We start from the raw sequence: 250,153 nt of genomic DNA, 5'->3' as shown, positions 1-250,153 counted from the left end.
CACAAACAAACACACACACACACACCGGTGCTTGAGCCCACAAAAATAAAAAATCATGCACAAGCGCACACGACAAGTTTGCAGCTAACGTTACATGTCAAAACACACACACACACTCGACCTAACACACGACATAAGCTGACAAGTACACCTAAAAACAAACACATAACTCAGTATATATAGTAAAATAAGTTGTATAATATTATAAAAAACGTACTTGTCGAGAGTGACGTCTCCACCATCCAAAAATATCTCCTCTGCTATGGAGTCAACTGATGAACATTCGCTCTCTTCATCAGAAATGGCATCCTCCGACTCATCACTATCACGGCGAGTGCACTTTTCAATAACTTCTTCAAGTAAGAAGTGTGTTTTTCTTGATCTCTTTGCCATCTTTGCCTTCACCTGTTGTCTTCCACTCGTGATCTAGCTCAATACTAACTTTACGCGCAGGGCGCATGAATCACTATGGTGCTTTGCGCACGAGCTTCACGCATGACCAAATGATTCGTCCCACTAAAGCTGCATGTTTTTCTTTAAAGAAATCTATTGGCTATCAGAAAAGCCAATCATTTCCATCATACATTTCAACTGGATCGATTTACTGTCAATCAAAGAGAGGGAGGTACCATGGCTCTGATAGGCACTCCTTGGCTATTGATACCTTGGTGACACCTCTATCATGAATCGATTGGCTCAAATGACCTGTCTATCAAAAGTTCAGGGGTCAGCGGCCATTTTGACTTCACATTTTTCTTCGTGTTTACATGTGAAATGAAACTAGACCATAGAATGCATCGAAGTTGTGATAGCTCTGTCGGCTAACTTGAAATGCTACTACTACATTCCATGGATGCTTATTGATATATAAATATGTTATGGACTAAATAATTCACTGAATTGGATTGTATGGACCCTTGAGAGTGAAACAAAACCATTTTTGTTGTAATGTAATGGATCAGTGAACTAACAGAAGGCTTCAAGGGTGAGTTTCTTCCAGTTTATGTTTGTTTGTTTGGCTGTTGGTGGTCTGACAAAGACACAGATTGTACCCGCTGTGTTGATTGTATCCTAAAATGGTTTACATCGTTCGAATCACGAGAATCTCAGCTTTCCAGAGATATGTAACATGTTTATTTTTATTTTTTTTAATTTTCTCGGTCAATACGTTTATTTTCTGAAACACTTCAATGTCCCGTGGGCGGGACATCGGAATATTTAAATCACCTTTCTTTCACATTCTGACATTCAGTTTGGAGTTCAGGAGATTGTCTTGACCAGGACCACACCCCTAAATGCATTGAAGCAACTGCCATGTGATTGGTTAATTGGATAATAACATTAATGAGACATTGGACAGGTGTTCCTAATAATCCTTTAGGTGAGTGTGTGTGTATATATATATATATATATATATATATATATATATATATATATATATATATATATATATATATATTAGGGCTGGGCAAATTAACTAATTAATTTTTTCAGCTTAACGCATTAAAAATATTTAACGCAAATAACGCAGCGTCAGTTTTTATATCCATTTTTGCCTAGCGTTACATGATCATGCTCCTATTCATGTAAATGCTTCCAAGCGCGACAAGACGCAAGAGAACGCGCTGTATGTCAATGTCCTGTCTGTGTGTGTGTGTGTGTGTGTGTGTGTGTCAGTGTCCTGTGTGTGTGTGTGTGTGTGTGTGTGTCAGTGTCCTGTCTGTGTGGCTGCATCTTATGTCAGCTAATCAAGGGACACTCTGACACACACACACACACACACTCGACGTGTGAGACGGATGCTCACATCAAGTTCTCTTTTGCTCTTGAACAAGCAATAACAACAACACAGAGAATTTTGAGTATTTTCATATTGGGAGTCATGAGTTAAATAATGTCTTAAATGAACTTAAAGAGTTGTGAGGAAATGAGATGCGCGGGACAGCGCGTCAGATCCGCGTCATGTTCGTCAGCGGCTGCTCTTAAAGTGACAGGAGCACTGATGATGCCTGTCATTAATGTTCATCAAAGAACAACGGGAAGAGAGAAAATTGTAGCTTTAATGATGATTAATCTATACTTCATTTATTATTTATGAAGTTGAGAAAGGTGTTTGATAACTATTACATTTCTGCAGGCCCGTCGCGACAAGGCAGGCAAACCAAGCAATTGCTTGGGGCCCCGAGCTGGCCTGGGGCCCCAAGACAACGACAGGGTAAGAATAAAATGCAACGACAAACTGTGTGAGCACCCCTTTGATAGTCAATGCAGTAAAGTGCAATGACACTGTTATCGGGAACCCCCTTAAGGGGCCCCTCTCAGTAGTCTGACAGCAGCCAGCCAACCACGCGATCTCTGCTGCCGGCAAAATACAAAACCTCCTCGGCAGTCATCATGAAGCGGAATTATGCTTCAGGAAGCTAGAAAAGAAAAGAGAGAAAGGAGGAGGAGGATAAGAAAAAACAAGATAGTGGTAAGTGATAAATGACACTGGATAAAATAGCTCTACTTGTCTTGTACAAAAATGGTGTAATTTTGCAGCAGGTAGGCTAGCAAAAATATGTTTATGTTAGCTAACGTTACCTGCCTGACAAATGCTGCTTGTAACGAACAGTTAGTGCAACTTTTTTTTCGAACGGACGGAATATGGTTACATTCTGTAATATGTTTTTTAACGGGATAAGGAAGACGCAGATCTGTTCCAGAATCACCGTTTATCGTATTTAATGACATTGCTAAAGCTTTGTATGAACTGATGACAATCTGCATTGTTAAAAACGCTATTTAAATAAAGTTAACTTGACTTGACTTTGTAATAGGTTTTGATGAAAGTGGCATAGCATGCTATACTAACTATTATTTATGCTATGCATAAATAACCTGGAATAGTTCATATAGCAGTCTATATTAACTATCATTATAAACATTATTTAACCAGAAAGAGGCAGAGGAACATTATTTTTTCATAGCTTATATTAATGTGCTAGTGTCGGGAAATATACGGTAGTGACAGTTTATGCAAATATGACATTATTTTTTTAAGTTTCCAATGGATCTTGAACAGTTACTTTATTCTGTGTGGCAATTTTTGCACTGTTACATTTTGAAGTACAGTATCAGGACAACCCACATGTTTTACTGGTACTGTTTATTAACCTAACAAGGTATTATAGTCATCTGTTGCAACTTTATAATAACCATCCAGATAATGTTTATAGACAGTTTACAAACCAACTAGTAACCCTTAACGAAGTGTTAGGAATATCTGCTCCGTCTTCTATGTAATGTTTATAGATGTTTTAAAAATGATTTCTTAAAGTTTTACAAAAAAATATTTAATGGTACAATGGTGTTTTTTGCAAATGTTTAATTGTTGAAAATTTTCAATTTTATGCACATTATATACAACAGCAGTATTTGCACTGTAAACATTTTTTATTTATGCACAGTATATGCAACAACAGTATTTGGGGGCAGGGCCTCCATGTCCATTTTGCTTGGGGCCCCCAAATTCCTTCAAACGGCCCTGCATTTCTGTATATGTCTAACAGGGAAGGCCACAGGTAAAAATAACATTTATTACAATGGGTTTATGTAAAGATTGTTTTAAGTTCACTTGAATTAAAAGTTGTTTTTTTAAAGCCTAATAAATGTTGAAATTGGGAGCTTTCAGTTATACTGTATTGTAACGTCATTAATGTTTCATAGAGACATTAGTATCAGTCTTTAAATTGTTTCTACATTAATTTGGAGAGTAACTGAAATTATCACAATATCAAAATATTAAAAACTTAACTTGCGATTAATCGCGATTAATTACAGAAAAAATGTGATTAATTAGTTAAATTTTTTTTTATCTATTCCCAGCACTAATATATATATATATATATATATATATATATATATTAGCACTCAAAACGTGTGTACACCACCTCCTGAGCTGGCGTAGGATTTGAGCGTGCCAACGTCCATATTGATAAATCCCAAAGTCACCGTGGTTTTGGGTGTACGCTGGAAATTTGGTGTACGCACTTTTGATAAATGAGGGCCAATGAGAGGAGGCGGGTGCGTGTCAACTCGCTGTCGGTCGGAGAGGAGAGCGCAGCTGATATCGATACTGTAGAAAATGAGTATCGTATCGTTTCAGATATTTCAGTATCGATACATATCGAAATATGGATATTTTTGACAACACTAGTAGGCATACACACAGGTTCAAAGACTCGTTCTCTCATCCCTACAGTGCAATTCGGCTAGGTATACATCCACGCTAAAATATCAAGGTGAAAGTCATCATAGCTTGCGTAGTATAGACCCAGCTCCCAACCCAACTTTGAGAATAGATTAACGGCAATATTTTTTTTATCGCCCGATAAGAGTCTCACGTTAACGCAGCACATTAACGCCGATAACAGCCCACCACTAATATATATATATATATATATATATATATATATATATATATATATATATATATATGTGGGGATGATTAGAAGGCCATGATAGACAGGGGCCAATGGGCAAATTTGACCAGGATGTCGGGGTTACACCCCTACTCTCTATCGGAGGACATCCTGGGATGTTTTAATGATCACAGAGAGTCAGGAACTCGATTTAACGTCTAATCCAAAGGACAGTGCTTGTTACAGTATAGTGTCCCCATCACTATACTTTGGCGTTAGGACCCACACAGACCACAGGGTGAGCACCCCCTGCTGTTCTCACTAACACCTCTACTAGTAGCTACCTAGTTTTCCCAGTTGGTCTCCCATCCAGGTACTGACCAGGCTCAGCCCTCATCAGCTCCAGCCACGTCCGGCCTCTTTGCCCATTTTCTGTTATCAGGGAGTGACGCACTGACACTGAGTGAAACCTACGGGTGACGTTTTACAGTGTATGGTTATAACCAGTGTACAAATTGTGTCAAAGCTCCCCCAAAAACACAAAAACAATTTTTCATTTCATGTCAGCTCAGGTCCATTGAAAAATATTAACAGATAAAACTTTTAATAACGCATTAGTAAATGTTGAAATTAACAGCAACTAAGATTATCAAATACTGTAGAAAAAAAAAGAAGTGTAAAGAAATGTTTAAAAATAAATAGCCTATTAAGTCTTTAAGTAGCCTGTTAAGTATTTTAAATTTCCTTCTGAAAACAGTGTGTGGCGCACTTGAGCGTGTTTTTCAGATGCAAATCTAATTTGGAGTAGTTTCTTATGAAATTGGGAGCAGCAGAGGAACAATTTGTAAAAAAAAAAAAAAAGTTGCATTGTTATACGTTATATATTATGTTTCTAGTATTCTAGTTTTTAATGTATTCAAACATTGGTTATAACCAAGATGGGGAAGCTTCAGTAAACTTTGCACTGCTCCTGATAGTGGAAACTTCAGAAAAGCTTGAACATGATATCAACATTAGAGAAAAAGTGACCAAAGCATATGTTAAAGGGTTAGTTCACCCAAAAATGAAAATTCTGTCATTAATTACTCACCCTCATGTCGTTCGACACCCGTAAGACCTCCGTTCATATTCGGAACACAAATGAAGATATTTTTGTTGAAAGCTGATGGCTGATAAAGGCTTCAGATGGGCCTCCATTGGCATTCAGTACACTGACACTCCCAAGACGGATAAAAGGCACTCAAAACATCGTTACAAAGTCCATCTCACCACAGTGACTCTACAATAATCTTACGATGCGACGACAATAGTTTTTGTGCGCAAAAAAAATCAAAATAACACCTTTTTCCAACTTGTTACTGCCTTCCGTGTGTGCCTCCACGACGCATGCGCGAGAATATGACGCAGATCCGGCGTTCGGACAGATGACCCAGAAGTGATTTGTTTACAATCAGAGGAAGACGCGCGTATCTCAGCTGTTGGATTCTACATTGATCGTGCTTTAGGTCTCGGCGTAGTGCTCAAAATGAGGTTAGAGTGTGCATTTCATGGATTCCCAAACCCCGGCGCTACGTCATATTCTCGCGCATGCGTCATGGAGGCACACACGGAAGGCAATAACAAGCTGGATAAAGGTGTTATTTTGATTTTTTTTGCGCACAAAAACTATTGTCGTCGCATCGTAAGATTATTGTAGAGTCACTGTGGTGAGATGGACTTTGTAATGACATTTTAAGTGCCTTTTATCGGTCTTGGGAGTGTCAGTGTACTGAATGCCAATGGAGGCCTATCTGAAGCCTTGCTCAGCCACCAGCTTTCAACAAAAATATCTTCATTTGTGTTCCGAATATGAACGGAGGTCTTACGGGTCTCGAACGACATGAGGGTGAGTAATTAATGACAGAATTTTCATTTTTGGGTGAACTAACCCTTTAACAATGCGCCTAGTCATGCAAGTTACTGCAACTGTTACAATCTGACAGCGTAACCAGTTTCATCCTAGTGTGTCATCAGCAGATGACTGTGATATTTATGGCTTAGGGTATTTGGAGAGTGTGCTAACTTTGGCCTGTTTTAGAGTTATTTTAAACAGGCTGCTGTTTTCTTGGTGGTTGCTGGAATGAATGATTCAGAATCAGACTCTTGGGCAAACACACAGTTGAAATTGACTGGTTGTTATTATTCACCATGGAGTTTTCAAAACATTTCTACGTGTGTCAAGGGAGTTTTTTTAAAATTGCACAAGCAATCAACAGAGGGTGTTCACTGATAACTTAAAATGAGCAACAAAACCAAGCTTTTTAATCAGATCATCAGGAGGAAATTGTTTATTATTAAATGTTACCATGACCTCAATCAAAAATGAAGTAAAAAAAAAAAAAAAAAAAATGTTATGACCCACTTAAAAACATTTGGAAATATTTCAACTTTTAAGTTAGTTTTATATTTTTATTTTATATTTACTAGAGATGGTTCATAGTAGCGGTATCCGGCTGATACTGGGCTTGTGTAGGGAAGAGCGGGGCACAACTTAACACTTTTTGACTCCTTCAGTTTGTGTAAATTCACTTGTGGTTCAGAGTATTTATTTTTTCCCACATTAATTCCCCACGTTTAGTAAAATTATGTGGTTTTGGTTTATTAATACAGTGTATACTTTTTTCTTGATTTACCCCAAAAGAATAGAAGTGAAATGTGACAACATGTCCCATAGGTGGGGAACATTGCAACATGTGAGAGGCACATTATAACATGACCAAATGACAGCTTAAAATGTTACCTGATATAATCAAAAAAATATCCAAGACAAACTAAAATATAATGTCATTTTTTAATCATTAAAAATATACACATTTTTGAGTTTGACAACAAACACAAAGCTAAATACAGCTATACAGCATAGTTCAAAACATAATAATAATTCATAATTTCTGAAGATTGAACATTTGAGAATTCATAAAAGTATAGAATATAATAGCGTAGTTCTAATAGGGGCTCATTGTTGTAACGCAGTGTGACAACATGCCCCACCTGCACAACATGGGATTTAACCCCGGCTCGTGTCTTCTGCTGTTAGATCAGCATTAAAGAACTATCTCAACTGTTAAATAACAGATATAAGATTAAATGTATATCAGATTTGTCTCATTTTAAATAAACACAAAAAACAGAGATGAAAAATTAACTTACCTAAGACATTTTCGTAAGTTGTGTCATCCTGGCATGCGTGGAAAGTTTTAAACCATGTGTGTTACAACTAACCTCACGTTAGGTTGTGCCCCACTCTCCCCTACTCGTACACATAGTGGCCCTCATTTATCAATCTTGCGTAGAAACAGGCGTATATGTTGGCGTAAGATTAAGCTTACACTCCTCTCACCGCCTGATTTATGAAGCTGTGCGCACCTCTGAAATCCAGGTGTACGCAATACCTGCCCTTGATAAATGCCACGGCTGAAAACAATCGTCATTAGAATAACACGCCCATATATATATAACGCTGCGTCCCAATTCGCATACTATCCGTACTAAATAGTATCCGAAAAAAGAATTAGTATGTCCCAAATCGTAGTATGTTGAAAAGAGTATTCCAAAGACACCCGGATGGTCTAAAATTTCCGGTCAGTGCAGATCGATGCACACTCTAACGGCTGATATTGCCCACAAGCCATTGCGAGATGGACGAGGATTCGATTAGAACTACAAACGCGGATAAAAAGTGTTAAAAAACTACAAACACGACGGTTACGCGAGTCTGACGTTTAAGTAGAGAGGATTATGCTGCGTTCCAGGCAACCCGTAACCTGTGTTTTTCCAACCTTCTACCCGTGAAAGTGCACTGGAGCGGCAGCCAAACCCGTGACTTCCCACCCGTGAACTCGTACTAGATCGATGTACTCCCAGTTACGAGTTTTGACATCACATAGCCCGCTAAGCAACAATGGCAGCCCCCTACGGATGCAGTGTTTATGAAACAAATATACAAATAACGTAAAATAAAAGGTATAACAGCTTTGCTTGCCGTCTGCGCTGTTTTTCTTCTCCGTTTCCCTCAAATAAGCAAGGAGTAAGCACCTTTGGCGATAGAAATTATTGTAAATGAGCATACACCCCGTACGGTCCGCCATGCTTTGTTTACATCAAACTACCACACAATTCCTTGTGCTCAGGCAGTTTGGCGTGACTTTGCCTGGAACACAACAAAGTCGTGAGTCGTGGTTTGAAGTTGTAATTTACGGGCTCAAAAACCTGCCTGGAACGCAGCATTAGATAAAGGGGTTTGAGTGAGCAATTATCAGTATTTAACCTGACAAAAAGATATTTATTCAATGTTAGCCACATTATATTTCACTTTTGTAATGATACATTTGGCCATTAATTTGCAAACACATGAGAGGAGTCTCTGCATTAAAGACCCATGACTGGCGAAATTGAATGTGGAGGATTTGAACTGTGACGATGATTGACAGGGCAGTTTTTTAAACGGTGACGGGATGCACGTAACTAAGCAACAGAGTCCGTTAAAGATGACAAAATAGTCTGTCCCAAAGCTTGCATACCCCTCTCCTACACACTCAAAAGTATGTACTTTTTCTTCACAAAAAGAGTACATACTTTTAGGACGTAGTATAAGTAGGCGAATTGGGACGCAGCATAAGTCTCTGCCTCACCCACGCCCTCGTTTTACGCCATGGACACACGGAAGACGGCAAAGAAGCGGAACTTCTCCGACGTGGAGATCGAGACCATCACCGGGGAAGTGGAAAAAAAACTAAATTGTTTTATTTGGGAGTTTAAAGAGTGGGATTAAAAGCGCCCACAAATACAAAATATGGTGTACGGTGGAAATCCAGTTTAAATAGCTGTTTGGATGAGAAATTACCTATCACAATTATTTTACAGAACGTGTTTTGAAACAATTAGCATTTAATTTCGTATCACGTCACATGTATTGGGGTGTACAATAGTGATGATGATGTGATGTGGAGTATCATTCATTCACATTAATAATTGCATGACAATTTGTAAGATTCTTATTATTCTTATTATTATTATGATTTGTATTATTAATGACGCTTATTGTTATTTAGAAGAAGAATGTCATTATTATTATTTATTTTATTATCATTTAAAAGAAGAAGAATGTAATTTTTATTATTTTGTCAGTCCGAATTATTTTTAGTCCCAGTCCGTGCGCAGCTGCCGGGCCTAAACCTGAAATGTTAGGTACTGGAGGAATACATATGCCTACAAATCAAATGCTTTGGTAAATTCACACAAATTAAACATTGAAGTCCATGTTGCACAAAAATAAACACTGAAGTTTATAATTACTATATCCCTATTCGCAAACACCGCGGTCCTGTGATAATATTAGTGCCGTGCGAATCGGCATCTCTGTGATTTGGCCGGGATTAGGCGGATCGTATATCATTTTTGCAAGGTTTTTGTTTCCTGTGCGCATTTCTATCTTTATCTTTAACGAAGAATGGAGCTAGGCTGCATATAATGCGCACCGTTATGAATTCCGTGCGGATTATACTTTCACTTTAGAATGAGCACCAATTTGGGAGTAAATAGCTTGAATGGTGTGTTTAATATTATTCTTAATGAAAAACACAAATTCAGAACAGTACAATGACAACTCGCTTAAATGGGCGCTTTTACATTTAGCTTTTAAACTGAATCTTCCGCTGTATATTGTTATTATATTGCTCAGTTCAGTTTTTAATTGTAGCATCTGTTCTCTAACTGAACAAAATTATTTGTATTACTATAAAACAATCAAAATGATATCGATACGACTGTTTATAATTCATACAGCTATATCTATAACGAAAAAACCTTTACAAGTCTTGATATCATATCCGGGAGATAAGTCAGTAAATTCGAGTAAAATCACAGGCTTACTTATCCCGTGCGAATGCTGTGGATGTGGGGGAGTAATTTCTAAATCACACGAGGTCCCCCAGATAATACTTATCCCGTGTGAATAGGGCTTTAGTTGTTGTTTTTTTTACAGTGGGTCATAATATAGCTTATCTTTGTCAGTGCGTTTTATGGTGTTAGGAATTGTTTTTCTGCGCATTTTCGCACTAACTCAAAACGTGAGTACACCACCTCCTGAGCTGGCGTAGGATTTGAGCGTGCCGTACGCCAACGTCCATATTGATAATATCTCAAAGTCACCGTGGTTTTGGGTGTACGCCAGGTGTACACTGGAAATTTGGTGTACGCACTTTTGATAAATGAGGGCCAGTGTGTGTACAATACAGTCATTAGGCCCTATTTGAACAATCTGAGCACATGGTCTGAAGCGCGTGTCGCAGGTGCACTTATAGTGGCATGTCCTAATCCAGTTTTGCTAGTTTAATAATGGAAAAAAAGTTAGCCACACCAGGTGTATGGTCCAAAAGGGTTGTACCTGAGTCATGGGTGTGTTTTGTCTCATATAGTCTCATCTCCCATTCCCTTTAAAAGCCTGTTGTGTTTGCGCAATGGCGGATTCGCTACATTTGCAAGCGGAAAGGCTGAACGCTTCTCCGGAGAGGAATCCTTTTATTTTTCATATTTAAAAATGTTTGTGTGCTGCTGCGTGTCCCTGTGTGTGTAATAAGCAGAGGGTACACACGTGCACCCTCCTATAGGCTTTTTCTTAGCGTCTGTTTCCATGGTGAATCATTGATTCGTTGCTCTGATGAGAATGTCTTATGTGTTAATCGGGAACATACTCTGAGTTGTTTGAACTTACTCACGGACGTATTTTTTGGAATCAGCATACCTCGAGTAAGCAAGGTTTGGGTTAATCAACCGAGAGTTTAAGGTATATATGGCGTTAGGTTAACCTTGCTTTCTAGAATACCCCCCAGGAACATGTTCAGAGAGTGAGTTACTTTGGCTACTTACAAACCCTGAAAGTTACCTCCGTTTTTGGAACCGAAAGTTGAGGTTATTCGCTTACTTGTCCTTAAACATACCCAGGTATGTCACATAACCTGCTTTCTGGAATACCCCCCTGCTTGTGTTGGCTGTAGTCAGATAACTTTTTAGTTTTTTTATGTACAAGTGGTCACACTGCTAGCCTACATTGTACTGCTGAAAAAATAAAATAGGCATGTTTAACAAGATTTCATCTTTAATATGAATGAGTTTGTCTGGAATTTTCATCATTTTTACCAGAGCTCGCAAAATGTCTAAATTGCGTGTAGCCCTTCGGACAGGCACTCTTCAGATTTTGGTATTCAGAAATGAATTTAACTAGCCCGAATAAAAAAAAAATTAATAATTTTATGTAGAAAACTGAATAGGAGTCGAAACATCAATCCAAACCTATTTCAAAAGCGCAAATATCAACAATGGTATATAAAATAATCAAATTACAATCATCAAAACAAATGGATTTGGTTCTACATTTGGTTCTACCTGAACTTAAATCGACTGAATGGAGCGTTTTATCTTAGCGTCTGTTTCCATGGTGAATCATTGATTTGTTGCTCTGTTGAGGATGTCTTGTGTGTTAACATACTCTTTGAGTTGTCTGAACTTGCTCACGGACGCGTTTTGGGAACCAGCATACCTCGAGTAAGCAAGGTTTGGGTTAAACAACCGAGTGTGACGGTAAGTCAACCTTGCTTTCTGGAATACCCCCCTGCACAAGAGTTAACGCTAATCTGTGCAAACATTTAAACTTTGCTAAAATTAAAAATCTTGCTTTGGTCTACACTTCGTTCTGGTTACTCTGCTAAATTATAATTACTAAAACTAAAACTGAATAACCTTGGTAAGAATGTCTGAGAAGTGACATGCTGTAATCTGATTAATCTTGCTGTCTGTCGCCATTTGTTCAGTCAGTGTAATTGTAGCACAGATTAATTAATTGCAGAATTTATTTAGAACTATCAGAATGCCAAGCGAGACTGAAAATGCGGGCAACACGCTAATGTTTCGTCATGACATTAAAGCGAAACTGCTTGGGATTCATTTTAAAAATGATTAGTTTAATTGACTCAGAGTCGACTCTTACTTTTGAGAGACAATAAATGTATATATGTTGCACTTTCAGATTTAAAAACGTTGCAGGATGTTTTCATTCACTTCTTAGAGCAATGTTACACACTACATGAAAGGTAATTTTCAAAAATCCAGTATCGGTGAGTATCAAAAATGAAAGTATCAACACATTACAGCACTGAGCAACTACTATAAAAAGTGCTCTATAACTGAAAGAGATATTCACAACATTATTTTGGGACATTTCCTGTTTATGTCAGAATAGCTGTTGGTTTTAATTTCAAGTTATTTTGGGTATGTGAATTTAGTTAGTCAGTTATTTCTATGCATAGCAGTGGTTTAAAAAAAAGAGATTGAGGAAAAAGAGGTTTTGTTGGTAAAATCTTGTTTCCCCTATAGTCTCAGACTTAGACGTCACGCCTAAGAAAATAGGAAACGCTTCAGGAGTTTCAAAGTCATCACCTGATTGGTTGAATTTTTCACTGTAGATTCTTCACCCCCCTAATTATGATGCTGAACAAAGTGAACTGTGATTGGTTGCTTTACATGTCAGTCAGATGTCCTCTTAGGCAGTCCTTGGCCAATGAAACAACGATTGAGTCCAAACCTTCTGCCATCAGTCTTGCTGTGCAGGACTACATCTACTGTGGCAGTTCCTCTTTAGTCACATGCATCAATCTATTTCCATTGGATATCTCTCAGTCCCTCCACAGACTCTTCACTCAGTCAAGTGACTCCACTAGTTTCAGCCACTGTTGTTTACTGTTTGCATGCAGAAATGGACCAGAATTTTCGATTCCTCTTGTGTTGGTTTTGTGGTAAGATTAAGTTTTTCTGTAATTAAACATGTGGCATAAGCTATACTGAAATGAATTGATCTAAAATGATATAATGACAATAACTACACAAGAGACAAAATCACTTCAAATATATAAATTGAACAAATTGTGGATTCTATGTGGTCTTTTGCTTGATTAAATTTAACAGCTTGATAACGTCAAATATAGGCATTATATTTGTCTGATATGCTATAAATTGTTATAAATAAATGTAACCCTATAAAGCCTACTGTATTATATTTGATACACATATGTCTAAGGACTCTAAATGACTAAAATGATCAAAACTTTGTTGGAAAAACCTGTCGTCTAAATGATATGTAGTTCATACTTTTTCAGTAAGTAAAAGGCCTTTTATTTGTAAAAGTAATCTCCACCTTCAGCTTGCACGTGTCTTTTTGCTGTGAATTCTTTATTGATTTTAGAAAGTAAACACAATAATGAATTTATATTGTTAGTCCTATTTTATATTTCAAGATGAACATTTACTGGGTTGAAGCAACTTACACTGCTGTTCAAATGTTTCTGTAAGCTTTTTATGTTTTCAGAAGAAGTCTCTTATGCTCACCAAGTAATTTTAATTTATTTATTTAAAAATACAACAACAAAAAAACAGTAATAAAAGTAAAATAACTGTTTTCTATTTGAATATATTTTCGTGTGTGTGTGTACTCCCCACAAAGATGGCAATATCCAAAATCCTCGTCCTTGTGGGGACATTTTTAGGTCCCCATGAGGAAAACATCTTATAAATCAGACTAAGTGATGTTTTTTGAAAATGTAAAAATGCAGAATGTCTCCTGTGATGGGTAGGTTTAGGGGCAAGGGCAGTGTAGGGGGATAGAAAATACGGTATGTACGGTATAAAAACCATTACGCCTATGGGAAGTCCCCATAAAACATGAAAACCCAACGTGTGTGTGTGTGTGTGTGTGTGTTTCTGCCTGGATTTGGCCTACCCAAATTGAAAAGCTTCCCATATACAGTGGTCTAAATACACAATTTTGGTGTCATTTTACAGAAAGTGATAAATGTTTAAGTATATGTTGGCTGAGCTGTAATAATAAGAGGATTTTTTGATTATAAATTCATTTTTGAAAGTGTGTGCTCTAGCACCCTGCAGACATTTTTGGCTGTTTCCACCAGATAACAGCAAATACTTGTCTGTATCATATGCAAGATTTATTCAAATGGGTCTGAATGCAATACCCCAGTGTCACAAACTTTTGCACAGAAAACATATACTATAATATTTATCACATGTATTTGTACATCATTCATCATTGTATTCAGGGCCGGCGTTTGCTATAGGCGAGCTAGGCGGTTGCCTAGGGCGACAAATGAGTTGGGGGCGCGCGCAGGCGCCCTCTAGTGGCGCCCTTAAACTTACTTCCCATTAAGCATAGAATTAAAACAAGCGAAATAAAACATACTGTTTATTAAACATGATCATCATTGGGCGCCCCCTCAGCCACACGTTTAATTACTTAACCTGATTATTAGATTGAATTGATGGTGAGTATTGTCGAGCACAGGCGTTCAGGCGTTAGGTCAGGCAAGTGCTCAGCACTGGCGCGTTCTTCAAAAATGAAGCGGTCTAACGTTAAACCCTCGAGTGCACAGGGACGGAAAAATAGAAAGGCAGACGATCAAAAGAATGCACAGTATAGAGGTAAGTCTTCTCATCTCAGCCATAAAGGTGTCAAACTAAATAAATTTACTTCGTATTATCGATATTATCAACTAATATTGGACGGCATTGGACGTTTTATTGCTGTCACTAAGCTATAACTAGCTAGCTAGTTTTCTACATATTACTACGCATTTCACTGACAATAAGGAAATCCAGACGAGCCAAATTTTAATGCTGCGTCAATTTTGAAGGTGAATAGAAATGCCAGAAACAACTGTTCATCTTTTATTATTTAAGATAGGGATAGAGCTACAAGAACTTATATATTTTAATTTTGTAGTGGTAAGTAGGGCTGTCACGATTATGAAATTTGGCTGACGATTAATTGTCCAATAAATAATTGCGATTATGACGATTAATTGTCTGTTTTAGGGCTTTGTCGATTAATTGTCATACAAATTGTTGTGATTATTTAATTGAATCCCTTGTAAGTTGTCACTTGCAATAACACATTAATACACTTAAAGCCTTTAAATATTAAAGTAATTTAATCAATGAAAAATATGTATCTTTCAGAAATGTGTACATTTAAAGAAACAATGTAAATGTATATGAAAGTATAAATAATAGAAACAATCACCATAAAGTTACCATAACACATAAAGGACTGTCAATATCTCATTCCAAACTAAAGTAAAATATAAATATATTTTACAACTTTGAAAATTCTGTAAATAACAGAAACAATGAATCACAAATATAAACTATGACCATAACAGAACAGGCCATAAAAATCAAATTCTGAAATAAAAACAATCATGCTCCTTAATGGCTTGGTAGATTACGGGAAAGAAACACTAGCATGTTGACTTTATCTGGCTTAAGACAGCATCTAACTGGGGTGACAATGTTGCCAGCTGTACTGAACATTCTTTCAGAAGCAGTACACTTGTTGCACATATGCACATGTAGGCTACTTTCTCGCCAACTTGGAAATTAAAGGAAACCTATGTATGACACGCCAATTCGCTATGCCATTTTGGAGTGCTATCAAGACGCATAATCGCTTTTTAACGTGTTTATCAACGCCGTTTCATTCTATCCCCCTACACTGCCCCTACCCATCACACACACACACACACACACACACACACACTGCCCCTAAACCTACCCATCACAAGAAACATTCTGCATTTTTACATTTTAAAAAAAAAAACATAATTTAGTATGTTTATAAATCCATTTACATTCACGCGGAATCACACGGCGTAGACATACACGCGGAGATGATGGTTCGTTTCGGCGTACACATACACGCGGAATCACACGGCGTAGACATAAACGCGGATAGCTCAAAATGCGTACAGATAACACGCCATTTGGCTTTAGAAAGTTAAGCAAAGCCATGATGTCATGTTGATTGGCGTTGTCGTTTTCGGCTTTGAAACTAAATCCATCTTTGTTGAACTGGGCTGCTCTAACTCAGGATGGAGAAATCAACAGGGCAATATAATTTGAACGTAATGCTCAGCGTAATGAATTCAGAGGGAGACCGGTAGAAGTAGAGTGCTGCAGGTACGTCGTTCATGAACGAATGATTCTTTAATATGACTCGGGACTACCGAGTTGTCTCAGAGATTGATCCGTTCATTTTGTTGGCTGCGCGTGTGCGCAAAATCCCATAGGTTCTGTACATGAAACAGAAAATGTTAGTTCATCCCTCGAGTCTCGAGTTCGGGTTTGAGTCTTTCGTTCTTCCTGTCAGTCCTATAGTAGACTATGCTGTCAGAACCGGAAAGAGAAATTATTAGTTCATCTTTCGAGGTTCGGGTTCCGCCGGGTCCGAGCCTTTCGTTCTTCCTGTTATGCTGAAATGACTCAATTTTTTTTTTTTTTTCATTTTGCTGAACGAGATTCAAAGATCCGAGTCTGTAAAATGATCCGAACTTCCCGCTACTAACTACAGGGCCCCCTTGTGTCTTCTAATAGTGGGCAATAATAACGATCACCTGTAATGACCGCGATTAGACCAATTAATCGCGATCAAACGATTATTTTTATAATCGTGACAGGTCTAGTGGTAAGTACAGTGTATCCATAACAGCACTTTTGTTTGTAGAGGGTATAGGTGCTTAAGAGAGTTGTTGCACAGTTTATGGAGTTAATATTTGGTAAATATCCTTGAACATTCTTTCTAGCATTTGTGTATGACCAATTTATTGCAGTTGATCCTTCAAGTCTTAATTTTCTTGATTTTCTTGAAGTGTTGGAGTGACTATAAAGTCATAATTAGCTTTTTAAGTCTTGGAGTAACTATAGGAGCATTTTTGTTTATATAGTTTTTATAAATACTTAACCCATTTGTGCCCAATTTTTTCTGAATGGCTTGTTCTGCATTTATTTTCCCCAGGTTTTTGTATTTTTTCTTGAAAATCGTATTTGAATCTGTGGCAACCATAGTTGCCGGTGGGCAAATATGTTGTATGCACCCCTTCAATGTCAAATATGTATAAGAGGAGAACATTTACCTTTCTTTGGGAGGGTTTGCCTTCGTTGTGCTCCCTGGAAGTAGGGGTAGGAAGTTGGCAGTCTCATCTGACAGGAAGGAAGTTAATACTTTTTTTTTCCCTTGAAATCCTTTATTTGGTTGTCTGCTTGTGTGTCATTAAGATATAAAACATGGATAATATCTAGAAAAATACTTAAAGAAGGAAAATGACAACTATACACTGGCAACTATAGTTGCCGGTGGGCTTAACAATTAGGGGGGGGGGGGGGGTGGCAAAACTCAATCTCGCCTAGGGCAACCAAAGAGCTAGAGCCGGCCCTGATTGTATTGCATTGCATTATACAGGTATGTTTCTCCTACAATTAAATGCAGAATGATACAGGGTGATACGGAGTGATAATTGATATGTGTACGCATTTTATGGAGATAGTCTGTTATACTGTTCAATAAATGGTTCCGTTTTTTTTTTTTGGTTTACATTTTTTTGGTAACATTATTTAATATGTGAGGCTTTAAGGTTAAGGTTAAAAAGAGCGTTGCTAACTCCTTTGCTCAAGCAGCATTTCAATCACACAAGATTAGGAGGCATTTAAAGACTTGTCATTTCCCTTTCTTTTACATGTTAGTATGTCAGTCAGTAATGGCTTTCAACATTGATCCTGTGACCTGGAAGTACTTCACAAACAAAGAAAAGAATGGCTTTGGCTATAAAGTGATACAGAAAGATACAAGGTGAGTTCACCCAGTGTCACCCACCACTCAACCGTTGGTCATTTAAGCTGATGCTGTTAAAAACAAATACTTTAAGAATTACTTTGAATATTTGAATGCGGGACAGATATGGATATTAGCTAATTTATTATATATACTTTATATTTTTATATACTTTATTATCTCATAATCATATTTCATGATATTAAACTATCTGCAAGTACAGTTTATATATATATATATATATATATATATATATATATATATATATATATATATATATATATATATATATATATATATGTATATATATATATATATATATATATACTGTATATACTTTTAAGATTTGATGTGCACTACAAAAGCACGTTCATTACAATTAAGCACATTTTTTTAAAAGGTCAGACAATCTGCATAATAGAAGGCCTTCATTTGAATTTCTAAGTTAAACTTTGAGTTTTGCGGCATATTTGCTTTTTTCATTTGTAGTCAGAAGGCACTGCAAAGCAAATGACATCTCTAAATAACTACTACCGTCACTGTAATGTACAGTAGGTCATGCTGTAGACATTTGACAACTTCTTAATTAAAACATTTTTGAGAGCCTCTGCTGACTGTTCTGGTCCAGTTAAAAAAAGTTTCATTATAGACCAAAGGTTTTGAATTCCACCCAATGCTTTGTCAGTAGATTTAATTTCCCCTTTCTCTGATTTTCCGTAATATAAAACATTTAGCAACACTTAACTCAAAATAACTTAAATGCATGATGATGAGACTTTTTCTTTAATGTCTTGCAATGCGTTCAGCGATTTCTGCATCTTACTCAAACAGCACACCCAATCAACCAAATTTTTAAACATGTTCTCGTATTCTTCCTGTCTTCTTCCATAGTCTGCTTGTGAGTGATCCTTTAATACAACTCAGTCAAACTCAAAGAGGACAAATATATCGCTGTGCTGTCACTGAAGGAAACTGCAAGCCACTGCCCATTACCGGTACTTACTATTTATATGATGTTTCAAGTATGTATGATAAGACAAGTTTTAGTATCCATGACTATTTCTTTTTTTTAAAAATCCACTTTTTATTCAACAGTCCCCAATGAGGCTATCAACATGTCCCTTGGACTGTCAATGTCTCTAGATCCGAAGTCTTCAAGAGCAGTGGTAAGTTTCATATTTTAAAGGGGTCATGAGCTGCATTTTAAAGGCCCCCTGAAATCAAACTTTTTTTTTAGCTTTTAGTATGAATGTGTTAGCCTTAGGGTTATGAATAAGCTGGGGTGTTCCAAAACAATGACAAAAATTAGCATTTAGGAGATATAAACATTGAAAATGGACAGTCTCTCAGTTCCGCTAAAATAGATGACATCACCATGCACTTCAGCTTCTCATCACATCTTCTGTCCTATCATATGCTCTCTAGAATCTGAAGTGTCCCGCCCCCTAAATAGATGCTGAAGCTGTGGCTGAAATCGGCCACTTGATCACAAATGTACTATTTTCTACATGGTAAATAGCACATAGTGCACTATAAAGGGGATAGGGAATCATTCAGAGAGTGTAAATGCTTTCAGTTGAGGGGAATGAAGTCTGGTTTCAAGTTAGTTTCATGCGCACCGCCACAGCTCTGGTCCAGAGACACGATAGCACAGAGCCGATCATATGCGCAAGTCAGCGCAGACAACGAATTCTGCACAGAATGCTTCAAAGCGATATGGAAGAGATTATGATGAGAAATGGTTAGAGTTTAACTGTGGCTTTACCGAGCTGAAAGGCTCTAGTCAAACTGTGATATAAACAAAACGCTATTGGCTGTTTTAAAAAAAGGGGAGGAGCTGCATGATATATCCCACCCTGTCTTCCTGTTTCAGGGGGAATTCTGTCAACACATTGAATAATGCTGCACGTTTCAAGGCACTTCAGTGGGCCTTTAAAATTATTGTATAATGTTTACTGAGGTGCACTTATAATGTATAATTTTCAATTTAGAAATTTAAAAATGTATAGCTGCAAGCAGCCATTATCGGGGCCAAGCGCAAAGAAGAAGACAAGACATGCCAAAATGGCTGGGAGTGTCAGATCAACTGCAGCAATGAGCAATTAAACACATTTTAAGATGATTTTAGGCAAAAAGGCTGAAAAATGCATTGTAGTGTATGGGAATTTCATGTTTTGTTCTATTATAGCGCCACCAAGAGGCACAATCTTACCATTTTTTATGTGTCCTCGGAGTGAGCCCATGTGTGTCAATTTTGGTGAAAATATCTCATTTTAGTTTTGGAGTTATAGACATTTATATGAAAAAACACGTAAAAAATTACTGACACCTGACCTTGATTGGATTTTACTACCCCTTACTATCAAAATTTTGACATTTGGGCATTAACTTATAGCTATTGACCTATCATCGAACTTCTGACGCTGGTTTCGTCTCGATCGGATTAGCGATTTCGAAGATATCAGCTATTGTTTTTTAAGCGCTAAATTACAACGCTGCACAAATTATATGCCAAAACCTAGGAACCTAGGTCTGGTATCGTTGGACTCGGAAAAGATTCAGGAGACAAAAAAAGTTACTCCCATGAAAATAAGTCAACCACATCCAAAGTTATAAGCATTTGGGGAGAAAATTCTCCACTAGGTGGCGCTGTTTTGAAACTTCTCAAGCTCCTTCAGGTCTTCATGCTGATGACACATACCGAGTTTCGTAACAATCTGTTCATGTGTTCATAAAATAAAATACACACATTTTTTCTACATTTTTCAACTAAATATCCAAATAAATCTAATTATTAAACTAAATTAACCATATAAACTAAATTACTGATCTAAAGCCCACACTGTCACTGTATGATAGTTGAAATGAACTGATGACATCACCGTTTTTTCCAGAATGGCTATACGGCTGAATAAAATTATGTTGCATTATTTTCCTGTTTAACACTGTAAAGCTGCTTTGAAACAATCTGCATTGTTAAAAGCGCTATATAAATAAGGTTGACTTGACTTGACAGAATTTTAGCACATAATTCAAAATGGCCGACAGCCAAAACGGCCGATATGCAAAATTGGATATCAGTCGACTCAGCATGATGTCCCGAAATTAACGAGACCCCTTTTTTTATGATTTTTGGACAAACGGTTCATAAGACCAGTAGGTGGAGCTGCACCGAAACACTGTAGGCTGCCTCAGGTCATGCTTGTGATGTATTGTAGGCCTACTAAATTTAGTCTGGATACGATAAAGCGTTACGGGATTACAGCCTTATGTCTATTTTCGCAAGCGCTACGTAACATATATTTGTGTGTTTTTCGAAAACGATTTAAGAAATCCACTTGAATTCCATACATTTTTGTCAACACGGTCTGAAGATGATCTGGTTAAATTTTTATGTAAATTGGAGCAATGGCCTAGGAGGAGTTCGAAAAACTATTTTTTTTTCTGAAAATTCAAAATGGCGGGAAAATGTTCATTACGGAAAATGACGTCATAGGGTGTTGCAATGATGAAAAAGTAGTTCCCTTTCGTTCAGTCACTCCGACGTACATCAGTGACTGACGAATGGGGGTTTCGCCTAGAAGCCAATTACCTTCGAGGTGTTTAACAGCGCCCAATGGCGTGCCAATGCCATGGGCATGCGGAATTTGCATGCGTAACTCCGCCCCACCTCGTGGGTATATAAGGAAGTACGCTAGCAACATCGCATTATGTTTCTGCTTTGGAGCCAAGAGTATCTCTTCACTCCTTCAAGCCTGCTAACTGAGTCTTTGTCAGCCTTCGAGACGAACAGCTTTCCAGAGGCGTTGGTGTCTACAGCGCATTCCAGTGATCGCATACTGCCTGCCTGCTGATCTGCGCAGTGGTCCGTCTGACAGCTGGTGTGTGGTCCCTGGGCGCTTCGGCGTTCTCTGCGAAGCTTCCTCTCATAAAAGAGCTTACACGTGGCACGTCCTTTTCAGGATGTCTCGCCCGTGTACTTCTGGGTGTGGCCGGTCGCTGACTTCCCTTGATGGGCACAATCTCTGCTTGGTATGCTTGGGCGTTCAGCATGCTCAGGCAGCGTTTGTGGATGAGTCATGTTCCCACTGCGGGAACATGACCATCACGGTGCTGCGGTCAAGACTTAAGGATCTTCGTAATGAAGTGAAAGTCCCCTCAACCACACCCGATCTACCGTTCCCCCCGTGGTCGGTACTTCGGCTGATGGTCAGGGTGACCTGAGGGTTACGGTGTGGAACAAAGCCCCGACGCTCATGCCTCGGGCCACACCCCCCTCTAGCGCTCCGCAACCCGCGAGTGTCCAGGCTGAAATCGCGGGGCCAGCTCCGGCTCCCCCTCGCATTTCGTTTGGCGCTCCGGAGGATGATGCGATGTCGGTCACCGCATCACAAGGTGGGCTCGAGTCCTCTGAGGATGATGACTCGGCTGTGCTGCCGCCTTCGGGCACGCCAGCATTGCCCGAGTCGGACCCAGAGCTGACAGCCATGTTGTCTCGGGCAGCCGCGAGTCTAGGGTTAGAGTGGAACCCTCCATCCTGTTCCGAACGTTCGTGGCTCGATGATTGGTTTTTGGGGACCCGCGCTGACTCACGTCAGTCCCCGCCCCCAATACCTTTCTTTCCCGAGCTGCATGAGGAGATTGCCCGGTCCTGGAAGTCCCCGTTGTCTTCCCGTGATCAGTCTGCAGTCTCCTCCGCCTTCTCCACCCTTGATGGGGCCGCGGCCAAAGGGTACACTGGGGTCCCCCAGGTTGAACGTTCTGTTGCGATGCAACTGTGTCCTCAGAGCGATTCGACCTGGCGAGGCGATCCTAAGCACCCCTCCAAAGCCTGTCGATTCACATCAACCTTGGTGGCGAAATCGCACAGAGCTGCGGGGCAGGGTGCCGCCTCTTTGCATGCCATGGCGATCCTCCAGGTGTACCAGGCCAGGATCCTCAAGGACATGCACGAGGGTGGAGTTGATCCGGGGCTCTTAGATGAGCTGCGTGCCGCCACCGACCTCGCTCTCCGGGCGACGAAGGTGACCGTACGCTCCCTAGGTCAAGTGATGTCCACAAATGTGGTCCAGGAGCGACACCTGTGGCTAAACCTGGCCGATATGCGGGACACCGAGCGGACAAGCTTCCTCAATGCCCCCATATCCCAGGCTGGCCTCTTAGGCGGAGCGGTTGAAAGCTTTGCCCAACAGTTTTCAACCGCCCAGAAGCAGACTGAGGCAATCAAACATATAATGCCCCGGCGGCCAGCTGCTGCTTCCACCCAGCCGCCGGCACAGTCGCCTCAGCCTGCTCGCCGCCGAAGACGCCCTACTAAGGCTCCCGCCCCTCCCACCCGGTCCAAGCAGCAGCCTTCACCCGGGCCGGGTCGTGGAGGAAGCCGTAGGAAGGCGTCCCAGTCCCCTCAGGCCGCCCCGCACCCCGCTAAACGCCAGGCCAAGCGGCGCTCCTGAGACGGACGGCTCAGGGATGGGAAATTCTTTCCAGGAGATGGTAGCAGGACCACTCCTTCCCCGGTGGAGGGCCGGGGGAGAATCCTTTGTTCAGCTGCTGGCCCCCGGGTCAGCAGCACCCTAATTTGGTCAATGAAAGAATTAACACTCCCATCCCTGAGCCCCCAGAGATCGGTGATGCCAGTGCGCGCCACCCAAGGGTCCCACCACTCGCATCCCTCTCTGTCGCCAGCCCCCTGGCAGAGCAGACCCCAGTGGAACGTGTGTCCTTCCCTGGTCTCCTCTGTCAGTACGCAGCCGTTAACCGCAACCCCCCACCGGGACGCCCAACAGCCTCCCTTGTCCGGGTCGGTAACGCTGCATCGCTGCCCCACACCGGGTACGTCTGTAGTCCGAATGACCCCGCTGGTGCAGTTCCTGGGAGGCAGATGGGAGTTTTACTTACTCAAACATGTTCTGAGGGCAGAAAGGAAAATGATTGGTTTACAGATTCAACCAATGAAATTGAAGCAGAGGCGGGATCAAGAGGTTTGTACGTGTGGAGGGAATCCCCCAGACTGAGCCGTTATCGCTGATCTGGAGAGAATGCATTCATAACAAGGTAAGTGCATTTACTTTCAATTTTGTTAAAATTCAACATCCTCCAACGTTTACTAAGATAATTAGCGAACATTACAAATGCACAGAGCTAATAATCATCGTCTAAATGTCCTATCACATGCATTTTAATTTGACTGCTTCATCGCTCGACCACATCAAAGCTGCTTATGGTGTCACTGGTAACACTAAATAAGGTATAAATTAGTTAACTAAGTATGTCAACATGTCCATCTTGATGAGTATTCTAGCAGACATAGTCTGTATGCCTTAAGTAAACTTTATACAGTCGAGAAAGACGAGGCATATCCGAGCTTTAGCTCTTAAAGGGGCAGTCTTAAAGGGGCAGTAGCCTTTACTGCTGTCTGTTTAATGTCAAACAACAAAAGACAAGGACATCACTCACTGCTCTTGATTGAATAGCTTTTGTAAGTTTAATAGGGTTAATCTTTCATTTATACAGTCAAATATGCTATGTTATTTTACATTTAATCAATTTCTGTACCTGAAAACTAATGTTAGATGTAGGCCTACCTGAAAAACCTGGAAAGCATAGTTTATTTTATTAGTATCTTTGCTCAATAGTATTTATTTGTGCTGCTGCTTGTATTTAAATTATTTGTTCTTATTATTTTCTTTATTTTTATTTGACAGTAGTTATTTTTTCCCTGAACATAGGAAATACTGAACCATACCGAAACCGTGAACCTAAAACCGTGATACAAACCGAACCGTGAGCAATCTGTACTGTTACACCCCTAGCATAACGTATGCGAGGGGGTGCCACAAAATGGAGAACATTTTCAAAGGGTGCCATGTCTGAAAAAAGGTTGGGAAACACTGGTCTAAATGTCCTATCACATGCATTTTAATTTGACTGCTTCATCGCTCGACCACATCAAAGCTGCTTATGGTGTCACTGGTAACACTTAATAAGGTATACATTAGTTAACATTAGTTAACTACATTTGTTAACATGAACTAATAATGAACTGCACTTATAAAGCATTTATTTATCTTTGTTAATTTTAATTTCAACATTTACTAATGCATTATTAAAATCTTACTAACATTAATGCACTGTGAACTAACATGAACAAACCATGAACAGCTGGATATTATGAACTAAGGTTAACAAAGATGAACTAATGTTGAACAGAGATGTTGTTCACGGTTAGTTCATGTTAACTAATGCAAAGTGTTACCGTGTCACTGCAGTAAAAAATGCTTTTCCAAAACTGCTCGCTGTCTGTGGAGCTGATATATGCAAAAATTCAGATGATATCAAGGCAGAAGTACTCAATAGGTTTGTATCACTGTGTTATTAATAGTGTTTAACGCGCTGCCCTCAATAGGTTCGTACACTTTGTTATTATTAGTGTGTAAAGCGCTGCCCTCAGGGCAGAAGCACTCAATAGGTTCAATTAGGGCTGTCAAAATTGCTCAAAAATGACGTTCGAATATTCCCTCTAAAAAAAGCACGAATATTCGAACTATTCGAACATCTGGTTGCACATTTTATCAATGACGCGCATTACGTCAATAACAGGACAAATGAATACAAAGACACATAACTACTTGTATAGGTAGTCTATTTAAGTTTAAACATATTTGACAACGTATAACCTACACAAAAACAAGAAAATAACTAATGGCTAAAGACCGCAGACCTCACTCTCTCTCGCCCTCACCCTCTCTGCGCATAACGGTTTAAATTAACAAACACATTTTGAGACTGATCAAGAGTTTTGTGCAAGCAATTTAAGGTCGCGACTCTTGTCCCAAATATAGCAGGCTTCATTCAGTGATTGAAACAAATATTAATAAAAGTTTTACAGCATATTATTGAACGCTCCGAGCGAGCTGTGCTGTGGTAAACATGGAACTTTTCCTTGACATGAAACGGTAAATAATCAAACCAGTGGAAGCAGTGCATTTATCCTTCATTCATGCAAAATCTATTCAGTCAGTACCTCGGCTCCATTGCTTGACAGAACTCACTGAAGCCTGCCCCATCCACGACACTGATCGCTCTCATGTCCTTACAAATGAACAAAATTAATTTCTCCGTTATGGCCTCTTGTCGTGTTGCAGACAGAGAGCTTGTGGCGGGCGATGCAAAGTAAGGCTGGTCCAGTTTGCACATACAAATTAGTTGCTTATATACAAAACGAGCCTACAAAAGCATAAAAAAGCCCGTTTAATAAAGAAAAGTTCACGAAACTAAGTGAAAACTCACTAAAGTGTTTAGTGAAATTAGGAAACATTTAGATATCATACATTGAGTTGTATAAGTTAACGTTACATTTCTACATACATTTTGTTCTCATGTCACAAGTAATATCAAGGTTTATTTTGATCTGTTTTACATGATTCTTTTGTAGTGTGGTTTTCGGTGAAGTGTACTAAAATAAATAAAATATACTTTTCCTGATAGTTTATAGAACAATTACTCCGAGTCGCCATCTGTCGTTTCAAAGAAAAGCACAACAGCGAGCGTGTCAAGTATAAACGCCTCGTCCGTTTGGGGAGGAGCGCGCGCAGTCAGCGTGGGCTCGCGCTCTGGAGACGGGCCAAAGTACACAAGACTTCAGGCGCGCTAGCGCCCACTCGCAAAGCAGACAGCCACGCCTCTACTACCGCGGGTGTTTTTTTCCCCACATTTTATTTATTCGAATATTAATTTTCACCTTCGAAATTCGTTTTTTAAAAACTATTCGAATATATATTCGAATTTAGAATATTCGTTGACAGCCCTACTGTGTTATTATTAGTGTTTAACGCAATGCCCTCAGGGCAGAAGCACTCAATAGGTTTGTATCACTGTGTTATTTTTAGTGTTTAACGCAATGCCCTCAGGGCAGAAGTACTCAAAAGGTTCGTATCACTGTGTTATTATTAGTGTTGAAGCACTCAATAGGTTTGTATCACTGTGTTATTATTAGTGTTTAACGCGCTGCCCTCAGGGCAGAAGCACTCAATAGGTTTGTATCACTGTGTTATTATTAGTGTTTAACGCAATGCCCTCAGGGCAGAAGCACTCAATAGGTTCGTATCGCTGTGTTATTATTAGTGTTTAACGCGCTGCCCTCAGGGCAGAAGCACTCAATAGGTTTGTATCACTGTGTTATTTTTAGTGTTTAACGCAATGCCCTCAGGGCAGAAGCACTCAATAGGTTTGTATCACTGTGTTATTTTTAGTTTAACGCAATGCCCTCAGGACAGAAGCACTCAATAGGTTCGTATCACTGTGTTATTATTAGTGTTTAACACGCTGCCCTCAGGGCAGAAGTACTCAAAAGGTTCGTATCGCTGTGTTATTATTAGTGTTTAACGCGCTGCCCTCAGGGCAGAAGTACTCAATAGGTTCGTATCGCTTTGTTATTATTAGTGTTTAACGCGCTGCCCTCAAAGCAGAAGCACTCAATAGGTTCGTATCACTGTGTTATTATTAGTGTTTAACGTGCTGCCCTCAGGGCAGAAGCACTCAATAGGTTCGTATCACTGTGTTATTATTAGTGTTTAACGCGCTGGCCTCAGGGCAGAAGTACTCAATAGGTTCGTATCACTGTGTTATTTTTAGTGTTTAACGCGCTGCCCTCAGGGCAGAAGCACTCAATAGGTTCGTATCGCTGTGTTATTATTAGTGTTCATCGCGCTGCCCTCAGGGCAGAAGCACTCAATAGGTTCGTATCGCTGTGTTATTATTAGTGTTTAACGCGCTGCCCTCAATAGGTTCGTATTGCTGTGTTATTATTAGTGTTTTACGCTCTGCTCCATTTGTTCTATATACAGGGTACCCGCGGGATCTTAAAAAGTCTTAAATGTCTTTAAATTCAAAATCAAAGTTTTAAGGCCTTAAAAGTCTTAAATTCGCTGAAGTATTGAGTTCTAGGTCTTAAATAATTTTAAACGGGTCTTAATTTTCCTACGTCCATGTAACGCTATTCCATTGCTCATTGAAATGCTCCCGCGATGTTTTAGAGAGAGTGTGTGTGTGTTGTTAGTTCGTTTTTTCGCTAGTGAGAGACCAACATGCATCTTATATAGCAGCCATTCAGCTTTCGTGTTATTGGCGCAGGTCTCTTTCGGATTGTACCACAGACACATCAAACGGATTTTATTCTTCAGCTTCAGTTCTCCAGTTCTTCCAGTTCACGCGATCGTGATAGCAAAGGCGAATCTTTCTCACCTGCCATCTCGTATAATGACCAAATAAAAGTTTGATATGCCCGATAGCACTAAACAAAGAGTTTAAAAAGCGATGGAAACCCCGAACTCATTCGCTACTGACACACGGACTGATGTCAGACTGGCCGCGGATTCTGCATGCGTTTGCCGCCTGTCAGCGCTGGCGCGAGTGTACCGAATGTAGGCACATTCATAGATATCCATATCTATGGGCTCATTACTGTAGGTCTTAAAGTAAAAGCAATCCAATATAGCCTAGCCTATACCCCCCCCCCCCCAAACAACATCAAACAACAACAACGGGGAAAAACAAACAGTAGCCTACCTAAACTTAAAGCACTGTTTGTATCTGTATATTTAAGTTGTATTTATTTGTCCTATTGTCAAACAAGATTCATGCATTTTGTTTGTTTTATTGCCATGTGTGACTATTGTGCATCTAATATAATGATATGATAAATGTGGCATCCAAGAAACATGCACATTTCTGAAAATGACCACCACAAAATCAGTAATTTTGATCTCACAAAAAATGTATATACATACACACACACTACCGGTCAAAAGTTTGAGAACGGTTCGATTTTTAAAATGTTTTTTAAAGAAGTCTCTCCTGCTCACCGAGGCTGCATTTATTTGATCCAAAATACAGCAAAAAACAGTATTCTTGTGAATATTATTATTTTATTTTTTTTACAATTTAAAATAACTATTTTATATTTCAATATATATCTTAAAATAGAATGTATTTCTGTGATTCAAAGCTGAATTTTCAGCATCATTGCTCCAGACTTTAGAGTCACATAATCTTTCAGAAATCTTTTTTTTTTTTTTTTTTTACTTTTTTTATCCATCAAAGAATAAAAAAAAAAAATGTTTTACACAACTGTGTTACACTGATAATAATTATAAATGTTTGTTGATCATCAGATCCTCATATGAGAATGATTAGTGATTTAGTGAAGGATCATGTGACACTGAAGACTGGAGTAATGATGATAAATTCAGCTTTGATCACAGGAATAAATGACACTTTACTATATATTCACATAGAAAACAGTCACAACAGAACTGTCACAATATTACAGCTTTTTGTATTTTTAATAACATAAATGCAGCATTGGTGAGCAGAATGTAAAAACATTAAAAAATCTTACCGTTCTCAGACTTTTGACCGGTAGTGTGTTTGTATATTAATCCTGGTGGGATTGATCTATGAGGAAGTGCCAGATTACTAATACTTTGTTCAATTTGAATAAATTAATTTGCTTTGCAAGTAATTTTGTGATTCTGCATTTCCTTTTGTACGTTTTTTTTTTTTTACGCAATTTTAAACCTATAAATTGCGTGATATAGGTCTTAAATTTAATTCATAATGCTCTTGAATTGGTCTTAAAAAGTCTTAAATTTGACTTGGTGAAACCTGCAGATACCCTGTATATAGTATACGTATTTTTATCCGTTTTTTTTTTCTTCAGTTTATTTTTTTTAACTAGTTTTATAGTCTAGTAACTGTATACATGTTTAGTTTATTTAACAGTGACCATGCACATCACAGTTGTTGTGCCAGAGTTAGCTTAATAGCTCATTTACATCTGTAGTCCCATGGCAGGATGCTACATAAAATTACAGTACTCCATTCCAATCCAGAAAAAAAGATGATAATAATGTCATATTACAAATTACAATATCAAATCACATTAAAAAATATATATATATAAATATTTCATTCTTGATCAATTGCTGTATTATTGACTTGTTCTTTTATTCTTCAGTTACCTGGGTGAGCTGGCAGCAACTGGATGACTTAAAGGAGTGAAGAGTTCTCTGAAGCTGGCTAGTCTATGATTACTGGATGCAAAAATGGAGATGTATGATCTAGTATCACTATGCAAAACTGTCTTTACAATAAGCAAGTTTCTTTTGAACTGCATTAAAATTAATGTGTGCCACTCAAACCTGCAATAAATAAATATAAAACTACCATTTTAATTCAGTCTGTACTTTGCTGTTTGATGATTGTGCAAAATGAAAGAACAAATCTTGATTGTAAATAATAAGTTCACTAATTATATTTTTATTGTACAGCCTTTTGGTCCAAATATTACAATAAAATATAGTTATGACATTTCATTAATGCAATTACAAAACAAATCCAGTGAAACAAAAATATAAAATACAGCAATATATCACAACAAATAGGTAGAGCAAAGATAATTTTTATAATTAAACTACTTTTAACTAGTTTATTTCATCATTCTTAGAGGTTGTCAAGTGCTTTTGAATTTTAGTTTTAGATAACATGAATCCTGGACATCCTCATTTTCACACATTTCCTGGATCACTTTCTTTTGATGGAGTAAACTTGGCTGCCAGGAACATTACATCACTGACCAGCTCACCTCACTGCATCTGAAATGTAAACAAATAGAATTACTAGAAAAATCATAAGATCTAAGCAACAAAGACAGACTCATAACTCCCTAAAAATTGACAATTTCCTATTGACAAGTAAAACTTGTCAACATAGCACTAAGGTCAACAAAATAGCACAAGGTCAACAAAATAGCACTAAGGTCAGTTATGTTGCTACATTGTGTTAAAAGAAAAGGCACAGAAAACAAAAATACAGTTTAAGTATACTTTTCCTGTATTTTTGTTTTCTGTGCCTTTTCTTTTCATAAATAAGCAACCACAATATTGTTGTATTAACACTCAGGAGGTGAGCATCTCCTCTGCAATTCAGAGACCAGATAGGTAGAGACCAGATGTAATATCAAATTAGAACAGAACTACAACTACAGTGATGTTATCCGGAGCATTGTACTACAGTGATGTAGTTGCAGAAGATGTTTGCGGGAACCCATGAAGACCATTGGTCTTCATTTGGTGCATTAATCCGGAGCATTGTATTCCGATTACAGTCAGTTTAAAATTCTAATTTGAATGAAAACGCTCCATGTAAACACCTCAGTCTGAAAAAAATTCCCAAACTGATTGAAATTTCCGGCATGGGAAGAGGCATTTTTACTGCTTGATAAATATAAGCAGCACTCATCGTCATGTGTGCTCATCATCATCTCCTAATCACAAACTGAAATAGATCAATATTAAGTATTTTTAAAACAAAAGAATATAAGTAATGGCAGGATAATAGGTAATATGCGCCAACAGTGGTAAGCTCTATATGCATGCAGAAGCTTACTGTCACAGCCAACGCCCACCAACACACAGACATCGTCACCAGGGGGCGTATTACAGAAACATCTTAACTTTAGAATCCTATCTTATCTGTTTGGTAACCATGGCAATTTCAGTTAGGACCGCATTTAGGACAAACGTTATTACAGAATGACTTAGGTCAGTGGTCTCATTCTCTCTTGCGCTGCTGCTTCGCTAGCATCGTCGGCATCGGGAGTTAACACAGTTTGAGCCAGCGGCTCGCATTGATGAGGCTCTGGGTCTGTGTCTACAGACAATCCACCCTCCTCCACTTCAGGTGAAGGTGGGGGAGAAAGACCGCTCTGTTGCAAAGCTACTGGCGTCATTCCAGTCATTCTCCATCTTTGCGACTCGCGAGTCAGACAGCTGTCAATCAATCAGTCACTGTGGGTCTCAGGTGCACGCCCTCTGCTCAGCCCCGCCCTCGGTTCGTCCCCTCTGTCTCCGCTGGGCTCTGCCCACTTTTCCAGCATTTTCCAAAAATTGCCAGTGGGTGGAGTTAAGCACTGAGCTGGGGTTTAGTTACCCTTTAAAGGGACAGTTCACCTCTAAAATAATGTCATTATTTACTAGGCCTGTCGTGATTGGTCGATACAATCGACTGCGTTGACGCTGTTAATCAGTCGACGTCAATATTTGTCGTCGACTTGGTAAGTTGGATAATTGTAATAATTGTATTAGTACCGATACTTTAAAAATGACAGCACTCTAATAAGAGCAGTATTTCTAAATGTGCGTCGATGTGTGACAACAGGAGTGAGGACATCTTGAATTTTAGTTTTAGGGAGTGAGGACGTGTGTGTGGGAGACTGTTCACTAAACAATGGAAGCAGAACAGTCAAATATATACGCGCAGTTCAGGAAAAAGAACGCAACAGAAAAGTGCAGCGTGACCGTGACGTGCTCGCGCTGCCGGACTCTGACCTGAAGCGTGCGCAGTCGCGTGTGCCTTTCACTCAGACAGATCGCGACACCAGTTAATTTGGTTTGAATGGTAAAAAATATGTATGCATGTCCTGTCGAGTATTCAGGTAAATGCAGTCGGATATGTCTTTAGTGAACATATACAGAGTTAGATGAGAAATTGGGTGTTACAATGAATTTGGTCCGTGCAGCTCTTAAAGGGCCGGACCTAATATTCTGTGTGAAGCAGGGCAGGAACATGCCGGCCAAGTGAGTTTTTAGGGTTTTTTTAACCCTAAAACAATCATACAACAATGAATAGAGGTGTAACGGATCGCAGTTGGTACGGATCACGACCCCCGGTTCTGCACACACGTGACCCGCGGATTTATTGCCCTCTTTTTTTTAAACTTGTGGATTAATCTGAATTGTTTAGCGATCGCTGATATTGCCGATATTGCTTTTTAAGTAATCTTGTTCCTTTAAACTCGATGCTGAGTTTCAGAGAAACACGTGTGTTCACGTGAACAGGACATGTTAATCAGTCAACAGTGGCTAGCGGAGAAGTAGAAGAACTTGAAAAGCCCCCCGCATCATTCAAATCACGTGTATGGGAGCATTTTGGCTTCCCCGTAAAATATGATGATGACGGAAGAAGGGTGGTGGACAAAACTCTAACAGTATGTTGGCACTGTGGCACAAGAAAGCTGTATGATGTGCGTATGATATGCGGTGCGTATTTTTTCCGTACCCATGTTAAGGGATACAGCTTTCACACTGCACGCGGCTTCGGCCATACAGCTGCTGCAATCGTTATACGAACCTATTGAGTGCTTCTGCCCTGAGGGCAGCGCGTTAAACACTAATAATAACACAGTGATACGAACCTATTGAGTGCTTCTGCCCTGAGGGCAGCGCGTTAAACACTAATAATAACACAGTGATACGAACCTATTGAGTGCTTCTGCCCTGAGGGCAGCGCATTAAGCACCAAAAATAACACAGCGATACAAACCTATTGAGTGCTTCTGCCCTGACGGCAGTGCGTTAAACACTAATAATAACACAGTGATATGAACCTATTGAGTGCTTCTGCCTTGAGGGCAGCACGTTAAACACTAATAATAACAGCGATACGAACCTATTGAGTGCTTCTGCCCTGACGGCAGTGCGTTAAACACTAATAATAACACAGTGATATTAACCTATTGAGTGCTTCTGCCCTGAGGACAGCGCGTTAAACACTAATAATAACACAGTGATACGAACCTATTGAGTGCTTCTGCCCTGAGGGCAGCGCGTTAAACACTAATAATAACACAGTGATACGAACCTATTGAATGCTTCTGCCCTGAGGGCAGTGCGTTAAACACTAATAATAACACAGTGATACGAACCTATTGAGTGCTTCTGCCCTGAGGGCAGCGCGTTAAACACTAATAATAACACAGTGATATGAACCTATTGAGTGCTTCTGCCCTGAGGGCAGCACGCTAAACACTAATAATAACACAGTGATACGAACCTATTGAGTGCTTCTGCCCTGAGGGCAGCGCGTTAAACACTAATAATAACACAGTGATACGAACCTATTGAGTGCTTCTGCCCTGAGGGCAGCGCGTTAAACACTAATAATAACACCGTGATACGAACCTATTGAGTGCTTCTGCCCTGAGGGCAGCGCGTTAAACACTAATAATAACACAGTGATACAAACCTATTGAGTGCTTCTGCCCTGAGGGCAGCGCGTTTAACACAAATAATAACACAGTGATACGAACCTATTGAGTGCTTCTGCCCTGAGGGCAGCGCGTTAAACACTAATAATAACACAGTGATACGAACCTATTGAGTGCTTCTGCCCTGAGGGCAGCGCGTTAAACACTAATAATAACACAGTGATACAAACCTATTGAGTGCTTCTGCCCTGAGGGCAGCGCGTTAAACACAAATAATAACACAGTGATACGAACCTATTGAGTGCTTCTGCCCTGAGGGCAGCACGTTAAACACTAATAATAACACAGTGATACGAACCTATTGAGGGCAGCGCGTTAAACACTAATAATAACAAAGCGATACGAACCTATTGAGGGCAGTGCTTTAAACACTAATAATAACAAAGCGATACGAACATATTGAGGGCAGCGCGTTAAACACTAATAATAACAAAGCGTACGAACCTATTGAGGGCAGCACGTTAAACACTATTAATAACACAGTGATACAAACCTATTGAGTACTTCTGCCTTGATATCATCTGAATTTTTGCATATATCAGCTCCACAGACAGCGAGCAGTTTTGGAAAAGCATTTTTTACTGCAGTGACACGGTAACACTTTGCATTAGTTAACATGAACTAACCGTGAACAACATCTCTGTTCAACATTAGTTCATCTTTGTTAATGTTAGTCCATAATATCCAGCTGTTCATGGTTTGTTCATGTTAGTTCACAGTGCATTAATGTTAGTAAGATTTTAATAATGCATTAGTAAATGTTGAAATTAAAATTAACAAAGATAAATAAATGCTTTATAAGTGCAGTTCATTATTAGTTAATGTTAACAAATGTAGTTAACTAATGTTAACTAATGTATACCTTATTAAGTGTTACCAGTGACATCATAAGCAGCTTTGATGTGGTCGAGCGATGAAGCAGTCAAATTAAAATGCATGTGATAGGACATTTAGACCAGTGTTTCCCAACCTTTTTTCAGACATGGCACCCTTTGAAAATGTTCTCCATTTTGTGGCACCCCCTCGCATACGTTATGCTAGGGGTGTAACAGTACAGATTGCTCACGGTTCGGTTTGTATCACGGTTTTAGGTTCACGGTTTCGGTATGGTTCAGTATTTCCTATGTTCAGGGAAAAAAATAACTACTGTCAAATAAAAATAAAGAAAATAATAAGAACAAATAATTTAAATACAAGCAGCAGCACAAATAAATACTATTGAGCAAAGATACTAATAAAATAAACTATGCTTTCCAGGTTTTTCAGGTAGGCCTACATCTAACATTAGTTTTCAGGTACAGAAATTGATTAAATGTAAAATAACATAGCATATTTGACTGTATAAATGAAAGATTAACCCTATTAAACTTACAAAAGCTATTCAATCAAGAGCAGTGAGTGATGTCCTTGTCTTTTGTTGTTTGACATTAAACAGACAACAGTAAAGGCTACTGCCCCTTTAAGACTGCCCCTTTAAGAGCTAAAGCTCGGATATGCCTCGTCTTTCTCGACTGTATAAAGTTTACTTAAGGCATACAGACTATGTCTGCTAGAATACTCATCAAGATGGACATGTTGACATACTTAGTTAACTAATTTATACCTTATTAAGTTTTACCAGTGACACCATAAGCAGCTTTGATGTGGTCGAGCGATGAAGCAGTCAAATTAAAATGCATGTGATAGGACATTTAGACGATGATTATTAGCTCTGTGCATTTGTAATGTTCGCTAATTATCTTAGTAAACGTTGGAGGATGTTGAATTTTAACAAAATTGAAAGTAAATACACTTACCTTGTTATGAATGCATTCTCTCCAGATCAGCGATAACGGCTCAGTCTGGGGGATTCCCTCCACACGTACAAACCTCTTGATCCCGCCTCTGCTTCAATTTCATTGGTTGAATCTGTAAACCAATCATTTTCCTTTCTGCCCTCAGAACATGTTTGAGTAAGTAAAACTCCCATCTGCTCCTGGGAGCCTGGCTTCAGATTCCAGGGCTGTCCCGCTGGGTCGCGGAGACAATCAGGCGCGGCTACGCGATTCAGTTCGCGCAGGCTCCTCCCTGCTTCCGGGGAGTCCGCTTTACTTTGGTCGGGGCCAATGCCCCTGTCATGCGAACGGAGGTTGCCACCCTACTGGCGAAGGGTGCGATCGAGCCTGTCCCTCCAGCCGAGATGAAGTCCGGGTTTTATAGCCCCTACTACATTGTACCCAAAAAGACCGGTGGGTTAAGACCAATCCTGGACCTGCGCATCTTGAACCGTTACCTACACAGGCTTCCGTTCAAGATGTTGACAGCGAAACGCCTTTTCGAATGCGTTCGTCCCGGCGATTGGTTTGCAGCGATCGACCTGAAGGACGCCTAATTTCATGTCTCCATCCTACCTCGACACAGACCGTTCCTATGGCTTGCTTTCGAGAGGCGGGCATACCAGTACGCGGTCCTCCCATTCGGGCTATCTCTGTCCCCTCGCGTCTTTACGAAGATTGCCGAGGCAGCCCTTGCGCCCCTACGGCAGCACGGGGTTCACATCCTGAACTACCTCGACGACTGGCTCATAATGAGTCACTCTCGAGAGCAGGTTTGCGAACACAGAGATCTGGTTCTCCACCACTTAGCCCGTCTGGGCCTTTGGGTCAACTGGGAGAAGAGCAAACTTTGCCCCGTGCAGAGGATCTCTTTTCTCGGTATGGAGATCGACTCGGTCGCCATGTGCGCGCAGCTTACGAGCGAGCGCACGCAGTCTCTGCTGACTTGCCTCCGTCAAATCGAGAGCAAGAGTGCGGTTCCACTGAAACACTTTCAGAGGCTCCTGGGGCATATGGCATCTGCAGCCGCAGTAACACCGCTCGGATTGCTACATATGAGACCGCTTCAGCACTGGCTTTGCGATCGAGTCCCGAGATGGGCATGGCGGTCTGGCAGTAACCCGGGCCTGCTTACAGACACTCACTCCGTGGTCGAACCTCAGTTTTCTACGGACCAGCGTGTCCTTAGAACGAGTTTCCAGGCACCTAACTGCACCGCTTCCGAGCGTACTTGCAACACGTACTTGTCCGGACAGACAACACGGCCACTGTAGCGTACATCAACCACCAGGGCAGTCTACGCTCCCGCCGTATGTCTCAACTCGTCCGCCATCTCGTTTTATGGAGTCATAAGCACCTGAGGTCTCTTCGTGCTATCCACATCCCGGGAGAACTGAACCATGCAGCCGACGAGCTCTCACGGATTCAGCCACTTCCTGGAGAATGGAGACTCCATCCCCAGACGGTCCAGCTGATTTGGGAACAGTTCGGCGACACACAGGTAGATCTGTTTGCCTCCCACGACTCTTCCCACTGCAGCCTGTACTATTCCCTGTCCGAGGGCACGCTCGGCACGGATGCACTGGCGCACAGCTGGCACCCAGGGCCTACGCTTATATGCGTTTCCCCCAGTGAGCCTTCTCGCACGAGTACTGTGCAAGATCAGGGAGGACAAGGAGCAGGTCATGTTGGTCGCCCCGTATTGGCATGGCCAGACCTGGTTCTCAGAACTGCTACTCCTTGCGACAGCCCCTCCCTGGCCTATCCCTCTGAGACCGGACCTCCTCTCTCAGAGACGGGGCACTCTATGGCACCCGCGTCCAGCGCTCTGGAAGCTCCACGTGTGGCTTCTGGACGGGACGCGGCAGGTTTCAGTGGCCTCCCACATGCGGTGGTCGCCACCATCACTTCCGCTAGGGCAGAGTCTACACGACACCTATGCGTTGAAGTGGAACCTCTTCGTCAACTGGTGCTCTTCCCGCCAAGAAGACCCCTGGAAATGCCCGATCGGGTCCGTGCTTGCGTTTCTCCAAGAGGGGCTGGAGCGAAGGCTGTCTCCCTCCACCCTGAAAGTGTATGTGGCCGCAATATCTGCCCATCACGACCTCTTGGGGGACAAGAAGGTAAGTCAGCACGACCTGATCATCAGGTTCCTGAGGGGGGCGAGGAGATAAATGTGTAAATAACACAAGCCGCTAAGCATATTATATAGCTAGTGTAACTTATACCACATAGAGATGTCCTGCTCTAGTCGTTTTTGCTGCTGCTCCTGTTCAACTTCAGCCTCTGGGTCTGATTCCGGATCATAGATGTATGGCTGTATCTGATTAAAAGCCATTTTTTATGTTGAATAAAGTTTTTTCCCGCTTTTAGGGATGACGCAGCTTTCAGACGCACTCAACACAGTAACAGCGGCGCGCGCTCGACATTCTTTAGCTCCGCCCACACGATACGCCCCCAGCCGCACAGCTTTTTTCGGAAAGACTCGGAACAGCGCATCTTCCTTTTATAATTATAATAAAAATAAAGACTTTTCGGAGATATGCAGGATGCAATGCTACTCTATAGGTACTCAAGATTGACATGAGACTGACTGAAACTGAGTGCCCCCCCCCCCCCCCTTTAAGCAAAATACAGAACATAGACAACAGGGTTGACATTTTATTACATTACTTTATTAACAAGTTTTCCAACACAGGATATTTGGTGAAAATACCTTATTTTCAATAAGGAAAACTCTGAATATTCAAGAAGTCTTCTGCATAACAGGATGTCTTAAAGTGGTGAAGAAAACACGGCACTGCAAGCTAAAAACCTGCAAATAAAAATAAAAACATTAAAGGGTTAGTTCACCCAAAAATGAAAATTCTGTCATTAATGACTTACCCTCATGTCGTTCGACACCCGTAAGACCTCCGTTCATCTTCGGAACAGAAATTAAGATATTTTAGTTGAAATCTGATGGCTCTGAAAGGCCTCCATTGGCACAATGCACGGTTCACTCTCAAGACCCTTAAAAGGTACTAAAGACGTTGTTACAAAGTCCATCTCGCTACAGTGGTTCTAAAATAACTTTATGAATCGGCGATAATAGTTTTTGTGTGCAAAAAAACCCTAAATAACGACTTACATAGTGATGACGATTTCAAAACAAGGCATCATGAAGCTTCGAAGCGTTATGAATCAGCGAGTCAAATCAGCGGTTTGAATCGCCAAATTTCAGCAGTTTGGCGGTTTGACACGCAATCCGAATCATCATTCGGCTCACTGAATCATAACGCTTCGAAGCTTCATGATGCCTTGTTTTGAAATCGTCATCACTATGTAAGTCGTTATTTAGGGTTTTTTTGCGCACAAAAACTATTGTTGCCGATTCATAAAGTTATTTAAGAACCACTGTAGTGAGATGGACTTTGACGACGTCTTTAGTACCTTTTAAGGGTCTTGAGAGTGAACCGTGCCATTGTGCCAATGGAGGCCTTTCAGAGCCATCAGATTTCAACTAAAATATCTTCATTTCTGTTCCGAAGATGAACGGAGGTCTTACGGGTGTCGAACGACATGAGGGTAAGTCATTAATGACAGAATTTTCATTTTTGGGTGAACTAACCCTTTAACATTAACATTAATGGCAAAGTTTCCCTGCATCACATCTGGCAAATGACAGAACAGAAGTTACTTCATTATATAATGAGGATGAGACGAATGAATGGATGAATAATAAAATCGAGCTTGACGTGTTTGATATTAAAAGGCAATAACTTAAGCCCTGAAAGAGGTCGATGCCAAATGCAATCTCCGGCACCGTGTTCAACAGTCGCATGCCGCATATATCACACAAATGACTTAATTTACTTATTATCTATCATTTTAGACATATAAGACATGAGGAAAATAAAACTATTGGCTACCCTTAGAGTAAACGAGAACACACGCATTAAACCAATGAATGCATGAACTCGTGATTCTACAAAATGTCTTTTAAACTTCATAACGGGTCATAAAGCAAAACTCTGTAGAATAATTTCTGTGCTAAATACTCACCAACGTCTTTGTGAGATGAATATCTCTCTATTCTCTTGGGAATGTCTGTTTCGGTCTTCAGCACCTGCTGGTTCGGCTCCGCTCGCGCTGCCGCTCCCGCGCTCCGCATTTGAAATCTCCACACAAACGGTTTTTTTCAAGTGCATTTTGTACATGCGTATACCGTTTTTCGGACGTAGGACTTGTTCAGCCAACATGGATTTTTCACTTCGACTTCATAGATTGACTGAGCACAATTAAATATGTTCGGTGAATATACAATTTTAATTTTGAGTTAAGACCTTAAGCTATGATTAGTACAATGCATCTTTTTGCATGGGGATAATTATTTGGAAGTCATTTATTGGGCCAATATGTAATGATCAATTGTCACAATTTTTCCAAAAAATTTTTTTTTACAGTGTAGCATTATGTTTAGATCTGCTCCCGTCGCATGAAATGTTGCCTTGATGAGCCGTTGACAGCCAATATCTGTTGAGTGCATGAATGCATTGATCTCGTCATTGCAACTCGATTTCTGCACTCTCATGAATGCTTTTATTATAACTAACAGTGCAAATACAATGTAAATAAGAGATTTATTCTAGCTTCATGCATTCCATTTTTATCAACACTTAAATATGGGTAGATTTCATAAAAAAAGCTAAATTTTGAACAAAAAGCTGAGAAAATCATGTTTTTGTCAAAGACTACATCCAGATCAGGTTCAGAAAGATGATCAAACGCAGAGGGAGTAGATCGAGTCCATCAACACTCCTAATGCTTGCACAGTCCTAGAGCTCGTTCTGGGTCGACATTTCATTCAGTAACATTACGCAGTTTTGATTCATATGATGTTTCACAAGTTCACACTTACATATAATTTATAGAGAGTAATTTAATGTGTATTTGGCGTGCTGTCCGGGGGGAGGGCTTCGAGCTCGGAATTAGGCACAAACCCAGAGTACCCCCCCGTATATGTAAGTAGTTTAGAGTAAAGAGTGTGGAGAAGGGGTGGTGGAGGGTTGCTAGTAACTGTCAACAAATGGAGGAAGGACTGCTGCGTATCTATATACACCTCTATTGTTGATTGGCTGAGTGCTCTCCACCTGTGTCAATTATCTGAACGTGCTTCTCCCGAACCTTGTTAATAAAACATAATTTAATGTTGATGATCACGTTATTTTACATATGCATCTGCTTACATACAATTGCTTGTTTTTTTGCTTCTTCTTCGCCTGTGTTTTGATCAGAAGATTCTGTAATCATTCAGAAGATGCGTAATATCGTCCCCTATTGTATAACAGTAAAAACACGGAAACACAGAAAATGCCATGTTTGGTGGGGTAGCGTTTTCTCACAAATAACGGAAAATTATGTGTTTGGCGGGGAAAGAGTTGAGTCACTGTCTGTATTTACTGACACAAACAGCAAGAAACGATTTTGAGACAAATAGCATCTGACTGTACATGAATCACATCAGAAATCACAGATCAGGCATTAGAATTAACATGATTACTTAAATATTTTGTTACGTATGGTAATCCTAGTTCCCTGAAGGATGGAACACAGACATCAGGTTGGTCGTGACTGAGCCTGCACATTGCATGCGATCTTTGCATCTCGCCCTGCCCGCACAGCGCGGGTTGAAATACGTAAGCGAGTGCACGCATCAGATTGCTTTTCACTGAGTAGCCGAGTCGGTTACCCGGTTGCAGTGAAGGTACAGCAGGCGACAGGACGACAGGCGACAGGACGTGATGTCTCCGTTTCCCTCCTTCAGGGAATGAGAGTTACCATACGTGACTGAGACGTTCCCTTTTAGTCATCAGTTCTACGACGAATTGGGATCCAGCGCCTTGCATAAGCTTCCTTAAACCCCCTTACCTGATAGGGCGGAGATGCTTATCCAGGAGTCATCACTGCCATTCCACATGACCGACTCAGTGAACAATGGATATCGCTGGGAAAGCATGTTCGGGGGTAACGGAAATGCTGTGGAGCCACATCCTGCCCGAAGGGAGGTGTCATGTGGGAATACACATATGTACTAGCCAGTCTAGGGTAGTGTAACATATGGCATCTCTCTGGGGTGGTTCCAGCCCGTGGGGTGGAGAGCGCACTGTCAGAGATGACAAAGTGTACTCTGTCAAAGGTTGATGGAGGCAAATATACGGGAGGAAACTGGCTCTACATAAAGGCTATAGAATCTAGCAAACATGTTAGGTGTTGCCCAGCCTGCAGATCTACAGATATCTGTCAATGAGGTGCCTTGAGCCAGCGCCCAGGAGGAAGTAACACTCCTAGTTGAGTGTGCTAGCAACCAGAACAGGCAAGGTGTGTGTCAGGATTGGTACACCAAGGCAATAGCACCCACTATCCAGTGGGCAAACCTCCTTTCCCTTCTGCTGGCCTCCATTACAGATTAAGAGCTGCTCTGAGGTCCTGAAGCTTTGCGTTCTGTTCACGTAGCACCGCAAAGCGCAGACGGGACAGAGAAAAGCTAGGGCTGGGACCGCCTCCTCTGGGGGTGGGGGGGGGGGGGGGGGTAGCGCTTGCACATTCACTGTTCTCTAAACGGAGTGGTAGGAACCTTGGTCACATCTCCGAGCCGGGGGTCTCAGGATCACATGAGAGTCAGCCAGCCCGAACTTCAGGAATGATTTGTTTACCGAAAAAGCCTGCAGGTCCCCCTACCCTCTTGATGGAGGCCAATGCTACAAGGAGTACTGTCTTAACTGACAGGATCTTCAACTCCACCAACTGCAAAGGCTCAAAGGGAGGTCTCTGGAATGCCCTGAGCACCAGAGAGAGGTCCTAAGAGGGTATGGGGTGCGGACGAGGGGGTTTTAACCTTCTTGTACCCCTGAGGAACCTGACGATCAGATCATGCTTCCCTAGGGACTTACCTTCAACTGCATCGTGATGTGCGGCAATCTCTGCAACATACACATTGAGGGTGGAGGGAGACATGGTTCTGATCGAGCATTTTCGGGGGTCTTTGGGGGCTACGAGGACAGAACACAAAGCTTCAGGACCTCAGAGCACCTCTTCATCTGTTACATAAGCAAGCAGAAGGGAAAGGCTGTCTTCAAGCAGAGGTTATCCCACTGGATAATGAATGCTATTGTCTTGGCGTGCCGATCCCGTCCAGGGACCAAACATGGAGTTTCCAGAAGTCTGGATGCGATTGCCATAGGGTGCTCCGTCTCTGAGAAAGTAGGTCCTTACTCAGAGGAATGGGCCAGGGAGGTACTGTCACGATGAGCTGGAAACTGCTCTTTTTTTGAAGTTTTGGGTTAGGGTTAGGGTGGAACAGAAAGAAAAACAAAACCGAGGATTTTCTGCCCTCCAGGGGAGGGAGTGGTGCGGTCACCATCTCCCAGGAAGTAGTCCCTTTTACCTCTGGGTCGCCCGTCTCAGGGCCGCTTGCTTTTCCTCTTGCAAGCGTACTTGGTCGGAGCCTGGATGGGCTGGGCACCTCTCTTACGGCTGGACCTCTGCTGCCTAGGTGGTGGAACAGTGCAGGGGCAGAGCAAGCCTGCCGTGTGCACTCAACAATCATAGAAGGCGCCCTCTTACTAGCTATGAAGACAGCTCTTGAGGGCCCTCAAAAGCGCACCGACCAGCTGTAAAAACAGCTCTTAAGCGCTCTCTCACAGCACACCAAGCTGCTGCAAGTGCCGTCACACCAACACGAAGAGAAGCAGGCTTCTTCCAAAAGGCAGATGACTTGTAATGAAACACTCGTCTGAGAAGAATAGAGGTGAACAGACATGAACCGGTCGGCACCGAAGTGAAATGCAATCTGATGCATGCGCCCGCTTCCGTATTTGTACCCGTGCTGTGCGGGCGGGGCACGGGATGCAAAGATTGCATGCCAATATGCATTGGCTCGTTTAGTTACACTTCAAGAGGGTTGGTCTCCCTTGCGTGATCCCAACGACCGACGTGACATAATAGTGACCGACTGAAAGGGAACACGCAAGATTTGGTGCATGTATATATTTGTTTAATTTATTGTTCAAATTATTGTTAGATTTGAACCTATATTTACATTGGCCAAAATAATTGATTAAGAAGAATTTTTCCACCTTCAAAATTACAATCCAGATTAAATTATGTAAAATTTTTAAATAATTAAAATCTAAATTTCTTTCAGGTTTGTGGTCCAACCATACCTAAGAACTGTGATGTAACCACTTACAATGGCATGTGCTTTAAAATCAGTTCAGATAATGTTGTGAGCAGATCTGTACCAAGGATTCTGAGAGGTAAATGTATGGCATTCTACCAAATCAAAGCAAGTCTTCTTCATACTGTATATACTGTATGACATGGTTATTCAGATTGAATGATGAAATTATTAATTTCTCTATCTTCAGAATGCCCAGAATCACAAATTGATATTGCTTTTTTAATGGATGGATCTGGAAGTGTAAATGCGCAGGATTTTATTAAGATGAAGGCTTTTGTTAAAGAAATGATCAAAAGTTTTATAGACCGTGATACACAGGTATGATAATCAATGCATTTATTATAATCTTATGCATGATTTTTCAATCCCCAATTTTCAGAGCATCAGGCACTAAATCTATCTATCTCTCTTACAGTTTGCCATTGCACAGTTTTCTACACAATGTGTCATTCATCACAAGTTTCAACAAGTCAAAGACGCCACGGCGTGGGAAGATGCAGTGAACCGGATACCTCAACAGAGAGGATGGACTAACACTGCAACAGCTATAAGACAACTTGTGTGAGACATGTCTGCTGATATTTAATTTGATTTATTTTATCTGTGCCATTAAAAGTACAGAAACACTTGGAGAGAAGATTCATTTAACAGGATATTTAGTGAGGGCAGAGGAGCACATTCTAATAAAAAAAAAATATTAAACTCCCCCTTTTTTTTCAACAGGAAGGAGCTATTCGTAAGTAATGGAGGTGCAAGACCATCAGCGAGTCAAATTTTGGTTGTTATCACAGATGGTGAATCAACTGATTCATTTTTGACTGAAGCTGTTCAAGAAGCACAAGCTAAAAAAATAACACGATATGCTATTGGGGTGAGATTTGATTCGTAATGATATTTTGCTTCTGCTAAATTAAAAAAGACTTGTCTATATTAGTTTTGCAAAAATTACTTTAATGTATACTGATTCAGATCTAGATGCTTAGGCAAAATCAACATGCATCCTTTCCTGATTTGATTTGTGATCTATCTACTTTATTAATAAAAATCATTCATCAAAAAAGAGGGTTATTACAAATAAATCATATTAAAAATCAAAAATATATATGTTATTAAAATTATTACATTTATGAAGTGTTACAATTAACTCCAATGATTTTTTCTTAGGTTGGCAATGCTTTTAATATTGACAAAGCAATACGGGAGCTGACAGTTATTGCATCTTTACCCACCGATAAGCATGTGTTCAAAGTAACCGATTTCGACGCGCTGGAAAGTATTCGTGAAATACTCAAAGAGAACATTATTGCAATTGAAGGTAAGTTTGCAGAGGGAATTAATGACAGACATAATGTTTACATTTATCAGCTGTCATGTAATTAAAGTTACTTTGTTCATTGGGTCGATTTAAAATAATAATATTTATAATTGCTTATTTTATTTGCTATAGGAACCCAGACGTCTGGAGATTCATCTCGAATGGAGTTTGCACAGGACGGGTTTAGTGCAGCATTGACATCAAATGTAATTCTGTGTTTTTAACTTATTTGACACCAAACTAGTGAAAGAGACATTGTATGGAAATGAAAAAGATGAAATGCATGGGTGAGAAATAGTTTTACTGAAATGAATTAGGAGCCGTTGAATTGCTCTATTTACTGTTCTGTTTAATTTAATTCGTGTCTTTGCATGCTATCCATGCTTTTCACACCATATTGTAGTCATTTTAGATTTTTAAGTTGAAAAGTATTTTCAGTTGTATATTTAATTGAACAACTATTTACTTAATGTTGTCATTAATACAATGTTACATCAGGTCAAATGAATTGCTAGAGCTTGTAATGTGCTATTCTTGGTAAAGCTGCTTTGAAACCATAAATATTACGCAGAGTGCCATTAAGGTGGAAGTTCAAATCTCTTTGCATTCATGAATCAATTATTATTATTATTATTTTAACATTATTTGCAACCCATAGATATGAGATGATGTTTGTTGTTTTAACTCATGTTTAACTACTCTTCCAAAAAACACTGTGAATTTTGCATGCTTGTCAGCTTATTTCTTAAATATTTCTATTTATTCTTATAATGTTATCTGCATTCAGACAGATATGATCATGACTGCAGTGGGAGCTTTCCAGTGGAAGGGTGGATATCAGTTGTACAAACCAAATGATAATTCAGATGACTTTCAAACTGGAAGTGAGCATGACAGTTATTTAGGTGAGATCTTTTCTTCGACTGTGTGAATCAAAATAAATCAGTAGCCACATCAGAATACTTTTTAAGTCTATTTTCTTCTCAGGTTATTCCTTGGCAATAGCAACAATGTTTAGAGCAAAGTATGCAGTCATGGGAGCACCAAGACACAAGCACAAGGGAAGAGTAACTGTTTCAAGAATTGATCGAAGGGACTTAAAGCAGCTGGATCCTCCTAAGGTTGCAACACTCATATTTGAGTAAAATGTTAGCACTTCACACATTAATGTAAGAGTGGAAGTAAGTGAGCTTAACATAGATAACTCTTCCTCTTTTCTCAGCCTCAGATTGGCTCATATTTTGGAGCTGAGGTGTGTGTGGTGGATTTGAACAGTGACTCCAATACAGACCTACTTTTGATATCAGCACCAACGTACATAGAGTCTGACCGGGAGGGTAAAGTGTTTGTTTACATCTTCACACGTCGGGTCAGTGATTTTTTTGGAGATTCAATTAAAACTACAATTTCAAATATATTTGTAATAATAATATAATAATAACACAAATTATTATTATTATATTGATTATATTATTATTAATAATTATAATTAAATATATTTGTGTCTGTTTAACCCTGTTTCTCTTCTCTCTGTTATATCTTCATAGGCAAACTTCGAATACGCTTCGTATACACTGGAGGGCATGGCAGGTCAGAGGGGTCGGTTTGGCTCTTCTCTGGCCAGTCCAGCAGATCTGAATGGTGATGGTTTCATGGATGTGCTGATTGGAGCTCCTTTAGAGGAGGGTGGGCAGGGCAGCATCTACATCTTCAATGGGAAAGATGGTGGGATCATTTCAAAATACTCACAGGTGAAAAATACGTGGGTTGGTGGCAGTTTAAAGGCCCAATCCCATTTCTACCCCTTCCCTTTCCCCTACCAACTTGTTTTGCGCGTTCGCGTGAAGGGGTAGGGGTGTCTCAATTCTTTTTTGGCTGTAGTGGTAGGGATAAGGGGAAGGGCCAGATAGCCCTTCAAACTAAGATTTTTCGGGACCACACTTCGAACGAAGAGGTATGCAGTGTTTCCCTTCGACTACCGTGCTGAAAGAATGCGTGTAGTGATGTTGCCTCTTGGGATCGATCACTTGTGTGTTGCCTGGATGCTAGTTTCTCTGTAGCTTGCTAAACGTGTTATTTGAGTGATGTGAACACAAATTAATAATACAATTAAAATAAATATCTGGTCATCCTTCATAACGTGGTCACTATTTACATCATGTATCATCTGTAAACTCTTGCGTTACCAAGGCAACAACTGACTTGTTTGTATTGCATTGTAAAGAGCTCCGTTATCACAGCACAAAACGAAACCATATCCGCACCGGCCGCCTCGGAAATGCACGGAATGGAACAGTTAATAAACAAAGAGAACAGTTTGGCATACTGGTTAAATGTTACAGGACGCTAATAAAAGAAACGGGGTATGATGACGTGTAATGGTGTAGTAGTGGTGCCATTTCTTAGGGGAATATTTTCACCCCTACGCCTTGCCACTGTTCAAAGTTATAGTTCACCTAAAAACTCACCTTGACTCACTTCTCTAATACTGTATTTTAATATTTTCGTTATCTCTCTCATTCCCTCTTGAATGAAACAGAGGATTATTGGATCATCTGTGCGAGCAGGTTTGCGGTTCTTTGGGATTTCATTGAGTCAGTCTTCTCTAGACCAGAGTCAAGACAACCTTCCTGACATTGCTGTTGGGTCCAAGGGAGCAGTTCTGCTTCTCAGGTCTGTTTTCTTCTATAAAGAATTGTTGGACCCACTTTATATTAGGTGGCCTTAACTACTCTGTACTTCACTTAACCCAACCCTTAAACCCATACCACCACATCTGTCCCTAACTTTACCCGTATCCCACCTAAATATCAGCAAAGGTGTTTTGCAATACAATATGAACACTTGTTTTATGATGTAAGTACATAGTAGTTAAGGCCAACCTATATGAAGTGGGACCGAATTAAAACGAACAAATACAGTGTTTCAGCCATAATCATTTATATGTGGATCATTCAGGTCCAGACCCATCATGCTCTTGGAAACCAAAGTAACTTACAACCCAACCAAAATACAAACCGGTGAAACAGACCAGTCACTGGAAAACACCATGAAAGTGTGTTTCACCATGCGTCCATACAGACACAGCATAACAGGTTTATCCAGAATTATAACTATTCCTTTATGTTGTAGATAATGTTGAAGTGTGCGGATTTTCCAATGTGTATCTAGTTTCTCCAATGCCATCAAACTGCAGAGACTATAAATAAGGTTACTGTCTTTGTCAATGTGGTGCTATCAAAACCTTTCTCTGAGAATCACAACCAGCCCGACTCTGCAGCATTAGGTCAACCAATGGCATGAGTTTGGAGGTGGGACTATTTGTTGAACCAACCAATGGCAGCCAGGGGCAGTGTTCAGGAAACCTGTCTGAAAATAGCCTTATTTTTTCAAATTCTGTTTGATTTTGCTGGTGGCACAACTATAGCTTTAAAAGTTACTCTCTCTCTCTCTCTCTCTCTCTCTCTCTCTCTCTCTCTCTCTCTCTCTCTCTCTCTCTCTCTCTCTCTCTCTCTCTCTCTCTTTCTTTCTCTCTCTCTCTCTCTCTCTCTCTCTCTCTCTCTCTCTTTCTCTCTCTCTCTCTGTCTCTCTCTCTGAGAAAAAATTATTATAAATTCAGTTAAATGTGCTGTAAGAGTTTTTATATTCCACGTGAAACAAATATGAATGGTTTCTGAAGGATCAAGACTGGAGTAAAAATCTTGTAAAAAAAAAAAAAAAAAAACTTACCACTATCAAAAGGAATGCTAATTTATTTATATAAATATAATGTATAAATAGTCTTTGATTTACAGAGTACTACACTTTAAAAAACTTTTGTCTTCCATGTATTACTTTTATATATGTATATGTTTTATGTTCATTATCTAGATCTGTCCGCAAAGATTAATTACAGCATAATGCTGGATGCCAAGCGACAGAAATATCGAGCAAACTTCTCACCCAAAAACCGGCTCCTCAGTAATGAGTTGAACATTCGATTGAATGCAGAAACTTGCAAAAGTCATCCTTTCTTTATAGATGTAAGTCTGAAATATCACCACTTTTTGATAATTAAATAATTAAATCTTGTACCTTCTAGTAATATGCAACACTGTGGCAATACAAACTGAGAATCCTGATTTTAGGGTAATTGAATGTCATTTATCTATTCTTGCTCACAGGCTTTCTCAGAAGATGCTCTGAACCCGTTGTCCAATCAGTTGACATTCACTTTTGAGGGTCTGCCAGTTGCCAGACTGCAAAACATAAAGCCAATACTGCTGCCGACGATAAAGACCACCACAGACCACAGTGTAAGAGAAGGCAAACCGATGTTTGTTTTAAAGTATGAATCATTCAGACAAAACATTAAAGGTAAAGCTCATCCATAAAAGAAACCTCTGTCATCATTTAGGTCCACTGCATGTCATTTGAGGGACTTTCTTTCTTCTGTTAAACACTAAAGAAGATATGTTGAAATATGCTTGTACATACAATGAAAGTCAAAGGGGTTCAGTGTTGTTTTAGACCTCATTGACTTCATAGGACAAGTTAAAACATTCTTCAAAATATCTTCTTTTGTGTGAGTAAATGATGACTTACAGAAAGTTATTTTGAATGACACAAGGGTGTGTAAATGATGACAGAATTTTTATTTTTTTGGGTGAACTATCCAATTCATAACTCGTAGTATTATATTAATTTACTATAGGCTCTTTTTTCACATGTCTAAAGTTGTGAATTACGTTATATCTATTGTAATACAGTTATGCAGTTTTATATGATTTAAGAATCTACTGTATATCTAAATATCTCACCTCGTTTCACAGCTGGATTTTGAGATAAACTGTGGGCAAGATGATATTTGTGTCGATGACCTCAGGATGGATTTCAATTTCTCCGGGTGAGCAAATATTTATGATTAGTTACATTAAAGATCAGCACACATGAATCATGGAAAGGTACGAATGGAGAAGAGACAATGACAAGTTATGGAATCATACTTATTATACTGTGAGCATCTCTCTTTGGATTCTGTGATCCAGATCTACAAACATAGAGGTTGGGATAATGCAGGAGATCAACGTGACAGTGTTTGTAGAGAACAGAGGAGAAAACTCATACAACACTCTCTTCACCCTCAAATACCCCTTTGGACTTTCCTACAGGAGAATCACATCTAAACAGGTCAGATGATTATATTAAATATACTCATCAAGAATCAAGTACATTTTTTTCTGAAAGCCAGTCTTTTTAGGCAATTGGAATGTTTATTGTCATTGAATTTGCTTTGGGTTATTAAATGGGTATTTACACATCATTTTGTGCATGAGCAGGGCAGAGTGGAGTGTGTTTCTCTTGACAGTGAGCAAAGAGGTTTATCTGGAGAAACCACCTGTCACATCAGTAAACCCATCCTCAAGGGCAACGCTCAGGTGAGCTCACTTTTTAAACTGTCCTGTGTGTGTTTATGTTCAAGCACTCATTCTTTCCTCTTTGTCCACTTAGGCTGTGTTTCATATTACATACAGCATCGATAAAGAAAGCATCTTTAATCAAAGTGTGACATTCACCGCACAAATCAACAGGTATTACATATTTTCTGGGGGTTGTTTGAGTGCACTCAAAGTGTACAATTGCATCGCTTAACCTTGAGCTGTTAAGTAGAAACTGATAACTGAAAAAGCTACTAACCAAAACCCTCCATCACTTACAGTGGGAATGACCAGCACTCTCAAACCAGTCAATTATCCAGACAGAAAAGCATTGGTGTCAAATTTGCCATCTACCTTGCATTAATAAGGTTAGTTCTCTTGTCATTCTTGTTTTTGAAATAAGTCTCTTCTGCTCACCATTTCTTTGATGAAAAATACAGTCAACAGTAATATTGTGAACTATATTGACAATTTAATATATTTAAAAATATTATTTATTCCTCTGAATTTTCAGCATCATTACATCATTAATCCTTCAGAAATCATTCTTATACGTTGATTTGAAACGGTTGTGCTGCTGCAAATGTTTAAACTCTTTGAAATGAGAAGTGAAAGCAGTGCAAGTCAGCAACTTCACTCAAAAGTTAGATGAGGAAACCGGAAATATTGTTCAAATAGATCAATCTCAATAGACAACTTGAGGAATGACTGGTTATCCCAAAGTAAAGAAATCCAAAATGTCTTTATTTGCAGTTCCAACATTTTTTTAATGGGTTATTATTGTATAAAGTTGCATTTATAAAAATAATTTTCAGTTCTGAGAACTAAAAATATCATAAGAAATGTAATATTACTCTTTCTTGATCAAATAAATGCAGCCTTAAGCATGAGACTTTCAAAAACATTACAAATTCTTAATGAGTTCATACTTTTGACCAGGAGTGTACACACGCACACGCACACACACACACACACACACACACACACACACACACACACACACACACACACACACACACACACACACACACACACACACACACACACACACACACTCACACACATATCTGACATATTTTCCCTTTATTTTAAATAAGACATGAAGATTCAAGCCTCCACATTAATTTCACTGCACAGAAAACTAATCTTGAAAGACCAGTCAAACAGATACTGAAGGTACTGTAAAGACATTCACACACTTCCATGAACATCGAAAAATTGATTTAATTGTCTTCCCTTTATCAATGTCTTTTCATGGCAAATGGTATTTGAATGTCCTTCTCTCTTCCAGGTTGAAAATGACTTTAGAGAATTAACATTCAAAGTCTTCATCAGAGTGCCAGTGATTTTAGGAGATAATTTAATCTGGACTGACAAAAACCTACAGGTAAATATAAATGAAGGGTATATGAATGTGCTAGAAAAAGCCCATCTACTGTACATTTGTCAAATTAAAAAACAACCAAACACTAGAGTGTGTGCTTTTAGATTCCAGACTGTGTGAAACAGAGGGATGAGCGGCCGCTTGTAACAGATTTTGTGGAAGTCCTTAAGAAGGATCGTGTGGTGGTGAGTGTTTGAGTTTTATTGATCTAACAAAAACAAAGCCATAAAATATAACGTATCATCTTCTTTTTGCATTGACCCCCATTGCTCCATCTCCCTGGATGTGTGTGTGTGTGTGTGTGTGTCAGAACTGCTCTGTGGCGGTGTGTGCTGTGTTCAGCTGTGACGTCACTCTCATGAAGAATGAAAGGAAACTCTTTAACATATTTGGCAATGTGAGCTCTGGATGGATTGAGCAGGTATCTGACTTTTAAAGCAAATTCATATCAAAGAGCAGACCATATACTGTATATTCATAATTGTTTGATCGTTTCTTATTGTCATGATCTGTGTCTCTCTTAGACTGGACTCAGAGCTGCTGTTTTTGAGTTGGTCAGTTCAGCGTCCCTGGATTATGACAAGAGCAAATACATTTTCTTTACCTCAGATTCTCAACACACTGCACCGTCTCTCCAGGTAATGCATTTTCTTCACAAATGCATCGAAAATAAAATGTACAATACTAGATCTTACATTTGTCAAGGCCTTAATGATATTATGCTTGTATGTGAAGGTGGATTGTCAGAGGTAATATTTTATTAATGTATGTGTAGATTAATACTCAAGTGGAGGTGTATGAGGAGGTGAACCTGACCAAAGAGATCAGTGGAGGGGTAATAGGAGGACTGCTGCTACTGGCTCTCATCACAGCGGCCCTCTATAAGGTGTGTGTGTGTGTGTGTTCAACTTTGAACCTTTCATTTTCAGCTGTCTAACTTGAGTTTAATTTTTCAATGTTGCAATTCATATGCCTTAATTATCTTTTCTTTTCAGGCTGGATTCTTTAAAAGCCAGTACAAGCAGTTGCTAGAAAATGCAGGACAAAGTGCTGAAGACGGGCCAACCACTGAACAATCAAAAAAATAACCAACCACAATAGCAGTGCATTAAAGTTTCAAATATGGTTTTATATGTAAATATATTGTTTGTCTATGCATGCAAATATTAATTATATACTGCTTGTACGATCATCATAAGTTTCATTATCAAAAAAAAGGGCCTGCACAGTTAAAAAGACTGATGGAGGAGAAACAACTACAATCAGTCACTGACAGCTGAAGTGTGTGCTTTCAAACATGTCTGCTGAACACATATCATTTCAATAATTAAAGGGTTAGTTCACCCAAAAATGAAAATATTGTCATTTATTACTCACCTTCATGCCGTTCCACATCCGTAAGTCCTCCGTTCATTTTCAGAACACAAATGAAGATATTTTTGTTGAAATCCGAAGGCTCAGTGAGGCTTGCATATCCAGCTATGACATTTCCTCTCTCAAGATCCATTAATGTACTAAAAACATATTTAAATCAGTTCATGTGAGTACAGAGGTTCATTTTTAATATTATAAAGCGACACGAATATTTTGGGTGTGTCAAAAAAATTAAATAACGACATATAGTGATGGCCGATTTCAAAACACTGCTTCATGAAGCTTCGGAGAGTTATGAATCAGCGGCTTGGAGCGCCAAAGTCACATGATTTCAGCAGTTTGGCGGTTTGACATGCGATCCGAATCATGATTCGACTCGCTGATTCATAACGCTTCGAAGCTTCATGATGCATTGTTTTGAAATCGGGCGTTATTTAGTGTTTTTTGGCGCACCAAAAATATTCTTGTTGCTTTATAATATTAATACTGAATCACTGTACTCACATGAACTAATTTAAATATGATATGAAGATGAACAATAAATGAGTGAGTAATAAATTACATTATTTTCATTTTTGGGTGAACTAACCCTTTAAAGTTAAGTTAAGGTAAGGTCAGTATAATATATGACCATTAATAACTTAGAATCGCCTGCGAGCGGTCTGTGCTGAACTTTTTTTTGGGGGGGGGGGGGGGGGGGGGGTTTGGGGGGGGGGATCACAGGCTTCAGTAGACTTTTGGAACATTAACTTCCTGGAAACCCCAGGAAGGGTGAGGGGAACCATTTGAAATGAGAAGTGAAGGCAGTAAGTCAGCAACTTCAGCCAAAAGCCAGACAAACATGCATTGTGTCAATGAGGAAACGGACATTTTGCTCAAACAGATCAATCTCATTAGAGAACTTGTGGATTATTGCATGAATATTTAAATGTTGCATTTTTTTAATTGTACTGTAAGGGAATACTATTTTATACTATATACTAAATATTTGTTGTGTTTTAAGCTATTACACAATTATGACAATGAATTTCTCAATGTAAAAATGACATTATGAGCTCAAGATTTTATTACGTTTTCAGACAATTACATTATGAACATATTAATACAATAATAATGTAATAATTATTACATTATGAGTTGCTACAAGTACTTTTTACTATTTCCTAAGTACGGGGTGTAAAGATATATAAAACATCAAGAGATCACGAAATTATGTTTCCACATCAATATCCAGTCAAATAAATATATTTTTTGTGGTTTGTGAAACACAACATGCATCTATTTAACACACAATTTAACAGTATTTAACATGCATCTATAGTATTCACAGCAGTAAAAGATTACAAATGATCATTCCACAATATATTGATGGGATGCAGGATATGGAAGTAATGAATTAACTATGTAAAAGTCAGGGAATTATTAAAATTTTGTAAGATTGATGAAGAAAAAGAAATATTGTGAGATCAAAACTCTTTATATAATTAATTGACTGAGTACATCCCAGTTATGTAACCATATGCTTTGTTTTTGTAGATACACTACCGTTCAAAAGTTTGGGGTTATGATTTTTAACATGTTTTTTGAAAGAAGTCTCTTATGCCCACCATGGCTAAATTTTTTTATTAAAAATACAGTAAAAACGTCTTGGTTACGTATGTAACCCTCGTTCCCTGAAGAAGGGAACGGAGACGTACGTCGGAACTGACCGACGAATTAGGGATCTGATTTCAGAGACCAATCTACTTTGAGTGTGTTAAAAACGAGCCAATGAAGATTGGAATGCGATTCACGCATTCCACGCTCCGACCCGCGATGCGGGTATAAATAAGGAAGTGGAATGCTTGATCATTGCTTTTCTCTGCTGAGGAGCCGAACTAGTGACTCGGCCCCCTAGCGGAAGCGCAGCACCTGGCGACGGGACGTACGTCTCCGTTCCCTTCTTCAGGGAACAAGGGTTACATACGTAACCGAGACGTTCCCTTTCAGTCGGTCACGTTCGACGTACGTCGGAACTGACCGATGAATTGGGGATCCTACCAAAACGCCAGGAGGCTGGCCCTTCCATCGTCCTGCTTGAGCGCACTGGACCGTCTTAGATGGTACGGAAGTCAGGGCTCCAAGTAGGGAGGTCAGTCACTGCTGTTTCTGCAAGACCCACTCAGTGTGACTATTGGATAACGCCTGGAAAACGTGCCCGTCTCGGGAGATGGTACGCTGCGGAGCCACGTCCTTCAGTGGAAGGATTGGTGGCAGAATACACATAAGGACTAACCTGGCAGGGTAGTGCAACATATGGCAGTCTTTGGGGTGGTTCCAGCCTGGTTCCAGGGGTGAAAGAACATGCCCAGAGATGACAGAGGGGGCTCTGTCAAGAGAAAGACACAGGGCTAGCCGATTATGGTAGCTGGTACCGTGGAGGATACACACATGGGGTTGCCGTGAGGGAACCGCTACATATGGAACCCAGCCTACACACACATTTCACAAGCATACGGGTGCAGGCCTGGCATCAGACGGCCGCAACGTCTAGCACCGAAGGGGTGACGGAGGAGCTCGACAGGGATAGCCGTTTCCGGGGAACACAACTGGAGACAATAGATGCACGTATCCGGCCCAGAGGGCGGGAGTGGCGTTGCAAGCCAACACTTAAAACGGGAACTTAGCGCTCCTGGCCCCTGGGGGCAAGAATGCGGGAAGATACCGGCTCTACACGGAGGCTCTAGAATCTAGCGAACGTGTTAGGTGTCGCCCAGCCCGCAGTTCTACATATATCTGTCAGCGAGGCGCCTTGAGCCAGCGCCCAGGAGGAAGCAACACCACTTGTTGAGTGTGCTCGCAACCCGAACGGGCAAGGCACGTCTTGGGACTGGTAAGCCAAGACAATAGCATCCACTATCCAGTGGGCTAACCTCGCTAACCTGACCCCCATTGCTCCATCTCCCTGTGTGTGTGTGTGTGCGTGTGTGTGTGTGTGTGTGTGTGTGTGTGTGTGTGTGTGTGTGTGTGTGTGTGTGTGTGTGTGTGTGTGTGTGTGTGTGTGTGTGTGTGTCAGAACTGCTCTGTGGCGGTGTGTGCTGTGTTCAGCTGTGACGTCACTCTCATGAAGAATGAAAGGAAACTCTTTAACATATTTGGCAATGTGAGCTCTGGATGGATCGAGCAGGTATCTGACTTTGTATATCTGTATATTCATAATTGTTTGATCATTTCTTATTGTCATGATCTGTGTCTCTCTTAGACTGGACGCAGAGCTGCTGTTTTTGAGTTGGTCAGTTCAGCGTCTCTGGATTATGACAAGAGCAAATACATTTTCTTTTCCACTGTGCCGTCTCTCCAGGTAATGCATTTTCTTCACAAATACACCAAAAATAAAATGTACAATACTAGATCTTACATTTGTCAAGGCCTTAATGATATTATGCTTGTATGTGAAGGTGGATTGTCAGAGCTAATATTGTATTAATGTATGTGTAGATTAATACTCAAGTGGAGGTGTTTGAGGAGGTGAACCTGACCAAAGAGATCATTGGAGGGGTAATAGGAGGACTGCTGCTACTGGCTCTCATCACAGCGGCCCTCTATAAGGTGTGTGTGTGTTCAACTTTGAACCTTTCATTTTCAGCTGTCTAACTTCAGTTTAATTTTTCAATGTTGCGATTCATATGCCTTAATTATAATTTATTTTCAGGCTGGATTCTTTAAAAGCCAGTACAAGCAGTTGCTAGAAGATGCAGGACAAAGTGCTGAAGACGGGCCAACCACTGAACAATCAAAAAAATAACCAACCACAATAGCAGTGCATTAAAGATTCAAATATGGTTTTATATGTAAATATATTGTATGTCTATGCATGCAAATATTAATTATATACTGCTTGTACGATCATCATAAGTTTCATTATCAAATAAAAGGGCCTGCACAGTTAAAAATACTGATGGAGGAGAAACAACTACAATCAGTCACTGACAGCTGAAGTGTGTGCTTTCAAACATGTCTGCTGAACACATATTTCAAAAATTAAAGGGTTAGTTCACCCAAAAATGAAAATAATGTAATTTATTACTCCGTTCCACACCCGTAAGACCTTTCATCTTCGGAACACAAATGAAGATATTTTTGTTGAAATCCGAAGGCTCAGTGAGGCCTACATATACAGCAATGACATTTCCTCTCTCAAGATCCATTAATGTACTAAAAACATATTTAAATCAGTTCATGTGAGTACAGTGGTTCAATATTAATATTATAAAGCGACAAGAATATTTTTGGTGCGCCAAAAAAAACTAAATAACAACTTGTATACTGATAACAGATTTAATAACACTGCTTCATGAAGCTTCGGAGCGTTATGAATCTGTCACATGTCTGTCCTGTCTCGTGGAGCACGTGGGGTTTTGTTACTTTGAGCATGTGCTCTTGTCATTGTCTTTTTCCACCCCTCTTGTTATCCGATCATTGATTAATTTGCCCCGCCTGTTGTTCTTCGTTACCTGCCTTGTTTGTCCCTTATTTCATCTCCCAGTGTTTTCTGTCCTGCACTGATCCGTTGTCTTTGTCTTCGTCATGTTGTTGTTTTGTCCTGATGTCTCCGGTTTGCCATGCGCCTTGATCCTGACCCTGTTGTGTTGTGTTGTGGGGAATTATGTACACCTCGGCTTCAGCTCTTTCTCCCGGCATTATTGTGAATACACGGTGTGACGCTTCCTTGTGGATTATTTCCTTACGGACTAGTCAGATTCATCATCTGTCAGCGAGTCTTGTTTTTAGACTGGGGCTGACAACTCTTGGAACTCGGTACTGTACACATCAGTGAACATTTTATGTTTTTTTCCTGCTCTTCGGTGTGTCTCGTTTTTTAGACAAGATCCGTTTGGGCGTGAGCGGTACTCCTCACCGTTCTGAGTTTGTGAGATCCATTCTGGATTGTGCATCAACATCTGAGTTCCTGATACCCGTTCTGGATTGTGCATCAACATCTGAGTTCCTGAGATCCATTCTGGAGTATGCATCAACATCTGAGTTCCTGAGACCCGTTCTGGATTGTGCCTCAACATCTGAGTTTCTGAGACCCATATTGGATTTAGACTCTATCTTTCTCGCTGTTTATTCTAATAAACTTTTACTTGCATAAGATTTTTTTTTTTATTCTGTTCTGATTTAGGATATATCTGGATCAATGTGCACTGACCGCCACAGTGTTCTTGTCAGAGAACTCAGAGTCATGGATAGATGATAGCCTTTTAACGATTGCGTTAGTATCAACACAGATGGACATGTGCAAGGTTTATCTAGAACAGTTAAAGAGAAATAATAAATAACATATAAATCACTTAAATGTTACATGACAGATATAAATATACTCAACATAAAGTGTCTTCTTCCTCATTCAAGTTATAGCGATCGCTATATTAAACTTCAAAGGATTGATGGTCTATGATTCAGCGCATAACTCACGTGAGGTAGATAGATTGCATGAATATAAATGAATAAAACTTATAAACAGTATCTGCAACGAATACACTTGTAATACAACATTAATATTCAAATAACACTGGACTTACTTGTCCGTTACTCATACAATGTCCTTAAAGTGCGAGCAATCTAGCGAGCAAACTTTCCAGTCGGAATGGCTGATGCAACTAGCGCTACGCATATTCTCAGTCTACTAAATGAGCGTAAGCTCCGCAGCTGTGCATGTTGCGCAATATTCTGTGACGTGCAGCTCTGATTCTGTGCACATCTCCGGTTATTATGCTGAACATGGAGAATTCAGAACAGAATTCGAACATTTGCTGCCCACATTTGAGCAGCAAATGTGTCGATTAGTAGAATTCTTTGTTTGTAGATATTACATATTATCTGGCAGGCCTGGAAGTGGGATAAGGCGGGCTAAGGGTCATGTGTAGATTTTACCTTGTACTTGAATTTCAACAGTTCGTACACAACCATCTTTGATGGGAATGAGTTTCACCACCTATGACCTATTGTCCATTGGGCTCGTGGTAAATTGGGGTCAATTATCATTACCACGGTATCCAGTGCAAGTGACTCTGTCGGTTGCTGCCACTTGTAGCGGGAATGAAGGGTTGGCAGGTAATCACATAGGTAATGGATCCAAAACGTATCTATTAAGTTCTGGCAATGCCGCCATCTACGACATCCTATGGTTTCAGGAGCATAAACAGCTTGTGGCAAAGAAGCGTCCCGCCGCCCCATGAGAAGCATATTTGGTGTTCTAGGGTCGGGATTAGCCACATCAGCTGAAACGTATCCAATTGAGCCCTCTGCAGGTGTCTGTCGACCTCTCAAGATCCAATACTGTCTCCTGATTTCTGCAATTAACCTTTCAGAGCCAGGATGTAACAGCCGTTCATCATAGTCTCTAATTAGAAGCAGGGTAGCTGGAGGACGAGGGTCGAGTAAAATGGGATGGATATCTAGATCCCTAACCTGCTGTAACTGCCGTAGCCTCCCACCTACTCTGATGAGACCTGTTTTTTGGTCCAGTTCTGGTGCTAGATTTCTGAGTCTGCTGCTGATATGAACAGGCTGGCCAGCTCTTAGAGAAACAAGCTCTTCTGGAAAACTTTGTGCTTGGCAGGTTCGCAGGAGTACAGCTCCTGCTTCACGGTAACTGTTAATTAAGGGAGTCTGGTTTGGCTCGGCTGCCCCGTGAGATTGCTGATGTACAGCCTCGACCAGGTCCTTCCACGAATCAAACTGGTTCGCATCTGGGATATCATTCTGTGTTGGTACAGATGCAAAACTGCAGAATGTCATACCTTTCAGTTAATTCAATTGGGGTAGCTGAGTGATATGTGGTCTCTTTGGCCATTTATCTCCACCAATCAGATGGTGTGTGGTGGGCGTTCTGGCGCAATATGGCTGCTGCCGTCGCATCATCCAGGTGGATGCTGCACATTGGTGGTGGTTGAGGAGATTCCCCCTTCTATATGTAAAAGCGATTTGAGTGCCTAGAAAAGCGCTATATAAATGTAACAAATTAATTAATTAATTTATCTGGAGCTTGCAAAAGAAAAGGCGGGTTACTCCATCTGCTAGGTCTAGTAAGCTCTAGAAGCATTTTGCCTTGTGTCAAGTCATCAGCTGGGTTATTAGGTGAGTCGACATAACGCCATGATCGCTGATCTGTCAGTTCTTGTATTTCGGATACACGAGTGCCGACAAATACCTTGAACCGGCATAACTCTGACTGTAACCATTCTAGGACAGTTGTAGAGTCTGTCCATAGGGTGGTCTGTTGCAAGAAGGATGACAATTCTGTCTGGATTAATTTTGCCTGCTGTGCTCCAGCCAGCGCCGCACACTACTCTAAACACGGCATGGACTGTTGCCGTTTAGGGGCCACTTTCGACCTGGCCATTATGAATGAGACATTGGTGATGCCCTCATCAGTTGTACAGAGGTATGCTTCTGCTCCATACGCCCTTTCCGACGCATCACAGAAAACATGAAGATGGTGCTCAAGTCTGGAATTATCCATGGCTTCGGGAACATAGCAACGCAGGATTGAAACTGTGCTGAGGTGTGGTAATTCCCTCTCCCAGACATTCCAAGACTCACACAGATCTGCAGGGAGGTCTGGGTCATCCCAGTCTCTTTTCTTTGACCATAGCTGCTGTATGAGAATCTTTGCTCTGGTGGTAAAAGGCGTGATGAAACCCAAAGGGTCATACTGACTCGCTAGTATCTTGTAAACTGCATGCATTGTCAGTATGGAATGCTCGATAGGAAGATATCTGTAACCCAGTGTGTCTTTTCCCAGTGTGTCCTAATGTGGGTTCTTGAGGGTCACACCGATTGTACTCCAGCCACCATTCCATGTCCTGGGATCTGGCATCAGATGGTAAGTGAGTTACTACTGATGATTGGTTGCTCGTCCACTGCCTAATTTCAAATCCGCCATCCGCCAGTAGTGCACACAAGTCATCTACCCTAGTCTTGGCTGCTGCAGCTGTAGGTAGACTCTCCAGACAATTATCAACATAGAAACTGGTTTCAACAGTCTGGGTGAGGTCAGAAGTGCTGTGTGGGTGTTCTTTAACGTGCTTTTGTAGTGCATAGATGGCACAGCAGGGACTACTGCTGGTCCCGAATGGTAGCACCTGCCATTCATATACCTGCGGTGGAATCTCTCGCTGCAAATTTCACCAAAGGAATCTCAGTAAGGGTCTGTCCTCAGGTAACAGGTGAACCTGGTGAAACACTTGGGGTTACTTGACTGTAACCCTGTTCCCTGATAAAGCGGAACGAGATGCTGCATAAGCTTATGCAAATGGGAAATATCTTTGACATAACCAGCTGTGAAAATAGTGTGAAAACACGTCAATGAAATTGACCCGGAGGTATTTATAGCCTTGGACGGTGACGTCATAGGCGCACCTGCTGCACGAGGCTATAAATAGATGAGCTTCAGCTGGAGCAAACCAGATCTTCTTTGTTTGAAGACCAGTCCTGAAGCATCATCAGCACGGCCTAGCAATACAGCATCTCGTTCCGCTTTATCAGGGAACAGGGTTACAGTCAAGTAACCCCAAGTGTTCCCTTTCAAAAGCTACACTCAATGCTGCATAAGCTTATGCAAATGGGAACGAGAATACCCACGCCGCCGTGCTTGATGGTGCCTGGACCCCTTACGGTTGTGTAGGTGTGCACAAGAACGCAAAAAGCCTCAGGCATTAGCCTGTGATGTCGACTCAAGGACATGAGAGCCCAGAGCGGCATGAGCATCCAAGCTATAAAGTCTTAAGAATGTGTTTGGAGAGGACCAACCTGCCGCATCACAAACACTTTGTAAGGGAGCATCCCTTGCTAACGCAGTAGAAGAGGCGACTCCCCTGGTGGAGTGAGCCCTTAATCCTATAGGTGAAGCTTGACCGCGCACCTCAAAGGCAAGAGCAGTAGCATCCCTGACCCAATGTGACATTGTTTGATGGTGGCAGAACCTCTGTTACGGCCCCCATGGCAAACAAACAGTTGCTCTGACTTACGCCACTGGCTAGTGCGGTGGACGTAGGCCTGAAGAGCATGGACTGGACACAGTCTATGAAGTTTCTCCTGATCCGGCGTTGTGAACGGCAGAGGGCAGAAGGTTTCAAGAGTGACAGGATGTACAGTCGACAAAGGAACCTTAGGCAGGTAGACAGGGTGGGGATGCAAAATCACTTTCACCAAACCTGGGGCAAAGTCTAAGTAGGATGGCGATATTGACAGAGCCTGCATGTCCCCAATTCTTTTCAGAGAAGTTATAGCCATAAGAAAAACCATCTTTAGAGTCAGAAGTTCGTCAGACGCTGATTCTAGAGGTTCAAATGGGGTCTCAACCAGACCCTCGAGGGCTAAAACTAAGTCCCATGAAGGGATCTTGGCTCTTAATGGAGGCCACAACTGCCTGGCACAACAAAGTGAGCAGGCAGAAGATGCCTCCCAAGCGGCACCCCATCCACCAGGGCATGGCAAGCCAAAAGAGCGGCCACATAAACCCTGAGAGTGGAGGGGCAAGCTAATGTTTCAAAGGGGGTCTCAACCAGACCCTCGAGGACTAAAGCTAAGTCCCATGAAGGGATCTTGGTTCTAACAGGTGGCCTCAACCGCCTACCCCACGAATGAAGCGAGCGAGTAGAGGATGTCTCCCAAGCGGCACCCCATCCACCAAGGCGTGGCAAGCCGAAAGAGCAGCCACATGAACCTTGAGAGTGGAGGGGCAGGTGCCTGATGACAACTTTTCTTGCAGAAAATCCATAACTGAAGTTACCTGGCAGTTGACTGAATCTACATTGTGTCGTACACCACCTTTCAAAGACACCCCATTTATTAGCATAAACTTTCCGAGTGGAGGAAGCTCTAGCACTTAGGATGGTCTCAATAACTGCAGGCGAAAGCCCCGTGTCCCTCAGTTGGTGCCCTTCAGGGGCCAAACATGAAGGTTCCACAGGTCGGGCCTGGAATGGAATATCGTGCCCTCTGCCAGAGACAGAAGGTCCCTCCTCGCCGGAATCGCCCAAGGCGAGCCGTTGAGGAGAGACACTATCTCCGAGAACCAAACCCTGTTCGACCAACGCAGCGCTATCGATAAGAAGCAAGACCCTTGTTGACGAACCCCGGCTAGAACTCCCAGGAGCAGAGCGACTGGAAGGAGGGCATACAGACACATTTTGGGCCATGTATGAACCATCACATCCAGACCCAGCGGGGCTGGGTGACAGAGAGAAGCAGGGACATTGCGCTGTCTGAGAAGAGGCGAAGAGGTCCACTCCCTGTGGTCAGCTCTGTAAAATCTGATCCAGATCTGCTTGACTACTTCTGGGTGGAATTTCCACCCCCCCATCTGTAACTCTGTCTGGACAGTAAATCTGCTCCCACATTCAACCGCCCTTGAATGTACACTGCTCGAGTGACAGGAACTTATTCTGAGCTCAGAGAAAAATCTGTCTCGCTATTCTGATAGCGTGAGCACAGACCCCCCTGGTGATTATATACGAGATATTTAGCTGTACTGTCCACCCGCACTAGGACATGACAGCCCCTCAATTGGGGGAGAAAGTATTTCAGGGCCAGAAATACAGCCGTCAACTCGATGCAGTTGATGTGCCAACTGAGTTGATGACCCTCCCATTCCCGTTGGGCTGGACGACCACTTAAGGCCGCACCCCAGCCTGTCAGGGAAGCGTCCGTCGTTAGCAACTTGCGACGACAAGGTACGCCTAGAGTGGGACCCAAGGCAAAAACCGGGGTCTGAACCACATAGTTAGTGTACGAAGCCACATGGTGCGCCACTTTATTTGCCTGAGGATTGGCCCTAAGTCCTCTGGCTTTGAGCCACAACTGAAACGGTCTTATGTGCAACAACCCCAAAGGGAAACCCGTGGATGCTGATGCCATTAGACCTAACACTCTGGCGCTGATGATCAGTAAGATCTTGGTCTAGCCTGACTTTGCTAAGGGAATACTGAATGGTCTTGATTCAAGCGGGAAACCATTGTGCCCACCTTGTGACCAAAAACCGAACAAACCCTAGATAAGTCGTTCTCTGGGCAGGAGAAAGAACACTTTTCTTGGTGTTGAGTCTCAACCCTAGAGAAACTAGATGAGCCAACACACTGTGTTGAAGCACCATCTCATGTGATTGTGCTAATTTTAGCAATCGCCTTTGTAATTCAAAATTTGAATGCCCCGGAATCCCAATGGAGCCGGTTATACATCCATACATTTTGTATATGTGCGGTTACAAGGCTAGCCAAATGGAAGACCCGAAATTGGTAAGCTTTTGCCCCCAAGAGCGAACCTCAGGAACTTCCTGTGTTGTGGCAGACTTTATATGCGAATACATGCGTCCTTCGGATCAATCGTGCCGAATCCAATCACAATGTTGAATATGCGACACGACCGCCTTCCCTGTAACATCTTGACCTTGAGTACTTTAACTGCTTCACGGTTTAAGACTCGAAGATCTGAGATTGGACACCCCCCCCCACCCTACTGGGGACCAGGAAGTAACTGCTGTCACTTGTGACAGTACGAACGCCAACTCCGCCTTCATGGAAGTGGAGACCACGCCGTTCAAACAAGGAGGATGACAAATAAATTAGTTTACTAATTTTTACCGTGCTTAACACCCATGCAGAAACGCCTGGCAGAAGTTCACACGCTGCCTGAGACTCTGAGAGTGACAATTTTAACACTTCCTGTTGAGGGGATGTTAGACGTTCTATGTCCTGGATGATAGCAGGATTTAAACACTGAATGTCTAACATTTCACTGGAAACCACTGCCCCCCCCCCCCCCCCCAGGGGTTGGAGTAGTTTTGAGGATAACGGGGTGGGCCGAGCAAATGTATGGCACGCCCTGTCCCGTGGGGGCAGACTGGGCACCAGACCACCGGACTTCTTATATTGATGACAGTCCCGAGGTCTGCCCTGGGAGGTTGTTGAGGAGCCGGTCTCCAGTCTTTACGAGGGAGAGCGCGACTCGCCACACTCTGCTTATTACCCCCCTAAATCTTGAAGGACTGAAGAGAGGTTGTGTGGCTGATAGCCCCTCCCCTTGAGTGCATTGAGGAAGAAACTGAGTGAACACTTCATGTTTCTTCCACTCCTTTAAATCTGGCCACTACAGAGTTAACTGAGTCACCAAATGAACCACTCAAATCCTTCAGAAGGTCAGCCTGATATGTGTGCAAGACAGCCATAGTGTGCAGCGCAGCACCAACCTGTCCCTTTATATTTATTATTCTTATATAAATCATATACAATATATATTCCATATAAAATAATATATTATATATATATTCCATATAAAATAATATACAATATATAATTCATATATATAAGCTTTGCCCATGACAGCCGACGTTTATTTTCTACATGGCTTTGTGGGGAGGTATGTCTCTTTAATGAAAATGCAGACCCAGGCGAGAGATAGCTCGTGAGCGTCTCCCACCTGGGGTATTCTCACATATCCACGCGATTTCGCACCCATGATAGTCGAAAATGTCGAAGTCAAGGGTACAAAAACACGTGAAGTAAATGCTTTCTAGATAGAAACCTCAAGCTCACTGCGTTCGGGGATCTCTCATTCACGGTACCAGACAAACTGCCCTGGCCACCGCGCGAACAACCACCTCGATAAATTCCTCGTATGGATTCACCATCATGTGAGGAACGATCGCAGGCGGGGTCCACGGACCCAGAGATTCATCATCATTCCTCGCGCGAGCCGAAGAAACGCCGGAGCGCGCTTAGGGATCACGCGGGGAAACATGCATTTGGTGAGCGAGCAAGCGAAAGGGACGGACCCGTCTCTTGCTCGTCAACAAACCCATTCGAGAGCTCCGAAAACTGGTGCGGACTGAAAGTAGCCCAGACGAGCATAAAGCATTCTAACTGTAAAGGCTTGCAATGCTCGCACTCGTCTGACTCAATGCAGCGACCGCATGCTCTTCCCCAAACACACACAGCAATAAACGTGCGCATCCAGTTCTATTTGAAAGAGAACATGGAGATGCAGCGTTTTACTCTGCTGACTCGTTTCCAACTGATTAGATTTAACTAGAACTCTTTCCACTAATGCTTCTTTGTAACAGAGATGAGAAAGAGAGAGAAAAATCTGCACACTGCCATGTTGAAAACTAACTCCTAACAAAGATCTCAAGTTGAGTCTTGAAAGAGAGAGAGAGATTTTTTTTTTCCAGAGACTTTGTAACACACCATAACACAGAGTTGGTCTGAAAACAAAAATACCTGGTTTGCTCCAGCTGAAGCTCATCTATTTATAGCCTCGTGCAGCAGGTGCGCCTATGACGTCACCGTCCGAGGCTATAAATACCTCCGGGTCAATTTCATTGACGTGTTTTCACACTATTTTCACAGCTGGTTATGTCAAAGACATTTCCCATTTGCATAAGCTTATGCAGCATTGAGTGTAGCTTTTGAAAGGGAACATATCCTTAATGTCTCCACTGACCACCACAGTGTTCTTGTCAGAGAACTCAGAGTAATGGATAGATGATAGCCTTTTAATGATTGCTTTAGTATCAACACAGATGGACATGTGCAAGGTTGATCTTGAACAGTTAAAGAGAAATAATAATTAACAATATAAATAAACTCAACATAAAGTGTCTTCTTCCTCATTCAAGTTATAGCGATCGCTATATTAAACTTCAAAGGATTGACAATAACTCACGTGAGGTAGATAGATCGCATGAATATAAATGAATAAAACTTATAAACAGTATCTGCAACGAATACACTTGTAATACAACATTAATATTCAAATTACACTGGACTTACTTGTCCGTTACTCATACAATGTCCTTAAAGTGCGAGCAATCCAGCGAGCGAACTTTCCAGTCGGAATGGCTGATGCAACTAGCGCTACGCATATTCTCAGTCTACTAAATGAGCGTAAGCTCCGCAGCTGCGCATGTTGCGCAATATTCTGTGACGTATGGCGCTGATTCTGTGCGCATCTCCGGTTATTATGCTGAACATGTAGAATTCAGAACAATTCATCAATATTCAAAATTTAAGCACTGCAACTGTTTACTACATTAATAAGAGTAATTGTTTCTTGAGCAACATTTAAAAAATATATTATTCTGTAATACCTATTCGATGTAGCCTACTCATAAATAACAAAACTATAAAAATAGCCTAGGTAATTACAGACTTGTTTTTACATTTACAGTCTGTATAAATTACCTATTTTTTATAGTTTTATTGTTACTGGCTAAATGGGATTAATTATGAATTTCAAGTTTTGAATGATTTAATCATGTTTTTTTAGTAGCCTATTAATAAAAGCAGATATTAAATAGTCAAGCTTTTATAGAGCAATCCAGTCTATTTAATGATGGTCCATTATATTTTAAATATTTCTGTGTAGCTAGTTTTTGACAGAATACTAATTTTGAATGAGGGATCTGAAAGGTATCCAGACCGAATGACCCACTTAATGAATGGGTCCAGATCGGATCCGCGGCGGATCAGCAGCTATGAGCGGATACGGGGCGGGTCTGCCCGGGATCTGGTCTGGATCTGCAATCCTTATGTGTTCCGGATCCGTTCCGGGGCTTGTTTGCTATCTGGGAAGGTATATGTGACGGTAAGTTAACCTTGCTTTCTGGAATACCGCTCTGGTCCCAGCGCTGTTGTTTTCCTTATGTTGTGTAGTGTTCGGGTAAAGAGCTGTGAAGTGTCTGAGCTAATGTTTGCATTCCTGAAACTTTAACTCAATCTGAGCAGTGCAGAGTTTTTTCCGTTAAAGTTCTATTCGTGAAGGAAAGTGGATGCCTTTTGCTTTTTAAGAACCACATTTTATCCTTTTTTTGAGTAGTAAAGCAGTAAGGTAATTGTTTCTGTGTTTTCTTTTATTTACTTTTGGTAAGTTATCCTTAACCTTAGTAAGAATGTTTTGTTTGTTGTTTTGGCCCCTCCCCTCCTGAAGCCCTTTCTGTTAATTCCCACCGTTTAATAAATCTGGTTATTTTGAAACTGGTGTCAGTGAGCATTTTGTATCTGCCCTGGAGAGGACAGTTCTCTCATTCTCTCCCCGCAACTTTTTGTTACCCTCCTTTCCTGCCCCTAGACTAGAAAGGATCGTAACAGAAGTAAGTGTGCAAGACTGTCCCATGTCTTAAAAATGCCAAAGCGCACTGCCCTGAACACACTAAACCCACACTGTTCCCATGTTTGGGAACTCGCATGCCCCCAAATCACGAGATGTCGAGGAAAACATTCCACTGTAAGTTAAATTAATTAGATATTAAATATAATTTGGTGGAAAAACATAAATTGCTGCACGTTTTACTGGTGCAAAGAGGAGTAGGCTATATGTATTTTTATCACTTAATTATAAGCACCACAGTTTTTAAATAGTGTCTTCTGTTACATAGGGAATACTGAACAGATATTTAGAAGATTATTTTAAAACGTATTGAAAATCTAAATAAAGCTCTGGTTACACTTGCATTTTTTGCACCACTATAAGTGTGGTAATCATCGGGTAATCAAATGTTCTACACACACTTACAGTCTTCACACCTATACTTGAAAACTTAGGCCAAATACAGGAAATACATCATGTAAGTAGACAAGTGGTCTGGTGCAAAGGCCACAAGTGTGGGCATTGGACAGGCCCTCTATGTATGTGTGGTAGAATGTAAAATAGACACATAAGGAATTGTTATTTCCTCTTTAGTTTAATGCTTCCACCCCTTTTTACATCTATGAACCACAGCTAGGACTCATCTTCACTTTCATTTAGTGCCTTGACTGTTCCACCTCATATATCCTCGCTATTTGACAGGTTATAATGGACCAGAACTTCTGTATCAGATTGTGCATCTTTTATGGTGAGATATTTCTATCTTTTATTACTTATTATATTGAACACACCGTCACTACCCCAATAGCTGTTTATATCCACCCTCTGTATAGCCTTCTTGTGTGGGCAAGTCTTAAACCTTTTTGTTCCTTCTCTTACAATTGTAAGCAGTGAGTGACGATAAATTGAACTAGTTACATGTTCTAACCAGGTAAATTTAGCTTTACATTCTATTTATACTCAATATTTGATAAAAAGAAATATGTGCAAAATGCATTGCAATAATCATGTTGTACATGAATAAATGAATGAGTGAAGAAATCAGTGTGTCGTAGGAATTAAGTGTAAAGCTTTTACAGTTTAAGTTTTACAGATACTCAACATAGAGAGACACTGCTGATCATACGACATTAGACACATCTAATTTAAAAAACCTTGACTATCTTTCTAATGTTATAACGTATGTAATATTTTGACCAGATATGATAGGGATGAGGATGTAAGGCCTGCTAAAATCTCATTCAAGAAAGGCAACGAGCTGCGGTAGAAGGTCGCTGCGCGTTCTATGTTTCAGCTGGGCAAAATGGATTTGATTGTAATATACTTTATCTGACTCCATTTTATCATATCGTCGAATTTAGGATAGAATGCCATTTGGTTGTTTGGTCATTTATATTTAATAGTTAGCCATACATTTAATCATTCCGTTTTAACCCTTTGTTGAAATTATATTCGTTTCACAATCTGAGATAATTAATCATTCCAGAGTAAATCAGAATAGGGGTGTCAGCGCGGTAGGTAGTAATAACTGCAAAGGATCCAATTGCGAGTCAAGAGTTATTTTTATTCTCAAAACACAAGAGTAAGAAACCACAGCATGGAAACAGAGCACGGAGATCCACTGAGCGGGAACAGAGTGGGAATGGAGAAGTGACTCGAGAGCTGCCCAGATCCATCCACACACACACACACACACACACACGAGAGAATGAGTAAGTGAATTCATGAATCGTGACAAGATCAAAATGTAACAATTTTATTAACAGTCAGGTAAATGTATAATGCCAATAACATAACCAATTCAAAGATAATTCGTACATAACATAAAATATTCCAAAATAGCCTAAAGACTGAAAGATTTCCTGACTTTCTAAATATTTCGTAACACAGAGCATTTGCTGTGTTACGGCCCAATCTTCGTATTGCGCCCCAAACTCATTGCTACATCTCTTTAAGTAGTTCAGATCAGACCGAAACCTCTTTCAAATGGAAACATCTGATAACAAAGGGAATTTAAATTGAATCAATGTCCCATTTGCCCGGATTGAAAGAAGAGACCAAATGGCTCCAAAAGCCACACCCACCGTCATGAGTAAAATATCTCTAAGCTCTAAAAACTCTTATTAATACTTCTGTGGTTATAATATTTTTGTACCAGTCACACTGAGACATTTCAAACGATATCAAACACATATAATACTGTATAGTGAGAATTGACTTTGATTACAATAGATTTGGGGTGAATTCTAAGTGATATCTCAGCAGTAAGTGGAATAAGATGGGCGAAAATTTAGGGCAAGGTAAATACGTGCAAATTAAGGCCATTTCCAGTTGACTCACTCAGTGGGACTTCGTCTGCGAAAAGTGTCCTTTCAGTGAGTAATTGCCTTTCACCAGACAATCTGGAGTTATGCAAGTTTTCAGTGTTTCAAGGATGAAGAATGTCCTTTTAAGGCAAGAACAAATTGCAATAAGTGTGAACTTCCTTCTATGCCCTCTAATTCTCATAAGAGCTTTCTACTTTTTGCATCTATGAAATAGCACTGCATAAACAACACCTAAATGCACATGACAGCTTTTCACACATTAATATATTTGTATGAAAACAATTACACTATTACTGTTACAAGAGGAAACCAAACAAACTAAATATTTGGTTAGGTACAATGATTATATTCAGTGTAGCATGGCCTCAAGTTCTTTTTTTTTTTTTTAATGGTTACAAAACATTTTTAATGTTATCTTTTTACATAATTGCCTTTATTGGACACAGTGATATCACTGGTGTTTGCCATTTGTTACTATAGCATATTAATATTTTAGCATGGCTGCAACGCTGTACTGACCAATCAGCAAACAGGAATGGAAGTATGTCAAATTTTAATTGTAAATTACAATTTCTAGTTACTAACTCAATATTTTTAATCACTTTTCTATTTTTTTGTTCTTTTTTTATCACTTCTGAACACTTTAGTATCTCAGTCGGTGATGGCTTTTAACATTGATCCTGTTACCTGGAAAACTTTCACTGCACCTTCACAGAGCCAAAATGTTGCCTTTGGCTATAAGATCATACAGAAAGATGCAACAAGGTGAGAGCAATATAACCACTGATAATGAAACCAAAAAGAAAGAAAAAAACCTGTATGGTTTGGAAAGTCAGTACTCACCACACTGCCTACTTGAGATAATGATAAACCTACGGAGAGCAGTTTTATGAGCGTAAAGACTCCTTCACTCTGTAGCTTATTATGGCCACGAGCTGAACACTGGGACAGGAAGAGACTGGCTTACTAACATCAGTTAAAAACCACAGTTGGTTTTGTTTATAATTGGCCTTAAGGGGTAAATCTGAAATAGATGCTACTACAATAGATGGAGGAGGAAAAAGCTCAGATTACAGCCTTTTTGCTTCATTGCACATAGTAAAGAATTGTACTGGTTATTGAAATGTTTATTTAAAATGTGTGTGAATCCTAAACAATGGGCCAGTCAGAAGGTCCCATATGGTGTCTTTTTGAATGCAGCACCCCCTGTTGGCAATCACTGAATTTATAGCATTATATATTGAGATGTGCCATGCTTTATGGGCTGTAAACAGAGAAAGTACCAAGAAAAATACAGAACTGTATATATACAAATAAAACTTCCTGCACACACAGTCATAGACATGGACTGTGTTTAAAATGACAAGCATATAACATCATTCCTACTATTTTTGCAGTGTTATTTGTGAAGTACAGTCATGTGAAAAAGAAAGGACACCCTTTAGATTTTATGTTTTTACATATCAGAATATAATAAAAAATAATCTGGTCTTCAGCAGGTCTTAAAATTAGGTAAATAAAACCTCAGATGAACAACAACAAATTACATATCACACCATGTCATTATTTATTTAACAAAAATAAAGCCAAAAGGGAAAAGTCATCGGTGACAAACTAAGCACACCCTATGATTTAACTGTTTGTAGAGACACTTTTAGCAGCAAAAACCTTTCCGTATGATTTCCGTATCAGTCTCTCGCATCATTCTGGAGGAATTTTGTGTTGCTTCAGTTCATTGAGGTTTGTGGGCATTTGTTTCTGCACAGCTCTCTTAAGGTCCTGCCGCAACATTTTAGTCGGGTTGAGTTCTGGACTTTGACTGGGCCTTTGCAACACCTTGATTCTTTTCTTTTTCAGCCGTTCTGTTATAGATGTGCTGGTGTTCTTGGGATCATTGTCCTGTTGCATGATCCAATAGTTGTCGGACAGATGCCCTCATTTGACTCTAGAATACTTTGGTATACAGAAGAGTTCATGGTCGACTCAGTGACTGCAAGGTGCCAAGATCCTGTGGCTGCATAACAAGCCCAAAATCATCAAGCCTCCATCAGCGTGATGGACACAGTTGATATGAGTTTATACTGATAAGATGTGTTTAGTTTTCACCAAACGTGGCGCTGTGCATTATGGCCAAATATATCTCCACTTTGGTCTCGTCTGTCCAAAGGACATTGTTCCAGAAGTCTTGAGGTTTGTTCAGATGCAACTTTGCAAAAGGCTTCCTCCTGGCAAACCATGTCCCGTTTTTCTCTTAGTACTGCCATGCACTTTAACATTTAACATGTTAACTGAGGCCTGTAGAGTCTGAGGTGTAGATTTCTTGTCTGATCTTGGGGTGAATTTGCTGGGACGTCCACTCATGGAAAGATTGGCAACTATCTTGAATATTCCATTTGTGAATAATCTTCCTTACTGTAGAATAATGGACTTCAGATTGTTTGGAAATGGCCTTATAACCCTTTGCAGATTGATGGCAGCAACAATTGCTTCTCTAATGTCTTTCCTCCTTGGCTTTGTGTTAAAGGATTAGTTCACTTTTAAATAAACTTTTGCTGATAATTTACTCACCCCCATGTCATCCAAGATGTCCATGTCTTTCTTTCTGCAGTCAAAAAGAAATTAAGGTTTTGGATAAAAACAGTCCAGGGTTTTTCTCCATATAATGGACTTCAATGGGCTCCAAACGGTTCAAGGTCCAGCCATTACTTCCGCTAAGTGTGGTCAAAATACGAGTGTGGTCATAGATGTATACGTAGATACCTCATTAGCACTTGTACGGATCAATAGAATTAGGCATCTACGATCAATATATCTATGACCACCCTCGTAATTTGATCTCACTTAAGTAATGGCTGAGCTCAGAGATGATGACGTTCGTCTGAAAAGAGGTAAAATAATAGCATAAATACTGCTTGGTTTCTCGCGGAAACTGATTGTTTCGCTAGATAAGACCCTTATTCATCGTTTGGTATCGTTTAAAGCCCTTTGAAGCTGTACTGAAACTGTCATTTGGACCTTGAACCGTTTGGGGCCCATTAAAGTCCATTATATGGAGAGAAATCCTGGAATGTTTTCATCAAAAACCTTAATTTCTTTTCGACTGCAGAAAGAAAGACATGGACATCTTGGATGACATGGGTGTGTGTAAATTATCAGCAAAAGTTTATTTAAAAGTGAACTAATCCTTTAACACACACCTGAAGTCTCTAGACCAGCTAACTGACAAAACTTCTGCTTTTATAGTGGTGATCAAACTTGCTGATGATCAATTAATCAAAGACATTTGATTAGCAGTACCTGACCATTACTTACCCTCTTAATTCCTATACTAACAGTAAGGGGTGTACTTTGTCACCCATGGCTTTTATATTTTGGCCTAGATTTTGTTAAATAAATAATGACACAGTGTGATATGTCATGTGTTGTTGTTCATCATGTTGTTGATATGTCACGTGTGGTTGTATTTACCTAATTTTAAGACTTGCCAAAGATTTTTATTATGTCCTGATACATAAAACCATAGAATTCAATAGGGCGCCCTTTCTTTTTCACATTTTCTGCAAGCATATAGAATATTCAGATGACCGATATTTGCCAAAATAAAATTACCCGTACCAGTTCGTTTACGGACATTTCCTTAAAGCCTAAAACACAACAGAATGCAGTGCAATGCATAATTCAAATTTAAATTATGAGTATTAACATTTTAAGCACTTTTCCTGGTGTGTGCGGTATACAAAAACATTTGCTTGCAGTGTTTTTTGTCTTAATGTCTATAATGTCTTATGTGTCTGTATGTCATGTTAACTAATGCATTAACTAATACAACTTTTTTTGTAAAGTGTTACAGAAATTATACATTCCTTTTTATACATTATGTAAATTCCTTTTATGGGAACTTTTACAAAATTGTCCATTAAATTAATAATCTATTTTCTGTATTCTTACCTTTTTTCTGACAGTCTGATCGTGAGTGATCCTTTAATTCAAATCAGCCGAGATAAAAGAGGATTGATTTATGACTGTTCTGTCGCACAAGGAACCTGCTCATCACTGAAGATTGATGGTATTTGGGGTTTTGTACTACACTTCTTATTGAAATATTATTTTCCACTTTCCAAGTAAAGTATATTCTACAGTAGGGTCAAGGGTAATACTGTATATGAGAGTTGTTTTCTTTATCAACAAATGAACGGTCCTTAAAAATTAGAAAAGTCAGAAAATTATCAACATTAGAAGGTTATATGAGGTGTTTTATTTCCTTTTGCCGTATTACCAAAACTTAGCACATGCAATTTAAAACTCTGATTTAAAAGCAATTCAATTGTACTGCTGTGTAACATATTTTTTTTTCCCTTTTAAGATTTTATAATTATTATTATTTGTATTATTTATTTATTTATGAAAATGAACAAACTGTCTGTGTGTTAATGAAGTGCCCTCGGAAGCCGTCAACATGTCTCTTGGACTTTCCATGGTTCAAAATCAACAGTCTTCAAAGCTGGCGGTAAGTGGTTCAGAACACCTTTGAGATCAGTTACAGATAAAGTACAAATTATAACTATTCCACATGCAAATCACTGAAGAACATAAGCTCAACACACTCTCATGGAAATGTGTATCTATTTTATGTTTTGGTCAATTGGTGGCTTATTCAACTTTGAATTATTTGTACGGCCTCTTTTGTACGTTTTCTGCTTATGTCCCACTGACAGGTTTAGAAGACATGATCTTTTGTGCTCAATATTTGATTTAGTATTCCTTTTAAATAAACTGAAATCCATGTTTATATTCCTTCTCATTCAGATTTGTGGTCCAACCATTCCAAAGAAATGTGTATCAGTTACCACCTACAATGGCATGTGCTTCATCAGAGAAAACAGTGTGTTTAAAACGCCAATACCGAGCTCTCTGAGAGGTAAATATGATGATCACCAAAGGTTTTTTTTTTTTTCAGTCAAAGAAACTTCTCTTTTGATGTAACTTGACTCCAGTTTTAACTAGGTCTACATACACTCTTCTGCTCTCTTCATTTACAGACTGTCCTGGTCAGTTTGACATTGCGTTTCTGTTAGATGGATCTGGGAGTGTGGGGATTAACGATTTTATAACGATGCAGAATTTTGTGATAAAGATGATCAAGCGTTTTACTGACCGGGATGGACAGGTAGGAATAGCCTTCAATATCACTTCAGTGATTTTCGTTACTGACTGCAGCCAATGTTTTTAAGTGCATATAAATTAATATAAGACCTGAATTTGTCTTTCCATGTGTAATTATTTCAGAAAAATATATATAACTGAATGCCATTATAGAGCACATCATGAGACATTTTCTGTTGCTGGTTTACAGTTTGCCATTGCAACTTACTCCAACGATTGTAATATTCACTACAATTTCAATCAACTCAAAGACAGCACATGGGAATCTAAGGTGAAAAATATACCTTACTTTCGAGGTGGCACTTACACTGCAGACGCCATCAGAAAACTTGTGTAAGACTTGTTTGTAACTATATACATTTTAATCATTGTATTTGATTGGCCCATTTCATATATATTATAATGCTTATATGTGCAGTTTAGATGTTAAAATGTAACACATTATGAGATGTATTATTTTTAAACTTTCTGGGAAAATGAAGAGAAAAAATTAAACCACAAAACTGTGTTGCTATGATGTTGGTTTTCTGAGTAGTTAATATTACTATATATTATTAGGGTATTAATGTGGGTTACATGATCTCTTCTAAATTTCTTTTCAAATACTAGGGATGAGCTATTCACACCATATGGAGGGTCAAGGCCATCAGCAAAAAGATCTTGCTTGTTATTACTGATGGAGAGTCACATGACAGGGGGTATTTGAAAGTCGCAGCATCAAAGGCAGAGGCAAAGAGCATAACACGATTCGCGATCGGGGTAGGCTTTTTCTTCACATTACATTGTTTAAATCCTTTACATCAGATTATTAATTGTTTAATTGTGTCTAGTCAAATTCTTAAATGTGGCAAAAAGGTATAGGTTTAAACCTAAAATATGTTGTTAATTTTATGTGGCCATTTCTGAGCTGCCAACTTTCTAATTTACTAATAGCTATGAAGTAACAAATGCATTGGAATGTGTGTGTGTGTGTGTGTGTGTGTGTGTGTGTGTGTGTGTGTGTGTGTGTGTGTGTGTGTGTGTGTGTGTGTGTGTGTGTGTGTGTGTGTGTGTGTGTGTGTGTGTGTGTGTGTGTGTGTGTGTGTGTGTGTGTGTGTGTGTGTGTGTGTGTGTGTGTACATGTATGTATTTCTATATCCATTTATTACATGACATGTAGCATTTCTTTTTAAGGAAACATTATTTTTGTCTCTAGGTTGGCGATGCTTTTAATGATTTAAATGCAAAAGAGGAGTTGAACACAATTGCTTCTGATCCAGATATTGATCACGTGTTCAAAGTGACAGACTTTAATGCACTGAATAATATTCTTCAAAAGCTAGAAGAAAACATTATTGCCATTGAAGGTACCTCAGAAGACCACACAAAAGAAAGAAAATAATTAATGTGTATTTCTGCTTTATGTATGTATAGATATATGTGTATGTATATATATATATATCACTGTTCAGGCATAATATTATGACCACCTTCCTAATATAGTGTTGGTCCCTCTTTTGCTGCCAAAACAGCCCTGACCCATCAAGGCATAGACTCAACTAGACCCCTGAAGGTGTGCTGTGGTATCTGGCACCAAGATGTTAGCAGCAAATCCTTTGAGTCCTGTAAGTTGCGAGGTGGGGCCTCCATGGATCGGAATTGTTTGTTCAGCACATCCCGCAGATGCTCGATTGGATTGAGATCTGGGGAATTTGGAGGCCAAGTCAACACCTCAAACTCGTTGTTGTGCTTCTCAAACCATTCCTGAGCCACTTTTGCTTTGTGGCAGGACACATTATCTGCTGAAAGAGCCACAGCCACCAGTGAATACCGTTTCCATGAAAGGGTGTAAATGGTCTGCAACAATGCTTGGTGGTACGTGTCAAAGTAACATCCACATGGATGGCAGGATCCAAGGTTTCCCAGCAGAACATTGCCCAAAGCATCACACTGCCTCCGCCGGCTTGCCTTCTTCCAAAAGTCCATCCTGGTGCCATGTGTTCCCCAGGTAAGCATCACACGCACCCGGCCATCCACGTGATGTAAAAGAAAATGTGATTCATTAGACCAGACCACCTTCTTCCATTGCTCCGTGGTCCAGTTCTTATAGGCCCACTGTTGGCGCTTTTGGCAGTGAACAGGGGTCAGCATGGGCACCCTGACTGGTCACCGGCTATGCTGCCCCATACGCAACAAACTGTGATGTACTGTGTATTCGGACTCCTTTCTATTAGAAACAGCATTAACTTCTTGAGCAATTTGAGCTTCAGTAGCTCGTCTGTTTGATCGGATCACACGGGCCAGCCTTCACTCCCCATGTTCATCAACGAGCCTTGGCCGCCCATGACCCTGTCACCGGTTCACACCTGTTCCTTCCTTGGACCAGTTTTGAGAGATACTGACCACTGCAGACCAGGAACACCCCACAAGAGCTGCAGTTTTAGAGATGCTCTGACCCAGTCGTCTAGCCATCACATTTGGCCCTTGTCAAACTCTCTCAAATCCTTACGCTTGCCCATTTTTCCTGCATGTTCACTGGCTGTCTAATATATCCCCCACCTACTAACAGGTGCCGTGATGAAAAGATAATCAGTGTGATTCATCTCACCTCATAATGTTATGCCTGATCGATGTGTGTGTGTGCATATATATATATATATATATATATATATATATATATATATATATATATATATATATATATATATATATATATATATATATATATATATATATATATATATATATATATATATATATACTGTTTATATAAATAACTGAATAGATTTTTCCTAAAAGCTTTAAATTACTTGGAATCAATGATTTATTTGAGTAAATTCTGTTGATTTGTTGCAGGAACCCAGACTTCAGGTGATTCCTCCAGAATGGAGTTTGCACAGGATGGATTCAGCGCAGCTTTCACACCATCTGTAAATAAATATACAAATTTACCAGATCCTTAACATTAAACTCTTCAGACCAAGTGAATGATCATAGTATGGTTATACTGTTATATTTGATATTAAATTTATATTGATAATAAACTTTAAATACTGTAACATGTATTAACCTATAATCAAAATTGCACCCTATGCACCCAAAATTGCATATCTTTTTTTGTAATGGTCACAAATTGTTCGTCATGGACCCACTTTACATTATATATTATATATATACTGTAACTATGTACTAACATTTAAATTAATCATTTTATACAATGCACTTATTGTGTACATACAGTACATGCTTTTACGTTGTACTTACATTTTAAAAATTCCCTGCATGTAATTACATCTGTAGTTACATTTATAATTAAACTGTTGACACTTCCCTTACACATAACCCAACCCTTAAACTTACCCATACCACCACACCTGTCCCTAACTTTACCATTAAATTTACCCATACCACCACACCTGTCCCTAACTTTACCATTAAATTTACCCATACCACCACCCCTGTCCCTAACTTTACCCTTAAACTTACCCATACCACCACACCTGTCCCTAACTTTACCCTTAAACTTACCCATACCACCACACCTGTCCCTAACTTTACCCTTAAACTTACCCATACCACCACACCTGTCCCTAACTTTACCCTTAAACTTACCCATACCACCACACCTGTCCCTAACTTTACCCTTAAACTTACCCATACCACCACACCTGTCCCTAACTTTACCCTTAAACTTACCCATACCACCACACCTGTCCCTAACTTTACCCTTATACTTACCCATACCACCACACCTGTCCCTATCCTTACCCTTATACTTACCCACACCACCACACCTGTCCCTATCCTTACCCTTAAACTTACCCATACCACCACACCTGTCCCTTACTTTACCCTTAAACTTACCCATACCACCACACCTGTCCCTAACTTTACCCTTATACTTCCACATACAACCACACCTGTCCCTAACTTTACTCCTGTCCCACCGAAAAATCAGCAAAAGTGTTTTGCAATACAATATGAACACAACATTGTAGTTTGTAGTTAAGGCCACCTAATATAAAGTGGGACCTTCGTCATTAATTAAAGTGAGGGGTATGAGATCTTGAGATATTATGTGTGTATCCAAATCCAGTACAGTTTTGTTTTGCTCTGCTTTTTTGTTTAGGGAAGTGTGTTAGTGAGTGCTGTGGGAGCTTTCCAGTGGAAAGGTGGATATCAGGAATATTTTCCAGACTTCTCCTTTCTAACAGGCATTGAGCATGATAGCTATCTAGGTGAGCTTTTTATTGAAACACTCAAACAGTAAATATAACTCAGAATAAACATGCTATTGAACTATTTCCTTTTGTCTGAAGGTTATTCGATGGCCATTGCAACAGTGTCAGGGACCAGCTTTGCTATTCTAGGAGCCCCGAGATACAAGCATAAAGGACAAGTCTTTGTATCACAACTCAGATCCAATCAATATAAACCACCGCTGGACTCTCCCAAGGTTGTTCACTTACATTTTTTTGGTGTCAAAACCATGCGTAAAAACAATATTGTAACAACAATGAGTTTCGGGGAATAATTAATTCAAATGGTGTAAATATTCATGAGTCTATGAATATGATTTGCTTGTTGTACAGACAATATTAACCTTTAACGGAACCTTTAATCATGTAAAAGTAACCTTTATCCAAATTGATTTCTTCATCAATTATCAATCTTACAAACTTTAACATCTGCTTGATCAGGACAAATAATATTTCTTATGTTTGTACAATTTGTATTACTGAAGTAGTAATACAAGAAAATCAAGCTTAAAACAATACGGATTCAATTTAATGCAATTATTGGGTTTTAATAAAACAACTACAGTACAAAGCTACGATTCACACGGGGGAAAAATGCATATATATGTAGGAGAAAACAAACAATATGGTACAAACAAGGAAAAATCGAATTTAATGAATAATATAAAAGGAAAAAGAATGATGGAAAGAGAGAATTAACGAGGGAGAGAGAGAGAAGGAGAGAAAGAGAGAGACAGCTTCACCGCCCTTTCACAAGAGCCCTCAAGCAATTAACAATCCCGTGAACAGGAATAATTCAGACAACCTTTTACACAGAGTTTGATTGTAAAATAGAATACTTGCATTACTTATGGCTTCTAGTAGTGCTGGGCGGTATGACCCAAAATGTATATCACGGTATTTTTCTAAATTATATCGGTTTCACGGTATATGACGGTTTTTTTTCCCCTGTGCATGACTGGGTGTTAATCACATTTTCTACTGATTAAGAGGAAATACTGCAGGAGATTGACTAGAATACCCTGTTTTACTGTCATGACGAGTGAATATTGTAGAAAAATTCCACTCTAGAGTTAATACAGGTTTGCAAAGCCCCACAAAATGATCACGTGGAGAGACAACAACCAATAACACAGACCTGCAACACACTCAGTCATACTTACAGACACCTGAATATTAAAAGTTGAGTTGAGGGCACCTTAAGCATTTTAAAAATCTAACCCTATATAACAACAAACTGCCAAAACGAGGAGAAACGCGGATATTTGCAATACATTTAAGAGCACTCTCTGAACGAATGACACACATCAGTTAATAAAGCAGTTACTTTTTTGCCCATTCTTCTTTGAATTGTCAGTTTATTTATTAATTTACATCATTGTCTTTTGTGTAGCAGAATAATCCATCGTGTCAACGCGTTCGTGATCAGACATACGGTTGTATCAGTGTAATCAGCGCATACATTTCATTTTAATAAGACGTGATGAAATATGCGCGCACACACACTTCAGGGCCGGGTTTCCCAATAACGATGTATCTTAGCTGTAAAGAGCATGTTCTACGAGCGAAGTTACGATCACTCGCAGCAATTCCACGTGCGTTTCCCAAAAATGTACTTAACATGAACGCGCGAGAACGCGCTCTAAGTGCTACTTAAGAGTCGCTGTCCATTTGCGAAGTGCTGAAATATAACCTTATATGGAATCGTTTCCTCTGAACGTTTCACCTAATAATTGTCATCTGATGTGGATTAGCAATCAAAACACGTCTATATAAAGCAACTACAGGCTGAGGCACTGACAAAATGGCTGAACAAAAAAAAAACCAAGAAAAGATACCTTTCAAAAAGACGAAATAAATATCCTAATTTAATTCAGATGTGTATTTATAATTTTTTTTGTTTGTTACCTGCCCTCATAAAAATAAAAAAAAATCCAGTGATCATAAAGTCAGTTTCCACAAAAATATTAAGCAGCAGAACTGTAATTTTTTTTAATCAACATTGATAATATTGAGAATATAAAAAAAAAATTTTTTTTAAAAAGTGTACAATAAAGTACAATCAAAACCTTATAGTATTATCACAATGCACTTGAATAAAGTTAAAGGTGTAATCTGCCGGTTGTCCTGTAGGTGACCTCATAACTCTGTCCTCTTACGATACACTTAGAGCTTTACGATTACTCCAGAGCACTCGTAGATCTACGATCATTTTCAAGTGCTACTTAAGTTACGATACTTTTGGGAAACAGACTTTAATATTAAGATCACTCGTACGATCGTTTTTACGATCAATTTAGGCTTACGATGTTTTTGGGAAACGAAGCCCTGGTTCATGTCTAGAGCACTAGAGTTTATCAAAAATGTCCATAAAAATGTAAACGCGCTCGCTCTGGTCTATATCAGTGCTATACGATCCATGTGGTGAGCGCTGTTAAACCCATGGCGGCGCTCCGCGCAGAAACCGCTCTCTCTCGCGCGCGCGCCGCGTGTAGTTCGAATTCTCCACTATAATAAAGGGCTGAATCCGAAATCGCCCCACATAACCTCAAATATAGCATTATTTGGAGGGGGCAGCTCTTTTTAGTGGTGTCTGAAACCCTAGTGCACTCATTCTATCCCATTGCACCGCAATAACGAGTGTACAGCCGATGTACACACATTGCCTGTCCGACTTCACGCACGTTTTCATTCACTCCTTCAAATAAAGTGATAACATGAGGAATAATGAATGAGAGTATAGGATTCAGCCATTGGCTGTGCTGTTAATGCGATCTCAACTGTGCTCTGACTGCTCCTTACTAACTACAGTGCATCAATTAAATGGGTCCCCTCTCAAACAATGACGCGCTGCGCCACGTTCCGAACGTTGTTTAAGCGACATATACCGGTATAGCGGTATCATCAAAATTCATATCATAAAATAAATAAATACTGGTATTCGGCATGAACCGGTATACCGCCCAGCACTAGCTTCTAGTGTGTAAGTGTCTGAGTTCGAATCGTCCGGGAAGTTCGGATCTTCTGGTCCAGGGAGAATTGCTCTGAAGTTTAGGAAAATCGCTCAAGAAGTCTGCCGGTTTCTCTCTCCATGGCAGGGATGCCTTTTCTCAGGGTGGTGAAGGCCAGGGGTGGTCTTCCTCGTTGTGGCGGAATGCGAAGAGTTAATGGTCAGTTCCCGTTCTTATAGATGGGATGGCCGACGCCTTGGAGGGATCCAATCATGTCCTTTGGCAGAAGGGCGCGAGTTTCCTTTGTTTCTGGATACCCCTCCTCTTGGCTAATCAATTGGGTGATCATTTTAAGCCTCTATTCTTAGAAAGCTGGTACTTCTGTAATAATGCATCTTGTTGTAATTTGTGAACGAGATTCGGTACAGTCGGGTCTCTGCGATAACAGAGATACCAAGAACTGTCATTCTGCGACTTGAGCGTACAGAGATGCAGGATTATCACAGTTACTGGCATACAGAGTTTGATTTACATACAGTAAACATCCTAGTTATTCTAATACATCGTATAAAGACATTAAATCAACAAAATATATATATTTGAACGTTATTGAGGCAGTTTTGGTCCACATGGTTCAAATAAAGCGTGTGTGTGTGCGTTGGACAGTTATGCTACGTGTGTGTGTGTTCCCATTCGCACAAAGGGTGTGTGTGTGTGTGGACGTGAAGTCACATGAATGTCTCGGGGCTATAAAATTCAACGCTCCAATCTTCTGCCGAGACACGATGACGCCTGGGATCTAATCAATGTAAGATAGTCACATCGACACAAAAACCCTTTGTTTATGTATGATTTGATAAGACAAGTCACGAGTTGGTGTGAGGAGTTCAGGCTTTGGTCCATCCGGCCAGATGGCTCGATGACATTGCCCTTATCGTTACAATATCATTAGCTATGTTTCCTTCCAAAGCATGTTAGTATCAGTAGGGAGTACAGATTATTTTAATGTTCAAACTTCTCTTTTCTCAGCCTCAGATTGGCTCATATTTTGGAGCTGAGGTGTGTGTGGTGGATTTGAACAGTGACTCCAATACAGACCTACTTTTGGTATCGGCACCAACGTACATAGAGTCTGACCAGGAGGGTAAAGTGTTTGTTTACATCTTCACACGTCAGGTCAGTTATTTAAAAAAAAAATTTTTTAATTCAAATAAAAAAAGTAATCGGATAAGAGTGAATAAATGTATATTTGTGTCTGTTTAACCCTGTTTCTCTTCTCTCTGTTATATCTTCATAGGCAAACTTCGAATACGCTTCGTATACACTGGAGGGCATGGCAGGTCAGAGGGGTCGGTTTGGCTCTTCTCTGGCCAGTCCAGCAGATCTGAATGGTGATGGTCTCATGGATGTGCTGATTGGAGCTCCTTTAGAGGAGGATGGACAGGGCAGCATCTACATCTTCAATGGGATAGATGGAGGGATCTTTTCAAAATACTCACAGGTGAAAAAGACGTGGGTTGGTGGCAGTTTAAAGGGATAATTCACATACAAATAATTCTGTCATAATTTATTCACCCTCGTGGTTCGCCTTTCTTGCATTACTTTCCTTGACTCGCTTCTCTAATATTCTAATATTTTAGTTATCTCGCTCATTCCCTCTTGAATGAAACAGAGAATTGCTGGATCATCTGTGCGAGCAGGTTTGCAGTTTTTTGGGATTTCATTGAGTCAGTCTTCTCTAGACCAGAGTCGAGACAACCTTCCCGACATTGCTGTTGGGTCCAAGGGAGCAGTTCTGCTTCTCAGGTCTGTTTTCTTCTATAAAGAACTAAAACTATATACAAATACAGTGTTTCAGCCATAATCATTCATATGTGTTATATATGGATCATTCAGGTCCAGACCCATCATGCTCTTGGAAACCAAAGTAACTTACAACCCAACCAAAATACAAACCGGTGAAACAGACCAGTCACTGGAAAACACCATGAAAGTGTGTTTCACCATGCGTCCATACAGACACAGCATAAGAGGTTTATCCAAAATTTGAAATATTCCTTTATGGTGTAGTTAATATTGAAGTGTGCGAACTTGTCAATGTCGAATTTGTCTAATGCCATCAAACTGCAGAGACTATAAATAAGGTTACTGTCTTTGTTAATGTGGTGCTATCAAAACCTTTCTCTGAGAAACACAACCAGCCCGACTATGCAGCATTAGGTCAACCAATGGCATGAGTTTGGAGGTGGGACTATTTGTTGAACCAACCAATGGCAGCCAGGGGGAGTGTTCAGGAAACCTGTCTAAAAAATATTTTTCAAATTCTGTTTGATTTTGCTGGTGACACAAACTATAGCTTTAAAAGCTTATTTTTTTCTCATAAATTAAAATAATAATAATAAGATTTTACAATATTTACTATATTTTTGATCAAATAAATGCAGTCTTGGTGAGCATAAGGGACTTCTTTCAAAAACTTAAACCTTGATATTTTACAACTCTCAAACTTTTGAATGGTAATGTATCTATATAAATATGCCAGCATATATAAATATTCTATCTTTGATGTACCACAATTCAAAAACTTGTCCTCGTTGTATTACTTTTTTAATAAGACATGTATGTTTTATGTTCATTATCTAGATCTGTCCGCAAAGATGAATTACACCATAATGCTGGATGCCAAGCGACAGAAATATCGAGCAAACTTCTCACCCAAAAACCGGCTCCTCAGTAATGAGTTGAACATTCGATTGAATGCAGAAACTTGCAAAAGTCATCCTTTCTTTATAGATGTAAGTCTGAAACATCACCACTTTTTGACAATTATTTTTTTCCATCTCACTCTTTTGAATATCTAAATCAGTTCAATGGGAGTAATTCAACTGATGCAACAATGTGGCAATACAAACTGAGAATCCTGATTTTCGGGTAATTGAATGTCATTTATCTATTCTTGCCCACTCAGGCTTTCTCGGAAGATGCTCTGAACCCGTTGTCCAATCAGTTGACATTCACTTTTGAGGGTTTGCCAGTTGCCAGACTGCAAAACATAAAGCCAATACTGCTGCCGACGATAAAGACCACCACAGACCACAGTGTAAGAGAAGGCAAACCAATGTTTGTTTTAAAGTATGAATCATTCAGACAAAACATTAAAGGGAAAGCTCATCCATAAATGAAACCTCTGTCATGATTTAGGTCCACTGCATGTCATTTGAGGGACTTTCTGTCTGCTATTAAACACTAAAGAAGATATTTTGAAAAAATGTCTATGTTTGTAGCGTACATACAATGAAAGTCAAAGGGGTTCAGTGTTGTTTTAGACCTCATTGACTTCATAGGACAAGTTAAAACATTCTTCAAAATATCTTCTTTTGTGTGAGTAAATGATGACTTACAGAAAGTCATTTTGAATGACACACGGGTGTCTAAATGATGACAGAATTCAAATTTTTTGGGTGAACTATCCAATTCATAACTCATAGTATTATTTTAATTTACTATAGTCTCTTTTTTCACATGTCTAAAGATATTAATTACTTTATATCTATTGTAATACAGTTATGCAGTTTTATATGATTTAAGAATCTACTGTATATCTAAATATCTCACCTCTTTCCACAGCTGGATTTTGAGTTAAACTGTGGGTCTGATGGTATTTGTGTCGATGACCTCAGGATGGATTTCAATTTCTCCGGGTGAGCAAATATTTATGATTTGTAACATTAAAGATCAGCACACATGAATCATGGAAAGGGCACGAATGGAGAAGAGACAATGCCAAGTTATAGAATCATACTTGTTATTGTTATGTTGTGAACTTCTTTTCCTCGATCGAAGAAGAGACCAGGAGACATTGGGATATCTTTCAAGCAGACGTTACTCTTTATTGAGACACGAGCTGTTCTTCGGCTGAGGTCATCCAACAAGTCTAACTTAACAGTACAAAACACTGTAACTTATTTACATTTCAGGGGGAGGGATTATACAGCAGGGGAGGAGACACTCTGAACAATACAATGCAAATGTTGTATAGGAAATAGGGACACACCCCAAACATTCCTGTCATCAGTCCTGATTCAATCAGCATAACAGTGTCATTGAAATGCATAGACGATAATTCAATCACTCAGGGGCTCCAAGAGCCATTAAAGACATTTGGTGCTCATTTTACTTACAATGAAGAGAAACAGGAACTGGCCTGAAAACTTTGAATAGCAGACTAATTAAATGTTAAATACAATGTACTTTAAACATATTCTTAAATTTGTAATCCCACAACTGTGAGCATCTCTCTTTGGTTTCTGTGATCCAGATCTACAAACATAGAGGTTGGGATAATGCAGGAGATCAACGTGACAGTGTTTGTAGAGAACAGAGGAGAAAACTCATACAACACTCACTTCAGCCTCAAATACCCCTTTGGACTTTCCTACAGGAGAATCACATCTAAACAGGTGAGACCAGGATGATTTTATTAAAAATACTCACAATTTGACCATAAATGAATCGTATACAATATGTCTAATGGCAGTTTTTAAGCAATTGTAATGACAATTGTCATTGAACTTGCTTTAGGTTATTGAATGGGTATTTACACATAATTTTGTGTATGAGCAGGGCAGAGTGGAGTGTGTTTCTCTTGACAGTGAGCAAAGAGGTTTATCTGGAGAAACCACCTGTCATATCAGTAAACCCATCCTCAAGGGCAACGCTCAGGTGAACTCACTTTTTAAACTGTCCTGTGTGTGTTTCTGTTCAAGCACTCATTGTTTCCTCTTTGTCCACTTAGGCTGTGTTTCATATTACATACAGCATCGATAAAGAAAGCATCTTTAATCAAAGTGTGATATTCACCGCTCAGATCAACAGGTATTACATATTTTCTGGGGGTTGTTTGAGTGCACTCAAAGTGTACAATTGCATCGCTTAACCATGAGCTGTTAAGTAGAAACTGATAACTGAATAAGCTACTAACCAAAACCCTCCATCACTTACAGTGGGAATGACCAACACTCTCAAACCAGTCAATTATCCAGACAGAAAAGCATTGGTGTCAAATTTGCCATCTACCTTGCATTAATAAGGTTAGTGCTCTTGTTTTTCAAGTCATTCTCAACTGGTTTTGCTTCAGCACCCAGATTTGACTGTGGATAATAATGGCCAGTGTAAAATGTATGCTTCTAAAGCAAAACCAAATACAATTTAATGTCTGATATAGTCAGTGTTGTATTTTCATTTCCAGTAAATCTAATACAAAAAATGTAGGGGTGAGTGGGGCACAACCTGACACTGGGATAGTTGTAACACACATGGTTTAAACATTTCCACACATGCCAGGACGACGAAACTTAGAAATATAGAAACAATTGTGCAAAATGTAAAAAATCTTTGGAAGATATTACTGAACATTTATTTTACCATAGCAAAAGTCAATTTCTGTTTATTTTTATAAAGTTTATTTTTCATCTCTGTTTTTGTGTTTATTTTAAATGAGACAAATCTGATATTATTTTAATATTATATCTGTTATTTAACAGTTGAGATAGTTCTTTAATGCTGATCTAACAGCAGAAGACACGAGCCGGTGTTGTGCAGGTGGGGTGTGTTGTCACAATGCGTTACAATGAGCCCCTATTAGAACTACGCTATTATATTCTATACTTTTATGAATTCTATTGAGAAACCATGAGGAAACCATTTTTCTCTGTTTGTTAAACAAAATTATTATTTAAAAAAAAACATTATTTTATATGAAAAAGTTAATAATTGTATTTTATTGACAAAATATTTTACTTTGTCTTGTATATATTTTCTGATTAGATCAGATAACATTTTAAGCTGTCATTTAGTCATGTTACAATGTGCCCCACCTATGGGGCATGTTGTCACATTTCACTTTCATTCTTTTTTTGTAAATCAAGAAAAAGATATACACTGTATTAATGAAACAAAACCACATCATTGTAGACATGTGGGAAATTAATGTGGGAAAAAATAAATACTCTGAACCCCAAGTAAATTAAAAAAACTGAGGAAGTCAAAAAGTGTTAAGTTGTGCCCCGCTCTTCCCTTTTTATTATTCTTTTTTGAATATTTTAAATTTGAGAGAAGAACAAAACACTAAACATGGGATTACACTTTATTTTAAGGTGTTAACAGTTAAGTACTGAGCAGACATTAATTAGTAATATTACAATAGGGTTAGGGTTAGGAATAGGGTTTGGTTTATGGTTTGCAGCTATTACTATAGACCCATTCAATGTTCATAAACATCGAAAACCTAGGTTGGGTGTGTGCACAGCAAGGGGTCAGAAAAACAACGCAATCTACTGTTTTCATAGTGAAAGTGCAAGCAATAATGTAAAGCTAGTCTGCAGAATACCACAGGTCACAATTATTGCCAGATCTCAAACTTCACCTATCAATTACATCAGTATACAGTTTACTTACCATGGCTTAACTCTACCGTTGTTGTCACAATGTTGGCACTAGCCTGCGGCTAACTACTACCACTTTTTGTAACACTTTACTCTTTTTACCCTGGCTTAGTCACTGAATTTCAGAGCACCAGGTAATGGACCAGTAGCTTAGGTTCGCTACAGAGAGCAAATATTTATAAGGCACACAGACAATGACTAGAAACGTACCAATTTATATTCTTTGTGCAAGATTAAAATAATGTAAATGAAGTACAATTACAATAACAATGAAATAAAACTACATAAAAACACAAATGAATGACTTTTTCATTGGTTTCTTTTCAGTCCCTTATGCGTTTTATTTAGATATATTCTCTAAGTGTTATTTTCAGCTCTGTTGTTATTTAAATAGTTTTTTCTAATTATATTCTAACTAGCTTAAATTATTCTCCTATTTTGAGCCTCTACAAACACGAGCCTCTTTGATCGTAGCATTGTCCCAGTCTGCCCTTTTAATAGCTTGCAGCCACAGATGTTGTCTATTTTTTTAAACGGATGAAATCCTGCAGAAATATTTTTTTGGGCATTTTTTTCTTGATGAGAAATTATCTGGTTAACACTATTCAATGGGATTGAATGAACTTTCTGACCCCGACATGCGCACTGTGAACTGCGAATTTTCCTGTGACATGAACCATGAAGGGGTCTATCGTAACTACATGTAAAATGTGTAAAAGGTCACTGTAAATTAGTTATCAACATGATTATTTATGGGGTAAAAATTATTTGCCAAAAAAGGCAAACTCAACCCAAATACAACATCTTTGGGATGAATTAGAGTGAAGACTGCTAGCCAGGACTTCTCATCCAACATCAGTGCGCTTCTAGAAGAATGGTCAAAAATTCCCATAAACACACTCCTAAACCTTGTGGAAAGCCTTCCCAGAAGAGTTGAAGCTGTTATAACTGCAAATGGTGGGACAACTCCATATTAAACCCTACGGATTAAGAATGGGATGTAAAGGGAAGTGAAGTGTGGCAAGTGAAGTGTGGCAACCTTCAAGTTACAAGTCCGACTCTCTAACAATTAGGCCACGACTGCCATTAAAGTTCATGTACATGTAAAGGCAGACGTCCCAAAACTTTTGGCAATATAGTGTGTGTATATATAAACACACAAAGGATTTGGATTACTGACATATTTTTCCTTTATTTTAAATAAGACATGAAGATTCAAGCCTCCACATTAATTTCACTGCACAGAAAACTGATCTTGAAAGACCAGTCAAACAGATACTGAAGGTACTGTAAAGACATTCACACACTTCCATGAACATCGAACAATGGATTTCATTGTCTTATTCTCTTGATCAATGTCTTTTCATGGCAAATGGTATTTGAATGTCCTTCTCTCTTCCAGGTTGAAAATGACTTTAGAGAATTAACATTCAAAGTTTTCATCAGAGTGCCAGTGATTTTAGGAGATAAATTAATCTGGACTGACAAAAACCTACAGGTAAATATAAATGATGGTTATATGAATGTGCTAGAAAAAGCCCATCTACTGTACATTTGTCAAATTAAAAAACAACCAAAAGCTAGATTGTGTGCTTTTAGATTCCAGACTGTGTGAAACAGAGGGATGAGCGGCCGCTTGTAACTGATTTTGTGGAAGTACTTAAGAAGGATCGTGTGGTGGTGAGTGTTTGAGTTTCATTGATCTAACAAAAACAAAGCCATAAAATATAACGTATTATCTTCTTTTTGCATTGACCCCCATTGCTCCATCTCCCTGGATGTGTGTGTGTGTGTGTGTGTGTGTGTGTGTGTGTCAGAACTGCTCTGTGGCGGTGTGTGCCGTGTTCAGCTGTGACGTCACTCTCATGAAGAATGAAAGGAAACTCTTTAACATATTTGGCAATGTGAGCTCTGGATGGATTGAGCAGGTATCTGACTTTTAAAGCAAATTCATATCAAAGAGCAGACCATATACTGTATATTCATAATTGTTTGATCGTTTCTTGTTGTCATGATCTGTCTCTCTTAGACTGGACTCAGAGCTGCTGTTTTTGAGTTGGTCAGTTCAGCGTCTCTGGATTATGACAAGAGCAAATACATTTTCTTTACCTCGGATTCTCAACACACTGCGCCGTCTCTCCAGGTAATGCATTTTCTTCACAAATGCATCGAAAATAAAATGTACAATACTAGATCTTACATTTGTCAAGGCCTTAATACTATTATGCTTGTATGTGAAGGTGGATTGTCAGAGCTAATATTGTATTCATGTATGTGTAGATTAATACTCAAGTGGAGGTGTATGAGGAGGTGAACCTGACCAAAGAGATCATTGGAGGGGTAATAGGAGGACTGCTGCTACTGGCTCTCATCACAGCGGCCCTCTATAAGGTGTGTGTATGTTCAACTTTGAACCTTTCATTTTCAGCTGTCTAACTTGAGTTTAATTTTTCAATGTTGCAATTCATATGCCTTAATTATCTTTCATTTTCAGGCTGGATTCTTTAAAAGCCAGTACAAGCAGTTGCTAGAAGATGCAGGACAAAGTGCTGAAGACGGGCCAACCACTGAACAATCACAAAAATAACCAACCACAATAGCAGTGCATTAAAGATTCAAATATGGTTTTATATGTAAATATATTGTATGTCTATGCATGCAAATATTAATTATATACTGCTTGTACGATCATCATAAGTTTCATTATCAAATAAAAGGGCCTGCACAGTTAAAAATACTGATGGAGGAGAAACAACTACAATCAGTCACTGACAGCTGAAGTGTGTGCTTTCAAACATGTCTGCTGAACACATATCATTTCAATAATTAAACATCTGGTCAGAGGAGGAAAGGAGAGAATGACGGCTGGCCCTGGTGTTCTTCGATACACAACTGCATACGAGTGGCGAAGCGGATGGAAAGTTGGATGAATCGTTCAAGCCTGCTGGTATCCTCGTATGCAGCGAGATGTAGCCGGTAGGTCGTTATCAGGGATTGCTCGTTCCAACCACTGGCAACAGCGAGGGTTCGAAACTGGAGGGCATACTCATTTACAGACAGTGAACCTTGTTTCAAATGGTAGAGTTGCTCACCGATCGACTAATCCCAGGACGGTTTTCCAAAAACTTCCTTGAAGTGTGCGATGAAACCGAACAGGGTCTGGATCACAGGACTGTCGTTGGACCACAGAGATTCCCCCCAACGGAGCGCTTTACCAGACAGCTGCGAAGTGATGAACGCCACCTTAGCGCGATTGTGTGGGTACAGGTGGGGCTGCATCTCCAGGACCAGCGAACATCGAAGCAGAAATCCGTTGCAATCCTCCGCCGAACCAGAGAAGGGCGCCGGTCTGGCCATGGGACTGGCACACTCGGGGGGCAAAGAAGCAGTGGTGTTGTTTCCGGAAGTGCTCGCTGGTGAAGATGCAGGTGTGCTGGAGGGAAGAGCTTCGCCGAACAGCGTCGATGAGCTCCTTGAAGGGATCCGGGGTGCTCATCCTGGTGCTGTGCGGTGTTGGTCCGGTCTTCTGTTACAATACAGAGGTGACACGGAGAACTGATGACAGGGGTAAACAGAGTTTATTAAACAGGACCAGGATGTGAGCAGATGAGGTGAGTAACAGAAGAGGTTATCCAGTGGAATGGTAATGTCAATGGTGATACTGTACATCTGGTTGCAGGCAGGGGCGTAAATCACGGGGGGGACGGGGGGGACAGGACCCCCCCAATCTGAGGGCTGCCCCCCCCCCCCCCAAAAACCATGCTGAGTATTGTAAATAATATAATGATATATACTTAAAATACATGTGTAAGTAGTAAAACAATACAAAAGCAAACAGGACAAAAAAATGCGTTTAAGTTTAGAAAAATGTTGAGTTCCCCCCTCCCCCTTTGCCCCACAGTGGTTTGATCCACCGCGCACCTCAACTAACTTAACGTTACCCATAGAACGTAAAAAAAACTACAACACAAGTTTGGGGAGACAACAAGCCCTTCAGACAGCAGTTATGAAACTCCAGTAAGCTGTCAATACTATTTTATTCACTTTAAACATCAGATGAACTCTTTCGGACTCTTTTCTCTTTAATACAGATTAGGCAAAACACTGTTAACATCACTTGCCCACCGCCCCGGGCCACCGTCGTTTTCATTTTTATAGTAATAAAATAATTTTGTTTAGTTAGAGAACAGACACAACAATTAAAAACTGAATGTGTCTGCTCAATACAGCACGAGCAGAACGAGAGTCAGATTTCATTAATCACCAGAGCAAGCAGCTGACAGACAAGATGATCGCGGAACATTTGGTTTCAAAGCGACATGTAAAAGTGCCTATTTAAGGGAGTGTGTCATTGTACTGTTTTCTTGCTGTGTTTTTCATTAAGAATAATAGGCTAATGAACCCATAATTCAAGCAACCCGAGCCCGCCCTCGAATTGGCGCTAATTCTAAATCTAAAGTATATGCGGACGGCCGCTCCGCCAGATCTGTGTTGGGCTTGCTGCAATTGAATATCTAAAGATCTGAATATCATAGTATAAAATACTATGTGTAAGATACGAGATAATTTAATAATTATAATATGACTGCGTGGGGAACCTTACTCATATTTAAACAACTATCGCTTTGTGTTGTTGGTCAGATAAAATGACAGAGAAAAGAAAAACGGACATTAGATGATCATTTTTCAGTGCACCAAAACGCCAAATAGCACAAAATGTTTTTTTTTTATTATTATTATTATTATTATTATTATTATTACTATATATTTGTTTTGTGGTACACATATCCTTACAAGTACGATTTTGGCTGTATTATTTGTGTCCCCTTCAAAAATTGCTCTTGAGAAATTTCATGTTTATCGTCCCCCCCAACTGTTAGATGAAATTTACGCCCCTGGTTGCAGGTGACTAGTAGAGCAGTAGGGATGGCAGACGCGAAACAGACGTTTCGGGGCTTTGCCGAGATCCCGAAGCGCAGATGTTTCGAAACACTGCTCCGAACTGTGATTCGAAACACCCATGTCACGTGACTATGGCTAAATGAAGCTTCAAAGTGTTTCATCAGGTGGCGCCTTCCGAAACTGCGTTGATTAAAGGGGGCGGGAACAAGCCACACAGTCACACATCTGTATAAACCTAATTCACCACAGTTTAAAAGTGAAGTAAATCCATCTTCACCTCGTGGGTTTTTGTGAGAGGAGAGTGATTTTGTGATAGCAGTGATTTTGTGATAGCAGTGAGATTTATAGTGCGCTTTGGTTAGTTATATTTAGGCTAGATTTAAATTAGATATAGGCTATTGACTGATAGGTATAGACAGTGACATATAGTTAGGATAGATATAGTGACACATTCATATAGGCTAAGTTAGATCTGAGACCTTCTGTCCTGTGTTTCTCTAGAGTCTAGACAGTGACACCCTGAAACTGATGAGCACACCACGATGTTCATTGCCAGACATTATAGGGGCCGGGGAAGGAGGAAAAGAAGATATGTCACTACTGGACTCCGCTGGAAAAAGTCTGACCTCACATGGAGGTCTGCATTGTTAGACACACATGCCCAGCTGACAGGGAACGTCTTCAGAACATGATGGCAAAGTTATGAACAAACGTTCTTATACTGTAGTTATGTTAAAGAGTTCACAAAAAAAATTAAATTCAGTTTTACCCCTTATGTCGTTTCAAACCCGTACACTCTTAAAAATGAAGGTTCTTTACTGGTATCGATGATTCCATGAAGAACCTTCAACATTCATGGAACCTTTCCATTCCACAAAAGGTTCTATATAGTGGAATAATGTTCTTCATATTTTATTCTTCAAACTAAGGGGGAAAAAGGTTATTTTTAACAACTGATCACTAAAAGGATCTTTGGAGAGCCGAAAATGGTTCTTCTATGGCATTGATGCTAAAATACCCATTTGGAACCTTTATTTTTAAGAGTGTAAGACTTTCGTTCCTCTTCAGAACACAATTAAAGATATTTTTGATGAAATATGAGAGCTTTCACTCCCTCCGTTGAAGAGACTCGATTGCTTTATATGATGAACAGATTGAGTTAGGCTTTTATTCACATATAAACATTAACCTGCTCACACATCAGTTGTGGTAAACGGAAGCTCAAGTATATCCACTTGACGTGTGAGAACCAATGAGTTTCATTCTCATGTTACGCAGCTCATTTGAACTTTAGCAATAACCAATGAGGTTCATTCTCGTGTTATCAATTCATATGAATTAGTTTTACGATCTCTTTATGAACTTTTTGAAGCGTCAAAGTGTCCGTTGCATAGCTGTCAATGGAGGGACAGAAATCTCTCATATTTCATCCAAAAGATCTTAATTTGTGTTCTGAAGATGAACGAAAGTCTGGTCTTTAATAATGTTCTAAAAAAATTACATAAACAATTCTTACAGCTAAAATATATTTTTTCAGCATATACAGAGAATATTTTAAAGTAACTTTTCCATAATGTTTGCTGATAAAACTGAATGTTTCCTTAACGTTCAGAAATAATTTAATGGCAGCATTAGAAAATGTTGCTAGACCATGTTTTTGTTAGCTGGGTCACTGACAAGACTAACTTATAATAACCCTTTAAAATATGCAGTCTCTAACTTATCTCCGTTTTGCCTACTAGCATCCAGAATTACCCATCTCTCCAACCATTCCTCCCTCCCAACGTTGTGCAAGCTATTATGACCTATGCCTTTAAAGCCTGGAGTGATGTCACCAACCTCAAATTTCAAACTGCTTCCTTGAGCGAGCAGGGCAGTGCCGATATAAAGATCTCTTTCGCCCGCTCGCTCCACGATGACGGGTATCCATTTGATGGGAAGGGAGGGACACTTGCTCATGCCTTCTTCCCAGGGGAGTATGAAGTTGCTGGAGATACTCATTTTGATGACGAAGAGAGCTGGACCTACTCAGGCAAGATATACAAGCATTACTAAATATTCACTGATTGATAGATGAATAACAGGCCCAAAGCAGAATATGAGCAGTGCTAATGTTGAAAAAATCATTAATTATGTAACAATTTTAGTTTAAGCTGTTCTACAGAAGATAGATCATTATTCAACATTATTCAGTTCAGTTCAGTGTTGTTTCAGTTCAGTTCAAGTGTAAAGTTCATCAATAATGAAATGAGCTCAATTCAGCGATAAGCAGCTCTACAGAAGAGAACAACAGTGTTGTTATTCAGCTCAAGTCAGTTCAATGTTGATTCATTTCAATTCAATAATTTTGACATTGCAAACTTTTACGAACTGGACTCAGGTTGAAGCTCTAAATGCAGCTTTATTGGGGCATACAGAGTCGTAATCCCTATAGCAAAGGGTCAAACACACGGGTAAACAATACAAATGAGCAACCAGGCTGAAAACAGGCAAAACGGTAATCCAGAAAACAGGCAGGGAAGCAGGGAAGCAGGGAAGCAGGGAAGCAGGGAAGCAGGGAACCAGGGAACCAGGGAACCAGGGAACCAGGGAACCAGGGAACCAGGGAACCAGGGAACCAGGGAACCACTCCGAAATGCAGTGTAACAACATACAAGACTTTGCAAAGAATAACACAACACACAGGGCTTAAATAGGTAGAGTTAACTAAGGTAATGAGACACAGCTAAATGTAATCAAGCATAATGAGTCCAGGCAGTGGGTTATGGGAAATGTAGTGCATGATAAGCACAAGAGTTGGGAGGAGTGCCCTCTAGTGGAGATCATGGGCACTGCATCTGGAGGATGAGAAAGTTAGTGTGATTATCCATCTTAATTTAGTTCAAATTTTGTTCTCGCCCATGTCTGACCAGTTACTGAATATTAAATGGAGTTCATGGCCTTAGTTCAGGAAGAGCTTGTTCATCTAATCTAGTCAATCATATTCCAATGGACATATGAGCAGAGTCTTAGTTTACCATCTTCCCACAACAACACTAAAGCATCCATTAAGCCTACATTTATCTTTCTATGTATTTCTCGAAATGCTTATTCTCAATGTAAGAGCAAACGTTCAATCATGCCCTTGTGAAAAAGTAGTGTGCTTAATTGTATTGATAGTGTACTTTTTGTGTATTTAAAATCTTAAAAGTGTACTTTTTAAAAAGTGCACTTGCAGATAATATGATATAATTAAAATTAAAGGCCACTTAAGTGTACTTAAAGAGAAAACACTTTAATGACAATATTTATAAACACACGTAAGTGCACTTTTTTAAATGCACTTTGTAATAATATCTAATTAATTTTTACTTAAGGAAAGTATACTTTCATGACAATATTTATAAACACAGTTAAGTGCACTTTTAATAAGTGCACTTTGTAATATTATGTAATTAATTTTTACTTAAAAAGTACACTTTCATGACAATATTTATAAACACACTTAAGTGCACTTTTAAAAAATGCAGCTTGTAATAATGTCTACCTATATTTTATTTAAACATATTTCAAATAATTATTGTTATTTATATTTTATAAAGTACACTTATTTTTATATTGACATACTAAAGCACATGGGAATTTTTTTTCCAAAATTACATTTGTTAATGTAATTTAAATGTGTTTAGTCTATAATGTATATTGTGTGCATTAATGTATTTCTTCTAGCTTCGATACACTTGCTTCAGTATACTCCAGTACAACTTATTGTTGAAATTTTTATCACTAGCTCCTGCTCTATAAACTCAACTACATGTGTCAGTTTTTTACAGAATATTTGACATAAAGTTTAATTTATGAGAGGAGTAGCCTAGGTATTTTGTATTTAATGTAAAAGCAATGTAGTACTGTACTTTACATCTGTGTACAGAATACTTTCAATATCATTATGTTGTTCTACGGCGATTAAACACACATTTAATTGCATTAATTACAAGCAAAATTTTAACAAATCTAAACAAAATTAATTTGCATTTAAATTCAGTTCAAAAACATTTAATTTTAATCAGAATACACTACACTGTAAACATGATTGACTTTTAGTTAGGTGAATGAGTCAAGTTTTTTGAACTTACAGTCCAACTACACAGAGAGTTAGAACAACTTTAACTTGAACAGAAATGGAAAACATTTATAATCAACATTTAACCATGCACAAAATATCTATTTCTCTTTAATATTTTAATGCGAATGCGCCAAAAATACTACGTCATGTTTTTGAAAAATGCGCTGTCTGCCATGTTTCTGTAATCGCGATGCGTGAGGAAACTGAAGCTGATCAAACAAGAAGAAAACAACGGAGTGAACCTTTTGGATCATTGGATGATTACAGATGAGACGTTATGTGCTGCAAATAACGAGTCACGTAAGTATATCTTGATTTAAGTTTTCTTGATTTTTAATTTTCACCGTAACATGGCAGTTCTTATTGCGATTAAGAGTGTTTAAGAGTGTATTCAGTTTAAGCGAAGATAGACGCAATATGTGATATTAATCATGTTTCCTATCATCATGTATCTATGATTGCATTTTGATAATTTCTTATATCGGAAAGTGATCGCGTGTGTGGGCGTGTTCGAGGAATTTGTCTGCTGAAAATACTCCGAATTTTTAAATGAACTAAATGACTTAAAGTTATAGTAACATTAGACATTTATATACATTTAATCCATATTATAGCGACCAGTAATATTCAATATATCACCCACATCTAGAAATAATGTTTGCAATGTTTTTTTCAGGGACGTGCACAGGAATTTTGAAGGGCAGTTGCTCAGACTTAAAATAAGAGCACTCCCCTACCAATTTTTTAATTTTAATTTTAATTTTTTAATTAATTTCATAAAACTTGATGATGATGATCGTCCGTTTGTTATACCTTTCCGACAACGTTAAGTCGTCTCGTCCATTTGTAAGTAATAAATTCCCACCTGTGCATTTCCAGATCCCCCTAATCATTATATATTTTATAGGTAACAAACAAAAGGAATGGGGCCGCAGCATTGCTGTGCCAGCCGTGGCAAATACAGGAACATCCTTCATGGAGATGGTCAGATGAAACTTGCAAGGCAAGATGAGGAAAAATGGAAGAATAGCTTTCTCAATTTGCATGGGTCTTGGGTTATTTATATATATATTTAAGTTATGTTTAATTCCCTGTAAAGTAGGAAAAAAAACGATTATTAAAATGTCCTCTATTTTTTTTAAAGCCCAGTGTCAGTGAAGATGATGTGGTCCGTGGGATCTGGTGTTTGTGGGAACCGTGAAGGAACCTCTCCCCGCATTCTACTATGATGTTGCCCTGACGACTAAGGTAATTCATCACATAGGTGATGCAGTTGCGGTCAGAAGTTTACACACACCTTGCAGTATAAACTGCTTCATCAGTACAGTATTAAATAAAAAGACAACATGCACAATTTTATGATCCCTCTTATTGCTAAAATTATTATTATTATTATTTTAACAGATACAGCAGTGTGAACATAAACTTTGGAGCGCAATTGTACATCTATCGCTTTCATTTAATTGAGCCAATTATAATAATGGATAGATCTGTTTTATAAACAATTGTTTTCTTTCTGTTTTCTTTTTCTTTCCTCAAGGTATATATTTTTTGGTTTCCTGCCTCTTTAGAACATGTCCATTCTCATCTACTGTGGAGAGATGGTGCGCAAGTTTTGGAGACGCAAGCCGATGGAGAACTTATGGAACATTGACATAAACAGCACTTTCCAACAAACTCAAAATAGTTGGTGATGAACAAAATAATTGTGCCTTTGGAGTTCTTCAGGTTTTTTTTTTTTTTTTTTTACTTTCATTCACCGTAATGCTGGAATAAGATTTTTAGAATAAACCTTTTGTTCCTAACTTTGGTACTAGTAAAGGTTTAAGAGCTTATAAGTTCGGTAACACTTTACAATAAGATCTCATTTGTTAACATTATTTAATGTATTAGCCAACATGATCTAACAGTGATGAGCAATATTTTTTTACAGTGTTTATTAATATTTGTTGACCTTAGTTAATAAAATATAGTTCAAAGTAGGGGTGGGCGATATCTCGATATTTAAAATATATCGAGATATTTTTTAAACACGATATGGATTTTGACATATCGTATATATCAATATATTGTTTATATTTAATTCTGATTCCGCCACTTTGCTTGTTTTGCCTTCTCTGTGCTGTGCTCGCCCCCGCTCGCTCGCCCCTCCCCTCGCGTGTTGTCATGGCGGCGTCCGCAACCAGCTCGGAGGCTACAGAACTCGTCTTAAAAACAACTGGCTCCATTATATGGAGATACTTCGGTTTTAAGGCGTCGGACGAACAGCAGACAGAGGTCTACTGCCATGAATGCCGACAGTTGGTTCTCAAACACTTGATCCAAGATACAGTTTACTTAGGCAGCATTACTTTGCGAGACAAGAACTCCCGCGACTGTACACCACGGAGAGAGAGCGGCTTGCTTGCTGGAGAAGGTTACTTACTATGCCCTTGATTTGAGTTGTTTTATTTTTGAATGAAAATTCATTATTTGCATGCGTTTTAAAGCCTTGCACGTAGGGCACCATGCGCTTTCCAGCGCGCGCGCACTAAAAGCCTGTCAAACAAGTGATTACTGGACTAAATCTTACTGCGCTAATACTGTCAAATACACACAAGGTTAACATAAACACAGTCGGTTATGTCTAAAGTGAAAGTAAAATCGGCGTGTGTCTGAATATTAGATGCGTGAAAGTCTTAAATTGACAGCAGGGCTGCCTAGTGAACACGCTGCCGCTTGTCCTTAAAGGCACAGTTCACTCTAAAATGATGTCATTATTTACTCACTCTAATGTTGTTCCAAACCTGTATTAATTTCTTCTGTTGAACACAGACAGCTGATGGTAGCGATTGACATTCATATTATTATTTCCTACAATGGGGACCAGCAACTGTTTGGTTTCCAATATTCTTCAAAATATATGTTATGTCCAACAGAAGAAAGAACTTTATTCAGGTTTAAAACAACTTGAGCATGAGTAATCAATAACAGAATTTTCATTTTTGAGTGAACTATTCCTTTAGTGGTTAATAAAATAACAAAAGACAAAGACAAAATCACTCACGGCTCTTGACTGAAAAACTAATACAGTAGCTTTAATAAGAACCAATGTATATTTTATAGGGAAGTCTATGTAGTGTTTTATTTTTACATTTATTAATTCAATTTCATACTTAAATGCTGCTGTACAGCTCTGAGCTGCCAGTGTAAATCTTTATAAATATATATTTATTTTATATTGTACAGTACACTAGGAATGTGTACAAGGTTTTTTAAAAGTAAAGTTTTAAGTTTAAGTAAGGTTTTTCAAGTTTTTTAAGTAAAATAAAAAAAGAGTATTGCAATAAAAAAATAGTATTTTTTCCTCCTGAAGCTCTTGCTGTTCGGCTAAGAATAGAATAGCAAAAATCTGATGCGACTAGCCATCAGAACCGAACCGAACCGAACCAAACCGAAAACCGTGGTTAAAAAAAACAGAGGTATGTATTGAACTATGGACTTGCTGTATTGTTGCATCCCTACTTTGTTCCTGCATGAACTGCCTACCTCTTAGCACTTCAATAAAAAAAAAAGACTTTGTGGTATTTGTCATATTTGTTTTTGCAGTAGTTTTTGGGGGGTTATTTTTCCTTTAAAGATATCGAGATATATATCGTATATCGAGATATAGCAAAATATATCGAGATATATTTTTTGCTCCATATCGCCCAGCCCTAGTTCAAAGCTAGTTAATGAAATGTATAGCCATTGTTCATGTACGTTAACAGTGGATGAACTAATTAACATATAAAGCTTTCGATTTTAAGATTGCATTAGTAATAGGGGTGTAACGGTACACAAAACTGACGGTTCGGTACAGCAGGGGAGAGAAAACTAAATATAAAATAGCTTTTCTTTATTTTTATTAAAAAGTGGTTTACTGAACAAATTATCTTTGTCCTTAAATTCATTCAATTATAACTAAAAGTTTCTTAAAGACATAAAAATGATCTCTTCTAATGCTGTAAAGTGTTGACCATATAGGGAGCCCTTACTTGCACTTGCACAGTACGCAAACATGTAAACTTCACATTAGGCAGTTTTTGCATTAACTTCTAAATCTAAGTATAAAATGATGTTCCCTTTCGTTCAGTCACTACGACGTACGTTAGAATGGGGGTTTCGCTTAGAAGCCTATCATCTTCGAGCATATAGAAAATGCCCAATGGCGTGCCAATGCCATGGGGCATGCGGAATTTGCATACGTAACTCCGCCTCACCGCGTGAGTATAAAAGGAAGTATGTGGCAACATCGCATTATGTTTCTGCTTTCGGAGCCAAGAGTACCTACCTCTTCACTCCTTACAAGCCTTCTGAGACAGCTTGTTTGTATTGAATTGAATTGATTGAAAAAAATTATGAACAGTCTTAAAGAAAAAAAATCTATGTCTAACTTGTAAGACTAGTCTTAACGGTTTATGCAACCGGCCCCTGGGTGACTCGTCCATAGTCATAAACGGAGAGAAGTAAGAAGTTTATCGTTAATTTGATACTCATTTTAACAATCGAGAGTCATGTAAACATGACGTCACGTGCGTCTTTTCTGGTCAGTCGTCATGGAAACATGAAGCCCTGGCGTTTGGAGTGAAAACAAACGACGTATCACTGAAAAAACTCACTGTGGCTTTTTAAATGAATTGTTATAAATTCCTAGATTTATATCTGTTATTTTTCAGTTGTGGCTGACTATCAAACTAGACAATAAAAGAAAGTTTCATGTTTTTCTTTTGCTGTATTTATTCATTCATCACACACAGGATTTAACCTGAACCAGGCTTAACTCCTGAACTCCTAGCATAACTCTCGCTCTCTCTCTCTCTCTCTCTGTGTGTGTGTGTGTGTGTGTGTGTGTGTGTGTGTGTGTGTGTGTGTGTGTGTGTGTGTCTGTGGCCTGGCAGTGAGCAATGGACATTCGACAATTCTTTAAAAGAAAAAAGACAGATTCAGGTGAGAGACTAGGGACAGTCCATAATGACCTCTGTCTTATTTTTTTTTTGTTTTGTTTGTTTTTTTGTTCTTCTGAAAAGTGTTGAGCTAGAGTAGCAGATAATGCAAACCAGCTGTAGTTGTATCAAATTACTTATCTAGGCAATGGTCCCCTGCTTTTGTTTTATTTATATTTATTTCAAACTCACAAGCTTCTCTTGTGAAATAAATTTGTCATTTAAAAAGTTTCTAAGCCCAATAATAATAATAATAAAGACATTTAAAATGACACGCCTCTGTGTGTCTTTTGATCATATCCTTAGAATCTGTAAATGGTCTCATGGTCTCATTTTTGTGACATGACAAACTGTCCTCAACTCTCCTGGCTACAATATATTTGTGTATGATTGTCAGTGCCAAGGGAAAGAGAGGGAGATGGCGAAGGAGAAAGGGAAAGGGAAAGGGAAAGGGAGAGCATGCAGGAAGAATCAGGTGAGGAAACAACAACAATAAATTGACATATAGTGAATAGTGGCAAGCAAAACAGTAACTACTCCTGTTTATGTGTGTGTACTCCTATACAAACTTATTGGCATTAAGTAGCCTATATTACATTTTTTTTTGTAACATTATTTTACACCACATTTTTTCTTAATAAAGGAGGAGGAAAACAACAGGGAGAGTCCATAAGGGATGAGAGGGAATTGACTAGTGAAAGAAATGAAGAGACAGAGGGAGTGCAACATAGAGAGCACCAAGCTAAAGCAGCAGAGACAGAAGAGAGCTGTTCAGACTTAGGGGATAAGGACACTGGTCCTAAACAGTTAAAGCTGTCTCAATACCCTCATACTCAGTTTGGCACACAAAAAAGAGCCTTTCAAGAACAGTGGTTCAAAAGTTTCAGATGGCTGGAATACTCAGCTAGACAAAATGCTGCTTTCTGCTTTCCTTTTAGGGTATTTGGCAAAAATGTCAGAAAGGATGCACTTGTTAATGATGGAGTTAATAACTGGCAAAAGGCACTTAGCAAGTTTCAAAAACATGAAACAACACAGTCACATAAGGACAGTGTGGTTTGTTAGAACAGCTACAAAGCAAGCCTGTCAAAAGGGAATGTTGTAGAGCAGATAGAGGCAGCAAGTACCACTGAAATTAGTGAAAGAAGGCAGTACCTAGAGCGTATTATGGCAGTAACCTGCTTCTTGGGGAAGCAAGGCATAGCATTCAGAGGTCATGATGAAACGGATGAGAGTCACAACAAAGGCAATTTCCTAGAGTGCATGTCACTTTTGACCAAATTTGATCCCTTCTTGCAAAGATACACAGCCCCTTCAAACACCACGTACCTCTCATCTGATAGCCAAAATGAGATGATAGAGTGCTGTTCACAAGAAATAACAGAAAATATCATCAGTGAGATAAAGGGAGCAAATATGTATGCCATTATGGCTGATGAAGCCAGGGATGGAAAGACAGAACAGTTGGCACTCTGTGTTAGATACGTGTCTGTTGAGGGTGCCGTTAAAGAAAGGTTTCTAGCCCTTACAGAGGTGTCACAGTTTGATGCTTCTTCGATAACAGCTGCAATTGAAAATCAGTTGGTAAAGAAGGGAATTGATCAGTTGAAATGTGTGGCACAGACCTACGATGGGGCAGCTGTCATGAGTGGGGATGTTGGGGGTGTACAAGCCCATTTTAAAAAAAAGCACCCTGAGGCAATTTATGTGCATTGCTATGCACATGAGTTAAATCTAGTTTTATGTCACACATGCAAAGCTGTCTCTGAAGCCACAGAGTTCTTCAACATGCTGGAAAGTCTCCATTCTTTCTTTAGTATCTCTCTTGTAAACCACCATAAGTTTGTGGACACTCAAAAGAAGTTAGGGTTGCAGCCAAGAGAACTTGTGCAGTTGTCAACTACACGCTGGGCATGCCAGCTTCATTCAGTGACTGCAGTGATTGATAATTTCCCTGCTATCATTGAGTGCCTCTCCACAATCAAGACACCTACAGCAGTTGGATTGAGGGCAAAACTCAGTAAATTCTCCTCAGTGTATTTGCTGATGGTTTTCCACACTCTCCTGTCTGTAACAGCAGGTTTACACAGATACCTACAGAAGGAGACCATTGACATTGCCCAAGCAGTGACATACAAAAATGCAGTGACTGACACCATGAAGCAGAAACGCAGTGATACCACTGCTGCAGATCTGTACTCCAGAACAATGGCTATGTGTGAGGCAAACCAGATAGCAGTAGAATCATCCTCAGGACAGAGGCGTAAGACAAAGAGAATGGATGAATATGTTGTTGAGTCAGCTTGTGGAGCAGGCAATGAAACCTGTGGCTCTTCAGAGTCTGAAGATCTCAAGAGGAAACTTTTGTTTCCTTGTCTGGACCGAATGATCTGTGAACTTGAGAGGCGTTTTTCTGGTGTGAATGAGGATGTGCTCAATGGAATTCAGGCATGCAGTCCAACCTCAGGCCATTTCTTGTCTGAGCCTCATCTGACAGCTCTGGCTCTGCATTACCATATTGAACTTAAGTCAGAGGAAGTGATAGTCGCAAAAAACTTTCTGAAGCGCAAGAGTGAGGCTGGTACAGTTCAGGACATGCTAGCAGTGTACAAACTCCTAGATTCGGAAATGTTCCCTTCACTGAAAGCTGTTATGCAGGTTGCCTTGACAATACCAGTTAGCAGCTGTACATGTGAGCGGTCTTTTAGTGCCTTGCGTCGGCTCCATACATGGCTCAGGAGGACCACAGGCCAAAGCAGACTCCGGCACCTAGCTGTGATGTCTATTGAGAAGGAGTTGCTTGAAAAAATTGAACACCAAAGGGTCATTGACAGGTTTGCCACCCTCAAAGTGCGGCGACATAGATTAACTCTCCCAAAGGCAAATGGGGATTCAGGGGAAGTACTTCAAAGATTTCCCTCTTTCTTTTTTTATATCTTTACTTTCTAAGTATTTTCAAGACCTCTGTAAATACTCTGGATATTTTGGACTTTTTGTTTTTACCTTCTTTTTTTTTTCTTTTTTTTTTTTTTTTTTGCTCTTGATATGAAGCTTGTTTTATTATTATTTATTGATGACATATTGGTTTATGAAAGTTCAGACAGGCATGCATCCAGATATGTTAGAGATGGCCATTTGTAAATAATTTACAGAAGATGAATTACATTTTGTTGTCCAAGTACCTGTTACTTTGTTCAATGACAATAAAGTTGAATCTAATATAACCAATCTGATGACTGTTGATACAAAATGAGGCACATGGAGTTAACGGTCAGGAAAACCAGCTGAGTGAAGAAGGTTTTGTGTTTGTTACAGGGGGCTGTCTGTGTGAACTATCACAATTAAGCTGGTGTTCTGAAAAGGTCTCAAAAAAAAAGAAGAAAAAAAATCTGGATTTTGGAGTTCAATCAATGTTAAAATGATAAAGTTATTTTTCAATAGACATATTTTTTGTTTTTGTGTGAAAGAGGGTGGGTGGTGGCAGTGGGGTTCATTGGGTGCTCAGCACCCCTAAAGCTCTGACCCTAGAATCGCCCCTGTTGTAAAGTGTTACTATATTTGGTTATGATGGAAATGAGAACCCTTACAAAAAAGAAGTATGCTTCAAGTTAATTTTATGAAGTATACTTAAGTAATGTTCAAGTATATTTTAAGTTTACTTTATGTAGTAAGTATACTAATATCAATGTGTACTAGAAGTAAACTTGTAAGTGTACTATTTAAATACTGCTTGGGACTAAATTGGCCCACTTTTTAAGTATATAAAAGTATACGTTTAAGTGTACTATAAGTGTAATAGTAGTACACTTTAAGTGCACAACTAAGTTTCTCATTTGTACTGCATCTGTACTACAAGTGAACTTATAAGTATAGTAGTAGTTTACTATTTTAATACAAGTAGTACATTTTTAGTTTATGAAAGTTCACTTTGAAGTGCACTCTCAATAAACTATTAATTTAGTAGTTTATACTGCAAGTACACTTCTATGTTTTCTTTAAGTGAACATAACATTATACTTATAGTTTACCATTTATATATTATTTTTGCACTTTCAGTATACTATGTGTTCAAATATAGATATACATTTTTTATACTTGAAATATACCTTTAACTGTACTTTAACATTTTATTATAGCTTAAAGAGTAAAGTAGATTTTAAGTAAATTCCTATGTACACTACCAGTGGACTAGCCTACACAAAATTTAGTAGAAACGCAGAATTAGGATCATATCTGTTTTATATCAATATTCTAATCAATATTTTTAAACAATGTAAGTTTAATAAGACTATGTATGTAAATCTATGTAAAAAAAAATATACACTTTTAAGTATCGATCAAAATATTGAGTACAAGAATAATATACACCAAATATACTTAGACCTTTCTATCAGTACAAGTCAAGTGTACTTAAGGGAAATTTTAAGTATATTTCTGAGAGGTACATACAGTATATTTCTGAGAAGTATATAATTTCTAGTTTAAAATAATAGCACACTTGAATAAACTTCGTTTTTGTAAGGGAAGTGAAGCACAGAAACTTTTTTCAGGTTTTCTTGATTTCAGAGCAGTTTTTTAAGGTTAAAATTTGAGAATTGTATTTCAGAGACAAGCAATTTTTTTCTATATTATCCTATTTGTATAAGTTCCGTTTTAATAGACTGCTAGCTAACTTATTTTAAAAAGTAAGTATTGTTATTACCATCACATCATCTTTATTTTAGGATATGTGACACTAAATCAATTAGATCAAATTAAGTTTTTCATGCTTTTAAGTAGTCAAAAGTGGCCTTAATTGACGAATCGCACATTTATAAAATGTTATTATAAGAATCTCCTCTTACTCTCTCAATGTTTTCAGATAACAGCGGCACTGATTTGTTCGCGGTGGCTGTGCATGAATTTGGTCATGCCCTGGGTCTCTCTCATTCCTCCTCTTCTCCCTCCATCATGCGGCCGTACTACCAGGGTGCCATTGGAGTTGATATTGCATCTTACACTCTTCCAGAGGACGATCGCTATGCCATTCAATCACTCTACGGTAGGAGCGCGCTCATACACTTTAGTTACCTTCTCTGGTAGTTGTAATTTATACTCAAAGGGATTGTTCATCCAAAAGAAAATGTTGTGTCATCATTTGCTCATCTTCATATCTTTTCAAACCTGTTTGCTGGTATTGTCTTTCCATGAAACACAAAGGAAAATCACATTAGCCTACATTTCTCCATACAACAGCCGAGCATAAGGACAAAATCACAAAACATATCACAAATCATACAATAGCTTTATGTGAAAAACAAAATGATTTTCTTTTTGTGTTATTTAACTATTTCTTTAAATAAAAACATGAATTTAAAGTAAAATAAAATGTAAATGTACACCTTTTAATCTGTTTGCTGGTTTGAATTCATTATCTATAAACATCTTTCCAGTTTATCACCTTAAAGCGGTAGTTCATCCAAAAATGAAAATTCTGTTGTTAATTCTTCACCCTCATGTAATTTAAAACCCGTAAGACTTTTGTTCATCTTCGGAACACAAATTTTACGATATTTCAAATAAAATTGGAGTGCTTTCTATTTCTCCATTGACAGCTATGCACTTTCAAGCCCCAGAAAGGTATAAACACATCATTAACCAGTTATGCTCTGGGACCGTTTTTGGGGATTTCCGCCTGGATTTGGTCTAAATACACAATTTTGGTGTCATTTTACAGGAAACACTTTGAAGTACATAAACTACTGATAAAAATGAAAAACATGTAAGTATATGTTGTCTGAGCTGTAATAAGGCGCCACCCCCCCCCCCACAAAAAAAAAAAGAAAGAACACACACACAGGGTCTGAGATATAGACTTTCAAAAACGCATTTAAAAGACGCCTTTTTTAAAAAATATATGTTTATTTCATATCACTGTAGTGATTATTACTCAATTCACCGATGACGTCAGTGATTTTTAGATCACGTGTCACTTAAGGTGTGGTTATGAGTGTATCAGATGACCCCTCCCCCTTTTTGATACGGGGCACCAGCTAAGAATACTATCTTAACAATATAAGAACACTCCCAAAGGAGCGGTTCAATAATTCAGAATTAATGTAAATTAGAGGGAGTTGGTCAGCTGATTTATCTGAAGGATTTGTGAGTCTGGATAACTAGTAGAGTCTTTGATCATCAACACAATGAAGACACAGTGTAATAAAATGAATTAAGTTTATTAACAATAGATATGCAAGAGTAAATACTTCAATGATTAATAATGCTAGTAATGAATATACACTTCTAAAGGATAGTAAACTAATAACCAAAAATAAAAGTCATGAGTGAAACAATAAAACTGATAAATGATGTGAACACAGAATGGATAAATGCAATGCTGTTGAACAGAATGTAGCAATGTAAGAGAATCGAATGGGAATGCTTCCTATGGAAGCCACCTAATGGTTCTAGCAAATGGTGATAAATAAATGATTATTTATCATTAAACAAATAATAAACCTATTATTTGTAACAAGCTGACCTCCGGTAACTGTTATCTAAGCAGGTTAGAAAAACATATGCTGCATGTATAAACTAATGCCAAGGTCTCTAGACAGAGGTTTGGTAAGTTTATATTTACGTTCCACACAGTCGGGTGATCGGTCCGGCAGTAGAGACGTCTTCCACTGGTTATGCGGGTAGCGTGCAGTGGGGGGGACGCAAAGATGCGATCCAGTAGTCGTTGCCACGCTGGGCTGAAGGATGCAGAACTTTGGTTGCGCCGAGAGGGTCCTTAGGAAATGGACCAGGCAGCTGGGTCAGTTGAATCTTCACAGGGTCCGTTGCAGGCTGGCTGCGTCTCTGAGGAGCCGTGTGGGACGAGCAATGTCTGCCGATTCAGAGGTCCTTGGTGGACTGGGCTGTGCTGCTGGAGGAGTCGAAAGGGTCAGATAAGATCTCTCAGTGAGAGAGCCCTTCTTGCAGCTAGAGTACAGCCGAAAGCAATATAAAAGGTTTTGCTCGCAAAAGCTTAACCTCAACCGTCTTGTAGTCTCTTTCCTCGTCAGGTCAGAAACTCAGGACGTGATGTGTCTGTTAGTGTCTCCTTCCCTGTCGGGTTAGAAACGCAGAACAAGGGTGTGTCTACCCGGGGGACATATTTATCCCTTTCTGATGAGGAGGAGATTGAAATCCGGCGCCTTTCCAATCCTGGAGTGTGATTGGCTACTGATGTCCGAAGTAGTCCCGATGTTGCCCACCCTAGTGTGGAACTCATTTGCATAGCATAAAGTGGCATGTCAAGACAATGTCTTTAATGTTTTACCCATGCATTATTTATTTACCAAACCTCTTTTAAAATATAAAAGGCATCATATGGAACAGATAGAGACCAAACATGATAAGAAACGGTTAAGTCATCGTCCATGCATTTGTTTATCTGTTAATGTATCTGTCCCGTGGACTGTTGCGTTTACAGTCAATGACCATTAACATAAACAGTGCTTTGTGTGAAGATGAAGTGGAAGAGTTGCAGTTTATATACATTTAAGGCCTCCAAACATGTGTATGAATGGATTTAGATAGATCTCTGTGGCCTCTCTTTTGCTGCTGCATCCAGGAGGTCCTGAAGGAATTTTTATGGCAGCTCTTGCCTAAACCTTAGGAATGAGTTTGGTGGTTAAAGTCAACTTTTAGACCAATGAGAGTCCTCTCCTTGGTGGTGGTGGGTGCAGAAGGTCCCCCTTCCTGCCCAGTAAGAGGTATCTGGCAGTTGTCTTGGCATCTTATCTGATGTTGTTGAACATTTGATTATGTTCATTCACCAAGGGTCCAATCACAGTGTGGCACATCTTCCTCCACACCGGTAGTTAGAGAGGGGCCTTGCCATAAACTGGTCGGTGGAATGCCATCCTAACTGATGTTCACCACATCACACACAGTGGAAATTACATAAAAAAGGTAATATTCCTCCATTCAGATCCATTAGAATAAATAAGTGGAAACAGCCCAAACAGTCTGCAGGATGCTAGATCAATCAAAATCAAATCACTTTATTGTCACACAGCCATATACACAAGTGCAACAGCAGGTGAAATTCTTAGGTGCAGTTCCGAGCAACATAGTAGTCACGACATGACATGTACAACATTTAAAGCAGCATCAGATTACACATCTGATGCGCCCACAATTACTCACAGCACAGTAAACTCTACAATAAACAATAAATAATTTACACAATGTGAGTGTAGTTCTCACAGCTTTAAACAATATACACATACTTACAATATACATATACTTTAAACAATATACACTAAACATACATTAAACAGTATACATTAAGCTATAATAATAATAATATACAATGTACAGTATACAATATTATTCACAGTAGAGATCTAATGTACAATAGGTGCTATATGTTAAATGATAAATAATAAATGATAAATAAATGTGTATAAAGTGTGTGTGTATCTACAGTGGGTTGTGCTGAGTGATATTCTGTCCAGTGTGTGTTATGATCCTGATGGATCAAGAGTTAAGGAGTCTAATTGTTTGTGGGAAGAAGCTGTTCTGGAGTCGGCTGGTGCGTGTTCTGATGCTGCGGTACCGTCTGCCTGATGGCAGCAGTGAGAGCAGCCCATGGTTCGGGTGGCTAGAGTCTCTGGTGATCCTCTGAGCTCTCTTCACACACCGCCTGGCGTAAATGTCCTGGAGGGAGGGAAGCTCACCTCCGATGATGCAGCTGGCCGTGCGCACTACCCTTTGCAGGGCTTTGCGGCTGCGGGCGGTACTGTTGCCGTACCAGGTGGTGATGCAGCCAGTCAGCAGGCTCTCTATGGTGCTGCTGTAGAAGCGTGTGAGGATGTGGCGGTTCATTCCAAACCTCCTCAGCCGTCGCAGGAAGAAAAGGCGCTGATGAGCCTTCTTCACAACGGCCTCAGTGTGGACGACCCATGAGAGTTACTCTGTGATGTGGACACCGAGGAACTTAAAGCTGCTGACTCTCTCCACCGGTGCTCCATCGATGGTGATGGGGCGGTGTTCTCTCTCATTCCTCCTGAAGTCCACCACCAGCTCCTTGGTCTTGCTGACGTTGAGGGAGAGGTTGTGCTCCTGACACCATCGTGTCAGAGTGTGCACCTCTTCTCTGTAGGCCATTTCATCATTGTCAGTGATGAGACCTACCACCGTCGTATCGTCAGCAAACTTGATGATGGTATTGGAGCTGTGGGTTGCCACACAGGGCCTGAATTACACACTTTCAACAATGAATTTATAACCAAAAATTATTACAGCTCAGACAACATATACTTAAATCATAGACTGTAAAAAAATATGGATGACGCGACTTCATTGACTTCCGCTGACCAGAGTTGAAGCTTTCGTAGGCCCGCACACAGTGCTGGCATCTTGGGAACAAGTCTGCGCAGTAGAGAGCAGGAAGTAGAGGCGAGATTATCAAAAGCCCGCCCACACTCTCACAGATGCAGAGCAATTCATTATGTTGGTGTGAAATAAACAGTTATAGAAATGTAGAAATTAAAGCTAAAGCTACAATCTCTTCCCAAAAATCCCGAAAAAAGTCCGTTAGTGCCTTAGTGACAACTTCACTCAGAGAAGCCGTCAATCTCAGCTGTCAATCATGATGTCACACCCCCTTTTTTATAGTATCAAATAACTAACTAAAACTAAACTTATTTAAAAAACGAACTCTGGAAATGAAATCATCGTGATAAAAACTGCCTACAATGACAGAAAACATCTTTAGGAAACAATTATTTGAAGTGTAATTTAATTGTTTAGTGTGTCTCGCATCCATTCTAATACATGGAGAGGTGGGGTTTAGGAGCTATACTGGGACCAACCACCGGGGGGCGGTCGAGGCGCAGAGGCTTCAGTTTCTGAGAGGAGCACTACAGGCTTGACTTAAATGTGTATCACTTTTAGCAGTGTTTTATGTAACTTCAAAGGGTTTCCTGTAAAATGACACCAAAATTGTGTATTTAGACCACTGTATGGGAAGCTTTTCAATTTGGGTATGCCAAATCCAGGTGGAATTGGTCCCAGGGTAATTTAGTGTAAACAAGTTACTTTGTGAGTTGTGTTGATGCGAGAGCATACACTGTTGCATTAACGCACGTTTGAGATTAATGTTTTGCAAAGTGGTAAATTATGTTTTTTTTTTTCACAAACAAAGCACTCGCATAACTTCATAAAAATGTAGGTTAAACCATCACATGTATTACTTTAATGATGTCTTTATACCTTTCTGGGGCTTGAAAGTGGTAGTTGCGTTGACTGTCAATGGGACAGAAATCTCTCCGATTTCATTAAAAAAGATCTTCATTTGTGTTCTGAAGATGAACGAAAGTCGGGTTTGGAACGACACAAGGGTGAGTAATTACTGACAGGATTTTCATTTTAGATAGACCTTTAAGCTGATGATCATATACCTAAAGTTGTATTTTGGTTTATTATTTGACAGGAATGAAGAAAAGCTCAACAACACCACCACCAAATAAACCTACACCACACCTACCCAAACCACCAAATCCACCCAGTCCCAAAATACCATTACAGTGAGTCATGTTTACCAAGACACGCAATACCGTTCAAAAGTTTTAATACTTTTATTTAGCAAGGAAGCATTAAATTGATCAAAAGTTACAGAAAACACATTTACATTGTTCAGAGAGAAATGTTTAACTGTTTCCACAAAAATATGTAGCGGCACAACATTGATAACAAATAATAAGACATTTTTGATAAGAATGATTTCTGAAGGATCATGTGACACCGAAGACTGGAGTAATGATGCTGAAATTTCATTTTATACTGTATTACATTAAAACAGACAATAGTTATTTTAAATTCAAATAACATTTCACAATATTATTGTTTATTGTATTTTTGGTCAAATAAATGCAGTCGTGGTGAGCATAAGATACTTCTTTCAAAAACATTTTAAAAAATCTTACAAACTTTTGAACAGTAGCGTATACTCTGCCATATCAGCTAATAATAACATCTCCATGCACTCGATGAGATGTTCAGACGAAGGCCCTTTGTGACCTCTCTGTTTGTCTAGACCTGATCCATCGGTCCAGAATCGTTGTGAGGGAAGTTTTGATGCAGTGGCAAACATCAGAGGAGAAGTTTTCTTTTTTAAAGGTACAATCTATGCTGTCTTAAATATCATTCCATACAAATTTACAGATTTTGACTAGCTTAAAAGTTTATAAGCCACTTATATAAAGCTGCTGCATTTCATTTATTTGTAGCTCAATTGGTGCCATTTATTTCTGTTTCATTTCCTCTGATTCGGTCAGGTCCATATTTCTGGCGAATCCAGCGGTCTGGATCTCTTGTGTCCCTTCAGCCTGCTCTCATAAAAAACTTCTGGATTGGTCTTCCTTCTGACACCAACAAGATAGATGCAGTTTATGAAAGAAAGACGGATAGCAGGATCATCTTCTTCATAGTTTGGTTTCTTTTTATTCATTTGGATGCACAATTGAAGAACAAATACAAAGTTTTTTGAAGTTTAAAAATTTTCCCATTTAATACAATGTACACTCACCTAAAGGATTATTAGGAACACCATACTACTACTGTGTTTGACCCCCTTTCGCCTTCAGAACTGCCTTAATTCTATGTGGCATTGATTCAACAAGGTGCTGAAAGCATTCTTTAGAAATGTTGGCCCATATTGATAGGATAGCATCTTGCAGTTGATGGAGATTTGTGGGATGCACATCCAGGGCACAAAGCTCCCGTTCCACCACATCCCAAAGATGCTCTATTGGGTTGAGATCTGGTGACTGTGGGGGCCATTTTAGTACAGTGAACTCATTGTCATGTTCAAGAAACCAATTTGAAATGATTCGAGCTTTGTGACATGGTGCATTATCCTGCTGGAAGTAGCCATCAGAGGATGGGTACATGGTGGTCATAAAGGGATGTACATGGTCAGAAACAATGCTCAGGTAGGCCGTGGCATTTAAACCCAGTTTTCTCAAGTGTGCCAAGAAAACATCCCCCACACCATTACACCACCACCAGCAGCCTGCACAGTGGTAACAAGGCATGATGGATCCATGTTCTCATTCTGTTTACGCCAAATTCTGACTCTACCATCTGAATGTCTCAACAGAAACCGAGACTCATCAGACCAGGCAACATTTTTCCAGTCTTCAACTGTCCAATTTTGGTGAACTTGTGCAAACTGTAGCCTCTTTTTCCTATTTGTAGTGGAGATGAGTGGTACCCGGTGGGGTCTTCTGCTGTTGTAGCCCATCCGCCTCAAGGTTGTGCGTGTTGTGGCTTCACAAATGCTTTGCTGCATACCTCGGTTGTAACGAGTGGTTATTTCAGTCAAAGTTGCTCTTCTATCAGCTTGAATCAGTCGGCCCATTCTCCTCTGACCTCTAGCATCAACAAGGCATTTTCGCCCACAGGACTGCCGCATACTGGATGTTTTTCCCTTTTCACACCATTCTTTGTAAACCCTATAAATGGTTGTGCGTGAAAATCCCAGTAACTGAGCAGATTGTGTAATATTCAGACCGGCCCGTCTGGCACCAACAACCATGCCACGCTCAAAATTGCTTAAATCACCTTTCTTTCCCATTCTGACATTCAGTTTGGAGTTCAGGAGATTGTCTTGACCAGGACCACACCCCTAAATGCATTGAAACAACTGCCATGTGATTGGTTGATTAAATAATTGCATTAATGAGAAATTTAACAGGTGTTCCTAATAATCCTTTAGGTGAGTGTATATATACACTGCATTTAATTTGCACATTAATGTGTTCTTGGTGCAACATGTAATGAAAAAAAGAAGTGTAATAATTGGAGTGATAATTGGCAACATTTTCATACTAATATCTAAAATTTCATAGGAATATTGATATGCAATTTCTTTCCCTATTCACTTGTTGTCTCCAAAATGCCTGATAAACAGGATTTAAGTCCTGGTGTCCTCTATAGTGGACATTTATGAAATCAATGCCCTGTTTCGTAACAGAAAAGGCATATTTTGATTAGCAACCCCATAACATTTTCTTGAGATGTTGATTTATAACAAACAATGTGAAAATTATTTAAATTATAATTACAAAATATTATCATATTTCCATAAGAGTGCAAACATTAATGTCAGCCGTTTTTAAAGACCAAGAAGAAGTTGTTGTCCTTGTGAAACCTCCAAACATTTGGCATCTCTGCAAAGCCCCAATTGTGCTCTTTACAGGACACTGTGAAAAACTGTGACATGTATGATGTCAGAGAAATTCACTAAAATATAATAGTAGTGGAAAAAAAGTCTATTTATGGGTCCCATATACAACCTGAACAAAAAATAAAAGCTGATCGTTTAAGATGGAACCTTTCTCTTTGTATAGTTTTAAGTTCTAAAGTTCAGTGAGAATGATTATTTAACCAAAATTAACATGTTCCTTTTTCAGGCTCTTCCAATAGAGTTATCGAATGAGCAATTCAGGAAATGGGATAAATTAATATCAAGATTTCTATGGCAGGGTAAAAGACCCAAAAACCCAGAATAAGATTTAAAACATTACAACTAAGTAGAGAAAATGGTGGCTCCCCTTGCTTACGACAATACTATTATGCAGCTCAATTAAGGCCATTAGTTTGCTGGAATTGTCTAGTGTACTCAGCAAGATGGATGGAAATAGAAAAATAGATTTTCCATGATCTGCTCTAATTGCTGATGATAAACTTATAGGACTAGAATGATTGATGAAACAAACCCATGGATCAAATTATCTCTCAAAATTTGACATGAGACAGAAAACATGTGCAACTTGGAAAATGCATCAAGGATATTAAGATGGTGTGCTTAAGAGAGCAGACGATAGATTCTGAATTTGGGTTAAGTAAGGGAAAAAAGGTAAAATCCATAGTTTTGAATCATAAAAGGTAAAATGTGACCCTGGACCACAAAACCAGTCATGTGGGTCAATGTTTTTTTTTATTTTTTTTATTAAGATTTATACATCAGCCGAAAGCTGAATGAATAAATAAAATCGGACCCACTTTATATTAGGTGGCCTTAACTACTATGTACTAACATTTTAATTAATCATTTGATACTATGCACTTATTGTGTACACACATGTTTTTACATTGTACTTACATTTAAAAAAATACCTGCATGTAATTACGTCTGTAATTAATTTCTGTAGTTACATTTGTCATTACACAGTTGGCACTTCCCTTACACCTAACCCTACCCTTAAACTTATACCCATACCACCACACCTGTCCCTAACCCTACCCTTAAACTGACCCATACCACCACACCTGTCCCTAACCCTACCCTTAAACTGACCCATACCACCACACCTTTCCCTAACCCTACCCTCAAACTGACCCATACCACCACACCTGTCACTAACCTTACCCTCAAACTTACCCATACCACCACACCTGTCCCTAACCCTACCCTCAAACTTACCCATACCACCACACCTGTCCCTAACCCTACCCTCAAACTTACCCATACCACCACACCTGTCCCTAACCCTACCCTCAAACTTACCCATACCACCACACCTGTCCCTAACCCTACCCGTATCCCACGTCAATATCAGCAAAGGTGTTTTGCAATACAATTTGAACACAGTTAGTACATTGTACTTATTTTTTGATGTAAGTACATAGTAGTTAAGGCCACCATATATAAAGTGGGGCCATAAAATCTGGAATCTGAGGGTGCAAAAAAATCAAAATATTGAGAAAATCGTGGTGGAGGGGTTTGAGTACCCGGATGATCCTAGGAGCTATGTTGTCCGAGGCTATATGCCCCTGGTAGGGTCTCCCAAGGCAAAACAGGTCCTTGATGACGGGTCAGACTAAGAGTGGTTCAGAAACCCATTATGAATAACAAAAAAATCAAGGACCGAGACATCGCCTGGCATGGCGCAGCCGGGGCCCCACCCTGGAGCCAGGCCCGGGGTTGGGGCTTGCAAGCGAGCGCCTGGTGGCCAAGCCTCCAGTCTCCAGTTTGGGCTTGCAAGCGAGCGAACGGTGGACGGGCCTCCCCCCATGGGGCTCTGCCCGAATGAGTGACGTGGGGCCGCCCTCCCGTGGGTTCACCACCTGCAGGATCGTAAGGGGCCAGTGCATAGTGGATTGGGCAGCAGTCGAAGGCGAGGGCCCCGACGACCCGATCTCTGGACATGGATGGATGGATGAGAAAATCGCCTTTAAAGTTGTCCAAATTAAGTCCTTAGCAATGCATATTACTACCAATAATACATTTTTGATATGGAAGGAAATTTACAAAATATCTTCATGGAACATGATATCATACTTAATATCTTAATGATTTTTGGCATAAAAGAAAAATCGATAATTTTGACCCATACAATGTATTGTTGGCTATTGCCACAAATATACCCGTGCAACTTATGACTGGTTTTGTGGTCCATGGTAACAAATATGGGCTTAATCAAAAAAATAAAAATGTATACCTTCAAGTAAGACGTTATATTGATTGTAATATCAGGGAGTGAAATTTGAATATCTCAGATTGTTAAAAATGTTAAAGCTACACTGTGTGATATTTTCCCCCATCTAGCGGTTAAAAGGTATATGACCATCCAGTGAATTTTAGTTTCTGTTCTTCTCAATTCCGATTTCGTTTCAACTCCTACGGTGGCCGATTTAGTCCAAGATTAACATGGCTTCCAGTTCGACCTCGTCCACATTCGACACGGTGCCTGTGGGATATTCTGTGCACAGTGGGATGGTTGGAACTCAACTGGCCTAATTATTCGGCTAGAAAGAACTACAGCTAATCCAGAGTGAACTTTGATGATAGTAATGTTTATTCAGTCATCCAATTGCATAAACAGGTTTGCGTGGATATGTACATAAATGTGGTTTCTGTGAGAGAACAAATAAGGATGGTAAATATACATACACCGTTAAGAACTGTATAACTATACTTATAAGTTACATTTGTATAATGTAACCGTAAACCAGAGCTTATTGTACCATATATAGGCGCTAAATGCAGCTGCATTAAAAGGAGCGGAGCTGCCGCTGCCGCTGCCGCTGCTAACAAGCGGTGTCCGGTTACAAAAGTGTGTGCGCAGCTTTAACGTTAGCACTGCAGTGCGCTCTGTATAACAATTGTTAATATGCCGATCAGACCTGATACATATTTCCATCAACATACATTACAAGCAAATATTTTCTAAAAACGAATAAACATTGTTGATAACAAAATAACTGAATGATTATTCAAATAGGTGAGCATTACGCTATTGTATGTTGACACAAAAATACTTCTGAGGTGACATCAACTGAATTACGCGATGACACACTCTGAAACACATCTACAATGACAATAACTATTATAACTTACAGAGTTATTAACGCACAGAAATACCACACAAGGAAAAACAGACTTTTGAGGAATAAACAAGCCAGGAAAACTCCGTATAACTCTGTTACTGGACGCTGCTGAGATGAAAACTCTCTGCACATGCACCAGACAAGTCTGAACAAGTTGACGCGCACATGCGCGAGGCAGATAATTTTGTACAGTGCCATCGAGTGAAACGCGAAAGGCGAAGCTTGAATTTACAGGTATGTCCCTCTCTGGCTAATGTACTTTCGAGATGGAGGGGCAACATGGCGACCACCGTTAGATCCCATTACCTTATGTATTTTCAATGGCATATTATAAACTTACGAGAATACTTTATTACTTGAAAGAAGTAAATATACATTAATGAGCACATATATTTTTGAAAGAACTAAGTGTTTTTAGCTAAGAATAGACTAAAAAAGTTACACAGTGTAGCTTTAAGATACAATAGAAATCTACAAGCTCAGCCATGTGGAGAAAATTCTGTTGGAAGAATGTTATTAGGTTTTTTATTACGCCAACACAGAAAAGATACAAAGGGATGGGTGCTAGCTGTTGGAGATTATGTGGAGAAAGGGAAGCTAGCCATTATCATATTTTTTGGGAGTCTCAGAAATTAACCCAGTTTTGGCAAGAGATTAAAATAAATGTGGAAGTTGTTTTTGAGGTGACAATTCCTTTTAATTGCGAATCTTTATATCTGGCTAATATTTCTTTTGATGGGTGGAATAAAAAAGATAAGATGACTGATGTTATTTCTTCTGGCTGCCAGTAAAAAAGTAATTACAAAGAAATGGCTAAAACCAGAGCCACCTACAGTTGATTATTGGATTGACATTTTACACAATATATACATGATGGAAAAGCTTTCATTTTCCTTAAAGAATGAAAATTCTGTCATAATTTACTCACCCTCAAATTGTTCCAAACCTGTATGAGTTTCTTTGTTCAGCTGAACAAAAAAGAATATATTTAGAAGAATGTTTGTAACAAAGCATATAGAGCAACCATTGACTAGCATAGTATTTTTCCCCTACTATGGTGGTCAAAGGTTGCTCTATCTGCTTGGTTACCAGCATTATTTTATGTTCAGCAGAACAAAGAAACTCATACAGGTTTGGAACAACTCGAGGGTGAGTAAATGATGACAGAAGTTTCATTTTTGGGTGAACTATCCCTTTAAGAACCTAGATAAAAGATTTTTGTTCAATTTGGAAAAAATGTACTGATTATACAAAACCAATTCCCCCGGACTTTTCTTGAAACATAATGGTCTGTAAGTAAAAAGACAAAACATCTGTATATGCTTGAGTAGTTAATTTCAATGACCATTTGTCATGACCCTGGGCTAATCCTTCTGTTCTTTTCCTGTCTCTGTTGTGTGTTTTTGGAAGCACATGGGTTCTTTTTGACAGTTCACCATGTGCTTGCTGTCATTGTAGTGTCTTGTCCTGCCCCCTTGCCATTCCATTCATTACCTTGTTAGTGTTTCACTCTTTCCACCTGTTCTGTATCAATTTAGATCACCCTATTTAATCGTCTCTTGTGTGCTGTCCTGTGCCAGTTTATTGTTTGTTCTCTGTGCAAACAGTTGCTCTAGCCGTGTTGTGTTGTGTTGTGTTGTGTTGTGTTGTGTTGTGTGGTGTGGTGTGGTGTGGTGTGGTGTGGTGTGGTGTGGTGTGGTGTGGTGTGGTGTGGTGTGGTGTGGTGTGGTGTTGTGTGGTGTTGTGTGGTGTTGTGTGGTGTTGTGTGGTGTTGTGTGGTGTGGTGTGGTGTGGTGTGGTGTGGTGTGGTGTGGTGTGGTGGTGTTGTGTGGTGGTGTTGTGTGGTGGTGTTGTGTGGTGTTGTGGTGTGGTGTTGTGTGGTGTTGTTGTGTGGTGTGGTGTGGTGTGGTGTGGTGTGGCCTGTCGAATTTCTGCCTGATCTGTTGTCTTGGACTATTTTGTCTATTTGTTTTCCATCTTTTAGTTTTTAGTTTTTTTTTTTTCTCTGCCTGTTTTCTCCAGGCAGTTTTCCTCTGCATTCAGCCCTGGCCTCGCCCTCTATCGCTGATCACGGATCTCCTTCTCAGCCCTGCTTCAAGTGCCGACTGAGCCACGCCAGCCTCCAACCCAACTGCGCCTCCTACTGCCCTACTCTGCCTGGTTCAGGCTCGTCAGTCATTGTGTTCTGACAGAAAGCTCAAACTATAACTTATTTTTTTGTTGTCTTTTTGGATTCTTTTCTGTCTGGACTATTGACAACCTTTTGGGGTTGCATTTGTTTTCAATAAACTGTTGTTTGGTGCCTGCAGACTGAGTCCGTGTCCTGATCTGACACCATTGGCAGGCAGACATGATGGGTTGTAATGATTTCTTTGTATTGACATATATGTTTTTGTTTGATTGTAAAAAAGCATTTCTGCTTTGATAAATGTCTGTATTTTTCCTCTGAAATGGAAAAAAAAGCTTTTTCCTGTAAGTGAATGTATGTAAACTTTTTTTCACATAGGCTCACAGTACTGGGTATTTAAAGACACTGTGGCGATTTCTGGTTATCCACGTCCGTTGTCCGACTGGGGGCTGATCTCTCATGAGGGAAAGGAAGTGAAGAGGGTGGAGGCAGCCTTCATTTGGGCTCATAATGGAAAAACCTACATCTTCAGCGGTGGAGAGTTCTGGAGGTTCTCTGAAGGCACAGAGATTGAGAAGCGTCGTCCAGATTCTCTAGATTATCCCAGACAGTCCTCCCTCTGGAAGGGCGTGCCCAATAACCCTGATGACACCATCACCCGGGGAGAGGGTAACGTAGAGAGCCTGTTTACCTCAAGCGCATTTTCTGCTTAGTATACAAAAGAAGCTTTTGTTATCATTCATATCAATCTGTAGCAGTCAATGAGACCGGGTTTGCAATAGAGCGCTGCTGTGATTTATTTTTGTAGGTCACTCCAGAAGTTAGCATAACCCTGGTTCCATTCGATTTTGGATTATTACAGACAAGACCAACAAAAGTTTATGATTCTTACACATTTTGTTCATTATGATAATCCTCACAAATGCACAAAACTTTTGAAGTCGAAATACATTAAGTTTTAATACATGAAGATCCCTGAAAGTTTGAGTAAGAATCGTTGGGCCCACTTTATATTAGGTGGCATTAACTACTATGTACTTAAGGGTAAGGGTAAAGTTAGGGACAGGTGTGGTGGGATGTGTAAGTTTAAGGGTAAAGTTAGGGACAGGTGTGGTGGGATGTTTAAGTTTAAGGGTAAAGTTAGGGACAGGTGTGGTGGGATGTGTAAGTTTAAGGGTAAAGTTAGGGACAGGTGTGGTGGGATGTGTAAGTTTAAGGGTAAAGTTAGGGACAGGTGTTGTGCTATGGGTAAGTTTAAGGGTAAAGGTTGGGACAGGTGTGGTGGTATGGGTAAGTTTAAGGGTAAAGGTTGGGACAGGTGTGGTGGTATGGGTACGTTTAAGGGTAAAGTTAGGGACAGGTGTGGTGGTATGGGTAAGTTTAAGGGTAAAGTTAGGGACAGGTGTGGTGGTATGGGTAAGTTTAAAGGTCCCATGGCATGAAATTTTTCATTTTATGAGGTATTTCAACATTAATATGAGTTCCCCTAGCCTGAATATTGTCCCCAAGTGGATAGAAATGTTGATCGGTGTAAAACCGAGTTCTGGCTGTCTTTCTCTGCCTTTGAGAAAATGACAGGCCAGACGAGCCAATCCTGAAGTCTCCTGCTTTGACGTCCAAGCAGGAACGGTTTCCTCCCTTTCCTCCGCCCAGAGAATCTGGCACGCCCATGCAAACACTCGAGATCATTAACGTTACTTGTGAACGAGTGAACACTGGCAGTTTCTCAGTGTTTGGATGTACAAATGAAAACAGAAGTCTTTCTTCAGTTCCTTCTGATCTGTGATCATTGATTTCTTATGTGTAGCTAATTATTTATTATTTGTGGACACGCAGCGGCTTCTCTCTCTCCCGACAGAACGGTGTTTTCGTGTTTTCTATCTTGTGAGTCAGTGTTTTTGTACGTCCTTGTCGTGTCTATCTGTTCTAAAATGTGCATACAGTCTTTTCTGTTTAACATCAGCAGTCACATCTTTAGAGATAAACTTCACACACGCCGAAGCTCGGCCTCCAACATCCCCGACCCCCAGTACTGCATCTGGCCCACAGCGGAGGCACCAAACGCGGCGTGAGATTAAGCAGAAGGAGGGTAAGCATGAGGGTATCCGGCTAGGCTAGCCAGCTTTCCCCACAATAAACTGGATTACATTCGATTACAGCTGTTGTGTCTTTGTTTGCGCTGTGTAACGTTACTCAATGCGCGTCAATGACGCTATTCATATGATTGGAACATATCTAGAAATAATGCTATATTCAACACTTACTAACTCGTTCATCTCGCTGTAATGGTACATTGCATGTGTTACAAAGTTGGTAGAATAATGATGAAGAGGACTCGGTGTGACTGGGACTCGTGTTTATTCAGAACTCTCAGATACAAACACAATAAACTCGCGCTGACTGACAGCGCTCTCATAACTCAGTAGTTACTATAAATAACTTTGTTAGCAATCGCTTCGTCTCCGTGATGTCCGGTTCGCGAACGAATCATTCTTTTGAATCGGTTCTTTTTAGTGAACCGAACCAGTTCACCAAATCGGACTGAATCGTTCTAAACGGTTCGCGTCTCGAGTCAGCGCTGATCCATAATTTACTAAAGTTACTAACTTTCTGACATGAGTGACAGCCCCTCCGACTAGAAATAAACTAATAACCTGAAGTATATGCTAGTAACTACAACAGTTCACCCTGAACTGAGACATGCTGAGAGAACGGATGAGAAGTGAACACAGGTCCATCCGTCTCTCTGGCAGACTCGTGCCTGCTCGTGCCTCGTTAAACCACGCCCCCTCCGCTCATTTAAAATGCAAAGATGTCAGCCAATCACAACAGTGGGCGTTTTTACTGAAGTCTCACAGCAGACACGCCTCTTGAAGCAGGGCCTTCAGCCACAGGGCAAACAGCAGTATAGAAAAAATGCCTTTTATTTCTAAATTATGACATTTTATGATGTAAAAATCATACTAATAATATAAGTACACCTCAGGAAACACTATAAAATAATAGAAAAATGCCATGCCATGGGACCTTTAAGGGTAAAGTTAGGGACAGGTGTGGTGGGATGTTTAAGTTTAAGGTTAAAGTTAGGGACCGGTGTGGTGGGATGTGTAAGTTTAAGGGTAAAGTTAGGGACAGTTGTGGTGGTATGGGTAAGTTTAAGGGTAAAGTTAGGGACAGGTGTGGTGGTATGGGTAAGTTTAAGGGTAAAGTTAGGGACAGGTGTGGTGGGATGTTTAAGTTTAAGGGTAAAGTTAGGGACCGGTGTGGTGGGATGTGTAAGTTTAAGGGTAAAGTTAGGGACAGGTGTGGTGGTATGGGTAAGTTTAAGGGTAAAGTTAGGGACAGGTGTGGTGGGATGTGTAAGTTTAAGGGTAAAGTTAGGGACAAGTGAGGTGGTATGGGTAAGTTTAAGGGTAAAGTTAGGGACAGGTGTGGTGGGATGGGTAGGTATAAGGGTAAAGTCAGGGACAGGTGTGGGGGTATGGGTAAGTTTAAGGTTAAAGTTAGGGACAGGTGTTGCGGTATGGGTAAGTTTAAGGGTTGGGTTATGTGTAAGGGAAGTGTGAACAGTGTAATTATAAATCTAACTACAGATGTAATTACATGCAGTTATTTTTGAAAATGTAAGTACAATGTAAAAACATGTATGTACACAATAAGTGCATTGTATCAAATGATTAATTAAAATGTTAGTACATATTAGTTAAGGCCACCTAATATAAAGTGGGTTCGAATCGTTTGCAAGAGTGCGATTACAAACAAAATGAGGCTGTGAAAATGACTAGTGAGCGAATGGGTTTACTGTTCAACTGATGATATTTAATGCCCCGACAACCTCTGTAGTCCCATTTACTCAGTTGTAAGCATCTGCCTTTTACAACACAAAAAAAAGCTTTTAAAAAAATCACGAGTGGGGCATTTTTGATGCATTTTATGTTGTATAAAACGAGAAAATATCTTGAGCTTGTGTTCACCACAGACCTTATTTTAGACATTTAACCATAGACCTATAAAAAATGACTGCGTCCAAAATCACATACTCTCTTGAGTAGGTACTTATTTTGAATAAGTAATTTCTTCACAACCGCTAAAAAAAATGTGCTATAAATTATGCGCGTGTGTTGTATGAATCCGGTCACACTACATCTGCCATGTTGTCATTATTATGTGAACTACTCAGTTACGTCGCTTCACTGTCATTCACAAATCCTCTCCACTGGCCTCATTGGATTGTAAAGTGTCCATCATATGCACACTTCAGAATCTCGCCGGAAGTAGCAGGTCATCCGGGGGCTTTTTTGCCCTGTCCCTAATGGCACACTTCATATGCATTTATGGAGTTACAATGGCTGCTGCGTGTGTCCATTAAGTCCACCAGACCGCATGGGTGTCCCAATTGTCATTTTAGGTCTCAGAAGGGTACTCGCAAGTGTCTCCTTTGTGGTCGACATGCCCCCTCGATGCACACTTTTGCTGAGCCTGCATTGAAGCGAGCTCCGTAGCAGACTTCTTCCCGACAGTTAAAGTGGCGTTATGTCACGAAAGTGCGGACTCGTAGGAAGACCGCAAGTGTTTAGGGTGCCATTTGGGACAAGGCCTTTGCATTCTCTTTTATGAGTACTATGAATTCAAACTACTTTTGTTCTTCTCCTACTATATAGTAGGAAAGTATACATTTTCGGATGCAGCCATTGACTTCAGGACAATGGAACTAGAAATGCAAAAATGCCCCAATGCCCAACTTGGGGCTGATCGCTCGTGAGGGAAAGGAAGTGAAGAGGGTGGAGGCAGCCTTCATTTGGGCACATAATGGAAAAACCTACGTCTTCAGCTGTGGAGAGTTCTGGAGGTTCTCTGAAGGCACAGAGACTGAGAAGCGTCGTCCAGGCGCAGAATATCCCAGACATTCCTCCCTCTGGAAGGGCGTGCCCAGTAACCCTGATGACATCATCACCTAGGGAGAGGGTACACATTGAGAAATAGGGTGTCAAATTTGTACCTTTATGGGTACAACAGCTTGTCACTGGGGCAGTACCCTTAAAAATACATCTTTGTATCTTTTTTACCACAAAAAGATTCATAGTAGTACCGTAGACTACTATTACAAGCCTGGGATGAACAAGGAAGTGCGACTCCTGTTGAAGTCACGCAACACTGCCTTCAGATCAGGAGATGCACATCCAGAGTAAACCTGAAGAGGGGCATCAAAAAGGCCAAGCACTGCTACAAGCTAAAGATAGAGGGACACTTTTCCAACTCTGACCCTCGACGCATGTGGCAGGGCATTCAGGCCATCAGTGATCACAAACCCACCCACTCCACCCCCGCAGTCACTGATGTCATCTTCCTGAACGAGCTAAATTACTTTTATGCTCGCTTTGAAAGAGACAACAGAGAAACTGCCACCAAGCTCAAACCCTCAGCTGACCACCTGCCAATCACACTGTCCTCCACAGATGTCTGCAAGGCACTGAGCCGGATCAGGGCGCACAAGGCTGCTGGACCAGACAACATCCCTGGACGTGTTCTCAGGGCATGTGCGGAGCTGCTCGCTGGGGTTTTTACAGACATTTTCAACATGTCTCTTGCCCAAGCTGTACCAACATGCTTTAAATGCATTTCCATTGTGCCAGTGCCAAAACACTCTAGCCCGAGGTGCCCTAATGACTACCGCCCTGTAGCACTCACACCCATCGTTATGAAGTGCTTTGAGAGGCTGGTCCTGGAACACCTAAAAGATTCTCTACCATCCACATCTGGACAATAAGAACACTTATGCACGCATGCTGTTTGTTGACTTCAGCTCAGCATTCAACGCTGTCATCCCAACCAAGTTAATAGCCAAACTTGGAGACCTGGGAATCAACACCTCAATGTGTAACTGGATTTTGGACTTCCTAACTGACAGACCCCAGGATGTTCGATCAGGATTCACCTGCTCCGCGTCCATCACACTTAACACTGGTGTACCACAGGGCTGTGTGCTAAGCCCGTTTCTCTACTCCCTCTTCACCTCCGACTGCAAGCCTGTGTATGGATCTAATTCCATCGTCAAGTTTGCGGACGACACTACGGTGATTGGTCTCATCAGTAACAACGATGAGACTGCCTATAGGGAGGAGATCCAGCACCTGGCCACATGGTGCACTGATAATAACCTGCTCCTCAACCCTACCAAAACGAAGGAGCTCATCGTGGACTTCAGGAAAGAGTCAAGAGGCACACACGACACCATCCACATCAATGGAATGGCTGTTGAGCGTGTCTCCTGTTTCAAGTTCCTGGGGATCCACATCTTGGCGGATATGTCGTGGACAACCAACACCTCCAGCCTGGTCAAGAAGGCTCACCAGCGCCTCTTCTTCCTGAGGACACTGAGGAAGAATCAGCTCTCCTCGGCTATCCCTGTGAACTTCTATCGCTGCGCAATAGAAAGCATCCTGACCAACTGTGTCGCAGTATGGTTTGGGAGCTGCTCTGTGGAGCGCAAGGCACTGCAGCGAGTGGTGAAAACTGCCCAGCGCATTACAGGGACTCCACTGCCTGCCATCGAGCACATCCAGAGGAAACGCTGTCTGCATCGAGCTCGCAGCATCCTTAAGGACTCCTCTCACCCAGCCCACAGTCTGTTTTCTCTCCTGCCCTCCGGCAGGCGTTTCAGGTGCCTCCGGACCAGGATCAGTAGACTAAAGAACAGTCCCCCCCCCCCCCCCCCAGAGCTGAACCCCCGTTGATCCACTTCCCTCATATACTGCTAACTTTCCTCTCCCACCTCACATCTGCCTTCACTTGTTATTTGCACTACTGGAATGACAATTTGCACTACCGACTGTTTATTACAGTACCAACTGTTTACATATGCATTTTGCACCGTACTTCTAACTGTAATATGCAATCACTTTCCACTGCACTTTTACACTTTTTTTCGGATAGCTTCTGTCCATACTTTATTGTACTACCTTAATCCACTGCTATTCCTCATCTTATGCAAACGTTGTATATCCTGCACTTGCTGCTATTGCACTTCTGGTTAGAACTAAACTGCATTTCGTTGCCTTGTACCTGTACTTGTGTAATGACAATAAAATTGAATTCTGAATATCAACATATGTGAGATTTAGAGAGCAGAAACTTTATTTGTATTAATATTTATATAATAATTAATTCATGGGGTTATTATTCAATAATTCCTTAAGTTACATTTCAGACAACTTTACCATTCATTCATTCACTCATCCATTCATTCATAAACCTATAGGCTAATTGAGTGAAATCATTTAATTTGAATTTATAATGTTGCTATCATTAAATATATTCAATTAAAATATGGGCAATTAAAATTGTATAATGTATACAGGCATATGAAAATACAAGTCCTTTGTATGAATCTCTTTTACTGAGAAACTGAAAAGATGGTTTAGCGTTTGACATTAATGACCATTTAAAATATATATAAATATTAGTTAAAATGATATGTCATTTAAACATTCTGTAAAAGTTACCCTTGTAGGTGGCCATCTTACCTCAGTAGTAATTTTACGTTTGTTCACAAATATGAGAGTTTTGAAAAAAAATATGAGAACTAAATTAGCAAATGTTTTTCCTTATTTACCTTAATAACACGATGCATCATCTAAATGTTTTCATTTAAAAGTAAACACATTGTTCATCTTCCCCGATCTTTCCTATCTGGCATGACTACTGTGCTATAATTGCCAAAAAATTTGCAGAAAAGTATATCCCACAATGCACTCAGCTTGATCTTCCATGTCTAGTGAGTGTCCATGTCATGTCTAGTGTCTAGTGTGACAAATGAAATGATTATTATCAACAATGATTTTTAACATTATCATCTTCACTTATTATTGGATTGAAAACGGCAAAATTGTATTTAAAAAAACACTGGCTGAATATGAAATCGCCCCCATACCCTCAAATAGAGCATTATTTGATGGGACAGCCATTTGTAGTGGTGTCTGAAACCATAGTGGACGTTATCGAGTGCACTCCTTCAATCCCATATTGCACCGCAATAACGAGTGTACAACCATTGTACACTCAACGGCTGTCTGAATTCGCTCAGTCGTTTTCATTCACTGTATTAGTGGACTAACAGGGAATAGTGATTGAGGGTTTAGGGGGATTGTCCTCTCCCTGAGTGTTTCATAGAAGGCAACTTTTTCCCATCATGCCTGTGATCCTTCTTCTTTATTTTCCTCTCAGGAGATGCCTATTTCTTCAAGAACAACTCGTATTGGGTGCTGGAGAGCGGAGGACTGGACCAAGACAGTGTCAGTCACAAATCGACCGCAGTTGATTGGATGATGTGTCCAGAACCAACCAAACTTCCAGACAATCCACGTCAAAGAGGAAGAGACTGTTCCTGTGACTTCAGCGGAGCCTTCCAGATGAGTGCTTCATCGTGGTTGCTGTCAATCATAGTACTGCTTTATCCAGGTGTCTTCATATAGGCCTCGACTGGCAATAGCTGTTGTGTCAATGGCCTTATTTTACATGGACTGTCTCAAAGCACTTATCAAATATCCAAATCTTACTTAAAGGGTTAGTTCACCCAATAATGAAAATCCTGAATAAAAAAAAAACATCTTAATTTGTGTTTCGAAGTTTGGAACGACATGAGGGTGAGAGTACCGGTAATTAATGATTCATTTTTGGATGGACAACCCTTTAAGAGCAGCTTCACATGGTAAAAGACATGATCTATGCAGGTTTAATGTACAAATATATTAAAATTTATTATTTTTAAGATTTTTTTTTTATCAAGTTCAAGGATGTAATGAAATTATTTTAATTATATGAATTCATTATTTATAGCTTTTACTGTCAATCTATTGCATTGTTCAAAATATTGAATTGTAATCCATTTGACTTGAAGATTTTTCTAAATTCATTAAGTTATATCATGAAGGCAGCTTGAGATATGCTGTATGTAGTCCATATGATCTCTAGCTGCCATGACAAGTAGGATCCACTTGGGGGCATTAACACACAGCGTGGCAGAGCTTCAATACGTTCAGGGTGTCAAATTCAGTTCCTGGAGGGCTGCTGTCCTGCAGAGTTCAGCTCCAACCCTAGTTAAACACACCTGAACCAGCTAATCAAGATCTTCAGGATTACCAGAAACTTCCAGGCAGATGTTCTGGAGCTAAACTCTGCAGGAAAGGGGCCCTCCAGCGGAGTTTGACACATGTGGGGCCTCATTTATAAAACAAGTTGAACACGGCAATCTTCATATTTTTAAAACGTCTTTGATGTGGAAAATGCTTAGCGCCATGTCAGGGTCTATAAGCCGACTTGTGCACTTTTGCTCGTGGCAGAGATTATTTGGAAATTTAAGCAATTCCAGCCACTCGGAGTTCTCAAGTAAAGGATTTAGACGTTGACTGGTGCTACTTTATATGTTAATGACATTAATTAGGCGGAAACCATTCAGCTGAGCAAAATTTCAGGATAATTATTTCACATGTGGAAGAGATGTTCGTTCTCTGAATCAAATGCTGTGTTGGGGGGTAACGCATTACAAGTAACTTGAGTTGCGTAATCAGATTAGCCTACTTTTTCATGTAACTAGTAAATTAACACATTACTTTTAAAATTTACAACAAAATATCAAATACAAAAAAGTTACTTTTTCAAAAAAGTAATGCAAGTTACTTTTTCACATTTACTTGACTGACAGCTCTCCTGTCCCCATGTTGAGAAAAATCGAGAGTAAGTGGAGAGGCGTTGTGTGTAAACATGATGGTTCTAGACTAAATGTGAGCATTTGTTCATCTCACTTGCACAACAAAGATTCAGTATTCCTCAAAATGAATAAAATCAGTCAAATGTGAGATGGTGGTCCAGTGGGTTAAACCATGGAACTGATATGCAGAAGGTTGCTGGTTTGATTCCAGCGGTCACCACCTATGAGTCCTTGAGCAAGGCACTTTACTCCATATTGCTCCAGGGGGATTGTCCCTGTAATAAGGTCCTTGTAAATTGCTTTGGATAAAAGCGTCTGCCAAAAAAAATGTAAATGCAAAATCAGAGAACTATGCAAACCTCCAATAATTAAATGTTTAATAAAACAAATATTTGTTATGCTCAGTTAAATGATCACCTTTGATTCAGCTAAACCATGAGCAAAATGTTTTTATTGGTAATTTTTTTTTCTTCTCCTGCGTCCATTCTTCCATTATCCAGAATGGCAGCACAGCACAGCAGAGCTGCGCCCTCTACTGTTCATTGGTGAATTAGCATTTTTACCTCAGCCTGATGCTGCGTTCACACCTAACGAGAATAGAGCGTCTGGAATGAGTGATTTCAATGTTAAGTCAATGGAAAGGCGCGTTGACACGCGTCTGGAGGTCCTGCAGCGTGAAAGACGCGTTTTGCGCAGCGTGATGGACGCGATTCTGCCCCATGATGCGAATTTGACGCGAATTGAGCGTCTTCCGCGAGTGGTACTTTTTGTGCATTCACGCGTTTGAAGCGGATTCGCGCCTGACGCCCGAGTTGAAAAATCTGAACTTTGGCGTCAATTCGCGCCGCGTTAACCAATCAGGAGCCTGCTTGCTGCTGTCACGTGGTGATAAACTAATGGCAACTCAATAGCGGTTGGGAAACCCAGCGTAATTTAAAAATACTACTGTTATTGTGTAACAAAATGGGGTTTTAAGACTTTTTCAGGCGAGAATGTACTTGTTTGAAGCTCAAATCTGTGGTTTATTTATAAAGAGATCGCCTATTAGAAAATTTTATCTGGCATTCTCGGAGATCCAGTCGATCAGCGGCGCTCAGCGCTGGTTAACCCCAGCAAGAGCAGCCTTTCCTCGGCTAGTCCTTCTGGCATTTGCCACTGGCTCTGATGTCTCCGGGTGATCTTTGATCTCATGAATCTATAATTTGTTGCTTGCCAAATCGTTTTGACTGAGGGCAAAGTGAAGTTTCATAACTTTATTTTTTTAGACTGAGTTGTGTTTGTCATATTTAATTTTATTACAGTGATAATCATATTAATGCACAATTATTTTCTGAACCACATGTTAATGTGTTTATTTTTATTTTATTTTTAAATGTAAACGAAAAGAGGCATGGTTGTGTTTTATATTTAGTTTGTTATAAATATATTCAGTGAAGATGATCCAGGTATGCCTTGCTTGAACCACATTTGTGTGGCTATTAATGTGTAAATATTTTTTTAATGAAAATGAAAAGAGGCAGAGTGGTGTTTTATGACATATTTCGTTTTATTGTAGCCTAAAATATACATACATGAGTGAGAGTGAGCTGTCATCCAGGCGCAGCTCCTGGATCGTCTTGAACGCGCGTCTATTTGCGAATGGATTCAAAATGTTCAAGCATCCTATTAGACATGGTAGACGCGATTTTGACGCTCTATTCGCGTTTGGTGTGAACGCAGCATGAGGCTTATTACTTACAATTTGGTATGAAGAGGTCTTTACATTTGCACAAAAATAGAACTTTTTTGTATAAAATAAAATAAAATAAACAAGCCCAGCCCAGGTGAGAAAAAGTAACACAAAAGTAACGTAACGCATTACTTTTCTTAAAAAGTAATTAGGTAACTCAATTAGTTACTTTTTAAGGGAGTAACACAATAGTGTAATGCAGTGTTTCTCAAAGTGTGGTACGAGTACCAATAGTGGAACTCAGGCTGCCTCTAATGGTACACAGAGGAATCACTAACTAAAGGAATGTTAAAACACATTTTAATTTAATCTTTATTTGAGCTTTTTTAAATTTAAGTGCAGTACAGTTTTAAAGGTCCCGTTCTTCGTGATCCCATTGTTCAAACTTTAGTTAGTGTGTAATGTTGCTGTTAGAGCATAAATAATACCTGTAAAATTATAAAGCTCAAAGTTCAATGCCAAGCGAGATATTTTATTTAACAGAAGTTCCTTTTCAAAGCCTACAGCGAACGGCCGGCTTGGACTACATCCTGGTACTTCCTTCATTAATTACCTCAGTAGAACAGTAGAACAGACTAACCTCCGGCCATAAGAATACGCGAAAAAAGGGGGCGTGGTCTTGTTGCTGTCCCACGTGGAGAAGAGGAAGTGTCGCGTGGAGAAAAGGAATTGTTGCGTTTGACTGTGTTTGTCGCCATGTCCTCGAGACGCTATTATTTTCATCCCGGAGTCAAATCACCTTTGTTTGGCTTTCCCAGGGACTCTGTAGAGATCATTAAGCGCATACATCTCCCGTTAAGAGGCGTGACCTTTCCATGCAAGTTACGTGCGCTAAGCTGCTGTCGAATCACAACACAGGAACCGTGCCACGTTCGCTAAGCTGCGGTCAAATCACAACACCGGAACCGCTGGCACAATCAGAACTCGTTACGTATTTCTGAAGGAGGGACTTCATAGAACAAGGAACTCATCAGCCATTTTTAGGACATTGAAAACAGCGGCGTACAGATAAGTAAATTGTGTGAAAAATACTGCGTTTTTTTACACGCGAAACATGAACACATGTTATATTGCACACTGTAAACACAATCAAAGCTTCAAAAAAACACGAAGAACGGGACCTTTAATCTACAATCTGTGTATTTACAATGTTAAAGTGGCTGACAATAATAGATATTCTAATTAGGAATAAACGTTTTTGAAAGTTTTTTGAACTGTGCAGAGCTGTAGCTGAATAGTTAGGCCTACTATAATTTATAATTATAATTCATTATTTATAAATATAATTACTACCCTACTGTATTTTAATGTTGGTCATTATGGTGGTTCTTGGAGAGCCAAATATTTTCTGAGGCGGTACTTGGTATAAAAAGTTTGAGAAACACTGGTGTAATGCATTACTTTTCAAAATAACTTTCCCCAACACTGATCACATGTGTGCACATTTGAGAAATGATCGTAAGATGAACGCAACATTTTATAAATGAGGCCCCTCATCTAGGGCCTTGCTTAAATTCACAGGGCCTGGAACCTATTTTGCTGGGACATTTTGATAAAGGTAAATGGATCAGAGGCAGGATGCTTTTTTGTCTGGATCTAAATTTTTATTAAAACATTCCTACAAATGCAATTCATAAAAGCAATGCAACTGTCCTGATATCACACTGAAGAAACAGGCTCATTAATTAAGAATAAAACTCATGAAAATAAAGTAATATTGTATTATTTCTATGAAAAAAAATTATATATATATTCACTACGTATTTGAAAAACACAAAACGTGTCATGGTCAATTACGTTTCTTAAAATATCAGATAATTTGATCTTTTTATGATGAGGCAAGGTACTGAAAGTGTGTTTAAACAAGATTTGTCCTTTTATTGTGTTATCTGGCAGCACAGCTCACCTCAATATATTATATCATGTAATGAAACCAATGTGCAGAAATGCAGAAAATATGTATTTTTAGAAAATTGAGTCCAGATTTAATTATTGCTAATGACTTAAATGTATGTACTAAATAAAAGCATTTTTCATTCCAGACTTAGATGACCCCAGACCCAATGTTTAGTATAATTAAAGCTGCAGTCCGTAACTTATTTTGGTTAAAAATGATCCAAATTAAATTTTTGAGCAAGTAGCCTACATAACCAGCCAGTAGCCTACATAACCAGCCAGTGTTCAAACGGCAGAGGTGTCAAAAGTATTCACATTCATTACTCAGGTAGAAGTATAGAAACTAGGGTTCAAAAAGATTTCTGTAGAAGTTGAAGTATCAACTCAAGCTTTTTACTCAAGTAAAAGTGTAAAAGTACTGGTTTAAAAACTACTTAAAGATTAAAAGTAAGGGGAAAAAATGACATTAAAATGGTTGCGTCACAGGGGCTTATAGAGCACTACCCCCTTCCTCAAAAAAACATTTTTCTAAAGGCCATAATGACTATAATGTTATATTAAAATGTTAATATTGAAAATTTGGGGATGCACTAGGCTACCTGTTTTAGCCGTATATGCCCATTGAAAATGAACAACTTTTAGTACAATGCAAATACATTAAAGAACCATATGTGTACCGAGCATTACGTGATTACTTTCATGTGCAGGTGCGATGGATCGCATACAAACCCATAGGGTGTCGGAATGGTATATGTTTATACTTCTCATCCAACCACAATCAAATTCACTCTATCCGGATGGTGCGATTTATCTGGATAAGTTAATTATTTTTTTATTTTTTGAACGATGACAAAAATTAGAAATGTTGCCATGGCAACTATCTGAAATTATATATACACTGCTTGGCCAAAAAAAAAGTTGTGGTTTGGATTAAAGGTAAATACTTAAGAGTCAATGATTGGATCATCATAGATTTGGTCGGTGTCGTGTCATAGCTGGGGGCGTGGTGTGGGGGCGGAGTCAGCATGGAGGAAAATTGCTTTAATGACAAGATGACTGCTTTTTGACGCAGTTCAAGTCCTGTGACAAACTTATGACTATATTGGTGTTTTTGTTAAACAAACTTTTGCCATTGCAGTAATAAAATCTCTTTTTTTTTTCATTTTTACAATAATACATCATCATGTAGTGCAAATGTTTAATTGTAATGGACGTATTGCACAGGCTTTCGGAATTGACGAACGGCTCTGTCTGTTATTCGGCAGTATAAAACTTCAGATTTAACTTATTAGAGGTGCAGAACACCACACAGCAACTTTTTGGCATTGCACAAAGCAAAAATCATTCGTAATCATTACAAAAAGTGAAGGTAAAGCATCTAAAAAAGTCTATGCGCGTTAATTCAGATGGATTGTTTTCCCCCAAGGCATACACGGATATGACGTTTTTGTGGGCGTTCCCAGTAATGCCGACCAAGTCTACTACAATGATTATTACCGTATGTAATAAATAAATGTTGTGGTTATTTCCATCAAGAGGTGCATCAATTTTTGGTCAAGATCTTGTATTGCCAATGCAAGAGTCCTTCTGTAAAGTTTCCTCCAGCACATCTCAAAGACTTTCAATGAATTTAAGGTCTGGACTCAATTCATGTGTAAAAATGATTCTTCATGCTCCTTGCTCCACGCTCATTCTTTCACACTTTGAGCCTGATGAATCTAGACATTGTCATCCTGGAATATGGCCATGATGTGTCTTTCTACATGGTTGTTTAAGAAATTAAAAGCAACACACTCCAACAATTAGGGTTAGAAGAACTATTGGCAAACACATAACATGCTAGAAACATAATATTCATTGCAATAATGATATAGTCTTAGACTCTTAAGCATTTGCCTATTGAAATCAACAAAACATATATATATATATTTTTTTTTGGCCGGGCAGTGTATATAGTTTTGAGTAATGAAAATTATGGTTCCCTTTCGAAAGGGAACTTGCGCTGCGTCAGCTGACGCTACGGGGAACGCCTCCAGCCTGAAATCACAATCAAAAAACGTCAATCCTATTGACCGGTGACAGCCTCTGATGTCATCAAGGTGCGACCAGGAAGTATAAAAGGGCGCCTTGCCATCATGACAGCATCTTTTCGTTTTCAGTGACTGTTTGCCTGTGTCAGTAAAGCGTCAACAAAGATGAAGAAGTGTGCTCAGAATAACCGCCACTTCCGCAGATGTGTGGAGCTGTGTACCAGGTATCTTATGCCTGTAGATACACACACACTCTGTGTGTACTGTCTAGGTGAGGAGCATGCACGGGATGTTCTCGAGGGAGCTTCCTGTGCAAACTGCATTACCGCTCTCGTCTGGCCCTCTTCTCGAGGGGAGACGGTTCAGCGTCTGGGGACGGCTCTGCTCAAGCTGAGGCTGAGCGGCGTCTTAAGTCCTGGGGTTCCCAGATGGATCTGGCTCGTCGCCTGGAGACTGGTGTGGTGCTCGCAGATGACGATCCAAATCGCGAGGGGCAGACCTCGGAGGAGGAGCGAGATCTGGGCTCCTCCTCCTCGTCTGCTGCTCTTCCATTTGAGCAGAGGATGGTTGAAGAGGCTGATGAGTCAGCTGAGGCTGAGGCTTCTCAACCATCCTGTCCCATGTACAGGGAGCTGTTGGAGGTCATGGAACGCGCTGTAGGTAGACTGCAGCTGCCTTGGCAGCGCGTGAGGAGAGAGGCTGTTCGTCCGAATATATTGGACGACCGGTTTCTCTCCGCTCATGACCGCCCAGCTCCCGGGAGTCTTCCATTTCTTCCGGATCTCCACCAGCAGATCTCGAAGGGATGGAAGAAACCTTATTCAGCCCGCATCCATCGACATCAGCGGGCTAATTTCGCTGATGTCGAGGGATTATCCAAGGCTGGGTATGTGTCGGTGCCACCTGTGGACGAGACGTTTGCGAACTATCTCGCTTCCGGGCGGTCATCGACACTAAGGGCTCCCACCCTGATGATGAAACCTCTCAGAAAGACCTCGCATCTGAACGGCAGGGCGTACATGTCGGCGGGTCACACCGGGGCGGCTTTACACACCATGGCGGTGTTGCAAGCCTACCAGGCGGACCTTCTGAGGGACCTCAATCAGGGGGAGGGATTAACCCCTGATGCAGTGGCAGAGTTGCGCCGGACCACGGATCTTGCTCTCCGGGCTACCAAGCAAACAGCATTCGCCATCGGTCGTTCGATGGCAGCGATGGTGGCCACAGAGAGACATCTGTGGTTGAACCTGGCGGATATCGGGGAGAAAGAGAAATCCTTTCTCCTTGATGCACCAGTTTCGCCCTCTGAACTTTTTGGCACCTCCGTTGAGGTGGTGGTGGGAAAGTTCAGGGAGGCAAAGGCGCGCTCGGGGGCGTTTAGAACGTGCATTCCGCTGAGGTCCGGGACCGCGCCCAGGCAGTCGGGTGTCCCTGGCCCATCCCAGTCTGAGGACTGGAGGCGGGATCAGCGAGCCAGCGTCGCCTCTCGAGCGCCCCCTCCACGGAGGACTGGGGAGCAGAGAAGGCGGGACACCCGCAACAAGAGGAGGAAGGAAGCCGGGGCTGGTAACCGGAACCAGCGCAGGCAGCGGACTCCGCCTCCTAGGACGTGCAGATGAGCGCTGCCTTTTTCCCTTCCTCCTTTATTTCCCCTGGGCACTTTACATCAGGCCGGTGGGCCTATGATGAGCAGAAAATGTACGATTCTGACGGCCCGCCTGGTTTGTTTGGTGAAAGCGCCCCCTCAGCACGGTGGTCGTATACTAGCTTGAAGGCTGGGTTTGAAGCACCGCGAGGAGCGAGTGGTGAGTCCCCCTCGAGAAGGGTGAAACATTTTTAAAACTATGTTTTCAGGACTCTGTATCTTCGCTCTCCTGAGAGGTTCTTTGGGGTATTTTGGGACATTTGGGTTGCTGAATTTGTGCTCTTGCCCGAGGGCTTGTAGTGTCAGGGGCGAGCTGTGTTTTCCTAGCTTAAAGTGTGAAGTAGCTGACGACCGGGTATGCATTTATGCATGAGCTGTAGTGAGATCTGCGCCCAGCTCTGCAGGGCTTTGGGAAGGGTTTTTTTCGGGGCCTCATTGTTTTATAAGGGGTGATAATATTTCTTTCCCGAGCCCTGAGTAGATCTAGTGCAGACTTAGCGTCGCACCACTTGGCCTAGGCTCCGTTAAGGATGGGAGGCGTTCCCTTTTAAGAAAGGTTTGTTCGCCCCTGGCCTGTCTTTTAAGTATAAGAACAGGCTTTGTTTCTGCATCCTTGATTCAAGCCTCCTCTTATTACAGAGTCGTCCGGCCAAGGCTCTCCCCCTTCTCTGCGTTCTGGGGTTATTGAGTAATGCAGTCTAGGTGTTGCAGCAGGGATAGCGACTTTGCCAGTGGTTGTGGGGCGGGCTTAAGTGTCTTTCGCTTGTTTGCGATTAGACTTTATTTGCTGTTCCCGCCTTTCAGAGCTTGTGTGGCCGCCACCTTCTGGCGGCCCCCGGCCTCATCCTGGAGGATGGCACGGCCGGTGGGTTGCATATTTGTATGATATTTTCACCCTTGCTCTATGTCTTCTGCTCCATCTTCTTTAGGGCTCGGGTTGAGCTGAACATCGAACAACCTTTTGTTTGCCGGTTTTGGTCGGATGCTCCCCTGAGGCCCGAGCATTGCCAATGGCTGACGCCCTCGCATGTACGGCAGGCCGCTGTATGAAAAAGTAAGACAGCCGCCCGAAGCAGGTGACGTAAGTTGTACTCCCCTCGCTTTAGAGGGTTTGTTAAGCATTTGTTTGCTGAGTGCACTGCTGTTGGCAATGTAATTAGGTTCATGTCTGTAGGCACTGCCCGTGAGACTGCGCTGTCATGGAGGCCATCTAGCCTCTGGGATGGAGCCAGCCCCAGGTGCGGGCATACGAAGGCCAGCTGGTTGTGAGTAGCCAGCTTGGGCAGTCTGGGCAGCAGACTCCAGGACAGGTAGTAGGCATCAACAGGCCTCCTTGCAAGAGAGTCTCGACGCCGCGGCCCATAAGTGTGCCCCGGAGGCTTTTCCCCATCAACGTCGACTTCAGCAGAAACCTTGTCAACTAGTAGGCCCTTTTTGGCCTCCTTGGGGATAAGTCCCCAGGTGCTAACTGGATGTCCAGGTCTTCGTCAGCAGCAGACAGCTACCGTCAGCCCGGGCACAGCAGCCAGCCTTCCTCTAATGGGTCCATAGAATCTGCAGGCCTCCTATTTGGAGGTAGGCCCTGCCAGGCCTCCCTGAGGGGTTGGTTCCCGGCTTTTGGGTTACCTTGGCTCAGGTGGTAGGCCCCACCAGGCCTCCCTGAGAGCCTGCTGTGGGTAGCAGATGTAACCCTGGTTATTTTCTGCCTTATGCTCTCTTCTCACGACTCCCCACTGTTCATGTTATCGCGAGATTTGTCCAAATATCGCGAGATTGGATACAGAAGCAGCGTTTTTTCCCTTTAAATATGGCGGCGCGCTGTTGGTTTGTGTGTGTGTGGGAGTCGATGTGTTGAGCTGCTGCAGATGCCTCCATTTCATGTTGAGATTGATGTGAGTGATTTAATGAGACTGGAACTGGCCAGGTTCCTGTATGGATGGCGAGCTACTAGGCCCTGAACCGAAGATTAAGAGTGCAAGCATCTGCCGGTGTGGTAGGAGGCGTTGCAGCTGCTCCCCTCACACACCCCCACACACCATTATACACTTTCATTTATTTTTTCACATTCATTTTATTTTACGGACTGATTATTTTCATGAACATTCCTGATTGTCGGACTCTGCCCATTGTGTGGGTTGTGCGTGGATGTTTGCTGCATTTAAGCACTCGAATTGTGCGTATGAACTGAACTGAGAACACGTAGATCTGTTTATTAACTATTATGAACTCAATACTATCTTTGTGTACATGTAAATAGTGTAATTGTCTGTCAACTTATGTCACTGTAATATATTACACCTTTGGGTACCGCAATCTTGTGTCTGTGGTTCATTAAGCACAACCTTTTCCTCCCTGAGCTGAATTTGGTTCTTCTGATACTGGTCCACTATTTAAATCTTCTATTGCAGTATTTATACATGTTACATTTGGCGAGCCAGCCAGGAGGAATTGGGGTGTTTAATGTACATTGAGTGTTAATTTCAGTTCAGAGAAAAAATCATGGATGTGTTTTTGAAATGTGGTATCAAATTACCAAATGCTGTGCTGGTGGAAGGCATAACAGAACTGGGAAGTGATGAAGTCATTGAGTTTTTAAACCAATATGGTTCAATTAGTAAGACTGAAACTATCTCTGAAAAAGAATCTGAGTTTAATGGTGCAGTTATTGTTGAGTTTACTAGTGGTACTGCTTTGGATGTGCTGCGTCCCACTTTACCTCACACATTTGTCTCTGCTAAAAAGACATATACATGTTGCATTTTAGAATTATCCACTGTTTGTACTGAGCATTTCGCTAAAGCTAAAACCATATCATATTTGTCTGAATTGCAGAATTTAGCCAAATTAACTGGGGTGGATTACAAAGAAGTGCTTAAAACAACGATGACTCAGATTGGACTTTCGGTTCCCGAGCTCCGTTCTGCGACTCATGTGAAAGAGCTACCCATCATCGAGTCTGCAGTGCCACCAGAGCCATCGGTGAGGCCATCAATTCAGTTCCCATCAGCCACTGATTCTTCCAGGTCAGCCACAGAGCCACCCAATGATCCGTCTGATCCTGTGCGGCCAAAGTTCAGGCCATCAGTTTCCAGCATCGATGTCCATCCACCTGAGGTCCAGCGCTATGTAGTGGAACACATTGTAAAGAATGAAGAGAATGCAGTACATCACCAACGGCTCAGGGTATTTTCAGGTCGGCTTCCCAGACCTGCGCACGAGGCTGACTATGACACCTGGCGGTCAGGGGTGGAATTGCTGTTGAAAGATCCATCTGTGTCTGATCTCCATCGCTCTAGGAGGATAGTAGAGAGCCTCCTTCCGCCAGCAGCAGATCTGGTCAAGCAATTGAGTTCCAGTACATTGCCTGCTGTGTATTTAAGCACTCTTGATTCGGCCTATGCTACTGTGCAAGATGGGGATGAATTATTTGCTAAGTTTATGGACACATTTCAGGATGGTGGTGAGAAACCATCTGCTTACCTCCAACGGCTCCAGGTGGTCCTGAATTCGGCGATGAAAAGAGGAGGGGTCATAGAGTCTGAAGTTAATCGACATTTGTTGAATCAGTTCTGTCGTGGGTGCTGGGACAACTCCCTGATTTCTGAACTTCAGCTAAAGCAAAAGAAGACTTATCCGCCCACTTTTTCTGAGTTGTTGCTGCTCTTGCGAACAGAAGAGGATAGGGAGGCAGCAAAAGCCCTTCGAATGAAGCAACATCTGGGGTCCACACGGCAGAAAGTTGCATCCCATGTCCAGTTTGCTCGTGCTGACAATGGGGATGGAGGAGCAGTCACCTCTTTGATTAACACTACCCAGCAACTAGCACAACAACTAGCTGATGTCCAGCGACAGTTAGCCATGCTTACGGCCAGTCATTCAAAGACCAGCTCTATTTCTAAGACTCCCTCCAACGGCAAATCCCATATCAGAGCCACTAATCAACAGCGCGCCGCCTGTTGCGAGCTGTTCACATTCACCCGCTCTTTCCACACTGAACTTCATTGGGGACTGATGAAAACTCCCAGGGAGGCCAGGTTCAACATCCTCTATATCCTTATCCTTAAAGATATCAACTGGTTCAGCAGTTCCGTCGCCCCACACTTACTCAGCCCAAACCTGGTTATTGTTTCCGTTGTGGTGAGGATGGCCACATCCGTCCCCAGTGTGAGAATGAGCCCAATCCTACTCTGGTTGCTCGTAAAAAGAAACAGTTTACCAGCAACCAGCAGAACACATCTAACTTTGCTCATTTAAACTGAGTTCGGTTCCTGTTGTGGGACAGACAGGGGCCAGCGGGGATCAACTCCGTCCCAAGAAAGAGAAGACTGTCACTTGTGCAGAAATGTCACGGTCCAAGATGAAAAATGTACCCATACCATTTCCAAAGGGGCTGGTGGGCTCAAAGTGTGTTGCTGTCATCCAGATGGCTGGACAGAATTATCACTGTCTTTTGGATACTGGCTCGCAGGTCACTACGATTCCAGTCTCTTTCTATAACCAGAGTCTCAGCGATTGTCCTGTGAAGCCACTTTACAACTTACTCCAGGTTGAGGGTGCTGCCGGTCAGTCAGTGCCATACCTGGGTTATGTAGAGGTAAATATTACTTTTCCCAAAGAGTTTCTGGGAGAAGAAATTGATGTACCGACCCTTGCTCTTGTTGTACCCGATGCACATCCTGGGGATTCTTCACCTGTGCTTATCGGCATGAATACTCTAGAGCCTTTATATGAACAATGTATCAGCAGTGACATCACTAGTTTTCAACCTACGGGCCAAGGGTACTGTGCAGTCTTAAAGCTCCTGCAGCTGAAGCACCAACAGAACCAGGTGGGCAGAACAGGAGTTGTGAGGTTGTTGAGCCAGACGCCAGTCTTGATCCCTGCCGGCCAGACCATTGTCCTTGAAGGGTCTGCTAGGGTAGACGGCTCGGCTGTAGTTCAATGTGCTGTAATTGAACATCCTTCATCACCACTTCCTGGCGGGCTGTGTGTCCAGAGCTGTCTCATCACACTTCCAATTCATGCTCCATACCAGGTTCCTGTTCTTGTCATGAACGAGTCTGAACAAGATGTTTTTATTCCACCAATGACAATAATTGCTGAGATTGGCACATCACTCACTATCCTAGCCCAGCATGCCATAAAAAACCCTTCAGTTCACGGAAGTGCCCAGGGAGGCACTTTGGAGTTAAATTTTGGAGAATCTCCTCTTCCACCTGAATGGAAGGAGCGAGTAACACTCAAGCTCAATCAAATGCCTGAAGTATTTTCTCATCACGATCTTGATTTCGGCTGTACGGACCGGGTAAAGCATCACATAAAACTCCATGATGAAACCCCTTTTAAGCAGCGAGCCCGGCCAATCCATCCTCGTGACATTGAAGCCGTTCGAAGTCATTTGCGAGACCTGCTCGAAGCTGGCATCATCCGGGAGTCAGAGTCACCCTTTGCTTCTCCAATTGTGGTGGTCCGGAAAAGGAATGGTGATGTAAGGTTGTGCATTGATTATCGTAAATTAAATTTGCAAACAGTGAAAGATGCCTATGCCTTGCCAAATCTCGAGGAGTCATTTTCAGCATTAACGGGTTCTAAATGGTTCACGGTTCTTGATCTGAAGTCTGGATATTATCAGATTCAAATGGATGAAGTCGATAAGGCAAAAACTGCATTTGTTACACCGTTAGGGTTCTGGGAATGGAATCGAATGCCACAGGGAGTTACTAATGCTCCAAGTACATTCCAGAGACTGATGGAAAAGTGTATGGGTGATCTAAACCTCAAGGAAGTTCTTGTGTTCCTAGATGACATTATTATCTTCTCTGACACTTTAGAGGAACATGAGAAACGGTTACTCAAAGTGCTTACCCGCTTGACTGAATTCGGCTTGAAGTTGTCACATGAAAAATGTAAATTTTTCCAGTCCAGTGTGCGTTATCTTGGACACATCGTGTCTGAAAAGGGTGTTGAAACGGACCCTGAGAAAATATCCACTCTCAAATCCTGGCCAGTACCCCGAAATCTTAAAGAGCTACGGTCCTTCCTGGGGTTCGCAGGATACTATCGGCGGTTCATCAAGGACTACGCCACTATAGTAAAACCCCTCAACGCCCTTACGCAAGGCTATGCACCCCTCCGTCGGTCTACCAAAGATAAAAGTTCTGCTGGGAAGTTCCTGGACCCGAAGCAGTCCTTTGGGGAGAGATGGACGTCCGACTGTCACACTGCTTTCGACACAGTAATTTCCAAGTTAACATCTGCTCCTGTTCTTGGGTATGCTAATCCAAAGTTGCCTTACATTCTGCACACAGATGCTAGCATAATCGGATTGGGAGCCGTTCTATACCAAGAACAGGATGGTCAACTGCGGGTCATCGCCTATGCCAGCCGAGGCCTATCTCAGAGTGAGTCTCGATACCCGGCACACAAACTGGAGTTTCTGGCCTTAAAATGGAGTGTCACAGAAAAATTCCATGATTATCTCTATGGTGCTAATTTTACTGTTGTTACGGATAACAATCCTCTTACATATGTTTTGACCTCAGCAAAGCTGGATGCCACAAGCCACCGGTGGTTAGCTGCGTTGTCAACATATTCCTTTAAGATGCAGTACCGTGCTGGCAGACATAACTCTGATGCCGACGCTCTGTCCCGCCGTTGTCATGGAGAAGTGTTGGATACGACTGGCTGTGAGGAGTGGGAACTTGTGAACCGGCTAGTGGAACGGCTGTGTGATCCGGGTGACGTTGCAGAAATATCCCCTGATAGTGTGGTTGCTATTTGCCAGAGCAGTCTGGTTAGATCGTGTGGCCCTGCTGTTTACCCTCAAATTGATGTCACCTTAGTTGAGTCACTTTCTGTCCATGCGAATGTCATCCCTGACAGTTTCGCCAGGGAGGAGTTACATGGTCTTCCTGTCATTTTCCCTTTGACCCACGCCGACCTGAGAGAAGAGCAGTGTTCTGACCCAGTAATCCGTGAAGTTATCCACCAGCTCGAGACAGGAGAAAAGGTTTCCCCCACTGCTCGAGAGGAACTTCCTGAGCTTGCATTATTGTTACGGGAGTGGAATAGGCTAGCGATGGAAGATGGAATTTTGTACAGGAGAAGACAGGACGAAGATAAACTTGTTCTTCAGCTTGTCCTGCCCCCAGCCTTGCGTTCTGTTGTCTTAAAGAGTCTTCACAGTGACATGGGGCACATGGGCATAGAGCGAACCCTGGATCTGGTACGGCAGCGGTTCTTCTGGCCTAAGATGGCGGCTAATGTTGAGAACTTCATTAAAACCTGTGGTCGGTGTGTAAGACGCAAGACTCTGCCAGAAAAGGCAGCTCCTCTTGTAAATATCCAGACTAGTCGTCCTTTGGAATTGCTATGTATGGATTTTCTTACAATTGAGCCAGATAGTAGCAACACAAAGAACATTTTGGTGCTTACTGACCACTTCACCAAATTTGCTGTCGCCATTCCAACGGCGAACCAGAAGGCCAAGACTGTGGCAAAGTGTCTGTGGAATGACTTCATGGGTTGCTATGGCATTCCAGAGCGCCTACATTCTGACCAAGGGCCAGATTTTGAGTCTAAGTTGATTAAGGAGCTCTGTGATGTAGCTGGCATCAAGAAAACTCGGACTACTCCATACCATCCCAGGGGCAATCCTGTTGAGCGCTTCAATCGTACACTGTTAAACATGCTGGGAACCCTTGAGAGCAAGCAGAAGGCTAAGTGGAGGGAATACGTTAAACCTCTTGTCCATGCGTATAATTGTACGCGGAATGAGGTAACCGGGTTTACACCGTATGAACTCCTGTTTGGACGATCACCACGGCTTCCAGTTGACCTGGCTTTTGGCTTGCCTCTTCGTGAATCTCCATCTTCCTCGCATTCCCAGTATGTGAAGGATTTAAGATCTCGTCTTGAGGAGAGCTACAAGCTTTCATCCCAGAATGCTCAGAAGTCCGCTAAAAGGAACAAAGACCGGTTTGATCAGCGTGTAAAACCTGCAAGCCTGGAGGTTGGTGACAGAGTTCTGGTCCGGAATGTTAGAATCCGAGGCAAACACAAGCTTGAAGATAAGTGGGAGCGAGAGGTATATGTGGTTGTGAAACGTGCTGGGGATCTTCCAGTTTTTATTGTGAGGCCAGAGACCAAGGAGGGACCTACCCGCACACTCCATCGTGATCTGCTCTTGCCTTGTGGCTTTCTGTCGGCTTGTACTACAGAAGACCTTTCCGAAGATCTTCCTGTTCACAAAGTGAGTACTCGCAGCCAGAGTCGCAACGATGCTGCTGAACCAGTTGATATCTTTAAGGATAAGGATATAGAGGATGTTGAACCTGGCCTCCCTGGGAGTTTTCATCAGTCCCCAATGAAGTTCAGTGTGGAAAGAGCGGGTGAATGTGAACAAGGACTCATGACCCGTGATATTGTGAGGTCTATCCTATCGACAGCCCCAAGTGATGCTGATGTTGCCCTAACTTCCCCACAAAGCCTGGTTACCAGACCTTCAATTGCAATATCACCTGAAATCCACTTACCTGAAGAGGAGTCTAGGCCTGCTATTGAAGAAGGTTCATTGATGTCCAGCTGGGAGGTAGACATTTTGGTGGAAGAACCTGCAAATTCCTTACCTGACCCGATGGATGAACATGCTAATAAAAGAATGGAGGTACCAGGGGAAGAGATGCTTATCGATGTGCCGACGCTGGAGTGCTGCTGGAGCTTGAGGCTGAAGATCGGGAGCCGGTCCAATCTGAGTCATCTGGGGGTTCTGATGTTCAGAGTAGTGCTACTACTTCCAGTGATATAGTGAGATCTGATGTAGTACCCAGACGTTCAGGCCGACAGCGCCAACCTCTTCAACGTTTTCAATATACAGCATTGGGTAACCCCTTAATCTCAGTTGTTCAAACTCTTTTCCATAGTTTGTCTAATGCTTATACAGAGGCCCTTAGTTACACCGCTGCAGCAGACACCGTTTCTAATCTGTAATACTCTTGTAGTTACAATGCAGCGGGGACGTGCATGATCTAAGGGGGGGAGGATGTAACCCTGGTTATTTTCTGCCTTATGCTCTCTTCTCACGACTCCCCACTGTTCATGTTATCGCGAGATTTGTCCAAATATCGCGAGATTGGATACAGAAGCAGCGTTTTTTCCCTTTAAATATGGCGGCGCGCTGTTGGTTTGTGTGTGTGTGGGAGTCGATGTGTTGAGCTGCTGCAGATGCCTCCATTTCATGTTGAGATTGATGTGAGTGATTTAATGAGACTGGAACTGGCCAGGTTCCTGTATGGATGGCGAGCTACTAGGCCCTGAACCGAAGATTAAGAGTGCAAGCATCTGCCGGTGTGGTAGGAGGCGTTGCAGCTGCTCCCCTCACACACCCCCACACACCATTATACACTTTCATTTATTTTTTCACATTCATTTTATTTTACGGACTGATTATTTTCATGAACATTCCTGATTGTCGGACTCTGCCCATTGTGTGGGTTGTGCGTGGATGTTTGCTGCATTTAAGCACTCGAATTGTGCGTATGAACTGAACTGAGAACACGTAGATCTGTTTATTAACTATTATGAACTCAATACTATCTTTGTGTACATGTAAATAGTGTAATTGTCTGTCAACTTATGTCACTGTAATATATTACACCTTTGGGTACCGCAATCTTGTGTCTGTGGTTCATTAAGCACAACCTTTTCCTCCCTGAGCTGAATTTGGTTCTTCTGATACTGGTCCACTATTTAAATCTTCTATTGCAGTATTTATACATGTTACACAGGCTTTGTCCAGTCTCCCCCGAGGGGGTATTACTGGGCCTTAGTCCCTCGACGGCTGGCACGAGCTGCTAGTAGGTAGTAGGCACTACCAGGCCTCCCTAAGAGCCTGCTGTGGGGTAAGCAGGCTTACTTGACCTCCCCTGTGGGGGCGTTCCCGGGCTCCAGTCACTGGATGGCTAGCATGAGGTGCTAGTAGGTAGTAGGCCTCACCCGGCCTCCCTGAGGGCGAGTTCCCGGTTCCCAGTCGCTGTGGCGGTGAGCATGAAGTGCTATGAGTAGCACGTTCTGCTATCAGGTGGTAGGCACTGGGCCTCCCTGAGATCGTTCCCCGGTCCCCAGTTTCGGTAACGAAACGTGGCATGGGTTGCTAACAGGTAGCAAGCTGCACAGGGCTTCCCTGTGGGATTCGCTATGGAGTAGTAGGCCTCACGTGGCCTCCTCTGAGGGCACATTCCTGTTTCGCGGTTTCTGGACGAGTCCAGTCACTGAGCGAAAGGCTGTGATGGAGGAATGCCCGACGTCTGGCAGGTGGTAGGCCTCGCTAGGCCTCCCTGATGGAGCGAGTCCCTGTTCTTCCCAGCTACCTCGAGGGCTAGCTCGACTGCTATCAGGTGTTAGGCCTGTCTGGCCTCCCTGAGGGCGAGCTCCGCTGTTTAGACACACGAGCAGTCGGCACAGGTTACCAGGTGGAGGCCCCTTCCGGCCTCCCTGGGGAATGAGTTCCCTAGGCGGAAACACACAAATGGCCTTACGCTGACAGCTAGTGGTCACCTGCTCTCAGGCTCCGGTTTCTAGCCGTTTGCAAGACCTGAAGGCGGTGTTCATGCCCTAGCATGACGAGACGACGCTGCTGCTATGCGGTCCCTGCAGGAAGGGACGTTCATAGATTGCCTACAGCATGGTTACCTACCAGGCAGGCTTATAAGCTCCTCTCAAGTGAGAGTTTGCTGTGAGCATATGGCCGCCTGGCGCTGATCCATTGGTTGTAGGCCCCTCGGGGCCTCCCTTGTACGATCAGCCTGTAAGGCCTTTGGCCTCCTAAGCACGTTTTAAAGTAAGTGCTTGGTAGATCCGAGGATCGAGCGGCTGAACTCCCCTCGCTAGCAAGGGTTAGAAAGCACTTCGCTGAGCGCTGCTCTCCAGGATAACCCGTCTCTGAGGTCCGGCTGGTGGAGAACACTGCCTTTTTCTGCAGTACCCTAGCGGGATGTCTCTTCGGAGGCAAGTACCAGAGGCTCTGTACTTTACAGACAGGGTTGGCTGTACTGGCGTGTCCCATATGGGGTCACTAGGTCAGACCTCCCTGGTGGCATTCGGTGAAATCCTCCCGAATAGTGACTGGCGCGGGTTCCCTCGGGTTCCCTTGCCACGTTCCCTTAAAGGAACCCCTTCTGTTGAATGGGCTGGTTCCAGGCCTTCGAGCGGCCAGGATAGGACCTCATGGTATGTGAAGGTTCCTTCTCAGGTTATAGCTTGGGCTTTGACTGTAGGGAGCGCTGTCACTGACAGCCTAATGTGACCAGAAGGGGAGTGGTTCAGGCATTTCAGTTGAATTTGCTTGTCCTGACAGTTGTCACTGCCCGGCGGGCATGCACTCCCTTCGGCATGGCGGCGTGGGTATATCGTTCCCCGTAACGTCCGCTGACGCAGCGCGAGTTCCCTTTCGAAAGGGAACGTCTCCGGTTACGGATGTAACCTAGGTTCCCTGAGAACAGGGAATGAGACGCTGCGTCGCTTCGCCATGCCTCAGGGCTTACCTGCCAAAAACAGTCCCTTCAGACGATTAGATGCTGTCATGATGGCAAGGCGCCGTTTTATACTTCCTGGTCGCACCTTGATGACATCATAGGCTGTCACCGATCAATAGGATTGACGTTTTTTTATTGTGATTTCAGGCACCTGTCACGCTGGAGGCGTTCCCCGTAGCGTCAGCTGACGCAGCGTCTCGTTCCCTGTTCTCAGGGAACCTAGGTTACATACGTAACCGGAGACGTTTTCATTTTAGTTAATCATAATAACGGTATTGTCATTTTAATTATCATAATTATCTTTTAAAATAATATCGTTATTATAATTACCAACTGGCAGCAGGAAGTGTGTCACTTTCATGCTTTAAATCACTGTCTTATTCTCACCTGATTTATTTCAAACTTCATCAGTATAAATGTCAAAACATGGCAGATATAGACATATGAATGGATTCCTGATATTTTAAATACTGTTGCCATGGCAACAAGTCAAAGTTTAATAATCTTTTTGGGGGTTTTTGACACTGTTAGCATGCTTGAAATTGCACAAAACTCGACAGACACATCAGAGATGCCGTCCAGAAGATGCGGGCAAAGACTTAGAAACGGGCGTGCTGGAGGGGCTCAGTAGTGCCATCTTTTGACAAAAGTGGGGGGGTTAGTTTTATCTACAGTCACAAAACTCTATACATATATTGTACTCTTCAAGCTGGAATATTTTCTAATTTACAGTCATAAGATCCGAACCAACAGGAAGTGAGATATTTTGCTTTAAAATTTTGAATAAAAAGTCTCTGAGTTTTTATAAACTCCCCGTAGGAGATGCATGGAATCGACACCAAACTCGGTCAGCATGAAACAAAGACACTGAAGATGCTATATTGATAACAATTATATAATATCTCAAACGGTGCTGCTATGGCGAGGGATTAAATAAGAACAAAAAAGGGAAACAGAAATTGTCTCATATTTTGTAAAATCATAGTTCGATTTAAATTAAATTAAGACTGTATTTTCGTTAATTTAACCTGGATGAATTTAAAATGAATGTACTATTTTTCAGATCAATATATTTATTTCTTTAAAATATTTCTTCTGCATTTCACTGTGCCTCTCTCTGTCTGTCCTTCTCCTCCCCCTCACTCTCTCAGGCTCACTGTGTGTGTGTGTGTGTGTGTGTGTGTGTGTGTGTGTGTGTGTGTGTGTGTGTGTGTGTGTGTGTGTGTGTGTGTGTGTGTGTGTGTGTGTGTGTGTGTGTGTGTGTGTGTGTGTGTGTGTGTGTGTGTGTGTGTGTGTGTGTGTGTGCGCGTGTGTGCGTGCGTGCGTGTGTGTGTCACTTTCTCTCTTGATGGTGATAATTCAACCCTTTCATATCATAGGCTATCACAAATAACTATCACTTTAGTGTGAATAAGTAAAAAAATAAATAAATAACAAAAAACTATATAAACACCTTGAATTAAATACTCGCCCTCTGGACTTACAAAATTTTGAGCCGCAAAAGATAACTTTGCACATATTTGAAAGTGACCTATTAGATCCTATGACTTTAAAATTAATCTATATTTAAATTACATCATGGGTGTGGCTTATGGTCATAATGGCACCAGCTGCTGCAGTAAATATGGCATATTCGAGTGATTTTAAAACACTCTCCTTTTTAAATACCGTGCCGTGCACAGTTAAGCTGATGCCACCGGCTTGGGCCCATCATCGCTGCTTGCAGCTTTAATTAAAGATTGAATGCCCAACTCCAAAACAAATCCCTAAACAGTTCATTACCAACATCAAACCATATTATAAAAGACAATATTTCCTTATTCTGCCATCTTCAGTCTCGGAAGAGTCTTCCCACACACTCCATAAACCATTACAAGGTTGCATTTCATAAGTGGAGCATTTGAGATGAATGAAACACTTGCTACCCGACTGAGAACATGAAAGACTTTTATTTTTTCCACCAAACATAACACACTTTAAAATAACAAATAAAAAGGTTTACAGATTAGTTAAATCTTGAATGAAAGGCAGTGTTTTGACAAAGGCCTTCACATGTTAGTGCAAATACTAAATCAATTACCATTTAAAGATAAGTGCATGTGCATATACTGTACATAAAGGATAAACCAAAGTAAAATTTTAGATCTGGGGGGTATTCCAGAAAGCAGGTTATGTGACATACCCAGGTATGTTTAAGAGTAAGTAAGCGGATAACCTCGACTTTCGGTTCCAAAAACAGAGGTAACTTTCAGGGTATGTAAGTAACCATGGCAACTCACTCTCTGAACATAACCTGCTCCGGAGCACATGTTCCAGGGTTAGTGTGGTTAAGAGGTATTCAGATGTGTTTTATATAATTAATATAGTTATTAATATAACCAAATGTGTTTCAGTTATATAATATACAATATTATATATTAATTCTAAAGAATTCAAATAAAAAATAACGTTTAAATGTGAATTCAGTTCAAATATATTTATTTATTATTTATTTTATTGTCATCTCACACATGCATCTGCATTCAATTAATTAGCATCAAACAAACAATATAATCGTTATTTTCAGTGAATAAATATGACTTATTAAAAGAAAACATTGAAAAAAATCATTGCATAACCCATGGGTGTCACTAGGCCCTTTTTAGGGGGACTTCAGCCCATTAGGTAAAACCGATAAAACACCTGAACCAGCTAATCAGTGTCTTGCTAGGCCCTAGTAAGACACTGATTAGCTGGTTCAGGTGTGTTTATTTGAGGTTGGAACTAAACTCTGCAGGACAGTGGCCCTCCAGGACCGAGTTTGGAGACCCCTGCTTTAAAGCGTTAAATTATTAAATGTAAGAATATTATTTTTTGTCTTTTGGAAACTGCCTTCAAATTTATTTTCCTCAAAAATCTGAGGGGGCACGTAGCTCCTCGATTTGAATGGGTATGACTCCTCTGGAGAGGGTTATTGCAGAAATGTGTATCGTTCGATGGTTAATGCTATGATTGCTATCGTAATGTTTTTAAATATTTTTTTTTTATTCCCCCAATTGTTTTTTTTTTTAAATCAGTTTTTTTAAAATTGTAAAATTTTTAAGCCTTAAAGTTTTTTTCGAAAATGTCTTGTTTCGTCTGGACACACCACAAGCAAACATGCTTGTGCTATCATGTAGTTTCAGCAGGGTCTTAGGGGAAATGTTAACCAGCCAATTCCTGACCCGCTGTTTTGGATGTAGGTTAGAGAAAATCTTTATGGGGTTATGTCACTTGATGGGCACTAGCCCTTAACGCCCGGCCCCGGAAAGAGTGTTTTGTTTTGTTTTCATGCCTTTGTTTATGCCATACTTTAGTTGTACAACCTTTTGATTGTTTCCAGGCTTGTCTTGATTGTGGGGTTTCTGATTTCTGTTCTTCAAGGGACACTTTCCTGTTGAGTTTCTTTCCAACATAAATCAATCAGCAAATTAATGTCTATAAGTTTACTTAAAATCTTTAATTGGGAGTGAGAATGGGTTTAAACATAGGATGAAAAAATCAAATCAAACACAGAGTGTATGTTTACACCAAATGCAAATAGCCCACCTTGTGGTTCAATGGTCCAGTGATCTTGATTTTTATTCCTGATTGAATTATTGTTTTGATTGGATGATTTAATGACTCACCTACTGGTTACTTTCATAATCCAAGTATTGTTTCATATTGTCATTAATTCCATCGACATAATATCCTCAACAAACCCGTCTCCGGCGTGATGACCCCGATCTTTAATCAGATGGAACTGGACAAATATTCTGAATATTCCAATCTAATATGACCCATGACTTGTAAAGTTGCCTGAATCATAATCACACACTGTTTGTTCGTTGGCCAGAGAAGAACTGGCAGACCATTTTTCTCCATTCTGCCACCTGATGGAGTTTTGGTTCGTTGCCACCATCGCCTGTCTAAATACTGTGTGTTCATCTAAACACAACTTCAGATGCAGCTTCTGTGCCACTTATGCAGTGCAAAGAGGACTTTGGTTGATACTGATTAAATTAGTAACACATTTAAGAATTTAACATTAACCTCTTATGCTTGGGGACCATTTTTAGGGATTTCCGCTGGGATTTGGCCTAGCAAAATTGAAAAGCTTCCCATACCTACATCAGTGTCTCTAAATACACAGTTTTGGTGTCATTTTACAGGAAACCCTTTGAAGCTACATAAACCACTGCTAAAAGTGATAAACATGTAAGTATATGTTGTCTGAGCTGTACAGTGGTCTGGGAATGGCACTGCAAGAATAAGCTTATTGTGTGATCTATCAAGGAAAAACATACTGATGTATGACAATTTGTAACACCATCTTATGCTTTTGTGCAAGGAAGGTCAGACAGAGAATCACAAAGCTAAGGTAAACGACTCACTTTACCCCAACTCCTTTCTCCATCATTAGATCCCCACCCATCCCTTTAAGCCCTTTTTACTTCGTCACTAATTTAGATCAGATGAACTTGTGGGCTTGTGTTTAGTTTCCCGTTTACAGTATTTAGTTCACTGTAATACTAAAGCAAAGCAAAGTTAGTTACATGTTGTAGAACATCTTTAAATTACTTACATATTTATGTATTTATTTGTTTACCATATACACTTATGCAGATGTTTAATACTCAACAGATTTGGTATTATGCTGGAATTGGTAATGAGCAAAAATCCAATGTTGTGCATAATTGACAGAAATTACTATATTTATTATTGTCTTTTAACTGCATTTACACTGCAATTATAGTTGTATGAATAATGAATAATAATTTAATATAGGCCTATAAATATGAACGGTTTGAAATGTATAATGATACTTTTCTATATATGATACTTTTATACTAGAAACTAAAACCTCCATTAGGTGGCGGCACGTCTTAATAAGAGCGTAAAATAATCTTTCATTCAGTGATTAGTTCAAACCGGTTGATTCATTCATGAACTAACTATTTGCATTCGTGAAGTAGAGCAAAAACGTGACATACTGTTTAAATATTTTATTTAATATCAACTTATTGTTAATTGAACTGTTGCATTAAAATGAATAACTAGCCTATTACAGTACATTTGCAATAAAGTTGATAATGAGGAAAATAGCACTTTTGCTCGTGTGATACAGTTTATCTATAAAGATCAAACACAAAATCTCATAAGGACCATTCATATCGTGAATTTTGCGGGCATTTTTTTATTTATTTTTTTGCTGTTCCGAGCTTGCTTGCTTGTTGTTAATCTGATAGAGGGCTGGCTCTTTGTAGATATTTTAATTGTGGGTAATTTAACAGCAGTGACAAACAAGCAGTGAATGCTAGGGATGGGCGATACCAATCATTTTCTTTTCGATCCGATACCAAGTACTTTCAAGACCAGTATCGCCAATATCGATACTGATACTGATACCGATACTTTAAATATTTTAATTTGAATGATTTTATAATGCATTTTGAAAGCCACCGTTATTAATATTAAATAAACAGCAATAGCATTACTCCTTTTTTGTTACATTTATTTAAAAGGACTGAGCATTATTAATCAAATAAACATTTAACAATTTATATAACAAAAATATAACATCACACAAACCAGTTTCAATGATTGTAAAATAATGTTTTTTAAAAATATATATTTTTTTAAATGTTCCTCTTGAACCGGTTTCTGATCAACTCTCTTGCTTTTGAAAAAAGAAAAAGAATGTCTGTGATTTGCACTGAAATCATCTAAAATATAATACATAAGGTTGTGTTACAGGCATAAAGAATTTATGTTAGTAAATCTTTCCAAGGTTAAACTATAATTTATTTAATAAACAAATTTTAAAAGTAAATAAAGAAAATATTATTAATATCCACCATAAGATACCAAGTAGCCTAAAATAAAAAGATATAGGCCAATGAAAAAATTTAAATCCTACTGTTTAAATTTAAATGTCCTGTAAGTTATTATAATCAGTATATTCTTCATGAAAATGATTTAATCTTCATATCTGAAACAATCTGTATTGTATTGGTCTAAAGCATATATAAATAAACTTGACTAGACTATTTTATTCAAATAATTCAATTTATGTAATCATCACTTGGTACCTGGATAATGCCATAGATAGTGAAAGAAATGGACAGAGCGACCCATATAGACTTCAACGGAGATAATTGAAGTCAGATAGAAGCACTCACTTCCTGATGGCTGAGCGTACTGCGCAGCCTCGGACTGAGCTTGACGACGTAGATGTGACGTGAGCAACCTGTCCGACAGTGGCAAGTCTTCTAGTAGTTATGCAAAGTGAAATCTGAATCACTGAATCTTGCAGAGACAGAGAGGGTGAGCAGGAGCAACTTTTGATGAATGAAGCAGAATCAGCAACATCTCTATCTGCGTTTATGCCTCCACGTCCCCCCGATTTCCTCATAGACAGTAAAAGATTGCCTACGAGCTTCTCCTCGGGTCTATACAGTAATTTGCTCAACAACGCGATACAGTCGCGTGGTTATGACGCAATCGTTAGCCTATATTTTACAAAAACAGCTTCAACGGGCGATAGTGTAAGATACAAGGTAATGGAGCCTTTTATACATTGTCGTGTTTGTTTAGAATTAAACAATGGACGAATGGAGTCTTTAAACGCCTCAGATGTAAAGATATTCACTGTCAAAGTGAGGCCAAAATGAGTGGGAGTCAATGGGATGCTAACAGCAGGTGATGGCTTGGTTAGCAATGGCCACGCCTATGGAAGGTACGGTTCCCGAGGGCTGGATTACCCCCTTGGATAATGCCTACCTCTGAAAGGATTCTGCTAAAGAACTCTGCCTCAAGCCAGAAGATCATGAGGGTCGTGACTGTGTTACCTTCTCTGCTCGGCTCAGCTGTACTACTTCGTGCTCTTTAGGGTGTTTAACTTTTAGATGCTTTGTCATGTTTGTGGTATTGCCACAATGGCGACTTGTTTGTTGACAAATGTCACATGAACTTCATCGTTGTTAACTGGAGTGCAATAAGTCAAGTCATGACCGCAGCAATGCACTTGATTCTGTGCCGAGTGCGCTTACCGCTGTGCCACTGACATGAATACATGATAAGCACAGACACAGCGGAAGAAGAAATAGTTCCCATTGACATTCATTTTTAAGTAAATGTATTTACTATACGGCCTACTACTATTATAAACATATTCTAAAATCACTTGTTTAAAAGAAATCCCAGGTATACTACTTTCGATACAATGCCAGTATCGGAAGTATCGATACTCTAGGATCCTCTAGCTAAATCTGGACATGAACACAACATTTAATACTAAACAAATAATGGCACATGACAACACAAAAATCTTTTTTAACTTGAAGAATAATTAAATGGCATAAATTGAAGGACATTGGGGGAAAGCAAGGGCATGAAAATGGCCCCTAAAAATGATCTTTGCCACCCCAAAGCTGACCTTAATGTCACAGCTTGCATATTATGTAATGTAGCCGACATGTACAAAACAATTTTCGGTTTTGGTTTACAGTATGCATGGGTGTCAACTTAGACAACATTCCAAACAGATGATAATAAAAGATTAAGTAGGCTATCTTGCCTCGATTGGGTCACTTTAATGCACATATCCAAATTGAACTGTAATTCATAATAGTTTTAGTTTTACAGGTGATCTGATGTAGACGAGAAATAAGCTAGAGTCTCCATCTTTTAACAAAACTTGCATTTAAATAAATAATGAAATAGCAGAATAAACAAAATATATTGAAGATCTTAATTACTTATTTACATTTTAAAATTAAAATTAAGAACATTTAGACTAATGACAATTTACTTGTGACATCTGCACGATTAGATGAGCAACAGACTCAATATGCGGATTAATTGGGCCTAATTGCTATATCAAAATTTAAAAGTAGCTAAGCAAATATTTAAATGGCACCCCAGCGTGTAATACTTAGTGTTCGTCAAATAGTGATAAGACCAGAGCAGCGCCATGACAGGAATGAAAGCGAAGCTGTGAGGATGTTTTCAATTAATGGCATGCGCTGTAAAAAGCTCCTAGATTACTTATAATTGTCCACAGCTCATATTGTCTAGAGATTAATTGTCTATACTGAAATTTCTTGGAAAGAAATTTGCAGTTCCGTCAGCAGTACAATCAAAAAAAAAAATTGATTGGGAAAGGGTTTCCAAACCAAGAGCTCTCCAAAACCAGCCCATAACATTCACTTGCCAAAACATCAGTGCCTAATGCGCTTCTAGGAGAATGGTCAAAAATTCCCATAAACACACTCCTAAAGCCTTCCCAGAAGAGTTGATAGTGTATGTGTGTGTACATGTTGATCATATAGATCATTTGAACGTGTTCCTCCCGAACTTAGTTAGTTAGTTAGTGGTACTTTATTGTTCAGCCTAAGCTGAAAATTGATCGTTGGTCTCGCCACACAATCACAGAACCGTTAACAGTACACAACATCCAATAAACACATCTAACAATACACTACATCCACAATGACAAAATGAAAATATTCACATTTCCTACCTCTTATTGACTGATGGTAATAATTCAAAAACATGATTCAAGGGGTGTGTTGTGTCTCTTGTTATAATCAAAGCTTTTCTCTGAACAGCGATTTGGTATAACTGAGCGACTGATGTTTGCTTTAATCCTATAATTTTTCCTGCTACTCTTGTAATTCTGTCTAATTTAACTTTATTTGCCGAAGTAACTCGTCCTAGCCACACTGTAATATTATACCACAAAAGAGCTCAGAGGATCATCAGAGACTCTAGCCACCCGAACCATGGGCTGCTCTCACTGCTCCCATCAGGCAGGCGGTACCGCAGCATCAGAACACGCACCAGCCGACTCCAGAACAGCTTCTTCCCACAACCAATTAGACTCCTTAACTCTTGATCCATCAGGATCATAACACATACTGGACAGAATATCACTCAGCACAAGCCACTGTAGATACACACACATTATATACACATTTATTTATCATATAGCGTATCTATTGTACATTTGGATGTCTATTTGTGAATATTGTATACTGTACATTGTATATTATTATTATAGCTTAATGTATATTGTTTTAATGTATGTTTAGTGTATATTGTTTAAAGTATATTGTGCTGTGAGAACTGCACTCACATTGTGTAAATTATTTATTGTTTATTGTAGTGTATACTGTGCTGTGAATAATTGTGTGCGCATCAGATGTTGTAATCTGATGTTGCTTTAAATGTTGTACGTCTCATGTCATGACTGCCATGTTGCTTGGAACTGCACCTAAGAATTTCACCTACTGTGGCACTTGTGTATATGGTTGTGTGACAATAAAGTGATTTGATTTGATTTGATTTGATTTGACAAAATTCTTTCAATTCCCTTAGCAAGAATAGCCTTTGATTTGCTTTCTTACAAATAAGAGCCACATTTTCAGAGAAGTTCAATTTACAGTCAATCATTATTCCTAAATACTTAAAAGTCTTCACAATTTCAAGTTTGATCACATAACATTATTTCTGTTAATGGCTCTGAATGATTTAAAATCAATTTTGTTTTACTTACATTTATCAATAAGGAACTTTCTTGACACCATTTTCCTAGTTTTAAAACCTGTTCCTCGTACTCAAAATGTACACAGTCTTTCCATAAAAGTGCCACAAGTGCCATATCATCTGCATATTTATATAGTTTGTAATTCTCATGCTGCACTCTTATACCACTTGTATAAACAGAAAATAAAAGAGGTGACAGGACGCATCCTTGGGGTACCCCCGTGTTTAGAAATATAATATCTGATTCGAATCCCTGAGCACAAACTCGCTGTGGTCTAATTGCTAATAAATTCTTTATCCAATGACCTATCCCTCCATTTACACCTAGAACCAGGAGACGTTCCAATAGCAAATGTATCTGAATGGTATTAAAGGCAATAAAAAGAACACGCACATAAGCCTTTGCTTGTTATAAATGGCTTGTAATTGTATCGACCATAGTGAGCGTTGCATCTTCTGTTCCTCTTTGTGCTTTATTTGCAAATTGCAGTACGTCTAATCGTTCTGATATGTATGGTTTTAGATAATCACTAACTACTCTTTCCATGCATTTAGGCAAGGCAAGGCAAGGCAAGTTTATTTGTATAGCACATTTCATACACAGTGGCAATTCAAAGTGCTTTACACAGAAATTAAATAAAAATATTACAGTTATAATAGGAATTAAAAGAAATAAAAAATAAAGAAAATATTGAAAGATAAAAATAAAGAGTATAATTAAAAATAAAAACAGGGTTAAATTTAAGCATATAAATTAAAATGCAAGCAGTTCGGACAAAGCACGTACAGTGGCACAGTGCAGCCTGTGCACAGTGCTCATTCAGTAAATGCACAGCTGAACAGATGTGTTTTGAGTCTGGATTTGAAAGTGGCTACTGTTGGAGCACATCTGATCTGTTCAGGAAGCTGGTTCCAGCTACGGCTGGCATAATAGCTAAAAGCAGACTCTCCTTGCTTTGAGTGAACCCTTGGTATTTCTAATTGACTTGATCCTGATGATCTGAGTGATCTGTTGGGTTTGTATTTAATCAGCATATCTGCAATGTATTGAGGTCCTAGGTCATTGAGTGATTTATATACAAGTAATAGCACTTTAAAATCGATCCTAAATGTAACTGGAAGCCAGTGTAAAGATCTGAGGACTGGTGTGATATGGTCATATTTTCTGGTTCTGCTCAGGATCCTGGCAGCAGCGTTCTGTATGAGCTGCAGCTGTCTAATGGTCTTTTTGGGAAGGCCGGTGAGGAGACCATTACAATAGTCCACCCTACTGGTAATAAAAGCATGAACGAATTTCTCTAAGTCTTGCCTGGAAACAAAGCATCTAATTCTTGATATATTTTTGAGATGATAGTAAGCGGATTTAGTTATTGCTTTGACATGACTATTGAAACTCAGGTCAGACTCCAAAATCACACCAAGATTCCTGACTTGATTTTTTGATTTCAGGCCTTTAGCCTCAAGATATGCATTCACCTTGAGAATTTCATCTTTGTTTCCAAATGTAGTAATTTCAGTTTTGTCTTTGTTTATACGGAAGAAAGTTTTGGCACATCCAACTGTTAACTTCATCAATGCATTTACATAGAGAGTCAATGGGGCTGTAGTCATTAGGATCATAAAATGGTAACAATGGATTTTGTATTGTTAAAGGAAAGTAAAAGGAGCATGTATTGGTATTTTAATAATAAACTTTTACAAGATATTGTTTTTTGTGCAAATTTTAAATTGTTTTGGGAATCATAGCAAGTGCAAAAAGGACATTACGTTGATATCAAACAATGGTGGGACATCGGAAAGGTGCAAATTAGAGTTTTCTGTCAGCAATATTCATCATATTCAAATAGGACATTAAAGACCCGGATACAGGACTTGGAGAAGGAGATCTCTGACATAGAGGAAAGAATGATGGCAAATAATGGACTTTGTTTGGAAACTGCCCTTTCAGAGAAAAAGCTTCAGTTGAATTCTTTATTGTATGATAAAGTGAAAGGTGCTCTTGTTAGACCACGGTTTATCCAACATAAAGACATTGATGGACCCAGAAAATTCTTTTTTAATTTAGAACGAAAGACTAATCAAGGAAAAATGATGGTGGGTTTACAAAATGATAAAGGTGTTGTTACTTATGACCCTTGTGAAATGAGAAGAATCGCTGTTGATTTTTATTCTGATTTATACACAGCCAATGTCACAGATCCTGAATGTAAAGATGAATTATTCTCAGGTCTTCAGAGTTTGATGCCTGAGCAACAGAAGGAAATTGATTTACTAATTACCTTCAAGAAGTGACAAAATCTGTTAAAGATCTTTCATTAGAAAAAGCTCCTGGTCTAGATGGTCTTACTGCTGAATTTTATAAACAGTGCTGGCATGTTATTGGAAAAGATAATTTTGAAATGCTTTTATTTTCAATACAGAATGGATCTTTACCTAAGAGTTGTAATAGAGCAGTGTTGTCTTTGTTACCAAAAAAAGGTGACTTGTTTTGTTTGAAGAATTGGCGACCTGTTGCATTAATGTGTATGGATTACAACATTTTTTCAAAATGTATTGCCAGTAGATTAAATAATTATATGAGTGTTTTAATCATGAAAGAACAATCATACTGTGTAAAGGGGCGTTGTATTAGAGATAATTTGTTTTTAATGAGGGATGTAATAGATTATGCAATGCATAATGATATTGATTTAGGGCTTTTATCTCTTGATCAACAAAAAGCGTTCGATAGAGTTGACCATGCTTATTTGTTTGATTTATTGAAGGCTTTTTGTTTTGGAGATGTTTTTATTTCATGGGTTAATTTATTGTATAATGAAGCTGAATGTATGGTCAAAGTAGCAGGAGGTTTAAGTGTTCCTTTTAAAGTACAGAGGGGAATAAGACAAGGTTGCCCTCTTTCAGGGCAACTCTATAGTCTTGCAATTGAACCCCTACTGTGCAAATTAAGAGAACAGTTGATTGGTTTACATATTGAGGGGTCAAATACTTCAAATGATGTGAAATTATCAGCTTATGCTGATGATCTAACTGTAATAATTAGGAACAATAATGATATTAAAGTAGTTTTAGAAAATCTTAAATGTTACGGAAAAGCATCATCAGCAAAAATAAATTGGTCAAAAAGCGAGGCCTTATGGTGTGGTGCAGAGAGGTTGAATGCCCCACAGCTGCCTAATCATGTTATATGGCGAAACGATGGTTTTAAGTTTTTAGGAGTGTTTTTAGGTTCTGAAACATACAAGAAAAAGAACTGGGAAGGACTATTGGAAAAAGTGTGTCTCCGGTTATCCAATTGGAAATGGTTAATTCCCCAGCTTTCCTATAGGGGACGGGTCTTAATAGTCAATAATCTTGTTGCTTCAACTTTGTGGCATAAAATGATGGTGTTAGACCCCCCTGCTGCTGTTATTAAGGACATTCAGAGATGTATTGTTGATTTTTTTTGGACAGGTCAGCATTGGCTGAAACCTGCAGTTCTTTACTTGCCTCTTAATGAAGGGGGGCAAGGTCTAATTGATGTAGCATGTAGGATTGCTGCTTTTAGACTACAAGCTGCCCAGAGACTTTTGTATGGGAATGATGTCTGTTGGGCTGATGTAGCTTGTGGTCTTTTGAGAAGAGGAGGACAACTGGGACTAGACCGACACTTGTTTTTAATGAAGTTAAATGATGTGATGTTAGCTGAAATAACTCCTTTTTATAAGACTGTTCTAAAATCATGGAATATTTTGAGAATTGTTCGTGAACTAGGTACTGTAAGCGGTTCATGGATTAAAGAAGAACCTCTTCTATATAATCCTGCATTACCTATGGACATTTTGAACTCTCATTCAATGCAAGCTGCTATGGTGAAGGCCATGTTTATAAAAGTCTCTCATTTCTGGAGTAAGAGAGAATGGTTGCCTTCAAGAGATATTGCAGCAAAGCTTGGTATTAAATCCCTCTGCATTGCAGAAAGATTGAGGACTGAATTTTTATCTGTAATACCATCATCATTTAAAGAATTTTTGTATGAAGAAACTAAACAAAAATATGATGATGAGATGGTTGAGTTCCCAAGTTTAGGGGTAAAGGCAGCTGTGGAGAAATGGCCGGAGGATGATGGAAAGTTGTTGAGTTTTAAAACTCCAGAGCTCAGTTTGTTTGCTGATATTGGAAAGAGAGCAATGTATCATACCTGTATAAAAGTGATGCATTTTGAATCATTAAAATGTGTTCCGGACTCTAAATGGCAAGGGATAGAAGGATTTGATGCATCCCCTACTGGAAGCTGGAGGACTTTATATAAACGTCCTATTGATAAAAGAACTGCTGATCTCCAGTGGCGGATAATACATGGAATAATAACGACTAATAGACATAGGGCACATATTGATCCAATGGCAAGGGATGAATGTCCATTTTGTCTTGAGTCTGAAGATGTGTTTCACTTATTTTTGCGGTGTGAAAGATTGAAGCCAATGTTTTTATTGTTGGAAGAATGGAGTACAAATTTGAATTTTGAATTTACATTAAATGGTTTTATTTATGGCCCAAAATATAAGTATCAAGACAGAAAAAGAGATGTGTTAATTAATTTTTTATATGGTCAAGCAAAGTTAGCCGTGTGGTTAACAAGAAAAGCAAAGATGAATGGGAGTGTCTCTGTTAATGTTAATGAGACTTTAAGGGGGCTGATATCTGCCCGGCTCACTATTGAGTTTGCATATTATAAAATGGTTGGAGATCTTGATACTTTCGAACAAACTTGGGGTTTGAATGATGTTTTATGTAAATTGGAAGATGGTTTCTTACAAATGAATGTATGAAGTAAATTTGTTAATGTTGTATTTTTTTTTTTTTGTGCATATATTCATGTAGTTTGAGTGTGTGTTTATGTGAATATTTATGTGTTTTGAATATTTATATTTTGATTAATTGGTAATCAAAATTGTTAAAATAAAGAAAGACTAAAAGTCTCTCTCTCTCTCTCTCTCTCTCTCTTTCTCTCTCTTTCTCTCTCTCTCTCTCTCTCTCTCTTTCTCTTTCTCTCTCTCTCTCTCTCTCTCTCTCTCTCTCCCTCACTCCCTTGACAATTGATTTAAATAAATGCTATAATTCATGAAATTCAAACAAATGTAAGTTACGCACTAATTTAAAATAATTTATAATATTTATTTAGAGCCATTGAATGCTGGAATCTGACTGGCTGCTGAACGTTCTGATGTGTGCAATTATTTTCTGGGAAAAGCACAGCAAACATCCGCATTACAGTTCCATATCACTTCGCCAAATGATTTCAGTTATTTCAAATGTCTTTACAGCCTACAACAGCAAATAACCAAAACCCACAACGACACTGACCAATCAAATAAATATAGTAAACAATAAGATAAAAAGGACAAATTATTTCCATGTTTTATTTCCACAAAATTACGTTTAATTATGTAAGAAACGCACATTACTCTCGTTCTCCTGTTCTCCTGCTCTCTCTGCTCTCCCATTTCTCATTTCTCACTAGCGAGAGCTCTCTCTGCTCTCTCATTTCTCACTAGCGAGGTAACGTTAATAAAGGCCCTGTTCTTACAGTTCCGTATTAGTTGATGCTGTTGAAAGAGACACAGTTGATTGAGCCAGCGCGAATGACGCGAATTGAGCGTTTTGAACGCGCAAATCGCTCAAGTTGAAAAATCTGAACTTTGGCGGATATTTCGCGCCGCGTTAACCAATCACGAGCTTGCTCTAGTAGTGACGCATTTACAAGCGAAGGCAGAAATCTGAACAACAATGGAGGAGTTGATGAAACTCACCGAGCTGGGTGCGCTTCTGGAGGATCTGATGGACCCAGACACGGTGCCGGACGAGTCTATGCCGCTTTCAGCCTTCCACAGCAAATAAAGCGCAGCTACCCTCTCAACAAAATCTATGTCAGCCATTTCACAACAAGACTGGAGCAGAAAAAAAGAGCCAGAGCCAGCGGCAAATGTGAGAAGGACTAGCCGAGGAAAGGCGGGTCTCGCCATGTAAACGAGCGTGGAATGCCACTGATCGCCTGGATCTCACAACTCCGAAGACACCAGATAAAATGCTCAAATAGGCACTCTTTTTATAAATTAACCACATATTTGAGCTTTAAACAACTATATTATCGCCTGAAAAAGTCTTTAAACTACGTTTTGTCACACATTAATTGTAGTATTTTTTACAAAAAAGATTAGATTAGATTAGATTAGATTCAACTTTATTGTCATTACACAAGTACAAGTACAAGGCAACGAAATGCAGTTTAGGTCTAACCAGAAGTGCAATAGCAGCAAGTGCAGGATATACAACGTTTGCATAAGTGCAGGACATGGATATGTACTGAGTATATATAAATAAATCTATAAATAGAGAGATGGTTATTACTATAAACAGGATTTACAGGTGAATAATATACAGATGGTTAATACTATAAACAGAATTCACAGGTGGATATGTACTATGAATATAATATAATATACAGATGGCTATTACTATAAACAGAATTTTACAGATAGAGGTATACAATGATATGTTAGACTAAAATGATGAATATGGCCGTCGATTAAAGTAGTGCAATAAATTATGGACAGAAGCTATCCGAAAAAAGTGTAAAAGTGCAGTGGAAAGTGATTGCATATTACAGTTAGAAGTACAGTGCAAAATACAAATGTAAACAGTAGGTACTGTAAAAACAGTCGGCAGTGCAAATGAGCATAATCCAGTTACGGTGTGGTAGTGCAAAATGAATAAGTAAACAGTTGTTACTGTGATAAACAGTCGGTAGTGCAAATAACAAAGTGAAGGCGGATGTGAGGTAGGAGAGTTATTAGTATATGAGGGGAGTGGATCAACGGGGGTTTGAGTTCAGTAAAGAGACAGCTCTGGGGAAAAAACTGTTCTTTAGTCTGCTGGTCCTGGTCCGGTGGATCCTGAAACGCCTGCCGGAGGGCAGGAGAGAAAACAGTCTGTGGGCTGGGTGAGAGGAGTCCTTGAGGATGCTGCGAGCTCGATGCAGGCAGCGTTTCCTCTGGATGTGCTCGATGGCAGGTAGTGGAGTCCCTGTGATGCGCTGGGCAGTTTTCACCACCCGCTGCAGTGCCTTGCGCTCCGCAACAGAGCAGCTCCCATACCACACTGCCACACAGTTGGTCAGGATGCTTTCTATTGCGCAGCGGTAGAAGTTCACCAGGATAGCCGAGGAGAGCTGATTCTTCCTCAGTGTCCTCAGGAAGAAGAGGCGCTGGTGAGCCTTCTTGACCAGGCTGGAGGTGTTGGTCGTCCACGACATGTCCGCCGAGATGTGGATCCCCAGGAACTTGAAACTGGAGACACGTTCAACAGCCATTCCATTGATGTGGATGGTGTCGTGTGTGCCTCTTGACTCCTTCCTGAAGTCCACGATGAGCTCCTTCGTTTTGGTGGTGTTGAGGAGCAGGTTATTATCAGCGCACCATGTGGCCAGGTGCTGGATCTCCTCCCTGTAGGCGGTCTCATCGTTGTTGCTGATGAGACCAATCACCGTAGTGTCGTCCGCAAACTTGACGATAGAATTAGATCCATACACAGGCTTGCAGTCGGCGGTGAAGAGGGAGTAGAGAAACGGACTTAGCACACAGCCCTGTGGTACACCAGTGTTAAGAGTGATGGATGTGGAGCAGGTGGATCCTGAACGAACATTCTGGGGTCTGTCAGTTAGGAAGTCCAAAATCCAGTTGCACATTGAGGTATTGATGCCCAGGTCTCCAAGTTTGGCTATTAACTTGGTTGGGATGACAGTGTTGAATGCTGAGCTGAAGTCAACAAACAGCATGCGTGCATACGTGTTCTTATGGTCCAAATGGGTGAGCACAGAGTGCAGTGCCATGGAAACGGCATCCTCTGTGCTCCTATTGCTGCGGTAGGCAAACTGGTGTGAGTCCAATGTGGATGGTATAGAGTCTTTTAGGTGTTCCAGGACCAGCCGCTCAAAGCACTTCATGACGATGGGTGTGAGTGCTACAGGGCGGTAGTCATTAGGGCACCTCGGGTTAGAATGTTTTGGCACTGGCACAATGGACGTGCGTTTAAAGCATGAAGGTACAGCTGCTTGGGCAAGAGACAGGTTGAAAATGTCTGTAAAAACCCCAGCGAGCTGCTCCGCACATGCCCTGAGAACACGACCAGGGATGTTGTCTGGTCCAGCAGCCTTGTGTGCGCTGATCCGGCTCAGTGACTTGCAGACATCTGTGGAGGAGAGTGTGATTGGTGGGTCAGCTGAGGGTTTGAGCTTGGTGGCAGTTTCTCTGTTGTCTCTTTCAAAACGAGCGTAAAAGTGATTTAGCTCGTTCAGGAAGTTGACATCAGTGGCTGCGGGGGTGGAGTGGGGGGGTTTGTAGTCACTGATGGCCTGAATGCCCTGCCACATGCGTCGAGGGTCAGAGTTGGAAAAGTGACCCTCTATCTTCAGCTTGTAGCAGTGCTTGGCCTTTTTGATGCCCCTCTTCAGGTTTGCTCTGGATGTACTGTAGGCTTGTGCATCTCCTGATCTGAAGGCAGTATTGCGTGACTTCAGCAGGAGTCGAACTTCCCTGTTCATCCAAGGCTTCTGATTTGGGTATGTGGTGATCTGTTTCTGGGTTGTAACACTGTCAATGGTGGTATTGATATGATCCAATACAGAGGAGGTGTAGAAGTCAATGTCCGTGTGAGCGCCACTGGTGGCTTGAGAAGCAAACACACTCCAGTCTGTGTGTAGAAACCTTTCCTGGAGTGTGGAATCAACCCCCGCAGGCCACACCTTGATGGTCTTCACTGCTGGCTTCACACGGTTGATGAGGGGTGAATATTTGGGGATGAGGAACAAAGAAAGGTGATCTGACTGTCCCAGGTGGGGGAGGGGTGTCGCAACGTAAGCACCAGCCATGTTTGTGTACACATGGTCTAAGGTTTTGTTTCCTCTGGTGTGGCAGGAAACATGCTGGTGAAACGTGGGTAGCACTGACTTTAAGTTTGAATGATTAAAGTCACCTGCAACAATAAAAGCAGCTTCCGGGTGATCAGTCTGTTGTTTACTGATGGCTGCATGAAGTTCTTTCATAGCAAGCTTGGCATCAGCATCCGGGGGAATATAGGCTGCAATTATAATGGTGGAAGTGAACTCACGCGGCAGATAAAACGGTCTACATTTAACCATGAGAAACTCGAGGTTAGCTGAACAATGACTCCCAATAATAGCAGAGTTTGTGCACCAGGCTTTGTTAATGTAAATGCACAATCCACCACCTCTGGTCTTACCGGAGCCATCTAATGTTCTATCCGCCCGGAGCGTGTGGCATCCCGCTAGCTCAATAGCGGTGTCCGGTATTCCGCCGTTTAGCCAGGTTTCCGTGAAGATTAGGACGTTACAGTTCAAAAGTTTCTTGCTGTGTGTGATGCTGAGTCGAATCTCCTCCATTTTGTTCACTAGCGACCGTACATTGGCAAGGAAAATACTGGGTAAAGAGAGCCGATGTGGGGATAGCCATAGCTTTAGCCTTAGCTTAGCTCTCAGACCACCGCGTATTCCCCGCCTTTGTTTACGATCTCGGCGCCGCCTGCGAGCACTTCCGCCCGGCCGGGCAGAGTGCATAGCCTCGGGTGTCCTAGCGATCTCAGGAAGGAGTCGGAGATTGTCCATAAAACTGTCGGAAATTCGCAAACCAATATCCAAAATCTCACCACGGGTGTACGATGTTAAGGCACAACTATTCTGAACGAACAGACCCGAGATGAGCAGGAAAAATACCGCAAAATTGCAGAATCTGGAGAGACCCAGAGCCTCGCGAACTACTCGCGCCGCCATCTTGGATCAGAAAAAAAATCTTGGATCAGATTCCGCGTCTCATCCAACGGCTCTTTTACTAGTTTCGAAATTTTAAAGTGGATGTCAAGTGACCAAGACGAGCTGGCTCATATAGGCTCATATATCAATGACGCGAATTCGCGTCTGTTGTGTAGTTGTTACGTGCAAATTTCACGAGCAAATGAAGCAAGTAAACTCAAGCAAGTAAATGTTCAAGCATCCATCTTCGCGCGATTCGCGTCTGGTGTGAACGCCACATTAGTCTGCTATCAGTGGCTCAAGTCTCCACTTTAAAATTTCGAAACTAGTAAAAGAGCCGTTGGATGAGACGCGGAATAGTCCTACTCACAATAGCGATTTAAGTACAAAAACCGGACAAATCCCTTTAAATATATCATCGGATCGATGTCTTGAGGTGTGGTAACCGTAGTATAACCGGAATAATTGACCCCGGGGCGTTGAATTATTAGAAAAATAATGCATTATTTTTCTAATTCAACGGCCCGGCATCAATTATTCCTTGCACAGCTCGTAGATTATCTCTTACTTGATCACTGTTGTACAAAGCACCATACAAATAAAGGTGACCTCACTCTGCAGGACAGGTTTGAAACATGTCGCTTTAGGTTGACAGGTAATTAAGGTTAGTGGTTTTCAAACGTGTCCTGGAGGCACCTCAGCCTTGCACATTTTGCGTGTCTCCCTCATTAATCACACCTCAACTCATCAGGTCGTTAGAAGAGACTGCAATAGTTAAATTGGGTGTGTCTGATAAGGGAGACATACAAACTGTGCAGGGCTGAGACTAGGTGAATCAGGTATAGCAGGTCTCCAAAAGCAATTAAAGCAATTCATAGTTTGTAGGTGTGGAGCCCAGGGGCCAGTTGCATAAATCTAGCCCATGTGTGCGTCTCTGTCAATTCCCCAGCTGAGTCACTACACATAGGGACACTGATGATCTTTCGGACATTATTTTTTATTTAAAGTGTTATTTAAATTACATTATGATAAATACTTTGCTTGTTACATATGCATGCAACATTTCAGACGTAAATAAATTATAAATGTAAGCTATTGACTGGGTTCATTTAGGGGTGAGTGGGGCACAACCTAACGCGGGGTTAGTTGTTACACACCTGGTTTAAAATGTTCCACGAATGCCAGGATGATGAAACTTAGTGTATGTAGCCTACTAGTTCAATAGGTTTGCACCCCCTGGCTCTTAATGCATTGTGTTTCCTTTTGGAGCATCAGTGAATGTTTGAACCTCAATTGTCCTCAGTGTGAAGATGGATCTTAAAATCATACAGTCACTGCTGGAGAGGGTTCAAATATGAAAAAGAGGCTGGAAAACTGAAGAATGTGCAGGACCTGGAGGATTTTTCTGAAGAACATTGGGCAGTTTAACTGCTCAGGAAAAACAAGGGACTCGTGAACAACCATCACAAAACAAAAAAACAGCCGTGGATCATCCAGGGAACGACACACATCATAAACTCATAAACTTTTTATCAGGGTTATTTTAATAAATTCAGCTATTTTTTTGTCTTGTGGACTATATGTAAACATTTTTTATGTAAAATATCTTATTCAGGACAGTACTAAATAAAAAAATAACATGCATTGTGTGTGATCTCTCTTATTTAGTTAAAATTATTCCCATTTTCACAGATTCTGCAAGCGGTTCACATACTTTTTCATGCCACTGTATATTCTATTTACACCATATAAAAGTGGCAGTTCTTTGCAATATAAATGGTAATTACATGTAATTTATACTTTATTTTGACAGAAACATACTCCATACATTTGACAGTTGAACATTAACGGGATACAATAATAATATAGAGTGTAAATGATTATATTTATTAAAATGATTAAATGGATGCAGCCTTAATGGGACAATAAAAGCCCTCCATACACCTACCCCTAACCCTACCCAATAAATGCTTTTATTATTATTAAACATTTCGTTAGCCACTTTATTTCCACATTTAGAACACATTTTATTATTTTTTGTATTGAAAGTAAATGCCTTTCCGATGTGATTTGGGATGAGAAAAGAGAGAAGATCAAGCTCTGCAAAAGGCAGATTCAAACCCGTGTTGATCCCGTCAAAACAATGATCCATTAGCCATGCGCTTTACTGATTGTTTCCCATTTTCACAGATTTTGCATGCGGTTCACATACTTTTTCTTGCCACTGTATGTACATATATTACATTTATGTATGGGCTACTTCCCACTTCTAAAGTCGTGATTACGAGCTCATTGCATTCACATTTTTACTTAGTTCTAGTCAAAATTTCATGTCCTATTTTTTTAAACTAGTATTTACGGTAATTCCAATAGCATGTGAAGGCAGCAAGAACTAGTTTGACCAACTAGCAGTTAGACAAAAGATAATCAGTCTTACTTTTCTAATTCAAATTAGACCGATCTACTTTTGTATGTAACTGCCCTGTTGAATAAAAACAGCATATGCTGGTTAGGTATGTTTTGTTTCAGTCAACAAAGCCGAAATGCCAGCTGAACATCTAACAATCTTACTCGCAGGTCACAACCAATGATCTCATTCACAGGTGTTTCCCTCCCTTTGCTTTTTGGCTCATCTTCAAATCTTCTTGGCTTGGATATCTTCATCTTTCTTGCACTATAATTATACGATTAATACTTCACTTTATATCATTTCACAAGTTCACACTTACATAAAGCTCTGGAAAAAATAAGAGACCACTTAACATTGATTTCTCAATGTTAAATGGTCTCTTAATTTTTTTCCAGAGCTGTATAATTAACTACAGTAAAGGTTATGTGTATTTGGCATGCTGCCCGGGAGGGAGGGCTCCGAGCTCAAAATTTTGTCCCGAACCCAGAGTACTCCCCTGGTTGATATTAGAATACACTCTAAAAAAAAGGTTCTATATGGCACTAAAAATGCTTCTTGGCTCGTAATCATAGGGGAACCTTTTTTAAGTGCTATATAGCACCAATTTAGGTGCTTCAGTGGTTCTTCAGCGGGTCTTCAGAAGTTCTTCACCAGTTCTTTGACTAAGGTGCTATATAGAACATAACATATACAGAACATGTTAAGATATGGTGCTACGAAGAACCATTTTTGGTGCCATATACTGTATAACCTTTTTTTTTAGAGTGTAGTTAGTTAGGTCTAGAAGTGAGGATTTGGGGTGGTGGAGGGATTCTGAAAAACTGTCAATGAACATGGGTAAGTCTGCCCTCTTATCGTTAATTGAGTTGATTAACTGATCATTATACATAAAAAAAAAAAATAATAATAATAATAATAATATTATATATACTATAGCCTATATATATATATATATATATATATATATATATATATTAGTGGTGGGCCGTTATCGCCGTCAACGTGAGACTCTTATCGGGTGATTAAAAAAAAAATCGCCGTTAATCTATTCTCACAGTTGGGTTGGGAGCTGGGTCTATACTACGCAAGCTATGATGACTTTCACCTTGATATTTTAGCGCGGATGTACACCTAGCCAAATTGCACTGTAGGGGGCGAGAGAACGAGTCTTCGAACCTGTGTGTATGCCTACTAGTGTTGTCAAAAATATCCATATTTCGCTATGTATCGATACTGAAATATCTGAAACGATACAATACTAATTTTCTACAGTATCAATATCAGCTGCGCTCTCCTCTCCGACCGACAGCGAGTGACACACACCCGCCTCCTCTCATTCAGTTCTGCTGGACTTTTGTTAGTATTGAGAATGAGGAGATACGTCATGGTCGTGGGCGGAGTCTGAGCCCTACACCATTCTGGGATCCCACGCTATCGGTTGCCAGGGGTAACATTGTAAGAGCTATACAGAGATCAGTGCAGGAAAGACGGCTCGAGGAATTATCATCGCGGCGTTTAAGCGGAGAAATTACGAGAAAACTTAGAAGAAATGGAGAAGAAGAGGTCTCTTACAGGGAGAAACTTACTACCAGCGCCAAGCTGAGGTATTTAGAGAAGCTGATATCAAAAACGTTGACCCATACGAGCTGCCACGGCAGAACTCCGAACTCTTTACCACCTTGCACTGAAATGTTTCTATTAATATATTTCATGTGCATTCTGAATAATAAATATATCTCCCCACTATCCTGCAGTAGTCCACTGAATTTCGCGCGGGGTTGCTCATAATGTTCATTCTACTAATTCCCGCAGATTTCGCGCTCGCATCTGAAGCGCACACACACGTACCGTAATAAAGCCGCCTCTGACATACAAGTGCAAAAATGAGCTCCTTTTTCCAGCTTATTAATGGTCAAATACACTCAACAATGTCTCTATGCCCATCTTGGTGATTTTTAACGTAAACACAGTCGTAACCAGCTCACAGGAACAGTGTTTGGATATGCGTGCGTATATACAACTATATTAATAAGTTATTATGTGTGTGTAATAAGTTATTTATTAATCAAACTACAAAAAGACAAACGATCACTTATGAGCACACATATTCTGAATGCCGTAGGCAGAATTCAAATGAGCCATTTTAATCTAGATTAATTTTGGAATTAATCTAGATTAAAAAAAATGAATCTATGCCCACCACTAATATATAAAAAAAAGTTTTGTACTAAAAAAAGTGAACAAAATGCAAGTTCCCCTAAAAATGCTTAAAATTAAATGTTTATGTGAACAAAAGCCTAAATTAAATCTGTTTATCATATAAAGGAAATTGTGTCTCTTCCGAATATTTGGACAACACCACTCAATTCATATGGATTAGTTTTATGATCTCTTTATGAACTTTTTGAAGCACTAAAGTGGTAGTTACATAGCTGTTAATGAGGGACAGAAATCGCTCAGATTTAATTTCAATAATTTGTTTTCCAAGGATGCACGAAAGTCTTTGGAAAGGGTTTGGAACGACACGACATGAGGGTGAGTGAATGACATAATTTTCATTTTTGGGTGAACTAACCCCTCTAATAGTAACAAACACACACACAAACAGCAAACATTTATTGTTTTAATTGTAATAACTGAGGTCTGTCATGGCTTTAAAGGATTTTAAACCTAAATCCTCTTAAATACTATAGAATCATCTAATGTTGAATATCATTACAGATACCATAAGCTTCATATAAATCATTAGCAATCTATATGATTTCAACTGCGTTTCGATTATAATAAAAATAGATATTCTAACTCTAGGCCTCATGACATCATCACAGATAGCAAATTGTGCATTCAAAAATACAATTGGTAGAATTAAGAACAGTCAAGTATCATCAAGATAAGATGATACATGTGACAAAATTAGCATATTATGGAAACATCAACCATGATAAAACAATCAGCAAAGCTGATACACAATGTGCAAGAGAAATCGATTAAATTAAGTTTATATTGATTTTAAATGTGCACAAAAACACACATGTATTTTTTACAGCCAACACAAACTTGATAAGAGATAAACTATGATGATGGATAAAGTGGATGTGGCCGCCGATGAAGGTGCTGCAGACTTTGGCACCTGTGATGTCACAACTCTGCCATTCAAGGGCTGAACTCCTCTGAAGTTGTTGGTCATCAGAACTGGAGGGCTTGAATTGAAATAGGTAGATGTGCTGAAGCGGTTGATCTGTTCGGAAGGGATAAAATCAACTGAATGGCTTTTAGGTTTTAACTCAGAACATGAAAAATGTTTTCATCCTGTAACAGACTAATATGATTTGTATGAATTACTCTACTATAAAGTTGCCTTGACTTACAAAGTCCTGGCTGACTTTGATGGGATCTTTGAACACAGTCCAAATCACAACTTCATTGCAGCTGGGTGTGGTTAGGGAGCCTTGGTAACGATAATATTTAGTCCTGTCCACCCCTTCAAGCAGACTGTCCATTGTGATTTGATTCATGATGTCTGTCTGGTTACCTAAATATAAAAAAAAAAAAGTTGTAAGGAAACTACTTGGCAACTACCTGTCTTCAGTTTTGAGCCAATTTGTTGTTAAATCATATTGGTTAAGAGAGATTAATGAAATATACCATGTTTTAATTGTATGAATTACTGATAAAAATGTTTAAAGATTCTGTCACGTTGATGTTATAGAAGGAAGATTGCATAACATTCAAAGGCACAATGTGTACGATTTTTAGATTAAAAAATATCCATAAAACACTAGAACAATGTTATATATTTTGTTGACCTGTGCACTTATATTATACCAAACTTTTCCAAAGAAATCAGCCATTTTAACCAGTGTTACGGACCGTGCCCTTGCGCTGCCTATCAATGATGTAATATCCGCGCTACCCTTGATTTCCGCAGAAACCAATGAAACACCAAAGGCTTTTGTTAGACCTTTAATATAGTATGTATTTTATTAGACAGGCTGTTTGGATATACATTTATCAACAGAAAACGAATCATTGTTATACAGCGCAACACAGTTTTCTTGATTCACCGCGAGTACAGTTTTTACCATGCCTTTAGAGACGACACTATTTTGTCGAGTGGCTAACATAGCATAATCAGAGAGAGCCATCATACAATATATTTTAAAATGTATTGCATGTCATTTAGCAACAGTAATTTAGTCATCCTGTTTTTATTAATACGATATTCTAACATCGATCTAGATTACTGCAATGTACAACACGTCTCTCATACTGGCCACCGAGTGAACGCACAGAGTATAGCATAACTTTCAACACACTCAAATGTATTTAGTGTGATTGTTTTAACCAGCACTACGTTACCCTACATACACGACAAAAAGAGAGGAAGCGGCGACTCAGAGACAGTGTTTCGCGCAGGTCTCTCTCATTAGCATTCACTCCCAAGGGCTCTTGTCGCATCCTGCTTCATACTACTGTAATGTTAATAAAACTTTAATAAATTCAATCATTCATGAACATGATTTCTGCCCGAGTCTGTTTGATTCATTTCCATCGGCTGTGGAGGTGAAGAGTCAAGACTATAACTCCCACGATTCCACGCTCATTCGCAGCACCATCAATCTACGCCTTTGTTTTGAATAAGCGACCTCTAGTGGCGAAACTTACATACTGTGCCTTTAAGTGAGATATAATTGCAACAGCATGTGCAATAAACCAAAACGGAATAACGTACATTAATGAGTACAATTTATTAGAAGAATAAGAAACGCAGTGTGAACAAGTTACAAAGCAATGTAAAATAAATAGTATACAAACCTTTTAAAATTAAAGAAACGACCAAACGATTCCCATAACTGATCATTCGAACCCTCTAAACTGACTACCAAAAAAAATCTTCAGAGTATTCAACGCTTTACATAAACTATGCTATAACGTAAAACAAAAATATAAAAAGTACCTAAAATTCGGTACCGGTACCCAATGGTACCTTTTTTCGGTACTTTATGGATGTTTACCTCAATAACTGTAAAGAACCTGTAAGTCATTTATAGAAGTGTTATTGACATTATGCCAGAGTTGCCCTAGTCTCTGTCTGCCATTGTCTGTGATGTTTGTATACTGTAACATTTACCAGTAAATAGTAGGCTACTAGGTACTTAATTTAAATCATAAAAACAACCATATTATTATTTTTTCTTTTTAATTTCATTTCTATAAAAAAAGACTTCCCACAAATTATTTGTTGTGTATTTTCTGGTAATCAAATGAAGACATAAGACATTCATTTTATTTAATTAAACTTTTATTGTCAAACAAAGCTGCACAACTGAGCTTTACAAAAAATGTGTAATGTATTACTTAAATAAAGTTTTGATAACTTATTATTATTACATTAGTGTTAGTATTATTATTACATTGAGACGTATCTAAATTTTACTGTACAACAGTAATGTATTTGTCAAGTTAAGGCAAACTTTTATTTTGACGGGTTGCCGTGAAGACCTTTTGAGTTTCCGTGTGTTTATGACATGATGGTAGTTTTTCTCAAATGAAATGGTAAAATGCTCATAAGGTGACTCTCAGTGGCTCTGGAGATGACGTTTGTGCGTTCATGTCCTCATAAGAGACGGCAGAGATGTAAACGTGCGACATTCACGCGCGATTCTGAGTGAGAGTTTGTGTGTGTGTGTGTGTGTGAGGTAAACCGCGCATCTACGGCATTCATTCGCACAGAGACACTCAGAATCCGTATTTAAATAATCTTTTTGCAGCTTAAAATTCACAGACACTAGTCTACGTATATCACCAGATGCGTTCTCAGGTAACGAAATTTGGTAGCGTTTGATTTAATGTGAATCGGTGCTCGGTAGTACCGACGTAATTTGGACGGTGCTCTTAAAAGTACCGAGTGCGGTACCCAACCCTACTCTTAGAGCTGTCAAAATTAACACGTTAACGATTGAAAAAAAAAAATTGTATCATATAATATACATAACATTTAAAATATATTGTCTATAAGTTGTTCTACATTCATTTGGAGAGTAATTGTGAAATTATTACAATATAAAATATATTGAAAAACTTTAGATCGCGAATATTTACAGAAAAAAATTAACAAGTAAATTTTTTTTAATCGATTGACAGCACTACTCCTAACCTAACTAACAATGAAGATAATACCTGTAGATGCTTGCAAATTGCTTTAAGAACACCAATCGAAAGAAATCGGAAAGTGGTACAAAGCGACAATGAGTAGTAAATTAAATGTAGTAAATTCAGAATTAGGTAATTAACAAAACAAACATGATCAAAGTGGCAAGCCCACAAAAACACTGCGTTCAAGAAAAGATACTACACTAATTTTGGCTCTGATATTCTCTGATATTCACTTTATTACTATAGACTATAAAACATAGTGAATAGTGCAAATACATATCGGTAACCAAAGCACGAACCTAAAAATAGTTTGAAGTCCAAGATCACATGGAAAACACATTAAGAGACATTCATCACTTGCCACAGAATTGAGTGAAGTCTGATGCTGATCGGGCTTACAACTCAAAAACGGAAAATCTATCGCCTTTGTTGTTCCAAAACCTTAAAGACTTTCTTTCTTTTGTGAAAAAAAGAAGATATTTCTCTGTGATTTGTGTCTGAATGTCATTGTTGGACCCCACTGACTTTCAATGTATGAACAAAAACCTTCTTCAAAATATCTTATATTGTGTTCCAATGGGGATTGATAGTTCTATAGGAATGAGGGTGACGAGTAAATTATGACAAAATGTTCATTTCTCGGTAAACAATCAACAACAAACTATTTCTTTACCTGAAGGAGAGATTCTTGTCAAAAAGGATGTTAGGATATCCCAACTTTTTGTTTTGTTTTTTTCACTGGTTGCCTGGTGATTAAATAAAATATATATGAGCACACAACCAAGCCACGAATATACATTTAGGTTTGCGCTTCCCTCTGGGTTAAATAAATGTGGTCTTGCTCACCTCAATGAAGAAACAAAGAACAGCCAATCCTGTGCTGTCATTAGCAGCTTTGGCAGTTGACAGATTCCCATGGTATTTTGAATTGATATTCACAATGTGCAGCTGAGAGACAGAATCAGACATAGAAAAATAAAGCATTTGGGATAATGCAGTGCAGTTGCAGGGAAAATCCAGTCATACCTCCATTGGGTATTGTTTGCCATCCACAGTGTGTTCGGAGCCAGGCGAGGAGCTGGTGTTACCCCAGTGGAGATGGAATTGTTTAGAGTTGTATAGACCTGGAAGATCACCTCCTTGCACTGCCATTTTATAATCATCCAGGTTGACCACCACTGTGAAGACAGTGGACATATTAGATAGAGAGTCCAGGACATGCAATCCATTGACGTTTTGCATCACTGATGCTTGATCTGCGCCCTATCCACCTTATTTTTCAGGAAAGAGCTGGCGTGGCCATTTGTAATTTTAGTACAAATTGTAAAAAAAATATTGTGAATTTAACAGTTAAAGACTGTAAAAAGGCATTCGGTTAAAAACAGTTAATTGGTAGTTAACAGAAAGGTTTCATACTATATACGGTGGATAACTGTAATAGATCTAACCTTACAGTTAATGTAATTTTACAGTAAAATACGTTAAATTTTACAGTTTTTGGAGTCATTGTCTAATTTACAGTGAAAACCTGTAAATTGACATTCCCTGCGTGACGCTTCACATTTGATGGATTTTTTTGTATATAAATTTGTTTTTTCTTAGTTTTTTTTCTAATCAGTTATGTACATTAGGGTTTTATGTTACATCTAATGCTGTTAAATTAATGTTTATTGCATTTTTAAAATGCCACGTGTGTTGCCATAGTGTTTGTGTGAATGACACTGTGCACCTTCTATACACTCACCTAAAGGATTATTAGGAACACCATACTAATACTGTGTTTGACCCCCTTTCACCTTCAGAACTGCGTTAATTCTACGTGGCATTGATTCAACAAGGTGCTGAAAGCATTCTTTAGAAATGTTGGCCCATATTGATAGGATAGCATCTTGCAGTTGATGGAGATTTGTGGGATGCACATCCAGGGCACAAAGCTCCCGTTCCACCACATCCCAAAGATGCTCTATTGGGTTGAGGTCTTGTGAATGGGCCATTTTAGTACAGTGAACTCATTGTCATTTTCAAGAAACCAATTTGAAATTATTTGAGCTTTGTGACATTGTGCATTATCCTGCTGGAAGTAGCCATCAGAGGATGGGTACATGGTGGTCATAAAGGGATGGACATGGTCAGAAACAATGCTCAGGTAGGCCGTGGCATTTAAATGATGCCCAATTGGCACTAAGGGGCCTAAAGTGTGCCAAGAAAACATCCCCCACACCATTACACCACCACCACCACCAGCCTGCACAGTGGTAACAAGGCATGATGGATCCATGTTCTCATTCTGTTTATGCCAAATTCTGACTCTACCATCTGAATGTCTTAACAGAAATCGAGACTCATCAGACCAGGCAACATTTTTCCAGTCTTCAACTGTCCAATTTTGTTGAGCTTGTGCAAATTGTCGCCCACAGGACTACCGCATTCTGGATGTTTTTCCCTTTTCACATCATTCTTTGTAAACCCTAAAAATGGTTGTGCGTGAAAATCCCAGTAACTGAGCAGATTGTGAAATACTCAGACCGGCCCGTCTGGCACCAACAACCATGCCACGCTCAAAATTGCTTAAATAACCTTTCTTTCCCATTCTGACATTCAGTTTGGAGTTCAGGAGATTGTCTTGACCAGGACCACACCCCTAAATGCATTGAAGCAACTGCCATTGGTTGATTAGATAACAGCATTAATGCGAAATTGAACAGGTGTTCCTAATAATCCTTTAGGTGAGTGTATATTAGTATTGTTCTCTTCAGCTTGTGGAAAAGCTTTGATTCATCATGTGACTCTCATCACCACTGTGATTGGTGGTTGTCAGTATATATCAAAGGTATATAACATACATTCGTATTTCAATAGGTTGGTAATTTAACATTAATTCAGTTAATGAAATACGGTTATTTACTGTAAATTTAACTAAAATCTGTAAAACCTAAAATGTAGCTACCGTATTTTTTAAGGTACATTTCTGGCAACCACAGCTGCCAGGTTTTTACCATAAATTTTATGGGTTTCTTTTTTTACCGTGTATAATTTAGAGTTAATTTTGTTGCTTGATATTGCAAACTGGTACTTCTTACCATGTTACCGTATTGTCTTAATTATAAACATGCTGGTTTGTAGCAAACAGCACAGTTTACTGCACTTTGATATATTCTTCTCGTTATTTCCCAATAGCGGCTAATAAATCGGAAGTCTCGCACAATGACCAAAAAACACCTCACAAGGTTGATACCTTTTGTGCAAATTTAAGGTGCCTCTATTTAGTGAGTGAGTCTCATGAACAAAAAGAGGAATCAAATAACTTGTATCCTGTTGTCTAATGTCACCCAGATCTCTGTTGTTACTGCCACATTTTCGTTTCTATTCATTTTCTGTATTTGTATTATTATTATTACCGTTAAGTGCCACTAGGGGGCGCTGTAGCTTAAGAGTGAGCTTTGTATGCAGAGAAGAGGTTTTTCCATAGAAGAAGCGATCTCAAGAGAAAGAAAGATGCATGTCTAAAGTGTGGTCACTAAGCTAAGTTTAAGAGAAATAAGATAAACAAAAAGAAGAAGAAAAGGACAAACTAATTCCTCTCTCGGTACTCAGCCAACGAGGTATGTTTTGTATGTTGTATTTGTCAAAATCTGTGAAATTTCTTTCTTTAAGCTAATTATTGTTTGTACTGTGCTTTTAGTTTTCACGGTGTGTTTATGATCCTGACCAAGCTGGATTCAATAAATCCATCAGTATGAGAAAGCCACTTGTGTCTGTTGGTACCTGGAGGAATTACAGTGAAAACTCGGACTGATCTGCACGCGAGTGGAGGCGAGGCGGAATGATCAAAGGAGCAGCAGTCTTGCCACAGCGTGATCGGCGCGTGCGCAGAGCGGGGGAGCGCGCACGGGACCAAAGCATACGATTTGAAGAGCAACACTTTAAGATAAGGCCATAAGAAATGTGGACATTCATAAGTTAAGGGTTTGTTTAAACAAGGAAAACAAAACACAAGTTTAAGGTTGATTAATCAAACAGTAAAAAGTGAAAGTAACGTTTTGTTATTCCTAGTTTTTGTTTATTAAGCTTCATTGTGAGTTCTAAAGCACCTAAGTTTAAGCTTCAGGACTTTTGTTTATTGGGCTATTTGTAACAGTAATTTGAATTCTGTATTTCATGTGAAGAGTTTGAATGTGAATAACTCTTATTTGAATACGTTTTGGGTATATTTAAGTTGAGAGTAATTTAAGTTACATTCATATTACTGCATTAAGATTCAGTGTTACATTTTTTATTTTATTCTGCCTTTATATTTGAACTGCCTGCAGTACAGGGGTGACTTTTAGTTAACGTAAACGTTTTGCTGTTTAGTGACAAGTGACAAGACGTTAAAATGACTGATCCAAATACACCACTAGTTAGTGCAGACCCCCAGATGCAGTCTGAAGAAACTCAATGTACTGATCTTAGTGAGCAGCAAGAATCAGTACAATTTAGAAGAAGTCAGAGAGTGAAAACACTCACAGAAAAGGGAAGAGAAATGCAGGATGAGAGGATTAAAGGACTCCAGCAAAGATTTAACTACAACTATGAAAAGTGGAGAACACGTGCAAAAGCATCTAAGAAACCCCTCTCTCAAACAGGACCCTTGAATGAAGACATACTTGAAGACATTATTGGTGATATTAGAGGGCTTTGTGCAGATGTCACGAAAGTTTATGAAGAGTTACGTAAGCTCACCCCACCTGATCAGGAGTCACGTCGCAGAGTTGATCTGTGCGTGGAGATCTCAGGTTTCCTCGTGAATAAAGCAACCAGCCGATTGGAAGGAAAAGAGGAACAAGATTGGCCGGAAGCAGGCTCCCTCTTTCAAACTGCAAGCAGTAAGTCAAGCTCCTTCAACACCACTAAGAAGAACTCATCTGAGCATTCACATAGATCTTCTGTAAAACATCAAGAAGCCGCAGCAGAAGCAGCAGCGAGTCAAGCTGTTCTCAAAATATTAGAAGAACAAGAAATGGAACAGCAAGAGATAGAAAGACTAGAAGCTGAAGTCAGGAAAAAAGCAGTAGAACAAGATACATTGATTAGACAAAAACGCTTAGAAAGAGAGGCAGAAGAAATTAGACTAAGAATGCAGAGAGAAGCAGATGAAGCAAAGTTTAAGGCTCTACAAGAAGCAGAGTATGCAGCTCTGCAGAGAACACTTGATGAAAAGAAAAGAAAAGTACTGCACCTGGAAAAGGTCAAAGATCTAAAGGCAGCACAAGCAAGGATGCAGGTTTATGACCAAATGAGTGCAGCAGAAGTACAAAAGATCGATGTAACAAAGATTAACACAGAAATGAAAGACTCTGAACATGTAAGCTTCTCATCTATGCTTGAACAAGTCATACCCCAAGCTGCAGCTACTCCTATAAGTGATAGTACATCAGATCTTGTTAAAGTGCTAGCAAGTGCACTAAGTGCTAGCCGTATCCCTGTTCCGGAACCTACTGTGTTTTCTGGCGATCCCTTAAGTTACAGTGACTGGAAACTGTCATTTCAAACGCTGATAGACCAAAAAAATATCCCGGACAAGGAGAAAATTTTCTACCTTCGGAGATATTTGAGTGGACCGGCTAAGAGAGCAGTTGAAGGATACTTCCTGCTTGGAACTGAATCTGCATATGCTGCTGCATGGAAGATTCTGGAAGAAAGATATGGAAATCCATTCACAATCGCGAAAGCCTTTAGAGACAAACTGCATGCATGGCCAAAAATGACCTCAAGGGACAGTTTCGAATTAAGAGACTTTGCAGATTTCTTGCACAGTTGCGAAGCTGCAACATCTCACATCAAGTCATTAGAGATCTTGAACGACTGCAATGAGAACCGAAAGATACTTTCCAAACTTCCAGACTGGCTTGCTGCTAGTTGGAACCGCAAGGTTATTGAAATTGAAGAACAAACAAATATGTTTCCCACTTTCAGCCAGTTTGTTGAGTTTCTAACGAGAGAAGCCAAGATTGCCTGTAATCCTGTTACATCTTTACAGTCACTAAAACAATGTGAGCCTAACAAATCAGACAAACCGAAACTTACAAAACAGAAAGAAATTGGAGTTAAAACACTGATGACCACTTCACAAGAAAAGATACAACTGGTATGTGTATTCTGTAAGAAACCTAAGCACAGTTTACACAAATGCAGAAGTTTTCTGGAAAAGGCTGTGTCAGACAGAGTCAGCTTTATTAAGTCAGAGAGGCTATGTTTTGGTTGTCTCAAACCAGGCCATCATTCGAAGAGCTGTACCAACCGCAATATTTGTGAAAGGTGCAGTAAAGGGCATCCGACTTGTCTTCATGAAGATAGAGTTAAGGACAAAGAAGAACAAAGGCAACCACTAGCTAATCCAAAGTCAAGTAACGAAAGGTCAAGTCAAAGCGACCGAGCTCAAGAACAAGTTACAGCCATGGCTACGACTAACCGAGTCGCAAGTCAAGAAAATAACACACAGACAGCTGCAATCATTCCTGTGTGGCTTTCATCTTCAACAAAACTCAAAGAAGTTCTTGTGTATGCCTTACTGGATTCACAAAGCGATACAACATTTGTTCTCAGTGAAGTTGCAAAGTTACTAGAGACAAACCAAGAACCTGTTAAACTAGAACTGTCTACTATGTCTTCCCAGACTACAGTTGTTCAGTCCGACAGACTTCAAGATCTTCAAGTTCGTGGCCTTAACTCAAGCAAAATAATCACTTTACCTCCTACATACACACGAGAATTCATTCCAGCCAACAAAGCTCACATTCCAACTAATGAAACAGCTAAAGCTTGGCCACATCTGGAACACCTTCAATCAGAAATCGCACCTTTGCAAGATTGCGAGGTAGGATTGTTGATCGGATACAACTGCTCACAAGCTCTTCTCCCGAGAGAGATTGTGTCAGGCAAAGAAGGCGAGCCATACGCTCAGCGCACCGATCTTGGTTGGAGTATAGTTGGACAAACCAATCCCTGCCTGAACTATGGAGATGCGATTGGAATTAGTCATCGCATTATTGTCAAGAAAGTCATCCCAGAGCTTAAGCCCTCTCTAAAACTTCAGAACAAAGTCCACTATGTCAATAGGACTACAGTAAAGGACATCACCCCTTCTGACATTATCAAAGCACTTGAAGGAGACTTCTCTGAAAGAGCCATCGAGGGCAACCCTGTGTCACAAGAAGATTTAAAGTTTCTCACAAAACTTAAAGAAAACATCACACAGAATGAGAGCGGCCACTATGAGATGCCACTACCGTTTCGTGACGGAAGACCCACATTACCAGACAATAGAATATGTGCAATGCATCGCCTAAAGTGTCTGGAAAGGAGATTAAAGAAAGACAAATCATACTACAATGATTACACAAACTTCATGGATGACATCATCTCAAGAAGAGATGCTGAAAGAGTCCCTGACGAAGAGTTGAATAACACTCCTGCATGGTATATCCCACATCATGGGGTCTATCACCCACACAAACCCGGAAAAATCAGAGTAGTATTTGATGCCTCTGCCAAGTACCAGGACACTTCTCTCAATGACCATCTCTTAACCGGTCCTGACCTGACAAACGCATTGGTTGGTGTTCTTTGTCGTTTCCGCAGAAGTTCCGTCGCATTCATGTGTGATATAGAGCGGATGTTTCACCAGTTCCATGTCACAAAAGAAGATCAGGATTATTTAAGGTTTCTTTGGTGGGAGGAGGGAGATTTGGAAGCATCACCATCAGTTTACCGTATGAAGGTCCATCTTTTTGGAGCAGCGTCTTCTCCAGGCTGTGCCAACTTTGGCCTAAAACACCTCGCGGCCCAAGGACAAGGTCAATTCAAAGAAAACACCATACACTTCATACAGAGAAACTTTTATGTTGATGACGGTTTGGCAAGCGTTCCTACTGAAAGGGAAGCTATTCAGCTCATCAAAGACTCGAGAGAGCTCTGTGCCAAAGGAAAGTTAAGACTCCACAAATTTGTGTGTAATAGTGAGAGAGTTATGTCCACCATTCCAAAAGAAGAGTGTGCCACAGTGAAAGACCTTGACATGTCCCTAAGTTTACCACGCATTGAAAGAGCTCTTGGAGTTGAATGGTGCGTCACTTCAGACACTTTTAAATTCAGAGTTCAAGTTAAGTCGAACCCCCTTACAAGAAGAGGTGTACTTTCTACTGTCGCCTCCGTTTACGATCCCCTGGGGTTTATTGCACCGTTCGTCCTCTTGGGAAAGCAGATTCTCCAGCAAATGTGCAAGGATAAGGTTGAGTGGGACCACGAGCTTCCAGAGCACTTAAAACCCAAGTGGGAATCCTGGATTAAAGACCTTCCAAGTTTAGCCAACATGCAGATTCAAAGATGTTTCATTCCTACAGATTTTGGTCAGGTTAAAAGCTACGAGCTTCATCACTTCGCAGACGCCAGTGTCAATGGATATGGTGCTTGTACTTACCTGCGAATCATTAACCAATCAGATCAAGTCCATTGTTGCTTGGTAATGGCCAAGTCAAGAGTCACACCTACTAGTGTCACGACTATCCCTCGACTCGAACTCTCAGCAGCAGTTGTTGCAGTTAGAGTCAGTGATCTACTCAGGGCAGAGCTTGAAATTCCAGACATTGCAGAGTTTTTCTGGACAGACTCCACCGTTGTTCTCGGCTACATAAATAATGATGCCAAAAGGTTTCAAGTCTTCGTAGCAAATCGGATACAAAGGATCAAGTCAAGTACAAGGCCAGAACAATGGGCGTATGTCGCATCAGAGCAAAACCCTGCAGACTACGTTTCTCGAGGCTTAACCGCAGAACAACTGAAGTCCTCTGAATGGTTTGAGGGGCCAGCATTTCTCTGGGAGAAGAACATTCCTGATAGAGATGTCAAGGTGGGAGAGATCAGGGAGAATGATCCAGAACTTCGCAAAGCCTGTGTGTATACCATCAATGCAAAGGAAGAGCAAACTATTTTCAGCAGATTTGAGAAGTTCTCAGAATGGTCCAGATTGATAAGAGCACTTGCAATCTTGAGAAGAAAGGTCAAGGAACGCAAGGGTGATATACAAAAGACCAAAGAAAGTACAACTTTGGAAGAGAGAAAACAAACAGAACTGTTTGTCATCAAAATTGTTCAAGAGAAAGCTTTCGCAGAAGAGATAAAGAGTCTAAAATCAAAGAAAACAGTTTCCAAGACCACAAATCATAAACTGTACAAACTAAGTCCGTTTCTGGACGAAGAAGGAATCCTCAGAGTGGGTGGACGTTTGGGTCAAGCTGTACTACACCCGCATGTAAAACATCCAGCCATACTTCCCAAGGACAGTCATATTTCAACTTTGCTGATCAGACATTTTCACTTGAAGGTTCAACATCAAGGTCGTGGAATGACGATGAATGAGTTGCGTGCAAATGGTTGGTGGATTCTTGGGAGCAGCCGTGCAGTTTCATCATACATCTTCAAATGTGTCAGATGTCGCAAATACAGAAGGAAAACAGAGAATCAAAGTATGGGAGATTTGCCAGTAGACCGAACGGAGCCTACCCCGCCTTTCACTTATGTCGGAATGGATTGCTTTGGACCAATATACGTCAAAGATGGACGAAAGGAGCTCAAGAGATATGGACTCATACTAACCTGTCTATGTTCACGAGCCATACATATTGAAGTAGTAGACGACCTGAGTACAGACGCATTCCTAAATGCTCTGCGAGCCTTTATTGCAATAAGAGGAAATGTGCGTCAACTGAGATGTGACAGAGGAACCAATTTCATTGGTGCCCAGAGAGAACTCGCCAATCTCATGAAAGAAATGAATCAGGAGAAGGTAAAAGCACTTGGATGTGAATTTCTCATGAATCCTCCTTCGGCAAGCCATATGGGTGGAATATGGGAAAGACAGATCAGGACCATCCGTAGTGTTCTTTCAGCCATCCTTGACCAGTCAGCAAAGAGACTCGACAGTACATCCTTGAGAACCTTGTTGTACGAGATCATGGCGATTGTCAACAGTAGGCCACTTTCCATCGAGCATTTAAGTGATCCAACAGGTCCTGAGCCATTAACGCCCAACCACATTCTCACTATGAAGTCAACCATTGTTCAACCTCCTCCAGGAGAGTTTATGAAAGAAGATTTGTATCTTCAAAAAAGATGGAGAAGAGTACAATATTTAGCCAATGAGTTTTGGATCCGTTGGAGGAAAGAATATTTGCTCAACTTGCAACCAAGACAGAAGTGGAATGTACACAGAAGGAATCTGAAGATAAATGATGTAGTGCTTCTACAAGATGACATGGCACCACGTAATGAATGGAAGCTAGCCAAAGTCACTGATGTCTATCCAGGAACTGATAACAAAGTGAGAAAGGTTCGACTTTTGGTTAGTGAAAGGACACATGACAAACACAGTAAACTTGTGACTAAAACGACCTCATTAGAACGACCTATTCATAAGGTTATTGTTTTGCTAGAAGCGGACTAAGAGTTTGTGTTCATTTTCATGTTCAGTTGTCAGTCTGAATGTAAGCTATAGAAATCCCACAGTAAGAGTTGTGAGATTGGTGGGAGTGTTACTGCCACATTTTCGTTTCTATTCATTTTCTGTATTTGTATTATTATTATTACCGTTAAGTGCCACTAGGGGGCGCTGTAGCTTAAGAGTGAGCTTTGTATGCAGAGAAGAGGTTTTTCCATAGAAGAAGCGATCTCAAGAGAAAGAAAGATGCATGTCTAAAGTGTGGTCACTAAGCTAAGTTTAAGAGAAATAAGATAAACAAAAAGAAGAAGAAAAGGACAAACTAATTCCTCTCTCGGTACTCAGCCAACGAGGTATGTTTTGTATGTTGTATTTGTCAAAATCTGTGAAATTTCTTTCTTTAAGCTAATTATTGTTTGTACTGTGCTTTTAGTTTTCACGGTGTGTTTATGATCCTGACCAAGCTGGATTCAATAAATCCATCAGTATGAGAAAGCCACTTGTGTCTGTTGGTACCTGGAGGAATTACATCTGTTTTGTATACTTTTCTTTTTAATGTGAAACTTCTCATGTTACCGTCTCTTAAGAATTGATCGCTTTTGTTAGTATGGAGCCTATTCCTCATTTGGAAGCCACTTTGAAAAAAATCTGCTAAATAAATGTAGAAACTATATTTTGTAAAGCCAAACAAATCCTATAAAAAAAACAATGAAGGTTCCTAGTGTGCAATGCTCCTTACCAGACTCCCCCGAGTTTATGATTGACATGAGGTTGGAGTTGTCATCAAAACCAATGAAGTTAAATGAGGTCAGGTTACGATTTCCCTGAACACTTGCAGTCACGATATCAATTGGAGATTGCGTTGATCCATTGCAGAATTGTGGAGAAAGTTGGGGCCAGGTGGTAACATCTATTACAAATCAGGGGTCACAAAACCAGTTTTAAATATAGAACATTTTATAATAACCTTTATATTAACTTTTATGCTGAATATTTTATAATATAATAAATAAATCACACTTACTGCATGTTGGCTTGTGATAACACCATGCTGTTTAGGATTATATGACAGCGTTAATAAATACAACCAATTAAATTTCCATCCAACAAGTTTCCAGAGCCTTTAGTGCCCATGAGGAGTCATGAAAAATAAAACTATATATTCATTGAGTAAATGAAGTTGAATTTGAGTCACACTCACCCACTGTAGAGCCCTCGCTGTGGACGGAGGGACACAGAAGAGCAGCAAGGCAAGTTACCACAAAGACGATCATCTAAATCAAACAATAAATCATATCAATGCCACTAACAGAATTGAACCTTATTATACATGAATCGAATTTGATAAGAAAAATGAAATCATCAGGAAAAGGCAGTTAAGGTGCTGCTGTACCTCTTTAACACGATTCACCTGTCGGTATGCAGAAAATTAATGGCTTCATTCCCGTCTTTAATACTCTTCTCAGCTCACCTGTGGGTGTGTCACCTTCATCCATTCGTCTGCTTATCTGGCGAAAAACTACATTCCTATCAAAGGCATGTGATCACATTATCTTTTGAGATTACTTTGGAATAGCCGTCAGTAGTAATTAAGCTACACCGCCTGTCATAATTGGATTGATTGATGACCCCCCATGACGCACCTGTCATAATTTGATTTATGATGACCTTCGCATGACCTTTTCCTTTGAAGTTTTGACCTCTCACCGAGGGTCCTGGCCCTAGGCATCAACCTTTGCCCTCGAGTTGTAGTTATGAATGGGGGTATTGTTATGAGCTGTGTAAGCCCATTGTCCTCTGACCATCTGCAAGTGATTAGCCCTCCCGCATGGAAATAGCGATGCTGACCTTTGTATGTCCAAATTGGATATGGTTAATTATGTGGTAGGGTCAGGGTAATTTGAAGGTTGAGGGGGATGGCGGATGTGCTGACAATGTGACGACTTCCGCATTCCAAAAGAGTTGTATATAAACAGAGGGTCCACACCAGTGCCACAAGTAAGTGATCGGGACATGACGAAACTAAGGAAGTAAAAGAAATAAATATGTTTTAACATATCATATCATAAGGATTAAACTTTTTCCAGTGCAAATACATGACAATGTCAAAAAAAAAAAAAAAAATCAAAGTCTAATCTTAAAAGTTTAAATTATATGTAAATACAATCTTTAAAGTTTTAATAAAATCTTATATTTATCTACCTATAAGCTTGTTGTATAAAGCAATTCAGCTTAAACCATTACTATAAATTCCATTACTTCAGCTGTTCTAGATTTCATTTATACACTAAGATTCAAACAAATAAATCTGTATGTTTTAAAATAAAGTTTGTTTGTTTTAAAAAAGATTTCAAAGTGTTTGAAGCAGCACAAAAGCATCTCTCAGGTCACCTCGAGCAAGGATGACACCCCACCCCACCCACACACACACACATGCCATTTCAAAACAGCTGAAATATAAAATATATTTTTAAACGAAATTATTATATATCATGTTGTATAATATTCCTCTTACTAAAATTACTGAAACTATAAAAAAATATATTTTTCTTTCTTTTTTTTCAGAGAGCAGGAAAACCGGCCCTTGTGCTATGTATATATACACACGTCTGTTAAATTTTTCCAGAGCAAATGATTAATAGTCAAAACATTTTTTCAAATATTTATCTACCTATAAGACTGTTGCATAAAGGAATTTTGTTTAAACCTAAAGTGTATTGGTTATTTAATAGGGCCTGTTCCATTACTTTAGTCGTTCTAGATTTCATTTATAAATAAAATCAAACAAATAAATCTACATGTTTTAAAATAAACTATAATATTTAACTTGTTTTAAAATATGAAGGCATCTTCTGGGTGTTTGACGCAGCACAGATGCAACTCTCATGTCACCTCAAACAAGGACTCAACAATGCTCTTAGTTTAAGAAAATACCCCCCCCCCCCCCCCCACACACACACACAGTAAAATGAACTTTACTCTATTTTAAATTAAATAAATTAAAAATAAAATACACAATGAATATTAACAAATATGTTACTAAAAAGTATTTGAGCACTTTGTTATAGTTTTAGCTAAATATAATTATAAATATAAATAAATAAATAAATATGAAAACACCTTACATTTTCAGAGTTGAAGTAGTAGTTCTTTATGAAATGATAGCAAATATTTTAACCTGTATCAAACAAAACAACCCCAGATCATCCCAGGAAGTCCACTATGAAATGAATGCTTCAGACCCACACAGAGACGGGAGGAGTTACCAGATGAACCTCTGTGCATCATGTCACAGCACATGTGAAGTTAGCCTGCTAACACATTTCCACAGCCAATGTTGTTTGTATTTATTTTATTTCAAGGCCTAATCTTAAAAGTTTCAATTAGATCTAGATATTTTTCTTTTTTTTTTATAAAAATCGTATCTTCTTTATCTTCCCAGAAGACTGATAGTATCTGATGACCCATGGTAGGAATGATTTTGCTTAATTTCAATCTAAGTATAATTTATACTAAACAGCATCTGTTCAAAAACTTTAGACTGTGCTTAGTCTTCTTAGATCTTATTTTACAAATATTCAAGCTTGATTAATAACCATTAATGTATGAATCCATGATATGAACCATGTTGACAGTGGCTGTTTTTAAAAATAAACAGAAATTGTTAAATTTCATTTGTTTTAAAAAAGATTGCAAATATGAAGGTGTTTGACGCCCCAAGATTTTTCCTATTTAGTCAAGAAAATCACCATACTGGTCCTCAACAAGCATTAATCATAGCTTCAGGCTATGGGGGTGATATGGCGATTTACATACCAAATGTTCCTCTGCGGGCAATGACATAGCATAAGTAAAGTTGAGTTATTTTTTAATTTTACTCGTCTTATGTCTAAGCATGATCTTACTTTAAACTTTAAATAATAACTGGTCATATCTTATACTACTATAATATTTGACATTTTGTGGTAGCCGCGATCTAGGATTGCACGTATAAGTTGAATATGATTCTACTTTTCTTGTGTCTTCCAAACTGGCCTTTATCAGTGTGAAACATACCCTTTACTGATAATATACTATCGCTTATCAACTCAAAAATACGTAGGATTTTGAAAATGTAACCATATGTTATTTGATGAGACAGTTTGTCTCTAGGCCAGCATGAACAGACTTTGGAGAGAGCTGCAAGCAGGGAGAATGCCCTTTGACCCCAATGAATGTGTAGGGTGTTAAAGACCCTACAAGGTAGTCATTCATGTCAATTGTTATTCACAAAACAGCATATTTCAACTGAGTGAATCTTTAACATTTAAAATTGGGGTTTTAAAATCTTACAATTAATTTGTAAGATGGTACATGTCTCATGGATCTATATGATTTTACTTTTCTTACTTCTACAAAGTTTCAATATAATAAATGCCTAGTAAATATAAAGTAAACATATGATAACACACAAGAATAATGTTGGCAATATGTTTGCTGCAATGCTACTCCAAACAGCTCCTCACACCACTGTAATTACACTATGTATACATATGTAATATTTGTATCCGCAAAATCAAACACAATGGCATTCATTGGTACTTTTTGTTTTATAAAATGTAGCCTACTTATCTTATTTCTGCAACATATCATGCTAGTTTTATCAGCCAGATACATATGTTAATGCATTATGAAACAAGATAATAATGCTTCCAAATATATTTGACACATTTTATTTTAAAATGCAACTAAACCAGTTTTTTTTTTTTTTTGACAAACTAGACACACATTGTTTTCCCTGGGGTGTTGGAATGGAGCTTTTTTCCAGGTTTGTTAAAATCATGCAGTACAAGAATTCAGATGAAACTACTTACCAAACAAAGTATGTTTCAACATGTGTTAAGCATATTTGTACACTAGTATCACGCTTTCATGCCATTTTTAATAGACTTTTTACTAATGCGTTATGCATCAGAATCCAGCTAGTTATCAGTTAAGTTTGTTTAGCCTTTTTATTATTATTGACTTTTTATTTAGTTTTCCTTTATTACTTTTTGCTCAAATATATATACTTATATTGAAGCTTATTGTAATAGCTTATTCCCTTCAGATAAAATCCAAACATGTTCTTTGTAGGAATTATGTGTGCACAAAACTCGGGTGTAAGCTCAAGAGGCCTAGAGTAACAAACAAAGCAATGACAATCACTTGTCCTGTTTTTTTTGGCTAAAGTTAGCTTCAACAGATCGGCACAATGCAAGCTGTAATATCATCCACTTAGCGATCTTAAACTTAGCCGTTTCTATATGAGATAATATTAAACCATTTGTCCGTGATGTATTTTTGCTATTCGCAATCCAGAAGAGAGAGAAAGCGAGCGAGCTCTCTCACGGGGAGCTACAGCGAACACAACACGTCAGTGACGATGGCCAAGAGAACTAAACAAAAGTTTAGTCTGCTTAAACTTTAGGGCTGTGCTGTGATATTAATAAAATTTTATTTCCGATTTCGGCTTCCACAGGGTTCGCGCGGGGTCTTAAAATGTCTACGATTATTATTTTTTTAATTTAAGGCCTTAAAATGTCTTCAAAACGGCCAGATTTTCATCTGAGGTCTTAAATTTCATTCAGTTAGGTCTGAAAAAAAAAAAGGTTTTATCCTCGTTCATTTCCAGAAACGCTGGCCGCAGAAAGTTATTAAAGCTACACTGTGTAACTTTTTTAGTTTATTCTTAGCTAAAAACCGTTCTTTCAAAAATATATGTGCTCATTAATGTATATTTACTTCTTTCAAGTAATAAAGTATTCTCGTAAGTTTATAATATGCCATTGAAAATACATACGGGTAAGGGGTTCGAATGGGGGTCGCCATCTTGAAAGTACATTAGCCAAAGAGGGACATACCCGTAAATTCAAGCTTCGCCTTTCGCGTTTTAACACTCGATGGCACCGTGTCGAATGTGAAGAGAGCAGAGGTGTCAAAAGTATTCGCATTCATTACTCAGGTAGAAGTATAGATACTGGGGTTTAAAAAGACTTCTGTAGAAGTTGAAGTATCAACTCAAGCTTTTTACTCAAGTAAAAGTGTAAAAGTAACTGGTTTCAAAACTACTTAAAGTATAAAAGTAAAAGTAATGTAAGGGGAAAAAATGCCATTAAAGGGGTAGTTCACCCAAAAATGAAAATTCTGTCATAATTTACTCAAATTGTTCCAAACTTGTATGAGTTTCTTTGTTCTGAAGATTGAAGAATTTTTGTAACCAAGCAGATTATATGCAACCATTGACTGCCATAGTATTTTCCCCTACTATGGCAGTCAATGGTTGCTCTATCTGCTTGGTTACAAACATTCTTCAAAATATCTTCAGAACAAAAACTCATACAGGTTTGGAACAACTTGAGGGTGAGTAAATGATGACAGAATTTTCATTTTTGGATGAAGTATCCCTTTAAGGACAAAAGATTAGGCCGCGCCACAGTGCATCCCCCACCTCCTCAAAAAAACATTTTTCTGAAGGCCATAATGACTATAATGTTATATTAAAAAGTTAATGTTCAACATTTTTAGATGCACTTGGCTACGCGTTTCAGCCGCATATATGAAAATGAACGCATTTTAGGACAATGCAAATACATTAAAGAACCATATTGTGTACTACTGAGCATTAACGTGTTTCATGGAGTGGAAGATTTGATGACTAGTTGCCTATAAATATTGTAAAGGTGTAAAAAGTCAAAATTCAGATGCATGTTATCAATAACCATTTTTTTAATGTGTGATCAGTGTGGCCAGATTGGGTCTACAATTTCCAGCCCAAAAACCTCACCAAATGAATATTTATATATATTTTTTAAAAATGGTTATTGATAACATGCCTGTTTAGTGTTTATTGATAACAATTTTGCACCTCTTACAATACTTATAGGCAACTAGTCACTCCAAGAAAAAAAAAAAAAAACTTTAACTGCCAAAATAATGTGATATTATTTTATTGCCATACCAATCAATGTTGATTAGTAAGTTACCATTTTATCTCCTTAAAGCATAACATTGATGATTTAAAAAAAAAAAACATCCCAGTAAAACGGTTCAAATATGACTATATGTCCAGGTAGAAACTGTCAAAACAGCAATCCCTTAGAAAAACACAAGATTTTCAATGTCAATAGTAAGAAGCCAATTTACGTGCAAAAAGTGCCCAATATAGAGATTGGAAAAAGCAATGTAATTAACAGGCATTTCACACGTTAATGCACACACCAATGTCATAATGCGTAACGTTAATTCATTGATACTGTACAATAATCCGTCAACAAATATATAACAACAATGCGCTTACCCTTGTGTTGCACTTTGCTTTGACAAAACTACAGTATGTCTTTCGTGAAGTACATGGCACATGCACTTAGCACAGTCAAAACGGATTAGTCGTTGATTTAAACCTCTTTCAGCAGCTGTCGGGGTTGCAGATGTCCTAAGTGTGTATATGACGATGGACAGGAGTCACGGTTATATTTATAAAGAGTCTTCGAGTCACAGGTGTAATTCACGTTTGAGAGTTGAGTCACTCTCCCACTCTTTACTGTAGATACAACTTACTGTGTATTTATGCCACTGGCATAGCGATCACTGGAATATACAGCTATGAGTTATCGCGCTAAAACCCCGGCTAAAGTCATGAATGAGGCTGAGCACGTCTGCCTGCTGATCGCTGATTGGCTGAAAGTGCGTGCTCGTCGGCGAGAACCCGCCCTATCTGGCAACATGGTGTGTGATTTGTGCAGGTGCAGGCGTGATTGATCGCCTACAATCCAATAGGGCAGGGGTGTCCAAACTTTTTTTTAAAGGGGGCCGGATTCGATGTTGTGGACATACCCGGGGGCCGGTCCCTTTTCTATTATATATATATATATATATATATATATATATATATATATATATATATATATATATATATATATATATATATATATATATATATATATATATATATATATCATGCTTTTCTGACTTGGTAGGCCTATTTCTGTCTTTTTTCCGGTCCAAATATCAAAAAGTTCTTAAATCAAGATGCTTTTACTAAGGAAAATTACATATTTTTTCTTGATTCCTGGGGGAAAAAATAAAAAATGAATTGAGTTTTTGCTTGAAACAAACTAAATTATCTGCCAATGGATTAGAAAAATAATCTTCCAAAATCTTCCTTAAAGATTCCAAACAGAAACATTATTATTCTTACCCCATTGGCAGATATATTTGCTTGTTTTAAACAAAAACTCACTTCAATTAAATTTTATTTTCCAGAAAACAAGAAAAAATATATAATGTCATTTAACTTATCTCGTAACATCTTGATTTAAGAATTTTTAGATATATTTAAACTAGAAACAGGACAAAAATACTAAATGACAGCATTTTTTGCAGTGCACACAAGGCAAAAAGTAATATATATACGAAATACCATTCTATATATATATATATATATATATATATATATATATATATATATATATATATATATATATATATATATATATATATATATATATATATATAATGGTATTTCGTCTGTAGACATAAATACAAAAGCACAAAAATGCAAGTTTATGACAAAAAAAATAGTCTGCAATTTGGCCTTTATTACTCATTTAATACATGTCTACATTACAAATTGAATAGATATTAACCTACATTTCTGACAAATTACCACGGTTACAGGTGTTACCACAGTAAATCCATGATACATTCGAAATGCGAATTGTTGTTTGAAAATGATTTTGAATCGGCTCAGCTGATTTGCACGTTAGTGTTGTTTATTAAGTCAGCGCTATTTAACTGGATTTAAATTAAATCAAATCACAGAGAGATTCAGTAGCGGAGACCTCAGCGCTGAAATCGAACACTTCTCACGGGCTTCGGAAGGCTGTTTAGTGGGCGCGTGATCGAGACACTCAACAGGTAAACACATTTGTTCAGAGTCAGAGCTCGCGAGTTGCGCACATAGACCGTAAAAAAATATGGACGACGCGACTTCATTGACTTCCGCTGACCAAAGTTGAAGCTTTCATAGGCCCGCTCACGGCGCTGACATCTTGGGACCGAGTCTGCGCAGTAGCGATCTCCGGACCGGAGTTGCGCAGTAGAGAACAGGAAGTAGAGGCGCGATTATCAAAAGCCCGCCCACACTCTCGCAGATGCAGAACAATTCATTATGTTGGTGAGAAATAAACAGTTATGGAAGTGTAGAAATTAAAGCTAAAGCTCCAATCTCCTCCCAAAAATCCAGAAAAAAGTCCGTTAGTGCCTCAGTGACAAGTTCATTCAGAGAAGCCGTCAATCTCAGCTGTCAATCATGACGTCACACCCCTCGTTTTTATAGCATCAAATAACTCACTAAAACTAAACTTATTTAAAAAACGAACACTTGAAATGAAATTATTGTAATAAAAACTGCCTAAAATGACAGAAACCATCTTTAGGAAACAATTATTTGAAGTGTAATTAACAGAGGCGTAATTCTATGGGGGGACAGGGGGACACGTCCCCCCCAATATTCAAAGAAGGACAATTTGTCCCCCCCAATATTTGATCATACTGTATGATTATGCGGGCAATATCGATGTGAGTGCAAATACGTCTTTCTTTCCAGCTCCGAAAATATAAAATCCCGGCAGATCCATTTCCCAAATCCATTCGACTGGCCCATAGACTGTAAAAAAATATGGACGACGCGACTCCATTGACTTCCGCTGACCAAAGTTGAAGCTTTCATAGGCCCGCTCACGGCGCTGACATCTTGGGACCGAGTCTGCGCAGTAGCGATCTCGGGACCGGAGTTGCGCAGTAGAGAACAGGCCGTAGAGGCGCGATTATCAAAAGCCCGCCCACACTCTCGCAGATGCAGAACAATTCATTATGTTGGTGTGAAATAAACAGTTATGGAAGTGTAGAAATGAAAGCTAAAGCTCCAATCTCCTCACAAAAATCCAGAAAAAAGTCCGTTAGTGCCTCAGTGACAACTTCACTCAGAGAAGCCGTCAATCTCAGCTGTCAATCATGACGTCACACCCCCGTTTTTATAGCATCAAATAACTCACTAAAACTAAACTTATTTAAAAAACGAACACTTGAAATGAAATTATTGTAATAAAAACTGCCTAAAATGACAGAAACCATCTTTAGGAAACAATTATTTGAAGTGTAATTAAATAGTTTAGTGTGTCTCGCGCCCATTGAAATACATGGAGAGGCGGGGTTTAGGAGCTATACTGGGACCGGCCACCGGGGGGCGATCGAGGCGCGAAAGCTTCAATTTCTGACTGGAGCATTACAGGCTTGGACTGGCCTTACACTATACACTAACAAAACCTATTTCTCCTGAAATCCATGTCATGTTTTCCCTATACCTTTAGTAGCTCGACGGACAAGTAGCCTGATAAAACGTAATTAACAAAAATAACTAGGGAATCACCAAAATGCAAGAATGATTCTGCATTCATTACTGTAAGTGGCGATTGACAGTGAATGATAATGTATAATGAACTGACGGTAACTAACGTTGCACTGTTGACGCTCGCGCTGCCTCTCGAGGAGAAATCGAAACATATGCACCGCTCACACAGAGAAACTCAGTAACACACTGCCGTAAATATGTAGAAATGTGGAGTTTATTTATATTTATAACATGATACAGTTGCAATGTCACATTACCAAGAGTGCAGTTTTCCTGAATAACATCACGACTGAAAACGTCATGCTGATTTCAAATGACAGCTCCATAAACAATTATTAACATTACGTCACTTACATTTTGATGCAATATTGAGTGTTTTTGTTCTATTTCAGCAGCGAAAATAGTTCCAAAAGATCACAGCGGAACGAGTGTCACCGCAACAGCGTGTTAGTGAATGATTCAGCGCTTTGAATGAATCTATAGAATCAAAGATTCAATGATCTATTCGTAAACGACCGCCTCATTCTTGAATGAATCAGTGTTTGAACAAATCGACTCAATGACTCGCTCATTCAGACGGTCACCTGCTGCCACCTACTGGTGCTTTAGTTTCATCTTTACAACATTTCTTATTTGTATATTCAAAAAATATTTAAAACAATCTCATAACATTATTTAATGCAGTTGTAATTTTTCAGTGTAAATTATTTAATTTTACTGGTAACAGCCAGTGTCGTCTTCTAATTTAATTTATTGATACAATTTAAGAATATAAAAGGAAATCTGAATCATAGCCTATATTTAATAAGATTAGGGGAAAATGCCCTTTATAAAAGGTAAAAATATCACTATGTTATTTACAACACACATACAAAAAAATATTTTGTATTGCCGATTACAGCCGATGCTGTAATCATTACAGGGTGAGTATACGTTGGTTCGACGATCAGATGTAAGAAAATTCCTTGTTGTGTTACACAATTACAAACATTCAAACTCTGACTTTTATTTTATTTTGATTAAAAAATGTGTGCATGCGCCACCACAACAAGTTCCACAGCTGTCCCCCCCAATGTGTGATTGACAATTTCGCCCTTGGTAATTAAATAGTTTAGTGTGTCTCGCGCCCATTCTAATACATGGAGAGGCGGGGTTTAGGAGCTATACTGGGACCGGCCACCGGGGGGGCGATCGAGGCGCGAAAGCTTCAATTTCTGACTGAAGCACTACAGGCTTGGTTGCGCAGAGCACAAGCAGTAGCGCTGTTTCGTTCCGCTTTGGGCGCTGTTTCCCTGGCCTAAAGTCTAGTACTGCCACCTTGCGGCAACATCGTGAAACTGCATGATTTGTAAATTATCTGTGGCGGGCCACATATAATACACTTTAATAGACGCGCTGCGGGCCGTTTGAAATTCATCCCCGGGCCGCATTTGGCCCGCGGGTCGGACTTTGGACACCCCTGCAATAGGGTGTCGGAATGGTTTGTGTTTATCCTTCTCATCCAACCACAATCAAATTCACTCTGTCCGGATGGCGCGATTTATCTGGATAGTTGTTTTTTTTTTAATGACAAGCCGGAATGAAAACATGCCGAAATGGAATAGGAGTAACGAGGCTATTTTTAAAATGTAAGGAGTAGAAAGTACAGATAATTGCTTGAAAATGTAAGGAGTAGAAGTAAAAAGTAGGCTGAAAAATAATTACTCCAGTAAAGTATAGATACTCAAAATTTCTACTTAAGTAAGGTAACGAAGTATTTGTACTTCGTTACTTGACACCTCTGGAAGAGGGGGATTGCTTGAAACTGCTATATGAAAACCTGAAAGCCTTTTTGAAAGTCTGTTGCTGATGGAGGATCACTCTTATTCTCGAGTACATGTAACAGAGTTGCCAAGGAAACGAAAAAGAGAATTAAGACGGCAACACAACAGGCAAATCAACACTAATGGACGAGGTCGAACTGGAAGCCATGTTAATCTTGGACTAAATCGGCCACCGTAGGAGTTAAAACGAAATCGGAATTGGGAGGAACATAAACTAATATTTACTGGATGGTCATATACCCTTTCACCGCTAGATGGGGGAAAATATCACACAGTGAAGCTTTAACGTTACACAGTGGCAAAAATGTATCGAATCGTAGACGAAAAAGCGGAGCTCTAGAGTCTTTGCTACGCCGCCCTCAGAGCGTTCGGTGTGTTGTAGTTCTTTCTGGGGGATATTGGTGTTGGGACTCATACACAGTGATAAAACTACAAATCCCGTGATAAAGGCAATTACCTGCCCGCTAAATACGTCCACGTTTAATCACATTTTGTTGGACAGAATGAGGCAGACATGCATTGTTTTCTATTATTCTATACAGTGATAAAGTCTGCACTCAATCAGCACTGCATACCTTATTATTATGAAAATAGTGAAGGCTTGAAGGACTCAAATACACCATATCTTGGTGTAGTCGTGTTTATTGTCTTGTTTATTTCATAAGTCAAAGCGTTTCTATCTTCTGTTTATCCTACATTACTAGCTTCACATTAGGGCTAACGATTACTTCTCTGAGGCAAATGTGGAGTTTCAGCTCGAGGGCGCTCTCTGGCTTCCAGTATGAAGGAAACGTTTGGGTAACAAATATGAAAAATAATAGCCTACTTTTCTCTAAATAAATTTGTATGACAATCCATGTTTTTCTCCAATGTACAGTTTTTTTCTCCACAGTGGATGCATAAGAGGCTCATATTTCATATTAAATACATAGACTTTAAGAAATTTATATCACAGATAATTAATAATTAATATTATTATTATTATATTGTTATATTTATTCTTAAATATTAAAGTGTATATACATTTTTTTTATTGTAATAGTAATATTCAAATTTTGTTAAATATTAGTATTTATCGAATATAATAATTATTATTAGTCTCATTAATATATAAACATTAATATATAAAATGTTATATGCATACATTTTTCATTTTCAGTGACATTCAGCATCTTTCCTACTCTCTAAAAAATCTTGGGTTATTTTTTTATTCCCAATCCTGGATTGAGGCTTTTGGGTCATTTTTTGGGGGTTATTTTTTCAGTGTAGTTTTTGTGTCACCCAGATCCTGGGTGGGTCAGACCTAACAACCCAGGGGTTGAGTTATTTATCGCAGGCTTTTTGTGCCCTCTTCAGGAAAGAGCAGTGCAACTCTGTCAAATTGGTGCATGTCTTCAGTAAAATACAGGTTTGTGTAGCCTACATTTTTTTTTTTTTATCTATATATTTGTTATTGTGCTGTAAATCGTGATGTGAGTCACCTAAACGAATGATGCCTTGCATAAAACGTTATGATTTTATTCAAAAAGATACAGAATATAAACACTTAGGATGTTAAAATATATGTTCTCAGAACTGTACAGTGATTGTTTATGGACAGGTTATGGAGTCACTCACCGCAAATTTTGGCAACGAGAGAAACGCAGGGCGGCGGTCTGAAGTTAGAAGTTCCTCCGCTGAACATGCTAGGCTACAAGCTCCGGCACGACATTCAACGCCATTATGGTGGAAACAGGACAGCAGAGTCTGGTCAATTACACATGAATTACTTCTAAATGTTTGACTTTTATTTCTAATATTTGTTAAACGACATTAAATGTAGGCAATATGTATTAAAAATATATAAAATATGATATACTGTAAAATATGATCGAAAACAAAGGAATTATCATGCACACCAGTGGTTGTGTGGAGTATTTTTTTTTTCAAAGTTAATCCGTAAACATTAATTAATGTATGATATGAAGTAAACAAAATAAGCTATAGTAAAAATGAATCAAACCATTATGCTGGGTTAAATAAAAAACCCAATTTGCTGGATTCTATATTTACCCAGCCCTTTTTAACCTAGTGTTTTTTATCTGTTGTTTACGTTTTACATGGCGTGAGAAAGTCACATAAACCATGTGAAATCCAATCAGAGCAGTCAGATAGAAACGGGTTTCAGAAATGTGCATGTTTCCAAATTATGTAGGTAAGGAATACAAAAGCCCTTATATGGACTGGATAAATATAGTAGAAAGATAGAGAATAATTAAGAGAATAATTAATTTTAAAAAAGTCAGTAGCCCAAGAAGCTTTCGTTTCGACTCCAAGTAGAGGTTTAGGCTACGTTCAGACTGCAGGTAAATGTGGCCCAAATTATAATTTTTTGCTCCCGTGTGACTCGTGTGACACAGTGTGAACAGCACAAACCACATGGAATGTGATCCTTTAGGTTTTGTGACTTAGCATTTGTGTCACGTTTATAAGTGGTCTTGTTTTGCAATGCAACCGCATTCTGAACAGTCAAACCAGAATTTATGTCATTCTCGTCTAGAGCAACATTCGTCACAATTTTGCACTCGTGGGAATGACTTTAAAAAATGTACATACCCAAAGTTATTAAGACTGAAGAGAAAGGTAATTAGTGGAAGGACAGTGATATGTCACAGCTCGTATTACACAAAAAGTATTACAGTGACAGCTCATTAAACAAGCAAAACATGAGGGCTCACATCATCAATGTTAAAAAACTCTGCTCTCTTTTTTCACATCCTCGTCTTTGTTTTTTATATTGCCTGCGCATAAATTTGCAGGCTTTGGCTTACTTTAATGCTCTCTGCGTTAACTTCAGTATGACAGCATGCTGTGACATATTTTAATCGTTCTTTTGCATACTCAAAAAAATCAGTAGCCCAAGAAGCTTTCTCTTCCCGACTCCAAGTAGAGGTTTATTTGGCTACGTTCAGACTGCAGGTAAATGTGGGCCAAATCCAATTTGCTCACATGTGACTCAGGACTGTTTTTGTCATGACAGTGTGAACAGCACAAATAACATGGAAAGTGATCCTTTCAGTTCTGATTTGTGCCAATTTGGGATCTTGTTTTGCAATTTAACTGCATTCTGAACAGTCAAAACCTTAATTCATACGACTTTTATGTCACTCTCATCTAGAGCAACGTTCGTCACAATTCTGCGGAGGGACTTTAAAAAATGCACATACCCAAAGTTATCAAGTCAGATAAACGTATCATACTATAAATAAATGCGTAATCGCTTACTTTAATGTTCTCTGCGTTTACTTCCGTATGTCAGCGTGCTGCGTGATGTCTTTTTATCGTTCTTTTGCGCATGCTGGTCTGTCGAGGACCACGATCTGTTCACACTGGAATCTGATACTGGCCACATTTAAAACAACAACGTGAACAGCTATACAAAAAAAATAAAAATCAGATCTGAGGAATAAATCAGAATTGAGCACTCTTGCAGTGTGAATGTAGCCTTAGTCTTAATTTTTTTGGCTAAAGTTAGCTTCAACAGATCGGCACAATGCAAGCTGTAATATCATCCACTTAGCGATCTTAAACTTAGCCGTTTCTATATGAGATAATATTAAACCATTTGTCCATGATGTATTTTTGCTATTCGCAATCCAGAAGAGAGAGAAAGCGAGCGAGCTCTCTCACGGGGAGCTACAGCGAACACAACACGTCAGTGACGATGGCCAAGAGAACTAAACAAAAGTTTAGTCTGCTTAAACTTTAGGGCTGTGCTGTGATATTAATAAAATTTTATTTCCGATTTCGGCTTCCACAGGGTTCCCGCGGGGTCTTAAAATGTCTAAGATTATTATTTTTTAATTTAAGGCCTTAAAATGTCTTCAAAACGGCCAGATTTTCATCTGAGGTCTTAAATTTCATTCAGTTAGGTCTGAAAAAAAAAAAGGTTTTATCCTCGTTCATTTCCAGAAACGCTGGCCGCAGAAAGTTATTAAAGCTACACTGTGTAACTTTTTTAGTTTATTCTTAGCTAAAAACCGTTCTTTCAAAAATATATGTGCTCATTAATGTATATTTACTTCTTTCAAGTAATAAAGTATTCTCGTAAGTTTATAATATGCCATTGAAAATACATACGGGTAAGGGGTTCGAATGGGGGTCGCCATCTTGAAAGTACATTAGCCAAAGAGGGACATACCCGTAAATTCAAGCTTCGCCTTTCGCGTTTTAACACTCGATGGCACCGTGTCGAATGTGATGAGGGGGATTGCTTGAAACTGCTATATGAAAACCTGAAAGCCTTTTTGAAAGTCTGTTGCTGATGGAGGATCACTCTTATTCTCGAGGACATGTAACAGAGTTGCCAAGGAAACGAAAAAGAGAATTAAGACGGCAACACAACAGGCAAATCAGCACTAATGGACGAGGTCGAACTGGAAGCCATGTTAATCTTGGACTAAATCGGCCACCGTAGGAGTTAAAACGAAATCGGAATTGGGAGGAACATAAACTAATATTTACTGGATGGTCATATACCCTTTCACCGCTAGATGGGGGAAAATATCACACAGTGAAGCTTTAGCGTTACACAGTGGCAAAAATGTATCGAATCGTAGACGAAAAAGCGGAGCTCTAGAGTCTTTGCTACGCCGCCCTCAGAGCGTTCAGTGTGTTGTAGTTCTTTTTGGGGGATATTGGTGTTGGGACTCATACACAGTGATAAAACTACAAATCCCGTGATAAAGGCAATTACCTGCCCGCTAAATACGTCCACGTTTAATCACATTTTGTTGGACAGAATGAGGCAGACATGCATTGTTTTCTATTATTCTATACAGTGATAAAGTCTGCACTCAATCAGCACTCCATACCTTATTATTATGAAAATAGTGAAGGCTTGAAGGACTCAAATACACCATATCTTGGTGTAGTCGTGTTTATTGTCTTGTTTATTTCATCAGTCAAAGCGTTTCTATCTTCTGTTTATCCTACATTACTAGCTTCACATTAGGGCTAACGATTACTTCTCTGAGGCAAATGTGGAGTTTCAGCTCGAGGGCGCTCTCTGGCTTCCAGTATGAAGGAAACGTTTGGGTAACAATATGAAAAATAATAGCCTACTTCTCTCTAAATAAATTTGTATGACAATCCATGTTTTTCTCCAATGTACAGTTTTTTTCTCCACAGTGGATGCATAAGAGGCTCATATTTCATATTAAATACATAGACTTTAAGAAATTTATATCACAGATAATTAATCATTAATATTATTATTATTATTATTATATTGTTATATTTATTCTTAAATATTAAAGTGTATATTAAAATGTTTTATTGTAATAGTAATATTTCAAATTTTGTTAAATATTTGTATTTATTGAATATAATAATTATTATTAGTCTCATTAATATATAAACATTAATATATAAAATGTTATATGCATACATTTTTCATTTTCAGTGACTTTCAGCATCTTTCCTACTCTCTAAAAAATCTTGGGTTATTTTTTTATACCCAATCCTGGATTGAGGCTTTTGGGTCATTTTTTGGGGGTTATTTTTTCAGTGTAGTTTTTGTGTCACCCAGATCCTGGGTGGGTCAGACCTAACAACCCAGGGGTTGAGTTATTTATCGCAGGCTTTTTGTGCCCTCTTCAGGAAAGAGCAGTGCAACTCTGTCAAATTGGTGCATGTCTTCAGTAAAATACAGGTTTGTGTAGCCTACATTTTTTTTTTTTATCTATATATTTGTTATTGTGCTGTAAATCGTGATGTGAGTCACCTAAACGAATGATGCCTTGCATAAAACGTTATGATTTTATTCAAAAAGATACAGAATATAAACACTTAGGATGTTAAAATATATGTTCTCAGAACTGTACAGTGATTGTTTATGGACAGGTTATGGAGTCACTCACCGCAAATTTTGGCAACGAGAGAAACGCAGGGCGGCGGTCTGAAGTTAGAAGTTCCTCCGCTGAACATGCTAGGCTACAAGCTCCGGCACGACATTCAACGCCATTATGGTGGAAACAGGACAGCAGAGTCTGGTCAATTACACATGAATTACTTCTAAATGTTTGACTTTTATTTCTAATATTTGTTAAACGACCTTAAATGTAGGCAATATGCAGGGCTTAAAAACGGAAAAAAATTTCAATCGGTTCACTCCGAGCAGAATCGATATTATAGCGTTTCCGTTTTTGCGTTCCTCAATAAACATTAGTGTTCCGAAAACGGTTTGATTTGAAAAAATACCGGTTAATAACGTTATTTTAATTAAGCCTATACTTTAAACAAATATGTATAAATAGACTTATTTTCACTCAATAATAATATAACACATGGTAATTAAACTTGAATATTTATTTAATAACATTTTTAAAACCAGAAATACATGCATTAATTACAAGGCATAAACAGCGGACCTGTTTTAATGGAGCGTTAGACAATCTAAAGTGGCCTCTAATGCCTAATTATTTTCAGAAGAGTGATAACATTCTTTGTACATAACTTTTTTTCAACGCGACTTGTTTTAAAAAATGCATGAATAAAGAATAAATAAACTGGATAACCACTGCTCTTTTAATGCACCGTCAACTGGTAATTTCAAAGCAAACACTGCGCAACACATCCTTGCATCACATAATCAAATTCAGTCAGCTAATAAAGCTTGATCATTTAATGCAATATAACATACCATTTAATACGAAGCATCAACCGTCTATATAGAAAACATTGACCTGTCCTGTATTGGCAATCTGAAAGACTATAGGAAAAATGTTTGATAGATGCTAGTAACCTACTTGGACAGGCTTAAACAAAATCCATAAACTAAACTAGCCTAAATCAGTCTATTTGAGCTTAAAGTCCGTACTGCTTATTTAAACGTTCGAAAAGAATGTCCTCCAATACCTGCACATTCATCGTAGACCTCAGCGGGGAAAGAAATGTACTTGAGGCATGAAAATGCGCGCGCTCTACACTGACTTGCGTTACCGGTAGATTCATAGATGATGGTGCGCGGGCATTTCACTCACGCTTGATCCGTCAACGTCACATGCTGTTCATGATTGGTCACTGCCAAATTAAAATATTAAAGAGAACGATAAAATAACGTTATTAACCGGTTAATGGTCATTTCAAATTAACGTTTCTGTTCAGAACGATTCAAATTGATTTTGATTTCGTTTCCGTTTTTGTTCCTCTTAAAATTTCGTTAGTTTCCGGTTTTCGTTTTCGTTCCTTGAACCGGTTCAGAGCCCTGGCAATATGTATTAAAAATATATAAAATATGATAAACTGTAAAATATGATCGAAAACAAAGGAATTATCATGCAAACCAGTGGTTGTGTGGAGTATTTTTTTTTCAAAGTTAATCCGTAAACATTAATTAATGTATGAAGTAAACAAAATAAGCTATAGTAAAAATGAATCAAACCATTATGCTGGGTTAAATAAAAAACCCAATTTGCTGGATTCTATATTTACCCAGCCCTTTTTAACCTAGTGTTTTTTATCTGTTGTTTACGTTTTACATGGCGTGAGAAAGTCACATAAACCATGTGAAATCCAATCAGAGCAGTCAGATAGAAACGGGTTTCAGAAATGTGCATGTTTCCAAATTATGTAGGTAAGGAATACAAAAGCCCTGATATGGACTGGATAAATATAGTAGAAAGATAGAGAATAATTAAGAGAATAATTAATTTTAAAAAAGTCAGTAGCCCAAGAAGCTTTCGTTTCGACTCCAAGTAGAGGTTTAGGCTACGTTCAGACTGCAGGTAAATGTGGCCCAAATTATAATTTTTTGCTCCCGTGTGACTCGTGTGACACAGTGTGAACAGCACAAACCACATGGAATGTGATCCTTTAGGTTTTGTGACTTAGCATTTGTGTCACGTTTATAAGTGGTCTTGTTTTGCAATGCAACCGCATTCTGAACAGTCAAACCAGAATTTATGTCATTCTCGTCTAGAGCAACATTCGTCACAATTTTGCACTCGTGGGAATGACTTTAAAAAATGTACATACCCAAAGTTATTAAGACTGAAGAGAAAGGTAATTAGTGGAAGGACAGTGATATGTCACAGCTCGTATAACACAAAAAGTATTACAGTGACAGCTCATTAAACAAGCAAAACATGAGGGCTCACATCATCAATGTTAAAAAACTCTGCTCTCTTTTTTCACATCCTCGTCTTTGTTTTTTATATTGCCTGCGCATAAATTTGCAGGCTTTGGCTTACTTTAATGCTCTCTGCGTTAACTTCAGTATGACAGCATGCTGTGACATATTTTAATCGTTCTTTTGCATACTCAAAAAAATCAGTTGCCCAAGAAGCTTTCTCTTCCCGACTCCAAGTAGAGGTTTATTTGGCTACGTTCAGACTGCAGGTAAATGTGGGCCAAATCCAATTTGCTCACATGTGACTCAGGACTGTTTTTGTCATGACACTGTGAACAGCACAAACAACATGGAAAGTGATCCTTTCAGTTCTGATTTGTGCCAATTTGTGATCTTGTTTTGCAATTTAACTGCATTCTGAACAGTCAAAACCTTAATTCATACGACTTTTATGTCACTCTCATCTAGAGCAACGTTCGTCACAATTCTGCGGAGGGACTTTAAAAAATGCACATACCCAAAGTTATCAAGTCAGATAAACGTATCATACTATAAATAAATGCGTAATCGCTTACTTTAATGTTCTCTGCGTTTACTTCCGTATGTCAGCGTGCTGCGTGATGTCTTTTTATCGTTCTTTTGCGCATGCTGGTCTGTCGAGGACCACGATCTGTTCACACTGGAATCTGATACTGGCCACATTTAAAACAACAACGTGAACAGCTATACAAAAAAAATAAAAATCAGATCTGAGGAATAAATCAGAATTGAGCACTCTTGCAGTGTGAATGTAGCCTTAGTCTTAATTTTTTTGGCTAAAGTTAGCTTCAACAGATCGGCACAATGCAAGCTGTAATATCATCCACTTAGCGATCTTAAACTTAGCCGTTTCTATATGAGATAATATTAAACCATTTGTCCGTGATGTATTTTTGCTATTCGCAATCCAGAAGAGAGAGAAAGCGAGTGAGCTCTCTCACGGGGAGCTACAGCGAACACAACACGTCAGTGACGATGGCCAAGAGAACTAAACAAAAGTTTAGTCTGCTTAAACTTTAGGGCTGTGCTGTGATATTAATAAAATTTTATTTCCGATTTCGGCTTCCACAGGGTTCCCGCGGGGTCTTAAAATGTCTAAGATTATTATTTTTTAATTTAAGGCCTTAAAATGTCTTCAAAACGGCCAGATTTTCATCTGAGGTCTTAAATTTCATTCAGTTAGGTCTGAAAAAAAAACGTTTTTATCCTCGTTCATTTCCAGAAACGCTGGCCGCAGAAAGTTATTAAAGCTACACTGTGTAACTTTTTTAGTTTATTCTTAGCTAAAAACCGTTCTTTCAAAAATATATGTGCTCATTAATGTATATTTACTTCTTTCAAGTAATAAAGTATTCTCGTAAGTTTATAATATGCCATTGAAAATACATACGGGTAAGGGGTTCGAATGGGGGTCGCCATCTTGAAAGTACATTAGCCAAAGAGGGACATACCCGTAAATTCAAGCTTCGCCTTTCGCGTTTTAACACTCGATGGCACCGTGTCGAATGTGATGAGGGGGATTGCTTGAAACTGCTATATGAAAACCTGAAAGCCTTTTTGAAAGTCTGTTGCTGATGGAGGATCACTCTTATTCTCGAGGACATGTAACAGAGTTGCCAAGGAAACGAAAAAGAGAATTAAGACGGCAACACAACAGGCAAATCAACACTAATGGACGAGGTCGAACTGGAAGCCATGTTAATCTTGGACTAAATCGGCCACCGTAGGAGTTAAAACAAAATCGGAATTGGGAGGAACATAAACTAATATTTACTGGATGGTCATATACCCTTTCACCGCTAGATGGGGGAAAATATCACACAGTGAAGCTTTAGCGTTACACAGTGGCAAAAATGTATCGAATCGTAGACGAAAAAGCGGAGCTCTAGAGTCTTTGCTACGCCGCCCTCAGAGCGTTCGGTGTGTTGTAGTTCTTTCTGGGGGATATTGGTGTTGGGACTCATACACAGTGATAAAACTACAAATCCCGTGATAAAGGCAATTACCTGCCCGCTAAATACGTCCACGTTTAATCACATTTTGTTGGACAGAATGAGGCAGACATGCATTGTTTTCTATTATTCTATACAGTGATAAAGTCTGCACTCAATCAGCACTCCATACCTTATTATTATGAAAATAGTGAAGGCTTGAAGGACTCAAATACACCATATCTTGGTGTAGTCGTGTTTATTGTCTTGTTTATTTCATCAGTCAAAGCGTTTCTATCTTCTGTTTATCCTACATTACTAGCTTCACATTAGGGCTAACGATTACTTCTCTGAGGCAAATGTGGAGTTTCAGCTCGAGGGCGCTCTCTGGCTTCCAGTATGAAGGAAACGTTTGGGTAACAAATATGAAAAATAATAGCCTACTTCTCTCTAAATAAATTTGTATGACAATCCATGTTTTTCTCCAATGTACAGTTTTTTTCTCCACAGTGGATGCATAAGAGGCTCATATTTCATATTAAATACATAGACTTTAAGAAATTTATATCACAGATAATTAATCATTAATATTATTATTATTATTATTATATTGTTATATTTATTCTTAAATATTAAAGTGTATATTAAAATGTTTTATTGTAATAGTAATATTTCAAATTTTGTTAAATATTTGTATTTATTGAATATAATAATTATTATTAGTCTCATTAATATATAAACATTAATATATAAAATGTTATATGCATACATTTTTCATTTTCAGTGACTTTCAGCATCTTTCCTACTCTCTAAAAAATCTTGGGTTATTTTTTTATACCCAATCCTGGATTGAGGCTTTTGGGTCATTTTTTGGGGGTTATTTTTTCAGTGTAGTTTTTGTGTCACCCAGATCCTGGGTGGGTCAGACCTAACAACCCAGGGGTTGAGTTATTTATCGCAGGCTTTTTGTGCCCTCTTCAGGAAAGAGCAGTGCAACTCCGTCAAATTGGTGCATGTCTTCAGTAAAATACAGGTTTGTGTAGCCTACATTTTTTTTTTTTATCTATATATTTGTTATTGTGCTGTAAATCGTGATGTGAGTCACCTAAACGAATGATGCCTTGCATAAAACGTTATGATTTTATTCAAAAAGATACAGAATATAAACACTTAGGATGTTAAAATATATGTTCTCAGAACTGTACAGTGATTGTTTATGGACAGGTTATGGAGTCACTCACCACAAATTTTGGCAACGAGAGAAACGCAGGGCGGCGGTCTGAAGTTAGAAGTTCCTCCGCTGAACATGCTAGGCTACAAGCTCCGGCACGACATTCAACGCCATTATGGTGGAAACAGGACAGCAGAGTCTGGTCAATTACACATGAATTACTTCTAAATGTTTGACTTTTATTTCTAATATTTGTTAAACAACCTTAAATGTAGGCAATATGTATTAAAAATATATAAAATATGATAAACTGTAAAATATGATCGAAAACAAAGGAATTATCATGCAAACCAGTGGTTGTGTGGAGTATTTTTTTTTCAAAGTTAATCCGTAAACATTAATTAATGTATGAAGTAAACAAAATAAGCTATAGTAAAAATGAATCAAACCATTATGCTGGGTTAAATAAAAAACCCAATTTGCTGGATTCTATATTTACCCAGCCCTTTTTAACCTAGTGTTTTTTATCTGTTGTTTACGTTTTACATGGCGTGAGAAAGTCACATAAACCATGTGAAATCCAATCAGAGCAGTCAGATAGAAACGGGTTTCAGAAATGTGCATGTTTCCAAATTATGTAGGTAAGGAATACAAAAGCCCTGATATGGACTGGATAAATATAGTAGAAAGATAGAGAATAATTAAGAGAATAATTAATTTTAAAAAAGTCAGTAGCCCAAGAAGCTTTCGTTTCGACTCCAAGTAGAGGTTTAGGCTACGTTCAGACTGCAGGTAAATGTGGCCCAAATTATAATTTTTTGCTCCCGTGTGACACAGTGTGAACAGCACAAACCACATGGAATGTGATCCTTTAGGTTTTGTGACTTAGCATTTGTGTCACGTTTATAAGTGGTCTTGTTTTGCAATGCAACCGCATTCTGAACAGTCAAACCAGAATTTATGTCATTCTCGTCTAGAGCAACATTCGTCACAATTTTGCACTTGTGGGAATGACTTTAAAAAATGTACATACCTAAAGTTATTAAGACTGAAGAGAAAGGTAATTAGTGGAAGGACAGTGATATGTCACAGCTCGTATAACACAAAAAGTATTACAGTGACAGCTCATTAAACAAGCAAAACATGAGGGCTCACATCATCAATGTTAAAAAACTCTGCTCTCTTTTTTCACATCCTCGTCTTTGTTTTTTATATTGCCTGCGCATAAATTTGCAGGCTTTGGCTTACTTTAATGCTCTCTGCGTTAACTTCAGTATGACAGCATGCTGTGACATATTTTAATCGTTCTTTTGCATACTCAAAAACATCAGTAGCCCAAGAAGCTTTCTCTTCCCGACTCCAAGTAGAGGTTTATTTGGCTACGTTCAGACTGCAGGTAAATGTGGGCCAAATCCAATTTGCTCACATGCGACTCAGGACTGTTTTTGTCATGACAGTGTGAACAGCACAAATAACATGGAAAGTGATCCTTTCAGTTCTGATTTGTGCCAATTTGTGGTCTTGTTTTGCAATTTAACTGCATTCTGAACAGTCAAAACCTTAATTCATACGACTTTTATGTCACTCTCATCTAGAGCAACGTTCGTCACAATTCTGCGGAGGGACTTTAAAAAATGCACATACCCAAAGTTATCAAGTCAGATAAACGTATCATACTATAAATAAATGCGTAATCGCTTACTTTAATGTTCTCTGCGTTTACTTCCGTATGTCAGCGTGCTGCGTGATGTCTTTTTATCGTTCTTTTGCGCATGCGGGTCTGTCGAGGACCACGATCTGTTCACACTGGAATCTGATACTGGCCACATTTAAAACAACAACGTGAACAGCTATACAAAAAAAAAAAAAAATCAGATCTGAGGAATAAATCAGAATTGAGCACTCTTGCAGTGTGAATGTAGCCTTAGTCTTAATTTTTTTGGCTAAAGTTAGCTTCAACAGATCGGCACAATGCAAGCTGTAATATCATCCACTTAGCGATCTTAGGCTGCATTCAGCGCATTCATATTTTTGTGCAAATCTGATTGAAATCCGATCAGATTTAGCATGTGTGAACAAAAAAAAAAAAAGTGAAATGTGACTTTTAGGCTACGTTCAGACTGATTGAAATCATGAAATACGATTTTTACAAATCCGTTTTGAGCTACATTCATACATTATTTCAGGAAATTATTAAATTACACGTCAAATAATGTTTTTCCCAAAGATGGTTTCTGGCATTTTAGGTAGTATCTACTTCTGCAGCTCCACCTTACGATCACTACTGCGCAGAGTATGGCTCCAAATTACATCATCGGTGTAAGATCCATTCAAGATCAACAGCCATTTCTGGGATATTTTGCCTTCATTTTTCATCAGTTGAAGGAAGTGGGGACACATGGGGACATCAATGACAAACACCTGTGTCTTGTTTCAGTAATTGGCGTGGAGAGACTGGTTAAAAGCCACCAGAAAACGAGCAGAGGGAGAGAGAGACCAGCTGAGGACTCATTGCTGAGAAAGATATGCTCTGGAGAGCTGACTGCTGATATTTGTGTTTGATTGTTTTGAGTTATAAGAGAAGCGCGCTGTATGCCTGTCTTTGTATTGTGAAAGTGATTAAAATAACACAAGCCTCAGCAAAGTTGACCCTGTCCACTTCCTTCCTTGTATTTGAACTGTGTTACACTGGTGCCGAAACCCGGGAAGGAAGCAGGAGGCCGCCGCCAACATGCAAACTCCGTCAGGTTCGCCATTCGGGGATGTCATCGCATCCCTCGCAGTCCTCCACCAAGAGCGACATCAAATGTTGTTGGACATGAGCAGCGACCAGGCACGTTGCTTCCAAGCCATCGTTCAGACTCAGCAGGAGTACCGCGAGAGGTTCCGGAGCTGGTTGGGTATGGGAGGTTCGGGCACCACGTGGACAGTGTCCGGTGCGCCTAATACCTCTATTATCCAGGGAGGCACTAGTGGCGGCTCAACAACTGCCTGTCCAGAACCTCCTGGTCTTCAACGACCTCAAGAGGGCCATTCTGCAGCGGGTCGGCCGCAGCCCAGAACACTGGCAATTTGGATCGCTGGATCAGGACGAGAGCGGCCGGCCCTTCATGATGGCTCAGCAGCTCCTGGACTCATGCCGCAAATGGCTGTTGGCTGACGGGAAGAGGCGTCAAGAAGATCATAGACCGTGTGGTGCTGGAGCACTTCATTCTGCCAAGGAGGATGGCAGAGTGGGTCCAGTGTCACCACCCTACGTCGCTGGACTCGGCCATCCAGCTGGCGGAGGACCAGATGGTGGTGTGCCCCATGGTCGGTGAAACCGGTTCCGCTGTCTCTCTCTCTTCCCATACGTCTTCTCTTCCTCTCCCCTCTACCTCTACTTCCTCTCCTCGACCTGTCCCTTTCCCTAGGTCCCGTCCTCCAGGATCGTTCCGGGCCGGGGTGGGCCAGCATCGGAGTATCCAGGGAGTCAGAGTGCTCCGCCCAGGGGGGGTGAGGCTGCCATGGCCGGGACCAACCCTGCTCTGTTTTCCCCACTCTCTCCACATCAATAGCTTGACCCACCTTCAGCCACTAGGGTGGCGGGCATGTCTGGGCCAGCCTGTTGGCGTTGTGGAGACCCGGGGCATTTTATCAACAGGTGTCCAGTGATGGAGTTGGGGACAATGATCCGAGTCCCAGATGTCCCGCAGGCTGCCCCTGATCAGGCTGGCTGGTACCAAATACCTGTGAGTATTAAGGGGGGTACCTTTCAGGCTCTGGTGGATTCAGGATGCAACCAAACCTCGATCCATCAAAGCCTGAGTTGGCCCGAGGCATTGGATATAAGCCTCATGGTTAAGGTAAGGTGTGTACACAGGGATGTGGTGAAATATCCTTTAATGTCCATCATTATTCAATTAAATCCGTTAATTCTGGGAACAAATTGGCCTGCCACAAAAGCGCCGTTGCGCAGTAATGCAGATCCCCTTCGAAAGAATTGGGATGGACCTCATCGGGCCATTAGATCATGTGGGCATCGCTTTGCATTAGTGATAGTGGACTATGCAACGTGATACCCCGAGGCAGTGGCTCTCAGCAGCATCTCTGCAAAGAGTATAGCGGACGCACTGTTTCGGTTAATCTCCCGAGTGGGGATCCCGAAACAGATCCTCACTGATCAAGGCACGGCGTTTATGTCACATACTTTACGAGAACTTTACTAATTGTTGGACATTAAATTGATTCGCACCAACGTCCATCACCCACAAATGGACGGCCTGGTGGAACAATTTAATCGCACTATGAAAACAATGATTCGGAAGTTTGTTCACAAAGACGCCAAAAATAGGGATAAATGGTTGGAACCCCTCTTGTTTGCTGTGCGTGAGGTCCCGCAAGCCACCACAGGGTTTTCCCCCTTTGAGCTTCTTTATGGACGTCAACCCAGGGGGGTTTTGGACATCCTGAGAGAAGCTTGGGAGGATGGACCGTCCGACAGTCGAAACAAAATTCACTATGTGCTGAACAAAACTCCACACGTGGGGGCGGCTATCCATGGAGAATTTGTTACAGGCCCAGGACAAACAGACCCGGTTGTCAGAAGCTACGAGATTTCACACCGGGAGATAAAGTCCTTGTATTGCTCCCAACTTCCAGCTCTAAATTACTCGCAAAGTGGCAAGGACCCTTTGAGGTTACACAGCAAATTGGAGATCTCAATTATGAGATAGTTCTGTCAGATCAGAGCGGGGCACGTCAAATTTACCACCTCAACCTCCTCAAAAAAATGGAGTGAGGTGGAACCGGGGATGCTGGCGATGGCAGTGAGTGGGGAGGAGGATCTCTGGTCAGACGTGAATACTAAACAGCAATCTCTCACTCTGGCCCCTAGAGAAGATCATCTCTCGCCCTCCCAGTTTACAGATGTAGCCAGATTGCAGGCAGAATTTGCTGACGTGCTCGCCCCTACCAGGTCGGTCCAATCTCATTCAGCACCATATTGAGACAGAGCTGGATGTGGTGGTGCGCAGCCGGCCATACCGTCTACCTGAACACAAAAAAAGTGGTTCAGACAGAATTTGAGGCGATGCTGGATATGGGCGTAATAGAAGAATCCAACAGTGATTGGGCGAGCCCGATAGTTTTAGTGCCTAAAACGGATGGCTCCGTCCAATTCTGCGTGGATTATCGCAAAGTGAATGTGGTTTCAAAGTTTCGAATGTGGCATTCATATTCAATGTCGCGGGTTGACAAATTGCTTGATCTGCTCGGCACTGCTCGATTTTATCACTGGATCAAACAAAAGGGTTCTGGGATATCCCCTTATCACCAGCATCCAAAGAAAAGACCGCTTTCACAACGCCATTTGGATTACACCAATTTGTAACGCTTCCTTTCGAGTTGTTTGGGGCTCCGGCCACCTTCCATCATCTCATGGACAGAATTCTTCGGCCACATGCTCCAAATGCTGCTGCCTATCTGGATGATATTATCATCTATAGCCATGACTGGCAGCGGCTTAGTGAGCATTTGCGTGCTGTCCTGAGAGTGTTGAGGGGGGCCGGGCTGACGGCTAACCCAAAGAAGTGTGAGGTTGGGCGTGTGGAGGTCAGGTATCTGGGTTTCCACTTGGGTCACGGACAGGTGTCCCCCCAAATTAATAAGACAGCAGCCATTGCAACTTGTCCAAGGACCAAGACCAAAAAGGAGGTGAGACAGTTCCTGGGGATGGTGGGATATTATAGAAGGATTGTGCCTAAGTATTCAAACCTCACCAGCCCGCTGACTGATCTCACTAAAAAGGAAGCACCAGATACCATCCAGTGGATGGAGCAGTGTCAGCAGGCCTTTACCCAAGTTAAGGCTGCCCTGTGTGGCGGCCCCTTATTACATGCTCCTGACTTTTCTCTCCCCTTCTTGTTGCAGACGGACACGTCGAACAAGGGGGCTGGGTGTGGTCCTGTCCCAGGTGATAGAAGGGGAGGAGCGGCCGGTGCTGTACATTAGTCGTAAACTCTCAAAGAGAGAGACTAAGTACAGCACCACTGAGAAAGAATGTCTGGCCATCAGGTGGGATGTCCTCACCCTCCGATATTATCTGCTGTCGGGAATTCACCCTCTGTTCGGACCACGTGCCCCTGCAGTGGCTCCATCGCATGAAAGATACCAATGTGTGGATTACCCGGTGGTATCTGGCATTACAGCCCTTTAAGTTTCAAGTGGTCCACAGGCCGGGGCACAGATGGCTGCAGCCGATTTCCTCGATGGGGGTATGTGGCAGGAGGGGGCGTGGTTTAGCGAGGTCTGCAGCAGGAGAGAGAGCTGGGAGAGGACTGGGGAGAAAGTGGGTCAAGTACAAATGACAAACACCTGCGTCTTGTTTCAGTAATTGGTGTGGAGAGACTGGTTAAAAGCCACCAGGAAACGAGCAGAGGGAGAGAGAGACCAGCTGAGGACTCGTGGCTGAGAAAGATATGCTCTGGAGAGCTGACTGCTGATATTTGTGTTTGATTGTTTTGAGTTATAAGAGAAGCGCTCTGTGTGCCCGTCTTTGTATTGTGAAAGTGATTAAAATACAACGAGCCTCAGCAAAGTCGACCCTGTCCTCTTTCTTCCTTGTATTTGAACTTTGTTACAATATCTTACAATTCTAAAAAGATATAAACAATTCAATTCTAGATACTCAGTAATAGTTCAGGCCAATGCACATGAAAGCATTTCAAATACTTGACAGGGGAAATTACAGTCAGGTTAGACTAAATGCAATCAGTGATTCTCAGTCTGCAGTAGTCTACTTCTGTGGCAAATTATTATTATTTTTAAATCATGTGGACGGATATCATTTATAATATATTATAAATGATATTCCATAGAAAAAAACAACAACAAAAACAAGAATTGACTATTTGATTTTATGGGGACTTAAAAGTGGCAGACAAGAAGATAGAACATCATTTATCCTATCATTCAGCACGTTTCTATAATTTCTTTCAAACTCAGATTAAGCAGTTAAATTAGGTATGGTGGAGGTTTACCATAAGAATATTAAACTACAATACTGGAATACAAGACATGACCCACTATTTATTGCAGGGTTTTATCAACATGGTTTTCAAAATGAGAGAGAGAGAGAAGTACATTTAGTTTAGTCAATGCACTGTAATTATTAGTTAACTACAATGGATTGACAAGAACTGGTTCAATATATAAGAAATCAGCATGATTATTATAGCTAATTAAAACTAAAACCAAAACCATTAAAACATGTTACTTGAAATAAAAGCTAGTTGCCAAAGCAACATTTTTCATTACTTCCAACTAAATTGTCAATTGAAATGTTAATACTGCTCTCTAGTGGATGTAGGCTACACTGCAAATGTGTCTCACAGTGAAGAAAAAAAAACGTCACATTGAAGCAGCCTTGAACTTGTGTTGCCATGCTGTCATTTAGGTAATTTCTGTGGCTTGCAATGAGCATCTGCGTAGGTAGTCTAAATGCACAGCAACACATTTTCACGTCTGTTCACATCTCGTTTTTTCCAACTTTTATCTTTTTCAGGCCTCATCCCTGAGCTTCACAGGCGATCTGTTCCATAGACAGTAAAAGAAATGGACACAGCGACCCCATAGACTTCAACGGAGAAAACTGAAATCAGATAGAAGCACTCACTTCCTGATGGCTGAGCGTACTGCGCAGCCTCAGACTGAGCTTGACGACGTAGATGTGACGTGAGCAGGGACGTGCACAGGAATTTTGAGGGGCAGTTGCTCTGACCTAAAAAAAAGGGCTATATGAAGGACTGAGCATAACAGGGTCTTTATTAAAATATATATACACAAAGAAGTAAAACACTGAAATACAGCACTCAATCACCTTAACTGCTACTACTAATAACAGAAAAACATGACTTGAGTCATGAAAATCCCTACATGTGACTGCTCCTCCTCATCTTAAATGGAATATAATAAAGAAACATTGCCATTAGTAGGCTGAAATAGAGTCTGATGAATTAATCAATTCACCTACACAGTGTCATGTCATCTTTATCACAGTGCAAAGTCTCTGTCTCACCTGCTGGTTGGCCTTTTCGCAGCCAACCCTACAGTGATGTGCTGCCCTTTGCTGCCTCCCTGAATCATCTCTCCCTCTCCTGAATCCGCCTCTTTTCAGTGGGCATCTTCAAACAATACCCAAAATAGTGATAGGATTTAGGCATTTAACCATTTTGAATAAAATAATTAATGTGATGCATTACTTCCATCATTCATTCTTCTTGCTAAAACGAAATGTGAGAAACTAACTATCAGCAGACATGTAGCTTAGTTTGCCTAATGCCTACCAAAAAAATAGTAGCCTAGGCTGCTTGTCTGCAAGCTATCTGTCTGATTATTTAGGCTAAACGTGGCAAACTCATCCTGGATTTATGAAGATTTTAATTCATTTCATAAAACTTGATGATGATGATGATGATGATCGTCCGTTTGTTATACCTTTCCGACAACGTTAAGTCGTCTCACCCGACAACCGCGACAATCTCCTTGTAGTGCCGCTCATGCAGGCTCAGCTCAGGTGCCGGTCGCGTGCAGCGCTGCAGCCACGTAAACAGAGTGACTTTCACTTTCGGACGAGTGCCCGAATATGGAAGTGAATGAGGCTTTGCGATTTTTATTATTGTTATTTTTTTTATCTAGGCCTACGTCAAATTCTGCATCCATTGTACGATTTTTTTATTTATTTTTTTTCCACCTCGGAAGGGCAAAGTGAGTCGAGAAGGGCATTTGGGCAGTTTCCCGAGCAACCTGAGCAACCCCCCTGTGCAGGGAGCAGCCTGTCTGACAGTTCTAAGACTTTAAGTAGTTGTGCAAATTAAAATCTGAATCACCGAATCTTGCAGAGACAGAGAGGGTGAGCAGGAGCAACTTTTGATGAATGAAGCAGAATCAGCAACATCTCTATCTGCGTTTATGCCTCCACGTCCCCCCGATTGCCTCATAGACAGTAAAAGATTGCCTACGAGCTTCTCCTCGGGTCTATACAGTAATTTGCTCAACAACGCGATACAGTCGCGTGGTTATGACGGCGTCATTTTTTCCCCCAAACCAGTTAAGCGCAAACCACGCCCCTTACGCCAAAAAAATCTCGCGTTATGACGCAATCGTTAGCCTATATTTTATAAAAACAGCTTCAACGGGGCGATAGTGTAAGATACAAGGTAATGGAGCCTTTTATACATTGTCGTGTTTGTTTATTTATAAATAAACAATGGACGAATGGAGTCTTTAAACGCCTCAGATGTAAAGTTATTCGCTGTCAAAGTGAGGCCAAAATGAATGGGAGTCAATGGGATGCTAACAGCAGGTGAAGGCTTGGTTAGCAATGGCTGCCCCTATGGAAGGTACGCTTTCCGGGGGCTGGATTACCCCCTTGATCTGTGCTCACTCAGAGAGTGCTCGGATCCGGGTGGTACATCAGGTCACTTCCACCGTTCCACCCCAGTAGAACTGCAAGACCATAAATATGTAAGATATCCATTGACTTCCATAGGGAGGAAAAATACTATGTAAGTCAATAATCACTGTCTGGTTACCAACATTCTTTAAAATATAATCGTTTGTGTTCAACAGAAGAAAGAAATGGGGTTGGAACCATTTGAGGATGAGTACCACACTAAAATGAACCATGCTTTACTACAAATAAAACCAAAAAACCACGGTTAGCCTATAGGGCTCGGGCGCTGCGTTGCATTCTGGGACGTGGCGGCCATGTTGATGGCCTCGCGAATGTAAACATACAGCAAATCGAACGAGGAGAAGCAGAGTTGGGAGAAAGAAAAACTATGTTAAAATCCCGAAAAGGATGTGGAATTTACCGGGATACGTTAAATAGGGAAGCCAGGGACCGGTATATGGACAAAATTGGAACTATTAACGGTTTGGATTTATATGAAATTTGCAGTTCACAAATGGATGGGTTCAGGAGCTGCAGACCATGAAGCCTATGTAACGTTAACCTTTTACCTTGAAGCATTCTGCACCGTTCTGTGTTCTCGGGTTGCACTACTTGCAAATAAACACTGAAAAATATCTGATTGTGTGACACTTCTTGCTTTTGCACATTATATGGTTATTGCGATTGTGTGACACTTCTTGCTTTTGCACATTATACGGTTATTGCGATTGTGTGACACTTCTTGCTTTTGCACATTATATTGATTTAAGTATATTTATTTTGAAGATTGTGGGTATGGATGCAACAGACACTTATGGCTGTATTTAATGCACATTTATTTTATTTCAACGCTAGGGCTCATGTTTGTCAGAGCACAACATACATACACAATCTTATAGAGGAATGTCATGTCTTCTACCTTGCTTGGCAACACCATGTGAATCGGTACTTTATCTGACAAAATAGTTTACTTGTTGCGGACGGTTACAATCACCCTTTCCGCGTGAATTCGGAGGTGGGCATTTTTTCTTGTGCTCCCCACATCTCTTGCATCCAGCTGACAGCGTTCTTTTGTGAAAGCAGGGATCTTTACCTCGGCACACATAAGTCCCACACACTGTCCTTTATGTCAAAGCCGCGATCAGCCAACACCATATCCCCAGGTAACAGTTTGTCTTACAGCCGCGATCCAAGCGAGCCGACGACTCTTTGTTACCTCGGATACTTGGTCTCCGTGGTTGCGTCTCCAAGCAGGAAAGCGGTGGAAAGTTAATCCATTTTCGAACTTTTTCCCATGGCGATTATGTGATCTAGTGTTACACCCCACAATGCAGCAACGGTTTACCATGGTTTCCAATAATAACGCCAAATTAAGACACACGACTGAGAGGGAGCACGTCTATAAACAGTGCGCAGTAGTCCGAGTAGCAGCAAATGAGGCCATCAACATGGCCGCCACGCAAAGTAATGACGTCATACGCCCGAGCCCTATTGTAGTTAAACCATGGTAACCACAAATTTACCATGGTTTTGCTACTCTAACCATAGTTTAACCATGGTATTTGTGGTAAAACTGTGGTTATATAATGGTAATCTATTAGCCAAAAAAAACAGTTACTACACTTTTACTACAATAAAACCATGGTTATTTTTCGTAATGATGACAGAATTTAAATTTTTGGATGAATCCCTTTAATAGAAACTAATAAAGAGAGAGAGCATGTTGAATAGACTCAATTACAGTAGAAGCAGAGGGGAAAACAGTGTAAAAACATGAATGAATCTAATATGGTGATGTTTCTGCACTACAAATTGAGACCAACTGTATTGTGTTTGTCTATTTATTTAATACAGTATTGTGTTTATTTTGCTTATCTGTTTAGTCACACATAAATAGTACAAGTTTATTGAGGTTAAGACTGCGCAATCTGAAACCAGAAGGATGATTTGGGGTATAATTCCACACACAACTTACACATTCATCAAAATAGAATTCAACTTTTTCACTATTGTTATTCTATATATAGGCCTACTACCATTCAAAAGTTTGGGGTCAGTTTTTTATTTATTTATGTATTATTATTATTATTATTATTATAAAGAAGAGTCTTATGTTAACCAAGGCTGCATTTATTTGATCAAAAATACAGTCAAAAACAGTAGTATTGTAAAAATTTTATATGAGAACCATTGCACTTAATCATATTTAATTATTATTAATTTAACGCAGCATGTAAAGTCACCTTTAAAGTGCCATTAAATGGTAAAAGTTAGGGTCCTGGCAGTTCCTCGGTTATTTCTAGGATACAGTAGGTTGTCCACTCCCATTACTGGCCTCAGGGTGAAAATCCTCAGATCGGATTAAGTCAAATAGACTTATCTGACCGCTAGACTGTAGTTCCTCTGTTCACCAAAAAAATGGCGCTGTGAAGAACACCAAACATATTCAGAGTAACGTGTTCACAGTCCTGTAGGTGAAGAAGTGGAGGGCAAAAACAAAACACAAACAAATTAGGAATGATATGAATGATAACTGGTATGAATGAATATTGAATATATGAAAGTGTTTTTTCTGCAAGTAAATTTTGGATAGATGTTGCATCCTTACTGGTAGAGAGAACCACTCAACACATCAAGGATTCCACCTAAAAACAAACATTTCAAAAATATAATCCAAACAGACTGGAAGTAAAATATATACTAGTGTTGAAAAAGTATTTGAATCGGCATAATCTAAATATACACTGATATTTTTCAAAACGTTAAAAGCATTAATCGAGTGTGTGCATCCTATTCCTAGTAGGATCCTACCTGGCTGGCAGACCGTCTCACAGATCACAGGACAAATGTAGCAGTAGGAACAACCCTGTGGAAGGAGAAATTAAATGTAAGGGGGTTGATGTATACATCTAACATGTTCATGGACTTTTTAAAGTTAAAATTAGGTGTATTAGTGTATAGATTTTGATAATATTAAGAAGTAACACTTACTTCACAGTGATTGCAGTGTGCTGACGTGTCTCCTTCCTCACAGGGACATTTGTCACAGGTATCGCAGTGCTGAGAGGAAAGAGAGAGCCAGATAGAATAGTAAGTTACACCTCTGCTCTTTACTAGGGATATTTAGGAATGGATCACACCAGATCTATACTTAAGCAAGTTCATGGGTCATGCAAGTGGGTTTGGCATGTGCTAAAAATATATTAACACCTCATGCACTGATCATGGTGACATGTCTTGATGTTTTTTTTCATGATTGTTGAGATTGTTTGAAAACCTTAACATATGTTGGGCATGGATTTTAGACTTGCTGCTTGCAAGATCTTCCCTGGATTGCAATCGAAGTGGCATCCCTCACACTCTAATAAGAAGGCTTTAAATCGGATGTTTCGAATTATGTCGACAACTTTGAAGGCAAGTATTCTCAAGAACTCAACAATCTTGTTACAATACATTATGTAGGACTCGGGTCTAATTTTATCGGGTCTGTCTCAGGGTCAGTTTTTTCTTTTAAAGGTCCCGTTCTTCGTGTTTTTTTGAAGCTTTGATTGTGTTTACAGTGTGCAATATAACATGTGTTCATGTTTTGCGTGTAAAAAAAAACAGTATTTTTAACACAATTTACTTATCTGTACACCGCTGTTTTCACTGTCCTAAAAACGGCTGATGAGTTCCTTGTTCTATGAAGTCCCTCCTTCAGAAATACGTAACGAGTTCTGATTGTGCCAGCGGTTCCCGTGTTGTGATTTGACTGCAGCTTAGCAAACGTGGCACGGTTCCCGTGTTGTGATTTGACCGCAGCTTAGCAAAAGTGGCACGGTTCCTGTGTTGTGATTCGACAGCAGCTTAGCGCACGTGGAAAGGTCATGCCTCTTAACGGGAGATGTATGCGCTTAATGATCTCTACAGCGTCCCTGGGAAAACCAAACAAAGGTGATTTGACTCCGGGATGAAAATAACACCGTCTCAACGACATGTTGACAAACACACTCAAACGCACCACTTCCTTTTCTCCACGCGACACGTCCTCTTCTCCACGTGGGACAGCAACAAGACCACGCCCCCTTTTTTCGCGTATTCTTGTGGGCGGAGGTTAGTCTGTTCTACTGTTCTACTGACGTCATTTATGAAGGAAGTACCAGGATGTAGTCCAAGCCAGCCGTTCGCTATAGGGTTTGAAAGGGAACTTCTGTTAAATAAAATATCTCGCTTGGCATTGAACTTTGAGCTTTATAATTTTACAATATTATTTATGCTCTAACAGCAACATTACACACTAACTAAAGTTTGAACAATGGGATCACGAAGAACGGGACCTTTAAGAAGGTAAGAAGGGCCGAGAAGACCTCTAGGCTGTGGTATGTGTAAGTCAGTAAAAAGTAAGCATGGTTTACCTCACAGACCGAGCAAAGGCCACAGAAAGAGCCTGATCTATACTGTTCATCCTCCATGGAGACCACCTCTTCTGACTCTACATCTTCTTCCTCAGCAGTTTCTACAGATGAGATTCAACAAAAGTTAGGCACCAGAGGTACTGTACATTTAACAGTAAAGCCAAAATTATTACTTCAGTCTTGTTGGGCCTGGTTAGGATCAGCTGTAAATGAACAAGTAGCCTACTAGTAGTTGATTTTTAAGAGGAAGTGGTAGCTCTCACTGGGCCTCATTCATGAAACTTTCGTAAATATATGAGCAAATTTGGAGTAATTTACGCGTAAAATGGACCTTTACGAAAACTCTCCTCCAGATTCACAAACGCTTCATATACCACTAATTCGGTAGTTAAACGTGTGTATATTAATGAATTCCAAACATTCGTAAATAGGACGCGCGTGCACGCTCATTTATAATTAGCTTAATCCCCGCCCATGAGTTACAACTGAAAATGACGTGTCCAGGAACGCTGTGGAATCTTCTGGGATTCTTTCTCAGGTTTGGCTCCAGTATTTTGCATAAATGCTAAAGAGACTAATTGGCCATATGCCTAGCAATAAATATTATTGTGTGTCCATCAAAGCATTTTTAGCCAGCTTCTGAAAACGGCCAGCTGGTGGAGCTTGAAAGCGATTTGCAAGGGCAGCGTTTTTCCAGCTGAGATACTTTGGTTGCTATGATACAGAATATCCATGGCAGTAAATATGTTACTAGCATCTCATTTTCAAGAATATTACTGAATATGAAAACAAAAAGTAGTTGTGCAAATTAAAATCTGAATCACCGAATCTTGCAGAGACAGAGAGGGTGAGCAGGAGCAACTTTTGATGAATGAAGCAGTAAAAAGCAATATTAACTCCATTGTTGTTCAGTCGGTGTACAAGTGGGATGATTGATTGGACGGCCGGGTAAAAGGTGAAAGTAACTATTACCCAACGTTGAACAGTAAAAAAAAAAAAAGACGGGGCAAATCAACTCTTGAAATCTTATTATGGTAGGCCTACATAGTGCATCAAAATGCAATGTCATCAGTTTGCCTAAATTAGAACATAGAACGTTCAAATGTTTATGCACCATTTACACGAAGTAGGGAGCAGGTGTAAATTTCTATCGTACCAACTAACATTTTGAAAATACGAACATATTCGTGAATCCGAAGATTTACGTCAGACCGGTTTACGAAACGATTTACACACACATTCGTTCTACTCGCGTTTCATGAATGAGACCCATTGTGTCAAAACCTGCCGATCAGACTACTGATGTGTCCCAATTCAGAGGCTGCATCCTTTGAAGGGCGCATGCGAAGGCCGATTGCGTCACTGTCTTCTAAATGCAAACATCGTTTCCAGTGAAATGAAGGATACAACAGATGAATCCTTCACAGTCTTGTCTACCCCACAATTCATTGCGCTAGTGGCGACAGGAACTTTTTGAGAGAAATTTCTAGATTACACTTTTAAATGCAAGTATTGGGTTTCAACTTACTCAAATATACAAAAACAACAACTTTAAAGTGGTTAAATGTTGACATATCTTATTAAGATGCGAATATAATATTGTTTATAATCTTATATATGCATCTCTATTATATGCAGAAATGGACCATGGTGAACATATTTAGACCCTGTTTCAAAAATGTTCAGTACAAACTAAGTCTGAGTCCTTCAAAAGATGCAGCCTGTGAAGCAAGTGTGAGTATTGGGACAGGCCCACCAGAAATTTTCAGGCAGGCAGGTTTTTTGCAGCTAAAAGGTGCAGTATGTAAAATTGACAGCTAGTGGTTGAAATGGGTACTGCAGTCAGAGACACAACCACAATGCAGCCCTGAAGTGTCAGCAGCGACCGTGTCCTCCTTCCCTTCCCCTCTGTACAGGTAACAACGTTATCAAAATGATTACCGTTCACATGGATCTGTGGAAACGGCTAAAAATGCTGTATTACGCATGCCAGACAGGTAATTTGGCAGTCATTTTGTAAAGAAAAACTATGTGCCTTCGCACATATTCAAATGCGCTTACCTATAGACTTAACACGTAATACTTCCAGGCATGCTATAACCGTTCAGATTCACGTTTTTTGAAGTTTACACAAAGATGATAACGGTAGCGTTTCAAAACGGTTTCAAAGTTCTCAGCCACAGTTGCCAAGCAAATGCATGGCCAGAACGCATGAAAAGTTTTCTATTTTAGTTGAAAATGGTGTCGTGTAAGTGGCCCCAAAGTAAATAACTAATGTTTTTTTACAACGGAAATGAATCAATCCAAAATTTTCTGTAACTGGACAAAAAAGTTTTTCTACAGCTGCTGTACATCCAAAACAATCTCTCTTGCATTAATTTCCTATTATCTCTGTAAAGCTGCTTTGAAACTATCTGTATTGTAAATCATGAAATGAAATTTTCATGCCATTTCATCTCTAGTTATGATCAACTATGATAAATTAAAATCAACTATAATTATGTGTTTTTATAGTATAATAGGCCTACAAAGACTCTTTTAGGTCTAAAACAGTTTGGATAGTTGTTAATACAGCGTTCCCACAGCTTGGTTAACTTCAAATTCAAGAACCTTTCAAGGACTTTCCAGGTCCAGCTTTTTTTTTTTTTTTGCATTTATTTTTGGCCATATGACAGAGGTCTGATATTCTATTTGTCATATTTCTGTTTTGCATAAAACTGAAGAATATTCGGTACATCCTATACTGTATTCTTAAATGATCTGATATTAACTTTTGCATGGATTGTATTGAAAAGAGCTTGGGCTCATGTAACCAGTCTATTTTACAATATTTCACGGTGTGTCTGTGAAACGCTGAGGTACCGTATAGTTGTGTGCGCACGTGAACATCATGGCAACGTACAACACAAAGTACCTCACGCGGGAAACACTTAACGTAAAGTGTAAATGCAAGTAACAAACGTAAATCAAGCATAGTCCACGAAGTGTTGGCGAAATAACACATTATCCGACCGGAGAGAATAATATGGAATTTCTTCCAGAAAAGATCTGTGCGCGGCCAGGGTTGCCAGGTTTTCACAACAAAACCTGCATGATTGCTACTCAAAACTATCCCAAAACAAGCCCAATCGCGTTTCAGAGGGGCTTCTCCGGTAAAATTTGCATTCCCGGGGCTAAATATCACATAATTGGGCTCGCTTCAACCCGCGGACATGAAAAACAGCCCGCGGAAATAGTGTTGAAGTAGCCAAATTCTTGGCAACACGGAGCCACGCTTCCCTTGGAGGGCGGGGGCAATAACAAAAGAAACAAACGCCCCTACTCATGCTAGAATCTCCGAAAAACAAGCCGATTTCAACCTCAAAGTGTAAGCTTTTAAATATACCAATGCTGCTATCTCAAACACGGAGAGGCTTCTTTGTGATCTCAACTAACAGATTCTGCAAAAAAGCGAAAATCACCAATTTTGAAAAAAAAAACGCTTCTTTTTTATTTTGTTCAAAAGTTGTGCTGCTGACTTATGTCACTGGTTCCCATGACGGGTCACATATCTGCAAATATATTATGGTATTTTTATGCTAACCGTTGGCGAACCGTTTTGGGAAATTTGATGTTTCCCCCATTCAAAGATGGCCGCCCGGAGTGAAGTGACTTGTCCTAAAGAGACTTTGGTATAGGTCTGTCCCAAAATGTAGGCACAATAATTATTTTACCTTCAAGTTAAAATCATATACAGAAAAAATTGCACTTTGCACAATTGACATTGATTCTCAGTAAAGGCTAATTCAGTAGTTACCTTCAGCATCATCCTCAACTACAGTCTCTTCATCTCAAGCCTCCTCGTTATCTTCCTCATCTGCCTCTTCCTCTTCTGTTGTTTCTTCTTCTTCTGCTGTTTGCTGTGCTGATGTCTCTTCTTCTGCTAATCCTTCTACATCTACCTCTGTCTGATCCTCCTCATCCTCCTCCTCTTCTGCTACTTCTTCTGTATTTTCCTCATCTTCATCTGTGTCTTCCTCCTCTTCATCTGCTTCATCTTCTCCTCCTGTCTCATCATCTTCGTCTGCTTCTGCTTGTTCATCTTCTTGTCCTTCTCTCTCATCTTCCTCTGCTTCTTCTTGTTCATCTACTCCAGCCTCATTATCTTCCTCTGCATCTTCTTGTTCATCTTCTACTCCTTCTGTCTCATCATCTTCATCTTCTACTCCTCCTGTCTCATCATCATCTTCTCCTGCTGCTGCTTCTTGTTCATCTACTCCTCTGGTCTCACTATCTTCCTCTGAAGCGTCTTGTTCATCCTCTACTCCTTCGGTCTCATCGCCTTCCTCTTCATCTGCTCCTTCCTCCACTTCAGCCTCAGCTGCTTCTTCCTCCTCCTCCTCCTCCTCCTCCTCCGTTATCTCTACTTCTGGTGACGTCTCTTCCCCAGGAGCGCTCTCTATTTCCTCATCTCCTCCTGCGTCATCAGCTGCTTCTTCAGATGCGTCTCCACCTTCCTCATTATCAGCCACCTCCAGACCTCCGAGCTCCTCGGCTTCCTCACTTTTCAGCCTTTCTTCGGCCTGCGCAAAATCCCTGAGCGCTCCAGTACAAAGCAGAGCTACGATAAGCCCCAACAGCCAGCTGCGTGAAACTGCCATCTTGCCGTCACTCCCTCATACAAATGAAACAGAAAAAAAACAGATAGTCCAGTCTATAAGAATGTGTTTGTATCCACCCTAGATTCTAAGTCTTAACAGGTCCAGGATTCAAGATCACATAGAGGGACACCCTTCAAACCTACTTGGAGCTGCAGTCGCCGGATCCACCAGAGTGAATTAGAGTGACAGAGAGGGCGCTGGTCTCTGTTGTGTGGTCACATGCACACGCACACCATTCTCTGAATGGTGTAGCACAGAGGAACATACTGAGATGATTGACAGGGCCACATGCACAAGACACACTTCTAATGCCCTTTATTACATCTTTGTCTATGTGAATGTGCGAGAGAATGTGAGATAAATAAAAAAGATGATTACAGGGAGGCAAAAATCAACTTTAGGACCAAATACACAAAATTGAGTGAAGCCAGACCCATTTTGACCCTCCTTAGGCCTGGCTGCATGGGTCTGGTGGGTGGAAAGCTATATAAAGAGGTTCTCAATAGTAGCAGTACACTGCATGATCTGACCTTCAATAGATCACTCAGCTGCTGAAACTCCATCCCTCCCTCACTCGCTCTCTTTCCCTATACAGGTCCTTTTCTAAAAGGTCACCTCTGTACTCTATATACTATTTCTTAACCACATCTTACCCTTTTATCTCCGCTCTCTGCAACTCGGGTAATGAAAGTTTGAAGAATTCGTACGTCTAAAAACCCACCAGTGGAGTTCTCCACAGGTTCCTCTAGCAGACCGTACCATGAAATAAAGATTTCAGTTATTTTAACTGAAGTCTTTGAGCCAGATTTACTAAACAACGCAAATTAGAGTGAGACTGTAATCCTGTAAAAGTTCAGAAGTTCTGCGGGCGATCTACGAACAATGCGCAACTCACTTACATAACAAAAATGTGGTTAAGCAAACAATATGTTTGGATAATATCTTCTGCTATTCCAAATAAATGAACACGAGCGGAGAAAAATCTCTTCCTTTCTCAGCAACTATCGCAGCCCCAGACAGCAACATAATAGGGGTGTAACGATACCCTCATGTCACGATTCAATACATATCATGATACTGTACTCACAATACGATATTATTGCGATACACCAAGACATATGGTAAAAGGTTAACAAAAAAATGTACTGTTGATTAAAATGCTCAATTTAGTATTACATTGCGGGTGGAAATGAATAGGCTTGGACTTGGTGCTGGTGGTAACCCAATGCACAGGACACCGGTGACACCACAATCAACATATTCATGATTCTGAAGCTGAAAATACAGAATTATTTTAGACAAATATGACTGCACTTTGTCACAGACTAGATATATTTAAGATAATCTAGGCCATTTTTTACTGGTAAAATAAGACATTTGGTATGATCAGGACCCACAGATATTCCCCCACTGCATTATTATACATTACATTCAACATCATATACACTGAACAAAATTATACACGCAACACTTTTGTTTTTGCCCCCATTTTTCATGAGCTGAACTCAGAGATCTAAGACTTTTCCTATGTACACAAAAGGCCTATTTCTCTCAAATATTGTTCACAAATCTGTCTAAAGCCCTATTCGGACGGTATTAGTTTTACATGGGGAGGTGGGGGTAAAGTAATTTTACCTCAGGACGACTGTAATATTAATGGCCAATTCGCACGGGATAAGAAATCTCAGTAAAACTAGCAGAAGTGGGAGGGGTAACTCGCTTTACGCATACACACACATAGGTCCAGTCTAACAATTCTGTTTGGATTGTGTTTGTAATAGACACTTACCTAGAGCTAAAAGAAGTGTTGTACCTCTAATAAGTGCTTTCGATCTTCTTTTTGCTTTAAATGGTATGCGGAAAATACTGGAGGTTTGCCACAGAGTTGTCCCACTCAGTGCCGCCGCTACCACCACGCGCTGCGCACCATGTGCTCCGGATGTGCTCCGATGTGCTCCGCGCTACGCACCATGTGCTCCGGAGAGCACCACAAGAAAATTATCTCTCTACCCTCCCGCAGGTCAGCTCTGCAAAATTCACGAACGCTGCCACCGTGGGCATCATAAAGTGATCACGCTTAGGGCATCAAAATGGCCAGCGGCAGGACTGGTCTCACCACCTACAACGAAACCGAGTGCTTCTTCAAGCGCTTCCATGCTTGCAAAACGTGCCAAAAACTAATTTTAAAAAGGAAAGGATGGAATTTTACCGTACATTTTTACAGCGGGTCTATTCGAATGGGATTAGTTTTACCCAAGGTAATTTTTCCGGACCTTTTTACAGAAGGTAAAAGTCTCCATAATCTTTACTGACATTGTCCGTAATGATTACTGAGATGGCACATTCGGAAGGGACTAAAATCACAGAGAACCTCTGGTAATAATTACTTCACCCTCACCTCCCCATGTAAAACTAATCCCGTCCGAATAGGGCTAAAATCTGTGTTCCCTATCAGTCGGTCGCTACGACGTACGTCGGTAATTACCGACGAATTGGGATCACTTCAGAGAGCCCCTATCAGCTTCGAGAACTTAAGAACAGGCCAATGAACAATTGGCGTGCGAGATTTGCATCTCGCGCTCCGCCCCGCACCGCGGGTATAAACAGGAAGCGAGAGCAACGCACTGACGTCATTCACTTCGGAGCCGAACCGGCGTTTGAAGTCTACAGACTGCTTCCTGACTATTCAGCGAAGAGAATTCTACGAACAGAGAGAAGAGGATCGTGTGTTGGTGTGACGGCGCTTTCCAGCGGGACCGCAAACTCAAAGCTGCGAGGAACAACTGCTGTTATCACAGCAAGAGAGCTTGTTGGTATCGGTGGGCGTTCCTTCTGAGTGCAAACACAGGCTGCACTATCCCCTGTGTGTTGCCGCGGTTTCCCTGGGTGCTTCAGCACTCTCTTAAAAGAGCGTTTCCTCACAAAAAGAGCAACACGGGTGTGACACTGCGTCTTTTTCAAGATGTCATTCCACCCGTGCGTTTCTGGATGCGGTCGTTCCCTCTCGCCCGCTGACGGCCACACTCACTGCATCACGTGCCTGGGCTTACAGCACGCTGAGGCAGCGTTTGTGAATAGCTCGTGTTCTCACTGCGGGAACATGACTATTGCGGTGCTTAGGTCAAGACTCACCTACCTCCGGGAAGGCGGAGTCCCCCTCCCCATACCTCGATCTAGAGCTATCCCTAACCAGGATAGACCTACTTCGACGGATGACCGGGGTGACCTGAGGATTACGTTCAGGACAAACCCGCCTAGTGTCCCTACGCAGGTCCCTGAACCCTCACAAGCACCGCTGCCGGTGGCGCCACCGGAAGAGATCGCTGGTCCCGCCCACGGGCGCCCAGTCATCTCTTTCGGAGCGCCCGCGGACGAGCAGATGTCTATCGCAGCATCGGAGGGGGAGTTCCAGTCCTCGGAGGATGAGGATTCAGCTGTACTGCCTCCCTCTGGGAGAGTGGCAACGGCTGAGTCGGACCCTGAGTTGACGGCTATGCTTTCCCGGGCCGCCGAAAAGGTCGGGCTTGTGTGGAACCCTCCACCACGTCCCGAACCTTCTAGGTTGGATGATTGGTTTCTGGGGGGGGGTCGCGCTGGTTCTCAGCGTCCCGCCCCAGTACCATTCTTCCCGGAGGTGCATGAGGAGCTTTCCAGGTCGTGGACGACACCCTTCAGTGCCAGAAACAGACCTGGAGGCTCCTCCCTCCTCACTACCCTTGACGGTGGACAGGCCAAGGGTTACGAGAGGATCCCGCCAGTCGAACGCGCCGTCGCGATGCAGCTGCATCCGGCGACCGCCTCCGAGTGGCGTGGTGATCCTCGTCTCCCGTCCAAAGCCTGGAGGAAACTGCTCTTCGGGAGATGGCTGCAGCACCACCCCATTTTATTTTCTGTTCCGCCACTGGCCCCAGTGCCAGTGGCACCCAAATTTTCAATAAAAGAGCAGTTTCTAACATCTCTGGGTGCCAAGAGAGCGCGTCTGGCGGTATGCGACGCTACCATGCCTCGTACCCCTCAGACACCTCTCTCCTCGCCAACAGGGGGCGTCGGTTGTGCGGACGCACACAAAGTGCCTCCCCACGCTCGCCCGTCCCCTCAGCGGATGCAGGTCGTGTGTCAGACCCAGACCCCTGCACGGACCACTCCCATGTCGTCCTGGGGCCCCTGCGTTCCGCTGCGCTGCCCCGCTCCGGGTACGTCCGTGGTGCCGATGATCCCGCTTGCTCGGTCTCTGGGGGCCTGGCTAGCGCTCCCCAGCCAGTCTCGCTGGATCATCCGCACCATCAGACTCGGCTATGCGATTCAGTTCGCCCGGCGTCCCCCGAAGTTCAGGGGTGTCCACTTCACTTCTATACCGAAGGAGGGCGCCCCCGTGCTTCAGGCGGAGATCGCTGTCCTATTGGCGAAGGACGCGATAGAGCCGGTCCCTCCAGCCGATATGAAGTCCGGGTTTTACAGCCCGTACTTCATTGTACCCAAGAAAGGTGGCGTGTTACGACCGATCCTGGACCTTCGTTACCTGAACCGCTCCCTCCACAGGATGCCGTTCCGAATGTTAACCCAGAAACGCATCTTCAGATGCATCCGTCCCCAGGATTGGTTTGCAGCGATCGACCTGAAGGACGCGTACTTTCATGTCTCGATTCTCCCTCGTCACAGACCGTTTCTACGCTTTGCTTTCGACGGACGGGCATACCAGTACAAAGTCCTGCCCTTCGGGCTGTCCCTGTCGCCCCGTGTCTTCACGAAAGTCGCGGAGGCGGCCATTGCCCCCATGAGAGAGCGTGGTGTTCGCATTCTCAACTATCTCGACGACTGGCTGATTCTTGCCCAGTCGCGGGAGCAGTTGTGCGAACACAGGGACATGGTGCTCCGGCACCTCAGCCAGTTGGGTCTTCGGGTCAACTGGGAGAAGAGCAAACTCTGTCCCGTACAGAGGATCTCTTTTCTCGGGATGGAGATCGACTCGGTCGCCATGACTGCGCGCCTCACAGAGGAGCGCGTCCAGTCGGTGCTGAGCTGCTTGAGTACGCTCAAACGCAGTACAGCGGTTCCACTGAAACATTTTCAGAGGCTCCTGGGGCATATGGCAGCAGCAGCCGCAGTAACGCCGCTAGGGCTGCTCCATATGAGACCGCTTCAGCACTGGCTACACGACCGAGTCCCGAGATGGGTGTGGCACAGCGGGTCCCTCCGTGTCCAAGTGACGCCGAGATGCCGCCAAACCCTCTCCCCGTGGTCGGACCCTTCATTTCTACGGGCAGGAGTGCCTCTAGAACAAGTGTCCAGGCATCATGTTGTCTCCACGGATGCCTCACCCACGGGTTGGGGTGCCACGTACAACGGGCTTGCAGTATCGGGTCTGTGGACGGGGCCCCAACTGCAATGGCATATCAATTGCCTAGAGTTGCTGGCAGTTCGTCTTGCTCTCAGCCGCCTCAAAGGGTCGCTCAAAGACAAGCACGTTCTGGTCCGGACGGACAGCACGACGGCCGTTGCGTACATCAACAAACAGGGTGGTCTACGCTCCCGCCGTTTGTCCCAACTCGCCCGCCATCTCCTCCTGTGGAGTCAGAAGCATCTGAGGTCCCTTCGTGCTATTCACATTCCGGGCCTGCTCAACCGTGCGGCCGACGAGCTGTCGCGGTTGCCAGTGCTTCCCGGAGAGTGGCGACTCCACCCCCAGGTGGTCCAGCTGATTTGGAGTCGCTTTGGGGCCGCACAGATCGATCTGTTTGCCGCCCACGACACGACCCACTGCCAGTTGTTCTATTCCCTGGACGGGACGCGGAGGTTCTAGGTGACCTACCGCAAGCGGTAGTCGACACCATCGCTTCCGCCAGAGCCCCCTCTACGAGACGGCTATATGCGTTGAAGTGGAACCTGTTCGCAGAGAAGACCGCCGGAAATGTTCGATCGGATCTGTGCTATCTTTTCTTCAAGACGGGTTGGAGAGAAGGCTGTCTCCCTCCACCCTCAAGGTATATGTTGCCGCTATCGCCGCAAGCCATGACCCCGTTAATGGTGAGTCCTTAGGCAAGCATGATCTGATCGTCAGGTTCCTGAGGGGAGCGAGGATGCATGTTAGTCGTCCTCATCGGGGTCTCGACCTGACTGCAGTTCGTCGTCGTAACTGACTTGAGTGGAAATCCCGGTTTTCACTGTCCAGGGCAGATGGGAGACAGCATGTATGGCGCCGTGTGAGTGAGTGGTTTGCTGATGTCAACGTTGTGGATTGAGTAGCCCATGGTGGTGGTGGGGTTATGGTATGGGCAGGCATATGTTATCCGGTTGTTAAGACTGACGTCACGCGGCAATGCTTCCGGGTCCAAGCGCTCCATCTCATACCACAAGAAAAATAACAAACGGTGCTAATATACAAACACAATGTGGTGTAATACTACAAACAATATATAATCATAACCTTCATCTCCATACCAAAATTCCAGATGGCCAGACAGTGATTCATCTTTTCTAAATCGATAAAATATTAATGTTTATGACGCTGTGAGCACAGCCTGTTGTGTAGACTAAGTATTTAAAATGTTTAAAGGGGTGGTAAACCAGGATTTCACTTTTCTAACTTTAGCTAGTGTGTAATGTTGCTGTTTGAGCATAAACAACATCTGCAAAGTTACAACGTTCAAAGTTTAAAGCAAAGGGAGATATTTGCTTTTAAAGAAATCAATTTCTAAGGACTACAGCAAACGGCCGCTAGGGACTACTAGACATTCCTCTCTAGTGTCTCTGACATCACCAGCCCCAATATTTACATAAACCCCTCCTCCGAGAATATGAAATAAAGGGGGGAATAGTTGTTGTGGTAGGCTAGTTAATAGGCTGGAGTGTTGTTGCCAATGCCGACAAAACGCTGTTATTTTCATCCGGATTGCAGGTCCACTTTGTTCAGCCTTCCTAGGGACGGGGGTGCATTGCAGTGCGTTTAACATACAACGTTAGCATGCATGCGTGTATGAGACAGAGGGGAACACGGTCTCAAAATCAAAGCACGAGACAGACAGGGGTCGGAGGAGAAGACCGGAAAATGTGACATATTGGACAATATTCGTCTGTATTTGCAATACACGAGCCGCGGTTCAGCTGCACGAGATAAACACTGCCAGTGTGAGACGGGCACGCGCGGCTCCCGCTGCACATTTCACGTAGGAAAGCTTCCACAATCTTCACGAGTTCAATGCAGGATTCTTACAACGGCTTGTCCTGAAAGATGGATTTAAAAACAGAAGCTGTTTACGGGCCACAACCTGTAAGTGATTTATTTTTCGATGTGTTTTCCTGTAATAGTTTGTATTGTTAATTGTACGTTGTAGCAAGGAAGTAAACAAATGACAACGCTGTTTGGCTCTGCAAACCAGTTTGTTAAATGCTCATTCATACTTAACGTTATCCGACAAACACCTAACGTTACAAACTTTTTTAAATCTCAACAGCGAACTTGGCATTAGTATAAATTATTCTTTGATTAGAGCTTTTATGTACTGTTTATCTACAGGCATGCTAAACATGGTTCTGTGTTTGATTTGGATACTATAGTAAAGCCAATGTTTAGTGTTCGTTCTTGCAACAGATATTTGGCTATAATCGTTCTAAAAAATACAAAAGTAACGGTGCCATTCATTAGCGATCACTATAGATCCCCAGTCTTTACTCTTGAGGACTGAACAGGTTCTGCTCGATCATCTTCACTAAAATTGTCTGGGTCTGATTCGGGCTCAAATTGGTATGGTTTTATTGACGCCATTGTTTCTAATACTACCCAACGCACAGTCTACCGGTAAAAGTAAGGGGCGTTCCGTCAAACGTGCACTAGGCGGTTAGCGAATCACAACACACTGGGAGAGCTAACCAATCTGAGCCCATTGCGGATTTTTGAGGGACTGGGTTCATACAACCCGGAAACCATCAGACCGTTTTTACAATGAGGGACAGAGCAGTGTAGAATTAAGGTAAAATATATGAAAACTAATGACATTTTTTAAAACCGAAGCATGAACACGTTACAGTGTACCCCACAAACACAATCAAGCCTTCGAAAGAATGTGTTTTACCACCCCTTTAACTTTTTAAAATGTTTGAAGTTTTATATGAATAAATAGCGCTTATAAACGGCCGTCAATGGCATTCTCAAGTGAAACGAGTTGAGGCTTGGACCCAGAAACGACGTTCCATACGTCACGACTTAAGCGGATAGACCAGTGTTTCCCAACCGGGGTGTCTGACGAGAGCAGGGGTGCCGTGTAAAAGTATATACTTTTTTTTTTTTTCTCAAATTTTTCAAAGAATTCTCTCTTTGTAAACTTTGTTCAATGCATGCGAGTGCTGCCGTATGTTCGAATATGACCTGTCTTTTTCGCCGTCATCACCCGGGTGTAGTAGTGCCAGAAGACGCGAATGAGAAGTTGCGCGCGCTGTGAGAAAATGTGTCTCTGTGCACTCATCCGAAAGCGCGCACACGTCTCACAGCGCGAAAATTTTGAGTTCTCTTTCAAGTCTTGCTCTTGAACAGACAAACTCACACAAAAAGTATGTCAACATGCCCATCTTGATGAGTATTCTAGCAGACATATGCCTTTAGTAAACTTTATACAGTCGAGAAAGACGACGCATATCCGTGCATTAGGTCTTAAAGGGGCAGTAGCCTTTACTGCTGTCTGTTTAATGTCTAACAACAAAAGACAAGGACATCACTCACTGCTCTTGTTTGAATAGCTTTTGTAAGTTTAATAGGATTAATCTTTAATTTATTCAGTCAAATATGAAATGTTATTTTACATTTGATAAATTTCTGGACCTGAAAACTAATGTTAGACGTACCTGAAAAACCTGAACAGCATAGTTTATTTTATCAGTAGGCCTATCCTTGCTCAATAGTATTTATTTGTGCTGCTGCTTGTATTTAAATTATTTGTTCTTATTATTTTCATTTGACAGTAGTCCTTTTTTCCCTGAACATAGCAAATACTGAACCGTACCGAAACGGTGAACCTAAAACCGTGATACAAACCGAACCGTGAGCAATCTGTACCGTTACACCCCTAGCGTAACGTTTGCGAGGGGGTGCCACAAAATGGAGAACATTTTCGAAGGGTGCCATGACTGAAAAAAGGTTGGGAAACACTGTTATAGACAACGAACCCAGGTGCATTTTATTGATGGCATTTTGAATGCAGAGATACCGTGACGAGATCCTGAGGCCCATTGTTGTGCCATTCATTCACGACCATCACCTCGTGTTGCAGCATGATAATGCACGGCCCCATGTTACAAGGATCTGTACACAATTCCTCTCACATATTGTTGCATTTTTGTATTGCGATATATTGTTACACCCCTACAACACATCTGGTATGTGTGGATTCCACGTGTACCAGCTGTGGGCCAGATCTGGTCCAACACTATGTTGCTGTCTCTAGGGCATGTCAAGCCCAAAATGGGTTAAGACATCATTTTTGGGGCGTTAAATAAATGTGCAAATACCATTAAATTGACTTCAACACGCCTTAGTAAATGATGTTGCAGAATGTATTTCAATTTTTCACCTGAATGGTAAACTCCTACAAATGCATACACAATAAGCTCGGCTACAAAAATAACCACCCATGCCTTTTTCATTGCTAATTTTTCACTATTTAATCCTGAGGGTTTTTTATTTACGTAAATCTGGCCGTTGGTCTGTTAGCTCTGGAGCCATCTATTTGCTAGTGTGCTCTTAAACGTGGACGAAAAAAAGTACTTTAGCCGTACATACTTAAAAGGGTCATGAAATGGAAAAATCTAAATGTCCTTTATTTACACATATAAGAGGTTATTCTAAAAACACCCTTCTGAAACCCCAGGATTTGAAATGGCTTCATTCATGACACCAGTCCATCAAATCACAAGATTATTTGTGAAATGTAATATCAATTTCTGAGTGAAAATGGCTTCAAAGAAAATCCTCGGATCAGTTTAATAATGTAAACATTTTTAATTACACATTTGCATAAAAATAAGTCATAATGAATTGTCTCTTATTGGCCTGAACCCTCCATAAACGCACACAAAACAAGCACTACAAATTAATAAAAGATCTCATATTATAAACCGACTTTGGATGATTTAATAGATTACACTTTCAAGAAAACTTTGTTGGGTGTACATGTCCAGAGAGTACACTGGGATTCTTTAGGCTTGTTTTAATTTGTTTTGGAGGGGTGAGGATTAAAGTAGAGAGAACATAGTGAAGGATCTTTGTTGCCCCTGAAATCCGAGAGGCTTGAACACGCAATCTATTTCTCGCATCTCTGTCTGCTGAGGCTGCCAAAACATTACAATCCCTTAAATAGTTAAGCTTACAATTCTTTAAATAGTTATTATATATTATCAGAATGCATTTTAAAGGTAGTGTAATACAAATACATCAGGCAAATACAATAAAAGTCATAAAAAAAAGAATTCTTAACTCTCTCCCTGCCGTTAACAGAATTTTCCAGCTTTCCGTGTTTTCACTGTTATACGGTAGGGGAAAAGAGTTAATAAAATACCATCACAAAATGTAACTATATAAATATAAAAACAAAAACAAAAACGTGCAAAATCCAAGAACATTAATGCAATTTGATATTACAGAAAAGTAAAACATTTATTTTTGCTATATTTAAAATGTAAACATTCACTGCGATGTTTGAGTGTGAAAAACACTTCATTTTAGATGTTTAATTTGTTTGGTTTGTCAAATAATAGTCAGATATCAAAAAAATATCCTTTGCAACATGAGGCTAATGAATGTAATGTGTTCAGGGTTTTTTTGTTGTTTTTTTGTTGTTGTTGTTTGCAACCAATAAGGTGTAAAATGTTACATGCATAAGTTATAATATGCTTGTTTGTTTGCACTGCGACTTTGTAAATTTCAATATGAGAATATTATAATATATATATATATATATATATATATATATATATATATATATATATATATATATATATATATATATATATATATATATATATATATTTATATATATATATATGTCTTACAGAGCCACTCCTTGGTTATTCTGGCTGTGTGCTTCGGGTCATTGTCATGTTGAAAGACCCAGCCTCGACCCATCTTCAATGCTCTAACTGAGGGGAGGAGGTTGTTCCCCAAAATCTCGTAATACATGGCCCTGCTCATCCTCTCCTTAATACAGTGCAGTCGCCCTGTCCCATGTGCAGAAAAACACCTCCAAAGCATGATGCTACCACCCCCATGCTTCACAGTAGGGATGGTGTTCTTGGGATGGTACTCATCATTCTTCTTCCTCCAAACACGTTTAGTGGAATTATGACCAAAAAGTTATATTTTGGTCTCATCTGACCACATGACTTTCTCCCATGACTCCTCTGGATCATCCAAATGGTCATTGGCAAACTTAAGATGGGCCTTGACATGTGCTGGTTTAAGCAGGGGAACCTTCCGTGCCATGCATGATTTCAACCCATGACGTCTTAGTGTATTACCAACAGTAACCTTGGAACTGGTGGTTCCAGCTATTTTCAGGTCATTGACCCGTGTAGTTCTAGGCTGATTTCTCACCTTTCTTAGGATCATTGAGACCCCACGAGGTGAGATCTTGCATGGAGCCCCAGTCCGAGGGAGATTGACAGTCATGTTTAGCTTCTTCCATTTTCTAATGATTGCTCCAACAGTGGACCTTTTTTCACCAAGCTGCTTGGCAATTTCCCCGTAGCCCTTTCCAGCCGTGTGGAGGTGTACAATTTTGTCTCTAGTATCTTTGGACAGCTCTTTGGTCTTGGCCATGTTAGTAGTTGGATTCTTACTGATTGTATGGGGTGGACAGGTATCTTTATGCAGCTAACGACCTCAAACAGGTGCATCTAATTTAGGATAATAAATGGAGTGGAGGTGGACATTTTAAAGGCAGACTAACAGGTCTTTGAGGGTCAGAATTCTAGCTGATAGACAGGTGTTCAAATACTTATTTGCAGCTGTATCATACAAATAAATAGTTAAAAAATCATATATTGTGATTTCTGGATTTTTTTTTTTTAGATGTCTCTCACAGTGGACATGCAACTACGATGACAATTTCAGACCCCTCCATGATTTCCAAGTGGGAGAACTTGCAAAGTAGCAGGGTGATCAAATACTTATTTTCCTCACTGTGTATATATATATATATATCACTTGGGGTACTAAAAAAGATGTAATATTTTATCTTTGCACTTGAATATCATGTGACCATTAACAGACATCAGAGAACCGTAAGCACGAGAATGTGTTGTGAAATTATTAAAATATTAACTTAAAATATCTCTTGGGGTACTTAAAAAAAAAAATTCACATCTAAGTGGTTTGACTGACAAAAAAGCTTGGGAGCCCCTGATTTAAATTATCTTTTTTTTTTTTTTTTGCATGCTATCATTTTTGCTATTATTTTTCGGTTATGACCCACCAGTTGAGAAACACTGTGAAAATGCATGTACTGCGACACAACAAGCAGGTGTACCTTTGCGTGTAGGGTGTGCTTTAGTGCCCTTCCCGGTACTGCTTTGAGACAGAGCTTCCATAATCCACTGAAGAGAAGATGTACAGAACTCCATCTGCATATAGGGGAGTATTCCTCTTTAAACAACAGCTTGACAGTCTATATACAGTGCAATACAGAAATCACATCATGTGTCTTTACCTCTGATTCTAGTGTTCGCAGTCTGCGGTGAACATCTCTGATCTCGCCGACCTGCTTGAGGACACCATCCACTCTGAAACATGCACAAAACATCAACATTCCACAATAATCAGAGGTAAAATAAGGTTTACAATCACATCTGTCCTGTAAAAAAAGAAGTAGCGACAGATGTTTTCTTCTATATTTCAACTTACACCTGATTGAAAAAAACACAAAAAAAGGGCAGAGACTTGGTTCTATTCATCAGTTGTTCATTGGATGTTGATATGTGGGCGTGGCACTCAAAAGTGTATACGTACTACCGGCACATCCGGGAACTTAACTGTCCATTTCGTTCCCCTTTTTAGGGGAAAATAAATTAGACTTTCCATAGACTTCAATACAAAATAGCGGCACAAAACAGCATCCGTACATAGCTGGCAGGCGTGAATAACTTAAGAAATCACCAAGATTAAACATGTCAAGTAATAATATGTCCAGCCTGCCTGCCATAGAGCGTGAAAGATACATCCACACACTTAATTTGGTTAATTTTTGAACTCTCAGTCACCAGATCTCAACCCAATAGAGCATCTTTGGGATGTGGTGGAACGGGAGCTTCATGCCCTGTATGTGCATCCCACAAATCTACATCAACTGCAAGATGCTATTTTATCAATATGGGCCAACATTTCTAAAGAATGCTTTCAGCACCTTGTTGAATCAATGCCACGTAGGCCGTTCTGAAGGCGAAAGGGGGTCAAACACCGTATTAGTATGGTGTTCCTAATAATCCTTTAGGTGAGTGTATATATTATGTCTTTATATTTAGAGTACTGAGTGCACTTTTCTGTCCAGCCATACAGCTAGCCTGACTTAGCTTCTGATAGCATAATCCGTACTTCATGATTCAGTAACGAAGTAAAATCATTCGCTGGCTTACCTGGTGACTCGATGAGGTGCGAGTAAATGTCCGGGTAATACACCTCTGGCCACTGGGTGGGGTTGTTACACCAATTTGACAGTGGGAGAATGAAGGGACTTTTTTTTTTTTTTAATTGACCAAATTAAGTGTGTGGATGTATCTTTCACGCTCTATGGCAGGCAGGCTGGACATATAATTACTTGACATGTTTAATCTTAGTGATTTCTTAAGTTATTCACGGCTGCCGGCTGTGTACGGACATTGTTTTGTGCCGCTATTTTGTATTGAAGGGTATGGGAAGTCTAGTTTATTTTCCCCTAAAAAGGGGCGGTGACGAAATTAAGTTCCCGATGTGCCGGTAGTCCGAATGGAGATGAGTGTGAGCTTGCAGGGGCGGAGTTTAAGTGAAAAGTCCTGCATACATCACTAGAGAGAAATCTGACAATTTCACCAGAAGGTCCAGTTATGAAATTTGATTAAACATTATGAGGTCAAAACCTTTTTTAAAAAATATAAATGTCCATGAATGGATCGTGCACAGTGAAGGTGCAGTCATTTACCATTGCTTGAAGAAATTTTGTGGGTGAAATCCAGTCATTTTAATTGGAATATGTGTGATCAGAAAATTCATGTGAGGGCAAAAAAAGCTTCCAATTCAGATTAAATTGCGGTGTGGACCAACAAAAAGTTATAAATATGGATATTTTTCGTTTTGCTTCAGAAGGCCTTTATTAACCCTCTGGAGCCGTGTGGATTACTCTTATGATGGATGGATGGGCTTTTTGGGTACCATTCACTCCCATTATAAAGCATGGAAGAGCCAGGATATTAATATAACTCTGATTGCGCTTGCCTGAAAGAATAAAGTCACCTAGGATGGCTTGAGAGTGAGTAAATTATGGGATAATATTAATTTTTGCGTGAACTAAACCTTTAAGATCCATAACGTGTTTAGAAAAAAGATTTTCATTTAATGCTGACTTTAAAGGTGTCATATCAAATGTTTTAAAATGCTTTTTTATTCATATTTCCTAAAGTAAAAGTAATTGGTTTTTCTTGACATTTTCCACCCTCTCTTTATCCACTTTGTGAAAGACTTATGAGAAAGTTGTACGAGTATGTCTACATAACAGAATAATGTTGTTTTTCATGCAAGTTTGACTCACTTAGCAGTCATGCGTTTCAGCCTCTCAGAGTCGGTCCCTTTTTGTTTTTTGCTCTCGAAAGCCAGGAGGTTCTCCTTCTGCAAGGTCTCCCATTTCACCAGCTTGTTAGCCTCTCTACCCTTCAATTGAAGGGCTATTATAAAAGACAAATACACACAAATTGTTAATTACGTCATAATTTTCAACAAATCTTCTATAACCATTGCGTGTTCACACGTGGCATGTTTAGTTTCATTATAATGCACTTTGGTGCAATTACTCTGTTAGTGCCGTTGATTTGAAGTGTAAATATGGCCATTTAAACACTGGTGCGCACCAAACCAGCAGACCGAGACCCCTGAGAAGGTGGTTCTCAGTTAATTTACAATAACATTTCATGTGCAACAAATTCGATCTGTGTCAGATGAGAGTAAAAAATCAGATTTTTTTTGTGCCGGTGTAAACGCAGCCATTTTCAAATGGCCATATGCTCACGAAGGCGTCATTTAAATTAAAGGAGAACTCTGGTGAATTTTTAAGTCAATCTTGATCATTATACCTTTGTGAGTACTGTCTATAGAAAAAAAAAAAAACTAACTGGATTGGTGCTTGCAACACAGAGCTGTTACAGTTAATGCCCAGAGCTCCCACTCAGCTAACACGGCAGCTATGGGGGCATATACATAAAGAGTGTCTTTGTGCCTCTTAAACATTAACCTGAACCCGACCCGAAACCCGCAAGTTTTTCGGGCAGATTCTAATGAGGATATACCTGTTTTTATAGCATCAAATAACTTACTAAAACCAAACCTATTTAAAAAAACAAACACTTGAAATGACATCAGTGTCAGAGAGAGCAGTGATAAACCCCCCTTAGGGTAAACAGAACAGAGGCAAGGATGTATTGCAGATAGCATTAATGTCAATATTAAAATGTACAACATAGTTTGGGAATTTAGTCTGATTCAGGGGGAATCAGATGCCAAATCCTGACTGACGAGAGGAGGAGCTGGGGATGGAGGAGGGTAATTAGCTCTGGAGAAATGCGATAGCACTTGATAGTACTGAAGGAGCTTATATATGTTTGCTGTCATAGGCATCGTATTCCTATACGTAGACGTGATCAGCTGACAGTCAGCTGATGCGAGCTTGACTAACGTGACCTGCCAGAACTAACGCTATACGCTGGAATTTGATTGTTTAGCGTGTTCACTTTTCAGGACTTGTTCGGCACGCTTGGTTTTGCACAGAATTAATTTTGAGATCTTGAATGATAGCCTACCTCATGTATGATTACACTCTAAAAAATGCTGGGTTAAAAATAACCCAAGTTGGGTTGAAAATGGACTAACCCAGCAATTGGGTTGTTTTAAGCAAACAACCGCTGGGTTAAAACAACCCAATCGCTGGGTTAGTCCATTTTCAACCTAACTTGGGTTATTTTTAAAGGTCCCATGGCATGAAATTTTCATTATTTTCAACATTAATATGAGTTCCCCTAGCCTGAATATTGTCCCCAAGTGGATAGAAATGTTGATCGGTGTAAAACCGAGTTCTGGCTGTCTCTCTCTGCCTTTGAGAAAATGACAGGCCAGACGAGCCAATCCTGAAGTCTCCTGGTTTGACGTCCAAGCAGGAACGGTTTCCTCCCTTTCCTCCACCCAGAGAATCTGGCACACCCATGCAAGCGCTCGAGAGATCATTACTTGTGAACGAGTGAATGCTGGCAGTTTCTCAGTGTTTGGATGTACAAATGAAAACAGAAGTCTTTTTTCAGTTCCTTCTGATCTGTGATCAGTGATTTCTTACTTGTAGCTAATTATTTATTATTCGTGCACACGCTGCGGCTTCTCTCTCTCCCGACAGAACGGTGTTTTCGTGTTTTCTATCTTGTGAGTCAGTGTTTTTGTACGTCCTTGTCGTGTCTATCTGTTCTACAATGTGCATACAGTCGTTTCTGCTCAACATCAGCAGAGTAACATCTTTAGAGATAAACCTTACACACGCTGAGGCTCGGGCTGCACTGACCGGTCTGCCTCCAACATCCCAGACCCCCAGTACTGCATCTGGCCCACAGCGGAGGCACCAAACGCGGCGCGAGATTAAGCAGAAGGGGGGTAAGCGTGAGGGTATCTGGGCTAGGCTAGCCATCTATTCCCACAATAAACTGGATTACATTCGATTACTGCTGTTGTGTCTTTGTTTGCGCTGTGTACTCAATGCGCGTCACTGACGCTTTCCATATGATAGGAACATATCTAAAAATAATAGTATTATCAACACTTACTCATAACTCGTTCATCTCGACAGCTGTAATGGTACTTTGCATGTGTTACAAAGTTGGTAATAATGATGAAGACGGACTCTGTGTGACTGGGACTCGTGTTTATTCAGAACTCTCAGATACAAACACAATAAACTCGCGCTGACTGACAGCGCTCTCATAACTCAGTAGTTACTATAAATAACTTTGTTAGCAATCGCTGAGCTCAGTCTCTGGTACATTAGTGATGTCCGGTTCGCGAACGATCTTTCTTTTGAACCGGTTCTTTTTAGTGAACCGAATCAGTTCACCAAATCGGACTGAATCGTTCTAAACGGTTCGTATCTCCAGTCAGCGCTGATCCATAATTTACTAAAGTTACTAACTTTCTGACATGAGTGACAGTCCCTCCGACTAGAAATAGACTAATAACCTGAAATATATGCTGTAACTACAACAGTTCACTGAACTGAGACTGACAGAACCGATGTGAAGTGAACTCCGGTCCATCCGTCTCTCTGGCAGCAGCTCGTGCCTGCTCGTGCCTCGTAGACCTCGTTAAACCACGCCCCCTCCGCTCATATCAAATGCAAAGATGTCAGCCAATCACAACAGTGGGCGTTTTTACTGAAGTCTCACAGCAGACACGCCTCTTGTAACAGGGCCTTCAGCCACAGGGCAAACAACAGTATAGAAAAAATACCTTTTATTTCTAAATTATGACATTTTATGATGTAAAAATCATACTAACAATATAAGTACACCTCAGGAAACATTATAAAATAATAGAAAAATGCCATGCCATGGGACATTTAAGCCAGCATTTTTTAGACTGTATTATTAAAATATGTGATGGGCAAGAAAGGCAATACAAAGCATGCCAAGTGTCCCAACATGCCAACACTGACAGTTAATTGGCAAATTAATCTTACCGGAAATCAATTGGAAGGTCAAATTGAGTGCATTGCATAGTGGGACATGCAGTTCTTACTGTTGTAAATTTTGGCAAATATAGCTGTACAGTGATATATTATGGAATACTGTGCACATACTGCATAAATAGAGTAGTATGTTAGTACTATGCTTCGGTTCTTCATTGCATTGCTATGCAATACTATTTTAAATTATTCAATGTTTTATATGCAATCTGTCAGGGTGTTTCTTTTCTTTGTGTCTCACTCTACTGGACTTTTCTTTGCAGTCTGTTCCTTCTCCATCGGCCTCCTTATACTCCTGCATGCTGCCTCCGTCCCCGTCTGCACCTCGCTCGTTTGAGACGTCATACTCCTCTCCTCATCTGCCAGCTCCTCCTTCAGCTAACACCAGCACAGGTCAGTATATCGCTCTATGAGAGTTAGTCCAATATCCCAACTAAATCTTTTATATTTATTTGTATTTATTTACTTATTATAAATATACTTATTACTTATTTTTTTTACTTTTTTACTTAAAGGAACTGTATGTAAGAAATGTATTTCAATTAATCATAAAATGGCCCTGATATGTCACTAGACATTAAGAAATCATGTTAATTTCAAATACTTATATCACTGACAACGGTTGTCCGGCCAAGATATTGTCATTTTAAAAGTGAAGTTGCAGCCCTCAACTGATGTTGATGTTGACATGTTGTGTTTTGGCCTGAAGCGCCACCCTCCACCTGTCTACCAATCACGAAGTCAGTAGTGTTTCTGCATTCGGGTTGCCAGCTCTGCTCTTGTTACCACAGCTGCAGCTATAAACTTTTTGGATAAACAATGTCTAACTTTACGAAACCTAAACGACCTCG

At 40.1% G+C, this 250,153-nt stretch overlaps 2 protein-coding genes and 2 pseudogenes across 5 annotated transcripts; 3 read left to right on the top strand and 1 right to left on the bottom strand.

The window, feature by feature from the left end:
* The first annotated feature begins 13,085 nt into the window (after window positions 1–13,085).
* Window positions 13,086–57,698, top strand: LOC307116987 (integrin alpha-X-like). 2 transcript variants are annotated; one of them, XM_079801619.1, is made up of 30 exons: window positions 13,086–13,231; window positions 18,021–18,126; window positions 19,000–19,103; window positions 19,204–19,274; window positions 44,213–44,324; window positions 44,436–44,566; window positions 44,664–44,809; window positions 44,972–45,119; window positions 45,413–45,563; window positions 45,696–45,769; window positions 46,351–46,468; window positions 46,551–46,684; window positions 46,786–46,932; window positions 47,111–47,314; window positions 48,103–48,236; window positions 48,522–48,658; window positions 49,434–49,585; window positions 49,727–49,858; window positions 50,375–50,448; window positions 50,591–50,732; window positions 50,882–50,980; window positions 51,054–51,133; window positions 51,262–51,348; window positions 52,078–52,156; window positions 52,272–52,367; window positions 52,469–52,549; window positions 52,675–52,785; window positions 52,889–53,002; window positions 57,216–57,326; window positions 57,430–57,698. In XM_079801619.1, the coding sequence occupies exons 1-30, from the start codon at window positions 13,192–13,194 to the stop codon at window positions 57,520–57,522; spliced, it is 3,408 nt and encodes a 1,135-aa protein (XP_079657745.1). In that variant the 5' UTR covers window positions 13,086–13,191; the 3' UTR covers window positions 57,523–57,698. The 2 variants fall into 2 exon arrangements, with proteins under 2 accessions (XP_079657745.1, XP_079657744.1); XM_079801618.1 differs by lacking the exons at window positions 57,216–57,326; window positions 57,430–57,698 and adding exons at window positions 53,140–53,250; window positions 53,360–53,710.
* Window positions 57,699–61,826: 4,128 nt separating this feature from the next.
* On the top strand, window positions 61,827–92,820 carry LOC307144224 (integrin alpha-X-like; annotated as a pseudogene). Its single transcript, XR_013818694.1, has 30 exons — window positions 61,827–61,944; window positions 71,842–71,959; window positions 75,157–75,260; window positions 75,631–75,701; window positions 76,001–76,112; window positions 76,234–76,361; window positions 76,548–76,690; window positions 76,967–77,116; window positions 77,553–77,703; window positions 79,193–79,266; window positions 80,466–80,574; window positions 80,656–80,792; window positions 84,576–84,722; window positions 84,844–85,047; window positions 85,219–85,352; window positions 85,443–85,579; window positions 86,190–86,341; window positions 86,515–86,646; window positions 87,174–87,247; window positions 87,865–88,006; window positions 88,170–88,268; window positions 88,342–88,421; window positions 88,550–88,636; window positions 91,195–91,273; window positions 91,392–91,487; window positions 91,589–91,669; window positions 91,807–91,917; window positions 92,019–92,132; window positions 92,270–92,380; window positions 92,484–92,820. The product of XR_013818694.1 is annotated as an integrin alpha-X-like (transcript).
* A 244-nt stretch (window positions 92,821–93,064) lies between these two features.
* LOC307144223 (matrix metalloproteinase-25-like) lies at window positions 93,065–130,927 on the top strand (annotated as a pseudogene). Its single transcript has 9 exons — window positions 93,065–93,250; window positions 95,393–95,528; window positions 96,634–96,923; window positions 108,822–109,001; window positions 114,426–114,519; window positions 115,029–115,111; window positions 115,270–115,422; window positions 122,835–123,125; window positions 130,680–130,927. The product of its transcript is annotated as a matrix metalloproteinase-25-like (transcript).
* A 44,214-nt stretch (window positions 130,928–175,141) lies between these two features.
* Window positions 175,142–190,868, bottom strand: LOC307143682 (carbonic anhydrase 4-like). Its single transcript, XM_079845424.1, has 9 exons — window positions 190,781–190,868; window positions 190,589–190,661; window positions 190,412–190,438; window positions 190,127–190,297; window positions 179,940–180,091; window positions 179,760–179,861; window positions 179,587–179,659; window positions 176,126–176,289; window positions 175,142–175,995 (listed from the first exon to the last, which is right to left on the bottom strand). Exons 2-9 carry the CDS (start codon window positions 190,659–190,661, stop codon window positions 175,798–175,800), a joined length of 960 nt encoding a protein of 319 aa, XP_079701550.1. The 5' UTR covers window positions 190,781–190,868; the 3' UTR covers window positions 175,142–175,797.
* Window positions 190,869–250,153: the final 59,285 nt, after the last annotated feature.

The sequence above is a fragment of the Gobio gobio genome, assembly GCF_949357685.1.
Source record: "Gobio gobio genome assembly, chromosome: 20".
NCBI classification, from domain to species: Eukaryota; Metazoa; Chordata; class Actinopteri; order Cypriniformes; family Gobionidae; genus Gobio; species Gobio gobio.
The sequence above is the reverse complement of the archived record's forward strand: the minus strand, read 5'-3'. Positions and strand labels throughout refer to the sequence as shown.

Excerpts from the sequence above, each read along its gene's own strand:
- LOC307116987 (XM_079801619.1), top strand. The coding sequence starts at position 13,192 with ATGGACCAGAATTTTCGATTCCTCTTGTGTTGGTTTTGTG. Across the intron at positions 19,104-19,203 it reads CAAGCCACTGCCCATTACCG|TCCCCAATGAGGCTATCAAC; the intron begins GTACTTACTATT and ends TTTATTCAACAG. Across the intron at positions 52,786-52,888 it reads GCTCTGGATGGATTGAGCAG|ACTGGACTCAGAGCTGCTGT; the intron begins GTATCTGACTTT and ends TGTCTCTCTTAG.
- LOC307143682 (XM_079845424.1), bottom strand. The coding sequence starts at position 190,661 with ATGATCGTCTTTGTGGTAACTTGCCTTGCTGCTCTTCTGTGTCCCTCC. Across the intron at positions 179,660-179,759 it reads TTCTTTGTTTCTTCATTGAG|GCAACCAGTGAAAAAAACAA; the intron begins GTGAGCAAGACC and ends TTTAATCACCAG. Across the intron at positions 176,290-179,586 it reads GACAAGAATCTCTCCTTCAG|GTAACCAGACAGACATCATG; the intron begins GTAAAGAAATAG and ends TTTTATATTTAG.